Below are 288358 nucleotides of genomic sequence, written 5' to 3' on the forward strand. Positions count from 1 at the left end.
ATTTGGTATATGGCTGGCATGCTTATTTAATATACGACAAGAAGGCCGACAAGATCTTTAAAAGTCATATTTTAAGGAATGCCTTACTGCGTGTTTGGAAAAAAATATCAATATAGGTTAAACGACAAAATACCTATGTGGGGGGTGCCTAGACATGCTATAGAGAATATAAGTATAGAACAAAAGAAAGATCTAACTACATATGCAGAACTCCTTAGTATGGATAGAGGTGCACTGCAGTTGAAATCTTTGAATGCATTAAGAGATGAAAGAGCAATTCAAACCTGGTTCCAGTATGGTCAGTTACAGGCTAGATGGAAAAAAGACCAGAAATCCGGTATTATCCAAAATGAGGATAACTTGATAAAACAAATCAGGGATCAGGGTCAAATGCACATAAAAAGGTTGTATAATGTATTGATAGAAATAGACTCAGAAACAGAATTAGTTAAAGATTGTATGATAAAATGGGCACAAAATTTTGAAGAACCAATAATGATGGAAACATGGGAAGAGATTTGGGTAAGAAATGTAAAATTTACACAAGCTCAGAACTTGAGAGAGAATTTCTACAAGATGCTGTACAGATAGCATTTAGATCCAAAAAGGCTAGCCTGTATGTATCTGAACCTACAATCTAAATGTTGGAGATGTGACTGTGCTGGTGCCATGTACTACCATATTTGGTGGACTTGTAAAAAAGTTAAAGCATTTTGGATAAAAATATGGTGGGTTATTCAAAATATTTTGAAAAAGTGGATAAAGTTCACACCCCAGTTGTTTTTGTTAGGCATAGTTTCAGACTGTACTGTCATAGAGACAGTGGTGGGTTCCTGCCGGATCGCACCGGATCGCGTGCTCCCTTTCGGCGCTAAACCCGGAAGTATGTTCTTGCCCCGCCCCTGGCGACGGGACGACGCTTGCCTGCGCTCCACCAGCTTGGCTGGGACTGCAGACGTTTCTCTGCTCAGCAATGTCTTCAGTGGAGCGGTGGCAGCCTGGCAGGCTGAGCCTGCGTCCCTTTCAGGCGCTCCGCTCCGCTGAGGAAACGTCTCCGGTCCCAGCCGAGCTGGTGGAGCGCAGGCAAGCGTCATCCCGTCGCCAGGGGCGGGGCAAGACCGTACTTCCGGGTTCAGCGCCGAAAGGGAGCGCGCGATCCAGTGCGATCCGGCAGGAACCCACCACTGTCTCTATGACAGTACAGTCTGAAACTATGCCTAACAAAAACAACTGGGGTGTAAACTTTATCCACTTTTTCAAAATATGCGATCCGGCAGGAACCCACCACTGCATAGAGACTAATCTGATCTTGAACCTAACGACGGCAGCAAGATTGTTGGTGGCGCAATACTGGAAGAAGGAAGAGTTGCCTACTATCCAAGAATGGACGCTAAAAGTAGTAAACTTAGCAGAGATGGCCAAAATTTCAGTATTTGAAGGATCATTCAGATGAGAAGTACAAGCTGGACTGGAGAAGATGGATTGACTATATTCAAAACAAATACCGGACTAAAAAATTTCAGTTAGCTTATGAATGAAGGCATAAAGAACGTTACAATTTATTCAAAGTTAGTTTAATAAAGGGGGAGTTAAAACACAAGAATAGTAACATGTTAAAATTAGTTAGCTTATGTTAGCGTATGGTTGTTAAATGTTTATACCCTGTATTTTGCTCTGTGAGGTCGGGGAGAGGGAGGGTGGGAAGAGGGAAGGGTAAGGGGGTGATAATTGTAAAATTTATTTTAAAAATTTAATTAAAAAAAGAGAAGGGAGCAGCATGCACCATGTGGGCTTGTCCAACAGCCGAAGAAGGATCAGGAGGTGAGGATTTGGCTGTTGGACAAGCCCACGTGGTGCGTGCTGCTCCCTTCTCTTTGACAGCTGCCTAGTTTCCAATGAAGGGGGAGGAATCCATGCAGAGGGAGGAAAAACACATGGATCCCCCCTCATTGGAAGTGATGTAGCCGTCAAAGAGAAGGGAGCAGCGCGCGCCCTGTGGGCTTGTCCAACAGCCAAAGAAGGAACAGGAGGTGAGGATTCGGCTGTTGGACAAGCCTACGTGGCGCGCGCTGCTCCCGTATCTTTGACAGCCCACCTCGTTTCCAATTGGGGGGGGGGAAATCTATGCGTTTTTCCTCCCTCTGCATGGATTCCCCTCCATTGGAAACGAGGTGGCTGTCAAAGAGAAGGGAGCAGCACGCGCCATGTGGGCTTGTCCAACAGCTGCAGAAGGAACAGGAGGCGAAGATTCGGCTGTTGGACAAGCCCATGTGGCGCATGCTGCTCCCTTCTCTTCGTTTCCAATGAAGGGGGGGGGAATTCATGCAGAGGGAGGAAAAACGTATGGATTTCTTCCCCATCCCCATTGGAAACTAGGCGGCTGTCAAAGATAAGGGAGCACGTGCCACATGGGCATCTCCCAATCCTCCGCTCCAGCAAATGAAGTGGGTGGGCGGGGCAAGCCTGGTGCTGACAGGTGGAGGGAGCGAGCGAGCGGTGACTGGGCGGGTGGGGGGAGCAAGCGGGTAGGGGGCAGGCCAGAGCTGGGAGTGCTGTGGTACAGGGCCTCCGGAACAATAGGTACGGGAAGGCACACTAAATTTCACCATCCGGTACGGCCGTAGTGGCCTGTACTAGTTGAAACCCACCCCTATAGTGGTGGCTCCTGGCAGTTTCAGGCTTCTCTTCTGTTTTGTTATCCTTAATCCTTTGTATAATGTTTCCTTTTGTGAGTAAATGTAACATCTTTTGGTATGTCTGGTTTTCCTCTGATTATGACTCCTAACCTTGTGTGTGTTTCTATTTTAGCTTTTAATCTGTAATATTCTGGTTATGCCTCCTCATAATTTACTACAACGGCAACCTGGAACAGCTGCTGCCTTCTCTTTCCTCTTCCATGTTTTATCTGCTTTACTAATTGCAGCTCACTGCGATGATCAGATGTGTTTTAGAAGCAGCTTTGCAGCCCCAACAAGGCACTCACTCGCTCACAACCAGCAAATTAATGTGCTGAAACTGTGGTGAAAGATGTTAGCCAGATGAATACCTGGTAGGCAGAAATTTTTCCCCCCATTTTCCTCCCCAAAAATTAAGGTGCATCTTATACTCCGGAGCATCTTCTACTCTGAAAAATACGGTAGTTGGAAGTAGCTTTCCAAACTTCTAGTAACAGAAGTTAATCAGTTTACATTTTATTTCATTTTTTTATTTGAAGACTTTTTATTTAAAATGCTTAGATTTTAAATGTTATTCTTATGTTCTGGTGGTTGTACTGAGATTTCTATCTTATGCTGGTCAAAGATCATAATAAAAAATTGACTGACAAATTAGAGCAGTCTGTATGGGTGAATGGAAGAAAGACTCCCCAAAGATGACAGGAATTATGGAATGTTCTATTAAAGGTTATAGCATTATGTGAAACATGCTAAGATATGTTTCTTTAAACAGGCTACATAGACAAATGCAGGATGTGGTTAAAAAAAAAAAGTAAAAAAACAGGTGGAACTTCTACCCCGCCCTGCAAACTCTCCCCATCCTCCAGAGGCAACCGACGGATTGGTCTAGGAGTCTCATTTGACTTTTCTTCAGGCCCACGCTTACTAGCTAAATTCTCTGTTTTGTATTTTATTCCTATTCATTTGTAAAATGTATTGTTCACCCATCTTACCACAGGTGACGCTGGGCAGCTTACAACGTAACAAATGTTTATTTGTTTTACCATTGATACCAAGTTCTGCATTTTATATGAAAAACGGAATGAAATGGATGAAAGCATTTTCTCGCTCCGTCTTTTCCTCTAAAACGGTCTTCACTCCTCAGAAGATCCCCTGCAACCTTCAGGAACGCCAAGACTACCCTCGCTGGACGTAATAACCGTCATGAGGATACGTCAGCGTCCTCTGAATTGGACGGCAGGGCCACGCCCTCTCTCCTCCTCCGTTAACTCCCCCCCCCACCGCCAAAGACTGACAGGAGGCCGTCACGTCATCGCGGACGACGGGAAATGACCTGTGGGAGAGCCGCTCGCCATTCAGGCAAGCGCGCCGGGCGGAAGTGTGGTGATGGCGGAGCTCTATGTCAAGCCCGGTGAGCTGCGTGGCGGAAGAAAGGTGGTACTTGTTGCGAGAGGCTGGCGGCTGATCATCTGTTTCTTTTGCAGGGAACCAGCAGCGTGGTTGGAATGACCCCCCGGAATTCTCCTACGGGCTGCAGCAGCGTCCGGCTCTTTCCAGCGGCTTGACGCAGCGGGGTCCCTTCTGGAGAAGAGTGGCGGCGGCAAGTGAAGGAAAGGAGCCCGAAACAGTGCCGCACCCCTCCATTGCCTCTAGCCCAGGTTGGGGACGGTTTAAAAATCTGTAAAAATACTGCCCTATAATCGTATTTATTTAATTTTTAGGACTATGCATCGCTTTTTGTGCCTGGAGAGAGCAGATTACTTTTCCAATTCTCTTTATTTTGTTCTGATTCTTGGTTTCGGTCATGCTGGAAACGTAAGTCTTTGCGACTTCGTGAACATATGTAGCTTTTTTGACAGCAATTACAGACCACCCAGTGCCTCTATGGAGATTACTTTCTTATTTCCTAATTTAGTCTACAACCCTGACGTTTCCATTTCACTGTTTTTATTTATGTGCAGTTCCCAAGAATGGCCAAAATTGGGGTAATTGTATTTGATTCTAAGGGGTTAGTATTGCCAAAGCAGCTATGCTTAATTTATATACCAGCTTTTTAATTTAAGACCCATTTTTTCTCTCCACTAAAGTGGATTAATGCTGTACACATCTTTCTTTTAACACAAGCTGTGTCTATTCTCTCAGTTGGATTGCTTGTCCCACAGTCTGTGAACCTGCCGCCTCCTGGACCGCCAACCTCTTTTCAGAGAGCTGATGCCACAACACCATCTGTTGTAGAGACTGACAAGGAATATGAGATAGAGGATGTGCTTTCTTCCTTGCATGAGGCTCTGAACAACTGTAGGAGCTTTGTGCAGGTGAGAGAGTTACCAGCTTTTCGAGGATTTTACTGTAGAATGAAGTTGTTTGTGTCTCACCATCATGTCTTACTTACTGTAACAGTAATGTCTCTGTAACTGTTTTTAAGGCAGATGTCCTCATGCCATCTCCATTTCATTTCCTGCCATTAGAGAGCTAACCTAAAGTTATCTGTAGTTGTTTTCCTATTAAAATAACGTTTTACTTCTGTTTATAACCCAAAGTTTGCAATATCAATGATGATGCGAGTTTCATCTTTAAAAGGGATTATTGCAATTAAGGCAGAACCAAAGTTCATTTATATGATCTTAGAGGAGGGTTATATTGAAATATCAGTCTTCCAAAAAATTAGGATTTGCAGCTCAATAGAGAGCCTTTTCTATCTATTGTTACATAAAAAGTATTTTTTTTAAAAAAAGTTCCACAACATATTTACAAAATTCTGAAGAAACCCACATCTTCTTGAAACCTGTGACAGCTGGTTTAAAATGTGGCATGCAAAATGAATTTTAAAAGATCTTTACAATGTTTAAATTCAATTCTTGTCATAAAGTCTCTATAGATAAGCTTTAGGCACTGGCTGTACATTAGGAGGCTGCAGTGGGATTAGCTGAGGGGGTAAAAATGTATGTAAGCAAATGATTCCAGAGTTGTTGATTTGGTTATTATTGAATGCTTTGCTTTTCCTGCATCTTAGGAAAGGACCATGAGAATAGCCACCTGCTATGGCTAGAATTTGTAAATATGATCCCCAAAAGAGATACCTGATAATAATTTGCTTCTGTTTTCAGAAACAGGTTTGTGATGATATCCATAAACGCTTGGTAATTCTGCAGGAAATGTGGACACAAGGCAAATTATCTTCCCCTGTAAGAAAAAGGATGGGAATTCTAACAGAAGGTAAGGAATACACCTATAGCCTGCTATTCCATAGTAGTGATTTCTTTTTGTAATCTTCAGCCTCAGCTGTGTATTGTGCTAGAGGTAGCAGAAATATTGATTTAATAGAACTGGCAAAATCCCATCTGAGGGAACTCTGCACATACTTAAACCAGAGCAGTTTTCTTAGCAATGTGTGATGCTGCTAGAGGATAGTTGACTAAGATTATTTTTCCTGTTTATTTTTAGCTATTGATTATTGTGGAGGCAGAACCTATTTTATTACTCTGCCTCAGGTTCCTAATGAAGCCTTTTGGGTTTTAGAGAGAATTTGGAAATGTCCCTCAAGCTCTTTGACAACTTTTCATTGTTTGGAATTGAAGGGCAACAGTAGCATTGGCTCAGACTGTACCACCGTGGCTTCAGAATGCCATTGGAGGAAGTGAATACAAATGAAATTGGGTAGGAGCCCTTAGTAACCCTTTCTGTGGCCAAAAGAGCAGAGAAATATCACTAGTTTTTTCTACTCTTATTCAGTCTCCTCAATTACTGTTAAGAGATCCTGTTTTAGTTGACCCAATCCTTTTGGGGGAAAGTGTCAGGAAACACCTGCAGGGCAGATATAAGAGCTTGAGGTTAACCATGGAATTAAAGGATAGAGAAGAATCGGAATATTATAAAATCTGGAATATATGGTACAATTGGCTGGAAGATAGACGTAAAGCTACTATATAAGGACTTATATATACGTAAGATTTAAATCAAAAAGAGAGAAAAATGTATATATTTGTAAATATCATTATAGTTTAAATGAGTATATAATACATAGTATAGTAAGCTATATAATTAGAAATTATGTTAATATGGGTGACATTGCTACGGAAATGCTGTAACAAGTGGAACTGTGTTGTTTTTAATGTTGAAATGTTTAATAAAATTATTTTTTTTAAAAAACTTGAGGGCATGTGATGGAAAAAGTCACTTAGGTTTGCTCTGAGTAGTGAAATTGACTGATCTTTTTTTTAAAAAAATTGTTATTGAATGTTTTAATCTTTAAAAACAGAAAGAAAAACACCACAAGAACAAACAAAACACAAAATATACATAACAATATAAAGTAATTTTACAAACTTATGTATCAGATTTCCTGTTTAGCCTTTATAATTCTCCATTCTGCATTGCCTTCCCATTACTTTAACCTTGTCCTATAATATAACAACAGTAGTGCTAACACTTATACTAATATTGATTGTTTATATCACCATATATTTACATTCTCTATCTTCTGTTTTGGTTTCTGTTTTCTAGACACTTATAAATTTTATTACATATTTTATAGAAATCCGATTCTTCTCTTTCTTTTAGTTCTGTTGATATTTTGTCCATCTCAGCACATTCGAGTACTTTTCTGATTATTGTTTTATCTGTGGGTGTATTGATTTTTTTTTCAGTTTTGTGCAAAATTGACAGATCTTATCTAGTTATTTGGGAAGAGTTTGAGCCAATTGATCTTAAGGAAGTGGTCAGAATCCTTAGGGTTTGGTTCATGTGTTTTAGATCCATATCATTCCTGCCTAGTTAAGAACTAATGGGAGACAACATACAGTTCGGCAACAGTGAGGAGTTAGTCCCACCCACATTTAAGGTAGCAATGATCTGTCGGCTTCTCAAATAACCATTGCTGGACCCAATGATACTAGATAATTTTAATCTTGTCTCCAGTCTTCCCTTTTAGAGGAAGGTTTTTGAGTTGATTGTCAGATTACAACTTCAGAGGGTCACAGAGGAAACGATTACTGTTTTTGTACAGAATCCTGTGTGCAAAGTATACATGTTCTTAGACAGAGAGGTCCTATTCATGGAGTCATGCATGCTTTGGTCACAGTCTGCCATGGCCTTGCAAACCACTTAGAAGCTGCAACTGCTCCAAAATGCAGTGGTGCAGATAGTTATGTGAATAGCACATTTCCTGAGCTGCATGGGCTTCCAGCAGCTTCTGAGAGCAATTCAAGCTGTTGGTTATTACTTAGAACTGTTTGTCTCCAACCATTTTTGCACCGCCCACAATATCTGACAATGCAAGTGTATTCCAGCTCCCTATTGTCATCTGATGGGATCCAGGAAATGCGCCTTTTCTGTCATAGCACCTGTCATCTGGAACAATGTATCCTTTGAGCTTGGGATGACATGATGGCCATTCACAAGATGCTGAAGACTTGGTTCTTCTCTAATGCAGTGAGCCAAGCTGTGGCATCAGCCAGTCATTGGTGATGCGATTATATGCCTTTGAGAAATTCCAAGTGTGATGTGTTGTTTTAACATTGTTTTGGGATATTTATGGTTATATTTTATCGATTGAAAGCAACTGTATAAGATTTGGGATGCTTTTTTACTTTTTTTCAGAGCTCAAGAGTCAGCATTGGGATGAAGCTGATGAGATTCATCGCTCCCTAATGGTGGACCATGTTGCTGAAGTAAGCCAGTGGATGGTTGGAGTCAAAAGGCTTATTGCTGAAACAAAGAACTTGCCTGAAGGAGATCCACTGCAGTAGAGCATGAGCAAGGAGTCAACCTGTTTGGACCTGAATGCTTATAAGATTTGCCTGAGCCCAGGAACTTGCCAATATGAAAATGGACCATGTTTGAAAGGCAACCTAGTCCAGGGAGATTTGACTTCTTAACCATTGAAGGAATAACTTTATTTTCTTAACAGCTGTCTAATCAAAGTTGCATTTTCGAACTTGATCACATCATAATCAATGAACATTTTTGATTGAATTAAAAAAAACACTTAAGAAGTGTACCATTTTGAAGAAGGTGACAGATTAAAAATAACAATTTTGCAAATACTCCTTTTAAATTGTATAATGAATCCTAAATGCCATACTGGTGTTAACTCTAAACAGTTTCTTCAGATAGCTATTGTAAAGTCTTCCTGTTTATTTTTCTTTTCTTGATAAGTATGTTGTTCTATGTTTGCCTGCAGAATTCACTCCACCTTCTGTTCTCTAAAGTGTGCCTGTTGAAAAGAAAAAACAAAGAAGGGAGGGACCATTGAAATATAAGGGTGAAGAGATCATCATTCTCAAACAGATCCCGAAAAAAATAAGAGATAGAAGGAGGAAATTTTCCTCTCTAGCAAAAAATTTATATGAAAAAGGGATCTGGTTTAAATGGCTGATTCCGGAGGGGATGTTAATCTTCTGGGAGGGAAATAGGATCAGAATCAATACAGTCCAGGAGGCGGAGGCCTTCATTAAAAAGAATTTTCCACTCTCGGAGGAGGAACAGAGTGGGAATAGTGAAAGAGACAGTAAAACACAAGACAGTAAGATCCAAGATGGGAAGGAGGGGGGCACTGAGGCTCTCTCTGGCGACAGGGAGGAAGAAGCAATATCGAAAAGGCTCAGATGTCAAAAATAAAATTATTTGGAACAATAGCAGTTAGTGATATATTAGAAAACGACAAAGAGAAACATGTAGGAACACAAGACTAACAATACAGAGTAAGACTTGGTTTACTGTTTTCTTCTATAAATTTGTTGTACAATGTTATATAAATGAGTACCGTGCTGGGATCTCTACCAGCAGTATGAAAGCTGCCAAAAAAATTTGTATACCTATTTGCCCTTCCCTATATATTTGAAAACCAATAAAACTTTGTTTAAAAAAGAAAAAAGAAAAGAAAAAACAAAGAAAAAAACCTGTTTTCTGTTTTTGAGCAGGGCTCAGCACTAAAGAGGAACAGATGTTTACTAAAATCAGGAACAAAGGCTAAAATAAATTTTAGAAAATACTTTTATTGCTAGACTTTGTTCCTATTTATTTTATATGGCTGTATTAAAACCATTTTTCATTTTATTATTCATTTAACTGGTTGCCTCTGATATCTTTTCTTTGTAGCTGATAGACTGGAAAAGGAATAGTTGCTGTTTGCCTAGTGTTTGTTATTTAAAACATCATAAACAAAACCCTGAAATAATTTTTACTATTTTATAAAATATCTGGAGACAGGTTTAAATGGCAGCAAAGGAATTCATGAAAAAAGTTAAGTGAACCAGAGTAATTTCATGGGTCCCTGCACAGAAGAGTGGGTGGTCCTTGAGGACTTCTTTGCCCCTTGCATTCTATGGGGCTTTTATGGAGGGATGCTGTCAACAGCTTTTTGCTTTGCCAGCATTCAACATTTTTGATATTGTAATTTTTCCTGGATTTGACATGTAGCTTTTAATATAAAATAGTAGCATGTATCTATGTTTGTTAAACTGAAAATTTCAGAGAGGTTATTGTGCTTGGTTGTGTTGATGATGTAGAAAAAGCAGACGCAGACAGGAGTAAGGTTGTGCTGGGAAGGCCACCCGATGGAAGGCACCCTGATGGGAAGGGCACCCACCCAGAGCATTATTCGGGGCTCCCTTTTATTGTCAAACTTTTCAGAATAGCAAAAGCTCATTGGACAGAAAATAAACTTGGCAACTATTGATTGGTTTACAGATGCATGCTTTTCCTCATGGACACCTCATGGACACTTCATGATCACTTCATGATATAGATACGTGACTCTACTTAGTTAATATTTTGCTGCATGGAATGTGATGTCTACGTGTAAATTCCATTGTACCTTCTTGTAAGCAAAAGATTAAGAGGAAGGAATGTGGACTTTGACTGATTAATCAATGTGGTTTGCCAACTACTGAATAACCAATTAACCCCACAGGTTGTATGTTTGTATATCTTGCATTTATAATCAATGTGATTTCTAATTAGGCCATGTCACAGGAATTCTGAAAAACTAGTTTCTATTTGGGTTTTTTGTCCTGGTAAATTTGTAATTGGTCTGATTCAAAGAAGTTCCAAAGGAGGTAACTTTTATTGGTCTTTTTTGAAACACCCTCCTCCTACTTGGTTAATTAACAAGGGTTTTTTTTCAGTTTGGTGTAACATAAGGTTTTTTTTAATCTTCATATTCTCTTTCTTCTTGTTAAACTTGTTCAAATGTTTATAAATCTCAGTAACTTCTTTCAGCCATGCATAGACTGTAAATGTAATTTTACGCCCATTACATGGCAGTAAGTGTATGGCTACTGTTGTTTTTTTCTGTTCTAGCCAGCAGTATCTTTCATATTCTTTCTAGCCAAGTGTGAATACTATGTTTTGTAGTTCAAATATATATCTACAGTGGCAAGATATATGATAAATTTCTAATAATGAAAATGGATTACTGCCATCCTTAGATGATTGAATCATTTCTTGGATATGTCTTGATTTATAGATACATTTTCCAGTTATGCTTCTCTACCAATACTCCAGACTTGGATTCCATAGGCTTGTCTCCAGTGCTCGAAGACTTTCATGCAGTTATACTCATGCTTGCCTAGGAGTTATAGTGCCCTTCATATTCAGATCATAATTTATCTAGTCAGTTACTGTAGTCATGTTACTCCTTGATTCAATTAAGATTAATTGCCACCTGAGTGCACAATTTAGCTGTTAGGTGAGTTCACCTCAGTTGCCTGATAGATCTGTTATTTCTAGAGAATTCTTGGGAATTTTCCTAAACATCTGATAAGCAATTTTTCTGAGGATATGGTAAGCCTTTGGCGACAGAAACTGATTCAAACCCCTGACAGAATTGACTCCATGTGGCTTCTTTGATTCCTGGGTGTCCTTCACTTAATGGCATCCCAGGGTATTGAAAGAGATGCCAGATAGAACTACTGAACAAAATCTTTCAGCTCCTGCAGCATAGGGGAACTTCCAGAGGTTTGGAAAAGAGCTGATGTGGTTGCAGTTTTCAAAAAGAAAAAGTGGGGCCAGGAAACTAGATCCAATTAGCCCAAAATCAATACCTGGAAAAATCCTGAAAAAGATAACCAAGCAGCGGATTTGTGAGGACTTAGAAATAAACAAAGCGATCACTAAAATCCAGTATGTTTGTTAAAAACATATCATGCCAGACAAACTAATTCAGGTGCTTATTTTACAAAGCACCTCAGGGCGTGACAAGAAGTACTAGGTGGAAATTCCTTAAAGGGAGATCCAATCTAGAACTCAGAAATTTCCTGACAGGAAGAACCATTAACCAATAGAACCAATTTCTTCCTGGAGTTGTATGTGCCATTGGTGGAGATTTTCATGAAGAGTGGGCAGCTATTTTCCCAGAATGGAATAAGGTCTCTTGGTTTGGCCAGGCAGTTAGACTAGATATCTCCGAGATCTCTTGGATTCTATAAGAACTATAAGTAGATACCAACTTTCTCTGTCTAGATTTAGCTGAAGGAATGAGGTTATTCTAGGAGACACTGCTTGTAATAGTGCATGCCTGTGATTTGGAATGTGTTGGGAGTGGCTTTTCCATCATGGCATCTACAATATGGCACAGCCTATTTCTAAAAAAGCAGGCCGGTTTTCTGGAAGATTTTGAAGACTGGGTTTTTGCAGAGGAGTTTTTGGGCATGATTCTGATCGTCTATTTTTGTTAGGCACAATAATTATTACATTTTAATATTTTATTCTTCTCTGATGTTTTTACTATATTTGGGTGCGTTGTAAACTGTCATATTATGAAGATTTGGCAGCATTCATATCTGATTGAGAAATGAAGGACTGAATGACAGACTCGTATTGGAACCAACATTGCAGGCACTTCTGATTGATAAAGAAAGGAAGGACTGGTATTGGAACCAGCAGCAGTACCAAACATGCAGTTGGGTGATGGCAGTTTATGATAATCTTTTTGCTTTTTAGAATGTTTCAGGCTTGGTAGCTTATTCCCATTCTATTACAGGGGAATTCTTATGCGGCTGCTGGGAACTGGTAGTGCATTCAGGATCCCACTATGGATATTCAAGGAGAATGCCAGTCAGGGAAGATAATTTGTTGCCTCAATTGGGATACCTGTGAAATGGTGCTGTTGCAGAATGGGTGAAGTCAATCTTTAGCTAAGGCTTGTCATATCAGGTAACCTTACTGATGCAATAGTAGTTTCCATGTTGAACCTTATGCATCATTGTTTCCAAAACCTTATATTGTTGTTCTAATATATATGTTAGTTTTATCATGTCATTCTACTTTGCTCAATCTATTATTCCCTTGATCATATTTGAAAGACAGAACTTCTATTGATGCAGGAATTCAAATTAAATTCAATGACAGATTGCATTCCAACTTTTGCTTAAATACCTGAACTGTACTTAACATCATAATCGTTTCCACTGTCAAAGATAGTTGATTGGCAACAGCTTTGTACCCTGTCTAGTTGTTGTAGTTATGAGCTTATCTTCTGCTCTCAAATCAGTCCAGATACTGATGTGATTAGTCTGAAATTATCTGGGTTCTTTTTCTGGTGATGTTAAAGACATTTACTGTCCTCAAATCAGTGAGCATGGCATTCATTCACAAATTCTTAGCATTCACATACAGTAAAGCCCATGATTTTTTTTAAATGAATCAGAATCAGAATCAGAATAGAGCTGGAAGGGACCTTGGAAGACTTCGAGTCCAGCCCCCTGCTCAAGCAGGAGATCCTATATACCATTTCAGACAAGTGACTGTCCAGTATCTTTTTAAAAATCTCCAGTGATGACGCACCCACTATGTCTGAAGGCAAGCTGTTCTACTGGTAAATTGTCCTCACCGTTAGGAAGTTTCTCCATAATTCCAGATTGCTTCTCTCCTTGATTAGTTTCCATCCATTGTTTCTTGTCTCTGGTGCTTTGGATAATAAATTGACCCCCTCCTCTTTGTGGCAGCCTCTCAAATACTGGAATATGGCTATCATGTCCCCCCAGTCCTTTTCTCTAGACCTGGGATGGCGAACCTATGGCACGCGTGCCACAGGTGGCACACGGAGCCATTTGTCAGGGCATGCGAGGCGTTGCCCTGTCAGCTGGCCAGCGCGCATGTGTGTGCTGGCCAGCTGTCTTCAACCTTACTTTGAGACCATTTTTCGCTCTCCCCAGGTTCCAGAGGCTTTATAGGAGCCTGGGGAGGGTTTTTCATCCTCCGGAAACTTCAGGGAATCCTCCTGAAGGTCCCTGAAGACTGGAGGAATAAAATGGCCCAACGGACAAACCGGAAGTGACTTCCAGTTTGCTCATAGGGTCATTATTTGCCCTCCAGAGCCTTCAGGGAAACCTCTGGAAGGCCCATGAAGGCTCAGGAGGGCTAAAACCGGCCTTATGAGCAAACCAGAAATCTGTTCCCGAACGTCTGGTTTGCCCATAGGGCAGGTTTTTTGCCCTCCGAAGGCTTAAAGGAAGCTGTTAGGGAGGGCTGCTTTCCCCCTCCCCGGGCTCTTATAAAGCCTCTGGAGCCTGGGGAGGGCAAAAAAAGCATGCCAAAAATGGGGAGGAGCACTGGTCATGTGCGCATGCGCGCTGGGGGTCGCATGCCTGTGCACAACCCCCCTGCGCTCCCCCCGCTTTTGGCACGCAAGTCAAAAAAGGTTCACCATCACTGCTAGACTAACCAAAGTCATCCTGCAGCTGTTCTTCATATGTTTTAGTCTCCTGGCCTTTAATCATCTTAGTCAATTTTTCCAAAGCCTCAAGATCTTTTTTGCAATGAGGTGACCAAAATTGGATGCAGTATTCAAGGTGTGGTCTTATTAAGTCCTTATAAAGCGGTGGTATACTTCATGTGATTTTGATTATATGTCTGTTTATACAACAAAGGTTTGTATTACCGTATTTTTCAAACTATAAGATGCACTTTTTTGTCTCCTGAAAGGGGGTGAAAATGCCTGTGAATCTTATAGACCGAATATTGCCAAAGCCCCATCCACCCGCCCGCCATTTTTTGGGCTCCGCATGTCCCTTTTTCAGGCTTTTTTTGCCGATTTGTGAGGCTTTTGGGGCCTGTTTTTGAGACTTTTATCGGCCTGTTTTTGAAGTTTTTTTGGGCCTGTTTTTTCGGCTTTTTGTAGCCCATTTTTGAGACTTTTTTCAGTCCATTTTCAAAGCTTTTTTCAGTCCATTTTTCCGACAAAACTTTTTCATTTGAGGCTGAAAAAAGCCTCAAAAATGTGCCAAAAAAAGCATCAAAAACGTGCCAAAACCCCAAAACAGCCCAAAAGCCTTGAAAATGGGTAGAAATGAGGTTGGAAAAGGGCTGAAAATAGGGCCCAAAAAAGGGCCAAAAATGAGGCACGCAGAGGCTAAAAACCTTCTTTTTTGTTTTCCTCTTCTAAATGTAGGTGCATCTTATAGTCAGGTCTTATAATCTGAAAAATACAGTAGCTTTTTTGGCTGCTGCCTCACAGTGCTGATTTATGTTTAAGGAATTGTCCACTAGGACTCCAAGGTTCCTCTCACAGTTACTGGGGTGCCACAAGGGTCGGTCCTCTCGCCTCTCCTGTTCAATACATATATGAAGCCGCTGGGCGAGATCATTTGTGGGTTTGGGGTAGATTACCATCTGTACGCGGATGACACCCAGCTGTACATCTCTACCCCAAACCACCCCAACGATGCTATCGAAGTGATGTCCCGGTGTCTGGAAGCCGTACGGATCTGGATGGGAAGTAACAGACTCAAGCTCAACCTGTCCACGACTGAGTGGCTGTGGCTACCGGCGCCCCGGTTCAACCAGCTTACTCCATCACTGGCCATTGGGGGCGAACGTTTGGCCCCCGTGGATAGGGTACGCAATTTGGGCGTCCTTCTGGATACCCAGCTGTCCATGGACGACCATGTGACAGCCGTGGCCAGGGGGGCGTTCTACCAGGTTCGCCTGGTGCACCAATTGCGTCCCCTATTGGACCGGAGCGCCCTTCGCACAGTCACTCATGCGCTTGTGATGTCCCGGCTAGACTACTGCAACACTCTCTACATGGGTCTCCCCTTGAGATGAACCCGAAGGCTGCAGCTGGTTCAGAATGCGGCCGCGTGGGCAGTCTCGGGAGTCTTTAGCTACTCCCACTAACACCTCTCCTGAGCGGGCTACACTGGCTGCCTGTGGCTTTTCGGGTGCGTTTCAAGGTGTTGACCATCATCTTTAAGGCGCTCCATGGCACAGGACCTAGTTATTTGCGGGATCGTATCCTGCCCCATACATCCCTTCGGGCGATTCGCTCACACAGAGAGGGACTCCTCCGGGTGCCGTCCACTAGGCTGTGCCAGCGGGCAACGCCTAGGGGAAAGGCCTTCTCTGTGATGGGCCCAACCCTCTGGAATGACCTTCCCCCTGACATTAGAATGACTACAGACCTCCGTTCCTTCTGTCAGAAACTTAAAACCCACCTGTTTCAGCTAGCCGGCCTGGCCTAATTCCACCTTTCCCACCTCAGTCTCATTTTTAAATTTTTATGATTGGTTTTATGGTCTAAGTTTTTAATTTTTATAAATTCGTACAGGGGCTGTTTAATCTAATTTTAGCTATGTATATTATTGTTTGTATGGTTTTTTAAATTTATACCTGTACACTGCCCCGAGTCCCTTCGGGGAGAGGGGGCGGTCTAGAAATCTAATAAATAATAATAATAATAATAATAATAATAATAATAATAATAATAATAATAATAATAATAATAGTTGTTGTTGTTGTTGTTATTATTATTATTATTATTATTATTGTTGTTGTTGTTATTATTATTATTATTATTATTATTACTGTTTTTGAGCCAGGTTTCGCCTAATCTCTACTTGTACATTTGGTTTTTCCAGCCCAGGTGTAAAATCCATTTCATTTCATTGGATAAGGCCCATTGTTCAAGTCTGTAGAAATCTTTTTGAATCCTGAGGTCTTCTGGAGTGTTGGCTATTCCTGCCAGCTTAGTGTCATTTGCAAATTTGATAAGTTATCCTTCTATTCCCTCATTTAAGTCATTTATGAAGATATTAAAGAGTACTGGGCCTAAGATGGAACCGTGTGGCATCCCATTGATTACTTTCCTCCATGTAGATCTAGTACTGTTAAGGATGACTTTTTGAGTATGGTTTGTCAGCCAGTTACAAATCCATCTGATGGTGATGCTGTCTATCCCACTTTTTCCTAGCTTACCAAGAAGTAGGTTGTGGTCTTTGTCAAATGCCTTGCTGAAGTCTAAATATACTAAGTCCACAGCATTCCGCTGATCTATTAACTTAGTCATTTTGTCAAAGAATGAAATAAACATTGGTTTGTCATGATCTGTTTTTAACAAACTCATGCTGACTTCTAGTTATAATTTTCTTTGTTTCTAAATGTTCACAGATTTATTTTCAGTTTCTTCCCAGGTATTGATGTTAGACTGATTGGTCTTAGTTTCCTGGATCTGTTTCCCCCCTTCCTTTTTGAAGATGGGAACCACATCAGCTCTTTTCCAATCCTCTGGTAGTTCTCCAGTGCTCCAAGATTTTTTAAAGATATGATACCATAGTTCTGAGATAACATCTGCCAGCTCCTTCAGACCTCTAGGATGTAATCCAAATTGCTTATTTCAATTTTTACTTCTAGTCTGTCTTTTACAGTCATTTTTTGTAGGTTGGGCTATAATTTTTGTATGAAGACTGATGCAGAATGAGTTAAGCAGCTCTGTGTTGTGGCCTGTCAAATCAGAGGAGGCAACTGTGCAGAAGGCAGGGAAGTGGAGTGCAGAGCAGTGGAAAACCTGGACCAATCCTGGGGAAGGAAGAGCCACTGCTGCTAGATAAGGCCCACTCTAGCTCTGGGGATAAAAGGCAGGAGGTGGAGATGAATAGATGTGGCAGACAACTATTCATCTTCCGTCCATTCAGACTTGTTAGCCTGCGAGACAAACTTTTTGCCAGGGCTGCTGGCACTCCTAATAAAGGAATCTTTTGAGATTATGTCAGAGGGTTTGTCGTGTTTGGGGAGCTGAGTCAGAACACTTTGCTTTCTCTCTAGTGCCTGTTACTTCCTTGCCATTTCTCTTTTTAGTGGACCAACTGTTTCCTTGACTTTTTTCTTGTTATTTATATGTTGAAAGCAGCTTTTTAAATTATTTGAGACTTTTGTTGCAAGTCATTCTGAGTCTTTGCTTTCCTGCCTTTGTCTTTGCAGATTCTGGCTATCTGCTGATATTCTGTCTTAGTTATGTGTCCCTCTTTCCATTTTTTGTACTTATCCTTTTTGTCTTTCAGTTTATCAGAGATCTTTGTGCAACCATACTGGTTTCTTCTTGGATTTCTTGTTTTTCTTTTTTAGTGATATTGTATTAGACTCGGCTTTTAGGATATTTTTTAGTGTTTCCCATGCCTCTTGATTTGTTTTCCCCTTTAGGATTTTTATCCATGAAATTTTGCTTAGGCTCTGAGTTTGTTAAAATTAGCTCTTTTGAAGTTTAAGACACTGGTTGGATTATCTTTTATTGAATTATATTGAATTCCAGTATGACGTGGTCACTCTTGCCCAAGGTTCTGGCAACTATCTCAATCACTACTTCTTGATTAGTAAGAATTGGGTCCAGTATAGTTTTTCTTCTAGTTCCCTCCTCTATCTTTTGGATGACAAAGTTGTCAGCTAAATTGGTTAGGAATCTGTTCAATCTTTCATTTGTCTCCCAGTTGATATCAGAATATAGTCTCACATTACTACTGTGATACATTTCCTACATTCGTTAATTGCTTAGCAAAGAGTTCACCTATTTCTTCTGCTTGGTTGGGTGGCCTGTAGCAATATAGTTCCCCCCCCCTTTTATATTGACCCATATGGATTCTAGGTTTTCATCCTTGGTTTTGTGTATTTGTGTAGAGATGTAGTTATCTTTTATATATAATGCAACTCCATCTCTTTTGTTAGGCCTGTGTAATGGTGATTTAATAGTGGCTGTTGCAGCAAGACTACCACTACATAGCAGTGCAGAACATTGACTTTCCTCTCCAGGTCTCCAGATTCAGTTTAATCCTTTTTTTAATCAGTCCTCTTGTGCCAGCATTTATCTATCCAATTAACATGGTATGTTATTGGGCCAATTTCCTCTGTTGATACCATTCCTTGACTTGATAAAACATGCAGGTCCCTGGTTCTTCAATAAGCTGTTACTTGTCTATGAGTATTTTCTGTGTCTTTTGAATTACAACATCCGTACCTTACTCATCATTCCTAATTCTTCCCTCACCTAGTTGCTCACAGGGGAAGGAGATTCAGTTGCAGCTGGCACCATAATCTGAGGCAAGCTACTTGATATGATTTAGGACAATCAAGATTTTAAAAAATGAAGGAACCTATATCTTTGTTGCAGGTTCTGTTTTAGGATAACCCCTTCCAAAAAGATTAAAAAAATAATTATTTTGAAAAGGTCCTGACATTTGAGAATGTGAAAATATTGTGAATTCCAGGGCTTAACAAGAGCAGTCTAAGGTAGCTATGCTATACTAAAGAGGTAATGGACATGTCAATAGTGTTCTTCCATTTTTCCTTTGGAAAGAAACCAGAATAAAATAGTATACAAACTTTTTTTTTAAAGATTCACATGTGCAACATAGGCAAATTTTCAAAAGCCTAGTGTGTGTAAGGTTCATATTTCATCTTTGACCAAGAGTGTTTCAAGTATATTGGCACTATGAAGCAAAAGGGATCAAGAAAACATTTAGGACCTGACAGCAGAGACATTTTTATTGTTTGAAAGGCAGTAGTTTCTCTCTCTGAACATCAAAGAATCTTAAATATTTACACAAGGATAGATTTATTTATTCAAATTTATTTGCTGTCAGTTTTGTGGTTCAGGCAACTCTTAATGTTAAAAACATAACAATAACTTATAAAAGTGGTATTTTTTTAATTTTGCATTTTAAAATGAATAATTTTTACATTCTCAAACATCAGGACCTCTTCAGTCTTGTCAAAGTATTCATCACTGTAAACAGCTATCGTACTACTATTAGCTAGCTAAAAGATCTGAAATAGTTCCCAGATGACAAGTGAGACATTGGCAAAAAGTTAGGTTAGAAAATGATTTTTAAAGGATCCAAATTCCAAACTGTTTTAAGTTTTTAAATATCCTTAAGCTAAACTAATTTAATAGAAGTACAGCATCGGCGGTCTGGCTGCATCCTTTTCACCAAATTGCTGTATATAGAACATGTTAGTATAATTTAATCTGAGGTAATTAACAAATCAATGTTCATAAATTGTTTTATCACAGTACTCCTTGCAACATATATCACTTGTATCTCCAAGAAGAATGCTCAAAGGTAACATATCCAATTCCCAAATCAAGCAATATTACTACCAATAATACTTCTATTCTATGAGAATTAAAATTTAGCTTGTTTTGACCATCTAGTCTTTTTACAGCTGTGACATTGATTTAGTTCTGTCATGAATAAATGAACCCAGCTCAGTATAATATAAGTACTATAAGTCCCTATGACTTATGAATGAAGCTGTGAGGTCCAAGAGAATTGGCAGTTATACTTTCTTTTTCCTCAAGTACAAGTCATTCACTAGGACAATCAAAATATTTTTTATTTCAAAGCTGTTTTTATGGATTAAAAACCTACTGTTTCAGAATTAAAAATTAAGGAACAGATCTTCATTTATAATTTTGTCCCTTAGCACACAAAATTTTCTAATTCTTACTGCAGTACAACAGTCACCATGTGACTTCTGGCATAAGCACCATTTTATAGTTTGATTATGAATTTGCTATTTTGAAATTCAAGTTCTCAGCAGCTGTAACTAGCATGGCCAATGGTGAACAATAAAGGATCCTAGAGTAAAATTAAAGACATGTTGGCCATTCTTATTCTGTAGCGATGAATGCACGGAAGACTGCCTGGACTACTGCTGAAGTAATGCTTTGCTACTTATTCCAATGGTAAATTTCCTTTGCATATGCACATGCATGCCCTGACAACCTGGAAAACCTTCAAGGTGGCTACATGAAACTTTAGGAGGACACAACCACCTTAATAGTTCTGAGAATGGCATTGTCATGAATAAAAAGATTCTCACCAAAAAATGTGCAGTCATACCCCACATACTTTTTTGAACTGTGAATAGCAGTGATCCATAGAAGATACTGTTGCACAAAAAAAAAAATGCTACCAGTTCAGATTAAAGTTTAGATTGACTTAGTTTCCCTTGCAGGATCAGATGCTTTAGATGTGTCTATCTTTTAAATTGTTTTGAGAACAAAATGTTTTTATTATATTATCATATTCTTGAAATCTAAGTGTGATTACTTTTGCCATGGCAGTCTTGTCGCTACGTGGAATTCACTGTAAGATGGATTGCATCATGTCTGTGTAAACACCGTGTAATGGTCTATATGTAATAAAACAGACTGAGCTTTTTAAAAGATGAATATGAGAAATATTTTAAAATAATTGTCATTTTACTTCATTTCCAAAGCACCTTAATCTGAAATATTTCAGTGCTCTGAGCACCTGTTTATACATCTTTTCCCGGTGAACATAACAATGCTTTCATTAGAATTGTGCTATTAAACGAACAGGGACTTCTGCAGTTATTTTACTCATAGTTCAATCTGATGCTCTCATTTAGCAAGATCCAATAGTTGTTAATATAATTAACAGTGATGAATTGGGGAAAACCTTTAAGAAATTTGCAAATATTATATTAAATTATTCAGATTAAAAAAGTAAACCGTTTTAATTCTCAAGATTCAAATGAAACATCACTGGGTATTAGCATTCAACCAATATATTATTAATATTAGTACACAAAATCTTGTAATGTTCATCTTTTTATTGAATATTCAGGTAAATATTTCACATTAATACAGGCTACATAAAGTAGAGCCACTATACGACATGAAATTTACTCAACATTTTCCTTTTAAGTATGTAAACAATTATACATGTATTTACCACCCTAAAAGGTTGAAATCATGTAATCACCTAGTTCTCTGTTGCATACAAGTAGCATTCAGTAGTGTTTAGCCAAAAGCACTAGCTTTATCCAATTTGAGTTCAAAATGGCTAAACTAACTGGAGAACAGAATCAGCTGAATAGGTAACTCATTTTGTTCTTATAACAATGGGCTAACAAGTTTCCATTGTAACAGCCCACAGTGGAAAAAATAGTTTAGTTAGGCACATTAAAAAAAAATCCCAAGTTCTTCCAAGGTCAGATATCTCCAAACATAATTTTTAAAAAAGTAAAAGAAAAGGAAATATAGGCCCTCCTAGATTAGTTGACATATTTGAGGTGCATGTTTCCAATGTGAGGTGCCCAGGTACCAGGCCAAATCTAAAATGGGAAAAACAACATAAAATAGAACATTAATTTCATGGAATACTTGGAACAACATTGCAAAGAACTAAAGAAAATTACATTTAGAAGATCCCAAGCCTAAGCACCTAGCTTAATTAAGATCAATTCCAATTCAGAACTCCAAGGAAATGCTATGAATACAGTGTAGTTAAGATTTAAGACATCTGAAAAAGTAGAACACATCCTATTTCTTGTCAAGATAGAACAATGTGGGATAGTTCCAATAGATTGATCTGCAATTGGCTGATCAACTGCACTCAGCATGTGGTTCTCAAAGAAAAAAAAACATCTAAGTGTAGGGGAGCATGCAGTAAGGATTCTCAAGGTTCTGTCAGGGCCAGTATTCTTTTAACATTTTCAGAAATTATCTAAATGAAAGAACAGAAGGGTAATTCATCAAGTTGCATATGACATAAACCTGGGGGAACTGCTAACACTTCGGAAGATCAACTCAAGATTCAGAAGGGTCTCGACTGACTTGCATATTGGGCCCTATCCAACAAGATGCAAAACAGTGGCAAGGTAAGTGAGGTCACTTTTCACTTAGGCAGGAAAAACAAAATGCACAGGTAGATCTAACAGTAGATCCTATGAGAGGATCCGTGTGTCCTGATGCAGCACTGCTTAAGTATGAGTCAGCAGTGTGCTGCAACTGTCAAAAAAACCTAATGTAGTTCTAGGGAACAGAGGGATAATATCAGGATCCCGGAACATGATAGTACCACTCTATATCACATTGATGGGGCCATATTTGGAGTACTGCATCCAGATCTGGTCAGCCCAATACAAAAAAAGGTAGTGAGACCCTAGAAAAAGTGCAGAGAAGAGCAACAAAAATGATAAAAGGGTCTGGAGGATAAATCCTATGAGAAATGGTTAAAGGAACTAGATATTTTTAGCTTAATAAAGACAAGGCTGAGGGGAGACATGATAACAGCTTTCCAATACTTGTACAGCTGCAACAGAAAAGAGATGGTTGATTTATTCTCCACAGCACTTGAGAGTAGGACAAGAAGCAATGAGTGAAAGTTTGTCAAGGGAGAACCAATTTGGAAATTTGAAAGAATTTTCTGACAATAAGAACTATTGCCTCCCAAAGTTTTGAGTGCTCACTTGCTGGAAGCTTTCAAGAAAAAATTGGACAACCATTTGTGTGAGATGGTTTGAGAACTCCTACCTTGGGCAGGAGGTTAGATTAGAAGACTTCCAACCCTTTGATACTATGAAAAGTGACCAGATTTTAGAAACCCAATCATCATAAAGTAATATTTCACTTTTAAGTAGTCCCTACCAGCTGTTACCCTTTAGTGTGACTTCATTTTAAGAGGATGTGGCTTTCAGTAAACTTATCCAGAAATCTAATTTGAATTGGAAGGATCTAAGCTGTGCATGTGCGTGCATGTGTACATCTTTGAGTCAGGTTTGATTCTTAGTGACTACCTGGACCAGTCCCTGTAGTTTCCTTGGCAAGTTTTCAGAACTGGTTTGGCAATGCCTTCTTCCTAAGTTTGACAGAGGGGGACTGGTGCAAGGTCACCAAGCTGGCATTGTTTATAAAGTCTCTCAGTTTCTTATCTCATAGGTTCACATTTAATTTCTACTAATTTGCATGAGCCTGGAAAACAGAAATAATCTCTTCTCTCATGTTCAATTTTATTATTTCAGATAAAAGTTTGAACTTAAAAGATGATTACTGCACCTGCTGAGCATCAGTACATTCTGCTGAATTTTGAACAACCTTTATCATGGGATTCCATGCTGGATCTGGAGTATGGAGTCCATTAAAAAGAGGACCACCTGGTCCATCAGCAAGCTGAGGATGAGAGGGTATTATAGTGCCTCCATACATGGAAATTGGTAGGCCCTGGAACAGGAAAGGGATAATAATTTACATCTAACAGGGCAGAACCTGGCATACAATTATTTATAAGTAGTATGTAAAGACACAAACATAGAAGCTTATTCCAAAGCATTTTCTGTTTGTGGCAATACAACAGAATGAGACAATGGAAGATGTCTATAACATTTTAAAAGGTTAGGAAACATACAAAAAGGCATAAGAGTATTCCCCAGATTTTCAAACAATTTAAAGATACATTTTAAACTTGTTTTGGATGGAGAAGCATTTTTCATAAAGGTCCAATTTATTTTCGTTTATGTGAAACTAATATAACTCAATAAAGTCCTGTTTATTTGTCCGATCCCCCAATTCCTTCCTCTAATCTAAGTTTCCAAAGCTTCCTTTGTAACTTAAATTTTATTCCTAATAATAATTTAAAAGGATTCTGGAGAATTTCAGCACTTTTGGGAACAGCACAGCAATGAACGGTCATTCCCCATCAATGCATTTTAAAATACACATCTATTTTCCTGAGTATCCTTGCTCACTTTGGATTTGAATATTGCATTTTCTTAGAATTAACTCATATATCACTGACACCTGATTGCCCCTTTAAATTGGATTTAGTAGCAACTATTCTGAGTGAAACAGAATAATACCTTTTTTTTTATCTCCGTAACTGTAATGACTGGAGAAAAAGTTTAAAATTTATTAAGGTAATTGTGCAAGGATTTCGAAACTTTCAAATCAAGTGTCTGAGATAGAAAATTTCAATGAAAATACTCTCATAAAAAGTATGGAAATGAAATGAAACTTATTAACTCTACTGTAGAAATTTTGTAGACAATGCAGCATGTATGTGAGAATATATATATTAAAATACATTGAAAAATACACAAAAATGTACTTTAGAGAAATCCACAAAGCTGTTTGGCATAGGCTGCTGGAAAATATTTGAGGGAGCCACTATTCCAGAATCATCTCTCTCCATTGGTTGATGTTGGGAAAAAGAGCCTGGATCAGAGAGTTGCTGATGCACTGCGTGATTTCCCATTACAGGCTGGGACCAACTGGATAGGCCTTCTAAAAAGACAAAAAAAACACATTAAAAATTGGACAAGAGCCTGGAAAATCCTTTTGTAGTTTCATTTGTAATCTTATGAAAATAGAAATGTCACTTTTTCCAGTCTTTGCCCAGATAATTTCATACTAGCAGCTAAAAACAGCTTCTTGGTTTTGCTAAAGCAATGCAGTAATCTTTTCTGCCAAGGAGCACACATGCTACTTAAAAGACATAGTAATTTGTCTCTTTAATGAAAATGTTTGCAGTAGTCAAGAAAAAAAAATCCAGCTATCAGCAGAGGGATCTTTCTTCATCTCACATTATTGCACGTCAAAGAACCAATGTCTTCCTTCTTTTCCTATATCTAAAAATCCAAAATGCGGTTTTCCTTCCATTCTCCAAAAGTCTTTTTCCTTGTGTCATCTTCAGTTGTGTGCTAACTTAAACAAGTGTACACTTACACTTCTTCATTCACCTCAGCAACTTTTTTTGAGGAACACTCCTCTATTCTATTATGGGATATTTTTACCATCTTTTTATACTTTGAAAGAGATGGTGCAAGTGAATAAAATCAAGTCCTGCAAGATGCTTAACATCTTTACTGTACCTTAGTTACAGAAAAAGCTAAAAATCCTCAAAATATTTTTAGTTCTCTATATATAAGTAGTTCTTAACTTACACTACTTCATTCAGTGACAGTTCAAAATTTATAATGGCATTGAAAAAAGTGACATGTCCATTTTTCACACTTACAACAATTGTGGTATCCCAATGATCATGTGATCAAAATTCAGGTGCTTGGCAACTGACTCATATTTAAGATGCCTGCAGTGCCCCAGGGTTATTTAATCGCCTTTGGCAATATTCTTTTTTTAAAAAAATATTTTATTTTATACTTTTATTAATTTATAGTATAAAATACAAAAACAAATAATAGGAAAAATAGAGGAGGGCAAAAGGAAGGAAAGAGTACAGAAAAGAAGGGAAAAGTAAGAAAAGGTGTTGCTGTCAGGCCTGCAGTTATATACCTTTTTAGGATCTTTGGCCTGCCACACTCTATTATTTCATTACGGTTTCATTAGTGAAGTAATTGGGAGGGGGAATAGAAAGGAGTAGAATTGTGGAATGTGTTGTTGTCATTCCTTCTAAAAGCCAAGGTCATCTTTTGTCTCCGCACCTCTGCACCTGACAGGAACCAGCTAGGTGGAGATGCCAACGTGGCCGAAGAAGATTGGACCATGTGACGGATTTATGTGTGTGGGTATAAGATCATGAACTTTCAACTGGGTGGAATCCCAGGAAGCTTTAGATTTGGGATTTCCACAGATGTGCCAACATGTCTGTCTTATTAAATTGGAACTTTAAGGATAGCTCTGCCTTGGACTCTGATTTAATTCTGCATGATATTTGGAACGCTGACATTATCCCAAATCTCCTTTTAAAATAAATCACCAGCAACCACCATGCATGGGGGCTGGCTAGGGGTTCTGATTTCCCAAAGCTGACTGACCGGGTCAGCATAAAATATCAGTGAACAATTAAGAGAAAGCCTTTTGAGATAAAAGGCTGAGATGAGACGCTTCTCTACATCTCTCCCAAACAATGGCTGGAGGACAGGAGATAATTACTCCTTTCAAACAGCGATAAATGAAATGACCCATTACCCTGCAACTGAGTTGAAGACAGATTCCCTATCAAAATGGGAAATTCAACCCAGCCAGCAAGAAGGGATTTGGCCAGCATCTTTCACTAGCCAGCCACTGGAAATTGGGCTGCAGCTTGTGAATCAAGCATCACCTAATTGGGCTTTCTTCCCAGAGTATGGATGGAAAAGATGCCAGTGGGCACCTGCTTGGCCATCAACGTGGGAAAATTCTCTAAGCCAGCAGAGGGGGCCTTGGCCCAAAGCTCCTCCAAGCCAACAGATGGGGTCTTCGCACATAACACCCCCTAGCCAGCCATCGTTGGTTGAACTGCAACGTGTGAATCAGGAACCCCAGGTCATGGATGGAAGGGATGCCAGTGGGCACCTGCCCTCCCTCAGCAGATGGCACCATGGCAGGTAACTGGGCAGTGGCCAAACCAGGGATTCACCTCCCCACTGGTTCCAGTCTTCCCTCCAATGCCCAAACAGGTTCTTTCCCCACCTTCCTACAGAGAAGGGTTCTCGACAATGGAAGAAGGGATGACCAAGGGGGAAGCTGCAGGATGGATGTGATGAGACGGTTCCTAATTTTGGAGATGTAACTAGGTTCCTTCCTTCGTGGGGGCCAATAAAATGCCATCGTTGCTGTCAACTTGGTCACAGAGCGTCAGAGTGCTTGGCTCCAGCCCCAATGCCACAAATGTGCACACCAACCAGCATGGCGGTAAAGAGAAGGCCCCAGATGCCACCAGAAAAGAGTTGTCTGGGCCAACAACCTCTGGAAGAGGATCCCCTACCTAAGGTGATGGAGAGTCCTACCAAGGGGGAGGCCTCAGAGGAGGAAAATGCCGAAGAACAAACGTGTGCACCAACCACCACGGCGGTAAAGAGAAGGCCCCAGATGCCACCACAGAAGAGTCATCTGGGCCAACAACCTCTGGAAGAGGATCCCCAACCTAAGGTGACGAAGAGTCCTACCAAGGGGGAGGCCTCGGAGGAGGAAAATGCTGAAAATGAACCAATGGTGAGTGCACCCATCCATCCCTTTGCCTTCCAAGTCAACCTCCAAGTGCCTGAAACGGGGGAGGAAGGGAAGTTGAAGCAGTCTTGGACACCGGTTGCACTCGATGCTTTATCAGCATGTCGATTGTAAAGCAACTGGGTATATGCACAAGATCTCTAGCCTGTCCCATTCGGGTTGAGTAGGTAGATGGAACGCTAATTGGAGGGGTCCCAGCCACGCTAATAACTGAACTGGTAAAGTTATAAGTGGGCCGCCACTATGAGCTTCTCAGATTCATTGTGGCTCCAGAGATGCCAGAAAATATTATCTTGGGGCTTGCATGACTTGACAACTGGAAGCCTACGATAAAGTGGGAAGACGGCGGTAGGAAATTGATGATTGCGTTTGGGCTGCTACCACCGGTGGAGGAAAAAGGCCACCCAGGGATGATTGAACCCAAGAACCCAGCACCTGCAGCAGAGACAAAAACCCCAGGGGTCCAACAAGTAGCAAAAACTTGTTGGGAGATGTTTTGTCGAGAAAACCGCAGTACGACAGTAATGGAAGCCAGGATAAGCTGATGACAACTATGAAAATGGTGCTCCCAACAGACCAGTGGCTCAACAATAACCAGGATATCCTAACAATGGGAAATGGATTAGCTGTACGTCCCTGTGGGGTTGAGGCTGGAAGTTCTACAGCAAAGCCATGAGGCGGAACTAGGAGGCCACTTTGGATTCCTAAAAACGCTCCACCTCGCCAGGCATCAATTTTGGTGGCCAAAGATGGAATTGGAGGTGGAAGATTACGTAAAAAGCTGTGCTACTTGCGTAACAATGAAACCACTGCCGGAGAAGTCCCCTGGCCTGCTACAATGAGTGGCCAGCCCTAACCGACCATGGGAAGAGGTCGCAATGGACTTTGTCGTCGAACTCCCAGACAGCAGTGGGAATAGAGTAATCTGGACAGTTATTGATTTGGTTTCCAAGCAGGCACACTTCATTGCTTGCTCGGGATTGCCATCTGCAAAGAAAGTAGCGAAAATGTTTGTGAAACACATTTATTGCCTGCACGGAGTGCCCAAGAGGATCATTTCAGACCGCGGAGTCCAGTTCACAGCCAAGTTCTGGAGAGAGGTCCTGAGATCCACTGGGTCCACACAAGAACTGAGCTCAAGAGATTCATCCCAGCATGAACAGAGAGAGCCAATGCGGTGGTGGAACAATACATCCGGTGTTATGTGGACTATCAGCAAGACAACTGGTCGGACTTGCTACCCTTCACTGAAGTGGCGTACAACGATGCGGTCCACAGCAGCACTGAATTAACTCCTTTCCAGATTACCAGTGGCATAGAATTTGTTGCCATGCCTGAGCTGCCTAGAGAACCTCCCTCCTTCATGTCTATGAATGAATGGATGGACACACTAAAGAAAGGATGGGAAAATACAAAGAAGGCTCTAGCAGATGCAGCAGAAGCCTACAAGAAGCAAGCTGATAAACACCGCTCGCTCCAAAACCCCTTTGGTGTGGGGGACAAAGTTTTTGTATCTACCAAATACATGAGATTAAGAATGCTTAGCAAGGAATTTGGTCCAAAATTTCTAGGTCCATTCCCAATAGTGAAGATAGTTAACCCAGTTACAGTTCAACTCAGTCTACCCAGAAGTCTAGGGAAAATTGACCCAGAATTTCATTGTAGCTTGTTGAAGCCAGTAATTGGGTCCAGCATAAGAGCATCCACCCAAGTTTTCTCTCCTCCTGTAGTGATAGAAGGGGAAACACAATCTGAGGTAGAAAAAATCGTAGACTCCAGACTGAATAGGGGTCGCTTACAGTATTTAGTGCATTGGAAGGGTTACCCTTTGTCTGAAGCTACTTGGGTGAAAAGCTGGAATCTAAAAGTGGAGAAGTTAGTAAAACAATTCCATGAGAAGTTTCCCGATAAGTCAAAGGGTCCCCCTGGGGGGGGCGGGTGGAGAGGTGGTTAATTTTGTTATGTTAACTTTTATGCTATTCTCTTTTCAGGAAACGTTTTTCTTCTGAGGAGAGGCCGCCTGTCAGGCCTGCAGTTATATACCTTTTTAGGATCTTTGGCCAGCCACACACTCTATTATTTCATTATGCTGTTTTATTAGTGTAGTAATTGGGAGGGGGAATAGAAAGGAGTAGAATTGTGGAATATGTTGTTGTCATTCCTTCTAAAAGCCAAGGTCATCTTTTGTCCCCGCACCTCTGCACCTGACCGGAACCAGCTGGGTGGAGATGCCAGCATGGCCGAAGAAGATTGGACCATGTGACGGATTTATGTGTGTGGGTATAAAATCATGAACTTTCAACTGGGTGGAATCCCAGGAAGCTTTAGATTTGGGACTTCCACAGATGTGCCAACATGTCTGTCTTATTAAATTGGAACTTTAAGGATAGCTCTGCCTTGGACTGATTTAATTCTGCATGATATTTGGAACGCTGACAGTTGCCTTCTGACTCCCTCTGCTGCAGTAAAATAAGATTGTAACAAACCTCAACTTTTTACTTTTACATAACAATATAAACTAGCCATATCTATATTAACAAATCTATCTAATCAGTAAACCTAAAATCAGTTTCATTTTTTCTACCTCATGCACAAAGTCCAGAAGCGGTTTCCAAGTAGAAACAGAATTAGTTATGTTTTCTTCTTTTATCAAAGTCAATTTAGCCCTCTCTGCTAACTCCATTGTGGGAATCAAAGTGTCCCTCCATTTTTGTGTTTTTGGCAACATTCTGTCAAGCAAAGTCAATGTGGATGCCCAATTCACTTTACAACCTTGTTACTAACAACATATGAAATGATTCACTTAACAACTGTGACAAGAAAGATCATAAAATGGGGGACTTCCGGTAGCGCCACTGGCCTTGGAGGACGCTCCCTCGGGAACGCCAGCCCGTGTTTGAGTAACAAGCTGCTAGGATAGCATAAATCAGCTGTCCAGCAGTTTGAAAACCTCCCCCTCGGGAAAAGGGGGGGGCGGAGGTGAGCTGTCTGGCATAGGGTAGAGGCGCCCAGCGGCCCCAGAAGCAATTCTGTGGCGTGAAGGGTGTGAACTCCCCAGGAAGCCCGACAATCTCATCACGGGACACTTCTGCCTTTGCAGAAACAAAAGGCAGCGTCCACACCTGCAACTTCAACGTTTATTCTACATCTGTACAAGAAGCAGGCAGAGCAAACCAGTGGTCAACAAATTGCAAGTACAAGCCTTAACTCCGTAGATTATATCTCTTTCTGTAAACTTAAAGGGAACTTAAAAAAAAAATGGCGCCGGAATAATAAAGGGTGTGTTGAAAACGAAAGTGAAGAGGAAAGCTGATTAGCACTTGTTAAGTGCCTGTTAGTGCTGCTGGAAGACTTCAAAGAATAGGTGGACTTTCTGGACTCAACAAATTGGTTGTTTAAAAGCTTGATTTGAATATTTTGAAATGGCCTCTAAGCAGGCAAAATTCAATGTTTCAAAAAGTGCTGGCAGTTCGCCAGTGCAATCGCAAAAGTTGCAATCTTTACTACATCCGGTGGAAACACAATCACAAACCCTGACACTGGAGGCTCTACAAAATAACTTACAAAATGCATTAAAAGAACAGGCAGTTGTCTTGGAGGGGAAAATTACAAGTGCCTTTAAAGATGTCTCTGATGAAATATCTGGAATTAAGGATTTAAAGGATTATTTGGCTATGTAGCATCTCTCGATGAGAAGGTGGAAGAAATTAATGAGGTTAATACAAAGTTGGAAAACAAACTTATGGAGGCACCAATTAAAATTGATAAGTCGGAGGCGGAGCTTACAATGATTCAATATAGAACAATGGAAAACCTCCCCCTCCCCCTTTGCCCTGAGGATAAGGGGGTTAAAAGAACATAGCCAAGAAGATTTAAGAGAGATTTTTGCAGACACTCTTGCTCAATTAACTGGGGAGCCAAAGGCCGAATGCGTCTGGCAAATTGACAAAATTTACCGTGTTAATTCATGGATTGACAGACAAAGACAACTGCCAAGAGATATTGTAAACTATTTTGTCACCAGGAAAATTAGGAATGAAATATTGCAAGCAACCTATAAAAACAAACTGCAAGTGGCAGGTCAAGATGTGATAGTACTGAAGGAAATCCCCCCCAAAATGTTGAGATCTAGAAAGGACTATGCATTTCTAGTGGACGAACTTAGAAAGCGCCAGATTCAATACAGATGGGAGACCCCAGCCGGATTGGTGGTAAACTACCTGGGAGAAAGACATCGCCTCAACTCTGTCTGGAAGGCAAAATATTTCTATAGCATAGTACTAAAGGCAGGACGCTCTCCATCTCCAGGTCCCAAAGAAAGAAAAGAGACAGAGGACCCCAGGTAGCAAGATAATCAGCTAGACCGAAGGTGAAATCCCAGCAAGATTTCCAGGCAGCTCTTAAAAAGCTTCAGTGTGCTAAAGATGACAATTAAATTTCTAACATGGAATGTCAATATCTTAAACTCACCACAAAAAAGGAAAAAAATATTTCACTACTTGAAACAATTTAAAAATGATGTAATTTGCTTACAAGAAACATACATTAGAACACAGGATCAGAAATACTTGATGAACGCAAGACTGGGATCGCATTTTGTAGCATCTGCTCCGGAGAAGAAAAACGGTATAGTCATATATTTAAGAAAATACTTAAAGGCTGAATTAATTGAAGCAGATCCTCAAGGTAGATATATTGCAATTGAACTATTAATAGAAGGAAAGAAAATACTCTTAACAGGAATATATGCTCCCAATCAACAAGAAGAAAAATTTTATAAGTTGCTTCACATCAAATTAACACAATGGGGTTACAGATTATGCATTTTATTGGGCGATTGGAATGGAGTACTGGATCCTGTTCAAGACAAGAAGAGGCTTTTGCAAAATACCCAAACACGAACAAGATTACCTAAATCATTTTTTGATATGATGGATGACTTTGAACTGAGAGATATCTGGAGAGAACGGAATGTTAAAGAACAGGATTTCACTTTCTTTTCTGATAGGCACCAATCCCTTTCCAGAATTGATTTTATACTAATTACAAATGATTTTTTTTCCACGGTAAAGAAGACTAAGATATGCCCGAGAACTTTAACAGATCACAACCCGGTTTGGATGGATCTTGAATATGGAGACCGACCCAGGAGGTCTTGGAGATAAATGAAAATCTATTTAGATATGAGAAAAATGATACGGAATGTAAAAAACTATTGAAAGAATATTTTGCTTTTAATATGCATAAAGGAATATCTATGGAAATGGTTTGGGACGCAAGTAAAGCATACATGAGGTGTTTTAATAAATCTGAATAATGTTCATAGGCGCAGACAAAGGGAGAAACAAAGGGAATTAGAGGAAGAGATTAAAAAAAAAGAGCAGGAGTTAATGTCTAAACCAGATGATAAGAAGACAAAAGAGATAATTACTTTATTCGAGGGCAGTTCAATATGTTAATGTCGGACCAGATAGCCACTAATTTTCTATATGCTAAACATAACACTTTTTGCAATGCCAATAAACCAGGTCGATGGTTAGCATATATGTTAAGGAAAAAACAAAGATCCCGTAATATAGAGAAAGTAGAATATAAAGGGAAAGAAGTTTTTCAACAGGATATGATTAAAAATACTTTTTTAGAATTTTACACCAGATTGTATGCTGGTGACAAAATACAAGGGTAAGACATAGACCAATATTTGGAGAAAGAGAAAATTCCTGTACTTACAGATGAGCAAAGGGGAAGATTGAATCAACTTGTAACTAGAGGAAATCTTCCTGGCAATTAAGCAGTTAAAAATCGGCAAAGCTCCTGGCACAGATGGCTTGACAGCAGTTTATTATAAAACGCTAGAACTAGAAATGATGGAACCTTTTAGGGAACTATTTAATAAAATCCAAATGGAAGACAGGGTCCCACCATCTTGTAAAACAGCTTTTATTTCATTGATTCCAAAAGAAGATCAGGATCCTACCCAGCCAAAAAACTATAGCCCTATTTCATTACTTAATACAGACTATAAAATCTTTGCTAAATATTGGTAAACAGGTTAATGCCAATTGCGCAACAAACAATTCACAATGATCAGTCTGGTTTTATATAGGGAAGGCAAATGAAAAGTAATGTAACATAAATCATTAATATAATGGAATATTTGGGAAAGTATAATCAAGTCCCGGCAGTGCTTTTATTCTTAGATGCGGAGAAAGTATTCGACCAAGTCAATTGGCAATTTTTAATAAAAATACTACAAAAGATGCAGTTCGGAGAGCATTTCATGCAATCTATCAAAGCAATATACCAGAAACAGACAGCACAAATTATAGTTAATGGAGGCTTAACAGAATCTTTTAAAATTGAAAAAGGAAAAAGACAGGGGGTGTCCCTTGTCTCCATTATTGTTTATTTTAACCCTGGAATTGCAATTGAACAGAATACGTGGGTCTGACGAACTGCAAGGAATTAAGATTAGGCACTACGAATACAGAGTAGGAGCATTTGCGGATGACTTAGTTGTAACTTTAACTCAGCCGGGGGAATCAGTTATAGGTCTAATGAATATAATTAATCAATATGGTCAAGTATCTGGGTTCAAAATAAATCTAGGGAAGACAAAGATGATAGCTAAAAATATGACTACGAACCAAAAAAAAAAAAAAAAAAGAATTAGAAAGAGTAACAGGATGTGACATAGTAAAAAAGGTTAAATATTTAGGAATTTATATTACAACCTCAAATGGGAAATTATATAAGTACAATTATTAACCATTATGGCATAAAATACAGATAGAAATGAATAAATGGAAAAAATTACAATTGTCTTTGTTGGGAAGGATAGCTGCAGTTAAAACTTGTTTTGCCCAAGTTTCTATTCTTCTTTCAAATGATACCAATACTTAAAAAAGACGCAAATTTGGAAGAATGGCAGAAAGGTATTAACAATTTTGTTTGGGCAGGAAACAAACCGAGAATAAAACTTAAAATAATGCAAGACATACCTGAAAGAGGCGGCTTAAAAATGCCCAACTTAAAATTATACTATGAAGCAGCAGTTTTAACAACAATTAGCGATTGGATTAACCTAACGGAGGATAGAATATTGAATATTGAGGGTTATGATTTGGTATATGGCTGGCATGCTTATTTAATATATAACAAGGCGGCCGACAAGATCTTTAAAAGTCATATTTTAAGGAATGCCTTACTGCGTGTCTGGAAAAAATATCAATATAGGCTAAACGATAAGATACCCATGTGGGGGGTGCCTAGACACGCTATAGAGAACATAAATATAGAACAAAAACAAGATGCAACTACATATGCAGAACTCCTTAGTATGGATAGAGGTGCACTGCAGTTGAAATCTTTGAATGCATTAAGAGATGAAAGGGCAATTCAAACCTGGTTCCAGTATGGTCAGTTACAGGCTAGATGGAAAAAAGACCAGAAATCCGGTATTATCCAAAATGAGGATAACTTGATAAAACAAATCAGGGATCAGGGTCAAATGCACATAAAAAGGTTGTATAATGTATTGATAGAAATAGACTCAGAAACAGAATTAGTTAAAGATTGTGTGATAAAATGGGCACAAAATTTTGAAGAGCCAATAGTGATGGAAACATGGGAAGAGAAATGTAAAGTTTACACAAGCTCAGAACTTGAGAGAGAATTTTTACCAGATGCTGTACAGATGGCATTTAGATCCAAAAAGGCTAGCCTGTATGTATCCGAATCTACAATCTAAATGTTGGAGATGTGACTGTGTTATTGCAAAGTACTACCATATTTGGTGGACTTGTAAAAAAGTTAAAGCATTTTGGATAAAAATATGGTGGGTTATTCAAAATATTTTGAAAAAGTGGATAAAGTTCACACCCCAGTTGTTTTTGTTAGGCATAGTTTCAGATTGTACTGTTATAGAGACTAATTTGATTTTGAACCTAATGACGGCAGCAAGATTGTTGGTGGCGCAATACTGGAAGAAGGAAGAGTTGCCCACTATCTAAGAATGGACGTTAAAAGTAGTAAACTTAGCAGAGATGGCCAAAATTTCAGCGTATCTGAAGGATCACTCAGATGAGAAGTACAAGCTGGACTGGAGAAGATGGATTGACTATATTCAAAACAAATACCGGACTAAAAAATTTCAGTTAGCTTATGAATGAAGGCATAAAGAACGTTACAATTTATTCAAAGTTAGTTTAATAAAGGGGGAGTTAAAGTACAAGAATAGTAACATGTTAAAATTAGTTAGCTTATGTTAGCGTATGGTTGTTAAATGTTTATACCCTGTATTTTGCTCTGTGAGGTCGGGGAGAGGGAGGGTGGGAAGAGGGAAGGGTAAGGGGGGTGATAATTGTAAAACTTATTAAAATTTTTTTAATAAAGAGCTCAATTTACCTAAAAAAAAAAGATCATAAAATGGAAAAAAAAACTCACTTAAGAAATCTTACTTAGCAACAGAAATTTTGGGCTCAATTTTGATTGTAAATTGAGGACTACTTGTATTAGTCTCCAGATTAGCTTTCTCTTCCTCTTAAATATGATCTCACCTGAAACATTGTTAACACCAAATGACCAGATGCCACTGTGTCCTACAGGAGCTGTGAAGTTGCTTCCCAGGGGCGTAGGGGTTACAGAACCTCCTTGCCTAATTCTAGCAAGTCGTTCTGTTCCAATAGGTGGTGGCACCTTTCGATCTTGACTTGTGCTCCCTGATTTTGGCTGTCCCAGATTAGAAGGTGCAGATACAGCTGAAAGAGGAGAAGATGATCCCGAGGAAACTGATGGAATAGGTGAGTCACCTGATGGAAAAACAGTTCTCTTGCTTTATTAAATACGAAGGCTTATCTAGAATAGTTAATTTTCTCCTTAGTGGAAAGATTCAAATTTTACAACTATTGCTAGTACTGAAGCATTTTGAAAGAAATGAAAAAAAAAAACACCTTTTAATTCTAATTTAGTAGACATAAGAATAAGCTATTTAATGGATGGAACAGGTATCCACAGTGCAATTCATTGTTAAAATAGCTTTTATTAAGCAATAAAGTTGCAAGAATTATTTCAGGGGTGGATAGCTTTTATGCTGCAGTTTATGTTTTGATATAATTTCAATGCCAGTAGCAGATGGGGATGTAGGCTAAGCTAGCATAGACGCCCCTCCTCAGCATTCACACCAGTTCTTCATGATGGTGCGTGGTGATATCAGGTTTTAACTTCTCCTTTTCTTGTAATTGGTCAGTGAATAATAACTGAGCAAAAACAGGCGAATAAGGAAGAGGTGGTTGAAAAGCCAGAGATTGTTTCAGATTCACCAGTTATTGTACCTCTGATTATATATTCTTCAATGACAAGAATATCTGAAGTGGGTTGATACTTGAGATTCAGTTTATAGGTTCAATGTATAATTTTAAGATTAAGTTTGCTTCAGCAGTAACTTACAAATTTGAAGGAAAAATCCATAGAATTGCCCATTACTTTTAATTTTTAAAGCTTTAATTATCCCACAAAAAAGGGTAATTTAAGTAAACAAATAGTTAATTTTTTTCAAAGACAATATTTGAATAAAGGACTTACTTTATTTCTATCATTGCTTTTGAAAGAATAAAGGATATATTTATTTAAATTATCTTTTTTGCAGGATAATTTAAAACTAAAAGTTATGTGGAATTGTATGGATTTTTCCTCAAATTTATAATTTACTATTGGAGTAGCCACAATGAGAAAAATAATGCACTACCCCTTATTTTACTGCAGAGAAGGGTTTAGTACCACAAATTGTATATGGCAGAAAATACTAAGGGGAAAACCTGAAACTATCGTTCATCTTAAGTCTCATGCACAGTTAAGATCTAAGATTAACAGCTTAATTCTATTTAGAAATCTTCTCTCTTTTAGCTGCCAGTTTCCCTTATCAATCAAATAAACAAAATCACACAATAAGCAAAAAGGCTATATGAACAGAGTCATAGGCTGAATTAGACAAACCATCTAAGTTCCTACATGAATTTGTAGCACTTGTCCAAGGATGGGGAGAAAAATGTTGCCTGTTAAAACTGGGAGTCCCAACAGGTCCTTGAAGATAAACCCGTGCTCCTTGAATGTTTGCAGAAAAACCTGCCATAGGTGTTGAAGAAGAGTTTGAGGAATTGCTGGATGGATCTAGAGAAAAGAAATCTAAAATTAGTTCAAGTATATTTTAGAAAATAAATCCAGAGATCAAGAATATGTTATCTGTTGTACAACTTACATTAAATTCAGGAAAAAATATTCAGAGAATGCAACACAAATCTTGGGACAGTGAGATGGGTGGCATACAAATTTAATCTCTCTCACTGAAATTTAATTTAATTATTTAAAGAGCTTTTAGAAAGATATGTAAGAAGATCCTGCTCTGAATTGTTTATTACCAAAATACTATATTCCCTTTATATTATATTACATTTAAGACAGAAAAAGAAATGTATGTATTTATATTTGTATAATACAAAAATATATGTATAATACAAAACTGTACATGGCAAGCTAAAATACAAAAAAAATAAACTGGTATTATCACGTTTATAGTCAAAATTCTAAAATAACCATTGATCTTGAGAAGACACAGATATGTATATGCAACTTGAAATTTTAATTTTTCTTCATAGTGGGACAGCAATATTAGTCAGATCTACCTGTGAATATGTCGATGCATACATTCACATTTGTCAGACTACATATTAATAAGTTAAAAGAAATAATAATCTTACAGAGTGCATACAGAGAAAGATCAGCTCAAAATGGTACAGCAGACATCATTTCAGAAACTGGGTGCTGCAACTCAACTTCCAATCTCACAAAGGACCACCCAAAGTAATCCAGGGAGCTCTGAGATAATTGCAAGGAACGTGTCTATATTGTTTGGCCTTTGGAAAAGGGGGATTAACCCCCAAAAGTGCACCTTCCTGTCCCTGAATGTGCTAAATATAATCAATATGTGACAATTTTGCTTTCATATTAAACTGGAAACAAATAATCTCTAAATGGCTAATTTTCAGCATAGTTTTCTGTTTGTTATTTTTATTATCTGCAAATAAACACACAATGACTATTAGAAAGATTTTGAATTAATTCTGCAATTCTACTTTATATGAATTACATCAAGCTTAGTTGGGAAATGTTATGTACATAAGTCTTATTCACTTCATTATGTGAGCATTTATAGAAGTACTCACTGTGATTCAAAAAGGAAGACTGTTTATGATACACATACTATCTACACATATACATGGAATGACATAATTAATCAGGGCCTATTAGATTTTAGGAACAATAATTATGTTTTCCTCTTACATGCTACTGGGAATGAAACTGAGAACTTCCTACAAAGAGGACCTCAGTTTTGTTATGAAAGCATTAATTCCTGTTTTATGTTGTCTGTCCTTTCTCAAGGTTTAGTTTGTGCCACTAAAATAGCATGAGCTTACATAAGGCTTTGTGGCTGTACATACCAATATTGAGGAATGTTTCATGATCTCTGGGATCATACATCAGAGGATAGCAAGCTTACATGATAGAACATATATTAAGATCAAGAATAAATGTATTTATGAAAGGAAACAATAGTGCTTGTATGGACAGTTATATAATGATAAATGAAAAAAAATGGAAAATTCAATATAGCTGCCTAGTAGCTGTATTATGGTGATACATCTTTGGCAAAGACAGCATGTATAATAGCTACCTTTGAATGGCCCTTAAGCATAGACAGAAGGAACTAATGCATCAGAAGGTAACCTACTTATTTGTGTCCATAATCAAAGGAAAAAATAGGCAGAATTTAGTTTTCTAATAGGGAAAAACATGATAAAATGCTATGGCATGCAAAAAGATTTGATCTAACTAAAAGGATATGATTTAACATTTAAGTGGTGAAGCTTTTGCTGTACGTCATCTATACAATATGAGAACGATAATTTCTTAGGTGATACACAAGAGGAATCCAATTTCTGGAAAGAAAATGTAGTTCTGAGTCTTGATGACAGTTTGAAAAAGTGGATCAAGCACAGGGCTCATTGATTTAGCAAATAAAATTGATTACTATTACCAAAAATATTTCATACCAAACCCAACAGTGGTTATCACAGGCTGAAATGGCTTGGCAGTTTGCAGAATAAAACGGAAACTCTACAATCTGATTCACTTCAAAAATAAGGAACATAACTTTCATGGTCCAGATCAAAGATTTCATGCCAAAGAAAAACCTCAAAATTCTGACTTAAGGTAGACATACTATAACTGTCAAATAAACTTTGGAATAACATAGAGCCACTGATGATTTTCATGTATCTATAGTAAAGTTTTGAAAGTGGAGTGGAAGTTTATCTAGATGTCTTTGGAATCTTTTGAATGGTATAGTGCAAGTCTATATGGTCAACCAAGTGTTATGTTATCACATAACAGCTTCTGAATATATGTAATGATTTTATTGTGGTTATATCTCTAGGTCCTTGTTGGGCAAAACAATAACTGCAGATTTGTCAGGACCATCACAAAATCACTAGATTCTGATTATAAATATTGCTTAGTATTGAGGTAATTACACAAAAAGTCTGCTTGTAGAGACCTCAAGATTTGCCTATTTTTATATTTCCATCTGTTCAAATCATGACTGATTCCCAGAAGACTTTAAATCATTATCTTTGCCAGAATTTCAAGAATATACAGTAATTAGTTTACATGTCCATTTTTAAGTATTATTGTACTTTTTCCTCACACCAATGATTTCTCTTCCTTTCTGAAAATCTATTTGCATTCAGTGGTTTTCATGACATTTCATCAACATTTCTGAGGGCTTCCTGCACCCCCTAATCTTATCCAGGGCAATTCTAACTCTATGTTTACTAGAATACAGAAAATGACTGCCTGAAGCATAACATAGCCTAGTGACATCTTTTCCAACTAACAAATCTTATTAATTTAAGCTCATGATTATGGCCTTTCCATAAATTTGTTAGTTAGAAAAGGTGCTACCAGACTCTTTCTTATTTGTCACCGTAAACTAATATGGTTCTATGAAAGTAGCTAGAAAACTAATTTCATTTTATTTTCTTGATGGTCGTGTGGTAAAATATGTTTCCTAAAGATTTAAAATATTCAATTCCTACTTTAAAGTACACCTGCACACTCATTAAAAACAACACCAATGTATTGAACCATACCTTCGGTGATATCACTACCACCCTATAATCATTGAAGGGTAAACAAGAAAACAGACATTTGGACTTACTGTGAAATTCTATTTTCTGAGACTCACAAAGGGCATTTCACATTTTGGGCATCTTCTATTGGAAAGCATAGGCATGGTCCACAACTGCCTATTCAGTGGAAGGAACTATCTTGCCTCCCATAATCAGAATGGAAAAGCAGGATAGCTCCTCAACTCTACTGTCAAATCTTCTAAAAAAAATTCTACTTCAAAACATGACTATGCAGGGAATTTAAAGACAGTTGGCTAAAGCTTTAAAGAGTAGATAGGCTCATAGGGGAAAAAAATCCAGGACAACTCCCAAATGTCCTATTTGTAGTTGTACAACTATGGCAGAAACGTTTTCTCTCCACACGTTTCTTGAAGCTGATCTTGAAAGAATAGCGGTGAGTCAAAATACCACCTGTGAAGCTCAAGACACATTATGGAACCAAGAAAACACTCCCTAAACCTTTTAAAAAGGAAAATCATCTTGGAAGGCAGTTATAATTGCCACTTTCCTAAATATAAAAGCAGTATTAAACACTGGTGGCTATTTGTCCATAACTTGATAAGACAGGGCATAGTTAATTGCCTAGAAAAAGCAGATGTGCAAATCTTAGTGTTCCCTGACTTCCTTGAAAAAAATATAAACATTACTTCAGATTTCCCAAACTCTGGTGACCTATCTAGAGAAAATTCAATGTATATTACAGTCTATAACAGCGATGGTGAACCTTTTTTGGCTCGCGTGCCATAAGTGGGGGGAGCGCAAGGGGGTCATGTGCGGGTGTGCCGCACCCATAATGCAATGCACGACCCTCCCAGTGCGCATGCGCACACTACAGGCGCGACCCCTATTTTTTGCATGCTTTTTTTGCCCTCCCCAGGCGCCAGAGGCTTTATAGGAGCCTGGGGAGGGTGAAAAGAGTCTCCCCAATCCCCTAGGAAGCCCTCCGGAGGCTTCAGGGACCTTCAAGTCAGTCAAAACGAACCTCTGAGCAAACCGGAAGTCTGTTCCTGAACTTCCGGTTTGCCCGTACGGCTGGTTTTTTGCACTCCGGAGGCTTCAGGAAAGTTCATGAAGCCTCCGGAGGGCCTCGGGGGGGGGGGGGAGGCTTTTTTCACCCTCCCCAGGCTCCTATAAAGCCTGGGGAGGGCGAAAAATGGCTTTAAAAAAGGGTGAACTCAGCTGGCCAGCATGCGCATGTGCGCTAGCCGGCTGACAGGGCAGCGCCTCGCGTGCTCTGACAAATGGCTCCGGGTACCACCTGTGGCACACGTGCCATAGGTTCGCCATCACTGGCCTATAATAATCACATTATTACCACAGTATGGTAATATTGAGCAAAAACATTCGAGAAGAGTGAAGTTCATCTCTGGCATGAAAAAATGGTTAGGAAGCAAGACTGCTTTATCCATGTGAAAAATGCTACCCTCCTCTAACAATTCAAACAATTTCTGGAGTTTTACTTTACTTAACTGAATAGGTTGCCAAGGAACCCATTGGAGAATTCATGACAGTCAATGTTGTTATTCCACAGAGAATATGTGTGTACTGGGGAAGTTTCAGAAAAAAACACCCTATTTAGGGCCCATTTAAAATGTGGGTGAAATACAAACAATTCTGTGTATTTGTTCTTTATACAATGGAGGCCCTTGAAATTTCTGCCTGCAAAAGCAGCAAAATCTTGTTCATCAAATCTGAGGCTAGGCTCTTTTCTTCACATCATTTATCTAGCAACATTTTACCTTTAAATCACAGGTTTTTCTGCCTGAGCCCCCCGAGTGTCCAGCACTCCCTGCAGTACTCTCCTACCGAAAGAAGCCTCTGCTGAAGCATAAGTTTCCAGCCGGTAATGCCTGATGAAAGGCGAGGGCAAAGTCCAGGTGGCAGCCCTACAGATATCCTCTATAAGCATCTGGGTAGACCAGGCCGCAGACGTGGCCTCACTACTGGTGGAGTGCGCAGTGATGACAGCTGGCATCGGAAGCCTGAGTGCCTCATATGCCCTAGTGATGGCTAGCCTAATCCATCTGCCGATGGTGGCTAGTAACACCTTTGCCTTTAGGGTAGAGGGCTGGAAGGAGACAAAGAGCGCCTCCGACCTCCTGAAGGTAGAAGTGTGTTTCAGGTAGATACGCAGTGCCCTTCTCACATCCAGGCGATGCCAGATTCTTTCCCTGTCCCTGGAAGGCATCGGACAGAACTCCAGAACCACCTCCTGAGCCCTATGGAAAGGAGAGTTCATCTTGGGCAGGAAAGAAGGATCAAGCCTGAGCACAACTCTGTTGTCGTAAAATGTGCATAGATCCACCATAGACAGTATTGAGTTCAGAAATATGTCTGGCGGAGGTAATTGCCACCAGGAACACACTCTTAAAGGTTAGGAACTGCAGGCTCACCATCCTCAAAGGCTCGAAAGGAGCCTCTGTCAGTGCCTGAAGCACCGTAGGAAGGTCCCATGTGGGGAACTGGTGTACCACAGGGGACCTGAGATTAGCTGCCCCTATAAGAAACCTCTTAATGACTGGGTGATGCGCTAGGGATCAAGAGCCCCCCCCCAGGACTGTGCCAAGGCCGAAATTTGTCTCCTGAGGGTATTGTGGGCTAGACCTTTTTCCAGGCCATCCTGGAGAAACTCTAGCAACTGTGGTACCGAAGCAGACGCCGGATCCACCTGTGCGGACCAACACCAGAACACAAAGGAGGACCAGGTCACATTGTAAATGCGGGTGGTAGATTGCCTCCTGGAGGCCTCAATGGTCTTGATCACTCTGGCCAAAAAATGGGCCGCTCTCAGTTGCTCCCGTTCAAGCGCCAAGTGGTCAACTGAAGCCACTCTGGCTCCGGATGGACCAGGTTTCCCTTGCGCAGAGCCACCTCCCCCATGGAATCCTCCAGTGGGGAAACACGGACAGCCCCACCAAGTCTGCAAACCAGGGTTGTCGGGGCCAATAGGGTTGTACCAGAATCACCTCCGCCCTCTCTAGCACTAACTTCCTCAGATCCCCGGGAAGGAGGGGGAGATGGAGAAAGGTGTAGAGGAGGCCTGCCGGCCATCTGCAACGCAGGGAGTTGACGTCCACTGCCCCTTGAGCTGGCAACCGTGAGATGAAGTCCCAGAGCTGGACGTTCAAAGGGGTGCTGAAGAGGTCCACTATTGGTTGACAGAACCCACGACAAATCTGCTTGAAAATGCTGGGATGTAGCTGCCACTCCCCGTGGTCTACCGTCTCCCTGCTGAGCCAGTCTGCCTGCTGGTTTTCCACCCTGGAAATGTGCTCTACTTGAATCGACAGAATAGTCCACTCTGCCCAGTTTCCCAGCCGCATTGCCTCGTCCAGCAGCGCCATCGAGTGAGTGCCCCCTTGTTTGTTCACATGGGCCTTGGCAGCCACATTCTCCGTCAGGACCAGGACATGTTGACCTTTGACTGTCTCCTTGAGGTGGCTAAGTGCCAGGTGTTCTGCTTTGAGCTGCAGCCAGTTTATGTTCTTTCGTAGATCTGAGGGCATCCACTGGTCTTGAGCTAACTGGGCTTCTAGGTGGGCCCCCAACCGAAAAGACTTGCATCTGTCGTCAGGACCAACCTGTCTGACTCCCTGAACAGGGAACCTTGGCCATCACTGGGGACATCCACCAGCGGAAGGACAGGAATACCTGGGGCGGCACGAGGATCTTGAAGAGGCATCACTTGTTCCGCCCCCCTGGTGTGGAAGCAGCAACCACTGCAGTTCCTTGGCATGGAGGAGTGCCCATGGCACGAGATGAATTGCCCAGGATCCAAGAGAGAAGAACTACAGGAACAGAACTTGCCTTGCGAATTTCTTTAATCAACCCCACAATACTGTCCCTGCGCTCATGGGATATTCCACTGTGTCGATGATGGCCCCTAAATGCTGGAGCCTAGTGGTGGGAACCAGATGAATTTTCTCGAGGTTGATCGAGAACTCCAGGGTCCGCAAGGTGTTAATTGTGCAACCCAGATCTCCCTTAGCCTGGTCTGCAGCCATCACTTGCATTAGGATGTCATCAAGGTAGCAACCGGACCAGCATGGAACAGAGATGATCTGCTGCCACAGCCAGCACCTAGGTGAAGGTCCTGGGAACTGACGCCAAACCAAAGGGGAGGGCCCTGTATTGATAGTGGAACCCTCTGCATGAAAACCTGAGAAACTTGTGGTGATCTGGGACAATCATGATATGGAGGTATGCCTCAGTGAGGTCAATGGATGCCATGAAATCCCTCTGCCTAATCCCCTCCAGGATGGACTTGAGGGATGCCATGTTGAACTTGCGATAGACCAGTCTAGAATTTATAGCTTTAAGTCTAGGATCGCCCTCTACCTCACTGAACTTTTTGTAACGACAAACAGGTTAGAATAAAATCCCAACTCCTTCTCCCCCTCCAGAACCAGCTCTATCGCTTGGATATCCAGCATATGCCAGATGGCCTTGCGCATGAGTTTCAGCTTGACTGGTTTCCTAGAGGAGGAAAAGAGACGGAATCTATTTGGGGGATGGGAACAGAACTCTAACTTTAACCCAAACCTAATGGTTTGAAGTACCCAAGCATCAGTGATGAGGTCCCAGTGATCTGCAAACAAGGTAAGGTGGCTGCCGATCGGGTGATCCGAGCCCGAATCACTTGTTTCAGCAGTAGGGATGGCCACCCCCTCCTCGAAAGGGACGCTTACTGGGCTGCTGGTCCCTGTCCCTAGGGTATTGCTTGTCCCACTGCCTGGGGTATCTGGGGAGGAAGAATACTTTCGCTGCTGGAAGTCCTGACCAGGAGGCTGATAGGTGGGCCTCCTGGAATAAGGTGCTGGGTGTTGATCTGAGCGCTTGGTCGTGGAGGGGAAGACTTTGTGCTTAATTTTGTCTTCTACAAGGATGGGATCAAGGAAAGTGCCAAACCATTTGCCTCCTGCATACTCAGTCGACGCCAGATGCCATTTTGATCTGGTCTCCGCCTGCCAATTGCGAAACTGCAGGAGACGCCTGAACGTCACTGAGGAGGACAGAGCTCTAGAAGAGTACTTAACTGCATCCAACATGGCGTCTGCCGAGAACTGGGTAGCTGCCATCAGCTACTTAATGTCCTGCAACAGCCGAACATCAGAAGCACAGGTACCGAGAAGAATTAGAGAACTAAGAAGGTCCTATCAATTTTTAACGTCTGTCCTGAACAAATTTGAAATTAACTTCAGATGGCTGATGCCGGAGGGCGTACTGATAACTTGGAGAGACAGAAGATTCAGAATAGACTCGATAGAACAAGCGGAAGATGTTTACAATAATCTTGTTGGGCAGGAGGATGAGAAAGAAGGAAAACAGTCGGGAGCAAGGAGGCAAGGACTCAGGGCACAGATAAGAAGAGAAAAGGAACCAGTGGAGATACGAAAGGAGAAAGAAGTTGTTCTAGACGAAAAAGGGGAAGAACCAAAGGAAGTGAGAGAAACAAGGACAACAAGAAGCACACGACCTAAATACACATAGAATTATGTCGGGAGAAATTAAGATTCTATCAATGAATATCAATGGTCTAAACTTACCCCAGAAAAGGAAAACAATATTTAATAAATTAAAACATTTGAATTACGATATAATTGCAATGCAAGAGGTCCATATGACTAAAAGACAGATCCAGATCCTAGAATGTCCTAGATTGGGTAAACTTTATACGGCACTAGCTGAGCAAAAGAAAAGAGGAATAGCATTATATGTTAAAGACACGATCCAGACTAAACTAATTTATCATGATGAGGAAGGGAGAATATTAATCGTAGAAATAATGTTAAACCAAAAAAAGGTGTCACTGGTTCTAAAATATGCACCTAATGAAGGCCAGGAAAATTTCTATCAAAGACTACATAGCATTATTCGAGAGATGGGAAATGAAAATGTTTGTTCACTGGGTGACTTCAATGCCATAGTTGACCCGAAATGGGACTATAAAAGTGGAAAGAAGAGAAAAGGAGTTAGTAGAACTTTGCCAAGGTCATTCTTCCAAATGGCTGAAGAACTTGTATGATGTATGGCGAGAAAGATGTCCAGAGGGAAAACAATATACCTTCTACTCGAATAGACATGAATCCTGGTCAAGGATAGATATGGTCTGGCTGCCGATGGAGCTAATCTCGGAAGTGAAGGAGATATAGAACCCAATCTATGGGCTGACCACAATCCCATGAGGATTATATGGAAAAAACAAAAGGGCAGTTATCGTTGGTTACTCAATAGATCAATCCTAAAAGATCAGGAATATATCAAAAGAGTTAACCAGGAATTAAGATGTTTCTTCAAAGAAAACGGGCCAGGAGATACATCCATACAAAACTTATGGGATACAACTAAGGCATTTATAAGAGGGGTCACAATATCAGCCACAGCCAGGAAAAAAAAATTGAGAATCTAAAAATAAGAGAGCTGAAAGAAAGGTATAGAAATTTAGAGAGTGAACTTCAAAAGAAACCGCAGAACAGAAGTATAAAAGGAAATATGGAATTGATTAAACATGAATTGGCTATATTTGAAAAAGAAAAATTGGCACAATCTATAAAAAAAGCAAAACAAATTTTTTTTGAGAATGCAAATAAACCGGCGCGGTGGCTATCCTATAGGTTGAGGAAGCAGAAGCAGGAGAATTGGATCAATAAACTACAAGATGAAAAAGGCAAGATCTGCTACCAACTAGAGGAAAAGAAAAGGATTACCCAAGAGTTCTATGAACAATTATATAGAGAAAACCGAGACCATACAAAGGAAGGAATATTACAATACTTAGAAAAGTCAGATCTGCCAAAGGTACCAGAGGAGATTAAGGACATGCGCAATGAGGACATTAAAACATCAGAGATAATCGAGGCCAAAGACAGAAGAATAATAAAGCTGCAGGGCCGGATGGGTTGCCAGTGAAAATATATAAAGAATTCCAGCATATGCTTGCTCCAATGTTGTTGGAAGTTTATAACGCTGTATTGAAAGAGGCGAAGACACCGTTATCATGGATGGAGGCTAATATTGTATTATTACCTAAGGCGGACACAGACCAGATGTTTATATAAAACTACAGACCAATCTCACTGATAAATGCAGATTACAAAATTTTTGCTTCAATAATAGCAGAACGGTTGAAAAAATTCCTTACATCATTCATCCATACAGATCAAAACGGATTCCTCCCCAGAAGACAAATTAAAAACAATATGAGAATTATGCTGAATATTCTTGAATATTATGAAGTGCACAATGAAAAACAGGTTGCACTAATCTTTCTCGATGCTCAAAAGGCATTTGATAATGTCAACTGGGAATTTTTGCACCAACAATTAGAATACATGGATTGTGGGGATAAATTTATAAACACGATTAGAGCAATTTATACAAATCAAAAAGCCAAAGTAATAATCAATGGTGAATTAACACAAAGTATTGTAATCCAGAAAGGTACAAGACAAGGTTGTCCCCTATCCCCCCTGCTGTTTATATTAACCCTAGAAGTATTAGCTAGGAATGTACGTAAAGAGGTACAGATAAAGGGACTAGAAATCAAAAAGGAGCAATTTAAGTTACAGGCCTTCGCGGACGACCTAGTGTTTGTGTTAGAAGATCCTATAAAGTCTGGTACAAAACTCATTGAGGAATTGACAGAGTATGGGAAAATAGCCGGTCTAAAGATAAATATGACAAAGACCAAAATGCTGACTAAAAATATGACATCAAAAGCGAAAGAGGAGTTAACGAAGAAATTGGGTATCCAAATTGTCAAAAAAGTTAAATATCTTGGTATACATTTATCTGCGAGGTGTGTGACCATCAAAGAAGATAATTATACTAATTTGATTAATAAAACTAAGAAAGATCTAGAAAGGTGGAAAAACCTACAACTGTCCCTGATGGGTAGGATCGCGGTTATAAAAATGAATATATTACCAAAATTTCTTTTCCTATTTCAGAATATTCCCATTAAATTAGAAAAAGGTGTCTTCAAGGATTTGAATCAATTGGTTTCAAAATTTATTTGGCAGGGAAGAAAACCAAGAATAAAACTTAAGGCTATGCAAGACACTAAGGAAAAAGGAGGATTTGGCGTACCAGATTGGGAACTCTATTATACTGCGGCCATACTAACATGGCTAAGGGAATGGATAATGCTGAAAAATAAAAGATTACTCAAATTGGAAGGCCATGACCTCCAAACAGGCTGGCATGCCTTTCTCTGGTATGAAAAAGGATCTGCACACAAATATTTTAGTAGACATTACATCAGACAATTTCTGTTACTAATATGGAACAAAATTAAATATGACCACTATACCAAAATACCTATTTGGCTATCTACGATGGAAGCATACATGCACCCAAATTTAATCAACATGGAAAACATAGTCACATATAAAGAGTTATTGAACAGGCAGGGGGAGATCAAAAACAGATCAGAATTGACATCACAAGGAGTTCAAGTAGAATGGTGGTCTTATTTACAGATACAATCAAGGTATGCACAGGATAGGAAGAACGAAGGTATTGCCAAAGACTACACAATATTAGATAAACTGTTGATACAGACAGACTGATCAAGGTGCTGTATAGATTCTTGTTGGAATATAAGCTAGAGGAGGAACATGTCAAAGAAACTATGGTTGCCTGGGCGAAAAATTTCGGTTACAATGTGGAATTGGCTAAATGGGAAAAACTTTGGATACTTAATCAGAAACTAACATTGGCTACGGCGTATAAAGAAAATCTTTATAAGATGTTCTACAGATGGCATCTTCCCCCCAGCACGGCTTTCCAAAATGTTCAAAAATCTGGCCCCAAACTGTTGGAAGTGTAAAAAAACACCAGGCACTTTCTATCATATGTGGTGGATGTGCAATGAGGCAAAAAATATTGGAAAATGATTAATCATGGTTAGAACAAATGGTGGGAGAACAAATTATATTTAAACCAGAAACTTTTCTCCTAGGCATAATACCGGAGGGGTTTAAGAAAGATACACTTTATCTAATTATACATATACTAACTGCAGCGCGCATAACCTATGCACAGTATTGGAAAAAAGAAAATACACCATCAGAGCTTGATACAATCAGAAAAGTGTTGGCCTGTGCAGAAGCAGATAGGCTCACTCTTGAACTTAAAAATAAAGGGGAATCAGAATATTTTGAGGTATGGAATAGATTTTATGATTGGTATAAGACAGTGACGTGCGGTGAGGTTTATGACTGGTGAGGCACTGACACAGTGCTGGGTTTCAAATATTTTTAGACTTGTGGACTTCAACTCCCAGAATTCCACAGCCAGGCATGCTCAGTTCCAATTTAAAGCGACAGCATTTGTTTTTCTCCTTTGCTCCTTCTTTCTTTTTCTTTTTCTTTTCCTTCCCCCCTCTCTCCCTTCCTCCCCCTCTCTCAAACACACACACATACACACACAGAAGTTGGATTGGACTATCTCTCCTACCCCTTCCCTCTCTCTCACTCACTCTCAAACAACCCCCCCCCCCACAAAAGTTGGATTGGATATCTTTTCCAGTGGCTTGAAAGCAGCTCCTCTGCCATCCCCCCCATCCCCTGCTGCCTTTCCCAAACACCTCCACCATTGCAAATGCAGCCTGCTGTCTGGGTGGGAAATGCCTGGAACACAATAAAGCCCACCCACCACCTCCTGCTGGCAGGCTGGGGTGAGAGGAGAGGCAGAGAAGCTGGAGGGGAGCCGATCCGAGCCTTCCAAAAGAAAGAGGCTTGGGGGAAGTGTGTGTACTACAGCATGGCTCTTTGCCTGGGTTCCTGCCTCCTCCTGTGGTCTCCTCAGTGCTCGCTTGTGCTCTCCCTCTCCAAATGTAGTTTGATTGCAGGCGGAGCCACGTTGCCTTTTCAAACTTGTAATCAGTGAAGCTGGGCTAGATTTTTATATAGTTTTATCCAGCTGTGTGTGTGTGTGAGAGAGAAATGAATGGGGGCCTGGGGAGGAAGTCACTACACTTGGGGAGGGAGAGCACCAGTGAGGAGACCACAGGAGGAGGCAGGAAGCCAGGCAAAGAGCCATGCTGTAGCACACACACCGGCCCCACAACGTGGCTCTGCCTGCAATCAAACTACTCTTGGGGAGGGAGAGCACAAGCGAGCCAGGGTCCTTCCCTCCAGCCTTTGCCCAAAGCCCTGCACAGCACCAGGAGGATGAAGTTTAGCTTTTTAGCTCAGCTTTTTCCTTTTACTTTTTTTTTTCATGATGAGAGTGGTGAGGCTGTGCCTCACTTGCCTCACCTGACTGCACGTCACTGGTACAAGACAAGATGACAAGACGGGAACAAATGTATATATTGTGATTGGACAGAAGGATAGACAATGTTTCAAGTAGTTCAACTGTTAATGGTTGAAACTAGCTGTATATAATGTGAATGTATGGTCACTCATTGCATTGTTTTTAAATGTAAAAATGTAAAAATATATTTTAAAAAAGAAGCAGAGGTCCTATCACAGAGTTGTTCTAGCCAAAGCAGGGTGATCCTATTGAAAAAGGAAGCCGCTGTAGCTGCCCTGATCACCCACGTTACAGCCTGAAAGGTCTTGTGCAAGACCAGCTCAGCCTTCTTATCCTCTGCCTTTAGACAGTTGGCAATGTCCCCTGTCACCACCCCAGAGCAGCCACCTGGGCATCCACCGTTGGAACCTGCAAGGCTTGAGCAACGGTAGTGTTAAGATTATAAAATCTGCGATCATTACCCCAGGTGTGGGAAAGGTCCCAGGATTAGCCCACTGATTTTTTAGCATCTCAAGGAAAAGATCTGGCATAGGGATCTCCTCCTTCTCCACCAGAGGCTTGGAAAACGACTCTTTCTCCCCTCCCCCCGTTGTTCTAGGGCTAGCAGGAACTGTGGCAGCAGCCGTGGCATTTCCCAGATCTGCTGTGGCCTTGGCCTTACGTAGTAAGGAACCAAATAAGGCAGAAGGGAAAAGACCAGCAATAGTAGGTGCCTCAGGAACCTGGGAGTCCTCATCTTTAGAAAGGTCAATATCTTTCTGTCCCCCCTCTTCCAAGCCAGATTCCTCACTAGCAGTTGAAGGGGAAACTCATCTGTATTCTCGGGCAGTCGATGTGCCAGGTTGGTCTGGAGGACCTCGTGGGGTCCCACAAGAAGAACTTCATCTAGAAACTTGTGATTTTTGTTGCAGCCCTGTGACGATCCCCTGAGCAATGGCCTGAGCAATTACCCTCAGAAAACTCTCAGGGATCAATGGAAAAACAAGGAGGCTCCAGTTCAGGCCCAGGGACCGCAGATTGAGGAGCCAAATGATGTCTGGATCTGGGCAACGGGAAGCCAAAAGGATCCTCAAGGCGATCTGCAGACTGCGCAGGTAAGAGAGGGGGAGACATGGGGGTACCCTCTCTGCTAGAACCTTGGCATGAGCCCGGGGAATAACACTGTGCCTCAGCAGAGGGAGAAGGCCTGTGAGGAGAGCGTGGCATCAATGGCGAAGGACTGATGCTTGTCCTATTGTGCCTGCCAACAGCCCTGGATTCCTACTGCTTGCTGGCGCCCCCTCTATGCTTAGATTTGGAGGTGCTCATCTTGGGAGGCAGACCTCCCTCTCATTAAAGGGGCAACCCCCCTGGAGGTCCCCTTTCCTGGGTCTGAATCTCCTGGAGATCAAGGGGCGGCGGCCCCCCTCACCTCGTGGCATCTGCCATTGCGCTGTAATCACAGAACTGTTGTCTCACCGCCTTGCCTTCCTGGGCCAAACCATTGGTAATTCCAGGAAGGAATTATGGCTAAAAAGTTCAACATTGGTCTCATCATACCATAACACATTTTCCCACATGCTTTTGCTAGACTTGCTATAGATGTGAATGTACCTGAACTTGGATGTTTTTCTTTGTAAGAAAAGGCTTGTGTCTCCCGTATCCTTAATATGCTGGCTGTGGGGCAGGTGGCAAGACACAAGCCACCTGCCCCACAGCCAGCATATTAAGGATACGGGAGATTGTTGTTACATATAGTACACAATCAGTACTTGCCAGAAATTCTGGCAGCTAATTTAAAGGTTGCTGTAGGTCTCTTGGCAATCTCTTGGACCATTTTTATTCTTGCTTTTTCATCAATTTTGGAGGGACATACAATTCTTGGTAATGTCACTGTTGTGCCCCGTTTTCTCCATTTGTTGATCAGTGTTTTCACTGTGTTCCATGTTATATCCAATACTTGGAAATGTTTTATATCTTTCTCCTGACTGATACCTTCCAACAAGATCCCTTTGATGTTTTGTAGGACCCTAAGCAACTGAGTAAATGTTGGAAAAGTCCTACTAGAACAGCTGAACAGCTTCATTAGTCATTTTAATTGATAGCAGGTATGTACCGACTACTATTTAACATCAGTTTGAATGTGATTAATTTTGAACACAGCCACATTCCTATTTATAAGAGGAGTTGCACATTTATGCAACCATGAAATTGAAACTTTTTTATTTTAATTTTTCCCCTTTAAGAATTTCAGACTTTCAATTGAACTGTATAGCTTATCCCTTTGATGCTTTGTAAGACCCTGATTTTGTAATCCCTTTGATGCTTTGTAAGACCCTGACTATTTATGTCCACTGTATGTCCTCCAAGAATCCCATAACTATTCTGTGGAATGTTTTTGTAGTCATGAATATGTTAACAGACAAGTGTTTTAAACTGTAACTATTATGTAGGTTAGGTTTGCAAGCAGATGCAGAACGTACCAATCTATTTTTGAAATTCCATGGGAAAAACAGGTCAAAAAGAAGCCTGTTACATACTGTTTGATCCACATCTTTACCACCATACATCCAACTCTTTCTTTTCTTATTAAATATGCCAAGGTTTTTGCCTTCCAATAAGAGGCTGGAGACACTTTCTTGCCCATAGATGTGGAATGGAAGGAGACAAAGAGCGATTTGGTGCACCTGAAGGACGCCATCCTTTTAATATATCTACGAATCGCCCTTCTGACATCCAATTTATGCCACAGTTTCTCTGTAGGGTGGCTGGCTCCTAGACAAAAATCCAGTAAAATGCCCTCCTGGGCCCTGTGAAACCAGGAGTTCACTTTAGGAAAAAAGGATGGTTCTACTCTCAGAATGACCCTGTCCGGTCGGATGATACACAGGTCCTCATGCACAGACATGTCCTCCAGTACAGAAATCCTCCTGGCTGAGGTAATGGCCATGAGGAAGGCGGCTTTAAAGGTCAAAAGCCTGAGACTTCTTGTTTTCAATGGTAGGAACGGTGCAGAAATGAGGGCCTGTAAGACAATGGAAAGGTCCCATGTGGGGTATCGATGTACCACTGGTTGTCTGAGATTGACCGCTCCCTTCGGAAACTGTGCACTCTTGGATGTTGCGAAAGGGGGTGCTTGGTGTCACTTGTCAGGATTGTGGACAAAGTGGCCATCTGTCTCCAAACAGTGTTGGGAGAGAGACCTTTGTCTAGTCCGTGTTGTAAGAAGTCTAGAATCTGAGGAATCAAAGCTGAAGAGGGTCAATAAGACCCCTGGAGCACCATGTGCAGAATGTGGTCCAGGTTGCATTGTAAATGTGGTTAGCAGACACCCGTCTAGATGCCTGGATGGTCTAGATAACTTGCCCAGAAAAGTTATCCCTTCTCAGGATGTCCCTCTCAAGTGCCAGATGGTTAACTGGAGCCACTGAGGTTCCGGATGAACCAGTACCCCCTGGCTGAGAGATCCTGTCCAGGGTGGGGACACGGATAGGCTGGTTAAATCCATGAATCATGGGTGTCTGGGCCAGTGAGGAGCGATACTTCCCTCTGCAAGTATCTTCCTAATCACCCTCAGGATGAGAGAGAGGGGAGGGAAGGTATACAGAAGTCCCTGAGGCCAAGGACTGCAGAGGGCGTCAACTCCTTCTGCTCCTGGTGTCAGGAACCTGGAGAAAATTCTCGGAAGATGAACATTCTCTGGTCGGGGGAACTGGTCCACTATCAGTTGGCCGAAACTCTAGGACAGATGATAGAAGAGATCCAGATGCAGGCGCCATTCCAAGTGGTCCACGGTGCCCCTGCTCAACCAGTCTGCTTGGATATTGGCTATTCCGGAAATATGTTCCGCTTGAATGGAGAGGATGTAGGCCTCTGCCCAAAGACCTAATCTCTCTGCTTCCTGCAACATTGCCCTGGAGTGGATGCCCTCTTGGTGGTTCACGTGTGCCTTGGTGGCCACGTTGTCCATTAGCAGGAGAACATGCTGACTGGTTATCCTCCCCTGGAACCAATGGAGGGCCAGATGTGCTGCCCTGAGTTCCAGCCAGTTGATGTTGTTCTCCAACTCCTCCTGCGACCAACAGGAACCATTGCAATCACCAGGTATGCAATCTTGCCCACGGTGAGAATGAGATACAGGAAATCATCTTTCCTGACAGAAAGAAGGATCAATGGTACCGACCGCTGTGACCAGATTGAGGTCACTAGTGCCCTTATGCTGGAATGCTGGTCTTGGGAGAGCGATACTGTACAAGATGTTGTGTCCCCCAAGTGGTATCAGATGACTCTTTTCCATGTTCGCAGAGAATTAGTGTTTCTGTAATGTCAGAATTGTGATGCGCAAGTCCTGCTGCGCTTCAAGGGAGGACCACAACTGGATGAGGATGTCATCCAGGTAACATTGCATGTGCAACGGTCGTGATCTGAGGTGCGCTGTGTCTGCTTCCAGTAGTTTGGTGAAGGTCCTGGGGGCCGATGACAGACCAAATGGCAGGTTCCTGTACTAGTAATGGTGCCCTGCTAACAAAATCTCAGGAAACTTGGGCGGATGGGGACATGCAGGTAGGCCTCTTTGAAATCTATAGATGTTACGAGATCTCCCTCCCAAGATGGATTGAAGGGAATGCATTTTGAAGCGTTTGTACATTACGTGGACATTGAGCTGTTTGAGGTCTAGGATGGCTCTCCACCCTCCCGAGCTCTTTGGGACCAGGAAGAGTATCGAGTAAAACCCTAGACATTCCTGACCTGTCAGGATTGATTCGTTCACCCTGATGTCTAATAGGTGTTGGATTTTGGTCTCCATGAGTCCCTTCTTTGCAGAGCATCTGGGTCTGGGGCAGCTGATGAAGTGCCGTGGATGAGGGGACACAAATTCCAGAGTGAGGCCCAGCCTCACGGTCTGCAGAACCCACACAACTGTGGTGGTGTTTTCCCACTGACTGAGGAAGGCCTCCAAACCAATGGGAAGGTTGTGTTGGGAGTCACTTGGCCCTATGGAAAGGCCTGTTTCCAAACCTTTGGAAAGGTCTCCTGGTGTAGGGCTATTGCCTGCCTCTGTCCCGGAAGGATCGTCTGTCTTGAGACCTGTCGGTTCCCTGGGAATAACTTTGCTGAAACTGGGTGGCAGGGAATCCAGTGTCAGCTGGACGAAAGGGCTATTTGTGACTGTAGGGAGAGGGCCTGTGGTCTGCCTGCCAGAAGTTATATGGCAAGACCTTCCTTTTGTCCTTGGTCTCTACTAACACCGGATCAAGGGCCTCCCCGAAAAGATTGTCTCCCTTGAAGGGAGCCAAGGCTAGATGCCATTTTTGTCCTTATGTCCGCCTGCCAGTGATGTAGCCACAAGAGTCTTCATGGTGAAATTAGATGTCAATGTCCTTGATGCGAACTTAGCCACGTTGACAGTGGCATCCGCAGAATATTGGTGGCTGCTGCCAGCTTATTTATATCCTGGCGGAGCCTAGTATCCTCAAGGGGAACTCTGCCTAACAGCTGGCAGAGCCAGAGGAGGGATGCTCTATTGAAGAATGATGCCACATTAGCCTGATTAGTGTCTTGCAGAAGGAAGTCTTGGCTTTCTTATCCTCCACCTTCATACCCTCCATCAGAGCTGAGGGAATGAGGGCCAAGGATGCTGGAGAGGCCACTGGAGCATCTACCTTGGGTCACTGAAGCAGTTGCTCTAGGTTTGGGCCTACTAGGTAGAGCTGTTTGTTACTTCCACTCCATGAACAGCTGTTCACTTTGATCCTGTGGCTCCTTAGGCAGTTCCGTGGAATAGTCTGCCACTGCCATATTAGTAACTGATCTGGCCTTATAAAGGAGGGACTTAAAGAGAGCTGGATGGAAAAGGCTGATATACGCAGGTCTATCTGGGGCCATGCCCTTGTCCTCTGAAAGCTCTTGGTCACCAACCTCCTCCTCCCCTGCTAGTGAATGCTCACTGCATACTGATGGTCTAGGTCAGTGGTTCTCAACCTGTGGGTCGGGACCCCTTTGGGGGTCGAATGACCCTTTCACAGGGGTCGCCTAAGACCATCGGAAAGCACATATTTTTGATGGTCTTAGGAACCGAGACACCAATTTTATGGTTGGGGTCACCACAACATGAGGAACTGTATTAAAGGGTCATGGCATTGGAAAGGTTGAGAACCACTGGTCTAGGGGAATGTGGTTCCTGCAAGGATATCAGATCTTCCTCCCTCTGGGCCTGCTTGTCTGAGGATAGAACATTTCCAGGTAGGTTTGGAACAAGGAAGCTCCTACACTGAAGTTCAGTCTCAAAACCTTGAACAATGGCCTCAGCAATGTAAGTATGCATTTCCGGGGTCAGGCCAGAAACTTCTGAGGAATGGAGGCCTGCTGCTGTCAGTGTGAAGGTTGCTGAGGGTGCGGAATCCCTCGGGAATTCAGGCAAGTCCCCACCTGCAAATGGTGTAAAATCTTCGTCAAAACAGGCAGCCTGTAACACTGGAGGCTCGGATACTTTATCAGGGGGCGAATTCTGTGCTTCTTCAATGGGCTGAGGGATAGGTTCTGCTTGTCCTGGAAGGGAAGGCTCCTCCCTTAAAGCTCTCTGTGCATTAGCAAATTGTTTTTCCAGCGCCCTTTGGCGCCTGCTGGAGTCCCTGTCAGAAGCAGCAAATATCTTATTGACTGAAGGGCCTCTGGACTCGGCACTCCTTGAGGATGTCTTGGAGATGAACTGGTCTCCTTAAAACTGCTCTTCCCTGGTGGTTGGAAGAGGGCCCAAGCTGAGGCTTCTTTCCCACTGTGCGATGTTCCACCATTTAAATACAGGCCGGACAAGTAATGTACTAGTATGACTGCCTCACATGCAACAACTCACCACTTCCTGCAAGGAAGGAGTTGTATGACAGGCCCACGACTCTGCAATGCCAGAAAGATGATTGTAGCCTCACCAGAGTGTCACCGAGTTCTCTGACAGTGATCTCTGGGAGCTAGGTGCCACTCTGCGCTCTGATGTCCTCACGAGAAAGCCCTGGTGCTTCCACATCGGTGAGAAGACCTCTTGATTGCAGAGTCAAGCTGATGTTAATTCCCGACGTCTGTTCCCTCTGAGTGTCTTATAGATGCGAACCTGGGCATGCTCGCTATGGCCTGCCAACGGGCACGAAACTAGTTTTGGTGCGAAGCTGGAATCGGCCGTTAATCGTTTATCCCTACCGCTTTTGGCATTCCCTCTCCCTCAACGAATCCGATGGACCAACAGAGGCTGGGAAACCGTGAGAGCATGGCAGCCGGTGACCCACCTTGCTCGCTGGAATGTAAAAGGTGATGCGATCAAAGGATCATAATTAGCTGCAAGACGGCTAAACACCTTCCAAATTTTTTGTTTCCTTGAAGCTTCTAAAAACGCTGTTTGAAGAATTCAATTTGTCTCCTTAGTTGATTGAAGAGAGAATTTTAGTCACGTCTCTTGGGCTCAGACTGAGTTGAGAAACTGAAAGCAGTCAAGCCAAGGAGGTGTGGCCAAAGCTCTTCAAACTCAGTCACTGAGCAAATAGACAGAAGTTGAATCCAAGCTTGGATTCTCCAAGCAGCGCACAGGAGAACAGAGCTTTTCTGAAAGGCCTTTTGGTCTTGCTTCTAACTTGGATTTGCTTATAATTGTTTAATTTACATTTATTCTATGTTTTCATTAATTTATAACAATTTTATTTGTAGATGTTTATGTACAGTATATTGCTTCTTGTATATTTTTCTTGTAAATTGCCAAGAGTCCTTAGGATTTGGCAGCCTATACTGTAATAAACAAACAATCCAGTTCTTTTAAATCAAAAGAATAGAAAAGCCACAGACAGCAAATCAAGTGCTTTTGATCAAACATGAACATGAATATTGTATATGTGTTTAAATTAAGTTAATGAAATATTTGAGCTTTTCCCTCTTGCAATTCTAAAAAAACCTAACCATCCTATTATGATATTCACCTGAAATAAACCGGTACAGAAAAGCAAGTAAAACAGAAAAATCATTTTCAGAAACACAAGACTACATATAGGAATGATCTAGTACCACATACTGCATTAATGTAGAAGCATGAACTGTTGCAGGTATATAACATGAAAAAATCTCCCCTAACAGATGAATAGAGTTCATCTAATCTGATTGTACAGCTATATCTATCATTACAATAATTATATAGTTACCATTGAACCTGCACTGTAATGGTATAATTGCATATAAACAAAGCTTGAGTCATGTGAAAGAAAAAAATATTCTAGAAGTTCCACAAAAAATTATGCTATACTTTTGGAAAGTGAAGACAAACTAATTTTTAGAATGAAAAGTACTCTGATTGCTAGGGATACAGTTCTAAAGAATACTTCAAGGGCATACGTTTCCATTTCCAGTGTCACTAGCCAAAAGGATTAGTAACAACTGAAAACATGTGTATGTGTAAAATATGAAAAATCATACAGAAGAATATAGCTCAGGCAGAGTATGGCTGAATGATTAGAGGAGTGAATGAAAGCACTTTATGCAGCAATATTTTCTTGCAGGGCTCAGATGACCGTGATGTATGTATTTTCCAGCAATAGTACAGCAGATTTTTATCCTCTCCCTTTCCCATTTTGAAAAGTTTAAAACAGGAAATCAGCCTCACAGCACCCTTACTCATATTAGACAAGCTGGACTAAAACTATTACTACAAACACTAAGGACTGTTTCCTAGGAATATACAAATCATTACTCAACAGCTGAACAGTTCTAGTTTGAGGGAGACAGCTTTAACACTAATAACACAATGTATAAGTAGAGAATGACAATCAGACTGAAGAGGCAAAGTTAAATACAAATCTAAAAAAAAATTAAGAAATTTCTAAAACAAGTCAAAATTTTCATCAATTCATGGGTTGATTTATTATGTTTCAACTTAATTCCCATATTCTTTAATAAAATAAAATTACCTTAAATGATATCACCCAAATAAAAATAGCTAAAGATCAGCATAATACCCTTTTCCATATTTTTTGGCTCAGGATAAGTGATAATTTTCTGCAAACAGTTTCAGTTACAAAGGTGCTTTTTCAGGAGGCAACTGGACCTTGTTTTTTCTTTGAAGACGTTTTGCTTCTCATCCAAGATGCTTCTTCAGCTCTGACAGGATAGTGGGGAATGGAAGGATTTATATCCTTGCACACAGCTGGTCATCTGCATTCTTTTAAAGGGTCATTGAAGTACTTGGAGGTTTTATCGAACACCCTTCGAATGGTGTGGGAGTATGAACACATTTCCAGAAAAATTGCAGACTACAGGAACCATTAGCACAACTCTGGTAACCCTGAGTACACAGATAAACCTCCAAGTGCTTCAATGACCCTCTAAAAGGATACAGGTAACCAGCTGTCTGTAAGAAATATAAATCCTTCCATTCCTCATCATCCAATCAGAGCTGATGGAGCTTCTTGGATGAGAAGCAAAACATCTTCAAAGAAAAAAAGCAAGCCCAGTTGCCTCCCAAAAAAGCACCTTTGGGACAACCATGACCTGGATGACTGAGAATCTCTACAGCGTTTCAGTTACACTGCACAGACTAAAAGCTCTCCTTTCCTCTTTTTCATATGGAAACATAGCAACTTACCTACAGGACTTGTTGAAACTCTCTGAGGTGGTCGGAACCCTGGAGCCTTAGAGTTATCAGGATGTACACTTTCCATGTGCCCCAATACAGAGTTACTTAAGAAAGTAGACTGGACAGTGAAAGATTGATCTGCTGCTGCTCGTGTGGACAGTGGGCAATCTCCCCATCCTTGGTTAGCTGGCATCTGGTTACTATCAAAAAGACTACTAAAATGATTAAAGAGTGTTGCTGGCCCAAAGGTAGGAGGCAAAGGCTTGTTTGATGGATTAATATGCATCTGAGAACCATTCATAATGTTCATGGGTGATGATAAGTGAACTGTAGTAGATGGACCTTGAGACGGTGTTAAAGGTACGGCATTTGTAACAAAAACAGACTGGGTTTCTTGATGGAGATTTGCATTTGGTACCATTGAATAAAAAGAACCTCTAGGCTGCATTCTGTGAGAAACTCTTGGTGCTGGTACAGCTAATTGAGGTAAGTTACCATTGTCCTGATTTTCCGAAGCAATCGATCTAGGCGATGATAAAGTTAATGGAGTGGATTCTGAACTTGAAGAAAAAGGCTTAGTTATGGGAGGACTTAATTCGGGCATATTAGCTGGCAGTGTTTCATTTGGGAGATTATCTGGAGGTCCAGGACTGCTGGATGTGCATGACTCTAGGATTCCTGGGCTGCTGCAAGATGTGATACTGCTACTAGTAGCAACCGATGATGACACACATGCAATGCCAACAGATTGTTCTGGCGCTGATGCCTTTTCTTTGGGTACTGAAACAGGAGTAGCAGCATCTGTTTTAAGTGCAGATTGCTGTGCCTGTGGAACATTGGAGAGTAGAAATGTAGTGGGAACATTCCCAGTATTTTCATGTGCAGGAGAAGTTGAAGGCAGTGTGCTACATGTTGTTGTCACAGTTGAGATTGCTGTCGTCATGGTACTTGTTTTAGGAATGCAAGCAAACAGCTGCTTCCTGACTGATGATGGAGTCCGATTATTTGTCACACAAAGTGGCTGAGAGGATGGAACTGCTGAAGAGACACTACCAGGACTGCTAGAAGCTAAACCTGTAGGTTCCGACTGTAAAATACTACCATTCTGGTTACCTATGCGATTTGAATTGTTATGTTTTGGAGAGCTATTTGTGCTGCCTGGATTAACTGGTCTCACTGGGAATGGTCCCCAAGTATTTGGAGAGGTTGAAAATGTTCCTCCAAACTGGGCCATAGGTAAACGAGGGTGTCGAATTTGTTGCATAGTTTGAGCAGCCAATAAAGCAAAGTGAGGATGGGAATAAGCTAAAGGTAAAGAGACTGGAAAAGAAGAGCGCACATTTGCTGGGACATTTTTGCTTAATTTGTTAGACTGGAAAGTAGATAGTGTTGATGACTGAGACGTGACAAGAGATGAAGCTCCAATAGAAAATGAGTTTTTGTTTGAAGCTGAAGCAGTACTGATGCCAGATGAAAAATTGGTATGGATTGATTTAGTGCTGGAAACAGGTGTTCTTATATGAGTTTTAGGAATTAAATCTTCCAGTTCCTTAGCAGGATCTTGAATAAGGGCATTAATAAGTTGTACTGCATATCTTGTTGATTCTGTTCCACCCCTGAAACAGAAAAAGTTATGTCATTTGTAAAACACAATTCTTGTTCAGTGCAATTTAATCCAACTGAAAATCAAAGTAAAATCTTATGGACTCTACCTTATGGTGATCATTCTTTCTCCATTTTTATCTTTTTGCTTGTCCACATCAATGTGAGCACCAGTAACATCCTGAATTGCTGTGATATTGCACCCACCTCTTCCCATTATTCGAGACACAACCGATGCTGGAACAGACAGCTTTTTTGACCTAAACATTAAAGGTTGCAATTATAATTGTTGTCAGGCTTTATTATTAACAAATTCTGCACTATAGATAATTGCAGAATGGGGGAGGGGGTAGACAATCTGTTGAACTTTTCAATCTATTAAACCTAAAGAGTCAATCTCAAAGCACTGCTCTTTTAACTTAATTACTATCAAAGGTGTTTCTAGATTTTGAAGTGAATCTTCAGTTAATTTGATTTTCTTTTAATGATTACTATTAAAGTTAACTCATACTTAAATAACTGAATTTTAGAAGACTAGCTCATCTCACTTCTCTTCTTTATTCTCAGCCAGGATCTTTACAGTTAACGATCAAACTCCATAATCACTGTAAGTTTAATTTGAAAGCTGTACAGCTGTGAATATCTACATACAGTGACTGCATTTCTATATGTTTATATGGGACAAGAACAATGATCAAGAGACTGGAAACCAGAAGCTGCAAAATACAAATAAAGAGGAATTTTATAGCACTCTTCAAGCAAGAGAATACCACAGCTTGATCCTTAATGCCCGTAAGTAAGGTCAATAAATATTTCAAAATTACAGGAAAGCAAATCTTGACTGAATGCTAGGTGAGCCTTTTAATAATAAGAGTGGATCCAACATGGAACTAATTATCTAAAAAGAAAATGGGTTCCTGGTTGTTAGATGTGTTCAGGATTAACATGGAAGGGGCAGGGTAGATTCTTGTCTGAGATGATTTAGTCTATATTATGATATTGATGTTGGTTAGACTTCAGAGCATAAACCAGGGGTTCTCAAACTTTTTGAACAGGGGGCCGATTCACGGTCCCTCACACTATTGGGGGGCTGGACTGGCTGAGTGGTCAAGGCTAGGTGCACTGGGAGGTGTGCCTAATTTAGCAGTCCATTTTGCCTTTGTCCTTGCTGTACTTGCTCAACCCAAGAAATCTATTTACTTAAGAGCCCAAACCCCCAAAGGAAAAAGAGTGCAAACTTTCTTGCCATTTGCCTAACTTCATTAAAACAGCAGCTTCAGGCTCCTTAAAACAGGCCATTAAAAAAAGAATAAAACAAACAGGATTTCCTTCAAAATAACTCCTGATCATATGTTTCAGATGACCACACAATAAACCAGACTAGAACTGCACCAATTAAGACTGCAACTAAAACCCCCAAGATGGGCATTGGGGGACACTGGAAGCAGGCGGGAAGAAGGCAAGAATCAACATACACACAAACACACTCCAATGGTGAATTAAGGAGGGATAAATGGTCCCTCAGACTGTTGGGGGCCAGACTATATTTGGAAAAAGAAACATGAACAAATTTCTATGAACACTGCACATATCTTTATTTGTAGTGCAAAGAAACATGAAATAATACAATATTTAAAATGAAGAACAATTTTAACCAATATAAATATACTACTAATTCAATGGGAAGTGTGGGCCTGCTTATTTGGGATTACAAGGCTAAAGGTCTTTTAAGCCCGGAGAATTCACAAACTGATTTGCTTTCTGCCACACTTGTGCATGTGTAATATACACACATGAATATCTACCAAAATTGTCCAGCAACCAATTTGGTGGATGTACTTTATATATGGAAAGAATCAAAGCAGTGGGTGAATTCTCCTTCAGGCATTATAATGTGGTTGCATTTGAATTAGTGTTAACTCTCTATGAACTCTCATCCACCTAGGATCATCTAGGTTTGCCACCACCCTTTGACCATCTCTCCACCACTCAGACCACTTGGACATTTGATCATTCTCCCCCCCCCTTTTTTTTTACCCAAGCACCTTCTGCCGAGATCCTGACCTACTGACTGACCACTTACTATCTACAGCACCTTTGACCCCATCGTGTTTTTTAAGATTATTTATTAGAGGTTAGACCTGCTCCGCCTGCGGGAGTCCCCCCTCTCGCAGGCATGGCCCTTGGCGCTTGTAAGGGCCCGCCTTGATGATGGGTTTATGGACCCCCGAGAGGTGGAGGAAACGGAAGCTTAGGGGTTTTTTAACCAAATGTTTTTTATCCTTTTTAGGGGGTTCCAGGGAGGGTTTCAGGGTGTGTGTGGGGGTTAATCTGCCCAGGAGGGGGGCCAGTGTCAGGTGAACAGGTGAGTCTAGGAGGGAAGTGAGTATGGTGGAGGGGGGGAGGGGAAAGGACATTCCAACAGAGGGTTGCCTTATTACAACGGTCGCGGGGAGGAGGGGATGCGAGGACAGGAGAAGACCACAAGGTTGGTTGGGAGACCGTGGCTGTTGGACACGCCCGGTCGTTTGTACCAACCCCCGCAATCTAGGTGGTCAGGAACTACAGAGCCTGAGGCTGATGCTCTGCAATGCAAGGTCCATGACCAACAAGGCCCCCCTCATTAGTGAGTGGATCTCAGAGGGGGAGCTGGACCTTGCAGGGATAACGGAGACCTGGTTGGGCCACGAGGGTGGTTTACCCCTCGTGGAAATGTGCCCACCGGGTTTCCGTGCATTCCATCAGCCTCGGGCCCTGGGTAAGGGTGGTGGGGTGGCGGTAGTTATACGGGAATGTCTAGAGCCAAGGGAGTTCACTGTACCTCAGATACCCGGGTGTGAGTCCCTTGGTGTGAAATGGGGCCCAGGGAGGCAGTGGGGCTTGCTGATTGTATACTTGGCTCCTCGCTATGCATCAGCAGCCCTGCCCGAGCTCCTCGAGCTGATCTCAGAAACGGCAGTTGAGACCCCCAAGCTTGTGGTTATGGGGGATTTCAACTTGCCGTCGACGGGGGAAGCATCCGAGGTAGCTCGGGAGTTCATGGCTTCCATGACAGCCATGGACCTGACCCAATTAATTCAGGGCCCCACACACGAAGGTGGCCACACTCTGGACCTTGTTTTTGTATCTGAACAGTGGATGAGTGATCTGGGAAGAGGGGATGTAGTCATCACTCCCCTGTCATGGTCAGATCACTCATCTCTCCGGCTGGACTTCCCTGGCGCTACTCCCCACCGCGAGGAGGCGGAACCAGACTGTCCAAGTTGGTACCGCCCCAGGCGCCTGATGGAACCGGACAGGTTCCAGACGGAACTTGGGCCATTCCCTGTAGCCCTGACCTGCTCTCGCTCCGAGAACCTAGTGGCCGCCTGGAATAGGGCGGCTGCTGGGGCCCTGGACCGAGTTGCGCCTTTGCGGCCTCTCCTGCGGCGACGACCCACCCGGGCTCCTTGGTTTACCGAGGACCTGAGGGTGATGAAGCGCCATAGGAGACGCCTAGAGGGCAGGTGGAGGTCCTCACGCTCCGAATCTGATCGAACACAGGTAAGAGCCTATTCACGGACCTACCTTGTGGCATTAAGAGTGGCCAAACGTAGACATTGTGCCACTCTTATTGCGTCCGCCGATAACCGCCCTGCTGCCCTGTTTCGGGTAACCCGCTCCCTCTTATCACAGAGGACGCGGGAAGCCCCTTTACAGGGCAGAGCAGAGGAGTTTGGGGAATATCTGCAGGACAAAATCGCTCAGATCCGGAGCGGATGGGCCCCCTTCAGTGGACCAGAGGAGCCGTCAACAGTGAGTCTTGTGAGACCATTCTGGGAGGAGTTTGATTCTGTTGCCCCGAGGATTTGGACAGGTTGCGGGGACGGCTGCGACCCACCACATGTTTAATGGACCTGTGTCCCTCCTGGCTGGTACTGGCATCCTGGGAAGTGACACGAGGCTGGCTACTGGGCTTGGTGAACGCCTCATTGGGCAAGGGGTCCTTACCTACCGCCTTGAAAGAGGCGGTGGTGAGACCCTTACTCAAGAGGCCTTCCCTTGACCCGATGGAACTAGCTAATTACCGTCCAGTCTCCAACCTTCCCTTTTTAGCGAAGGTTGTAGAGAATGTGGTGGCACAGCAGTTTCCACGACACCTTGAGGAATCAGTCCGGCTTCCGACCCGGACACAGCACGGAGACGGCCTTGGTCGCATTGGTAGATGATCTCTGGAGGGCCAGAGATAGGGGTTGTTCCTCTATCCTGGTCCTATTAGATCTGTCAGCGGCTTTTGATACCATTGACCATGGTATCCTATTGCGCCGGCTGGAGGGGATGGGAGTTGGAGGCACCGTCCTGCGGTGGTTCGGCTCCTACCTCTCCGACCGGACGCAATGTGTGTTGGCAGGGGGGCAGAGGTCGACCCTGAGGCCACTCACTTGTGGGGTGCCGCAGGGGTCGGTCCTCTCACCCCTTCTGTTCAACGCCTATGTGAAGCCGCTGGGAGAGATCATCCGTGGTTTTGGGGTGGAGTATCATCTGTACGCTGATGACACTCAGCTGTACATTTCCACCCCAAACCACCCCAACGAGGCTGTCGAGGTGATGACCCGGTGTTTGGAAGCCGTCGGGGTCTGGATGGGGGACAACAGACTCAAGCTCAACCTGTCCAAGACTGAGTGGCTATGGCTACCGGCACCTCGGTTCAGCCAGTTGACACCATCACTGGCCATAGGGGGCGAGCAATTGCCCCCTGTGGAACGGGCGCGCAATTTGGGCGTCCTCCTAGATGCCCGGCTGTCAATGGACGACCATGTGGCAGCCGTGGCAAGGGGGGCGTTCCACCAGGTTTGCCTGGTGCGCCAATTGCGCCCCCTACTGGACCGGGATGCCCTACGCACGGTCACTCATGCACTGGTGACGTCTCGGCTGGACTACTGCAACGCCCTCTACATGGGGCTTCCCTTGGGACGTGCCCGAAGACTGCAGCTAGTCCAGAACGCAGCCGCGCGGGCTATCATGGGGAGTACCAGGTACTCCCACGTAACCTTTCCTGCGCGAGCTGCACTGGCTGCCTGTGGTCTTTCGGGTGCGTTTCAAGGTGTTAATTACCATCTTTAAAGCGCTCCATGGCACAGGACCTAGCTACTTGCGGGATCGCATCCTACCGCATACTTCCCTGCGACCAATTCGCTCTCACAGGGAGGGACTCCTCCTGGTGCCGTCCACTAAGCAATGCCAACGGGCGGCGCCTAGGAGTAGAGCCTTCTCTGTGATGGGCCCAACCCTCTGGAATGACCTCCCCCCCGATATCAGAATCACCACCGACTTCCGCTCCTTCCGACAAAAACTGAAGACTCACCTGTTTCGTTTAGCCGGCTTGGCCCATTTATAGTCTTATCTTACCTCCTGGCAGATATTTTTAATTGGGTATTTTTAGGGGTTATTTTAAACATTGTTTTAATTGCTTTACTTTAGGTACAGTTTTTACAGCCTCCTCTTTTAAGTATTTAGTATTTATTTATGTTTGTATTTATTCCCATGTATTTATGTGTTTTAATCTGACTGTACACCGCCCCGAGTCCCTTTTGGGAGAGGGGGCGGTATAAAAGTTTGAAATAAAGTAAAGTAAAGTAAAGCCAACTTTAGCGGATTTTGAAAAAACTAGGAGACGTGGAGACAAGTCCCCCACCCATCCACTTTTAAAGCACTACTTTAAAAGCAGTCCCTTTCCTACTCACCCACCGGCCCTGGATCACACAGCTGTGAAAAACATCTGAAAGGCTGTTTTTAAAGCACTTTTAAAGACTTTTAACACACTATTTTACAAGCTGACAGCTGTTTTGCAAACCGGCACCACCCCCTCTCCTACTCACCCACCGGCCCTGAATCATATGGCTGTGAAAAACATCTGAAAGACTTGTAGCACACTACTTTACAAGCTGACAGCTGCTTTTCATCCCACCACTCCACGGGTCGGATATTTTGCATTGGCGGCCCGCATCCGGCCCACGGGCCATAGTTTGAGGATGCCTGACCTAAACCTTGTGATTCAAGAATTCTAAGAGATTTTCAAACACTAATTTTGCCTCTGCATTGCAGATCAAATTTTTTCTTATTCTCTGAAGTTTCTTACAGGTATCAAAGTTTATTACTAAACTGGAAACACAAATTTTGAAACTGCAAATTATTTTAGATATATCTCAAGAGAATTATTTTCACAATTACAATGCTATAAACCATTCTGATTACTGTGTTTTTTGGAGTATAAGACGCACCTTCCCCCTCCCCCGCAAAAGAGGGTGAAAATCTGAGTGCATCTTATACATTGAATACAGCATTTTTGGCCTCCTGAAACCCCGCATCCTTTGCAAAAATGGACGTGCAGAGGGTTTGGGAGGTCTGCAAAGTTCTCCTGGGGGCTGAAAAAGGCAAAAATGAGTGAAAACGGAGCATTTTTTGCTCGTTTTTGCCCCCCCCCAGCCCTCAGGAGCACTTATACTCCAAAAAATACAGTACCTATGTAGTTATTGATCACGTTGCCAGCAGCAGGAATATTTATATTTTACTTTCAAAACTAAAAAGTATTCATATTACTTTTATTCATTTATTGAAATGATATTTTGCTCTAATCATTTACTCATTTCAATTAAAAAAATATTAAAAGCTTCCATCAGTTATAAAAGTTAAAATTCCCAACTATTCCTCATATAGATTCCAAATTCTTACTCTCCTTAACTTTCATATAGTGATATGAAAATATGATAACAGTCTCTTCATGTTCCTCATTGCAATAATTGCTAGGGTTCTAAACAGCATCATTTCAATCATATCTTTGTTTTTTATTTATTCTTCTCTCTCTTTTCAGCCCAATACACAATCTTAAATTGAGTGCACCCCTGTATACCTTTTTGCTCCTGAACAGCAGCGTCCTCCCCTTTGCAACTGAAATTGTTCAACTGGAGTAGACTGTAGAGTGTTGCTAGGGGATGTCTCTTTCAAAACTCTGCCCACTTGCCTATCAAGTAACAAAAAAAGCAGTTTCATAGGCAACAAAGAAATAAGATACACATTTTAATCCCAAAACCCAGATACAGGCATGAGACCCAGTTGGAGGACTTTGGGCCAGTCACTATCTCTCTGCCTAATGAACTTCACAGGGCTGTTGATGTGGGGAAAGCAGAAGGCAGGAAACCAGACCAAAAATGGCCCAGATAACCCACTTCCTTCAGAATTCTTCAAAGCATGAACTCCTCAGCAATCTTAATTAGAAAGGTAAGGCTGCAGACAGAACAAAAGTTACCTAATATGGTCAGATGCAGCAATGACTTCCTTCAGAACTGGTGGGATCACTCCTTATTGCAAAGAATCCATTGCTTCTAGGATGCAACTGCATTGTACCTTATAAGAATATCTGGCTAGCCAGAAGCAACACTGGTCCAATATAGAAGTGAGTGAGTTTACAATTCTAAGTATATATTTTAAGTTTACTCCCTAGCAGGAGAAACTGAACTAATATGCAACCAACATGAAATGACACATTCACATATGACTTGCATTTCATGAAGCTGAAAACATACCTTCTTACTACTTCTTTCCATCCTTCTTCTCTCTTTTGGCCTCTTTTTGGACTAGTCAGATTCAGTTTTATATTTGGAGATGTCAGAGGCAAGGATACTGATTTATAATTTGTTGCTAAGCTTGAATTAGCTTCTCCTTCAACTCTAAACATAAAGATAATGTAGTAATTAACTATTTATAATTAAACACCGGAAAACATCTAGTTACATGCAATAGAATTGTTTACTTTTACTTTTCCTTCTTCAAATGATCATTTGTGTAATTGTAGATAGAGATTACCTCTCTGGTGAAGAGCACCATTGTATAGATAGTCCTCAACTTACAAAAGTTCATTTAGTGACCATTCAAAATTACAACAGCATTGAAAAAAGTGACTTATGATTGTTTTTCATACTTATAACAGTTGCAGCATCCCCATAGTCACATGATCACAATTTAGATGCTTTGCAACTGATTCATATTTATGACAATTGCAATGTCCCAGGGACCTGTCATCATCTTTTGCGACTTTCTGACAAAGTCAATACGGATGCCAGATTCGCTTAACAACTGTGTAACTAACTTAACAACTGCAATGATTCACTTAACTGTGGTACGAAAGGCCATAAAATGGAGCAAAACTGATGTTAACAAATGTCTCACTTAGCAAGAGAGATTTTGGGATCAATTGCGGTCCTAAATTGAGATCTACTTGTACAATATTTGAAAGCTCAGATTTTTCTACCACCATAGGACATGCAGGAAAGGTATGCCTTTTTCTACCTACTATGTAGTTACTAACTGACACAGTAGCCTTAATGCATTATATCAATCACCAAAGAACCTGTGATGAAGTAGGATGGAGGACTGTAATGTTTGCCCAAATGACTGTTTAAAAAAGGTTTTAATTAAATGACCTCTTTTTTCTGTTCTGCCTATAAATGACATTTATGGTTGCCTAGAAAGTTTATCTGGTGTAGGCAGAACAGGAACCCTCTGACTGTACCTCAGTAAGTACTGTCTGACTGAAAGGGATATCACAAATATTGACATACTAAGCAGAAATGAAACTTTGACAGTAAAATTTTTACTAGATTAAGTAGCTATCAATTCAATTTGCTTAAGCATCAACTGAATCAATACAACAGAGATTACAGTGACACCCATGGCTATGCCAGATAATTAGTACTGAGCAAATCACTAAAGCGTTGCTGAACAATATATCAAAATAATTATCAAATATATCATATAGGGGAAAACTACAAGATGATTCATATAATATAAAAACTGTAAGGTAATAAAGCACCTTATACTGTAGGTTTGCACTTGTTCAAATGGCCATGCCTGCAAACTTTTCAGTAAAGCTTGTTTTATAGAAATTCATTGTTGGCTGAAAAATAAGTTCTTTGGATATATTCCGAAATATCTAAAAGAAAAAAATTCTGCCAAGCAATTTTCTGCTAAGATAACAATGGTCCTTTTGCGTAGGTCTGAAATATTTACATTAAGGAAATGTGAGGGATTACTGGGACAGAAAATACCCACTGGTGGTAATGCATGAGATCGTCTCATGAGTTACAAGGTGATGTATTTTCACCTAGTCTTTCCAAACTAGTATCATGCTGAGCATGAAGGGGCAAGAATCAGATTGCCAAATGCTATTTTATTCCTATATATCGGTTATAAAATCATAGGCTACCATTAGATGGAAACAAATTTAAGAACTTCTGAATCTCTTTGCTGCCATTTAATGATTATTTGAAATTCTACAGCCCAGACGTTTACCCCAAATAAGACCACCAAAGCATTTATCTCTTTAAGCTGAAGAGCATGAAGGACTCTAAATTTCATAAAGAAATTGATAGAAAAAAGAATAATTTCTCCCAGATTCTTTAGCAACACGAAGTAGGGTGGGTATAAATGGTTATAAATATTTTATAGCTCTAAAACTTGTTGAATTGTGGAAGGAAAATACACAGGACAATACAAAAGAAATCAAAATTGTAAGTAACCAAGTATCCTTCTACCAAACCCTTCTACCAAATAGTAAAGTAGTGAGATCTAAATTACATTTATATCATATTTTGGTCTTTGATTACATATATATTTCACACAGAAATGCAAGAAATATTTAATCGTAAATATATTTTTATATCAGGTTATCTGTAGATTTTTTAAAGTCACATCAAAAGTTATTAAAACTGTAGTTCCTGGAGTTCCGGAGGAAGAAATGATGGATTAAAGATGGCTCTGTGTAAAGTGGAGCCGATGCATGATGAAGAAGATGGGAGATCACCCACAAGTGCTACAGAGAATTATTCTCATGAGACCACCACAAGACAGCAGTCTTTGACAGGTTTGAGCATTGGGAGACGAGGGAATGCCATCCTGCTCAAATCACAGCCAGCAGCTTTAAAAGGACATTTAGGTTTGCATACTTCCTTTTCAAATCACATTAGGAAATCAATATTATCTACTCATTAGAAATCTTTGGATTGACAAATGGATGAGTCTACCTTCAATCCCTAATTAAAGACAAAATTACAAGCTTAAAACTTTATTAGCAAAAAGTTAATTAGAACCTTGATTTCAGAAAGTTACAAATGGATTAAGGTTCCACATAAATATAAAATAAAATTCAGGAATTCATTAAAAAGAATCCTTCCTTAGAAGAGTCAAGTTGTTTTGAACTTTTTTTAAGACATCAAAAATATAAACAATTTTAAAAATTGAGGACTAGAGAAAACTAAAGACTTTAATTAAAAGAGAAAAAATAAATTTAATTAACTGCTACAGAATGATGCAAAATATTGTAACATTGGAAATATTGAAGGATACTTTCGAAAAATGGAATCAGAAGTTAATAATAGCAATGTTTGCTTTTATGGACAGACTGTGTCCAAAAGATGTTTTGGAAGAAATGTGAGAATAGGAACAAATTTTATCTGACAAGCAGAAGTGTTGACACTGAAAGTGGATCTAAAATGACAAGTTACAAGAGTGCTATGGAAAAAGATCTTTCATTGGATATACAAAAGAAATTGGTTGATGCTTTAAACAACAAAAAGATATTACAAGTAACAAACCAAGAGAATGACCTGAATTATTTTATACTGGATTTGCAAAAGAGGTTTATCAAACCTTAAATGAATCTTGTGAGAAGGGGTAAAAAATAAATCAAGTTCTATGACATTACTTGAATGGACTAAGTATATTATAGATTGTCTGATATGTTGTTATTTCTGGAGATCGTTAGTGGACTGAAATGATGAGACACAGGTGTGATGAAAGTTGGAAGACAGTCAGTCCTTCCTTCTCTCCCTCCCCATTTTTCTTTTCCTTTTCCTTTTTAATCTTTTCTCTTTTCATTTACAATAGTTTTTACTATTTAAAATTGAGCAAAAAATGGGCCGTCATTTGCTCATTTCTGTCCTCCCCAGCACCCAGGAGCTCTTTAAAAGCTTCCTAGAAGCTCTGCACAGCCATTTTGGTGGTGGGGGCAGGGTTTTGGGAGGCAAAAAATGCTGTATTCAGTGTATAAGACGCACCCAGATTTTCAGCCTCTTTTTTGAGGGAAAAAGATGTGTCTTATACTCCGTAAAAATATGGTAATTATAATCTTTTTTTTAAAAGCACTGTGGTTCCCAAACTGTATTGCAGTATCCCAGAGCAGTATAGTGAACTCATGGTGGTGCCCCAGGATATTTAAAATTTCAAGAGAAACCCAGCAATACAGGTAGTCCTCAAATTATCACAATTGAGCGCAAAATTTTTGTTGCTAAGCGAGACAGTTGTTAAGTGAGTTTTCCTACACTTTCTTGCCACAGATGTTAAGTGAATCACTGCAGTCAAGTTAGTAGCATGGTTAAAAGAATCTGGTTTTCCCATGGACTTTGCTTGTCAGAAGGTTGCGAAAGATAATCACATGACCTTGGAACACACTAACCATCATAAATGAGTCAGTTGCCAAGCATCTGAATTTTGATCGCATGACCATGGGGATGCTGCAATGGTCATAAATGTGAAAAATGGTCATTAGTCACTTTTTCAGTGCTGTTGTAACTTCAGTCCCTTAACGAACTGTTTAAGTCCAGGATTATCATTTATTGGACATTATACAAAACTGCAGAGTGTGGTGAGACATTAAGGGTGCCATTAATGAAGAATGTTTGGGAACCTGTCTTAGCATAATGCAATAAAGATTAAATTTAATGCTTACTAGGCCAAATCCAACAAAAGTGTACACTGTCTTATATTAGAAGAATCGCAGTATGTTTTTCTTAATTGGTTCCTCAAATGAAAATATTAATTTGAAACGGAACAACACAAAATATAAGAAAAAGAAACAGACAGCAACAACTAAGACTCAGTCCAAAACTTGACTGAATAACAACAACTACTACTACTATTTCTTTTATTCATTAAACATGAAACTCAGTCAAGTGAACATTTAAAGATGTGTCACAAATACCATTGACTGGTTCTAATGGTTGATACGGGTTATTGCCAGAGTCCTAGGTATCAACCAAGTATCTTCTTAAAATATATGATGTTCCTAGTAGTGCAGTTTTTTGCAGTTCAGCTGTTGTTATTGCAGGAAGCTGAAATTTCTTTATGTGTTTTGTAAAATTCTTGGACATGGTACCAAGTGCCCTGATTACAATGAGTATCACTGTTACATGTTTCATCCATAGCTGTGTAGTTTCCATTTTATTTTTTATTTTTTATATTTTTATTTATTTATTATCATTTTTATCTTCTTCATTCATTAAACATGAAACACAGTCAACTGAGCATTCAAAAATGCATCACAAATACCACTGATTGGTGACAATGGTTGATACAGGTTGCTGCCAGTGTCCTAGGTATCAACCAAGTATCTTCTTAAAATACATGATTTCTGAATAGCACCGATTTTTGCAGTTCTGCTGGTGTTATTGCAGGGAGCTGCAATTTCTTGATGTGTTTTATAAAATTATTGGACATGTATCAAGTGCCCCAATAACAACGAGTATCACTGTATTATGATGATGATGTGGTTAATCTCTGGTGAGATTCACAGCCTTTGGGGCTGGTTGATAGATCAACAGCTCGACTCTTAACCAAGCACCTAGGAACTGTTAAGGTAACGTCAGAGGATATAAGCTGTTCCAAGTAGGGTGGATTTTTGTAGTCAGAATATTCTTATTCTTATTATTATTATACCATTGTATCACTGCGGCCAGTTGTTTCGCCGGATTTGGCATTGATTACTAGTCGGGCCCCACCCAGGGACCTAGGAAGTCGTAACGTATTTTCATAACATACATGCGGATCCAAGCAGTGCAGCTTTTTGCATTTGACTGATGGTGATTTTGTCAAGTTTTAACTGTTTTAAATGTTGTTGTTGTTATTATTATTATTATTTCATTAAACATGAAAGTCAGTCAACTGAACATTCAAAAATGTATCACAAATAGGGCGTTGGTACTTACCAGATACGCCTCTTCTCATAGTGGGGGAGGAGTATCCAGGATGGGTTGACATTGTCCTCTCTTGATTGGGCTGAATCAGATAAGCTCTTTGGGCCACGCCCCGATCACCAGGTACTACTCAGTTATCGGCGAAGAACTCTATCTGACTCGTTGTGCCATCCACTCCAGACTTTTGTCTTAGTTTCAAACCTTGTTTATTTATTCCTTTAATAGAGCAGTTCAACAACCAAACATATGTCTTTCTTGCTACATAACAGAACAGTTCGGCAACCAGGTATATCTCGTTTTGCTTACATAACCATATCAGGGAGGGGCTGGATATTCCTCCCCCACTATGAGAAGAGGCGTATCAGGTAAGTACCAACGCCCTTTCTCCATAATGAGGGTAAGAGTATCCAGGATGGGACGTACCAAAGCCTACACGTCCCTAGGGAGGGTTACGCCTGTTAAGAGCACCCACAAACTTATGCCTGGTGAGGCGTCACCTCAGCCCTGTGCACAGCCTGCAACACCCTACGCCTGAATGGAGCCTATGCAAAGGCAAGGGAGTCCAGTTTGTAGTTCCTCACGAATGGTGAGGGGGGAGACCACGTAGCTGCCCTACAGATCTCCAACAATGAGGCCTGAGTGGCCCAGGCCATTGAGATGGCCGCGCTTCATGTGGAATGTGCTGTAATAGAGCTGGGTGTTTGCAGACCCTGTGCTTGGTAGGCGGTACCAGTACAGGTTCATAATCACCTTCCTACGGTGGTGGAAGTCACCTTGTTCTCCGGGGACCGTGCCTGGAAGGAGACAAACGGACAAACTCGGATCTCCTGTTCGGTCGGTTCTTCTAAGGTAAATCCTCAGAGCCCTCCTTACGTCTAGGGTGTGCCCCTTCCTCTCTAACAGATGAGAAGAGTCCGGGCAGAAATTGGGCAATATCAATTCCTGTGAGCGATGGATGCAAAAGCACACCTTGGGGGTGAAGGAGGGGTCCAACCTTAGCACCACCCTGTCCTAGTGGAACATGCAGAAATCTTCCCTGGCAGACAGTGCCTGTAGTTCGGATCTCCTCCTGGCAGAGGTTATGGACACCAGAAAGGCCACCTTAAGGGTCAAAAACCTATGAGAAGCAGTTCATAATGGTTCAATGGAGAGCCTGTCAGAGCGTCCGATACCTTGTGCAAATCCCAGGACGGGCACCTGTGTATCATCGGTGGCTTTAGGTTGGATGCCCCCTTGAGGAATCGCCTGACCACAGGGTGGTAAGTCAATGCCTGAGCCTTTCCCCACAGGAGTACCGATGAAATGGCCGAGACATGTCTCCTAATTGTATTGGGGGCTAACCTTTGTCCAGACCCTCCTGGAGAAAGTCCAGAACCTGTGGAAATGCAATCCGAACCGGATCGTGACCCCTGGAGGTGCACCATGTTGAGAAGGCCCGCCATGTAGCGCCATAAATGCGCTCTGTGGGGGTCTGCGGGCCGCCTAGATGGTCAGTATAACCCTAGGGGAGAAGTGGTCTTCCCTCAGGATGCTCCGCTCAAGCGCCAAGCGGTCAACTGGAGCCACTGAGGGCCCGGGTGCTCCAGAGACCCCTGGCTGAGGGAGATCCTCTCCTGCGGGATCCTCCAGGGTCTGTCTACCGAGAGAGATTGGACCACGACCTCTAGGGCCAGTGTGGGGCAATTAGTACCACTTCTGCCCCCTCCCAAAGGATTTTTGTATGACCTTGGGAATCAGGGGCAAAGTGTCAATGCCTAAGGTGTTTCTATGACTACCGTGTTTCCCCAAAAATACAACATGTCCCGAAACTAAACCCTTGCCACATTTTTCGCGTGGGCAAAAATATAAGCCCACCCCCGAAAATACCCCCCCCCTCCGGCCAGGCAGAGCACCGCTCACTGACCTAGCGTTATTCCGAAAGCGCCAAGTCGCAGGAGCCGGGGGGGGGGGAGCGCTCACGTTGCTTGCCGCCTTCGGGATACCGCTAGGTTGGGGAGTGGCGTTCTGCCTGGCCAAAGGGGAGAGTTGCCGGGCTGCTGCTCCCTCGTGAACTGGCTCCCGAAGAGCCAGGCACAGCCTCAGGGGCAAAGCAGCCATGAGGTAACCATGCCCACGAGCAGCCACCCGGCAAATCCCCTCTCCAGCCGGGAAGAGCGCCATTCACTGACCTAGGGGGTAATCCCTAAGGTGCCAAGCCATGTGGTGCTCTGCCCGCCCCCCAGCTCCCGCGGCTTGGCACATTCGGGATACCCCCTAGGGCAGTGGTCGGCAAGCCACGGCTCGCGAGCCTCTTTACACACTTTAATGTGGCTCTTCTGTGTGCCGGGCACCCGCTCCCCTCCCTCCTCTCGGGCACTTCAAAACAAGCGCCTCTTTCCCTTTTTCTTTTCGACCCACAATGATTAGGGAGGATCCTGAAGTCGGGCGGGGACGAGAAGCGAGGAGGCAGAAAAAGAAACGGAGGCTAAGGAGCTTCCCCCCCGCCTCCTCCAGGCAAAAATCTAACCGGGGAGCCGGGCGGGCAGTAGCAAATTAGCCGATCACGCCGCGTGATCAGCTAATTTGCTACTGCCCGCCGGCTCCCTGATAAGATTTTTGCGGAGGGGGGGGAAGCTCCTTGCCTCCGTCTCTTTTTCTCCCTCCTCACTTCTTGGGGCTCCACCAATGGGGGAGCAAGGCCCGCCTAGCGCCAGGCTTTGGGCTAACACAGAGGTCTGCAAAGGTGGCTGTTTTAAGACTGGTGAACTTCAATTCTCAGAATTCTGGGAGTTGAAGTCCACCAGTCTTAAGAGCCAATTTTACAGATCCCTGGGCTAATATGATTGATGCCCTTGGTGGACTTCAATTCTCAGAATTCTGGGAGTTGAAGTCCACAAGTCTTCAAGCTGTCAGGGTTGAAGACCCCTGGGTTTTTTTTTTTCTAAAGGGTTAGGGGTGCAAGGGTCTTGCAACTTGACAGCTTTAAGACTTGCATGCTTCAATGCCAGAGTTTCTGAGCCAACATGACTGGAAGAGGAATTCTGGGAGTTGAAGTCCACAAGTCTTCAAGCTGTCAGGTTTGAAGACCTCTTGGGGTTTTTTTTCCTAAAGGGTTAGGGATGCAAGGATCTTGTAACTTGACAGATTTAAGACTTGCGTGCTTCAAATGCCAGAGTTTATTGAAACTAAATACAGTGTACCATCCTATGTATTTTCGGTTTTAAAAGTGTGGCTCTCAAAATAAATTTCAATCGTGGTTTTGGCGAGATTTTGCTCAATAGAAAAAAAAGGTTGCCCACCACTCCCCTAGGGTAGTGCATGGAGCTCTGCCAGGCTGGAGAAGGGGGTTGCGGAGAGTGCCTGTTCCGCCTGCAGCTTCACCAAGCCCTTGCCAGGCTCTCCCAGGCCACTGCCGCTGGCTGCTGCTGCCCGCCGCCGCCCCACTCCACCCCGCTCCGTGCATAACTTCCAAACTCCAAAACTCGGGGCCGAGTCTTCCAGCATCGGCCGCTCTAGGAGTGCTCTCTATGGTGGGCCGGCTGCCGGACAGAGAGTCTTCCGGACAGAGTCTTCCAGCAGCCGGCCCACCATAGAGAGCACTCCTAGAGTGGCCGATGCTGGAAGACTCGGCCCCGAGTTTTGGAGTTTGGAAGTTATGCGCGGAGCGGGGCGTGCAGCAGCAGCCAGCGGCGGTGGCCTGGCAGAGCCTGGCAAGGGCTTGGTGAAGCTGCGGGCGGAACAGGCGCTCACGCAACCCCCTTCTCCAGCCAGGCAGAGCTCCATGCACTGACCTAGGGGGTATCCAGAATGTGCCAAGCAGTGGGAGCTGGGGGGCGGGCAGAGCGCCACATGGCTTGGCACCTTAGGGATTACCCCCTAGGTCAGTGAATGGCACTCTTCCTGGCTGGAGAGGGGATTTGCCGGGCGGCTGCTCGTGGGCATGGTTACCTCATGGCTGCTTCGCCCCTGAGGCTGTGCCCGGCTCTTCGGGAGCCAGTTAACAAGGGAGCTGCCGCCCGGCAGCCCCAAAACAATAAGCCCTCCCTGATAATAAGCCCAAGGGCATATTTCGTGGGGCAAAAGAAAATAAGCCCCTGTCGTATTTTTGGGGAAACACGGTACTATCACCTTGAGAAGGGGAGGGAAATTCCATGCATACATTTGGCCAGAGTAAAAGTCTCATATTTCTGTACTGGGATGTGAATGCGCATGTCCAGAACCCTGCCATAACGTCCTGTTGGAGAATGTGATTGATGACCTCAGCCAGAGGGGAGGGGGCACAGGGGTAAAGGTCAGACGCCATTAAATGTGATTTAGTTTCAGCTACACAGAAGTCCATGCTAAGATGTTAGTCCTAATAAATGAATGGTTTTACTTTGAATTTCGTCCCGGGGCTCGTAAATTAATTAGGGCAACTCTTGGAACCTTCACACAAAGATGGATAGGCCTAGAGTAGTCCTCGGGCCCCTGGGCATCAGAGGGCGTCCACCCCCTCCACCCCCCGTGTCTGGTACCTGGAGTAGAATCTCGGGAGCTGGGTGTTGGGAGGAGTGGCGAATAAGTCGACCTCCAGGCATCCAAAGTGCTTCGCCACCTTCGTCAAAGATTGCTGGCTGCAGTCCCCACTCCAAGTTGTCCGCATCAGCCCAGCTTACCCAGTCGGCTCTGATATTGTCCACCCCCACTACATGTTCCGCAGTGAACGAAAGAGGTTGCTTTCGGTCCCCTGTCCCAGTCTTTTAGCCTCCCGCGTGAGGGACTTCAATTTGGTCCTTCCCTGTCTGCTTATGTGAGCCTTGGTGGTGACCCCTCCCTCAACGGTTTGAAATCTCAGGGGGGCGATTCATGCCAGAAAGGAGCTGGCTCTGCCCCTCCCCGAGATCCAAACAAACGCAAGCGGTTTGGGCTGCTCAGAACGCTGCCGCATGTTTTGTACTCTTGTGGGCCCTGAGGGGGAATGTGCTTGGCTTTGCTTTAGCCTTGCTGCACCCCTCCCCTGCGAAGAGGCCCCCGGAGGGGTTTCAAACCTGTTTGGAGATTTTCTGGCAGGGCTGCTGGTCATAGCTGCAGGGACCAGATTCTGGCTTGTGTCCTTGGAGGAGCAGGGGGCCGCCATCTTGGAGCACATGGTCCCCTGCTATCCCAAAAGGCGATTTGCGCCGAAATTCAAAGGGCGCTTCAATTCGGTGCTTGAAAAGCGGGCTTATGCTCAAAGAGCTGCCGCGCCCCATGCTGTGGGTGGAACTAGCCTTATGGAAGCGTTGTCTCATAAATGAGCTCTGCTCCAGGCTCCCGCTGTGCTCTGGTGAAGCTTGTGGAGGCTCAGCATTTCAGAGTGTCTGGCGGTCCTTGCTGAGTGATCCAGGTCACCCTTAGTGACCTAGGCTGTGTGCCGCCCCTGGGGGCTAATGGCAACCGCTCCTAGCCCCACCAGGCTTTCTGTGAGTCTCCAGATACTCACTCAGGCAGTTTTGTGCTTCTTTTAAAAGGTCTCTAGTTTTTTCCTTAGGATTCTCAGGAGTTCCTGGATGGCACAACCGCCCAGTTGAGGGCTGAGTCGATAACTGGGTAGTACCTGGTGACCAGGGCGTGGCCCAAAGAGCTTATCTGACAGCCCAATCAAGAGACGACAATATCAACCCATCCTGGATACTCCTCTCCTCACTATGGAGAAACATGGTGATTGGTGTTAATGGTTGATATGGGTTGTTGTTATTATTATTATTTATTATTATTATACAGCTGTGTGAAAAAGTCCTGCACGCTTTCAGTTTTAAGTTGTATTTACATGTTTAATCAACTTTTCACTCATAGAAACCATGCAAAATTAATACTTTGATGAAAATTTCTGTAGTCGGATTGAGATGCATAATTTTTATTAATATAACCAAAGTCTTTTTAAGGTTTTGAGTGAGTTTATGTGCTAAAACAAACACAACTTGAATTTCCAAGAATGTTAGGATTGAAAGTAGCCAACCAGCAGTGAGCTTTGGCCGACCAATCAAAATGCATAGAGGCAAAATCTATGAGCCAATTAATGTTGCCATACTCTCTGACTATAAATAGGCATGTAAAGCATCGAAAAATTTAATTTAGCTCTGGCTGTGGGCAAGGATGAAAGCCTTTGCTTTCACCAGTACTGAGCAGCGGCATCGCATTATTATGCTTCCTGAAGAGGGTTACTCCTGTACAGAAATAGCCAAGAGAGTGAAATGCCATCGCACCACCGTGAACAGAGTGGTTGAAAAATACCAAATAACTGGTTCAGTTGATGACAGGCTCTGATCTGGAAGACCAAGAAAGTCGACAAAACGGCAAGATCGGGCTCTGCAACGCATTTCGATGGCTGACAGGAAGCTCACCTCACCTCAGATTACAAGAATTTGGTGTGAAACATGTGATGTAAAAGTGTGCACAAGCACAGTGCGTTGCAAACTGCTTGCCAGAGGGCTCAAAGGCTGCAGGGCTCGAAGTAAACCTTTGCTCACAGATGCTCAATGCTCTCGTCGACGTCCGTGGGCCAAAAAGTATGCCAAGTGGACCAACGAACAGAGGGCCAAGGTCTTCTTCAGTGATGAGAGCAATTTCTACTTGACTGGGAATCAGTGCAATAAGTATGTCAGAAGATTTCCAGCTGAAGAATTTAGGCCATACTGCCTGAATCTATCTGTGAAGCATCAATTGCACATGATGATCTAGGGCTCTATCGCTGTTTGCGGGGACAGAGAATTAATAGATACAGAACTTTTCTGTCCCCAGCAAACTAAAATTCATAGGGTTATAAGTGCATGCAACATAGATGTGTGTGAGGGTCAGATTATCACTCCTGCTGTCAAGCAAAACCAAGCATTTAATAGTGATTGCCATACCATGTGCATGAATCACACAAGTGGCAAGAAAATAGGGGCAGTCAGGCATAACACAGGTTATGTAGACAGTAAACACAAGGTCAATCAAAATGGACTCAAATGTCTATACACCAATGGACAGAGTATGCGGAATAAACAGGGCGAATTAGAAATTCAAGTAAAAGAGGGCAGATACGATATTATTGCCATTACAGAAACTTGGTGGGATGAAATCGACAAATGGAACATACAGCTAGAAGGATTTAAATTATTTAAAAGAAATAGACCAAATAAAAGAGGAGGTGGAGTTGCACTATATATAAGAAATAACTACGCCTCTACAGAAATAGAGCACAACAATGATGAGAACTATCTTGAATGCATTTGGGTCAATATTAAAGGTTGTGGGGGAAATGACATTGCCATAGGTCTATACTACAGGCCACCCAACCAAGCAGAGGAAGTAGATGAACTTTTTGCTAGTCAGCTAACTAAGGTATGTAGGAAGCACACCACAATAGTAATGGGAGATTTTAACTACCCTGACATCAACTGGGAAACAAACTCTGCACCAAGAGGAAGATCCAACAGGTTCCTAACAAACCTAGCAGACAATTTTGTTTTCCAAAGAGTAGAGAAGGGAACAAGGGGATCAGCCGTATTGGACTTAATTCTCACTAACAGAGAGGAAATGATAGAAGGTGTTGAAGCCATAGGAACCCTGGGGGCAAGTGACCATGCAATATTGGAATTCAACATTATCCAAACACAAGTAGTAGAATAAAGTCAAACTAGAGTCTTGGACTTTAAGAAAGCTAATTTCAATAAACTTAGAGAGAGCTTGGGAGAAATTCCATGGATGAGAATCCTCAAGGGGAAAACAACTCAAGAAGCTTGGGAAATTTTGAAAAATGATTACAAAAGCTCAGTCTAGCACAATACCAATGAAGAAGAAAAATAACAGCTCCCAAAAGAAACCAGCATGGCTGCATAAAGAACTATCTGACAAACTGAAAGACAAAAAAGGTAAGTATAAAAAGTGGAAGGAGGGGGACATAACTAAGGCAGAATATCAGCAAATAGCCCAAGCCTGTAAAGATGAAGTGAGGAAAGCTAAGGCTCACAATGAAGAAAGGCTTGCCACAAAAGTAAAAATCAACAAAAAAACCTTCTTCCAACATGTTAAAAACAAGAAAAAATTTAAGGAAACAATTGGTCCATTGCTTGGAGAAAGTGGCAAGAAGGTGACAAGCAACAGGGAGAAAGCAGAACTATTTAACTCATGTTTTGCATCTGTCTTTACAGAAAGGGACAAAATAGTCCAATCTATCAAAAGCAGCACAACAAAAATCAGATTGGGAACACAAATTGAAATAGGGAAGAAAATGGTAAGTGAGCACCTGTCTACCCTAGATGAGTTCAAATCACCAGGACTGGATGGATTACACCCCAGGATTCTGAAGGAACTAGCAGATGAGATCTCAGAACCACTGAATTATATCTTTCAGAGATCCTGGAACACCGGGGAACTACCAGAGGACTGGAAAAGAGCTGATGTGGTTCCTATCTTCAAAAAAGGGAAAAAAATAGATCCAGGAAACTACAGACCTATCAGCCTGACCTCAATACCAGGAAAGATTCTGGAAAAAATAATCAAGCAACGAATTTGCGAACACCTAGAAGCAAACAAAGTAATAGCCAAAAGCCAACATGGATTTGACAAAAACAGATCATGCCAGACTAATCTTATTGCATTCTTTGATAATGTGACAAAATTAGTGGACCAGAGGAATGCCGTTGATATAGTTTACTTGGACTTCAGTAAGGCTTTTGATAAGGTAGACCATAACCTACTATTAGATAAAGTAGAAGAATGTGGGTTAGACAGCATCACCACCAGATGGATTCGTAACTGGCTGATCAACCACACTCAACGTGTAGTCCTCAATGGAACTGCATCTACATGGAGGGAAGTATGCAGTGGAGTACCCCAAGGCTCTGTTTTAGGCCCAGTACTCTTCAACATCTTCATCAATGATTTGGATGAGGGAATAAATGGGGAACTCATCAAATTTGCAGATGACACCAGGCTGGCAGGAATAGCCAACACTCCAGAAGATAGGCTTAAGATACAGAAGGATCTTGACAAACTTGAACATTGGGCACTATCTAATAAAATGAAATTCAATGGTGAAAAGAGTAAGGTTCTACATTTAGGCAACAAAAACGGAATGCACAGGTACAGTATAGATGATACCTTGCTCAGTAGTAGTAACTGTGAAAGGGATCTTGGGGTCCTAGTGGACAACCATTTAAATATGAGCCAGGAGTGTGCAGCAGCTGCCAAAAAAGCCAACACAGTTCTAGGCTGCATAAATAGAGGGATAGAATCAAGATCACGTGAAGTGTTAATACCACTTTATAATGCCTTGGTAAGGCCACACTTGGAATACTGCATTCAGTTCTGGTCACCACGATGTAAAAAAGATATGGAGACTCTAGAAAGAGTGCAGAGAAGAGCAACAAAGATGATTAGGGGACTGGAGACTAAAACATATGAAGAACGGTTGCAGGAACTGGGTATGTTTAGCTTAAGAGAAAGAAGGACTAGGGGAGACATGATAGCATTGCTCCAATATCTCAGGCGTTGCCACAAAGAAGAGGGAGTCAAACTATTCTCCAAGGCACCTGAGGGTAGAACAAGAAGCAATGGGTGGAAACTAATCAAGGAGAGAAGCAACTTAGAACTGAGGAGAAATTTCCTGACAGTTAGAACAATTAATCAGTGGAACAGCTTGCCTCCAGAAGTTGTGAATGCCCCAACACTGGAAGTCTTTAAGAAGATGTTGGATAGCTATTTGTCTGAAACGATATAGGGTTTCCTGCCTAGGCAGGGGGTTGGACTAGAACACCTCCAAGGTCCCTTCCAACTCTACTATTGTATTGTATTGTTTCTGGTATTGGTCGGATACAAATCGTGCAGGGAATCATGAATTCCAAGCAGTATGTTGAAGTCCTGGAAAAGACCATGCTTTCTTCAGCTCAGCAACTTGTATGGAAGGACTTTTACTTCCAGGATGACAATGTTCCTTGACATTGAGCCAAGTCCGTCCAGCAGTGGATGAAGAAGCATGGTGTTCGACTCCTGGATTGGCCAGCTCAGAGCCCGGATTTGAACCCAATTGAGAACTTGTGGGCCAAGATTGGTTACGAAATAAGGAGGAAGCATCCAAAGACCAAGCAGGAGCTGAATGAATCCATTATTGCAGCCTGGCACCACATTGTCACCAAAGATCACATGCAAAGTCTTATACAGTCTATGCTGAAGCAATGCCTCCTGGTGATAAGCAATAAGGGCTGGCCAATTTCATATTAGTAACCATGTTTGGTTACCTATATGGTCCTTTTCAGGGCCACAAACAATAAAAATGTTAACAAAACACTAGCATTGGCCTTAGTAATTGCAACACGTATGCCACTGGGTATGCATCAGTTAATCTGTTTTCATAGTCATTGTAAGCATGCAAAAAAATTCACAATCCCCATCCAAACAGCACCAAATTGCAAAAAGCTTATGCTTTTCACTTAAAAACTACCAGTATTTAAATATAACAATATTTGCATAGCAGTTAGCATAAAATATCATAAAATCAATGGCCTATCCAAAAAATGTCATAAACCGTAAACCGTAAAGCGTGCAGGATTTTTTCACACAGCTGTATACTCTTTCTTTTCTTCAAGTCAACAATAGATATACTTGGCACATTTTGTCTTAGTCAACAAGAGTTTCTATGTTGTTTATAATAAAAAAAAATTGGCAAAGTGAAATTCCATAATGAACATTTTGGGATCTATAATGTTTGAACCATTTCACTTCTAGAACTCAAAACATTAGTTATTTTGGGGAGGTGGGGTGGGGGAGGTGGAGAAACAGTCAATTTACAGCATTAAGGAAGTTGACAAAATAAGATTCATAACTTACCTGGTTTGTACTTTGGAAACTGAGGAATTAGTCTTATCTTCCTGAGAAGGGAGCAGTACAGAGGCATATCGCTTATCACCTGAAGAATGTGTGTCCATAGTGAAGTTCAGTTCCTGGCTTTTACCACCACTGCTGCTTTCACTATTGCAATCTGTGCTGTCTAAGTTGTCAGAATCACTATTCCCACCAGCACTACCACCTCTTGGCTCACCATTAATCTTGTTTTTATCTGCTTTTTGCTGTGCTAGAGTTATATGCTGATCTGGCAAGATTATCTGCACATTTTGAGGAGTGTCCTTCGTTTTATTCTTCTTATTTTTTCTATTTGTGCTTGGAGTTGTTATCACATTGGCTCTCTTCTTGCCAAAAGCATTTGTAAAAGTAGCTGAAGTTGCAGATATTCCAATAGTAGTTGTAGTAGTTGCACTTGGAGGCTCTAAAGGAATTTCTGAATCAACTAAAACAAACACATTATAAAAGTTTAGACATTTTGACTTTTAGAAATATAATACAGACTGCATTATTTGTAATCACAGTGTCCAAAGTGGAATATTTTTTCTAACTTAAACCAGATTCTAAAGATCCTGGTACCTGATCCTGAAATAGCTAAACCAGACTGAACTTGGTTAATAACTGGATGGAAACCACAAAAATATAGATGGTAATTTAGGCTGCTGATTTTAAAAAAAAACAAATACCTCAAAATATGGCATTGGCAAATCACTTCAAAATTGTTTGGAAGAAAACTATATGGATGTATCCATGGGAATTTAGTGAATTTTGGGGGATCTTCACTTTTTAATATGCCCTTGAATGGAAAAGGAAAGCATAAAGGTCATTTTTCTGAAAATGTGTTACCTAAGAAAGTGCTTCTTAGTTTTATATTTATCAGAAGACCAATATAAGAGTAAGAAATTGAAAACAAAGTGAAAGTTTACAATATGAAAACTGACAATCAAAAATGCATTATATTACTGGAAGTGCGAAATAAATAATTTAAGCTAAAAAATTTAGAGCAAAAGGTACAACTCATAACAGGGAGGGGAAAAAGTATTATTTGGGTTTATTTTTTAAACTTAGTCCACAATGGGAAACTGCTCTAAAATCCCTTTGTTCTTAGAATTTCAGAAGAGCTGCAGCAAGGATTCACTTTACTCATACTTTATAAAGATATGCTAGGATGGTTTCCAGACACTATGGTCACATAAAATTTTATCAGGTCGTATCTTGAGAAAGCAGTATCACACAAATTGGGAAATATTTAACACAGCAAAACATCTGTCTGAAAAACCTGGATAAATTGTTACATAAGACATATGAGAAATACACTGTATAACTGATGATAGTTTAGCAAGCAATATGATGCAAAAGGTATGCTTTCCTATTCTAATGACTTGCCATTTACATTTAAGGGAGTATAGGTACATCTAATACATAATTTAAACCAAGGGCTAAATGTTTGGTTTGGAAATAATGGAAATATGTTTGCAATTGCAGTCCATTAATATCAGAATGCCATTTATGATTTAAAAACAGTATGAATTGTGTCCCTCACCATCATCATCATTTTCCTCTTCCTCTTCATCTTCTTGAAGCTCTAGCGTTTCCTTTGGTTTGTGTTCCTCATCTTCCTCTTGTTTTCTCTTCTGTTCTTCTTTTTTCTTCTTTCTCTTCTCTTTTCTCTTCTCTCTTTTTGCGGCAAGAGCCTGCTTTCTACTCTCTTCCCTTGACTATAAAACATTGACAATGTATAGTATATATTGATACTAAGAATTGTTTCTTAATATTTTCAATGTAATGCAAACACAAATAGGCGAAGTGTGTGGGATTATTCCCATTTATTTCCCTTTGTTCAACAAACCATACATCAGGTAAAGTTAGCCTCTCAAGTATTGGTTACAGGTTATGTATTTATTTAAGTATATTCCCCCTTCCCCCACAAATTTCCACTTCCAGTTTTTTTCCAGAAAAATAAATGTTGGTAATCTTTTGGGTTTAGAGATAGCAACTGACCTAAAAATAATTGGCAAATATTCATTGCTAAGAGTGGATTTATATCTTCCTGACTGTATCTTAAGTTAGGCATTCTTAGATCTTTTCTGTGACTCCCCCTTCAATAATAAAACAGTTTTATTCGAGTTAAGGCTGGGATATAAACAAATAAAGAACTTCCTTTTAATAATTAAATCTATACAAAATAAAACGATAGAAACTTGCAATTTCATAATATGAAACTTTTTCTCTGGAAATAATGCATCCAGTTTTTCATCATAAAGAAAGATTTGTATTTTTCCATGTTGTTCTTGGAATTTTGGGAGTCAAAAGTCCACACATTTATAATTGCTGAGTTGAGAAACACTATTTTTATTTCATATTTTCCCCTTAAAGCAGCAACTATAGAAAATTCTGATTTTGTTACTGGCTTGTTCTGGCTGTTCAGGAGAAAATTCTGTTAGCCTCCATATGCTAACATGGAACCTATAATGGCTAACAAGGCTGTCAGGATTCTGAGGTAGAATGAATGCTTGCGTACAATCAGAAATTCAAGTTGGTGTGTGTACAAGCCATCAAACTGTGCCCCACGATTTACTTGGGATTTATTAATATATGTTTATGAATTGGTTCAGATTTACATTCCAATGAAGCTTATTTAATCAGCTTTTCTGAGACAGTCAAGTTTTGCTTAAAAGTTTTAAGTTGATTTTTTCAATTACACACTTACCTTTTTAGTAACCAAAAAAATTACAGCTTAAATTTTTGTTTGCTGGACATTCATAAAAGTCCATCAAGGTACTGATAATATATGCTGTCTTAGTTCTTACATTTCTTCATGTCCAGGTTGGGAATGTATTTAATTATACTTTCATAATAAATGCCATGTACTCTACTGTTAAGTTTATTCTTTTGTTCTTTTTTCTTGTTTTTATTCTATTGTATAACATGTCTAGAGTCATTTTGTGATCAAGGTGGCATGTAAATTAATAAGATATATGAATAAAATGTTAACCATCTAACAGTTTTTTTTGTTAGGGATCATTTTAAGAGACATTGTTGCTATTAGTGCAGAATGTAACTTTTGTTGAATAAAGCATAAAAGAAAAAGAATACGTTATTGAGTCTCAGATTTTCTACTACATCTATGGTATCAAAATATAATGGCTTTTCACTATTCAGGTAAATGACCCAATTCGTTAAGCAAAGCAGACATTAAGCAAAATGTCATGTGACTGCTTTGTTCAACAAACATGATATTGATAGTGGTTATTAAGCAATCTTGGGATTGTTAACTGGAGTTCATAGTAAGTATGCTCAGAATAGGCTTTACATTGTCTCTCTCCACCTACAGTATTTTTCAGAGTAGAAGACACACCTTTTCCCCTCAAAAAAGAGGCTGAAAATCTGGGTGCATTTTATACACTGAATACAGCAATTTTTGCCTCCTGAAACCCTGCCCCTTTCACCAAAATGGCCGTGGAGAGTCTTTAGGAGGCTTACAGAGTGCTCCTGGAGGGCAGAAATGAGCGGAAAAACAGACCATTTTTGCCCCTCCCCAGCAGCACACTCTATAAGCCTCCTAAAGGCTATGCATGCCCTTTTTTGATAAAAAACGGCCCGTTTTTGCAAAAAATGGCCCGTTTTTTGCGAGGTCTACAGAGTGCAAAAACTTTTTGTTTTAAATTTGCCTCTTCAAAATTTTGGTGCTTCTTATACTCTGAAAAATACGGTAGGAGCTAAAAATCTGCTCTGCTGAAATGCAAACCAGATTTTCAGCCCACGAGGGGAAAGACACTTGCACATGGCCTGCACAGGACCTCCCTTTCTTCTCTGATGCACCCCACATGGCTTACCTGCCTTTTCACTGAGATGAAAATCCTCCCTGCCAAAACCCAGCAGGATTTTCAGCTCCTGATTAGAAACGCTGAAATGGCATGCATAAGGCCCATAGAGCATCCTCCATCTATCCTGAGGCTGCCTGTGCTCACTTTACTACGCTGCCTTATCTGCTCAGTAATTGAAAATCCTATTGCATTTTGGCTCCCTCAAATCTCTGAGGGCTGGCTGAAAGAACTGCCTTCTGAAGAATTTCATCTCTGTGCAAACAAGCATGAAGTTGAAATCCTTCAAGAATGAGCTCTTTAAGTCAGCCCCAGAGACAAGAAGGAGTCCTCTTGGCAGACAGCAGCATCTTGCAATTTTCCCTACTGGCTTATATGCTGACTTTCTGGAGAAGCTGGCAGAGATTGTGGGACACTTGGCAGCTGGTTGTAAGGTTGCCAAGATTTAGATCGTACCTGTTGTCATGTGTTTGTGTAATGTTTTGTGAGGGTCAGAAGTGTTTTACAGGCTGTAAAGCACCCTTTTCAAAGACCTTTGTTAATTCAAACCATCATTAAGTAAGCTGTCATAACTCAAGGACTATCTGTAAATAGAAAGTTATTTAAGAAAGATGATGTAATTGTATATCTCACCTTTTCCAAATCTAGCTCTTTCAACAGGATGCTTGCATTCTTGTTTGCTTCAGCTGCTTGCTGGTCCTTAGCCTTCACAATGGTTTCAACACACTGATGACACTTTTTCAACAATTCCTTTTCAATAAAAAAATGTGAAACGTAAGATAGAGTACTCAAAACATATTCACAGTAACTTGCACTACAACATCATTTAAGGTAGGAATACATAATCTTTTTGGTCTGAGGGTTCTACTTTTCTTTTAATAGTATGCTGGCTTCATATTAAAAACAAAAACAAAAACCAAGGCCTAGGACACATTAGGAAAGAAACTAAATATCAAATGATTAAATTAATTCAAATCAATTAACTTCACAAATAAATAAGCCATTTAGAGCCACTGAAATATGACAGCAATTTGAAGAATTGGAAGGAGGTATGTATAAGCGGTGGGAATATGCCTTGATGTCTAACTTTTTACCTTAAAAGTAAATCACTCATAGATTTCAACTCAAACAGGAAACTATTCTTAGATTACAATTTATTCACACCATATCTAAATTTTGGATTTATCTACTTACAGAATCTGTAATTCAGTTTTATGAGATTAATCCAAATCAGAATAGATTTTAATAATAAGAGTTAAGAACTTAGTATGGTGTACAATTTCATTGACTAATTTATATTGTTACCGATAGCCTTTATTACTCATTAGCTTAAGTTTAATGGTCCCTTACCATGACATATACAGAATCTCTACTTTACTATGCTTTCACTTATCACAGATCTCTACTCCCCCCCCCCTTTTGTGTTGTTTCTCCTAGAACAGTGGTCGGCAAGCTGCGGCTCGCGAGCCACATGCGGCTCTTTACACACTTTAATGTGGCTCTTCTGTGTGCCGGGCACCCGCTCCCCTCCCTCCTCTCGGGCACTTCAAAACAAGCGCCCCTTTCCCTTTTTTCTTTTCGACCCACAATGATTAGGGAGGATCCTGAAGCGAGGAGGGAGAAAAAGAGACGGAGGCCAAGGAGCTTCTCCCCCCCCCCGCAAAAATCTTATCAGGGAGCCGGCGGGCAGTAGCAAATTAGCTGATCACGCGGCGTGATCGGCTAATTTGCTACTGCCCGCCCGGCTCCCCGGTTAGATTTTTGCTGGGAGGAGGCGGGGGGAAGCTCCTTAGCCTCCGTTTCTTTTTCTGCCTCCTCGCTTCAGGATCCTCCCTAATCATTGTGGGTCGAAAAGAAAAAAGGGAAAGGGGCGCTTGAAAAGAAAAAAGGGAAAGGAGGCAGAAAAAGAAACGGAGGCTAAGGAGCTCCCCCCCCCGCCTCCTCCCAGCAAAAATCTAACTGGGGAGCCGGGCGGGCAGTAGCAAATTAGCCGATCACGCCTCGTGATCAGCTAATTTGCTACTGCCCGCCGGCTCCCTGATAAGATTTTTGCGGGGGGGGGGAGCTCCTTGGCCTCCGTTTCTTTTTCTGCCTCCGTTCCCTTTTTTCTTTTCAAGCGCCCCTTTCCCTTTTTTCTTTTCGACCCACAATGATTAGGGAGGATCCTGAAGTCAGGCGGGGACGAGAAGCGAGGAGGCAGAAAAAGAAACGGAGGCTAAGGAGCTTCCCCCCCGCCGCCTCCCAGCAAAAATCTAACCGGGGAGCCTGGCGGGCAGTAGCAAATTAGCCGATCACGCCGTGTGATCAGCTAATTTGCTACTGCCCGCCGGCTTCCTGATAAGATTTTTGCGGGGGGGGGGGGGGGAGAAGCTCCTTGGCCTCCGTTTCTTTTTCTCCCTCCTCGCTTCTTGGGGCTCCACCAATGGGGGAGCAAGGCCCGCCAAGCGCCAGGCTTTGGGCTAACACAGAGGTCTGCAAAGTTGGCTGTTTTAAGACTGGTGGACTTCAATTCTCAGAATTCTGGGAGTTGAAGTCCACCAGTCTTAAGAGCCAATTTTGCAGATCCCTGACTGGGCTAATATGATTGATGCCCTTGGTGGACTTCAACTCTCAGAATTCTGGGAGTTGAAGTCCACAAGTCTTCAAGCTGTCAGGTTTGAAGACCCTGGTTTTTTTTTTCTAAAGGGTTAGGGGTGCAAGGGTCTTGCAACTTGACAGCTTTAAGACTTGCATGCTTCAATGCCAGAGTTCCTGAGCCAACATGACTGGAGAAGGAATTCTGGGAGTTGAAGTCCACAAGTCTTCAAGCTGTCAGGTTTGAAGACCCCTTGGTTTTTTTTCCCTAAAGGGTTAGGGATGCAAGGATCTTGTAACTTGACAGCTTTAAGACTTGCGTGCTTCAAATGCCAGAGTTTATTGAAACTAAAAACAGTGTACCATCCTATGTATTTTCGGTTTTAAAAATGTGGCTCTCAAAATAAATTTCAATCGTGCTTTTGGCGAGATTTGGCTCAGTTGAAAAAAAAGGTTGCCCACCATTGTCCTAGAAGAAAGGAAAATCTTGTGTGTACATCTGGTTTGGTGTGTGAAAGCAGTTTGTGAGAAATAATGCTTGGGGTATACAAACAGAAAATCTATAAACATTATGAACTGATATTTATTTTATGGGCAATTTTACTCTGTTGCTGTTAAATTCAATTACATTAACAAGCTATTTTGTGCAGAAAATGGCTCTTGTTCAGCTATATAAATTAAACATGGTATGGTCTGATCAGTACTAGTACGGGAGAAAACCAGGCAATTCTACAGTTGTAGGCCAAATTAACACCTCAAAAGAAAATAATGACAAATTCTGTATTGTTGTCAAAAAAACTAATATGGACGGAACAGAATAAACAGATTGGAGGTCTTCTAGTCCAATCTTTTCCACAAGCAGGAAACCATGTACCATTCTGGACAAATGGCTGTCTAATCTCTTTGTGAAAACATCCAGTATTAGAGCATCCACAACTTCTAAAGGCAAGCTGTCCCACTGGTTAATTGTTGTCACCCTTAGGAAATTTCTCCTTAGTTCTAGATTGCTCCTTGATTAGTTTCCATCCATTGCTTCTTGTCCTGACTTTTGGTGCTTTGGCAAATAGGTTGACCCCCTCTTCTTTATGGCAAAATACTGGTAAAAATGGTAAAAATACTAGTGAGAAAAGTAAAGTTCTACACTTAGGCAAGAAAAACCAAATGCACAGGCATAGAATAGGTGGTACTGGCTCAATAGTAATAACTGTAAGAAGGATCTGGGAGTTCTAGTGGATAATTATTTAGATATGAACCAGCAGTGTATTGCAACTGCCAAAAGAGCTAACACAGTCCTAGGTTGCAATAAAAGAGCTATAGAATCAAGATCATGTGAGGTGATAATACCAGCTTAGGACAACATTTGGAATATTGCATCCAGTTTTGGTTGCCATAATATAAAAAAGATGTTGAGACTCTAGAAAAAATGCAGAAAAGTAGGGGGTTGGCGGCTAAGACATATGAAGAATGTTTGAAGGAATTGGATATATCTTATTTAATGAAAAGAAGAATAAGGGGGGACATGATAACATGTCCAATATCAAAAGGGCTGTGGGGCACTGAAAAGGAATGGGGGGGGGGGGGTCAAGCTATTCTCCAAAGCACCTGATGGCAGAAAAAAAAGCAATGAGTGGAAACTAACCAACCTAGAAATAAGGATAAATTTCCTGAGAACAATTAATCAATGGAATGGCTTGCCTTCAGCTGTGGCTGCTCCATCACTGGGGGTTTTTATGAAGAGACTGAACAGCCATTTGTCTGAAATGGTATAGGATCTCCTGCTTGAGTAGGGGTTGGACTAGAAGACTTCTAAGATCCTTCCAACTCTGTTCCTCTGTTACTTCATTTGAAAGATGTGCTATTTTTCATCTTAGCTAAATGACAGCAGCAATGAGAAATATTACTACAAAAAAGTATATTTTATAGGTGAAGTCTCAAGTTATCTCAATACAATTATTAGCTTCTCGGCACTCACCTTGTCTGCTATAGTTGCTATGTACCTCATGCATTCAATATCCGAAGGAAACTGGTTAACCTCTTTCACCAAAAATTGAACTACTCTCACATGACCCTAAAAAAAAAATGATTTTATTATATAAAATTGGAAAGAGTTTTTCTGTAACATATAATATCATACTAGATATATTTCTTTTATTTTGAGTACTTTTTTTCTGCAAGAGTAATATATCAACTTTATAGAAAACTAAAGTCTCTTGTTCTATACTGCACATGTGTAGAAACTTGAATAAATAAAGAACTGGAGAATTATGCAAAATTAGAGTATTTACATACATTATATAGAACTGGATTATCAGGCCATAATACTACTATAATGTGCTCTAACAGACATTCTCAGTTAAAGACCCAGAGATGTATTAAGATTTTTTCAATAACAAGGTCATACTGGCACATAATACTTTCCAAAAGACAGCTTGCCCATCACTATTTATTTATTTATTTATTTATTTATTTATTTATTTATTTATTTATTTATTTATTTAAATAAAGCTCTTGGAATAATGTACAATAAACACATAAAATAAAAGAAATACAGGTAGTCCTCAACTTAAAACCATTTGTTTAGTGACCTTTTGAAGTTACAATGGCACTGGAAAAAGTGACCTATGACTGTTTTTCACACTTATAACCAGGGGTGGGTTCCTGCCAGTTCTAACCTCTTCTATAGAAGAGGTTCCACAAATCTACAGTGCCGTTTAGAACCCGTTCCAGCTCCCTCCCCCCGCCCGTCCGCACATTATTAAGATGAAGAGCGAGAGGAGGAATTCTGGGAGTTGAAGTCCACAAATCTTCAATCTGTCAAGTTTGAACACCCCTGGGTTTTTTTTTCTAAAGGGTTAGGGGTGCAAGGGTCTTGTAACTTGACAGCTTTAAGACTTGCTTGCTTCAAATGCCAGAGTTCTTGAGCCAACATTTTGATTGCTAAGCAAGAGTGTTGTTAAGTGAGCTTCATCACATTTTACAAGTTGGCTACGCCCACTGTCACATGGCTGGCAAGCCATTCCCACCCAGTCACATGGCCGGCAAGCCATTCCCACCCAGTCACATGGCCGGCAAGCCACTCCCACAAAGCAGGCCACACCTACAGAAGAGGTTCTAAAAAATTTTGAAACCTACCACTGCTTATAACCATTGCAAAATCCCAGGATTACGTGATCAAAATTTGGACACTTAGCAACTCGCATGTATTTATAACAGTTGCTAACCATGTTACTAACTTAACAACTGCAGAGATCCACTTAACAACTGTAGTAAGAAAGATTGTAGAATAGGGCAAAATTCATTTAACTTGCTTAGTAATGGAAATTTTGGGCTCAGTTTTGTCATAAATAGAGAACTACTTATAGTAAAATTCAAGTTAAACATATCCAAATAAATGAAATAAAAATATAAAATAAAAACAAAATGTAAAATATTTCAAATGAGAAGTATGAAATATCTGAGAGTGAAAGACTGTTCTGATGCACTACAGCAGGGGTGTCAAACTCAATTTTATAGAGGGCTGCATCAGGTTTGCATTTTATATTGGGGGGCTGGGATGGGCGTAGTCAGCTTGACGTCACTTGTGTCAGGGGCGCCTGTGGTGGCCTGAACGCCCTGCCAGAGAAAATGGGCTGTGCCAGTCTCCTGCAAACCCTCTGCCAGCGAAAACGGAGCTCCATTTTCCTTGGAAGAGGTACTGCAGACCAGCTCTTTCCTGTTTCCAGGGCAGCCCCGTGGGTCACATCTAAATACCCCGTGGGGCGGATCCGTCCCCTGGGTCTTGGGTTTGACACCCCTGCACTACAGTACTAATCTGGTAATGAAATATCTGCAAAAAACCCAACCAAGCTCAGAGAACACTAAGGACTCCACAGCTCAACCCTAAGCTACAAATATTCTCTACTGTTGAGAATGTTTTGAACTTGAAATATACTGGAAATCTTTAATCAGTCTGCTTGAGCTACCAATTTTGCACATGAATTTGGATGTTTCATTAAAGTTCAAGCACAAAATAGAATGTTCTGCACACTTTATAATAATAGTAATTTGAATCAAAGTTTATTATCATAATCTTTTTAACTGGCAAAACTAAAACTAAGAGCATCAATCAGTCTCTGAATACACAGAGGAACTTTAATACAGATAATCCTCAACTTACAACAGTTCATTTAGTGACTGTTCGAATTTACAACGGTGCTGAAAAAAGTGAGTTATGACTGTTTTTCATACTTATGACTGTTGCAACATCCCCATGATCATGTGATCAAAATTCAGATACTTGGCAATTGGTTCCTATTTATAACAGTTGCTGTGTTGAGGGGTCATGTGACGACCTTTTGCAACCTTCTGACAAGCAAATGGGGGATTTATTATTTATAAATACTGGTTGAATTTGGTCTCAGTTAAGACCACACTTAGAATACCACATCAGTTTTCACCACATTGCAAAAAAAAAAGTATTGAGACTTTGGGAGAAGTGCAGAGAACAGCAACGATGATTAAAACCTGGAGATAAAAACATATGAAGAATGGTTGCAGAAACTGGATATGGCCAGTCTAGAAAAAGAAGACTAGGAGTGACATGATAGCAGTGTTCCAGTATATGAGGGGCTGCCACAAATAATTCATTTTCCAAAGCACCAGAAGGCAAGACAAGGAACAATGCATGGAAACCAATCAAGAAGACAAGTAACCTGGAATTATGGAGAAATTTCCTAACAGTGAGAACAATTAACCAGTGCAATAAAAGTTGTGGGTGCTTCTTCACTGATGAAGAAGGGACTGGACAGCCACTTGTCCAAAATGGTATATGGTCTCCTGCCTGATCAGGGGGTTAGAGCAGAAGACCTCCAAGGTCCTTTCCAGCTCTACTCTGAATTGAATTGAATACTGTATTATTCTAACCCCTTGCGGTGTTTTAAATGAATTTCCTGTGCATGATAACTGTCATAAATCATTTTAGTTTTGCTTTGTCAGCATGGAAGCAATGCTATTTTTCTGGGTAGTGAAAGGGATCAGTAATGATTTGTGTTTCTACTGGACTTTCACTACAGGGATTGTGTATTTTATTTACTTCTAAAAGTAAATCTTTATTTAATTTTTAATTTTTCCTTGTATCTTTTTATTACGGGAAGATCTTTTCAATGGTATTTGAGTTCTTTTGTTATAGTGCCTCCCCAGTTTCTGATAATTGTTTATGATCGGCTGTAAAAGTTTAATACAGAAGAATCTTGAACTAAAACAAAATGGAAACAAATTATCTTAAAGACAAAAACATTTGGGGAAGCCTTGAAAACAAAATGCCTTTCAACTTACAAGACCTATTTGAAATTTCAGTCAAAAAGTTTGGTAACCTCTGGGGTATTGTTCCAATTTCCTATTACTATAGGTGCAACCATTGATTTCTTCCACAATCCTCCTCCTTCCCCTTCCCTCTTCTTCTTTTCTTCTCCTCCTTCTCCCCCCTTCCGAATAAACATGGACAAAGTATCTAAGAACATTATTATTGCAGTATTCCCATGGTCATGTGATCAAAATTTGGATGCTTGACTACTGGTTCATATAAACTGGTTTATATGCAGTGTCCTGGGATCATATGATCACCTTTTGCAATCTTCTGACAAGCAAAGTGGGAAGTCAGAGTCACTTAACAACGCTGCTACTAAATTATCCACTGCAGTGACTCACTTACCAACTGTGACAAGAAAGGTCATAAAATGGGAGAAACTCACTTAACAATTATGTGGCTTAGTGACATAAATTTTGAGCACGATTGTGGTTTTATGTTGAGGATTACCTTTACATTTAACAATCAATGAGATATGAAATAAAATGTATGCAATGACCTAAAAAGAAGTGTGTAATAGCAATTAAGATTCAATAATTCAAATATTTGCAGCTTGCCTCAATTCTAAATATTTTAATCTCAAATCCATCAAATAAAATTACCTTGCGAAATGCAGACATAAGGGGTGTGATTTTCCGATTATCTGCAGCATCCACATCAGCTCCTGCCTGCACAAGTAGCTGCACTACATCAAGGTGACCACCATTTGCTGCCAACCAGAGTGGTGTGTTTCCTTTCTTATTGCGAACATCAATATGTGCTCCCCTAAAAGGAAATCAGATTTTATTGAAATAAATAATTTAGATACCAGTTGAAATTAAATTTTACTTTGAAAAAAAACCCCATCAATGGCACCTGGTTAACAATTTCATATTACTTTTAATTATCAACATATAAATGCCACAAGAGAAAACTAGAAATGAATATTTCACGTGTTTGGACTAATGGTTAAGGCACCAGGCTAGAAAGTGGGAGATGGTGAGTTCAAATTGACCGTAGGCTTACCTGAAGGGTCGTTCTGTGTGCTGCAGGAGAGGCCAAGCATGGGTTAAATTAGTCTGGTTGCCCTAGGACTGAATTAAAATACTTTAGCCACGCCTCCTGTTCCTCCTTAAGGCGTTTTTTAATGATTACTGGAACCAAAAAGGTGCAATGATATGGCGTGGAGAATGTCTAGAATGCCCGAACCCTGGGCCTGCACAATACCTGGGCGGGGTTGGACCCTCCCGCAGTGCACAGAGAATCTTCAGGTAAGTCAATAGTCATTCTCCTGTGCACTGCTTGGAGAGTCCAAGCAGGGGACATACCCAAGTTAACTGTTCCCAGGGCGGGTAAAAGAGGTGGTCAAATGTTCGGCTGCAGAATGAACTTGCTGTAGCACCCTTCTGCCAAGCCTCGGCTGATGCAAAGGTGTCCAATTTATAGTTCCGAACAAACAGAGAGGGGGACGACCATGTCGCTGCCCTGCATATGTCCTCTATTGTTGCCTAGGTAGCCCAAGCTGCCGTCGTGGCCACACTCCTCATGGAATGGGTGATGTTGATGTGGAATTGTCCTGGACTGATGCTCATATCCCAGGGTGATGCATGCTCTCAGCCACCGGCCTATGATGGACGATGTCACCTTCACCTGCCCAATTGATCCTGGCTGAAACGATACAAATAATGCCTCAGATCTACAAAAATCCGCTGTTCTCTTCACGTATCTGCGTAGAGCCCGTCACACATCTAGAGTATGCCAAGTACATTCCCTAGGATGTCTGAGTTGCGGGCAAAGGTCCGGTAGGATAACTTCCTGCGATATGTGAAACCAAGTATTAATTTTGGGAATAAACAAAGGTCCAAGCGGAGTACAACCCTATCAGGATGAATGATACATTAATCGTCCCGAACCAACTCCAATATCCTCCTTGCCAATGTGATGGCAATAAGGAGGACGGTTTTGAGAGTCAGATGTCTGAGGCTAACGAGCCGAGCGATTCGAAAGAGGCCGATGTCAGGACCTGCAGAACCACTGAGAGCTGCCATGTTGGATAACGATGAACCACCAAGGGTCGTAAATTCGAGGCACCCTTGAGGAAAGTATGTACCCTTGGCAGTTTACTGAGACTCTGGGAAGAATGGCCTGACCAAACAGTGGACAATGCTGCTACCTGACGCCGGAGGGCGTTCGGGCGAGCCCTCTATCTAGTCCTCCTGCAGGAAGTCCAAGTTGCACGGAACAGGCGCAGAGACCGGATCGAGCTCACAGGTGGAACACCAGGTAGCAAAGGTGGCCAAAGCTGAATGGTAGATTCTGGTGGTTGAGGGTCTCCTGGGCACCTGGATGGTCTGGATCACCTTGTGTGAAAAATTGTCACTCCTCAGGAGGTCCCCCTCAAGTGCCATACTGCCAGCTGAAGTCACCGGGGGTCCAGATGGACAATGGCCTCCTGGCTGAGGGAGACCTGATCCTGAGGAATGTGCCAGGCACTCACCAGAGACTGACGAGGTCGGCATACCAGGACCTCCTGGGCCAATGAGGGGCCACTAGAAGAATGTCCGCCCCCTCTGTGATGATCTGGCAGATTACTTGCGGTAGAAGAGGCCGAGGCAGGAAGGCATACAGAAGCCCAGGCGGCTACCTGCAGTGGAGGGCGTCCATCCCCTCTGCCCAGGGGGAGTGAAATTGGGAGAAGCGGGTAAGTTGCATGTTCTCCTGGCTGGCGAAAAGGTCGATCGTTGGAACTCTGAACCTCAGCGATAGCTGGTGAAAAAGGCTCGGGTGCAGACACTACTCCGAGTTGTCTATGGTGGTCCTGCTCAGCCAGTCCACTTGCCCCCTGTACCTTGAGAACTAGGGCCCTTAGGCTGTCTGACCTGTCCTGTGACAGAAAGACGCTGCAAGCTAGGGTATCTATTTCCGTGCCTAGGTGAAGGAGCCTGGTGGTCAGAACCAAGTGGTTCTTCTCCAGGTTCACTGAAAACCTGTGGGCTTGGAGGCTATTCATGGTGGTATGGAGGTTGCAGACCACCTGTTCCCTGGACAATGACTGAATGAGGATGTCGTCCAAGTAGCATACTAGTCTCACGGCCTCCTGAGATCTGTTGCCATGACAGAGATAATTTTGGTGAAGGCCCTGCATGCCAATGACAGACCGAAGGGCATAGCCCTGTACTGATAATGTTGGCCCGCGTAGAAGAATCTCAGGAACCTTCAATGATGAGACCGAATTGGTATGTGTAGGTATGCCTCTCTGAGGTCTACCGATGTGAGTAGGTCCACCTGCCTTATCCTGGTGAGGATGGTTTGTAGGGATTGCATTTTGAACTTCCTGTAAGTCACATAGTAGTTGACGTTCTTTAGGTCTAATATTGCTCGCCACCCCCACCCTCCGAGCTCTTCAGTGCCAGGAATAGGATGGAATAGAATCCCCTCCTTTCCTGATCTAGGGGTACCAGTTCTATTGCATTGATTTCCAGGAGATGTTTAATCTCCTTGTACATGAGCTCTCTCTTGGATGGGCAAGAGGGAGCGGGACAGCGAATAAAGTTCCTCGGGGGAAGGGAGGTGAACTCCAGGGCGAGACCCTGCCTCACTGTTTGTAGAACCCAAGAGTCCGACGTGGTGAGTTCCCACCAGTCAGCGAACTGCTGAAGCCGCCCCCCTGATGGGAGGCAGACTGTGCTGATCACTTGGACATGCGGAAAGGTCTCTGGGAGGCTCCTCCTCAGCTTGGTCTGCGATACAGGTACTGCTGCCTGCCCTATCTCAAAAGGACTGCCTGTCCTGAGACCGGTCGGAAGGCTGGGAAAATGGTCTGTGGAAAGATGTGGTTTGAAAGGAGGAATCAGACGCCTGAAAGGGCTGCCTCCTAAAGTAAGGCTGGTTCTTCCTCTCCTGCTTTTTGCTACTAGTGGGAAGAACCTTCCTCTTGTCTTTGGATTCGACCAGGACCAAATCCAAGGCCTCCCCAAACTTATCCCCTTTAAAGGGAGCAGTGGCCAATTTCCATTTTGATTTCATATCAACCTGCCAATGGCAAAGCCAGAGGAGGCGCCGAGATGTCACATTGGACACCAGCGCTCTGGAAGCAAATTTCGCCACATTTAAAGAGGCATCAGCCGAATACTGGGCCGCTGCAATTATCTTATTCATGTGCTGTCGGAGATGTGTGTCTTCTGCTGGCAACTTGGCCTGAAGGTCCTTTAATGAAAGGATGGAAGCCCTGTTAAAGGAGGAGGCAGAAGTGGAAGCCTTAATGGCCCAGGCGGCCGTTTGGTGAATTTTGTGACAAGTTTTCTCCGCCTTCCTATCTTCTGCCTTGAGACCCTCCATGAGGTGGGCCGGAAGAACTGAATTAGATGTTAAGGAAGTTACTGGAGGGTCTATGGGGAGTAATTTGAGAACATTCTCTAAGTTCGCCTCCACTGAATAGAGTCTCTTATCACCTCCACTAGGGGCAGCCAAGGACACCGGCTGGGACCACTGGCGTTGCACCACTTCCATAGACAATTCAGGCACATGAACCAGTTCCTGTGCTTTGAACATACTGTCCCTGGGATTGGGAGCAGTTGCTCCAGGCGCCCCCTGTGCTGTTTGGGAGGCCGTGCCAAGTTGCGTGATGGTTTTTGCCTTATGCAAAATGGACTTGAATGTAGTGGGTTGTTTTTTTTAAAAAGTTTATTTTTTCATTTTCATAACAAATAACCATATGTATACTATTACAATAACCAACATTATATTATATTGTTAAATGTTTACATCAATTTGTCTTACCATCAACCCCCAAAAATGATTATTGGCTCGTCTGCTCTCCATACACTGTATTTATACCCTATCCATCACTTTCTTCTCCTTCTCTCCTCCTCCTCCCTACCTCCTTTCTTCCCTCTGTCATCCTTCTTTTCTCTATTTCCCCTTCCCCTCTTTCCTTTCCACTCCTTCTTTCTCTCCTCCTCTCCCCCCCGCCCTCTCTCCTAACCCTCTCTTCTTCCCTTACCTCTCTCCTCTACTCCACACTCTTCATCTCATTTACTTGGTGTATTTCAGCCTCTGAGCGAGCTCCATTTTATGTTGATGGTATTTATAATTCCATTTCAATATACATCTTTAATTTTAACATATATCCTCCTCCTTCTTTTTTGAAAGAAGAAAAAAAATATACATATATAGTAATTATATTTTTAACCCCCCTCCCCAACCAATTTTTTGCGGGGATGTAGACTTGGTTACGATTCCCAGCTATTCTCGTCATTATATTTATATAGTTATACATCATTACATGCCCCAAATTTTTAGTTCTGTCTTTATAATCTGAATAATTTTCCATTATAGGTATATTTCATGTTTCCTCTCAATTTTTCCATATCTTGGCTTAGCTTTAATTGTCTTTAAATAACACTTTACTGTTCAATGTTCATTACAATTCCATGAATCTACTGTGTAGAATAACAAGCAGTACACACCTCACTTTGTTCATCATCTTAAAAATTCTATATGTATTCATATTTCATATATTTTAACCTATATTTAATTGTCTTTCCATTGTCATATTCAATCAATTAGCAATTCAGTTTTATCATGTATGAGTGAATCGCATACCTCTACTTTGTATTCTCCCATAACAGTTTCATATTTGTCCATATTCCATATATTTTAACCTTTATTTAATTATATTTTCATTATCATATTCAATCAGTAAGCAACTCAGTTTAATTATCATACAAAGGAGTAAACTACATATCTTGGCTTTATATTTCCCACATAACAATTTCTAATTATCTGTTTTTTTCCTAGTAAGTGTTTTGTCCCAATTCTGTATTTCTATCTTCTCCCTTTTTTTTGTTTTGACATGTCCGCTCTCTTCAATTTTTCCCAAGTCACTGTCAAACGCAGTGAAATATTTTGTATTTCCCTTTGTTGGGGCATAATCCCCCTCTTCAGTTTTCCCTATGCCAATGTCAAACTCAGTGAGATCTTTTGTCTGCTTTTTATTTCCTTTTGTTGGGACACATCCCCCCTTTTCAATTTTTCCTATACCCCTGTAAATCCCAGTGAGGGTTTTTGTCTGCTTTTTATTTTCCATCATTTCTATCACTTCATTATCCCCACCTCTTCTTCCTTCACTTCCTGCTTCTCTTCAATATCTAACTTCAAAATTCTATTTAGACTTGATATTAATGATTTATGCATATTTTTTATAATTTCACGTAATTCTTCAAATTCCCACCTTTCCATAATGTCCAGTTCCAAATTAGAGTTAGTTGTAGAGTTCTGGTCCACCTTAAATTTAGCTAATTCAGCTAATGTGGAGAGGAAGAGAAGAGGGAGACATCTTGATCCTTTGTTCTTCCCTCCGGCAAAAAAAACCCCCTCCGTATTTCCCCAGCTCTTGATTCCCTCCCCCCTTGTTACCACCTCTCGTTGCTTAGAGTTGCTTAAAATATATTAATTAGAATGAACTTGAACACAGCAAGTCTCCTTGATACGTTTTTAACTTTTGTTTCTCTTCGCCTCCTGCTTTTCCAAGTTCTGATTTATGACAATCTTCATAATTAAATCTTCCTGTTCAAAGTTTCACATTCCATTTGTTCTCAAATAAGATTAGGTTATAAGTAGAAAATAGTGCTTTTTTTTCTTGATTTTTTCCCCTTGTTACATTCCATCTCTCATTAATTAGAGTTGCTTAAGATATGTTAGTTAGAAGAAACTTGAACAAAGCAAACCTCCTTGGTATGTTTTTAACTTCAGTTTCACCCCTCCTTCTTCCATTCCTTTGTAGAATTCCAAATTGTCAGTTACTCTTTTAAAGACACAATTTTCAAATCCAAATCCAAAGTTTGTGTTTGAATGATTTAGTCACTTCTCTGTTTTTCTCCTTTCTGTCTCCAAATTGCTTAATGCAAGTAGTTCTTTTTGGGCTTGTGATTTAAACCTCCATTCTCTCTCTCTCTCTCTCTCTCTCTCTCTCTCTCTCTCTCTCTCTCTCTCTCCGTTTCTTTCTTCCTTCTTTCTTTCTTCTTTCTGCCAAAATCCCGATCTGTCAATCAATATTATTTATACTCACAAGGTTCTTTGCCTTTCCTAAATTCTGATTTATGTTTGTTGGTTAATTAAATCTTCTTACCAGGCTTTACATCCCATCTCCTGCACGCTCCTGGTCAGATGCTTTGGCCAGAAGCCAGCAGCTTCTTGTGCAGCCATGTTGCTATGCTGCCTCCCCTGACGCCGATTCAGAGGGCAAATCTCCGACCTATGAGGGACCTGTTGCACTCCCTCTGGGTCTGATGAGACACTGCCCTTACTACACCACCACCCCTCAGGAAGGTTCTGATCCAAAAGGATCTTGGCATTGGTTGTCAGACAGAGTTCATGTGAGGCTCTTCAGAACTCACACCTCCCCCATCTATCTAGCAGAGGGCCTTCCAGTCGAATCAAATGTAGTGGGTTTGAACAACCACCAAAAACGCTGGACTGTCTGGAGGAAGGTCGTCATCCTCAGACAGTTCCTGGTCATCCTGATCCTGCTCATCTTCTACAGAAACCTCACTGATAGCAGAGGATGCAAGAGATAGATGTATCATCCTGCGCAAGGGCCCCCTCAGGATTCTCCCTGCGCCTGCCTTCTGAGTCGCTGTCCCTGCGCTGGAGTCCCTCAGCTATGCCCTGTGAGATGGCTCGTGCAATCACCTTCTGCATCTCAGAAGAAAGCACGAGGCCCCTATCCTCCCTAGGGTGATGCCTAGCCCGAAGAGGTTGGGGGTAATAGAGCGATGGTGATCCTCCCACGCATTCACCACGAGATCGCCAAACTGCAAAAAGGCGAAAGGACAAAACCCCAGTCTCAAAAGGTGATAGGGGGAACGGCGTGATGCCGCAACTTCCCCCATGGCTCTGCCTCTTGAGGTAGATCAAATGGCCAGTTTTGCCTCCGACTGCCGTATGGAAGGCACCGCCACTAGCTCACTCCTCACTTCAGCAGGCAAGAAAAAACAAGGGGAATAAAGAACAAAGGCAAAAAATCCTCCCCCCCCCAAAAAAACCCAGAAAATGAAGGAAAAATAAAAAGCTAAAATAACAAACCTGTGCACAATTTGGAGAGTCCAAGCATAATATTCCCAAAACAGCTGGAACTCTCTCAATTTGCGCTCTTGCGGGCCAAACTGAATTAAAAAACTGGCCTTAAGGAGGAACAGGAGGTGTGGCTAAAGTATTTTAATTCAGTCCTAGGGCAACCAGACTGATTTAACCCATGCTTGGACTCTCCAAGCAGCGCACAGGAGAACCTGGTTGTAGGCCAGTAACATTGTCTTAACCCAAACCATCTGATATGGTAGTTGTAGGAAAAATAGGAGGATGAAGGTGTATTGAATATATTTATCACCTTGAGCTAATTGTAAAAATAATAAAGGCAAGATATAAATAATAATTCAGATTTGCCTCTAAACTGTACTTCAAAAAGTACTAGGGTATTAGCATATAAATGAAAAGTAAATTACTATAACTTAAATTATTTAGATCTGGTTATAGAAATGAAACTAATGAATGAAGAGTATAATTTAATGAAAATTTAATTTATGAGAATAACCCACTTCTACAATCCCCTATAATAACATTCTTAGTATCCTAATTAGTTATAAAATTTATTTAGTAAAAAGGATTCTGTGCCTTATAGAACTCTATGTATCCACAATGGAAAATCATTGTGGATTTGAAACTGTGAATGGGTAATATCTAGCTTATTTTCTCCACTTAGCAGTTCCCAGCTTCCTGACTTGAGATCATTAGTTTGAAGTGTAGAAACTGATTTTCCCTTCTTTTACCATCTCTCAGTTTTAAATTAAATTGGGTAAGGGGAAATTCCTTAAATTATAATTCAATACAATGAAGAGATAAGGCAGGCCAATAAAGATGGAATAAATGAAAGAGGAATAAAGTGCCTAGCATGCATTATATCTTTGAAAAAAACAAATTACAAAAACCTGGGAAATTGTCTTAAATGGGAAGGGTCAATAGATACAACAACACAGAAACAACCCCTAGGCCAGCTGAGGCAAATTTCACAAATTTCCTTATTACAAAGGACTCGTTTCTAAACAAAAATAAATTTGTTTGCATTTGCCCTATACAAATGGTATTTTTGGCCAATGATGGCACAGAACATACTTGCTGAAAAAAGTTTTGCTTTGGCCAAAGTGCAAGGGTGCTCTAACACACAAATTAAAGGGCAAAACCTAGAAAGGCAACAGCAATAGTGACAAACATATGAGGGCAAGGATAGAAAGCATGGGGAGGACACACAAAGAAATGCAAATTTGCCACTGAATTTAAGCAGTAGAATGAAGGGCAGAGCCAGATCAGACTGGTTGGGGGAATTGCATGTAGTTCAACTTGTGTAATTCTAATATAACAGAAAATACTATACCGATTAATCAGGAGCTCACAAAACTTGTAGTGGCCTTTATCTGCAGCAATAGTTAAAGCAGTGTCTCTTGAAGAAGGCACAGGAGGAGCATTGACATCTGCTCCTTTATCAAGAAGAACTCTTCCAACTTCTGCATAACCTCCCGATGCAGCTTCCATGAGAGGTGTGAGTCCAGTCTGTTTAAAATAACTTGCTTGAAATTCAAACTTATATGAATAAATTACTACTAACCCTTTTCACTTCCAAGTCCAAAGCCACTTGAGTCCAATCAACATTAAAAGAGGGTAGCTAAACTCTTTCATAATATACAATACTTTCTTTCTATCGGTTACCTACCCATTTTGTTTTGGAATATCTATAACATAGAATAGAAAAATCACTCTTCTAAAGCCTCTACATAGCAAATTAAGGAAAATCCCTTTCTTCCTAGAGTTCAGTACTCATCTTTCCCCCAAAATAAGACCAGGTCTTATTTCCTTTTGGGCCCAGGGCTTATTTTTGGAGCGTGTCTTATTTTTTTCCAGACGACTTCTGCTTGCTCGCGGCGGGGCAGAAGGCCACGCAGTGTGCCAGTGCTGCTGTCGTGAGGCAGGGAGATGGAGCTGCACCACACACTGGCACACCTCAAGGCCCCCACCAGCCACACGCACACCTCACAGTGGTGGTTTTGGCAGCTCTGTCCAGCAGGACCCTGCTTGGCTGCCGGCCCACTTCTTCTGCTTGCTTGCGGCCTCAAAGGAGCAGGAGGCCAAGTGATGCGCCAGTACCGTGGCCAAGAGGTGAGGCAGGGGGTGGAGCTGCCTCATGTGCCTACACTGGCTTACCTCAGCACTCCCGCAGCCAGGCCATCCACACCCCGACACCTGCTTTGGCTTGCAGCACCAACACACCAACACACCACTCAGCCTCCTACTCCGTTGCAACCGCAAGCAAGCAGAAGTGGGCCAGCGACCATGTTGGCTCCTGCTTCACATGGCTGCTGGTGCTGCCGTCACAAAGCAAGTGTCATGCCGTTGATGGCCTGGCTTTGGGGCCTTGAGGTAAGCCAGTGCAAGTTGCGTGGGGCAGCTCCACCACCACCCTTGCTGCTGCGGTACTGTGAGCAACCAGATGGAATGGGCAGGCTGCTGGCTGTGCAGGCTCTTAAGTAGGGCTTATTTTGGTGATAGGGCTTATATTAGATACACGTGTAAAAACATGCTAGGGTTTATTTTTTTAGTTATGTCTTATTTCGGGTGTATACCTGGACAATACACCTAAATGTATTGAAAATACCAGAAGCTTGATAGACCTTTCCACCAAAAGCAGTATTATGTAATTATCTGCCTTTCATTTAATGCTGGACCTTAATACCAATGTTGTCTCCTAGGAGGAAGTCTCCTGGGATCTTGAATCAATGAGTAAATTAAATATGAAAATCATTTGCTTCTCAACTAATATGGAGCTCTGAGCACTAGGTTTGATTATGTTTTCTAAGCATTTCCAAATAATGTTTGCTGCTAAAAGTGCATACATAATCTCCTTCCATAAGTGTGCATGAATATTGCTAGAGGATAAAGAATGTATGTATGTATTATATTTGTGTGTCACCCATTTCATCTACAGATGATAAAAGGATGTCTATTAAAAATGCATATGTTGTGCATTGTTGAGCCTGGTGCAGAACTTGTCAGCTGGTTGGGTCCAGGAGAACAGCCTTTTCTGTTGTGGCTCCTGGCTTTTGGAATATTGTGTAGTGAAATTTACCCCAGCCCCTGGGCCTTCTGGCAGGGCTTTAAACTTGGCTCAAACAATTGGCCTGAGTCCTTATGGGGGGGAAGGGCGTGGCATACTGGAAGTGGTTAGTGGATCAAGAAAAGGCTCCATCTTCACCCTGTTATATATTAGCTACTTTTTTGGTAATTTTAAATATTTATTGCTTTAATATTTTATATTGTGGGTTTTATATCGTGGGTAAATTGCCTATGGGCATCCCACCCATAGTCCTCTTTGTTTAAATCACTCCATGTCCCTGAGGTCACTCAGGTGAACCTCTCAGGTAAGGTGACTGGCAACTTCCTTTAGACAATCCCCAATTTTAATTTTTTATTACAAGATCATGCTCATCAAAGTTCAATTGAGAAAGAAATCTATTCTTTACTTACCTTTGCTCTATGTTCAACATTGGCTTTTCTATCCAAAAGCAGACTGACTACTTCTGCTCTGCCCTGGAAGCAGGCTAAAGTAAGTGCGGTATTCCGATTGGTTTCAATCTGGGCATTAATATCAGAACCCATATCAAGCAATAGTTTTACTGCAGGTACATGACCGTTCATAGCTGCCAGCATCAGAGGAGAAATGCCTAATTTACTCCCAGTCCTAAAAAAAAATCCAATAAATACAAATATAACTATGACATAATCTAGACAAATGTAAAGGAAAATATTTCTAGAGTATAATTATTTTATGAAAAGCTGACTGTTGTGTAATAAAGTACATCTTCATTTCACTGCTGTAAAGTGTATTATATAAAAATCAGCTAGATTTTAAAACACAAAGTAATAGAAACGAAGAACAAAAAGTACTTGAAATATGCTAAGAATACTAGCAACATATACAGTGGGGCAAAAAAGTATTTTAGTCAGCCACCAATTGTGCAAGTTCTCCCACTTAAAAAGATGAGAGAGACCTGTAATTGGCATCATAGGTAGACCTCAACTATGTGAAACAAAATGTAAAAAAAACCCCAAACAATCACGTTGGCTGATTTGGAAAGAATTTATTTGTAAATTATGGTGGAAAATAAGTATTTGGCCACCTAAAAACAAACAAGATTTCTGGCTCTCACAGACCTGTACTTTCTTCTTTAAGAGGCTCCTCTGTCCTGCACTCATTACCTGTATCAATGGCACCTGTTTGAACTTGTTATCAGTATAAAAGATACCTGTCCACAACCTCAAACAGTCAGAAACAAAATTGTAGACCTGCACCATGCTGGGAAGACTGAATCTGCAATAGGCAAGCAGCTTGGTGTGAACAAATCAACTGTGGGAGCAATAATTAGAAAATGGAAGACATACAAGACCATTGATAATCTCTCTCGATCTGGGGCTCCATGCAATATCTCACCCTGCGGGGTCAAAATGATCACAAGAACGGTGAGCAAAAATCCCAGGACCACACGGGGGGACCTAGTGAATGACCTGCAGAGAGCTGGGACCAATGTAACAAAGGCTACCATCAGTAATACACTACGCTGTCAGAGACTCAGATCCTGCAGTGCCAGATGTGTCCCCCTGCTTAAGCCAGTACATGTCCGGGCCCGTCTGAAGTTTGATAGAGAGCATTTGGATGATCCAGAAGAGGATTGGGAGAATGTCATATGGTCAGATGAAACCAAAATACAACTGTTTGGTAAAACACAACTCGTTGTGTTTGGAGGAGAGAGAATGCTGAGTTGCATCCAAAGAACATCATACCTACTGTGAAGAATGGGGGTGGCAACATCATGCTTTGGGGCTGTTTCTCTGCAAAGGGACCAGGACGACTGATCCGTGTACAGGACAGAATGAATGAGGCCATGTATCGTGAGATTTTGAGTGCAAACCTCCTTCCATCAGCAAGGGCATTGAAGATGAAACGTGGCTGGTCTTTCAACATGACAATGATCCCAAACATACTGCCCGGGCAACGAAGGCGTGGCTTCGTAAGAAGCATTTCAAGGTCCTGGAGTGGCCTAGCCAGTCTCCAGATCTCAACCCCATAGAAAACATTTGGAGGGAGTTGAAAGTCCATGTTGTCCAGTGACAGCCCCAAAACATCACTGCTCTAGAGGAGATCTGCTTGGAGGAATAGGCCAACATACCAGCAACAGTGTGTGCCAACCTTGTGAAGACTTACGGGAAACGTCTGACCTCTATCATTGCCAATAAAGGATAAATAACAAAGTATTGAGATGAACTTTTGATATTGACCAAATACTTATTTTCCACCATAATTTACAAATAAATTCTTTCCAAATCAGCCAATGTGATTGTCTGGATTTGTTTTCTCATTTTGTCTCTCACAATTGAGGTCTACCTATGATGCCAATTACAGGCCTCTCTCATCTTTTTACGTGGGAGAACTTGCACAATTGGTGGCTGACTAAATACTTTTTTGCCCCACTGAAAGTGCTGGATGAAATTCTGAAAATCATGGCACAGCATATCTATAAATCACAATAGCAACTAAAGATAGCTCCATGGAAAGTGGAGTCAAGGGCAACAGTTGAATGAAGAGCCAGTGAGTAGCAGTGGTTCTTCAAAAATACATCTTTGAACAAGGAGAGAACACCCAGAGGTACACAAGTAGTTAGTTGCTCCTTGTGAAAAGACTGTAATAGTCATCTTGCTTAAACTGAAATCTGTGCCTTGGAAAGGACACTGGGTTTGCATACTTTCTATTCTAATCACTTTTGGAAATTACTTGTTAACTGTTTTGGAACCTTTGGATCAACAGGTTTTACAGTAGCGGATGACTTTCCTTCCATTTTTAGTTACAGAAGTTTTAAATATAAGTCTATGGACTTGAAAAAAAGAGAATAGCAAAAGGGCGATTAAAACTTTGATTTTAGAAGGTTATGAATGAACTAAGAATTCAGATAAATTTGAAATAAGAAACTATGATTAACTATGAAGAACCCTTCATGTGGGGAATTTTTTTTTCAAAAAAAAATCTATTTTTTGAAAAAACACTGATGCTTTAAAAATTAGTCACTTGTAGGAAATCAAAGAAACCAATGATTACAATGAAAGAACATTCAAATTCAACTTAACAATACAGAATGAAGCAAAACATTTATGGACATTTTAAAGAATATTGTTGAACAATGGAGTCAAATTAATTTTAGGAGAGTCTGCTTCTACAGTCTGCATTAAATAATTATTAATGGAAGAAGAACAAATTCTATCTGGCAAGACTGAGTTTTATTTGAAAGTAGATTTGAAAATGGCAGGTTTCCAGAATCACATGGAAATAGATGTTGCACTGGACATACAAAAGCAATTGGTTGACGTCTTAATAATGAAAAAGGATATATAAATAATTTTTCCTACATTGGCTTTATTTATTTATTTATTTATTACATTTATAAACCGCTCCCTCTCCCCGAAGGGACTCGGGGCAGTGTACAACACACAGCTAAAAACCACATACAAAATACAATATCAGATACCCATAAAACAAACAATATAAAACCGTTCTAAAACAAAAATTAAAAGCAATCTAAAACATCTATCCCCAGGGATTAAAATACTGGCCAGAAGTGTTGGAAATTAAAACTACGGTTAGGCCAGGCCGGCTAAATGGAACAGGTGGGTCTTTAATTTCTTGCGGAAGGAGCGGAGATCGGTAGTTGTTCTAATATCGGGGGGGAGATCATTCCATAGGGTTGGGCCCATCACAGAGGACCTACTCCTGGGCGCCGCCCGCTGGCATTGTCTGGTGGACGGCACCCGGAGGAGCCCCTCTCTGCGAGAGCGAATTGGTCGCAGGGATGTATGGGGTAGGATGCGCTCCCGCAGATAACTAGGTCCTGTGCCATGGAGCGCTTTGAAGATCATAGTCAGCACCTTGAAACGCACCCGAAAAACCACAGGTAGCCAGTGGAGCCCGCGCAGGAGAGGTGTTACATGGGAGTACCTAGTACATCCCATAATTGCCCGTGCGGCCGCATTCTGGACCAGCTGCAGTCTTCGGGTGCATCTCAAGGGAAGCCCCATGTAGAGAGCATTGCAATAAAAGAGGCTTGTTAAAACTTGAAAGAATTTTGTGAGTAGAGGCAAAAAATTAAGTTTTGGGACATTATTTGAAATGAATAAATCATTAGAAGCAAAAGGAAGGAATATAAATTTGGTTTATTTGATTAAGGTTAAAATAAGTATGTTATCATCTCTAGTAATCCTTAATGGATTTTTGCTGACACTAGGACTAAAATTCAGGGAATTGTTTATAGATAAGAGATGGCATGAGAATAAGAGATCATTTGTTCTATTTTCAGAGAAGGCATTTAAGTTATTAAAATGGTTTACACGTGTGATGAAGGGGAAACTCATTTCTTCATATATTTTTCTTTATTATATTCTTATTTTCAACTATTTTTCTTTCATATTCTTTTGTTTGTAGCTTGCACTAATATTTTATTACTGTAATTGTAATTTCAAAAATTAAAATTACTATTTTAAAAAAGCTCATCTACCAATCACCAGGTTTGTTCAGTATGTCTGAATGGATAAAAGCAACAAATCTATGGAATTCAACCCTATTTTATGTTATATTCATCAGATAATCCAAAATCTTTCTAAACCAATTACCTTGAATTAATTTCTGCTCCAGCATTGAGTAGTATCTTAATAATGTTAACATATCCACCAGATGCAGCAAGACTTAGAGGAGTATAATCAGATACATTTCTGTGTTCTTTGTTTGCTCCTCGTGCTAGGAGGAGATCTACCACCTGAAATATGAAATATTATTAACACTATCAGAAGTTGACAATAGCATCAATGTGCTCAGGATAAATATTGAGTTTTAAATCTTGCAACAAACTGCTCCAGGGCATAACAAAAGTATGGAAAAGGTCATAGAAAAATTATGATGTATATATAACTAAATAGTAAGTTAATGTCCTGCCTTAGCTATGAAAGCCGCTGGGTGACTTTGGGCCAGTTACTCTTTCTCAGCCCAATCCATCTCACAGGGTTGGTGTTATGGGGAAAATAGGAGGAGGAAGGTGTGCTAGGTTTGTTTCCCACCTTGAGTTATTTGTAACAATAATAAAGGCAGGATACAAACAAACAAACAGGTTAAGGTCAAATCTTCACTTTTCATACTACTACCTTACTGAAGTCCCATTTTATGAATAGACTGATTATAGAATGGACTGCAGGACTGTTTTTTAAAATTGCTGCAAAAATATGTGCAAGAAATCAGTCCTAAAACATCGGAGACTCATATTAATCTGAGAAATTACATGGAATGTATAATGCTCATAAATTCCATGTAATTTCAGAATTAACTGAGGTTTCCCAATCTTTTTGGATTGGTTGGCAGATCTGAAGTTTTGAGAACTCACTGTTGTAATCTTGCAATATAGCAGAAAGGGAGGGATTTCTAAATCATAAAATGGCTCCACAGAGACCATAATTAATTACAAAGCATTGAATAACCAGAATGCCACTTGCTATTCCTTAACTCCCTTTAGCTCATTGACTTCCTTCATGAAATTTCAGGTTGTTCATCAATCTCCAAAAGTTTATTATATGAAAATAATTTAATAAACACTATCTACACTAATAATACTATAAATAATAACAACATCAACCCTTTGGATAGTCCCTTGGGGCTGATATGGACTACTTTAGGGAACCCTAGACTAAACCCCTCCCTCAGTCCTATTCACCTGGAGGGAGGATGCAAGTGGAAACAATTAGAAGCTTAACACACAACTTGCATCCAGCATTTTTATATTCAAAAGACTGTTTTTTGTTTGTAGCATGCAAGATTCCCATTAAAAAAAATAAAATGGTTATAATAAAATAAAAAAGTGAAATAGAGCAAAGAACTTAGAGAGTATTAAGGGAAGCATCTGTGGACATGGTGTGGATACAGGAAACTGTTTATTTTGAAGCATACAGAATATGTGGATATATTCTAAGGTGATGATGTCCACCCAACCTGGTGGGTTTGGAGAATCAATACATGCTTTCATAATCTAAGAAATGCAATAACTATAATAAGCAGTAAAATATTGTACCAACTTAGGAGACATACTATCAGGATGCTAGATCCCGTTTTTCCAAACTATGACTATAGTAGTTAAACAAAAACATATGTAAAGTCTTTTTTTAAAATGTTAGCACTTACTTCTTGACGGCCACCAGAGCATGCTAATGAAAGTGGTGTGTCCTTAGTACGCTCAGACTGGGCTTCTATGTCTCCACCTTTATCTAGAAGTATTTCTACAACACCAACATGTCCAGCAGTTGCAGCTAAAATTAGTGGTGTAAACCCTAACAGAAATGATTCTATTATTAGAAGCCATTTGGAAAACAAGAATCAAAGTTAAGTTATCCTGACAGTAAAACCAGAGTGTTTCAAAATCAATAATACAGTAATTCACAACACAGAGTAGCAATCAAGATCACTATGTACAAAACTGAAATAAAAGTTCTGAGTTTGTGATCGAACATTTGGGAAAAACAGAAGCAACGTGTTTTTGAAACTCTAACCCCTCATTTAATTAAGGCTTGAAATTACATATATAAAAAAAGATTTGCTGCCCAAATACTTATCATCAGCTAGGAAAAAACACAAATGTTGTGGTCATCAGAAAATTATGATAAACCAATGGGATGCTTGATTGTATATGGCTAATTTCAAAATAAAAGCAATGATAAATAGCAGCACTTTAATTGCTTACCCTTTTTGTCCCTATGTTCTATACTGGCACCTCGTGCTATCAACACAGAGACAAGTTCTTCATGCCCACCAGCACATGCAAGCGTCAGTGCAGTATCATGATTACTCTCCGTCTTAAGATTGGAAAAAATGCATTTCAATTGTATTAAATTGTGTTATTATTGCATCATTTAACCAAAATGGTTTTCAAAATATATAGCTATATCAGTAATCAACATTACTCACATGGGCATCAATATCAACAGAAGGGTATGTAGGAAGCACAGATTGAGAAGTCATACTGAGCGTTTGTGAACAGGACTCAGGTGTAGCCGAATCCATGACATGTGAGGAATTGGAACCGGTAGGCACTCTGCTATTGACAGCTGGGAAGGAAAAACAGCATGCTCAATATCTCTTGCATGAAGTACATCTTTCCAGGAGACTGACATGTTTTGCTATTACCGTATTTTCAGAGTATAAGACGGACCTTTTTTCCTCAAAAAAGAGGCTGAAAATCTGGGTGTGTCTTATACATTGAATACAGCATTTTTTGCCTCCCGAAGCCCCGCGCTTCAAAAAAATGGCCGCGCACACCCTTATGGAGGCTTTCAGAGAGCTTCAGAGAGCTTCTGGGGGCTGGGGAGGGCAGAAATAAGCCCCCCCCAACCCCCAGTAGCAGCCTATAAGTCTCCATAAGACTATGCATGCAATTTTTTTGACAAAAAACGGGCCTTTTGCTCGTTTTTGCTCCCCACCTCCTCAGAAGCACTCTGCAAGCCCCCCCAAGGCTATTCATGCCTTTAAAAAAAACGGGCCTGTTTTCGCAAAAAAATGGGCCGTTTTTGGGAGGTTTGCAGTGTGCAAAACTTTTTCCCCCCTTTTGGAAAGGTCTTTAACTGATTGATGAGAATTACATTGATCGAGTGCTGTGTCAGCAGAAACAAAGTCTTAGGTGCTGCACATTGTCAGCTATTTCCTTCTCCAGCATATGGATAAATACACCTGGAAACATCTCCCTCCCTACCTACCTACTCTCTCTCCCTACCTACTGTATTTCTCTCTCTCTCTCTCTATCCCTCTATCTATCTACCTACCTACTTACCTACTCTTTCTCTCCCTACCTAATGTATTTCTCTCTCTCCCTCTCTATCTACCTACGTACCTACCTACTCTCTCCCTCCCTATCTACTGTATTTTTCTCTCCCTCTCCCTCTACCTAACAACCTATCTACTCTCTCTCCGTATCTACTGTATTTCTCTCTCTTTCTATTTATCCCTCTACCGATCTACCTACCCCCCCTTTCTTTCCCTACCTACCTACTGTATTTCTCTATCTCTATTTCTCTCTCTCTCTATCCCTTTATCTATCTACCTACCTACTCTCTCTCTATCCCTACCTACCTACTGTATTTCTCTCTCTTTCTCTCCCTCTCTATCCCTCTATCTATCTACCTACTTTTTTAAAAAAATTGCCTCTTCAAAACTTTGGTGCGTCTTATACTCTGGTGCGTCTTATACTCCGAAAAATACGGTAATATTCATGAATCATGTTAAAGAAAATACAAAACCACACTCCTGTTCCTGAAATGTGTAAGAAAGAATCTTAATTTAATACTCTAAATCAAATGTCCAAATAAAAGTGAGGCAAATCCTAAAAAGCGTGAATGGTATAAGAAAAATCTGGACCATGCTTGTTTATAGTTAGTGACTGTGAAACTATCTTGTCCACATTTCAAACAGATAAGAAATATATTTTATACATACACAACCCTTTGACCACCCACTTATTTTATTTCCCAACCCCTGGCTCACTTACTACAAATAATACAAAATCAGGCTATTGATAATAAATGCCAGGTGTGTTTCCAGTAAGACCTATCACCATCATGACTTGCTTGTGCATGTGCATTTACATTAAATTTAGTATTATTAAAAACAGGTTTGGCAAAAGCATTGATCTCTCCCTCTTACAAATCCATCTTTCAAGGTTTCAAATCCTTTTATCAGATGCAACTGGGGAGGGGAAATGGAAATAAAAGCATCCTGCTTATAACCAGGGGCTTTATTCCAGAAATAGCAATTTGCAAATGTTTGGATTACTGAGGTCTTCTAGAAAATAAAGCAGTAGAAAGACATACCTAGAGTATTGCTAGGGCAACATGAATCCAGGAGCATGGTATAAGCTGAGTATGAGCTTAGTCTGTGGTGGTAAGGAAGGAGAAGCCTAATTACTTATCTTCCCTCATTGCACTGAAAGGTTATCACCCAATTTACCTTGTTTAGATTGGCCAATTGGCTACTCTAATAGTTTATGTGGTATAGCTATGCTGATGATACCCAATTATATACTGCTATCCCAGGCAGTAATAGAGACCTTACTGTCAAGACCTTGATCCAGTTTCTGGACTCTATGAAGTTTGAATGGGCCCTAAATAGGCCCCAAGTAAAATGAAATTACTATTTCATCCATCAGTTTTATCTATTACAATGTGATGATACCCCTGAAGCAGGTCTTTACTTTAATTTTTACTTTTAATTTAATTTTTAAATTAAGAGTTTTCCTGGACTCCCAACTAGATAGGCTATTTTTGAAGAACATTCAGAAGATTCAATCAGTCCATAGTGCAGCAGTACATATGTTGGTAGTACTTGGTACTATGATCATGTGACATCATTGTGCTAGAGCCTAGCTGCGTATTAGCTTTCATGTGCAATTCAAAGTTTTGTTTTTGATTGTTCAAGTCCTGCTTGTTGCTGAGTTATTTCCAGAATTGCCTTTATCCAATCTTGACCTATCTGCTATGAAGTTCCAAAGAGAATTTTCTAATAATTCCCTACTTTTTTGGAGTAAGCTCCTAGACACTGTTTCTCTGTCATAGCATTGGCACTTTCAAACACTTTTCCTCTAAAATGCATGCTTTCAGAAAATATTAAAAACTGAAATATTATAAATCCTGAATGTGCCTTTGGGACTTGATGGTTCCAAAATATGTGGAAGACACCAGGTTGAGGAAATTACACATAATCCTTGACTCATGACCCCAATTGGAACCAGAATGTCATCACATTAAATGAGATGTCATATGACTGCTTCACTTAACAAACACAATTATGAAACTTCCAGTTGCCGTCTTTAAGCGATCTCACGTCATTGAGAGAAGTTTCAGATAAGGAGTATGCAGTCCAGCAAGGGGGTGAGGGAGGCCCTGGGAGGCCCAGCACTATCCTTGTCAGAACTGCCATCATAGGCTGAGCTTCATATTCTCTGCCAGTTTGCCATAGTGAACTATGGGGGGAGGAGCTTGTTGGGAGGGGAAAAGACTAATCCTCTTCCAGAGATGAGAGGGAGTCCTCTTGTTCTCAGGGGATTGGCCGAAATCACCTGTGCCAAAGTGCTGCTTGGATTTCAGCATGGAGCTTTTTTAGCCAGTCCCAAGAAACATGAGGGAGTTCTCTCAGCAAGCAGCAGCAGCTTGCAACATTCCCTGCCAGCTTCCCTATTGAACTTTTGGGAAGCTGGAAGGGGAAGACTACAAATGGTGATCACATGATCCTAGGGCACTTGGCATCCAGTTAGCACCCAGAGTGCAATCCCATGGATGCAGAGGGACTATAACAATCACAACTTTGGGCAATGGTATTAAGTCCCTTTGTTTAGCACTATTATTACTTCAAATAGTCGTTAAGTCAAGGATTACCTGTAGTACATAGGCACACATGAAACAAGAACTTAGCTCAGTATAGCAGCAAAAAATGTATAAACCAAATACAAGATAAAATACTGCATATATGACTAAGAAATGAATAACATAGAATTATGTTGCATTGTAATAATTTGAACCGTTTTATCTCAAAGCATTCAATAAATAGATATCTGAAAGTACCATAAATGAAAACTGGCAAATTATTTCATCTATCTACAGGTGGTCCTCAACTTATGACCACAATTGGGATGCTACAATTATCAAAAATGCAAGCCAGCTATCAAGCACTCAAATTGCAATTGCGTGACTGTGGGAGTAGTGCAAAAGTCATAACTTCAAGGACAGGTCGTAAGTAACTTTTTCCAAGATTGTTGTAAATTTGAACCACTGTTAATCAAACTATCATGGACCCATTGTATTCTGGTACACAGGAGGAGTTGGAACCGGGACCATCTGATGGGGATGGCAAGTCTCCCCTGGAACGACTGGAGTCCAGGAGCTGAGGACGATGCTAAGCAAGGCTCCTCCGGTTTTGGGAAGGTAGTCGACTGGACAGGGAGCTATTTGCCCTCACAAATGCAGGGGAGGATCAGCTGTAGGCAGGCAGTGATGATGAGGCAGCAGATTCCCTCTGAGGAACAGCTCTCCCCCCACCCCAGATCCGAGGGCATGGAGATACAGTCTGCAAGGCTGCTGGTAAGGAGGCTGCCTGCCCTACCTCACAAGGAACACCTGGCTTGAGATGATTTAATCAGAGTCTGGGGGAGGATGTCTTTGTCAGAAACTATTGTTTTGCTTTGGCACACACTTCCCTAGCTTTTGTAGATTCTGCTTCAGATCATGTTTCTGCCTTGTGGTCAGACCTTGTTTTATGATCTTTGAATCTTGTTTTTCGACAACAGATTTCCTCCTTGCTTTGGGAATCAGCTCTGGGGACTATTGGCTTTAGTTTGTGGGACTGTATTGCACTGACTGTGGATGGCTGCCTTCGGAAAAGTTTGGGGTGGAGTTTTACTGGCTGTTGTAGGGCCATTTGTCCTATTATAGTAGCTCAATAAAGGACATTACTGAAGCCTGCATCTGCCTAGGTGACCCGGGTCATAACATAGGAACAGTCATGTCAAGGACTACATCAAAAATTCTGCTTATATCCAAATTGTTATAAAGCCACAGCAGATTTCCTCACAAAGCATTTTCTTCATATCTTAAATAATGTTCATTTAAGTAAACTTTTTATAGTTCACATTTTTGGATTTGAATTAGATGAAACTATTATTATTAATAATATAATAATCATCAGGATAAACCAAGTGTTAATTGCTTATCCATTGTTTTCTCCCAAAAGTTGTGAAAATATTCTTTCAAAATCTGACATGAAATTCTGTATAACTAAAACAAAACAGGAATATGGTAGAATGCATGAGAAAAAAAGCAATAAATGTCACTGCAATTCAACTATAAATTCTCTATTCAAGACATTTTATATATAATCTTTTGTCCAAGTCAACATTAAAAATGTATTAAAATAGAGATCAAGAGCAAATCTTTTTAAGAATCCAAAGTCATTTTTCTTCAATCACTGATTAAAAGCATTATATTCTTGAATTAACAGAAGGAAGATCAATTTTAACTACCGTATTTATCGGCGTATAACACGCACTTCCCCCCCCGAAAAATAGGGGGCAAATGATGTATGCGTGTTATACGCCGATATACGCCAGGCGATATACGCCAGGTGCACAGAAAAGGATCACGGAGCGCTTCGCCCCAAAAGCAGCTGCTTTTCTGTGCGCCTGGCGTTTAAAACATCCGGCTATCTATCTAAACGCCAGGCGCACAGAAAAGGATCGCAGAGCGCTTCGCCCCAACAGCAGCCGTTTAGATAGATAGCTGGATGTTTTAAACGCCAGGCGCACAGAAAAGCAGCTGCTGTTGGGGCGAAGTGCTCCGCGATCCTTTTCTGTGCGCCTGGCGTTTAGACAGATAGCCGGATGTTTTAAACGCCAGGCGCACAGAAAAGCAGCTGCTGTTGGGGCGAAGCGCTCCGCGATCCTTTTCTGTGCGCCTGGCGTTTAGATAGATAGCCGGATGTTTTAAACGCCAGGCGCACAGAAAAGGATCGCAGAGCGCTTCGCCCCAAAAGCAGCTGCTTTTCTGTGCGCCTGGCGTTTTAAACATCCGGCTATCTATCTAAACACCAGGCGCACAGAAAAGGATCACGGAGCGCTACTCAGCGGGGTGTGGGCGAGAGGAGGAGAGAATGGATGAGCCGTCTCTCCTCTCCCAGACACCCGACTAAAACACTTTCTTTCGCCCGCGGAAGAGCTCGGGCGGGCGAAAGGAAGCGCTTTAGACAGCGGGGTGTGGGTGAGAGGAGGAGAGAATGGATGAGCCGTCTCTCCTCTCCCCGGACTCCCGACTAAAAGTTAATTTAAAAAAGGAAGGAGGGAAGGATGGAACTGGAAGGGAGGCAGGGAAGGAGGGAGGGGGAAAGGAAGGATAGGAGGATAGGGAAAGAGGAAAGAAGGCAGGCAGGCAGAAGGGAGGGAGGTGCAAGGAAGGAAGGAAGCATAGATAAGCAGGAGGGAAAGAAGGCAGGCAGGCAGGAGGAAAGAGGAAGGAGGGAACTGGAAGGGAGGCAGGAAGGAAGGGAAGGAGGAAGGGAGGGTGGAAGATAGTAGCAGTGAAAGCAGCAGTGTTCATAGTTGCTTTTACTGTCCTTTTACATTATTTACCTTATAAGTGGTAATAATATTAATAAAAAAAAGTTCTGAGCTACCCTTATTTTGCTTCAAAGTTCTTTATTTGAAATTTAAATTTTTTTCCTGAAATTTCCCTCTTAAAATGAAGGTGCGTGTTATACGCCTGTGCGTGTTATACGCCGATAAATACGGTAGTTAAGAGATATTATTATTAGATGCTATTAATTCTTATCCTTTACAGGTGGTCCTTGTTTAGAAGCCATAATTTGGACCAGCAATTTAGCTATTAAGCAAAGCAGTTGCTACGTGAAATTTGCAACTATACTTATGACCTTACTTTGGTTTATAACCTGCAAAAGTTGTAAATATGAGGATTGTTCCCAAAATTACCTTTTAATCACCATCATATCAGTGAATGTTCACTAAAAGAGCCAGTTCCTAAACAAGATACACTACCTTTATTATTTTCCGGCTTTTTTAATACATAACTCAAGGCAACCATACCTAAAATTTCTGCCTTCATTTTCCCCATAACAACTATGTGTGATGGGTTTGGCTAAGAGAGAATTTATGCTCTAAGTCCGTGATGGCGAACCTATGGCACGCGTGCCACAAGTGGCACGCAGAGCCATTTGTCAGGGCATGCGAGGAGCACGCAAGTCACTTCTGGTTTGCTCGGAGGGTCGTTTTAAGCGTTCCGAAGGCTTCAGGGACCGTCCGGAGGCTTCCCTGATGCCTTCGGAGCGCTTAAAACCACCCTCCGAGCAAACCGGAAGTGACTTCCGGGTTGCTCAGAGGGTCGTTTTAAGCGTTCCAAAGGCTTCAGGGAAGCCTCCGGACGGTCCCTGAAGCTTCCGGAGGGCCTCCGGGGGGGCGGGGGAGGCTCTTTTCGCCCTCCCCAGGCTCCTATAAAGCCTCTGGAGCCTGGGGAGGGCGAAAAAAGCATGTAAAAATGGGGGGGTCGTGCGTTGTGCACGCATGCACACTGGGGGGGTCGTGCGTTGCATTATGGGTGCGGCACGCCCGCACACGACCCCCCACTTGTGGCATGCGAGCCAAAAAAGGTTCACCATCGCTGCTCTAAGTCATGCAACTAGTGAAGGAAATCAGTAGTCTGGTAGCACTTTTTCCAATTAATAAATTTTATTAAAAGCTATTCATTTGTTACTTGGAAAAAATGTCATCAGACTCCTGATTATTATTATTATTTTTGGGGCACCAATGACAAACCAAGTTTTTCTTGTATAATTATTTTATAGCATAGCTTGTTTTACAATGGCTTACTGAACTAAAGCATAAGTTTATTTTACATAAAATGCTTAAAGATAAACTTGTTTACAATACTTATGACTGAACCCAATTAGTTTTTAGCAAAATGTTATTTATTAAATTTGCTGTTATAGCACACCTGATTTGTGGTAAGAACAGGACGTCTACATTTTTTAAAATTTCTAATGCATATACGAATATTCAAATAAGGCTCATAATATTGGCTGTCAACAGTAGTTGACAGGAAAAACTTAAAATGTATAACTGATACCTATTTGTGAGTTTTATGCTACTGAACTTAAGAATTCCATTAGTTTAGAGGATCACACATTTGATTTCAAAATGTGTACAAAAATAATAAAATTGAAATTCCTAAATCAAGTTATTTTAAACTTTAAATACGTTTGTGTTTCTTAAAAAAGTTAAGAAACTGAGCTATTTTAACAAAGTTTTGAATAAAAAACTATTAAAGGAGAATTAAGACCACTGATGTCTAGCGATTAGAAAAATGAGTCACAAAAGATTGTTGGATACTTGCTTACATACCACTAAAGCCTTCCGTACTATTTTCCTTAATCTATTGTTTTGTGAATTCTTCTCAATCCATCTTGTTCACATAATGAGAATGCATACAGGTTATGTTACAACGGTTTCCTAATAGCATGGTTTCATTGTTATCTTCTCTTTGGCAGCAGAGTCGGATAGTGAGGAGGTTAGGGAGGAGCATGGGCCCGTCCTGGAGGCTAGGGAAGGCTTGGACAAAGACTCCACATCGGAGGCAGAGACGGGGCCCCTCCCATAGGACATAAAATAAGAGCAAAAGAGGAGCGGGCTTTTGCAGGAAACAATTAGTTCATTTGGTCTTAGATTCGTTTCAGAAGTAGAAAGATCTGTCCGTGAATCTCAGAGACTCTGTGCCCAGTCTTTCTCTGCACAGCACCTCATTTGGAAAATATTTACATGGCAGCTTTCCAAGATAGATAAGGTCTGTACTCATAAATATTCCTTTGAAAGACTGTTTGCCAGGCCTTGCTGAATGTGGTTTTGTCGGGACCAGGACTCTGCCTCGTGCTTTTGGGGGAAGCCAGGGTCAGAACAGTCACTAAGTGAGATGATCACATTAACTGACCATCATAACTTACAACTCAATAGTGATTTGCAGATGTTTTGACAACTCTGAAAACTGAAGGAAAATCATTGCCTAAGCTGCAGTTCGGCGCCTTTAAAGAGACATTAGGTTCAACTTTTCCCTCCTTAACTACTTTAGGAAGCTCTTATTATGTTTTTTCTAGATGTTTAGAAGTTTTGGAAGGACAAGGTTTATTGTACTGGGAGAATCTCCTATTTTAGAAGAAATAAGTTTTATGTAGGTTTAAGGATTAAACAGCAAAAAGGAGGCCTAGAGTGTTGATTCTGAGGCTAAATGGACTTGATAGACCCTGTGAGTGTTTTAACACTTTATAAGGAATATCTGAAGATTTTGAAATTAAAATGTTCCTAGTTCCGGTGACCAACTCAGATTGGATCCTGCAGCATTACACTGGGACAGGTATATTTGCCTTCATTTTGAAATTAATTGTAAGAAATCCTCTTGTTGGAAATTTTTGCTGATTGGAAGATAAACAGTTGATAAGAAGGACCTTGAAGGTTAATTAGAGGGAATCAGAGAGAGAGAGAGCTAAGAATTACAATTAAAGGAAAATAAACCATGAATTCAATGGTATCATACTATCTAACTACAAAAGAAATTAAGTGTTTGGGGAGAATGTACTCAAAAATTACTTACAAGTTTGTCTGATACTGTAACAGAGGATATAGAAAAACAACAGAGGGTCAAGCTTATTTGAATGTGGATTTGGATTTTTTTTAAATGCCAAGATTATAAAAGTGAAATGGAAAAAGATGCTGTGAATCTGAAAATGGATTTAAAAATACTAGAATAAGATTGAATTGGGAAAAGATGGCACAATGGATTTACAAACAAAACCAGCTGGTGTCTTAACAATTAAATGGGATATAATTAAAGGGGACATATCAATAATAAAACAGAGGAGTGGACTCAGAAAATCTTATTTCGGATTTACAAGAGGGATGTCTTAAACTAAATAAGCTGTTTTGGAGAGGAGACAAAGAGAAAATGATAAAAAATCATTGGGGGACAGTTTGATGGTAAAGAACCAGGAAAGTAAGCAAAGAATTTGATTCATTCAATATTGGTTAATATGTTAAGTCGTCTCATATCTATTGATATTTCTTTTTGACAACGACTGAACGACAGGGCTTTAAAAATCTGTTTATAAATGGGAAAATATTTCTTTTGCTTTATTGCTTAAAGAAAGTGATAAATTGGATTGCAAAATGGATTTATTTGATTGGGTTAAAATACATACATTACTATTTCTGGGAGTTCTCAAGAGACTTTTGTGATTAGAATTGAATGATGAGTTTTTTTAATAATGTCATTATTGATAACGAATGAGACATACCTTTTTATTAAAATACTGGAGAAGGTGTTAAATTACTGAAATTATTCTTGTCTGTAGAGAAGAGGGAGCTATCTTTTATATATACACTATATTTCCAAAAGTATTCGCTCACAACTGAGTCTGATTATGTGGATGGATGAGCAAATACTTTTGACAATATAGTGTATATTCCCACTGTAAGTCTACCAGAACGAAGAGGAGAAGAAATCTTTTTCTAACTAATCAACATTTTGAGGCCTTGCCCAAGAAGCTATGATAATTCTACTTTCTGATGAGAACACTGTTGCAATGATAAAAAATTGAGATCAGGAACCCCAATCCCTCCCTTAAAGAGTCCCCCAATTTATCACGAATGAAGAGTATCCTGGACTATGAAGAACCATGCTGACTTTCCTATGGGTATGCTAGGCACATATTCCATTTATGACAAGATAAAATCTTCTCCCTGAACTTTATGATATTCTAAAGGGGTTTGTGGCTAGAAACCTTGGTCAGCAAAGTGACAAGAGCAGCAGTGATTCTGAATTTAATCTTCCTGTCATGTGACTGCACTTCATGAGCTCAGCAACATGGCCACATTCATGGCCATTTGTGGGGTCTTGTGGTCACATGACTGTGTTTTACTATAGTTTTGCAGAAAGCTGGCATATCCAGTTTTCAAACAAGGAGTTCACTTAATGAATGCAGTGTTTGCACTTAAGATTGTAGTGCTCATTTAACAACTGCGGCAAAAAACATTAAATTGGGTTGATCATGTGATTGACGCATTTTATGATTGTTATGACTTACAACCATAATGAGTAGGCTTCATTATGGTTGTAACTCAAAGACTACCCCTTAACCCTCAGCAATAATGTATAGTTTAAATGAGAAAACTCTAATAAATTATTAGGATTAATAAGCAACCTCAAAAATGCCATAAAAATGAAAGCCTACTTTTATAAAATAGAAAGTTTACTAAAGAAATGCAGAAACCAGCTAATGACAAATGCAAAAAATAAAATAGTTAAGGACAATATTGCAGGAATATTAAGGTCAATACATTTTTAAATAAATAAATAAATAAATAAATAAATATGATGATAGAGGCACAGATCAAACAAAACACCATAGAAGAAAAGAGTAATTTGATTATGAAAAAAGCCAGGATTATGGGGAAAAAAGCCACAGATGCCAGTTAAAAATTGGAATTTACTAAATGCAGAGGAAATAAAAAATATTGAATAATGTAATAAAAACACAAACAATGCTAGCAAGAAAACCTACTACTGTACATGGCCAATTTCTAAAAAAAAAGAGGGGAAAGTAGATAAATATAAAACCTGGCACTGGTTTATAACTAGAACATTAAAAAAAGAAAATGAAGGCTTGATTTTAGGTGCTCATTAGCAAAGTTTCTAACTAATGCTAAGTCAGAATTGAAAAATCATGTGCAAATTGTGCAAAGAAATAGAAGAATATTAGATCATATGCTCAGCTCTTGCACTGATTATAAACAACAGTCATCAAAATGATTCACTGGAACATCTGTAAAATTATCATGTACTGTAATGAAAAATTGGTGGAAAAATATAGTTGAAAAAGTAGTTGAAAATATCATTAAAATATTGTGGGCTTTCTAAATACAGATGGATAGTTTTAAGATTATAACACACCAGATATGTTTGTGATTGAAAAGAAGAAATTAAGGATAATTGATGTAGCAATACCAGGGGATAGCAGACTAGAATTGGAAAAGATCACAAAGTATTAAGATCTGAAAACTGAAGTTGAAAGATTATGGCATAAACCAGCCTTAGTGGTCCCAGTGATTATCGGCCCACTGGATGCCATACCAAAAAATCTTGCATGGCACTTGGATAATCTGCACATTGACAAAATTTCCCAATTTTGTCAATTATAAAAGGCTTGAATCCACATATATACTATACCAATACATTACAACATCCTAGGTTCTTGGAAAGAACTTGATGGTTATGAAGGACAATGCAAAGTAAGGTACTTTGTCACTTCACATTCTTGTGAGCAAATAATAATTACTATTTTCGGGTAAGGTCTTATGAGACTTTAAGATCCAAACAGACAGGCATCTTGTTTATAACATGCCCTATATAACAGTTATTGAAAATAAAGTTTTGTTCATTGGTATTGCCACTCCAGTAGTGAGCTAGAAGTGAGGAAAAATGACTGGAAAAAAATTACAAAATATCAGGACTTTCAAGTCAAAGTTGAGTGTATGTGGGGTAAAAATCGATATAATTATTGGAGCCCTTGGAGCGATACTTAAAGGACTTTCTCAATATCTAGAAATATTGAATTTATCAGACTTGAACACTTGTTTTTTTTTTAAACAAACCTGCTTGGAACTGCCTATTTAGATGCTACCTTTATCATTCTTAAGTACTTGGTTTAATGTTAAATTATTAACTTTCCTCCAGATTAACCCACACTTACAATCAATAGTTTACTGAATATTAAAGGAATAAAAATGGATAAACACTAAATAACATAGATAAGAGAATTGTTTAAATTCTTTTTGCTGGAAAGAAATAGAAACCATTGCCTAAATCATTATTTTGAGGGACGGAATCTGAACAGTTCATACAAAAGTAATGATAAGGGATGGAATTGCTTTTCTAAACCAAGTTCAATTAAAATTTATCTGAAAGTTAATTGTTTTAGAATTATTGAACATGTTATAATACTAAAAAGAGACCACTGAAAGTATTTTAAAGATTTACATCTTGTTGAAGAAAAACCAACGTAAATTTTGTAAATTAAATCATGGCATATTCTTTACTATTCTTTTGAAAGGTTCAACAAAATATGGTAATCTGACAGATACACAAAGGCTTTTGATAAAACAATCATCTAAACCAAATTCAGCTGTTAATCAGACAAGAGATTGAACAGAAATTAGTAAATAGGAATAAATGGTCAGTTTTCACCAGATGCAATCAACAAAGTCCTTGTAGATTTTCATTGGCACTAGTATTTTTGAAGTTCTTTATAATTTTTTTGAGTTAAAGTTTTCTTATGACTGACAATAAATTGGTAAGGTTTTCTAATTATTTGGAGAGTTGCGATTTGTGACCTTTCCTATTAGTTTCTAACAAGCAAAATCAATGTGGAAACTGGCAAGTAGTCACAAGTCAAGGTCACATGAGATGCTTGCTTAAGAACTTATGCATTAAGCAAGAATCTTATGTGATCATAACTTGATATACTAATTATTGGACCCTCATTTAATGATGGCAATTGGGACTGCCAGAACTGCCATCACTAAGTGGTGCAATTATGTGGGGTTTTTTGTTCTTTTTTTACATTCTTACAACAATGCTGCTTAATGGCAGAATTTCTGGTCCCAATCAGCATCATTAAGTGAGTACTACCTGTGCTGGTCAGGAAAAAGAAACTTAGAATAGAATTCAATGAAAACATTTTCATGTAAGGTATTATGAATCCTCCACCTGTCAGTATGCTAATAACTGAATTTTTTCCATTTTCCAAAATTATTCTTCTTTTGAATACGTTTTTAATTTCATTTTTGTTACAAAACCTCCCAAAACATGGAATGTTGCTTACCATAAAAAAACACCTGCAGAATTACCTAACACATACAATAATTTAAGAAAACTGATTAGAATAAACCCTATCATTAGGTGAAATCAATTAGCCACTTTGAAGACAGACCAAAAATAAAAGCTAATTGAGGCTAAAAGCTGACCCATCCACTTCCATACTAATCCATCTCCTACAACAGCTATTTTCATTTTATTTAGGTCAGTTTTCTAGAACAATTAGCCACCCATCAGTAAGAGTGACAGTGCCTCTACCAATGCATGGGGGGGGGGCACCCTTAATGGGTGGGGGGCACCCTTAATGGGTGAACAATGAACTACTTCGGGCAGCTCATTAAACTACTGCTAATCAAAGAAATTTTATTGGGAACAGCTCTTTCTAGAGTCATCCAGTGAAAAAGAACCGTGATAGATTTAGTACAAATAAAATGATTTTTTTCTTTACATAGCACACAATGCGCTAATTTGATACCATAATATGTAGTAATGTCACCAAGTTACATGTATCCTTTCAGAGGATTAAGCAATTTAATGGAGAATAAAATTATCAATTGCTAGCCAGATAAAATAGCTGTACCAGCGATGGCAAACCTTTTTTGGCTCACGTGCCACAAGTGGGGGGAGGGCAGGGGGGTCATGTGCGGGTGTGCTGCACCCATAATGCAATGCGCGACCCCCAGTGCGCATGCGCACACAACAGGCACGACCCCCCCATTTTTACATGCTTTTTTCACCCTCCCCAGGCTCCAGAGGATTTATAGGAGCCTGGGGAGGGCGAAAAAATGGCTTTTAAAAATGGTGAACTCAGCTGGCCAGCTGACAGGGCAGCGCCTCGCGTGCCCTGACAAATGGCACGCGTGCCACCTATGGCACACATGCCATAGTATCGGTATCACTGGTATATACTATCAGTAACAGAAGCAATAAGTCTTGCAATATCCACTTCTGAATTGGGTTTACTCTTGCTTTGGAGTTTCACATTCATGTTAGTTGGCTACTATGAGAAAATATGCTAATTAATGGGCATTTTGATTCTATTCAACAAGGTTCCTGTGAGTGTGAGAGAGTGAGGGAGGACGGAGAAGTATGCTTGTCTAGCGGCTAATCTATCATTTGAGTCCAAATACCCTAATTTGAAGTGCTATCCGGATGGGATAGCTATGATTGAGACAACATGCAAATAGTATCTTTGGTCTTTATCTTTAATTAGTGGAGTAATACTTTTCAAAACTATTCCATCTTATGGATGACTATGGGCTTATAACATTCTATAGCTACATAAAATAAAAAGTAATTAGAGATTGAGTTCTATTGATATGCAATTCAACTATTCAACTATTCCTTTGAATCAAGCAATGTCAACTTGTCAACAATGTCACTATCTAGCGATTATGAAGAGAACCCCTACAAAGAATCAGATTCACCAAATTCTATCGTCTCACAAATGTTGCCTAATCAACTATTTGCACAATTCTATAAACTGACATATTTTCTTGAAAAGATTTCCGTAATAGTTATTACACCAGAAATGAAACCCAAATGTATTGATATACAGTAAAAATCCAATAAAGCAAAACATTTTGCTTTGGATTATGCAATCCAAAAAGTTGGATGTAACTGAATGCTAACATTGAAACTAATGAAAACTGTAAAAAAAAAAGGGGGGGGGGGCTAGAAAACTTTGCGAAAGATAATGGGAACAAAAGAAACTAATAACACACATATTTATTCAAGAAAAGGTACATTTCTCAACCCACCTGCTATCAGGTCATCAAGAGTGTCGGTAAGCGTCTGTGCTGGCGAGGCAACCATTAATCCATCTGGTTCTTGAACTAACAGTCCCTGAACATGTCCAGAAATTGGTTGCTGCTGTTCTATAGTTTGCTGATTACCTAATACTTTCTGAAGTTCAAAAGAATCTGTCCCATTACAACCTATGTTACTTGAAAAGTTACACTGTGGTGCTGCGAGAGGCTGAAGAGGGGCAAACTCAGTTTGCTCAGGAGATGAAGGAGAGTGTTGTTGCTCATCTTTATGCAGGACACTGTCAACCTGTGACAACCCTGAAAGGTTATCCCCAGGAAGGCCCTCATTTCCTTCCAGTTCTGGTAGGACACCTGTATGTGGACACTGCTGCTGCTGAGTAAGGGGAGCCTCTGTCTGACCTTTGGTCTCCAAATATTCTTTGGTAAATTGCTGTTGTGTTTTCATCTGCAACTGCCTTTCCACCTTTTGCAGCTCCTTCAGTATTTTCTTTTTCTTTTGTACTTGTTCTTCTCTGTTCTTTTTGAGCTCTTCAATTTTATCTTTATTCAAAGGTTCACCTTGAATCAACTCCAATGATTTAAGTTGTGCTTTTTCAATTGCACTAATTCTCTGTCCAAGTTCATTGAGCTTGCCTTCAGTTTCTTCTACTATACATTCCAAAGGCTGGTATGGATGAAAAGGTGATAGTAGTTCCTGATCTGCTACCTGAAGGGAAGTTGACTTCTGCTTGGATGTACCTAAGCACACGAAAAATGTTTGAAAAAGTGCCATGCTGCAGTTCACCCATATCTCCCACAACCTTTCCCCACCCAAACGTAATCATTTAAAGATAAAATAGACCAAAGCCATTATTCAAAAACAGAAAAACATTAAAACATTGGATGGGAGCTTAAATATGGACCCCTGTATTAATTTTAACACTCAAAAGGAAGATTCTGTCTGAAATGTAGGCTACCAGAAAATCATTTACTATACTTGGAAACTCAAACAGAACTTGCAAAACAGTTGCAACACTCAGATATTCACTCTCACACATCTTTTTTTTTGAGAAGTGCTAAATAAATGCAAAAACAATATAGTATTTTTGAAAAATTGTGCAGTTTATAAATGCAAGACAAACTAATCTAACAAGAAATTACCGCCAATTCAACCTCCATGCAAATACAAGCAATTCTAGTATAGGAGCTTTATTGTTCAAAAGTCCAAATTCTAAATATTTTTCACAAGCCAATACATTTGGTGTTAATAAAATATTCATAACAAATCAAATATTTTGTAGGATAAACAAAGAACTTTAGGAGAACCTTTATACATATTCAAGAAATTTTATTATTATATACAAGATATACAAGACATACACACATATATGTATGTGTGTGATTTTACTGCTCCAAGATTATATTAAAATGTATCAATGTGCAGATACTGAGTTCCATGTTTCTAAAAAATAATAACGAACAATTCATATTTTAAAAAATGATACTAATTATACAAAGTCAATAGAAACTTTGCCATTAGCCATGTCCTTACAGGCGTTCTTCTTTTTTTTAAGTATAAATATCATAAACTAAGCAATCTTAAAACCCTTATATCTAATTAAGACTATTAGGAACTTCTGCGGCTCTTCCTATATGTGCTATTTTGTGGGGAAAGTATTTAGTTGTCTTTTCTATAAATCTATTTTTTCCTGTAACATTCTTGATTTAGAGTGTCTATTATTTGATTTGCTGTACAATTAAACTGAACAATTTTGTTCTCAAACTATAGAACCTCACTGAATCAGGATATTTTTTATGTATGTCAGTTCTCACTTTTAACTCTTAATTCTTTCTTCCACTAAGATCTTGACAATGTAAAGAGATAAACTGAAATATAGACCTCTGCCTACAACATAAACTACAGCTGAAGTTTCTAATTAAAGCTATACTACATATCTTTATGTGCATTTTTTACAGATTCAAAAGAAGGAAATAGTGATTACAGCAATCAAAATAATTTGGATACCCTACCACTCAGTTCTTTTTAACAAACCCCACTTGCACTAGTACGGCAGTGTGGTGACTTAGTGGTTAAGATACAGATCTTAACCACTAAGGGCTTGTCAGCTGGAAAGCTAGCAGCCTTAGGTTCGAGGCCAGGAGTATCATGGGATGGAGTGAGCTCCCATCCTCGCCACAGCTCTTACCAATCTAGCGGTTTAACAGCATGCAAATACGAATAGATAAATAGGGACTACCTTCTGTGGGAAGGTAACAGCTCTCCGTGACATCATGCTGGCCACATTTACACAGAATTGTCTTCAGACAGCGCTGGCTCAATGGCCTTGAAATGGAGATAAACACTGCCCCCTATAGTCAGCAACGACTAGTGGAGTATAATCAATAGGGACCCCTTTACCTTTTTTTACCTTGCAGTAGTAACACTTCTAAACATATACTGTAGTCAACCAAAAACCATTTTTTATTCTTGGTTTTTGAATTTCTCTCACTCTTCAGTTGCAGAAAACTTCTAACTCAGAAATCTGAGCATTCTTAAGTCTCCTTCCACATACTGCATCTGAGATTCCCCAGATTTTCAATAATATTCCAGGACTGTGAAGATTATTCCAAAACTTTTATCTTTTTTGTAAATGCCTCAAAACTGGTTTCAGATAATAATCTTGAAGAAATATGTAGCTGATTTTCAGTTTAAGATTTTTTCCCACTGACTGTGTGGGACATTACCTTCAAGCCACCCTTAGCAATATTTCCCCTGCCACTGGTTGTTACACATCCTCAAAGCAAAATAGAGACCTCCCCCTTTTTTAAGTTAGCAAAGTATACCCAAAATGCTTCATCCTTTTCTCCCCTCCAAATGTATTGTGGATAGCTGAATAGTTCAACGGTCAGAGAATTTCCTCCCTTGTGTTTTCTCTAATGATAAATCATCTTGTGGTATCTTATTAATAATAACATTACGGCAGTTTAAAAGAAGTAGCACTAAATCAATTAAAGGGTTGCCAAAACTTCTGCAAAATTCATATTTACTGCTCCTTTACTCTGAATCTGCAAACAACTGCACACAAACCGTAAGCATATATTCAAATTTGCAAAATAATGTATTTCATTTTCTATCATGTAAATATTGTGCCATTTCTGTTTGCTTAAAGATCAACCAAAACCACAATTTAACAAGGGCTGCCCAAACTCTTTAATTTAAATGGATATTTCAAGACAAAATTATGAACACAAAATACACATTTATTTCACAATCAATATACTGGTAGTCTTTAGAAAAATCTATTGAAGCAAAATTAACTACTCAGGAGGAATCAAGATCTCTAAAATTAGTACTTTTCTTTGAGTCCACCTGCTAAAAAAGGAAAAATCTTTTCAATGAGAAATTATTGTTACTCATATCTCACCTTTAAAAAAGCTAATTTACAACAATAAAATATAATAATGCTACCTAGAGAAACAATTCAAGTTTAATCCTTTGTTTATGAAACTTGAAAATGAGTAAATATTTTTGTTCCTAAATTACCAGTGGTTTCCAGTTCACACGCATTAAATTTTCCTCCCCATGCAGCTTCTTTCAGAATGTTGAAAAAGTGTTACTGAGGAGAGCAAGGCAATGAGACTTCTTCTATCCCTCCAACCTTTCTTGCAAACACTAATTTCCTACTAATGAAATCAGACTGTGTGCAGCTTCATTCCTCTCCCTTTCAGAGAACCTCTGGTAGATGTTTCCTGATGTTTCCTTATAAAATACTGAGAAACCCAATACAGAAATAGTGGAACTTTAGTAATAATTTAGTAATTATATCTTCTCATTGATCAGGGAGCTATTTAAAAAAAAATCTCCAGCAAAGTTTCACAATACAGCATACTGAACTAATCAAAACAAAAAGGTGCTTTTGCTAAAGTTAATTTCACATCTGAAATTATATATAAATACTTCTAAAGAAGTACCTCAAACTTTATTCTTTGAATAATCCAGAAAAGTAATCAATACAGTGAATTATTGAATAAGCATCTAATTCTCCAATACAGATAAGAAGTACATGAGAGATTAATGAACAGAAAGAAGGTTCGCAAAACTGGTACAAAATTCAAATACAGTATTGTACCAAAAGTACAATCAACATCTGGCAGAAATCTAAAATGAAATCATATAAAATAAAAGGTAAATAGCAATCTTGCCAGCTATTTGTTGCAGACATTCTTGAATTACTAAACAGTTATCTGGAATAGCCCAATGATGATCGACTTTTTAAAAAATGTATTATATTGTTTCACTGAAAACTTATGGTAAGGGATATGTCCATGTTTTATATATATATATCTTCCTCTCATCATCCTCATTTCCTCTTCTATCTAATTACAATATTATTAATGATTAACATTTTATTTTTTTCAAATTTCTAATAACATTTAAAAAGATAAAACCAGGATAATTTTTCTTCTTCTATTAATCACTTTGTAACTTGTGGTTCTCTCACTTCATAAACATTAGTTAATTCTTCTAAGAACTGTGGAACGTACACAATGTTCCATTATCTGTGGGTTTCTTTTTTCTTTAGAGATATATTAAGCATTTCTATTACATAATAGATTAGCATTTATTATATCATAGTTGATATTGAGAGCTGTGAACCATAAACACAAAGCTTTTGCTGTGACCCAGCAAAACACATATAGTGCCCTTGCTGACCTTAATGGGGACACTAAAGAGATAGGTCAAGGTAGTTGTGATAATGATGACTCAAATAAGCAGGGGATCGTGGTCCAAAACGAAGAACTTCGGAAATGCGAAATGGGGAACCAGGTATCACACATCAGTCACAGAAGAAGAGCAAGGTAAGCAAAAAGAGAAGCCACCTTCTGGTTGGTGATTCAATCGTAAGGGATGTAAATTTAGGAGAGGATATGGAGGTTTTAAAAGAGGTCAGGTGTCTGCCAGGTTCTACTGCCAGCAGAGACAAGAGGCGTATTCTTAAGATAGTCAAGAATGCAAGTAAGGACTGTGACGTTGATGCTATTATACATCTTGGCACAAATGATCTGTCCCAAAAAGATGTACTTTCTGTGCAGAATGATTTCCAGAACTTGGGGTATGAACTTAATAGTATAGGCTGTAGGCTTATCTTTTCAGAGGTTTTACCTGTATATAAGGAACAAAAAGGGAAGGGCCAGCGTGTAGCAGAGTTTAATGTTTGGCTAAAGGAGTGATGTAAAAGGGAAGGCTTTGGTTTTATTAGTCATGATGCCTGTAGCTGGTCCAATGAAAAACTGTACAAAAGAGATGGGTTGCACCCATCCAAGAAAGGGACTGAGTTACTTGGCATTAAATTCACAGCTTTTCTTGATAAACATTTAAACTGAAGAGCGGGGACAGAGAATTAATAGATACAGAACATTTCTGTCCCCAGCAAACTAAAATTCATAGGGTTACAAGTGCATGTAACATAGATGTGTGTGTGGGTAAGATTATCACTCCTGCTGTCAAGCAAAACCAAGCATTTAATAGTGATTGCCATACCATGTGCATGAATCACACAAGTGGCAAGAAAATAGGGGCAGTCAGGCATAACACAGGTTATGTAGACAGTAAACACAAGGTCAATCAAAATGGACTCAAATGTCTATACACCAATGGACAGAGTATGCGGAATAAACAGGGCGAATTAGAAATTCAAGTAAAAGAGGGCAGATACGATATTATTGCCATTACAGAAACTTAGTGGGATGAAACCGACAAATGGAACATACAGCTAGAAGGATTTAAATTATTTAAAAGAAATAGACCAAATAAAAGAGGAGGTGGAGTTCCACTATATATAAGAAATAACTACATCTCTACAAAAATAGAACACAACAATGATGAGAACCATCTTGAATGCATTTGGGTCAATATTAAAGGTTGTGGGGGAAATGACATTGCCATAGGTCTATACTACAGGCCACCCAACCAAGCAGAGGAAGTAGATGAACTTTTTGCTAGTCAGCTAACTAAGGTATGTAGGAAGCACACCACAATAGTAATGGGAGATTTTAACTACCCTGACATCAACTGGGAAACAAACTCTGCACCAAGTGGAAGATCCAACAGGTTCTTAAGAAATCTAGCAGACAACTTTGTTTTCCAAAAAGTAGAGAAGGGAACAAGGGGATCAGCCTTATTTGACTTAATCCTCACTAACAGAGAGAAAATGATAGAAGGAGTTGAAGCCATAGGAACCCTGGGGGCAAGTGACATGCAATATTGGAATTCAACATTATCCAAACACAAGTAGTAGAACAAAGCCAAACTAGAGTCTTGGACTTTAAGAAAGCTAATTTCAATAAACTTAGAGAGAGCTTGGGAGAAATTCCATGGATGAGAATCCTCAAGGGGAAAACAACTCAAGAAGCTTGGGAAATTTTGAAAAATGAGATTACAAAAGCCCAGTCTAGCACAATACCAATGAAGAAGAAAAATAACAGCTCCCAAAAGAAACCAGCATAAAGAACTATTTGACAAACTGAAAGACAAAAAAGGTAAGTATAAAAAGTGGAAGGAGGGGGACATAACTAAGGCAGAATATCAGCAAATAGCCCAAGCCTGTAAAGATGAAGTAAGGAAAGCTAAGGCTCACAATGAAGAAAGGCTTGCCACAAAAGTAAAAATTAACAAAAAAAGCTTCTTCCAACATGTTAAAAACAAGAAAAAAGTTAAGGAAACAATTGGTCCATTGCTAGGAGAAAGTGGCAAGAAGGTGTCAAGCAACAGGGAGAAAGCAGAATTATTTAACTCATGTTTTGCATCTGTCTTTACACAAATTGAAATAGGGAAGAAAATGGTAAGTGAGCACCTGCCTACCCTAGATGAGTTCAAATCACCAGGACCGGATGGATTACACCCCAGGGTTCTGAAGGAACTAGCAGACGAGATCTCAGAACCACTGAATTATATCTTTCAGAGATCCTGGAACACCGGGGAACTACCAGAGGACTGGAAAAGAGCTGATGTGGTACCCATCTTCAAAAAAAGGAAAAAATAGATCCAGGAAACTACAGACCTATCAGCCTGACCTCAATACCAGGAAAGATTCTGGAAAAAATAATCAAGCAACGAATTTGCGAACACCTAGAAGCAAACAAAGTAATAGCCAAAAGTCAACATGGATTTGTCAAAAACAGATCATGCCAGACTAATCTTATTGCATTCTTTGATAATGTGACAAAATTAGTGGACCAGAGGAATGCCGTTGATATAGTTTACTTGGACTTCAGTAAGGCTTTTGATAAGGTAGACCATAACCTACTACTAAATAAAGTAGAAGAATGTGGGTTAGACAGCATCACCACCAGATGGATTCGTAACTGGCTGACCAACCGCACTCAACGTGTAGTCCTCAATGGAACTGTATCTACATGGAGGGAAGTATGCAGTGGAGTACCCCAAGGCTCTGTTTTAGGCCCAGTACTCTTCAACATCTTCATCAGTGATTTGGATGAGGGAATAAATGGGGAATTCATCAAATTTACAGATTACACCAAGCTGGCAGGAATAGCCAACACTCCAGAAGACAGGCTTAAGATACAGAAGGATCTTGACAAACTTGAACATTGGGCACTATTTAATAAAATGAAATTCAATGGTGAAAAGAGTAAGGTTCTACATTTAGGCAACAAAAACGGAATGCACAGGTACAGTATCGGTGGTACCGTGCTCAATAGTAGTAACTGTGAGAGGGATCTTGGAGTTCTAGTGGACAACCATTTAAATATGAGCCAGCAGTGTGCAGCAGCTGCCAAAAAAGCCAACACAGTTCTAGGCTACATCAACAGAGGGATAGAATTTGATGACGTGAAGTGTTAATACCACTTTATAAGGCCTTGGTAAGGCCACACTTGGAATACTGCATTCAGTTCTGGTCGCCACGATGTAAAAAAGATGTGGAGACTCTAGAAAGAGTGCAGAGAAGAGCAACAAAGATGATTAGGGGACTGGAGACTAAAACATATGAAGAACGGTTGCAGGAACTAGGCATGTCTAGCTTAAGAGAAAGAAGGACTAGGGGAGACATGATAGCAGTGTTCCAATATCTCAGGGGTTGCCACAAAGAAGAGGGAGTCAAACTATTCTCCAAGGCACCTGAGGGTAGAACAAGAAGCAATGGGTGGAAACTAATCAAGGAGAGAAGCAACTTAGAACTGAGGAGAAATTTCCTGACAGTTAGAACAATTAATCAGTGGAACAGCTTGCCTCCAGAAGTTGTGAATGCCCCAACACTGGAAGTCTTTAAGAAGATGTTGGATAGCCATCTGTCTGAAACGGTATAGGGTTTCCTGCCTAGGGAGGGGGTTGGACTAGAAGACCTCCAAGGTCCCTTCCAACTCTACTATTGTATTGTATTGTATTGTATTGATATCAGAAACATTAATTAAATGTAAGGCTCCAAGTAGCCAATTCCTCTCATGCTTCAATCATTTAACAAAAAATGATTTTGAGTCTATCAACATATTTTATTAGTTCCTGTTTCCAACACTGGTTGTTTTCTTTTTAAAAAATGCATTATAATTAGATATTTTTGTTTAAAATTGTTATCCTGTATTCCAGTTCAGAGAGCAAAAACGCATAGCCACAAATTTGTCATCAGTAGTCTGAGCAAATTATTTTTTATAATATAAATCTTATTAAGTATTATAACTATATGTTTATATTATGAGGAGTTTTAGCAGTAATTTAAAAGCTGCAACCCACAATTCAATACAAAAATCACATTTTGACATCCTACTAGGCAACCAATATCACATCAGGCCTGGAGAGCCCATGCTTCACCCTGGATTTCTGATGAGTTCTGATGGGAGTTGTAAGGATGACATAGCTAGAGTGCAAACGGTTCATCAGACATAGGCCTTTACCGTCAACCCATTCATACGGCAGCAAAGACCACAAAGTAGCTTCTTCTATGACCTCCTCTGTTTTCTTGGTTGTTGTTCAGTAGAACTCTTTAGAATAGTCAAAGGCTTATCATCTGCCCTGCACCTTGATCTCAATCTTGGGATCCTCAGCAACAGCTGTGACATATTATAGAGGCATTCGAATTTTTTAAGAAGAGACTGGACAAACATATTTGTTTGAAATGGTATAGGGCCGTGAGGGCAAACCTGTGGCACGCAGAGCCCTCTCTTTGGGCACATGTGCCATCGCCAGCTGCTCTTTTGAGTTTCATTGCACGCCGGCTAGCTAGTCCAGCGCACATGTGCGCAGCTGCTCTTCCAAGTTCTGTTGTGTGCATGTGTGTCGGCCAGCTGCTTTTCGCACAGATCAGCTGTCCAGCATGTATGCGTGCAACAGAATCCAAAGGGCAGCTGGCCGCCACATGCATGCACATGGGCCAGCTGCTCCCTTTCAGGTTCTAGCGCTTTGGGGCGTACACTCCACTTTTGGTACTTGATGCCGAAAAGGTTAGCCATCACTGACATAGGGCTTCCTGCGTGAACAAAAGGTTGGACTAGAAGACATCCAAGATCCCTTCCGTTATTCTGTTATTTTCTTGATGATATGAGCACTACTGTAATGTAGTTCATACTAAGTTTTCAGTGAACCATTCTAATTGCATGGAATTACTTTCAGTTTAGTAGGTTTGAGAACTTGGAACACATGCTCGCTTGATCTCTATCCATTTGGAGTAATACAAGTTAGCACATAAGAATTCTCTGGATAGATACAGACATCAATGAATACATCTTTGTGCAATGCAGATATAAGTCTAGCTTGATCCAAGATTAGCCAAACTCAATTAGGCAGTGCCACCTGCTGTGATCTTAATAAAGACACACAATAATCTTACTTAATGCTTGCAAGTGAAGATTTACTTTTTTAAAAAGCACCATGTTTTGATCTATAGAAGTATCTAATACAATTTCAATAGGGTACTAATTTTAAGTAGGAATGAAATGTTCTCTCCTCAAAACAATCATTTTGACAATTTTAAGCTAAAAACAAAACACTCAAAAGGGGGTATTTAATTTTATGTCTTTTCCAATGTTCTAATATCTACAATTGGGTTTTATGTTTTTTAAACTTTTCTAAGCACTGAAAGTTTAGAAAATAAGCTTTATAAAATGATACAGGAAGATTTCATCTGTGCAACAATTGACTGCATACTGTAACTAACTGAGGAGAGGAAATGGATATGCATGGAGGATCATTAATCATATTAGATTAGAAGCCATTTGGGGCATAAGGAAAAATACCAGTAGTAATGTGTCATCTTTGTATGTTTCTGAGACATGCTGTTCTTCTCAGACAGATTTCAAAATCAAATTTGCATTGTTCCAGTGCATTGTGCATACAGCTCCTATGCTGTTGAGTTTTCAGACTGCCAAATGCAAAAAATATATTGTTTTGCCTGCTGTTTGAACTTTTGTCTTCCAAATATAAAATTATGCTATCAGATGTATTAGGCAAAATAATCAAGACAACAGGCAAAAAAGTGGGTTTATTTTCCACTATTACCATATTTTTTGGACCATACGACGCACCGGAGTATAAGACGTACCAAGATTTTGAAGAGATAATTTTTTAAAAAAAATGTTTTTGCCCTCCTCAGCCCCCAGGTGTACTCTGCAGGTCTTCCAAATCCTCTGCACGCCCCATTTTTTGTGAAAAAGGGACATGCAGAGAGTTTGAGAGGCCTGCAAAGGGCTCCTGGGGGCTGGGGAGGGCAAAAACACGACGCGTTGGAAAAGAAAAATGGGCTCATTTTTGTGTGTGCAAAAAATGGGGTATGCAGAGAGTTTAGAAGACCTGCAATGCGCTCTGGGAGCTGGGGAGGGCAAAAACGTGACACGTGGGATGTTTGGGAGGCAAAAAACTGGCCCCTTTTGTGAAAAATGAGTTTTCACTTCTTTTAGCCCTCCCCAGCTCCCAGAAGCACTCTACAGGCCTCCCAAACCCTCTGTATGCCTCATTCTTTGCTAGTGTTTGCCCTCCCCAGCCCCCTGGAGCACTTTGCAGGCCTCCCAAACCCTGTCTCTCCATTTTTGCAAAAATGGGATCCGCGGGGCGGGGTTTCGGGAGGCTAAATTCAGTGTATAAGACACACCTAGATTTTCACCCTCTTTTTGGGTGGAAAAAGGTGTGTCTTATACTCTGAAAAATACGATTTATTATTTGTATAAGACAAATAATTCTTGCTTCTTTTCAGGAACTCACATCTGTGGCTGTTTGTGTAAGCAGATGTTGAAAATCTGTGTTTAACTATGATTTATTTATTTATCAAATACAAATGGCTGCCCATCTCTTAAGAAGTGATTCTGGGTGGCATACAGCAAAAATATTAGAACAATAAACATATTAAAAGGAGACAAATTAAAATGTTAAAAAAGCATAAAATATGCATTTTATTGCTAGCTAAAGAAATTTTTGAAAGGTTTCTAATAATTTCCTTGGGCAATTTTTTGGTGGACTGCATTATGGGTAGACTTTACCTTACTATTGAGATACTTTTGTTAGCTACAGAAATACAATAATATATCTGGCTGAAAACCAAATATTTCAAAATCAAATTTGAAAGTACATATCTCCCTCACAGAAAATACCTGTTTACCATATATTTATAGGTCATTTATCCATAATAAATCAAATAAAACCCTCTATCCTATGAAAATCTAAGCAACACTTAAGTGGATATTCTTTTCTTTTTTAAATCTTTTTTTCCTGGTTTTTTTTTTGTATATTTTTTTGAAGTGCTAACATTTTTGTAAGTACTCTCAAGTGAAAATGGAAACCTTGGCTTAAATTTTGTTATCAAACAGAAATGCCAGCCATGGGGTCGAGTGGGAGGAATCTTGCTTCAATAAAAAATAAAAGATCTTCAGATATAGGGACTGCTATCAATTGTAAAAGAGTATGAATTTCTTTAATCAAACTTTCCCAGCTTGTTGCTCTTCAGATATTACAATTGACATTATCTCTAACATGGGAAATACATCAGACTGTGGAACTGTAGAGCAAACCTCAGTCACTCTTTTCCTGAATTAGAGGTCTTAAGGTCTGAAGGGGGCAAAAAGTTCTGCAGCATGTGGTAATATAAAAGTAGCATTTGCCTCCTTAAACCAAAATGCAGGTTTGCCCAGAAAAGTCATAGCTGCTTTAAATTGCAACAGTTAAGTACTCATGCCACTTTACAAGTCATTGCAGTGCTTTATAGCACTATGTAGACAATAGTGAATGCATATAGTCCTCGTTTGTCCAAATTATTAACTTTTTAAAAAAAAATTTACATTTTTTTTAAAAAAATCAGCAGTATAGTGATTGAGCTAGAAGCAGGAAAGCTCATTTAATCTTCTTAAATCATTGCTCTCTCAATATTAATTGCCCATAGAGGCCCAAGCTAATCTGCAGATTGGGAACATCAGATGCTGTGTAAATTATAAATTTACATACAGAATAGTATACGCTGGTTGCAACCTTTCCATTTTGGGAAAGGTCACATTTCTTCATCAATTTTCATTAGATTTATACAATTCATGTAACAAAGTAATATTTAGGATCATGAGTATTATTTATTCATCTTTCTAAAGCTAAGTATTACTGTTATTAATTTATTACAGCTGCCCACCCATATATAGTCCATATGATTATTGTTAATAATGTATATACTCAAATAATTTGAGTATAGTACCACCCTCCCAATTTGTATATGGTATTAAAATTGAAAAAATAAAATAAAACTGATTTAATAAATAGCTGAAATATGATGGATTTACATAATCCAAATATATTTTTCTTTGAAAAAAATGACTGCAGAATTCAAGCACTGAATATACAGGTGTGGATATCTTGTCCAAATATTCTGTGCATTTAAGAAAAACATTATCTATGTTTTATATGTAGAGAATTTTTCCATGTTTTATTAACAGCTTAAACTGCTTAAAAAGTACTTCCAGATTATTCAACCCCATCTAGTCACTATTAGTCATGTACTCTTAAAACCATGTTTGCATATCACATGTTTTGTTTCTTAATGTTAAACATTCTAATTTTAATTTATTCTTGTAGAAAGTGATTTTATATATATATCCTGCCAGATCTCACATTTTTTTCACTTTTTTACTAATACACTTCATTTAATGTATACTGCATTATTTTGAACATTATCGATGTTAATACAATTTTTTAAAACAAACCCTCTAAAATGTAAATCTATGCAGTGAAATATGGATCATTTTACCAATGTCCTGAGCTAGTACAATTTAAAGTATAGATCCTGCCATTATGTTTTCAATACATCCTATTATTAATGGTTAAGATAAATTTGTACAATATAGTTTCAAATATAAGTCATCCCCTAAATGCCCAAATCAGAATGTTAACATGCCATAAATTGTAAGAAATATCATTTACTAACCTTTTTGGAGAGTCAAAAGTGGAGGGGGATTTTCTTGAGGAGCTCTGTCGGGTTCCTGGGGAGGTACAACCATGGCAAGTGCATGCATTGGTACACGTGGAATCTGTAAAATCAACTCAAGAGAAAACCAACATGTCAATGGTAAATTGCAGTCTATACATTACTCCAACATGTTTAGAACAGTCTCACTCTGTCTTAAAGTTCTAGGTTTACTTGTATTATTCATGTAACCCTTTGTTTAGCTTTTAGCAGTACTAAATTCATTCCATCACTTCACTTCTATCATAAAAGTTGCTCAATTTGAATTAAGTTTTTCTGTCTTTGTATAAGCTACCTCTATATTTTTTTCTCATTCATTTTTTTGTTATATGATAAACAATGCCTAATATACTATGAGAGAAATAGGATTTTAAATAGGAAATTGTGAAATAGCATTAAAATGTTTGTATGTTTCTATAGGCCAGGGAAGGAGAGTACAAACAATCATTGTTATATAAAAGGATAATTTAAGTAAAATCAAAATGGCCATCACAATCCAAAATACAAAGTGAAGATTAGGTCAATATATTTTATTCATCTTTGACTTCCAAAGCACAGATGTGTCTAAATATGTCTTTGTGATTTAATTTACCTTTTACTGTAACATCTGTTATATGATATATTATTTATTGCAAAATAACAACCCCAATTTTAGATATTCTTAATGATAGAGCTAACTTTTGAAGATTATGCAATTATCATCTAGGCCAGGATGGGCAACTATGGCAACTTCACGACGTGGACTTCAACTCCCAGAATTCCTGAGCCAGCCATACCACAGGTTGTAAAGCTGTAGTAGTTGCCCATTCCTGATCTAGGCTATATATTCTATAACCCCAGATTGTTGGGGGCAATATGCTGACTCTGTAAACTGCTTAGAGTGGGCTGTAAAAGCACTATGAGGAGATATATGTCTAGGTGCTATTGCTATAATCAGCATGCAGTACCTGAACTCACATCATAAAAAAACACAAGCTAGTAAAGGAAAGAATGTTTCAGATATTTGCATTACATTATCAGTGCCTTCATTTACCATTATAACAATTCTTCATTTTAATGTACGAATTGGAGAAAGGAGCATTCACTATTTGAAAGTCCATTATACTGAAACAGGATTCTATGTATTCATAAAAACAGACTTATGGGTGCATAAAATAGCACATAGATTTTGTCTGTTCAATCCAAAGTCTGATAAACTGAACTATGCTAAATTGGGAGTTTATGATGTAATACATATATTATATATTCTTTTGCATTCCATTTGCATTTTTATATCTATATATACCTATTTTACGTTTACTTCTATGTTGGCTGTCCAATCTCTCTATAGTTAAATATAGAAAACATGTGGAAGAATATACAGTGCTCTGTCTCAAATTCTCTCCAGAATCAAGAGTTATAAGAAATTGCAGATGTATTTTAAGACATCCAGAAATTAACTGAGTTCAATTTATCTAATTGATTTTTACCTAAACTTATACTTTTATTAATCTTAATCTGTAAAGGCAAAAAGCTGTTTCAAGTGACAAAGTTAAAAACTGACCTGAGACTGATCCTGAGATGGTGGTGTGAGTTGTGTCATGTCTGTAGTTGGAACTGACAGAACATTATTTGGGTAATCCAATAAGTAGGAAACAACATTTGTGTGACCACCCTTGGCAGCTTCAATGAGCATAGTTGAGCCATCCTAAGATATACATTTGAGAATAAGTAGTATTGAAAACTGTGGCATCAAATTTTCAATATTATATTATCAAATCAGTGCTATAGTTAGAATATTTTAGGATTATTTAATTCTTAGGCAATTAATAATATTTAATAATAAACTGAGTTACTTGGAGTACCTTAAGACGATGAGTAGGATCGGCACCATGAGCTAGTAGTAGCTCAACAACAGCAAGATGGCCCCCAGCGCATGCCAGTGATACCACTGTATGATCGTTATTAGCTGTAGCCCGATTAACATTGGCACCTATGACAGAAGATACAAAGGAAAGATCTAATTAATAAATTACTGCAGGTAAACTTTACTTAGCATTCAAATTTAAAACTATTTCATTTACAGGAAATCATTACTTCTGAAATGAAAACAGAAAGAAGGGAGGGAGGGAAGGAGGGTTTTACAAATTTTAGTTGTTTTACACTGAACAGGCTAGATCCAAAGAAAAAAATATGAATAATTGGATGGGCTATCCTCAAATTATTTTTTATTTATTAGAAAATTTATATTACTGCCTATTCGCAAATGGCGATTCAAGGCAGCTTTCAGGGATATAAAACATCATATACAAAAAATAAAACTAATAAAAAAATAGAAAAATAATATAATAGTCCCCCACCCTTTACCCTGGCGACAACACGCCACACAAGCCATTTAAGGGGCTCCATTCCGTTCTGGGTTCCCCAGGCACACTAGCAGAACCAGGTTTTTAGTTCCTTCCAGAAGAGTGTTAGACTGGGGGCCATTCTAATCTCTGGGGGAATGATGCACCATAGAGAGGAAGCCACCATGGAGAATGCCCTTCTTCTGTCCCACCAGATGTATTTCCCATGGGGATGGGACCCACAACATTCCTTGCTTCCCTGCTCTAGTGGGTCAGGTAGATGTGACCAGCAAGAGACGATCCTTCAGATAAGTGACAAGCAAGGTGACAACCAGCACCTTGAATTGTACCCAGAAGCAAATCGACAACCAATGCAGCTCCTGCAGGAGGTAATATATGTACACATCAAGGTCTGCACAAAACCATGCAGGCCGTTGCATTTTGCACCAACTGGAGCTTTTGGATGCTCTTCAAAGGCAGCCCCATGTAGTGTGTTGCAATAATCAAGACGGGAAGTGACTAGGGCATGAGTGACTGTGAGTAGGGATTGACGGTCCAGGAAAGGCCGTAACTGATGCAAAACCCGCAGTTGCGCAAAGACCCGCTTGGCCATGACAGCCACCTGCTCTTTGAGCAGGGGTCACAAATCCAGGAGAACCCTCATATTACGCACAGGGTTTGTTTGAGATAGTGCCATCCCATCCAAGACCAAAGGTGGTAATTCTCCTTGGCTCAAGAACCCCAAGCCCAGTGTCACTCAGTCTTGCCAGGGTTCACTTTCAACCCGTTGCTCATCCAGCCCCTAACAGTCACCAGGCGCTGCAAGATGGAAGACACAGCATCACTTAACTCACCATGGACTGAGACATACAGCTGAATATCATCAGTACATTGATGATACCTCAGTTCATGGTGACGGATGATCTCACCCAATAGCTTCATATAAATAGTGAACAGGAGTGGAGAGCCCTGTGTAAGAGCAGTGGGCGAGGGCTGGACCTCTCCCCTCCTATCAACACTGACTGAGAGCAGCCTCAGAGGAAGGAAGTGAACTAGAATAGCAGAGGGCCTCCCACTCCCATGCGCATAAGCCGCTCCAGAGGAATACCATGAATGATGGTATTGAAAGCTGCCAAGAGGTCAAGCAGAGCAAGGATGGATGTACTACGTCATCCCGCTCCCGCCAGAAATCTTATTAGATTTTAATTCTCCTTGCTCATCCAATAGTTCTTTGTATCTCACAATCTTGTTTAGATCTAATATGTTTGGATAAATCATTGCCTCCATTGTTGATAATCAAATTGGAATTTTCATTTAATGATTTTTCCTAATTTTTCCCCAGATGTACAACAGGATATCTCTTACTAAGTGTTTCTGGAAATATGAGTGAGTTTTGTTTTTCCCCTCTCAGAGAAATGTGTGCCAGCCAAGTTGGAGGTCGTGACCCTCTATTGCTAATATCATTTTATTATTTAAATTAATCCAGTCTTTAAGCCAAGTCATGGCTGTCACATGATAATAAAATTCCCAGTCAGGAAGACCCCCCAAACCCCTTATTTCTACTATTTATTTCTACCATCTTGCAAAAGTTTTAAGTTTTATACGGGCTTTCCCCCCCAACCAAATAAATTTTAATATTATTTTATTTAATTCTTCAAAGAATTTTTTCCCTAACTTTATTGGTACAGTTTGAAAGAGATACAGAATTTTAGGTCGTGTATTCATTTTGATTGTGGAAATTCTCCCAATTAATATTTGCAATTTCACGTAGTTGTCCAAATCTTTTTGTATTTGTTGTAATAATTTATTATAATTGTCCTCAAAATCGAGGAACATTTTGCCGTTAAACAAATTCCCAAATATTTCACTTTCTTGACCGTCTGGATCCCCAATTTCTCCTCCAATTCCTGTCACACAGGTGCTTGGGCGCATGCTCCCTTGAATCTTGTCCACTTCCTCAGGAGCAACAGAGTCAAAACGTTTCCAGATAACAGGGAAAGAACCTGCCTTAGGGACTTCCACCAGACCAGCAACCACACCAGCATCTAACTGGGAACGAAGTTGAGCGATTTTGTCTTGTAATTTCTTTCAATTGTATACTATATTTATATAGTGATTGTAAGACTGATATGTGTTACTGATTTGTTAAGAGAAACATTAAGAAAGCACAGTTTGATATAATCAAATAACTATGGTATATATAATCAAATAACATTAATAAAATAGCAAGTTACACTTATCTCGAATAAGCACAAAATTAGACAGTAACCTCATCTTTAAATATATAATAAACATAAATATAATAAATAAAACTTTAAAAACTTCAAATATATTAAGCAATCCCTCAGTTCAAATTACTAACCTTTACTAATAAGAAATTGTACAGTGCATAGGTGACCAGCTCTTGCAGCCTTCATTAATGGTGTCCTTCCACCTTCAGATTCATGTTCCTAGTTTTTTTTAAAAAATCAAAAAGTATAATCAGACAAATAAAAATTATTGCATCCCACTATGAGCTTAAAAATATTACTGTTTTCCAGTATGATCTCTAGCCCTATGCAATAATAATCACTTAATTCTGCATTAGGAAGTCTCATTCTAAACAAAAAACTTAATTCAACACAATGGTGTATGTACAAAATTTGTTCATGAGAAAACTTTTCTAGAGAAAATTCCTATTTTTCAAAAGAAACAGGAATCTGTCTACTCTATCCAGGAGATATCTTTTAAATTGGATACTAACCTTAAGGCTAGTTTTGGGAGAAGCATATTTTAGAAGAAGGAAGAAACTACGCTTGTAAAAATAAACCTTACTTATCTATTTTATGCCTTAAACCCAGTAAGACCAAACCTAAAATTATTTGGGTCCTCTTGAAAGACATATTGCATGCAGTTTTCCTCAGCTGTCATCTCAATGTTTCATTTATTTCAGGTGTTTTCAAAGAAGCTGACCTAGCAAAAGCTTACTTCAAAGTATGTGGAAGCAGAAGAAAAGATGGCATCAAGAAGCAAAAGGGAAGTCTTCCAATCTTTAAACTAGGGTTTATTTTTTTAAAAAATTCTTGCCTTCTGAGACACTTGATGGCGCTAAATACAGAGAAGATTGCTATCTTGATTGAATCTTAACTATTTATGAATCTATACCGACGAAGAAAGTAACAAGCTCAAGGAAAAGGGGATTTATCTACCGTGTTTCCCCGAAAATAAGACCTATCCCAAAAATAAGACCCAGCTTAATTTTTTTACATATGCATCCAATCTAAGCCCTACCGCCCCAAAATAAGCCCTAGTTAAGACCCCACCCACTCTATTGCACCTGGTTGCACGAGGTGGGGAGAAGCCCATGGGTAAAAATCAAGCTAGGGTGCGGATGGGGTGGTGGTGGAGCTGCCCTACTTAACTTAGGACAGTTGCAGCCAAACCTCCCATGCCCCGATACCTGCCTCGCCAGCCCACTTCTTCTGCGGCTGCTTGCCGCCACTTGCAAGTGTAGCCCCTGGCCTCTGCTTTGCTATCAGAGGCCTTCAGAAAAGGCCTCTGCAGATGAGAAATGAGGTCTGGATTGACACATGCGGGTTCACCTGATCTCCATTTCGCCATCAGAGCTTGTTTCTTGGTTACAGAGGCCTTTCCTGAAGCCTTCTGATGGCAAAATAGAGGCTGGGAATGACCGTTGTCTTACCTGAACGGTCGTTCTCGGGGCACTGCGGGAGAGTCCAAGGAAGGGTTAACACAGCCTATCTGCCCAAGGACTGAGTTGATTTTTTCCCCTGGTCACGCCTCCTTTGCCTCCACAGGGTCAGTTTTGACCGTCGAGGAAGTTCAATGCATCTGCAAGTTCACGGAAACAGTCACATATTTATCTATGAACCCTGGGTGGGTCTTGGACTCTCCCGCAGCGCCCGAGAACGACCGTTCAGGTAAGACAACGGTCATTCTCCATGGCGCTGCTTGGAGAGTCCAAGGAAGGGACATACCCAAGCTATTTTGTCCCAGGGAGGGAAATGTCACCACTGGCCGGAGCCTCAACCACTTGTTGCAATACTCTCCTCCCAAAGGAGGCTTCGGCAGAGGCAAAGGAATCTACTTTATAATTTCTAATGAAGGCCGTTGGAGAGGCCCACGTAGCAGCTCTGCAAATGTCCAGGATGGACGCCTGGGTCGCCCATGCTGCAGTCGTGGCCGCGCTTCTCGTGGAGTGGGCCGTCACACGGGCTGGAACCGTCTTGCCCTGGTGTTCGTAGGTCATTTTGATGCAGGCCCGGAGCCAACGTCCAATAGTTGATGAGGAAACCTTGTGCCCCAATGATCCCGGTTGAAAAGATACAAAGAAGGCCTCAGAACGTCTGAGGTCCTTAGTCCTCTTCAAATAGATCCGAACAGCACGCCTCACGTCTAGTTTGTGCCAGCAGCGCTCCCTGGGGTGCTGAGGTTTGGGACAGAAGTTCGGGAGTATCATCTCCTGCGCTCTGTGGAAAGGAGAATTTACCTTCGGCAAGAAGGTTGGGTCCAGACGTAGGATGACACGGTCTGGGTGGATGATACAAAGTTCTTCCCTGACAGAGAAAGCAGCAATCTCCGACACCCGTCTGGCCGAGGTGATAGCTATCAGGAAGGCGGTTTTTAGAGACAGGTGCCGAAGGGAGACCTTTCTCAACGGTTCAAAGGGCGCAGAGGTTAATGCCTGCAAAACAAATGGTAAGTTCCAGGTTGGGTATCTATGCATCACTTGGGGTCGCAAATTGGAGGCCCCCTTTAGGAAGCTCTTGATCTGGGGGTGATGACTCAAGGTCTGAGAATGGTGCCTCGCCAGAATGGTAGACAAGGCCGCGACCTGCCTCCGAAGAGTAGCTGGTGCCAAACCTTTGTCCAACCCAGCTTGAAGAAAGTCCAGTAACTGAGGCACAGAAGCCTCAGCGCCCACGATGTTCCGCTGTTCGCACCAAGTGGAGAACGCGGACCAAGTTGCTTCGTAAATTCGAGTCGTGGCCGGTCGCCTGGAAGCTTGTATGGTCTGAATGACCTTGTCCGAGAGGCGTAGGTCCCTCAGGAGCTGCCCCTCAAGCGCCAGACGGCTAGCTGGAGCCACTGGGGCTCTGGATGAGTGATTGCCCCGTGTCAGTACCACCTTCTGTGGGGGGATTCTCCATGGTCTCTCCACTGAGAGGTCGGTCAGATCCGCAAACCAGGATCTCCTGGGCCAATATGGAGCTACCAGGATGAGCTCTCTCCCTCAGGAGTTTGGAGATCACCTGTGGGATCAGAGGTAGAGGCGGGAATGCATATAACAGCCCGGGAGGTCACTGGGACCTCAGGGCGTCCGTCCCCTCCGCCTGATGAGACCGGTACCGAGAGAAGAATCTCTGCAGGTGAGTGTTCTTTGCCGTGGCGAAGAGGTCGACTTGTGGCGGGCCAAACCGTTGTACAATCTGGTCGAACAGATCCGGATGCAACCTCCACTCGGAGCTGTCGAGTGTTTGATGACTCAGCCAATCCGCACTTACGTTGCTGGTGCCTGAGATGTGATCTGCTCTCAGCGACGCTAAGTGAAGCTCTGCCCAACGACCCAGGGCCTCTGCTTCCGCCATGAGTCTCTTGGAGTGAGTGCCACCCTGCCTGTTCACGTATGCTTTTGTGGCAATATTGTCTGTAAGCAGAAGCACGTGGTGGCCCCGGAGTTGTTTCCAAAACCGTCTCAGAGCGAGTCTGGCAGCTCTCAGCTCCAGCCAGTTGATGTTTCGAGCTGCTTCCGCGCGAGACCACTTGCCCTGCGCCAGCTGACCTTGGCAATGCGCTCCCCAACCGAAGAGGCTTGCATCTGTAGTGACAACAATCCTGTCGGGCTCTTTGAACAGACAGCCCTTCTCCACTGCTCGTGACTGCCACCATTTCAGGGAGCGGGACACCTTCAATGGGAGTCGAACTTTCCTGGACGAGTTGCTTGCCTTCGCCCTCTGCATTGGCAGGAGGAACCATTGCAATTCCCTGGCATGAAGACGCGCCCAGGGAACCACATTGATGCAAGATATCATTATCCCCAGTAACTGGGATAGATGGACGATTGGCAAGGTGGTAGTCTTGCGACACTGTCGGATTCTGGCCCTGAGATTGCGCAGTCTGTCTGGAGACAGGAAAACATGGCACGAGGCCGAGTCTATGATGGTGCCCAGGTGCTGTATGCGAGTGGCAGGGACCAGGTGGCTCTTCTCTAAGTTCACAGAGAACCCGTGGTCCTGTAAGGTGCGGATGGTGGCACTTACGTCCTTTGCTGCCTGTGATTGGCTCCTCGAGTGAATGATGATGTCGTCAAGGTAGCACTCCAGACGGATGGGAAGCTTGCGCAGGTGGGCCGCCACAGCTGCAAGAAGCTTCGTAAACGTTCGTGGAGCTGAAGAGAGTCCGAACGGCAGTGCCTTGTATTGGTAATGTTTGCCGTTGTAGAACAGCCGAAGGAACTTCCTGTGAGCCGGATGAATGGGCACATGTAGATACGCCTCCTTGAGGTCGATGGAGGTGAGCAGGTCGTCTCGCCGAATGCAGCTGAGAATGGACTGGAGGGACTGCATCTTGAAGCGCTTGTAGGCCAGATGCCGGTTCAGGCGCTTCAGGTCTAATATGGCTCTCCACCCCCCCGAGCACTTGGGGACCAGGAATAGAATGGAGTAAAATCCCTTCCCTTCCTGCTCTGGGGGAACGGGCTCTATGGCCCTTATCAAAAGAAGATGATCGATCTCTGCTTGCATGAGGGATCTTTTTATGGGATTTTTGGCTACAGGACAACGAATGAATGTCCGGGGCGGGAATGATAGAAATTCTAGAGTCAGCCCCTTCCTGACAGTGTTTAGGATCCACGAATCCGTGGTAATCTCCTCCCACCGATCTGCATAAAGTTGCAGGCGGCCGCCGATGGGAGCAGTCCTGTGGTGGTCACTTGCCACGCCTGAACTGACGGTTGTTGCCTCCCCCTCGAAAGGGCTTACGAAAGGAGCCCTGGTTTTGCTGCCTACCCCTGGGGTTGAAACTACCCCTGACCTGTGCCCTGTCAGAGGACTGGTTGTAGGATCTCTGGTAGGAATAGGAAGAGGTGGAGGCCTGGGCGGAGTCCTGATTACGAAAAGGCTGCTTCCTGAAGGACCCAGAACCCTTTCTTTCATTCTTTTTGAAAGTAGACGGAAGGACTTTACGTTTGTCCTTCGTCTCTATTACGAATTTGTCTAATGCATCCCTGAAGAGGAACCCCCCCTTGAAGGGAGCTGAGGCCAGCTTCCATTTGGCTTTCATGTCAGCTTGCCAGTGCCGGAGCCATAGCAAGCGACGTGAGGTCACGTTGGAGGCGAGCCCCCTGGATGCAAATTTTGCAGCTGTTAGGGAAGCGTCGGCAGAATATTCTACAGCCGTAATTATTTTGTCCAGATCATGACGCCAGCGAGATGCCTCGGAGGGAGGCTTGGATCTCAATTGGCGTAGCCATAACAAGGAAGCCCTCGTGAAGAAAGAAGAAGAGGTGGAGGCCTTGATCGCCCAGGCAGCCGCCTGGTGCGTCTTAAGGCAGGCCTTCTCAGACCTCTTATCCTCTGCCTTCAAACCCTCCAGCAGGTCAGCTGGGAGGGAGGAAGGGGAGGTCAGAGAAACCACTGGAGCATCCACTTCAGGCATTTTAAGCACATCCTCCAACTTCTGTTCCAGGGGGAACAGAGTTTTGTCTGCGCCACTGGGATTGGCCAGGGTCCCCGGCTGCACCCACTGACGCTGTACCACGTCCATAAACATGTCAGGAACTGGGATAAGTTCCGGATCTGGAGTGGTCTCACTGAATAGACCCGCTTTAAGGTCCTGAGGAATGGGAATAGAGGCCTTATCCTTAGGCTTAGTCCCTAACTCTGTGGAGGTCCTAGCCTTGTGCAATATGGCCTTAAACAGAGAAGGCTTGAACAAACCAGTGAAGGCTGGTTTGTCCGGGGGCATATCCTCGTCCTCCGAAAGCTGGAACTCATCTGAAGTCTCATCTTCCCACGTGGACACCTCTGTGGTAACAGAGGTGCCTGGGGAACCAGATTCGCGGCCTCTGCCCGCTGCTAGAGAGGAGGTAGGCCTGGAGGCCTTACCCTTTTTGCTCTCCATGTGGCGCAAGGCCTCAACCACGCCCTGAGAGATGGCCTGAGTAATTATCTCCTGCATCTCTGCCGAAATAGCTGGGCCCTTGTCCTCAACAGGCCTGGGCCTAGAAGAGCCTGAACCCCTTGCATAGTGAGTAGGAGCTAAAGGCCCCTCCATGTGGGGACAGCCAGGGAAAGGCCCCAAATCGCCCCTTACAGAGGAACTGGGGGAATCTGGATAACCCAGAGATGCAGCCGGAGAAGCAGATCTGGAATCCCTACCACTAATGGAAGGAGATTGATCCCCTTGGTTAGAGAGAGAGTCCTCTCTCTCACGTCTGCTTAGGACAGGGCCAAGCTCAGCCTCACAGGTTTGAGGAAGATGAGGGGCCTGGGCCTTGTCAGGCTGCTCTCTGGAGCCCTCAAGTCTCCTATCTCCTAGGTGCTTGGGGCCCTTGTTTCCTGAGGAGTTATGGGGGGGTTTTCCCCCAGCCCCTTTACCACCCTTTCTCCCCTGGCCCGAGGGATCTGGCCTACTGCGCTTGGCGGATGGCCCAGCCAGCTCGTCCCTCTGCTCCAAACCTTCGTCTGCCATGGCTGCACGGGTGTTGGATCAATTCAAACTGCAGGAGAAGGGCAGTTGACGCTGGCCAGCCGGCTCCAAAGCGTCTGCAGATCTTCAAATTTTCTGGAGGCTGGAAGAAGGCACCAGGACACTCCACAGCCGCTCCTTCAGCCGAAGGGACACTCAAGAGGCTCCGGTACTGCCGGTGACCCAAGCAGGACACTCCAAGCTCTCCGCGGTGATCTGCTGAGAGGCAGAGAGGTGCGGAGAATCCAAGCGCTTTCCCTGCTGCTAGCTGTTAAAGTGAGCAGAGAAAATGGCCGCCGCAATTTTCGCGCGCTTTAAAAACGCGCCCAGAATGCAGCCAGACGTCTAAAACGGCCATTGGAAAGCGCGCCAACACGCAGCTTTCAAAATGGCCGCCGCAACCTCCGGAGCCAGCAAGGACGCCGCCGAGGGAGAAATCCAGCTGAAAATCTCCGTAGCAAGCGGCCGGGGGCGAGCCAATGCCAGGATCGTCCCCGCACTCGCCGGCAGACGCCAGACCAGTGGCCACAGCTGATTACGTTGCTAGGGCAACAGGTGGGCTCCTCCAATGCCTCTGTTTTAATTGAGTCTATTTTAGTAAAAGCCAATAATAAAAAAGGCCGAATTGGTACTAGAAAAAGGAGGGAAAAAATCCTGATAAGTATTATGCTAACTAAAAAAAAATTCTTTTTGGGGAACCCAGCCTATTTGTCCAAAGACCGGGAACTCCCCAGAGTACGTCCTATAGGGCGGACTGAGTTTTTAAAACTGACCCTGTGGAGGCAAAGGAGGCGTGACCAGGGGAAAAAATCAACTCAGTCCTTGGGCAGATAGGCTGTGTTAACCCTTCCTTGGACTCTCCAAGCAGCGCCATGGAGAACATCGCACGCAAGTGGCCGCAGGAGAAGTGGGCTGGCAACAGCCACACAGGCTCTTGCTGGGCAGGGCTATCAATGCTGCCGACGTGAGGTGAGACAGTGGAAAACTTCCCTTGAAAATAAGACCCAATGCCTCTTTTGGAGACCAAAAAAAAAAAAAAAGACTTATTTTCGGAAAAACACAGTACATATGGATAACAGCTGGAACAAGATAAAACTTTAATCAATAAAACGTTTGCTGTTGACTTTTTTTTTAGGCAACGCACATAAGAAAATGAAAAAAAGTATAAATTGCACGTTTCTTCAAAAGAAAAAACAAGTAAGTCCAGTTGCCTCCTGAAAAAGCACCTTTAGGACAACAATGATTTGGATGACAGAATCTCTTCAGAGATGTGCCTAAAAGCAATACTATTTTGAAAATGGATACAATGATTACAAAATGATGAAATCTTTGGTGAAATATTGTAGGATAAATTAAGTCACAGTGAAACATAGGTTGTTAATCTATGATTATATTTCATTTGCTTTTCTAGATAACTATGCAATTTGCACTGCATTTATACACTGTCCGTATATCATTTGCAAATAAATGTGAGCAACGGCAGGGAATTAAACTCAAAATATTTTGAAAACATGTCAAAAATCTTACTAAATCTGCACCAGCTTGAAGTAGAACATCTGCAACATCAGTGTGTCCATTTTCACAGGCATAGGTCAAAGCAGTGTCTCCTGTTGCAGTTGTAGCATGGACATTAGCACCTGATGAAAATCAATGAATTGCTATCAGAATGGATTTAGGAACTGTAAATAAAAAATTGTTTGCCAATATGGTTTCATCTAGAATGTACTAAAATGATTCAGAGACACATAAGAAGTTCTAATTTTTAAATAACCCATTTGTCAGATTATAAAAACATTTTAAGGTTATCACTAATAGTAGACTGCATATTAATTATTACTACTCGATATTATTATAATGTATTATATATGTAACCATTTCTCTATCCCACTAAGCATTATTGTAGAATTAAAAATATCAGAAAACATTTGGAAACATTAACTAGACAGGTATGTAAATAGAAATACTTTCCAGTGGTTCTACCACTGTGATCTTTATAAATTCTATGATCTAATAAAAATATTTGTTGTTATACTGGAAAATGACCGTTGTCTTACCTGAACGGTCGTTCTCATGGCGCTGCGGAGAGTACAAGGATGGGTTAACACAGCCTGTTTGCCCATGGACTGAGTAGATTTTTCCCCTCTGGCCACGCCTCCTTTGCCTCTTCTGGCTCAGTTTTAAAAACGAGGTCTTGTCCGACGAAGGCGTTCTCAGCTCACACCTGTGCAAAGATACAATCTCGGAGCTAAACAATCACCCTGGGTGGGTCTTGTACTCTCCGCAGCGCCATGAGAACGACCGTTCAGGTAAGACAACGGTCATTCTCCATAGCGCTGCTTGGAGAGTCCAAGGATGGGACATGCCCAAGCTATTGTGTCCCAGGGCGGGAAGAAGAGACATTGTCCGGAGCCTCAATAACCTTCTGTAATACTCTATGGCCAAAAGAGGCTTCGGCAGAGGCAAAGGAATCGATCTTGTAGTTTCTAATGAAAGCCGTGGGAGACGCCCACGTGGCCGCTCTGCAAATGTCCAGAATAGATGCTTGAGTCGCCCAGGCCGCGGTCGTGGCCGCACTTCTGGTGGAATGTGCCGTTACACGAGGTGGAACCGGCTTGCCCTGAAGGTCATATGTCATCTTAATGCAAGCTCGCAGCCACCGACCTATGGTTGAAGATGACACCTTGCGACCCAGCGAGCCTGGTTGAAAAGACACAAAGAAGGCCTCGGAGTGCCTGATGTCCTTAGTTCGTTTCAGGTAAATGCGGACTGCCCTTCGTACGTCCAATTTGTGCCACCTGCGCTCCTTGGAGTGTTGAGGGCTGGGACAGAAGTTCGGGAGGATAACCTCCTGAGACCTGTGAAAATGAGAATTCACCTTTGGCATGAAGGCGGGGTCTAACCGTAGGATGACCCTGTCTGGGTGGATGATGCACAGCTCTTCCTTGGCCGAGAAGGCCGCAATCTCAGATACCCTTCTGGCTGAAGTAATGGCTATGAGGAAGGCAGTCTTAAGAGTCAGATGTCGAAGAGATACCTTCCTCAAAGGTTCGAAGGGAGCCGCTGTCAATGCCTGCAGGACAAAGGGTAGGTTCCAGGTCGGGTACCTGTGCACCACCTGGGGTCGGATGTTGTAGGCCCCCTTCAAGAAGCTCTTGACCTGCGGATGGTGACTCAGGGATTGAAGTTGGTGTCTGGCTAAGATGGTGGATAATGCAGCAACCTGGTGCCTGAGTGTGGCTGGTGCCAGTCCTTTGTCCAAGCCCTCTTGTAGGAAGTCCAATAACTGAGGGATGGACGCTTCCACACTGTCAATGTCCCGTTTGCTGCACCAGGAAGAAAAGGCAGCCCAAGTCGCGTCGTAAATGCGATGGTTTTAATGACGTTGTCTGAGAGGCTCTGGTCCTTCAGGAGCTGCCCCTCAAGTGCCAGACGGCTAACTGCAACCATTGGGGCTCTGGATGGTTGATGGCCCCTTGACGCAAGGATACCTGGTCTGGAGGAATTCTCCACGGTTGCTCCACAGACAGATCGACTAGGTCCGCGAACCAGGATCTCCTGGGCCAATGTGGAGCTACCAGAATGAGCTCCGCCCCCTCCTTCAGCAGCTTGTAGATCACCTGCGGGATCAGAGGGAGGGGCGGAAACGCGTAAAGAAGCCCTGGAGGCCAGTTGGACCTCAGGGCATCCGTCCCCTCCGCTTGTGCTGACTTGAAGCGGGAGAAGAACCGCTGGAGCTGTGTGTTTGCCGCCGAGGCAAACAGGTCGACCTGTGGGAGACCAAACCTCCTTACCACCTGTGCGAACAGGTCCGGATGAAGTTGCCACTCCGAGTTGTTGATGGTCTGACGGCTCAACCAATCCGCACTTACGTTGCTGGTTCCGGAGATGTGATCCGCCCTCAGCGACGCTAAGTGGATCTCTGCCCATCGTCCTATGGCCTCCGCCTCTGACATGAGTCTTTTGGAGTGGGTCCCTCCTTGTCGGTTCACGTGAGCCTTTGTGGCCACATTGTCGGTCAGCAGCAGAACGTGGTGCCCCTTCAGCTGTTCTGCAAATCTCCTCAGCGCAAGCCGGGCTGCCCTGAGTTCTAGCCAATTGATGCTCCGGGCTGCCTCCGCGCTGGACCACCTGCCTTGCGCCAGCTGACCTTGGCAATGCGCCCCCCAACCGTAGAGACTGGCGTCGGTCGTTACCACGATCCTGTCGGGTTCTCTGAATAGGCAACCCTTCTCCACTGCTCGAGACTGCCACCAACTCAGAGACCGAGTCACTCTTGGTGGGATGCGAACTTTCCTGGTGGAGTTGCTGATCTTTGCTCTTTGCATTGGAAGCAAGAACCATTGCAGCTCCCTTGCATGAAGACGTGCCCAGGGAACTATGTTGAGGCAAGAAATCATGATCCCTAACAGTTGGGATAGCTGCACTACCTGCCAGGACCCTGTTCCTGCGACACAACCGGATTCTGCTCCTGAGGTTGCGGATTCTTTCCAGAGACAGGGACACCTGGCAAGATATTGAGTCTATTATGGCGCCCAGGTGTTGTATGCGTGTGGCAGGAGTCAGGTTGCTTTTTTCCATGTTTACGGAAAAACCGTGGTCCTGTAAGGTGTGAACTGTGACGTTTACATCTCTCACCGCTTGCTGCTGAGTCCTTGAGTGGATGATGATGTCGTCCAGATAGCACTCCAGGCGGACTGGAAGCTTGCGCAGGTGGGCCGTCACAGCTGCAAGAAGCTTCGTGAACGTTCTGGGTGCAGAAGAAAGCCCGAACGGAAGCGCCCTGTATTGGAAGTGCTTTCCGTTGTAACACAAGCGCAGGAACTTCCTGTGTACAGGATGGATGGGCACATGCAGGTACGCCTCCTTGAGATCGATGGAGGTGAGCAGATCCCCTTGTCGCATGCAGCTTAGGATCGACTGGAGAGACTGCATTTTGAAGCGCTTGTAGGCCAGATGTCTGTTCAGGCGCTTCAGATCTAAAATGGCCCTCCACCCCCCTGAATTCTTGGGGACCAGGAAGAGAATGGAATAGAACCCCCTCCCTTCCTGTTCTGGAGGAACTGCCTCTATTGCGTTGATCTGCAGAAGATGATCTATCTCTGCCTGCATGAGAGCCCTCTTTACAGGGTTCTTGGATAGTGGGCAGCGAACAAAGGTCCGCAGAGGAGAGGATAGAAACTCCAAGGTTAGACCCCTCCTGATGGTATTTAAGACCCACTTGTCCGAGGTTGTTTCCTCCCAACGGTCTGCATAGAATTGCAGGCGGCCCCCGATGGGAGGAGACCCCAGTCGGTCACTTCCCACGTCTAAACTGACGATTGTGGGATCCCCCACGAAAGGGCTTCCGAAAGGACCCCTGATTGGATTGTCTGCCCCTGGAAGAAAGGTTGTTTCGTTCCTGGGACCTGTCAGAGGACTGGTTAAACTGTCTTTGGGAGGAATATGAAGAGGAGGAGGCCTGGGCACCTTCCTGTGCCCGAAAGGCCTGTTTCCTGAACGAGCCCTGACCTTTCCTGTCATGCTTCCTGAAGGTGGAAGGAAGAACCTTCCTCTTATCCTTTGTCTCAATTAGGAATTTCTCTAGGGAATCCCCAAAGAGGTTCTCTCCCTTGAATGGAGCTGAAGCCAGCTTCCACTTAGCCTTCATGTCCGCCTGCCAGTGCCGAAGCCAAAGCAGGTGGCGAGAAGTGATGTTGGACGCTAGTGCCCTTGAGGCGAATTTCGCTGCATGCAGGGATGCATCAGAGGCATATTCCACAGCCGTAATGATCTTGTTAAGATCATGTCGCCAACGAGATGCTTCAGATGGGGGCTGAGATCTGAGTTGGCGCAGCCATAATAGGGATGCCCTCGTAAAGAACGAGGCAGAAGTGGAGGTTTTGATCGCCCAGGCAGCCGCCTGGTGCGTTTTGAGACAAGCCTTCTCTGCCCTCTTATCCTCTGCCTTTAACCCTTCTAATAACTCGGCCGGGAGATTAGAATTAGAGGTCAGAGAGACCACAGGGGCATCCACCTCTGGAGGCTTCAATACATCCTCCAGCCTAGGTTCTAAGGGATACAGTGATTTGTCTGCGCCACTGGGGTTGGCCAGGGTACCTGGCTGTGCCCATTGGCGCTAGATAACCTCCATGAACATGTCAGAGACTGGTATCAGTTCTGGGTCAGGGGTTGTTTCGCTGAACAGCCCTGCCATGAGGTCCTGGGAAGTAGAGGGGACTTCCTTGTCCTTAGGTTTGGCACCAAGCTCAGTAGAGGCTCTGGCCTTGTGTAAGATGGACTTGAATAAGGATGGCTTAAAGAGACCAGTGAAGGAGGGCTTGTCTGGAGGCATATCCTCATCCTCCGAGAGAGCAAAGTCCTCAGCAGTCTCCTCCTCCCACGTAGACACCTCTGTGGTGATAGAAGTGCCCGGGGAATCGAGTACTCTGGTCCTCTTTTCCCCCAGGGGGCGAGTAGGCCTAGAGGCCTTGCCACCCCTGCCTTCCTGTAGCCTCATGGCTTCTACCACACCCTGGGAAATAGCCTGCGTGATGAGATCCCTCATCTCTGCTGACATAGCTGGGCCCTTGTCCTCTACAGGCCTGGATTGGGCATAGGCCTGTCCCCTGGCACTCCTAGGAGGATCTCTCTGATCCTCTGCATGAAAACAGCATTGAAAGGAGGGGATATCCTCCCTGACTGAAGAGCTAGGAGAACCTGGGTAACCCAGAGAGGCTGCAGGGGATCCTGACATGGAATCCCTATCACAGAAGGATGGGGATCTATCCCCCATTTCCTCCCCCTGCTCTATCTCCCTCTGGATGGGTGGGGAAGGAACTGGCCCAGCCTCACTTGGTAAGGGTGCAGAGGGAACCTGGGGCCTAGCAGACTTGTCCTTTAGGGAGTCCTGCCCCTTGTCCCCTTGAGTTTTGGGGGCCTTGCTCCCAGCTGAAGAGTGGGAAGCTTTCCCCCCAGCGCCCTTGTTTCCCTTTCTCCCCTGGCCTGAGGGATCTGGCCTACTGCGCTTTGCAGATGGCCCTGCCAGCTCCTCCCTTCGCTCCAAACCTTCATCAGCCATCCTTGGTTGATCTTGAGTCGAAGAGGTCGCTGCTGTGGGAAGGGCAGTGGACGCTGGCCCGACGGCTCCAGAAGCGTCTGCAGATTCAGTTGGGAGGCTGGATCAGGCACCAGGACACTCCTTGCCGCTTCCCCTTAGTTGGCTGGGGAACTTCAGGCTTGCTGGAGACCCAGGCAAGCCCTCGCAATCCTCTGTGGCTGTCTGCTTGAGGCGGAGAGGCTCTGCTGCTTGCTGCTGCTTCCGGACAGTAAAAAAGTCTCCAAAAAATGGCCGCCGGTTCTTCTGCGCGCCAAAAGCCTCACTTAAGGGCCAGGCGCTTCCTATTGGCTGCAGCCTAAAAGCGCGCCAAAGCAGCGCTTTTCAAAATGGCCGCCGCTCTCCCGATCGGCAAAAGACGCCGTTTGGAGAAGCAAGGGCTTTTTTAAAAGCCTCTCCTCCAAAACGACCAGGGAAACACGGGGATTGCCGTCCTTCTCTGCGCTCGCCAGCAGACGCCGGACAAGCAGCCTCGCTTGTTCCCCCAGCTGCGACTAAGCAGCTGTGGAACCGATCGCTGCCTCAGCCTTACTTTAGTAAATCCTCTTCTTGGTAAAAAATAGAAAAAGGAAAATAAAAAGTCAAAATAATAAAACCTGGGGAAAAATCCTAACAACTAAATATCAACACATAAAATACTCTAAAATTACTATTGGAGAACCCAGCCTATTTGCTCAAAGCTGAGTGTTCCCCCAACTCGTCCTATCGGGCGGACTGAGTTTTTAAAACTGAGCCAGAAGAGGCAAAGGAGGCGTGGCCAGAGGGGAAAAATCTACTCAGTCCATGGGCAAACAGGCTGTGTTAACCCATCCTTGGACTCTCCAAGCAGCGCTATGGAGAACCAGCAAGGCCAAAGGAAAGTTACTTAATATTACTTTATCTCAATACCCTTCTAACATTTTGTTCCAATTCATCCATTGGGTATTGCTTTTCTTGGAGGAGTATTTTTCTTCAGAAGTATTAGTTGGATGAAAAGGTTTTACTTTACTGTACCAGTTTACATAAATCTATGTGCTTGCTAAGAGTTGAAAACAACTTGATTATACATAACCCAATTTTACAATTTTTACCATGATCGTAAATTGAGCTATGAGACTGTAAATCTAATCATGTGGTCGTAAATGTGAATCCAGCTTAATCATTGGCATTGTTTGCCACAAACTAGCAAAATTGTAATCAGGATGTAGCAGGATGCTACAATGGATTATAAATACCAGCCAGACCCAAAGTGTCCAAATTGTGACCATGGCAATAGGGTGACACACTTACGTTCGAATTTAAGACCATAACTGACTTTTTTGGATATCATTTTTAAACCATTCTTAAGTGAATATCCTTTTAAATTTCAGAGCAGAAAAATTTAAAAATCAGATTTTTTATTTTTTAAATGGTGAGGTTAAAGAGAAATAAAAAACTGAAATGAAAATAATTACAATAATCACTTAAAATACTGACGCGATTCTGAAGCAACTTTCAAGACAAAAACACCTAGGTATGTACTGTTGTTTTTACCACCAGATGATTTAATCAAGCCCAAATTATTATTTCCATAATAGGACAGCTATTATTTTATTTGATTGCTTTATTTGATTTACGTGCTGCCCATCTCGTACCTTATTATGTCTAAATGCCAGAAATAGTGCTAACCATAAAACTGAATCAGCCCCATGAAGTCATTCTTCCTTAAGACGTTGAACTGTACCTACAAACATACCTGCTGCTAGTAAGTATTTCACCAGCTCTAAATGGCCCTCTTGTGCTGCTTCCATCAAAGGTGTAGAACAACCAAGTTCTATGTCAGCTCCTGCCTTAATGAGAAAATCAGCTACTTCTGAAAATCCTCCACAGCATGCCAAAGTTAGAGCTGTTTCCTGTGTCTCTTCTGTCTGTGCATTTATGTTAGCACCTATGAAACAATAATTATAGAATTATTAAAAATAAGAACACCTGCATTTCATTTCTTCTTTACTTCCTTAGCAGTGGCTATAAGTATTAGGCTGTGCATTTTCTGTATGTGTATAATGTTTTAAACAAGGAAGTATACCAGCAGTTTTTAATCTTAAAGCAGCATTCAGAGATATACCGGCCACAGACTGCTACCTCCTCCTCCTCCGTTTTCCACGCAGGAGGAGGGAAAGGAACGAAATGGGCATGCAGATTATGAAGGGGGAAACTGGGTGGAGATGGGTTTCTGCCTTTTGCTTGGCGCCACCCCTTAGGCGAGTTGCACAATAAGAGTAACCACTGATGCAATTTCCTCTTCCTTTTCTACCTCAGAGTTCACACTCATTAATCATAGCTAAAGGTCACTTTATAGGGCATATGGGCAGCATAAAATTTTAATAACTAAATTAAAAAAATAAACAGATAAAGGACTTGTTGTTCTGTCTATGCTCAGGTAACTACCTTTCATTTTTTAGGACCACAGTGGGTAAGGTGAATATAATTTCTCTTTGGGACTACAACACAGATTTTCAAGTGACAGGTCATAAACAGTCCATAGGCATAGGTTGTCTTAAGTATGGAGCCACAAGCAACACTTCCATCCCTGATCATCAGTGGAATCAGTAGGAGATGCGGAAAAGTGTACAATAGTTCAGGGGGCCAGCGAGACCAAAGGCCATCTGTCCCCTCCGCTTTGGGGCAATGGAACCTGGTGAAGTACCGGGGGAAGTGCATGTTGGCGGAGTGGTGAAGAGGTCGACCTTCGGGAAGCCAAACCTCTGTGATAGTTGATGGAACAACGCTGGGTGGAGACGCCACTCTGAGTTCTGGATGGTGGTTCTGCTCAACCAGTCTGCAGTCACATTGTCCTCCCCCGATATGTGGTCTGCTCGAAGCGAGGCTAGGTGTCTTTCCACCCAACGGCCCAGAGCTTTCGCTTCTGTCATCAGGGCCAGAGATCGCGTGCCGCCCTGATGGTTGATGTACGCCTTTGTGGCGATGTTGTCTGTTAGAATTAGGACATCGCAGCCTTTGATCCGATGATGAAAGTGGCGTAAGGCTAGTCTAGCAGCCCGGAGCTCCATCCAGTTTATGTTGTGGGCGAGCTCCGCCTGTGACCACCTGCCCTGGACAACCTGAGTCTGAATATGAGCGCCCCAACCCAAAAGGCTGGCATCCGTTGTTATGACTAGACGCTCCGGTTCTTTGAAGCAGCAGCCCTTTAGAAGAGCGTCCGTCTGCCACCACCTGAGAGAGCGTAGTACCTTTGGAGGAAGATGTTTTACCCTCCTGGAGCTGCTGGCCTTGCGTCTCCAGAGTGGTAGCAGGAACCACTGGAGTTCTCGTGTATGCAGTCGCGCCCACGGTACCAACGAGATGCATGACACCAGTTTCCCCAGCAATTGGGGGAGAGACACGATGGACGCTGACCCCGTTGCACGGATGGTTCTTACAAGGGATCTGATGCTGTCCACTCTCTCCTGCGTGAGGAAGACCCTGCAGTCCCTGGAGTCGATCACCGTGCTGTTGGATTCTGCAGGTCGGGGTCAGGTGGCTCTTGTCGAGATTGACTGAGAACCCGTGGCGTTGAAGGACTCGGATGGTGACCTTGAAATCCCTCTGGGCCTGCCCTTTGGACGACGAATGAATGAGGATGTTGTCTAGGTAGCATTCCAGTCTTACTGGGAGTGATCGAAGATGCGCTGCGATGGCGGCTAGAAGTTTGGTGAAGGTTCTTGGTGCCGACGAGAGGCCGAAGGCAAGGGCTCTGCACTGGAAATGTTGGTTGGCGATGGATGGGAACATGCAGGTACGCCTCCTTCAGGTCTATGGAAGTCAAGAGATCGTTCTGCCTGATGCAGCCCAGAATGGTCTGAAGGGATTGCATCTTGAAGCACTTGTATGCCAGATGGATGTTGAGTTTCTTGAGGTCCAGTATTGCCCTTACTCCCACTGAGGATTTGGGAACTAGGAAAAGGATGGAGTAGAACCCCCTGCCTTCCTGACCCTGGGGAACCCTTTCTATAGCCGCTATCTCTAGCAAATGATCTATCTCCGCCCTCATGAGTTGGAACTTGTGGGCCGACTTGGGAATGGGACAACGGACGAATGTCCTTGGAGGGAACGAGAGGAACTCTAGGGTCAAACCGTGACGGACCACGTTCAGAATCCAAGTGTCCGTCGTGGTCTCCTCCGACTCTACTCAACGGTGTAGAGTTGGAGGCGACTGCCTATGGGAGGGGTCCATTGCCGGTCACTTTGACTTCTGAAAGGGATGGTTGGAATACCCCCCGTGGAAGGACCTACGGTTGCCCTGTTGCCTGTTCTTGTCCCTATACGAGGACCTCTCCTGGGGACGATCCTGGGGTTGGGAGTAAGGCCTACTGAATCCCCCAGAAGAGGTGGAGGGCTCTGCGCTCCAAAAGGGCTGCCTACAAAAAGGCTGACCCTTGCGGGCTGGCTTCTTGGTGACCGCAGGCAAGATTTTGCGTTTGTCCTTGGATTCAATGAGGAGTGAATCCAAGGCCTCCCCGAACAGTTTTCTCCCTTTGAAGGGAGCGGAAGCGAGCTTCCACTTCGCTTTCATGTCCGCCTACCAGTGGCGGAGCTGCAACAGGTGGCGCGAGGTTACGTTAGAGGCAAGGGCTCTGGAAGAAAATTTTGTGGCATTAAGCGAGGCGTCGGCCGAGTACTTGACGGCCGCTATAATTTTATTGACATCCTGCTTTGCCCTGGCGTCCAATGCTGGTAGGTTGGCCAACAGCTTATGGAGCCAGAATAACGCTGCCCTGATAAAGTATGACGAAGAGGAAGCCCGCATGGCCCAAGCAGTGGCCAGGTGAGTTTTATGGGAGGCCTTCTCTGCCCTCTTGTCCTCTGCTTTTAAGCCTTCCAGCAAGTGCAGAATTAGAAGTGAGAGAGACAATGGAGTCATCCACCTGAGGAAGTTCCAAAAGCTCCTCTAGGGCAGTGTTTTTCAACCTTTTTTGGGCAAAGGCACACTTGTTTCATGAAAAAAATCACGAGGCACACCACCATTAGAAAATGTTAAAAAATTTAACTCTGTGCCTATATTGACTATATATAAAGTAATTCTCTTGAATAGGAATCAAATAAACACAAAGAAAGTATTTTATAATTACTTTATTATGAAATAGTAAGTAAACAGAAATATGAAAAATTATAAAATACTTTATTCAGTGCGCAACCTGGGCCTGTTTGGCTGAACACAAAGCTGATATTCTGGCTGGATTCGAAGAAAGACACACATGTAGCTCTTCGTCAACAGCTCTCAGTCTCTCTCTGTATTTAGTTTTTATAGCAATCATGCTTGAAAAGCTCATCTCACACAGATATGTAGTGGAAAATGGGAGCAATGTCAAAATAGCTTTGTTTGCCAGAAGGGGGAACTCCTTGGCAGTATCCAACCAAAAACTGTCCAAAGGTAGATCAGCAAATCTTAGCTTGAAACCACGATTTTGTCTCAGTTCAGTTAGTTCCTCCTGCTCCTGTAAAGTCATGTCCTTTCCACCAACTGATGCTGAGCTATAAGGGTCCCTAACCCAGTCAAGGGATTCAGTGGTGACTGAAGAGAAATAAAATGATTTCACGGGTCGTGACTTTACAAAGTTTACCATGTGCACAACATCATCCAACACATGAACTAGGTCTGCTGGTAAAGTCTTGGCTACGAGGGCCTCATGGTGTAAAAAACAATGCGTAACAATCACATCTGGATTTCTTTCCTTCACTCTGCTTACAAAGCCTTTGGTGCGCCCGACCATGGCTGCAGCTCCATCGGTGCAGACACTTGTGCAGTTTTCCCACTTAAGTCCTCCTTGTTCAAGGTATTCTGATGTGACCCGAAAAATTTCTTCTGTTGTTTTTTCTGGCAATGCCTTGCAAAAAAAGAAGTTTTCTCAACTCTTTCTCATCACCATCAACAAAACGCACATTGGCCAAGAGTTGAGCATGTCCACTGATATCAGTAGACTCGTCAAGTTGCAATGCAAATTTCTCACTGATACGGATCTTTTCCAAAACCACACTTTCGATGTCTGCAGACATGTCATTAATACGTCTGGAAATTGTGTTGTCTGAGAGAGGGACTTTGGCTATTTCCTTAGCTGCTTCAGATCCGAGCATCTCCTCTACAATAGCTTTGCATGCGGGAAGTATTAATGTCTCTGCCACAGTGTGCGACTTTTTTGACTTGCCTATAAGTTCAGCAACTTGATAGCTAGCTTTAAGAGCTCTTTCATTTACCTTTGTGGTTTTTCTCATGAAAGTTGCCTGTTTCTCCATGTTTTCACGCAGGCGAATAAAATAGTCCGCATTCTTGTTTTGAAGCGAAGGGTGTTTTGTTTGGAGATGGCGTTTAAGTTTGCTTGGGACCATAGCACTGTTAGCTAGCTTTTCACCACACACCACGCACAGTGGAGTTGGTTTGTTTGCATCTCCGGTGAAAGTAAATCCAAATGAAATATAGCTTTCGCTATATTGCCTTGTGCCAGAGAATTTGCTTGAGCTAACCATCTTTGCTTTCTTTTGATCCCCACTCATACTTGGGCTCTCATCTGGCTCCAAATTTTGTTCAGAGTCCAGTTCTTTCCTTTTCAAAAACTTGTCCATCACTGCAGTATCTCACTGTCACTCAGTACTTACTGCGCTTGTCTCCTCCAGATAGCCGCTGTCCGTCACTCATCGGTTCCTTTTGGTGACTCGAGTCGCAACGTCTTCTTCTCTCCGCTGCTGCGCACACTGTGCTCGGGCGGGAAGGAAGTCGGAAGATGATGTCCTACTGTGATAGGTCCAGGCTGGAGTCTTGACCAATCACAGCCCGGACAAGAAAAGTGGAGGGTGTCCCCCTGAGGAGCGCCAATCGGCGCCCCTGCTGGCCGAGGGTGGGGTCAAAAACCCCACCACCCCTCCATACCCAGGACACAGTCCAGCGCCCACCTAGTGGGCGAAAATTTGACATTTTTTTTAAAAATCTTTCGCATTTTTCAATTTTTCCCACGGCACACCAGGCAACATCTCGCGGCACAGGAACAGTGGTTGAAAAACACTGCTCTAGGGGGCTCTCCATGGTGTAAAGCTTCCTGTCTGTTCCACTAGGATTAGCCATGGAACCCGTCTGGGCCCATTGGCGTTGTATAATGTCAAGGAACAGTTGTGGAGCTGGAACAAGATCCAGGGGTGGGGAGGCTTCCTTAAACAGCCCCGCACCTGGATCCTGAGGTCCAATGGAGTCCTTAGCGCCCTGATCAGAGGGGAGCTTATCTGCCGACGGCGGAAGGCCCATCTGGGTGGCAGAGGCCCGGGCCTTGGTAAGGATAGCCCTAAACATGGAAGGCTTAAATAGTACTGAGAAGGCAGGCGTGTCTGGCGCGGGATTTTCGTCCTCTGAGAGGTCAGGAGCATTCTGATCCCCCTCCTCCCCCTCAGATACCTCACTGACTCCAGTGGGGGTTGGCGAGGCCTCCCTAGCCGGTGGATCCTGGGAACCTACTGTGCGACCCCTGCTGGGATTAGCAATGGGAGCTCTGCTGAGGTTGGCGGTAGAAAAGGGCAACTTTGAGACCAATTGCAGGATGCCATCCGAGATGCCCCGGGAGATCGCACTTGCGACCACCTCTTGCATCTCCCTTGACAATTGGGGTTCCTGAGCCCTAGGTAGGTCTAAGCCAGCCTCAGAGGGGGCCAGGGATTCCTCCCCTATGCAAGAGTCCATATCATTAATGGGGTCCACTGCCAGAGAGTTGCAGGGTGACCCCAGGGACCTAGATGGATTGGGCGAAAACCCAAAGTTCTCCTCAGCTAGGAAGGGAAGGGCCAGCTCCCTTCTCCCTGGGTGGAGGGAGGGTTGCTGGTTGTTGTTGTGCTGACAGCTTTCTGGAATTGCTTCTCAAGGGCCTTTTGGCGCCTTTCAGCCAACTTTTCAGCTGCCTTAGAAATATTTTTCTCCTTGGGGTGCTTTCCCTTAAATGGACACCCTGTCCCTTCACCTTTAGCAGCAGGATTGGACCTGCTGCGTTTGCTGACGGTGGGACCAGCCTGGGGATCCACTTCAGCCTCCACTATACTGGCCATGATGAGAGGCACAGGGAGGGAACGACTGTGATGGCTGGCAGGGACGGTTGCGGATGAGGCAGTAGAGAAGGCCTTGTAACGGTGATAACTGCGCAGGCTGAGGCCTTCAGCCACGATGCAAAGCGGTCCTGGAAAATGGCGCCGGCTGAATAGCCAATGAGCCTGCAGATCCGTGCTGTTTTGAGAAAAAAACCAGGGAGCCGGCCTGACAATGGCCCAAATCCCCAGTGGCGCCAGATAATAATCTAGAGGGGGGGGCGCCTGGACACCCAGAGCAAGGCCCAATGTTAAATAACCCCTCTGCAGCAATCTGCTGCTGAAGACCGGCTGCGTGGCAATGACTGGCCTCAGGACAAAAGCGCACCAATTTTTGAACTTAAAATGGCCGCCGCGCACCTAGAACGGGACCGAGGGGAAACTGAGAAGCCTACTGCTCCTTTTGGGGGACCCTGACTACCTACCTCTCCCCCCAACGCTAGCTGACGCTGCCCCCTGCGGTGCAGCTGTAATCGCAGCAGGCGAAACCAGCCCCGTTCCAGGCAGCCTGCTTCGCGCGTAATTCAAAGGTAGCTAGATGAACGGGAGCAAAAAATAACAAACTCTACAGAATTGACTAACTAACACACTAAACAATTTAAAACAATGAAAGGCTACCCTACACTATCTAGGAGAGTCCAACTTGCTGCTCAAGGACTGGATCTCCCCAAAAAGTGTCCTGTAGGGTGACTGAGTTTTTTAAAACTGAGCCTCTGAGGGGAGCAAGAGGCATGGCTACACGAACTTTGAACTCAGTCCTTGAGCAGCAAGCTGAAGTTAACCCGTGCTTGGACACTCCAAGCAGCACCTAGGAGAAATACGGTACTTCTTAAAAAACTGAAAATGGGAACCAGAAAAATTATAAAATTATACCTGAGGTCACCTTCTCTTACCTTGTGCCAGTAATAGAGCTACCATCTCCTCATGACCTTCCCTTGCAGCTTCCATCAATGGTGTATACCCTTCATCATTAACTTCCTCAAGATTTGCTCCTCTTTCTATCAACAAAGCTGCTAATTCCACATGACCACCACAAGCAGCAAGTGTTAGTGGAGATTCAAATGAATCGGCAGGCATGTTCACTTGAGCACCACTGTCGAGCAACAGACGAGCTACTTCTACATGCCCATCCTATTAAAAAAAAATAAAGGTGACACAAACATCCTTCCAAGGAACTGTTCTATATAATCTGAATGAAAAGACGACGACTATATTCAATCATAATTGCAAACAGTTTGTGAACCATTTCTCCAGTAAAACAGTAACATAATTTTGCAAGGGTATTTAATGAAAATTTAAGAATTAGCAACAGAAACAAAACATTTTATTTCTTGCAGGAATTCAATTTTTAGTTTCTGTGACATATCTCCCTGACAGAATCCAATTTGATGGCAACCTAGGCATTCACGTTGTGCCAGAAAATGTATCAGGAACTATTCAAGAAGTAACATTTCGGGAAAACAAACAAAAACAAAACCAACCCTCCCCAACAAACAAATCATATTTAGTTAATCATAAATGTATTAATTTTTATTAGTGAAGAAAAAAAACTGTTGCACAATTTAAAAATATAGATCAATGTTTTCATATACTATTTTAAATAGTATTTAGAATTATTTCATAAGTTATTTTTAATTTTTCCCCATTATTTTTAAAAACCACAAATACAGAAATACAATTTCTCCTAATTTTTCCATTTTCTCCCATCCCTGCTCCAGAAGCTATGACTGTCCCTAGGAGTCTCTCCACTGCTTTAGTAGCCCTAAGGACAATTCCACCACCACCACCCCAAATATGATGTAGGCAATATCTGGGTCTCTTCATGCTGCCTCATGGGCTTGGCACCTAGGAGACCAAAGTTTCAGGAATTTTGCTTGAAGCTTTCCATTGGCTTGCAAACACCTTTTGCACCATCCCAGTCTTAGCTCAAAGAGTGTTTAAAAGCCGATGGGAGGCTTCAAGCAAGAGATTTCACTAAAGTCCAAAGTCTCGTATTGAAAATGCTCTTCGCACCAAGACTGCAAGCAGGCAAAGAAACTACAGGAGAGACTAGAGAAGACAGATCTTCACAAGATAAGTGACCCAGCGCAGCAGGATTGGGGGAGGGGGGAAACAATTGTGGGGACCCAAGCATGAGGTATCCCAGGGGTGGGGGGAGGCCTTGGTTACATGATTCACTGCTATGAATCCTTGGGTTACAAATGCAATTGGCAACTGTATCTATTACATTCGTAACTCGAGAACTACCTGTATAAGTGACAGCATGCCTATGCTTTTTATTTATCTACCATTCTAAGAAAAATAGCAATAGTATTAGCACTATTTGCTACTAGAGATAGCAATAGCACTTAGACTTATATCTTCACAGTGCTTTACAGCCCCTCTTGAAGAGGTTTACAGAGTCAGCATATTGCCCCCAACAACCAGGGTCATTTTAATGACCTTGGAAGGATGGAAGACTGAGTCAACCTTGAGCCGGTGAGGATCAAACTCCTGGCAGTGAGTTGACTTAGTCTGCAATGGTGCATTCTAACCACTGCGCCACCATGGCTCCAATATGAAAGATAATACATTTAAAACAAAATGCATGTGATAAATAAATAATTCGGAAGAATTATCCTCCATAAACATTTTTTCCAATCAGGTCTTCTTGGGTGGGGGGGTCAAAGAGGAAAAGTTAAGAGAATAGATCCTCAACAAAATAGATTTATTTCATTGGAGATTTACCATACAAGCCTCCATTAAAGCAGTGTGCATCTCATCTGTTTTGTGCTCTTGGTCAGCTCCTGCTTCAAGCAAAAAACGAACCATATCTAAGTGACCTTCAAAATGCAAAAAAACCAAAAACAAATGAATCATTAGTTGTAGGATATAATGTCTTATTAACATTTTGCATTAATTTTGCTGTTTTCTAATTTGAACCAATTCCTTGAAGATATTTTCCACGACGAGTCCTGAAAACTGCTTAATGTAGCAGCATGATAGAGGCATTCTCAGTTATAAAATATGTTATATGAAATGATTTCCTAACTATGCAGTCTTCCTTAAACAAATAATTATTAAACAATTACTTGCGTGGGTACTTTTCGGATCATAAGACTGTCAATTAGCCCAAACAGGGTTGTATTATTTCTGAAGGCCATCCATACTTGTCTTCTGGAAAACCCTAAAAATATACTTCTGCCATTGGGTCTGGTGATCCTATGGAAGTATGCAATCCATTAAGTGGTTGAATTGTGTTTAAGTTCAGAATGCACTCCCCCCTTTTTATTATAGTTTGGGTTTCAAGAGTATTGTTTGATTTTTGGTCCTTTTAAATGTGTGTGCTGTCTAGAATCACAAGCATGAGATGGGCAGGTTATTAAACAAACAAGCAAAGTGTTTGAGCTACAATGTATGTTCAGGACTATGTATATTCTATAATAAATTCCATGCCAAAGAAATCCTATCATGTCATCTGAACAAATTCCTGAATCGCTAATCTGGTGTAGTGTCTTTCATTGTCATTTTTACTATTATTATTATTTTTATATGAAAAACTATTTTGCTGCTAAGGCACCAATGTCATCCATGATTTTTATTTCTGAAAATGCTTCTGGGATTTGCACATACTTATTAGCATTTCTAGAAAATATAAGTAACAATAAGCTGCAGCCCAGAATTATGTTTGGCATTTAAAAACCTAAATAAGTAGTGGTGTAGAAAGTATTACTAGATAAAACACTGATTTCCTTTTTGTAAATGAGATTTTTTTTAACCGTGCTGATCATCGTAGTGCAATAATAGGCTCTCCAAATTCCTAATGTGCTCTATTTCTTTACAAAGATTGGAAATCTGTTATAGATTCAATTAAAGTACATGTCTGTATTATTATAATATATATAGTTCTTCAAAATTCCATACCTTTATAGCAAGCAAGTGTAAGGGCACTTTCTTTGAATTCATTAGAGTGAGTGTTGATTCCAGCACCATATTCCAGAAGTACTCTTGCCACCTCAACATGACCTGCACTGGCAGCCTCCATTAAGGGAGTATGTCCATTTTCATTATGATCTTCAATATTTGCTCCTGCTTTCAACAAGACTTTGACAATGTCAACAAATCCCCCCGCACAGGCATAAGTGAGTGCAGTGTTCCCTAAAAGAGAAACAAACATCTAACAGTTATATTTAACTGTTAATGTATTTTATATATCAACAATTTTAGAACATGTATATTTAGCAATATTTGCATTATTTTACTACCATAAATTATGTTTAGGTCTACAATTCTACACCCACTTGTTTGATACTACCCTCCCCATTAATATCAATATAGTTCTTAGCTTATTTACTTCTAATGTTTAGAAACATTAGAACTGATTATTATAGACACTATTCATATTTGAAAGGCAAGTCTTACAACTGATGACAATGGAGTTATTCAACTATAAAGAACAGTCAAGCAAAAATGGCATTTTGAAAACTGAAAAAATAATTTAATTGATTTTTTATTAACTTGTAGAAGGGCACAGTGTAGGATGTAATGCCCTCGTTTGACCTTGAAGACTAAGTATTATGCTCCAACAATTTTGAAAATCCTACCTTTCATTAAGGAATGTTAATGAGTTAGAAAACATAAACTAGTAAATTTTTTGTTCAAACAAATTCAGGTGAAATTGAAAAATACTGCAAATTTACTCACAGAAAAATATATAGAAAATGTTCTTATATAGAAGATATGAATCTCAGTCAAAATCAACATCCTATTTAGAGTCAGTCACAAATAGGGATATGCATAATGTATAAACTCAAAATCTTTTTTACACTGGTAATTATTTCTTCTTTCTCAACAAGATTGAGCCCAAAAACACATTGAGTTAGAGCAAATAATATATATGCAGAATGAGGGACAGTATATTTGCCTGCTGATTCTTTCTATAGTATCAACAACTTAAATAAACCATCTTCTAGGAGAGTATTAAATTTCTGGAAGTATTCCATTAGTTAGAACCAAAGGCAATTTGACTCCAAGTACTACATGAAAAAAATTTATGGAGTCTATTTTAATTAATTATGTCCCAATAATAAAAAGTAACCTGCTATGTTTTGAAAAAGTTATTTTCAATTTTTTCATTGATATACCATCACTGATTGAATTTGCAGAAATATTAAAATGCAGTTAATGCATTTTAATATGTCTTTATTCCTCAGTTACAAGTAAACTATGCCATGTCTACACTTGAAAATTGTTTCTTGGATCTGGAAATTACGCAAATATTTCATAATCAGACCAATTTAATATTGCAGTTAACAAACCTCAATGGATCCATTTATCTTTTCTCAAAATGTATGATGCTGTTTTTCAAATATTTTAGATAATACTAACTTAATTTCTTCTTCAACTTTTATCTGAAGTTATTTTTTAAAACATTGATGACAAGTTATTTCTCATGTTTAGCATTACTTTTTAAAATATGACTCTAGTTGTAGCAGAAATCTAATACGAGCCTGCAAATAGCAAACTGGGACTTGCATCCAAAATTATTTTATAAAACCTTACCTGTAGATGACTGGGCATTCACATCAGCACAATGAACAAGGAGCAGTTTTACAATGTCCACATAGCCTCCACTGGCTGCTGCCATGAGTGGAGTTATATCTCCTTTATTCCCTCTGTCTTCAACGTTTGCATGCATAGCGAGCAACACCTGCACAAATTAAACATGTTAGCCTTAATTCTTTCCTGCTATTCTCAAAGCTTTAGCTATTTTCTAAATGATTCAAAAGAACCAGAAGTTTAACTACAAAAAAGGGTTGTAAGACATCATCTCTGGGCTGGTCATTTGCACAATACTCTTGTCTGCGCAGATAACTTTTCAGGTTACGATTTAGTTATTTATCTACACTACTTATTGCCCATTCAATCCCAAAGGACACTGGACAAAATGAAACAAAAACAACGTAAAAATAAGGTCATGATTAAAATCTCCAAATGGACACCCTCAATCAGCAGGGCCTGAAGAATGAATGAAAAGATCATTTTCTTACCTGAATGGTCATTTTCTGTGTGCTGCGGGAGAATCCAAACATGGGTTAACTTTTACCTATTTGCTCAGAGACTGACTTAGAAAAAGTCTTGACCACGCCTCCTCTGCTTGACGGAGCTCAGTTTTTTCAACGAAGGCACAGCCGGTCAATAGAGATGGGACCCTGGACCGGATTGGTCACAAGGGCAGGGTTGGATTCTCCCAGAGCACAGAGAATGACCGTTCAGGTAAGACAACATTCTTCCCCCTGTGCACTGCTTGGAGAATCCAAGCATGGGATATACCCAAGCTTAATGTCTCAAGGGCAAGAAGTAGATTGGTCCAGGGTCCCGGAAGCTGAATGAACCCTCTGTAGCACTCACAGCCCGAAAGACACCTTGGCTGAGGCAAACATGTTCAGCTTGTAATGTTTGATGAAGGGTGATGGGGAGGACCACGTCGCTGCCCTGCAGATCTCTTTGATTGAAGCTTGCGTAGCCCAAATGGCTGTCGTGGCAGCACTCCTGGTGGAGTAGGCCATGATACGCCTAGTCTGACCTGAATTTCATAGGCCTTGGCTATGCAAGTCTTTAATCACCGGCCTACGGTGGATGGAGTCACTTTCTGTCCCATGGATGCTGATTGAAAGGAAATGAACAGGAATACCATCTTTCTGAAGGAAACTTGATGTACCTACGCAGAGCCCTTCTGACATCCAGATGGAGCCATTTCCTCTCTAGAGGATGCGTAGGCCATGGACAGAAGTCCGGGAGGATAATCTCCTGGGCCCTATGAAACCAGGAGTTTACTTTAGGAAGGAAGGGTCTGTCCGGGTGGAAAATGCAGAGATCCCCGTGGACCAATAGAGCAGTCAGCTCCGAGATCCTCCTGGCCGAGGTAATGGCCACGAGGAAGGTGACCTTGAGAGTCAATAGCCGAAGGCTGATAGTCCGCAACAGCTCAAATGGTGTACAGGTGAGGGCTTGCAACACTATGGAGAAGTCCCATGTGGGGTAGTGAAGTACCAGAGGATGCCTCAAGTTGGATGCCCCCTTCATGAAACTATGTACCCTTGCATGATGAGCAAGGGTATGGCTATCTCTACCTGCCAGAACCGTGGATAAGGCGGCCATCTGCCAGCAGAGAGTGGTGGGGTACAACCCCTTGTCCGATCCCTCCTGCAAAAAGTCCAGGACTTGCAGAATCAATGCTGCAAGAGTATTGATGTGCCCAATGAGGCACCATCTGCAAAAAGAAGTCCAGGTGGCATTATATATTAGGATAGTGGAAGGTCTTCTGGCCACCTGGATCATTTGAATGACCTTCATGGGGAACCTATGCTGCTTTAAGAGGTCCCTTTCAAGTGCCTGATGGTTAAATGGAGCCACTGAGGCTCCGGATGGAGCAGTACCCCCTGGCTGAGGGATATCCTGTCGTCTGGAATTCTCCATGATCAAGAGACCAAGAGGTTGACCAGGTCAGTGTAAAAGGGGCATCTGGGGCAGTGGGGAGCGAAGAGAAGGACCTCCGCAAGCACCTTCCTGATGATCCTCAGGATGAAGGGAAGGCGTACAGCAGCCCTTGAGGCCAAGGGCTGCAGAGAGCGTTGACTCCCTCTGCCCCCGGTACAGGAAACCTAGCAAAAAACCTCAGGAGATGAGTGTTTGTAGGATGAGCGAACAAGTCCAGTCAGTTGCCCAAGTCCCTGGGACAATTCCTGGAACAATTCCGGGTGATGGCACCACTCTGAATGGTCCGTCAACCTGATCAACCAATCTGCCTGCATATTCGCGATCCTGGAGATGTGCTCCGCCCTGATGGAAAGGGTATGCGTTTCTACCCATAGGCCCAGGCTCTCTGCCTCAAGCATGAGAGACTTGGGAGTGGGTGCTCCCCTGGCGGTCAATATGGGCTTTCGTAGCCATGTTGTCGATGAGGATTAGGACGTGGCGGCCTGTTACTAGTCCCTGGAATCACCAAAGCACCAGGTGAGCAGCTTGGAATTCCAACCAGTTTATGTTGTTTAATAGGTCCTGTGGGCTCCAGTGAACTTAAGCCACCTATGTCTGACTATGGGCACCCACCTGAAGAGACTGGCATTGGATGTTACTGTTATGAGATCCTGTTCCCTAAACAGGCACGCTTTTTGAATAGTGGGAGATGTCCACCAGTTCAGAGAAAGGAGCACCTTCGGTGGCACCCAAACCTTGGTGTTGGAACTGCTGCTGCCTGCCCGTTGGTACAGGAGCAGAAACCACTGCAGAGTCTGCGTGTGCAGTTGCACACAGGGAACGATGTCTATGCAGGAAATCATTTTCCCCAAGAGTTGGGAAAGAGTCGCCAAAGGTACTGACCGCTATGATCAAAGCTGGGTCACCAGTGACTTGATGCTGGATCGCCATTCCTGGGAGAGATAGACCTCGCAGTTCTCTGTATTTATCACTGCCCCGAGGTGGCGCAGACTGGCAGACGGCAGCAGATGGCTCTTTTCCAGGTTCATGGAAAAACCGTGTTGTTGGAGGAGCTGGATGGTGATGTGAAGACTTGCCTGCAGCAGGGATGACAACTGGATTAAAATGTCATTGAGGTAACATTGTAACCACACAGGCAGAGGTCTGAGGTAAGCTGCTATGGCTGCCAACAACTTTGTGAAGGTCCTGGGCGCTGATGACAGGCCGAATGGCAGAGTCCTGTACTGGTAATGGTGCCCTGCAAAGTAAAATTTCTGAAACCTTCTGTGGGACATAGCCTCACCGTCTGTAACACCCAGGCGTCCATGGTAGTCGTCTCCCATTGGTTTGTGAAATATTTTAACCGGCCGCCAATGGGGAGAACTGTTTCTACAAAAGGGCCGGTTACCAGACCCTCGAAATGGTCGCCTCCGGAAGTCCCTGAAGCTTCCGAGGGGCCTCCGGGGGGGGGCGGGGGAGGCTCTTTTCGCCCTCTCCAGGCTCCTATAAAGCCTCTAGAGCCTGGGGAAGGCGAAAAATGGCTTTTAAAAACGGTGAACTCAGTTACAGGGCAGCACCTTGGGTGCCCTGACAAATGGCTCCGCGTGCCACCTGTGGCACGCGTGCCATAGGTTCGCCATCACTGCACTATGGGATCATCCACTTGTGGGAGCTTCAAAAGCTCCTCCATCGCTGTTTCTACCGAGTAGAGCTTCTTGTCCATCCCACTAGGATTGGCCAATGATCCAGGTTGAAGCCATTGTCGCTGGATTATATCCAGGAACAGCTGCGGCGCAGGAACCAACTTCTGAGGAAGAGTGATTTCTTTAAAGAGGCCTGCGCCTGGATCCCCCGGCCCTATAGTCTGGTTACCCTGATACATGGCATTCTTATCCGATTGGGCGAGAAGACCCATTTGGATGGATGAAGCCCTAGCCTTGATCAGAATGGCCTTGAACATCATAGGCTTGAATAGGCTAGAGAATGCAGGGGCGTCAGGGGCCGGATTTTCGTCCTCCGACAGATCAGGGGCATCCTGTCCACCCTCCTCCTCATCAGACACCTCGCTGACCACTGAGGAGGCAGGAGGAGAGGCCCCAGAGGATTGAGGGAGGACTCCAGTGTTCTGCCCTCTAGCTTTGGCTTTGCTCAGGAGGGGCAAGGATAAACCCAGTTTTTGGATGCCATTGGCAATCCCCTGTGATATTGCCCGTTCAACCACCTCCTGCATAGCTTGGGATAACTCAGGATTCTCCCTAGCTGCAGGACCAGCAGGGGGAGCCTCTTCCCCCATTAGGGAGCAGGCCTTTTCCAAATCTACCTCCTCCAGAGGAAATAAGAGACCTGGGGGAAGCCCTGGAAGGGTTGGGAGAGAATCCAAAATCCCTATCATCTGCCAGGGAAGGGGAGGCCTCCGTGAAGTCTGCAGAAATTGGTGGAATCGGTGGTTCCCTGGTTTGCACAGCTTGTGCCTGGGCACTAACTGCCTTCTGGAACTGTTTCTCCAGGGCCTTCTGTCTCCTTTCTGCCAACTTTTCTGCAGCTTTGGAGGCTTTCTTGGCCTGGGGCTGTTTCCCTTTTGCAGGGCAGCCTGCACTGTTCCCTTTGGCAACAGGATTGGGCCTGCTGCTTTGTTAGGAGGAGGTTCAGCTTGATGCCTGGCTTCAGGCACGTTCTTATTGGCCATGTTGCACTTTTGTACAGTCAGAGCTTCAGATGAGAGGATCCCAATAATGCAATAGCTCTGGAAGTCCGCCCCTTCAATTTAGTCCCAGTCCAGAGGAAAATGGGCCTTGCCAGGATCAGCGACAGTCAGCAATATTTTGGCGCCAAAACTAAGGTTCCGAGGCGCTGCAGATCTGTGCAGTGGTAAAGCAAGGAATGGCCCGAGAGAGTCAAACTCCTTGCAGCCACTTTCAGTAGTCTTCCTGGGGAGGGGGAGACCTGCCTGGAGACCCAGAGCAAGATCCCAAATTAAAAAGCCCTCCCAGCAGCGATCTGCTGTGGAACCAGGCTGCGGCAAAACAAACGGCTTGCAAATAAAGCGTGCCGCTTTTTTTCTCCCCAAAATGGCCACTGCAAGCTATGGAGCGCACTGGGAAGCTGCCTGCAGATCGGAGAGCTCAGTAGAACCTCCGTTCTATTTTTAAAACACCTGCAGCGAAATTGGAGGGTTCCTTACCTGCCCTCGGAGCTCACCAGCAGCCACTGACGAGCCTCCCGGTAGTACCTCAACCGCGGTGGTTGCGGAAGGCAGCCGCGCTCCGAGCACCTGTTCCGCGCTTCAATTAGGTGTGAACTTTATCCAGTTAGATTTAAAATGAATCCTAACACTATCTGCTAAACACAAAAATAAGAAAAGAGACTACAATAACTGTTTGGAGTGTTCAATTTGCTGCTCAAGGTCTGGAACTCCCCAACTGCATCCTTTTAGGGCGACTGAGTTTTTAAAACTGAGCTCCTAAGGGGAACAGGAGGGGTGGCTACACAAAGATTTGAACTCAGTCCTTGGGCAGCAAGCTGAAGTTAACCCATGCTTGGACACTCCAAGCAGTGCCCAGGAGAAAAAAAAGGTGCGAAACGGCCAGGCACGTTGAAACTGATCCAAAGCGAGGTCCTCAAGAGTAGTCAAATTACTGCAGGTACTACAGACCGTTATCTCTCACCAAAGGAAAGACAGGATGAAGAGACGACACTAACGTTTGAAGAGTCAGGCCTCACTGCAATTGAGTGAAGTTTAAAATGGCGCAAGAGCAGCAAACCGGCTCTCCTGGCGCCAAAAACACAAACCATATTATCAAAGGCTAGTGATTGGGCAATATCTCCAAGCTGCCTGGATCCCTGGAAACTTGGAACTGATGAAGGCTTGAAAACGGCAATGGCAGTTCTAGCCAACAGACCAGGAAAAACCAGAGCACTCATCGGCAGTCAAAAACAGCTCGGGAGAGCCCTGCGCCTGAGATCCTCTCTAATTATGTCTGCTCTCCTGAGATGAATCGCTGCAATTCTAGAAGAATCCAAGCTGATAAGAAACTACTTGCTTAGGCTGAGCTGGATAAAAACTGAACATGTCTTTCTAGGCTAGACGGAGTTGAAAAAACTGAGCTCCGTCAAGCAGAGGAGGCGTGGTCAAGAGTTTTTCTAACTTAGTCTCTGGCCAAACAGGCAAAAGTTAACTGATCTTGGATTCTCCAAGCAGCGCACAGGAAAATAATGCAGATTTTAACTTATTTTCAGATTGCAAGTACTTCTGAAGAAGGAGTCTTCCACAAAGTGGCAGAGTCTATCATCTTATCCATGCCCCATGTACCTCAAAAGGAGGACAGACTCTGAATAAGTCTTCTCTAAAATCAGAGTGACAGGCAAGTTCAATTCTGGCAATCATTGTCCAATATATTCCAGAACTGCACTTGTACATAGCTTTAAAAGCAACCACTAGCTCTTTGTATTGGATTCAAAATCCTACTGGCAATCAATGCAGCAACTTTAATATAGATGTTATTCTGCACTCTGGTGGCTGCCTCTTCAACAATCTAGCTACATTTGCACCAAAAAATCTAGAAAACGTGTGAAAAACTCTACTCACTTGTGCCAATTCATAATATCCAGCTGAACAAGCCAAGCAAAGTAAACTCTCTCCTTCTTCTGTATGTTCATTTACACTTCTTCCTTCATCAAGCAATTTACGAACAGCATTTACATCCCCATCAGAACAAGCTTCTGCCAAACTGCGACTAGAAGATATTTTTTTAATAAAATTGTATAAAATTAGTCACTGTTAATCTTAAAGAACTGATATAGTTAAGAAATTGGTTAATGAAACATTTTAAAAAAGGCTTAGTAACCTAGCAACTATTAGCTCAGACAATGTTTTCCCATCCAAAATAGAATTGTGCCTCATTTCATACTATTCCAAAAGAAATTTTTTAAAAATGAAGCATCTAAACTGGGGAAGAATAAGAACTTGCTTATTTACTTAGACTATTCAACAATAATATATGTGAGATTTATATGTCTACACATCATTCAGAATGCTCTAGTTCAAAGGTATTTGAACAGGAAGCTTTATTTCTAGCTCATTCTATTAAGTTCATGAAAATAATTTAGTTTTTTTCACTTTCAGGGGAAGAAAATATCTTGCAATAGAAGAATAATGCAAATGTACATAAGACAATTTAAAAACAAATGTTACTATAAGCAGGTTAAATAAAATAAAGGGTGTTGTTCATTAAATCCAAATTTTAAATTTACATGATTTTTTTCTTAAAATGTTTTGTATAAAATATAATATACAGTTCTAAAGTACCTACTAATTACATTTTATTATGCTTCCTAAAACGGAGAGACATTGGCAGATTTGCTAACTTACTCTTTCTAAAAGTGCAAAGTCAATATGAAGAATTTAAATTGAGAGAGCTGATATAAGTAAGGAAAGAAAGGTTTCTCAGCCCACCCCACCTCACAGGGTTGTTGTGGGGGAAACAGCAGGAAGGAGGTGTGTTGATATGTTCGCTGCCTTAAATCATTTGTAAAAATAATGAAGGAGGGATAAAATAAATAAATACAAGGGCTAGGAGAGGGAAATAGAAAGTGAAGCTATACCTAAGCAGAACAATTTTTTCTCCTGAAATGTACCTTCCTTCCTAAAACTTAATCATGGAAGCAGGAATTAAAATATTCAATTTGGGAATATTTTAATTAATATTTGCATGACTTGGAAGCACAAAAATATATATAACAAAAAAGATTAAGCTTGGGGTTCTTAATGAAGAATAAGAATTTAGAAAGTAAATATCAAATGCACAGATATAGAAGAGTAAAGAACAGACTTAATAAAATTACAAAAGCTAATGTAACAAAAGCATGGAACACTCTATATCAATGTTAATTTAATTCAAAATCAAAGGAAATGATTATTTAATTTTAATTCCAGACTGGTCAGACACCATTCCGTGCACTTTATCTAATTCTTTGCACAATTAAGACATATTATATAACAGGTTCAGAGGAAGGTAATAAAGATGATCAGTGGACTAGAAACAAAGTCTAGGAGGAGGAGAAATAGAAAGAATTTGGAATGTATAACAGTTAGAAAAAGGCTGAGAAAATTATTTTTGTTTGCCTTCAAATGATGTCATATGATGATTAACACTATCACTCCAAATTTCTAGGTATAATTTAATGAATTTGAATTATTGAGAGGCAGACTTCAATTAAATGTTTAAAAAGTTTTCTAACAGTAAGAGACGGTCAAAAGTACAGGTCATCCTTGACTTACAAGAGTTCATTAAGTGATGATTTAAAATTACAATGGCACTGAAAAAAGTGAGTTATGACCATTTTCACACTTATGACTGTTCAGCATCCCCATGGTCATGTGATTTACATTCAAATCCTTGATAACTGATTCACATTTATGATGGTTGCATTGTTCAGGGTCATGTGATCTCATTTTTGAACCTTCTGACAAAGTCAGTGGGGAAACCAAATTCACTTAACAACCGTGTTACTAATTGAACAACTGCAGTGATTCACTTAACAAACGTGGCAAGAAAAGTCATAAAGGGGCCAAAACTTTCACTTCATAAATGTTGAGCTCAATTGTGGTTGTAAGTTGAGGACTGCCTGTATAAGCAATTTCCTAGGGAACTGGAGAGCTTCCCTTTGCTAAATGTGCTCAACCAGAAGCTAAATAGCCAACGGCTATAACCTCGCTTTTAGTTGAATTTCTCATATTTCTTGCTTGAATGAATGAAAGTTATAAGATTATAGCAGCTTAATATAGTTAAAATCAGCAGGTATTTAAATAGTGTATGCAGTCGGTAATAGTAAAAAATATATTAACTACATTGACTTCTTTTCCTAGGTGGAATTATCTTCAAAATACAAAATACTGTCCGCTTGCATAATTGTACTATCTACTGTATAATTTCAAGAGTTCTTTAATAACAGTGTTACTATCACATTTTTGCAAAAAGAAAATAGTTAAATTGTGTATATTTGTTTTACAGTTTACTGTATGTCCAAAACACATATGCATTCAAAAAACCCCAAAACATTACACAGAAGAAATAACAACTGAAAGTTAGGACGAAATAAATTAGGTAAGTAAAGATGAGGTATTTTTTCAACAATTGCCACACTGTGGCAGTGTGTAATTATGAAATAAGCGTACAATTCTGGAATAAATCTTCTGCATAGGCCGAAACTATAAACATGACCCCGAGACCCCTAAGTCAGTTTATAATTCTAGTTGTACTTCTGAAATTCATGTCTAGATCTCAGCCTTAGTTCTAAGCTGCTGAACTCAAAACCATAATTTACAAGATATTCTAAACTTTGAAGTATTGTATCACAAATACTATTTTCCCCATCAAACACATAAACAAACAAACAAACAAACAAACAAACAAATGTGCATACTTGTCCACTTGTCCTGCATTGTGATTGTTCTCTGCTCTCATCCGTGTCAGTGCAGCAGCTGCTTCATCCAATGCACAGCTGACAGAAGAAGTCAATCTTCGGAGCACCTCAGGATCTGCGAAGGCTTTACCATCGGCAGTGGACAATTTACCAATCCCTTCAGCGTACGTGTGTTCATCAATCAGATTAGTATGAAAGCCACACAAAAAATGCAGAGACACTATTTTAGACTTCAACCACATGCATTATTAGTTAGCACCAGTAGCAAACATGCCAAAGAACTAAATGTTCAATTCTTTAAATATATTATTTTAAAAACCACTAAAGCTGGCTAAGACAATCTTCATTGCATATAACTCTAACTGCTGCATTTATGGAAAAACAAGACCTGAAGACCTAAAGGTGCTTTTTCAACTGCCTCTTGAAAAAGCACTTTTGGGACCACCATGACCTGGATGACTGAGAATAGCCATAGACATCTAGTCCTAAGGAGTCAAATAAAGAAGGAAAAGGGCTCAGTGTCATGGAATATAAGGCTTCAATTATTTTTTAGCTATGGTTTCCCCAAATTTTCAGGTAGTACAAAGACTGGTGAGGATTCAAATTAAAATTTGTTTCCATGCACCTATATAAATTAATCCATTTCCTAGAAGTTTAGATCACTATGAGTTGGATGCAGAATTAGCCATATTTACAGTGAATGCTAGAAATTAATGTGATTTTATTACAAAAACCTGAAGATAATTAATTTTGGACCCATTTTTTCAGTAAACGTGTTAGCTATTTTCCTTTTATCCCTTACCCCTCTTAATTAATACATTTATTTCTTTCATACATGTACCACTATTAAACGTTTTCCACTGAAGAGAAATACAGATTTTTTTACATCTTTCTAATGCAAATTTTATTTTATACTTAACAATTTTAACTTCTTTAAGATTTGTTTAAAAATTAAATCTTTTTAATTTTCCCTTGGTCCCAGTAGGTCATCTCATAATAAAAGGAACTTTTCAAGAAAGATACTACCACAGGAAAATAATTCATTGTGTGACTGAGATGCCTGAACTTATCTCACCAGGGATCCAGACCAAATTTTTATATAAGAATTGTACTAAATTTCAAGTTGCCCTAGAGCTAGAATATTTTTAAACATTCAAGTTGCCTAGAGCAAGAATATTTTTAAACATTCAAACAATGATATGAAGTATGGTGGCAATTATTTATTTATATACAGAAATCATGTCAAAAGTAGAATCTCTCTCTAGCAAATCAAAGTCTATGGTAAGGAATGAATGCATATGACTCATGAAATAAAATGGTTGGAGTCAAAGTTAATATCCTTTTTATTTCACACCTTATTCAGCCAATTGGCAAGCAATGGCAACCTACCCTGAATCCTCCTAATACTCCACATTTCTTTCTAGTCCATACTACTAGCATGCTATCAAGTTAGCTATCAAATTTGAAAGAAATTCTAATGTATATAGAAAATATCAAACAGAGAGGTGGGGTGGGCTGAGACACAGTAATTGACTGGCCGAGTCACCCAACCAGCTTTCTTGCTTAAGGTAGGTCTAGAACTCACATTCTTCTGGTTTATAGTACAGCATGCACCTTAACCACTACACCTCACTGGCTTTTAATCTTTTAATAGTGTTCAGTCAGAGCAACATAGAGCTGTTTCAGGTTCACATTCCTATTGTTTGCCAAAATCCACCTGTCCTTCATTCTTATTATTGTGACTCACATTTACACCTTATTTCCTTATCAGCCCATCCAATCCCTCTATGCATTTCCTTACTGTCATCCCAGTTGGCTTTTAATAGGCAGAGACAATTAAAATAGTCACTTCCCTTTCTATTTTCTATGCATATAAGAACACTTTATTTCTTAAAATCGTTAAGAGTTAACTTGTTAGAAGATTTATAGGGAAGAGGAACATACCAGTTAAAAAGGCAACCTCTTAAAATTAAGAAACTACCCCTAATCAACTTTCCTGTACTTTTAACTGCCCTTGATTTGAGCGAATACTTTTGGCAATATAGTGTAGCTTTAACCACAATACTGCACACAGGCACTCCAAAATCAACATTCACTGCATTATATCCAAAATGCAACCAGGAACTCAGTTCACTTAAATTTACTGAAAAAACAGCCCAGGTACCAGATTCAAATGTTTTGAAAAGTATATTAATATGCAGGGATGCACATGAGAAGGTTTATCCATTCTTATACAGCCCCAAGCATTTTAGAATCTTAAAAATAAGAAGTATCAGTTATAAAATGACACTCCATTTTTGCAGGCATATCTCAAGAGGAGTCACATGTTGAGTAGTTGGTCCATTCAACAAGCAGATTATTGCATTCTAAAGAAGTGTAACTAGAATTGGGTGTGTATGACATTCTTGATGTTATTGAACTACAATTTTCAGCAGTTTCTATTAGTATGGTTAATTCTGAATAATATTGGGAGGGGAAGTTCAGCAGCATCAGGAGAACCACAAGTTCTTCAACTCTTCATTAGTTTCCAGAAACGTTTCAAAGGTAGCTCACGTAAATAACAGTTCAAAAGTAGACTTCTGATATAATTAAAGAATGACAACCATAAATGAAAATGAATACTCTATACCTGTGATGGCAAACCGAGCCATATTTGGTGGCATGCCAGCTGTCAGCTCTGGAATGCTCATTTTTTGCCCTACCAGAGGGCCAGGGGAGGCCGTTTTCGCCCTCCCCAGGCTTCAGGAAAACCTCCAGAGGCTGGGGAGGGCAAAAAACAGCCCCAACACCCAACCAGAAGTTCGGGAACAATCTGGAGGGCCTCTGTGTGAGGCTGTTTTCGCCCTCCGCAGGCTTCAGGAAAGCCTCTGGAGCCTGGAGGGGTCACACGCACATGCGGGGTGTGAGTGTGTGCAGGTGGGAGGGGAGATTGAGTGGGCATGCATGCAATTTTGGCACGACGTAAGAAAAAGGTTCGCCATCATTACTCTACACCATGGGTCCCCAACCACAGGTCCATGGACCGGCAGCGGTCCACTGCATGCCAGAAACTGGGCCATGCAAACAAGCAAAACCCCATCTGCAGGATGCAGGCAGCATGCAAAACCACGCCCCCTCTGGTCCATGGAAAAACCTGTTTCCACACAACCAGTCCCTGATGCCCGAAAGGTTGGGGGCCACTGCTCTATATGAATAATTAACATATTAAGAACATATGTATTGTATAGGTAGTACTCTCTTAATGACAACTGGAATTTCTATTGCTAATGAATGCTGTCATAAAGTGTGATGTCATGAGATGGCACAATTTAGTAACAATTCTGATGGTTCCGTTATCATTATTAAGCAAAGAACACACATAATTACAACTTCTGACTTGATGACTACTGTATGTTAATTTTATGTTATATTTCTGTAATAGAATTGTCAGTATTGTCACTAAGTGGTGACACCATGATTTATGATAGCATAAATAAAATAGAATAAAGAGTAAAAGAGTTGGAAAGGGAGCTTGAAGGTCTTCTAATCTAACTCCTTTCTCAAGCAGGAGATTCTATACCATTTCAGACAAATGGTTATCCAATCTATTCTTTAAAATCTCCAATAATGGAGGAGGAACTTTGCAAATTCTTCCTCTGCAATATGAACAAATCCACTGTGTACATTTTTCATTATATATTTTATGGATGAAGCTAAGCAACTGTTTCCTTATGTTATTTCTGCCTTTTAATCCTTCCTCTGTTTTCCATATTTCAAACTTCACTTTACTATTGTCCAGTTTGCCAACCAATACTAATATCAAAGATCTATCACTTTTTTCCTGCTACAAATCTGAATGGCAATTTTTGCAGCCAACACTTACCCAATCACAACAAAAACATCAGCAAATGGTAGGACAGTAGTGTTTGCTGTGGTTTATCTGGCAGACAAGTTGTAGCTAACAGCTTATAACTAACTTAACAAAATATTATGATCATCTGTCTCTTAATTTTGCTAAGTAGACAGGGTGATAAACCTATGTTTTTAAAGATTTTGAGAAATATTAATAAATTAATAGTTAGTCCTTGATTTATGATTATAATGAACCTGCCTATTAAGATGTAAATTGTGGTGGTCATTAAGTGAACCATTTCACTCATCAACTCCTACACTTTTCTTTTCTCCTTCTCACTATGTTGAGACATGTATTTGACTCCCTCTTCCCGTTTTCAAAGCACTGGAAGGAGAAGAGGAAGGCTTCTTTTGGAAACACATAAACATGTCTCAAACACTGCAAGGAGTAGTTCACCTTCCCCCTTCTAACCATATTTGAGTCATGTCTTTGCATTCCCCAAATAAACCTTTCCTGTTCTCTTTCTGCTGCTTTATAGACTTCTGGACTTAAAAAAGGTATTTTCTAATTAAATCTTAGAGAGGTTCCCAGACATTTTTAGAATTCAATAGGAGAAGCAGTTAGAAGGAGAAGTAGTGAGCTTCCTTTCACTAGATATTTTCAACCAGATGCAGAACAGACACCTATCAATAATGTTTCCTTGCACTGAGAAAAGAATGCTAATGTCAAATGTCTCTTTTATGGTCCTAGAATTTTCCACTATTTGAAATATGCTATCTACATCTTAATTGAGATAACCATGTCTTCTTTTTAGGAAAATTAATTTAAAAAGTTAGTTTGTTCCTACTTCTTGCATGCCTTAAAAACACTTCTTAAAAAAAAACTTAATTCTAGAAATTCAATTTCTCTTCCTAGCTTTAAATTCAAGTTGTTAAACTGCTAAATATTATATTTATTTCCTCAGGTTAAAACAATTAGTTCATCCTAAAAAAAAACTACTACCAATTTTAAAAAACTTACCTGCTGCTTCCAATAAAGCTTCTAATCTTGCTTGTGTTTCTGGATCCACCGTACGTAGGTCTGCTCCTTCAGCAGCGCTTGATAAAAATATCTCAGATGTTGTTTTAAGCACTGGGTTATCCAAATCTTCTTGGTCCAAAATAAATGATTCCACCTATTTGAAGAAAAAGAATATAAAAATTGATTCTAACACATAATAAAACTGGGAGATATGTACTAAAATATCCTCTCTCATTTCTCATAAGAATTTTACTTTTCCAGACAAATATTACAGAAGCATGAAATTTCAGATAGAATACAGGTAATCCTCAACTTATGATCACAATCGAGACCAATTGTTACTAAGTGAGATAGTTGTTAATTGAATCACTACAGTTATTAAGTTAGTAACATGGTTGTTAAGTCAATCTGGCTTCCCCATTGACTTTGCTCATCAGGTTGCAAAAGATAATCACATAACTCTAGGGCACTGCAACCGTCATAAATTTGAGTAATTTGCCAAACGTCTGAATTTTGATCATGTGAACATGGAGATGCTGCAACAATCATAAGTTACTTTTTTCAGTTTGTTGTAACTTTGAACAGTCACTAAATGGACTACCTGTAGTACTGCTTTAAGTACATGTGGCGCACATTTAAAAAAAAAAAACAGATAAAACGTAGGCTTTCTGTTCTTCCTGAATTAACCAACTCTGATTCACTATAAAACAATGGCAACTTTTTTAGACTGAGTGTGTGCAGAATATTAAAAAGTTAAAATGTTAACAATAGTCAACATATTGTTGTTGCTGAAGGTCAACCAGTCCAGAAAATTTAATAGCACTGCTTTTGTAAGGCAAGGCCCATATTTTTATGTATTTTGCTGATAATGTTCTTCTAATGCATATGAATGGCTTATCCGAAACACATTTTGGTGGATCTGATGTATTATTTATTTGATTACATAGGAGAACTGAAAGAAACAGTATTTGCTCCTGATCCTCCAAATTATGATTAACATTAGCAGTATTATTCTTTGACCTGTTGGAGGAAAATAATGTATCTAAACTGTGCTTGGTCTTCTAAAATGAAAATTTCAAAAGTGATTGTTTAAGTCACCTGGAAATATTTTTACTTTATAAATTTAAATCCTGAATTTTCATATTGCCTATCAATATACCAATTATTTACAGGTAGTCTTTAACTTACAACCACCTGTACTTATTAACTACAGGGGCACTTCAGCTCCCCCTACCTGCCTACCTCCCATCCATCTGCCTTTCAGCATCTTCTTGCTCTTGCAGCTGACCAGGGATGCCCAGCCTGATTGCTGGGCCAACCTCGTTGGGCTTTGGCTGAGGAACAAAAAAGCAGTCCTTCTGCATAGACCTTCTTGGCAGGGCTAAGCTTTGGGTTCTAAAAAAAAAACTTGCTCAGCTTCATCTTCGCTTCTTGCAAAAGGACTGCTTTGAGGTTTGTTTTTGGAACCTGAAGGTCTTTGCAAAGGAGCTGCTTTTTTTCTCAAAGTCAAGCCCAGTCTGGGCCCAGCAGCCAGTCCAGCATGGTCAGTAGCAGACGAAAGAAGATGCCAAAGGTCAGCCGAGGATGGCTGGGGGCTTTGAGTGCAGGGTTGCAAGGGCAATTGCGGCTGGGATTGGGCTACAGCTGCATGTCACCCTGCAAGGCAGGGTGCAGGGAACAAAGGGCAGAGATGGGGAGAGATGGGTAGGTGAGTTGGAAAAATCCCTTACCATACTGAGGCTCAGGGCTGGAAGGGGCCAAGCCCCAGATGGCTTAGACGAGTGGCTCTCAGTTAATGTCAAAAAACTGGGATTGTGATCACTAAGTGATGCATCCATGTGGCATTTCACTTTATGACTGCATCACGTCATGACAGAAATTCTAGTCCCAAATGTGATAGTAAGCTGAGGATTACTTGTGCTACTTAAAACAGCAAGACAGGTAGTCCTCGACTGATAACAGTTTGTTTAGTGACCATTCAAAGTTACAACTCACTGAAAAATATGACTTATAACCATCCTTCACAATTATGGCCTTTGTACCATCCCTATGATCAACATTCAGACACTTGGCAAATGCTTCATATTTATGACCGTTGCTGTGTTCCAAGATCATATGATATCCTTTTGCAACCTTCTGAGAAGCAAAGTCAATAGGTAAGTAGATTCACTTAACCACCTGGTTACTAACTTATCAATTGCAGTGAGTCACTTTAACTGTGGCAAAAAAGGTTGTAAAGTGGGGCAAACTCACTTAACTAATGTCTCACTTAACAACAGAAATTTTGGACTCAATTATGTCGTAAGTCGAGGACTACCTGTATAAAAATACAAATGCATAAGTAATACCCTGGTCCCTTTAATGCTGTCAAATTATATATTTTAAACAGATTTGTTTCCAAGGAGCAATAATGGTACAATTTCAGCTACTGAGAAAAAGTAAAAAAATAAGGATTTCTTGAAATGTTAAGACATTTCTCCTAGCCCAAAAAATAAATTCATTCATTTATCAAATTTGTTCAATCTAATAATTCAACTAAGCAATCTCAAAATACAATGAACCAAATATGACGAATAAAAAGTACTAAGTTTTTAAATTCACTTTTTACTAGACATCTGAAACATCAAAGACTCTTTAAAAAGGGGGGGGGGGAATACATTGGCAACATATGCCATTTTGATAGGGGACCTGTGAAGATCATAAATGCAGACATTAGTTACTAAATTACATTTTTTATCAATGTTGTTACTGTGCAGTTTGATTAGGACAAGACTTTAAGTAGGCCACTTCTCAGGGATTTCCTGTCCCAGTGATTTAATGCATGGGAGGTAGGAAACACAGGTTCAATTGCTTTTCCTCCATTACTATCTGATAGTTGGCCAAAGATAAAAGTGAAACTGACAGAAGGACATATAGGCTGAAACAGAATTGAACAATCTAGTCAGACCATACTCTCTCCATCCATTTAGATGATCAATTTCCTTTAATGATTATTTGCAGTTGATGTTATGGTCCAACTGTAGATTTTTCCTGAAGTGTGGAAATACAGACTTTCCAGACCCTAAGAAGGAGAGGAAGAAAGCTTGAGGGATAAGATGCTATAAGAATTAAACCAGTCATAAGACTGTTATGAAAAACATCCAGGTGCAAATTCAATACTCATTCCTTGCTGGAACAAAGGAAGGCTGTTTTTAAAAAAATCAAATTTCTCTGCCCAAATGTGGAGATATATTAGCTTTAAATGAGAAAGACCATTGGCTTACCTGAAGGGTCCTTTTCTGTGCACCACGGGAGAGTCCAAGCAGTGGGTTAATTCAGTCTGGTTGCCCTTGGACTGAGGAACTTTTTTTCCTTTGACCACACCTCCTGCTGTGGCCACTCCCCAGAATTTTGATATGGTCTGGAACCGTGAGGATGGAGCGGGAGCGTCCAAGAAGTACAGTTCCTGTTGATATGAAGGATAAGAATCCCTGGACAGACTATCCAGGGCGGGTTGGACTCTCCCGCAGTGCACAGAAAAGGACCCTTCAGGTAAGCCAATGATCTTTTTCCTGTGCGCTGCTTGGATAGTCCTGTCAGGTAGCTGTCAGGTAGGATAGCGGTGGACTGTGGGAGGACGTAGGTTGGAGGCGCCCTTGAGGAAGCAGCGCACCCTGGGTATCTTGCTGAGTGGCAGGACAGGGTCGCCGGACCAAACGGTGGAAAGAGCCGCCACCTGGCGGCGGAGCGTGCTCGGGGCTAGCCCCCTGCCGAGACCGTCTTGCAGGAAATCCAGAACGCGGGACACAGGAGCAGTGACCGCGTCAAGACGTAGGTCCTCATATCACTTGGCAAAGGTAGCCCAGGAAGAGTCATAGATCCTTGCAGTAGAGGGGCGTCTAGCTGCTTGAATGGTGCGCACCACCTCCACCAACAATCCCTCGCCCCTTAGCAGGTCTCCCTGTAGTGCAGTGCTTCTCAAATAGTGGGGCGGGGCCCCCAGGGGGGGCGCGAGGCTCCGTAAAGGGGGGCTCAGCTCAAATTATTTTATATATTTTTGTTTTGCAGGTTAAAGTTTTTTTTAATATTGTGTTCCTTTAAATCCTGTGCTCCTTTAAATCTTTTCTGCTACAGTTAATAAAGCTATTCTTTGTTGTAAATTGATCCACATTTCTTTCTTTTTTTATTCTCTTATAAGTTAATAAGGATACAGTGTTATGCAGAGGTGTACTTATAACAATTTTATAGACAAATGATACTATTTACAGTCGCGCGGGGGGCGCGAAATGTTTTCTTCTTCCTAGGGGGGGCATGACAGAAAATAATTGAGAAGCACTGCTGTAGTGCCAGACGGCCAGCTGGAGCCACTGGGGCTCTGGATGTACGATGGCCCCCTGGCTGAGGGAAACCTGATCCGGGGGAATCTGCCACGGGGGGACACACACCGACAGACTGACAAGGTCGGCGAACCACGATCTCCGAGGCCAATGGGGGGGGGCACGAGGATCACCTCCACCCCCTCCGCAATGATCTTGTTGAGAACCTGTGGAAGGAGAGGGAGAGGAGGGAAGGTGTATAGTAGGCCCCGGGGCCAGCCGCACCGAAGGGCATCCGTCCCCTCTGCCCTTGGAGAGTGGAAGTGGGAGAAAAATCGCTGGAGTTGAGCATTGTCCTTGGAGGCGAAGAGGTCGACTGTAGAGCGGCCGAACCTGTGGAACAATTGGTGGAACAGGGCAGGGTCCAGTTTCCACTCCATGGGGTCTATGGTGGTTCTGCTTAACCAGTCCGCCTGCGTGTTGTCCACTCTCAAGATGTGGTCGGATCAGATGAACGCCAGATGATGTTCCGCCCAGTGGCCCAGGGTCTCCGCCTCCCTCATCAGCTTTTTGGATCTGGTGCCACCCTGGTGATTGATGTGCGCCTTGGTGGCCACATTGTCCGTCATCAACAGGACGTGACGCTGGCGGATGGACTGGTGGAAATGGCGTAGAGCCAGTCTTGCAGCCCGCAACTCCAGAAGGTTGATGCTGTAGGTTGCCTCTGTTGGGGACCACCTGCCTTGAACCACGAGGTGGCCCATGTGCGCCCCCCAGGCGACGAGACTGGCGTCCGTGGTGATGATCAATCGGTCGGGCTCATTGAAGAGGTGGCCCTTGAGTAGCGCAGGTGACTTCCACCATCGGAGGGACCTCTTCAGAGCCGGGGCGACGCGCACCAGCATCGGCGAGTTGCTCCTGCAGGATCTCTGGTGAGGTAGGAGAAGCCATTGTAGCGCCCTGGAATGGAGACGGGCCCAGGGGACAATCGAGATGCAGGAGATCATTTTCTCCAACAGCTGCGACAGGAGAACCACCGGAACTTGCCTCGCATGCATCATTGTGTGGGTCATGGACACCAAGCCCTCTAACCTGTCTTGGGAAAGGAACATCCTGCACAATGAAGTATCTATCACTGCCCCCAGGTGGTTGAGTCTGGTGGTAGGAGTGAGGTGACTATTCTCCAGGTTTAAGGAGAAGCCGTGACTTCTGAGGGTCCTCATGGTGACTTGGAGGTCCGCAAGGCCTGCTGTCTGGACAACAACTAGATGAGGATGTCGTCCAGGTAGCATTGAAGCCTTATGGGCCTACGCCTGAGATGAGCCGCTACGACCGCCAGGACCTTCGTGAAGGTCCTGGGTGCCGACGATAGGCCGAATGGAAGGGCCCTGTATTGAAAGTGTCGGCCAGCATAGAAGAAGCGCAGGAACCTCCTGTGCTGAGGATGGATGGGGATGTGGAGATAGGCCTCCCTTAGGTCGATAGAGGTGAGGAGGTCTCCCTGGCGGATCCCCGCCAGAATGGACTGGAGGGACTGCATCTTGAACCTCCGGTAGGCGATGTGCCTGTTGAGGTTCTTGAGGTCCAAGATGGCCCTCCACCCCGAGCTTTTGGGTACCAGGAAGAGGATGGAATAGAACCCCCTCCCCTCCTGATCGGGGGGCACCTACTCTATCGCGTTTATCTCCAGGAGATGGAGAATCTCCTGGTTCATACGCTCCCTCTTTAGGGGACAGGAGGGGATAGGGCATCGGATGAAATTCCGAGGAAGTGGTGACAGGAATTCCAGGGAAAGGCCCTCCCTGACAATCTGGAGGACCCAGGGGTCCTCCGTGGTCTGGGCCCATTGGGAGGCAAACAGTTGGAGGCGACCCCCTATGGTGATGGGGTTGGGCAGTCTCTTGGACTTGCGGAACAGCCTGTTAGAGGCCCCACCGCGGATGTACTTGCAGAACCCGAACTGTTGCTTACCCCTGTCCCAAAAGGCAGGTCTGTCCTGCGCTCTGTCCCCTGATTGGCCGGATGGTCTGTTGGGGAATTGAAGGAGGAAGTGGAGGGCTCTGAGGTACGAAAGGACTGCCGTCTGGAATAAGGAGCGGACTTGCGTTCCTGCTTTTTGGACAAGGATGGCAGGACCTTCCTCTTCTCCTTCGACTCAATGAGGAAGGGATCCAGGACCCCCCCGAACAATTTGGACCCTTTGAAGGGGGCAGAGGCCAACTTCCATTTATTTTTCTGATCCGCCTGCCAGTGACATAGCCAGATCAGGCGGCAGGATGTAACGTTGGCCACCAAGGCCCTTGATGCGAACTTGGTGGCGTTAAGGGACGCATCAGCAGCATACTGGGAAGCCGCAATGACCTTGGATATATCCTGGCGGAGGCGCATGTCCCCCACCGGGAGCTTGGACAACAGCTCGCGCAGCCAGATGACGGAGGCCCTATTGAAGAAGGATGCGGAGGCCACCCTAATGGCCCAAGCAGCCGCTAAGTGGGTCTTGTGGCATGCCTTCTTCGCCTTTTTATCCTCTGCTTTAAGGCCCTCCAGCAAATCTGCGGGGAGGGAAGAATTGGAGGTAAGGGCGGCTATGGGAGGGTCCACGACTGGGAGGACCAGGAAGTCCTCCAGAGCGGGCTCCATGATGTACAGTTTCTTGTCCACCCCGCTAGGAGAGGGCAGTGTGGCCGGTTGGGTCCACTGGCGTTGGATGAGATCTAAGAACAATCCAGGGACCGGCACCAGTTCCTGCTGAGGCATAGGAACATCGAACATGACCGCGTTGGGGTTAGCCGGGACTGAGTCGGCTGGAGCCTGAGCGGGCTTGGGTTTAATAACCACCCTGGTAGTGGCCTTAACTTTATGGAGTATGGACTTAAACAGGCTCGGTTTAAAGAGTCTCGAGAATGCAGGAGCGTCAGGCAGGATCCTCCAGAGCAGAGGCCTCACTGACCACAGAAGACTGTAGGGAGGGGTGACGGACCCGTTTGGCCGGGGGAGGAACAGGCTGATCGGGTTGAGAAGGGCTGGGAGCCACTGGAGGATGAGCTCGTTTCCGCATGCCCTCCGCGATGCCCCTGGCTATGGCACGGGCGACCACGTCTTGCATGTGGGCCAATAGTTCGGGCTCTAGAACAGATTTGGGGTCCCTCCCCCCGGACCCCACAGATGGGAGGGGATGGCCTCGGGCCTATCGTCCCAGCTGGGTTCCCCGGGAATGGGTCCCTGTTCAGAAGCCCAGGAGAGGGCTAGGGAAGCAGGTTCCATCAGCGTCCTGTCGGGGGACAGGTCCTGCGATCCCACCTCCTCAGCCATCAGGGCTTGAGGATCTCCTCAGGGAAGGGGAAGGACAAAGGAATCCCCAGGATCATACTGCGGGGTTTTCTTGTCAGCCTGGCGGCGTGCCTTCTCAAATTGTTTTTCAAGTGCCCATTGGTGCCTTTCGGCATCCTTGACCTCGGCCGCGGACGGAGCCCTGGGGCAATGTTTGCCCGCGGTCCCTGCACCGCCTTTGCCCGCCCCACCGCCCCAAGATGAGGGGATTCCTTGCTAGGGGCCTGGGAAGGAGAGAAAAAAACAAGGGACATTCGTGAGAGAAGTACATAATTAATACTGACACAACAATAAAAAGATAGTCAGGGAGTACAGGAGGTGAGGAGGGCCTGCAGCTCAGGGTGCAAGGCCCCGGCAGGAGAGCAGGGAGGACCAGGCCAAGCTGGAAGCCAAAAAGGGAACCAAAAAAACTGGGGCCTGCATGGTGAGAATGTCCTCCCTGAGCCAGTGCAAAGGCCACGATTGACCTAGGCACCAGCGCCGCCTAGCAAGCGATGAGGGTGGTCGTGGCCAGCTGGGTAGCCCCGGACAAGGCCGCTGATCACCCAGCGGCCTCCTGGCGAAGCGTGGCTGAGCGGAGCGGCTGTTACTAAAAGGCGCGAAAATCGCACACCTAAAAATGGCCTCAACAGCGTGGGGAGGAAGGAGGCGAAAGCGGCGACCGCGTGTGCTGTCGCCGGTCTCACGCTCCTCCGCGGTGGCTAGGAACGAGGACGGGCGAAAAAAGACGAAAAATACTCGACGAAAATAACAAACGGGCCGGCATGGAATGCAGGATCGCAAAAAAACCTCGCCACTTGTCGCCGCACTCTATAAAGGTACACAGCAGGCCTCCAAGCCGGCTCGAAATGGCGCGGCAATGGAGCACCCACCACCACCATCACGCTTACCTCCTGGCTTCGTATAAGGGCGAAGCAGCTTGTAAAGGCTCACGATGAGAGAGGAAAGAAGGGGAGAAGGAAAGGAGATTTGAAGGAAAAAATAAAAGGGAGATATTTGGAGAGTCCAAGCCAAAAAAGTGATCAATTCAGCTGGAACTCATAGAGAAGCATCCGAACGGGCAGACTGAGGAAAAATTCTGGGGAGTGGCCACACCAGGAGGTGTGGTCAAAGGAAAAAACGTTCCTCAGTTCAAGGGCAACCAGACTGAATGAACCCACTGCTTGGACTCTCCAAGCGGTGCACAGGAAAAATTGTTCATTTAGTGCCTCGAATTTCTGAACCACGTCTCTTTCTTTTCAGTAAATCTTACTTAAAACAATTCTGCGATAATCATGCTTGGAAGGAATCACTTTCAGTTCAGAGTAGTTGCAAGATTCTGTCAGTTAATTCTCTACCACCTTAAAAACTTACCTCAAAAACAAGAGATTCAAGGTTAGCAGATATTGTCCACTTCTCCAGCTAACTATACCAACTCTAGCCATAGGTCCAGTGCATAGATGGCACAGCTTTTGTAGTATAAGGATCTAACTAACTTAGAAGAATCCTGAGATTTCAACATGCCACTCTATAAACTTCTAGTTATATCCAACTGATATTCAATCCTGAGCAGATGTATGTGGTCGTATCTGTGAAGTGGATATAAATGTCAGTTGGTCTTACCTGAACTGCATGTCTCGAAGATGGCGTGGGAGTAGTCACACATGGGTATTAACACAGCCCTTTTGCCCTGGAGGCTGAGGTAAATCTTGAGGCCACACCTCTGTACCTCCTCTGACCTCCCAGATTAACCGATGGTCGTAGCAAAGAACCTGAAAGAGGAAGGGACAGGTAAAAACACAAACACATCCTTCCAACCTGGTCCCTGACTGACCACTGAACTAACTCAGGCCCCTGGCGCGAGGCGCCCTATGGGTGGGAAGTGACTACTCTCACGCCATCTTCGAGACATGCAGTTCAGGTAAGACCAACTGACAGCCTCCGAAGAGGGGCGTGGGAGGAGTCACACATGGGACATACCAAAGCTAGATGTCCTTGGGAGGGATCACTGGGCCTGAGGCTCACGAGAGTCTAGGACTCCCTGAAGGACCCTCCTCCCGAAGGCTGCCTCCGCGGAGGCGTAGGTGTCTAGCCGGTAATGCCTGATGAAAGGCGAGGGGGAGGACCAGGCGGCAGCCCTGCACATCTCCTCGATAGGAGCCTGGGTGGCCGAGGCCGCTGAGGTGGCAGCACTTATGGTGGAGTGCGTGGTGATGCCCTCAGGAACCTGGAGACCTCGTGCCTCGTAGGCCTTGGAGATGGCCAATCTGATCCACCTGCTGATAGAAGCTGGGGAAACCTTGGCTCCCTGGGTGGACGTCTGAAAGGAGACAAAGAGCGCCTCAGAGCGCCTGAAGGGTGCTGTGCGCTTCAGGTAGATGCGCAAGGCTCTTCTGACATCCAGACGATGCCAAGATCTCTCTCTATCCCTGGAAGGCTGCGGACAGAAGTCCGGCAGAACTATCTCTAGGCCTCTGTGAAAGGGAGAGTTGACTTTGGGCATGAATGCGGGGTCCAGTCTGAGGACGGCCCGGTTGTCTAGGAATGAACAGAGGTCCCTTCTGCTGGAGAGGGCGTTAAGCTCTGATACCCTCCTGGCTGACGTGATGGCGACTATGAAGACTACCTTGAGGGTCAGGAATTGGAGGGAGACCTCTCTCAGGGGCTCGAAGGGCGCCTCAGTCAGAGCCTGGAGGACCGTGGGGAGGTCCCAGGTTGGGAAACGATGGACCACAGGGGGCTTCAGATTCGTCACCCTCTTGAGGAAGCGCTTTAGGACAGGGTGTTGGGATAAAGGCGGGGCGTCCACACACTCCAGGACCGTGGAAAGGGCCGAGACCTGCCTCCTCAGAGTGCTAGGGGCCAGACCTTTCTCCAGACCTTCCTGCAAAAAATCCAGCACCTGGGGCACGGAAGCCGCAGCTGGGACGATGTCCCTCGCTCGGCACCAGTCCGCGAAGGCGAGCCAGGAAACATTGTAGATGCAAGTTGTGGACTGTGTCCTGGATGCCTCGATGGTCCTAATGACCTTCGCGGAATATTGGGCCCCTCTTAATTGTTCCCGCTCAATCGCCAGACGGTCAGATGGAACCACTCCGGGTCCGGATGCTCCAGAGACCCCTGGAGCAGGGTTACTTCCTCCTGCGGGATCCTCCAATAGGGAGCTGAGGACAGATCCACCAGGTCTGTTAACCAGGGGCGGCGTGGCCAGAAGGGGGCCACTAGAACCATCTCTGCTCTCTCTGCCACTAACTTCCTCAGGACCCCGGGAATGAGGGGAAGGGGGGGGGGGAAGCGTAGAGGAGACCCGGCGGCCAAGTGCAGCGCAGCGCGTCCGTGTCCATGGCGCCTCTGGCTGGGAACCTAGATATGAAGACTGGCAGCTGGGCATTCGCTGGGGTTGCGAAGAGGTCCACTGTTGGGCGGCCGAACCTCCTGCAGATCTGTTGGAAGACGGCAGGATGGAGTTGCCACTCTCCGTTGTCGACGGTCTCCCTGCTGAGCCAGTCGGCCTGCTGATTCTATCCCAGAGATGTGCTCGGCTCTGATCGATCGGACGTTCTTTTCCGCCCAGTTCCCCAGCCGGAGGGCCTCGTTGCGTAGGGCCTTGGAATGGGTGCCTCCCTGTTTGTTCACGTGGGCCTTGGCTGCCACGTTGTCGGTCAAGACCAGGACGTGGTGATCGGTCACTGCAGTCTTGAAGTGGCGCAGCGCCAGTTGGATGGCTGAGTTCCAGCCAGTTGATGTTGTTGCGTAGGTCTGATGTCGTCCAGCGGCCCTGGGCTATCTGGGATTCCAGGTGCGCTCCCCAGCCGAACAGGCTTGCGTCTGTCGTGAGGACCATCCTCGATGGCTCCCTGAATAGTGAGCCCCTGTCCAGAGCTGCAGTCGTCCACCAACTGAGAGAGAGGCGCACCTGGGGAGTCACGAGTACCTTGTAGGTGGCGTCGCTCATCCCGGCTCTCTGGTGTGGGAGCAGGAACCACTGGAGCTCTCTGGCGTGAAGGTGAGCCCAGGGCACGATCCCTATGCAGGAGATGAATTTTCCGAGAAGCCTGGAAAGAAGAACTACAGGAACAGTGTGATTTGCGGATCACCTGCACCAGCTGAACAATGCTGTCCCTACGCTCCTGGGAGAGGGAGACCTCTCCCGACACCGAATCTATGATGGCCCCTAGGTGTTGGAGCCTGGTAGATGGAGCTAGTTGGCTCTTCTCGAGATTGATCGAGAACCCCAGGGACCTTAGGGTATCGATGGTGAGACCTAGGTCCTTCTCGGCTCTGGCTGGGGACCTGGCTAGGACGAGGATATCATCCAGGTAGCAATGGAGCCGGACCGGGAGGGAACGAAGGTGGCCCGCAGCCGCGGCCAGTACCTTGGTAAAGGTCCTGGGGGCTGACGCCAGCCCAAAGGGATGGGCCCTGTAATGGAAGTGGTTGCCCTCATGGGAAAACCTCAGGAATCTACGATGCTCGGGAGCGATCCTAATGTGAAGGTAGGCCTCCGTGAGGTCGATGGAGGCCAGGAAGTCCCCTTGTCGGATACTCTCTAGGATGGATTTAAGAGAGGCCATCTTAAACTTACGGTAGACTACCCTGGAATTGAGCAGCTTGAGGTCCAAGATGGCTCTCCACCCCCCTGAACTCTTGGGAACCAGGAACAGGTTAGAATAAAAGCATGAACCCTTCTCCCCCTCTGGGACTTTCTCTACTGCCCTGATGTCCAGCAGATGCTTGATGGCCTTGCCCAGTAGGGCCCGTTTGGCCGGATCTGAAGAGGAGGCGAAGGTTCGGAATCTATTCGGGGGCTGCACGCGTAACTCCAGGTGGAGCCCGAGCCTAATGGTTTGGCGGACCCACTCATCCGAGGTAACGCGATCCCAGGCCTCCGCAAATAGCGAGAGGCGACCGCCGATGGGATGATCCCGGGCCGGATCATTTGAACCTGCGGAATGGACGGCCGCCCGCACCTCGAAAGGGCTGCTTGCCCTGCTGTTGGCCCCTGAATCTGTCTCTGGGGAACTGCCTATCCCCCTGCCTGGGGAACCTGGAAGCCGTGTACCTCTGATTCAGGAAGTCCGAATCTGGTGGGCGATACGTCGCTCTCCTGGGATAGGGAGCCTGTCGATGCTCTGAACGCCAGGTCGTGGCTGGGAAGACCTTACGCTTATTCTTGTCTTCCACAAGAATGGGATCCAGCAAAGAGCCGAACAGCTTGTCCCCAGTGTAGTCAGCTCCTGCCAGGTGCCACTTTGCGCGAGATTCTGCCTGCCAGTGGCGCAGCCACAGCAGGCGCCGGGATGCTACAGAGGACCATAAAGCTCTAGAGGCATACTTAACCATATCCAAGGTGGCGTCTGCCGAAAACTGGGTGGCTGCCAACACCTTGGAGATGTCCTGCAACAGGCACACTTCTGAGGCCGGGGTCCTGTCTCTTAGTTGCTCCAACCATAGGACTGTGGACCTGTTAAAAAAGGAAGCGGCCCTAATAGCCCAGGTTATCGCCTGAAATGACTTACGCATAACCATCTCCGCTTTCTTGTCCTCTGCTTTGAGACAGTTAGAGATGTCTCCAGTAACTACTGCGGAGGACGAAGCCAAACTGGCGACCGGAGTGTCCACTGGCGGTACCTGCAGAGCTTGGGCGAAGGTAGTGTTAAGGTTATAAAATTTGCGTTCATTGCCCCCTGGGGTAGGGAAAGATCCTGGCTTAACCCACTGGGATTTAAACACCTCTAAAAACATTTCCGGAGTAGGGATCTCTTCCTTCTCTGCCGGGGGCCTGTGGAAGGGTCCCTTTTTGTCCCCCCCTGTGCTGGGGGTGGTAGTCGCTGGAGCGGGCTCTGTAGGAGAGTCCAGGTCCGCTGTGGCTCTGGCCTTACGCAGTAGGGAACTAAATAAGGAGGGAGGGAACAGCCCGGTAATATTGGGGGCCTCCGAGGGCTGGGCATCCTCATCCTCCGAAAACCGCACCTCTTTCAACTCTCCCTCCTCCAATTCCGAGGTCTCGCTGGCAGTGGAGGGGGAGGGAGACCTGGATTCCCTGTGAGCAAAAGACCTGGGGCTATCCTGATGGCCTCTGGTGGGATGTTGGGAAGACCTTCTTCTGGAACTCTGTGACTGGTGCTTCATCCCAGAGGCTATCCCCTGGGCTATAGCCTGGCTAAGACCTCCTGAAAGCTTTCAGGGAGCTCTGGGAGGGCAGGGTGGAGATCTGGGGGTTGCAACCCCTCCCCTGGAGCAGGGGATTGGGGGGCCAGTCAGTTCCTAGCAGGGCTGGGTGCCCTGCGCCCAAAGGGGTCTCCCCGTGTCTCCGATGGGTGGGCAGGTGATGGGGGGGCGATAGAGAGCTAGGCCCTCTGCCTGAGCCCCTAGGGGAGCCTGGGGATCCAGACCTGGCCTCTTCCAGAGCAGGGAGTCAGCGAGGGGAGCGGGATCTGGAAGGAGAAGGGCTGATGGTGGCCCTTAAATTTCTCTTAGAAGCCCTGGTGACCCTCACTTCCTTAGAGAAGGTCTCCTTGCCTAGCGGAGGACATCCCTCTGGTGACTGGGGGCCCTTTGGAGGTCCCCTCTCCTGGCTCTGAGTCCCCTGGGGATCTAGGCCTGGTCCCCCTGCTCCTCGCCTCTGCCATAGTACTCACCACCTCCTCCTTCTGCCGGCCTCCTTGCTGCTGTGCACGTGCTTCTTCCCAGCTCCGCGCTCTTCCTAGCAGTCCCTGCCGCCGATCCACGGCCCGATCGCCAGCTCTCCACCGCGTTTCGGCCCTCCCCGGATCACCAGCGGAGTTCAGGCCTCTTGAAGCCTCTTCCGGCTTCAGTGGAGTCTTCTGAGCGCTCTCGGCATCCGTAGTAGGATCGCCGGTCACGCGCTCTCCCACATGCTCTTTTCAAGATGGCGGGGGCCGATCTGCGGCCCGGTTCTCCGCCGCTCGGGTGCATTGGGAGCCGATCCTTCGGTTCCTGGCTCCAACGACGTCCAGCGAAGCTCTCCTGTAAGGCGCGCCGCCGCCTCAGTGGTCCTCGCGGCGCGGGGCTTCTCCCCCTCTTATGCGGCCTTCCGGCCACCTGGGGCTCGCGCTAGCAAGCGGAGAGGCTTTGGAGCTAGCTGCGATGAGCACTGATGAGGAGGGGTGAAGAAGCAATCCGATGTAGATAGGCTAAGATCTGTGGAAAAAACCCTGAAGTCTTTGAAGAGAGGGAGAGTCAGGTAAAAACACTCCTTCTGGGCCGAAAGCTGAGGTTAATCTGGGAGGTCAGAGGAGGTACGGAGGTGTGGCCTCAAGATTTACCTCAGCCTCCAGGGCAAAAGGGCTGTGTTAATATCCATGTGTGACTCCTCCCACGCCCCTCTTCGGAGATTGAGTATATCTACAAAGAGAGTGGTTATCTGTAAAGGGCTACAGGAAAGAAATCTGTAGAAGCAATAGAAGCATACATATTTTGCTACTCTTATCATTACTGTTTAAGCCCAAACTTTGCCCTACACCACCACCACCACCACGATCTTATAACAAAAGAACTGCTGCAAAAGGCTATTAATCCAGCATTCTGTTTTTCATAATACCTATTTCAAATATTATGGGAAGTTCATAAAATCATTCAATGCCTATACTAAAAGAGTTGTATTAGTTGCCATTTGTTTACTTGTCACAATTTAAGGCTCTTCTGTTGATCTGTAAAACCCCAAAATGCTTAAGGCCTGTTTCTTTCAGGATGAACCTGTCTAGTTACGCAAGTCACCAGGAGAAGCCTCTTTGAAGATTTTATCTTTTGAATTTTGAATATTGAAGTTTTATCTATCTGACATATGGAAAAAACCCTTCTCACTTGTCTTGCAAAACCTATGGACTGTACTCCCCAAATATTCAGGAAAATGGTCAAATGAAACATTTCACCAAACATTTAATTTTTAATCTAATTTATTTTAAGGATTTTATTTTTTATAGAACCTAATAATTCCATAAAATACATTCTACCTGATATGAAACACATTTGGGAAGATATTAGAATAATGTCATGCTTATGACATTCTTCCAAGGCATTTGGTTGGCCAGTATGGGGGGGAAATGATCTTTTGTCCTGTGTAGTACAATTTTTCAATAATATTCCATCTGTGAATGTTAATCCAATTTTCCTTAGGGGGGAAAAAACCCTTCATACACATTGATCTTTCCTGGCAATTTATGCTTTTAAACAAATGTACAAGTCAATGTAGATAGAACAAGCCTTTACTCATGTCTGCTATTCCATGAGAATTTAATTGTACTTATTTTATGGAAGTCTTCTGATAAGGATAAATCTGGATTACCGTATATATTTCTATTCTAGAGAAAGGTAGGACATAAAACTAAATGCATTAATACAAACTTTGCATGTCCTAACTTCTTCTCTTGAACCAAAGGTGCTTTTTTCAAGAGGCAACTGGACTTCTTCAGCTTTTTGGATGAGAAGCAAAACTTCTTCAAAGAAAAACCAGAAAGTCCAATTGCCGCTTGAAAAAAAGCACCTTTGGGACAACCATGACCTGGATGACTGAGAATCTCCATAGACATTCTTCTCTTGAAGTTATAAGAAACATTCATGCCTTATGACTATGGACTATAAAAAAGTTTTTATAGTACTTTTTGGTACTTGAGGGCGCCATGGTTATAAGGCCATGTCACCTTGACATAGTCAGATCCCTGTGAAGACAGATTTTAAGTGGGCTGCAAGCTGGGATAAAGTTGCTTCATTCGTTCAGAAATCTGGAACCCACATTAAGCATGCAAAAACCTCTTTTCTTTACCCAACTTTCTAATAACTACAAAATGTGAATACAAGTATTTACATTTTTATGAAGAACAAAATTCACTATGAGTCCAGTACTCTTATGTTCTGACGAGCTTATTATGTCCCTTTTACTTTTTCCTTATGCTTTATCAAGAAAAGGGAAGACTAGATATTCTATGAGTTAATTAGGATTTGTTTATGAATTACTTTAATAAAGAAATGTGAAGTTTGAACTGATGGGAAGAATTCTAGGTACAATTTAGTGCTAACATGGAAGTATTCTTTGTGCCATTGGAGAACATCTTTCATATCCAAAACATGTATTGTTTTAAAAAATAGTGAGTAACGTGTACAATGTAAGTATTTATTTCCATTCCCGAACTTTAGGTTTGCCCATAGGGCTGGTTTTTCGTGCTTTTCAAAGTCAGCTGGCCAGTGCGCACATGTGCACTGGAGCTGAAAGGCAACACCTCGAGTGCCCTAACAAATGGCTCCGCATGCCACCTGTGGCATGCATGCCATAGATTCGCCATCACGGGTATAGGCCATCCAGACCTGAGGATACAGGTAGTCCTCACGTAATGATTGTTCTGCTTAACAACTGTTTAAATTACAATAGTACTGAAAAACTTTATGACCAGTCCTTGCACTTAATGATTGTCACAATGTCCCTGCAGTCACATGAACCAAATTCGTATGTTTCGCCACTAATGACATTTACAACCATTGTACTGTTCCAGTCACAATTAATTTTTTGTGCACTTGATTGCCAGCTTCTGATAAACAATGGCAATGGAGAAGTCAGTAGTAAAAGTGCAAAGTCACATGATGTCTTGCTTAACAATCTTGGGTGATTTGCATAATGACTACTGAACTGAAGTCACAAGTCTATTGTGGTCATGTGATGCCTTGTCATTTAGAAGACCTGTAAAGAACTGGCTTTTCACTCAGGCCTTTAAAAAGGTGGACCCCTTTCATACTGCCTGTGTTATCTATTCTTTACTGATTTTTATTTCTTTGTTGGATTGTTGTGAGCCATCCAGATTCAATGTCAGGTAGCATACAGGTTTAATGTATTATTATAATTCTGCCCTATTTTCTGTTCAAACTTTTTTAGGTTTTAATAAACTTCAAATTGATATTGCCAAGATATTTTAATCAATGTTTAATTTTTCAGCATCTATCTGGAAAATGCATAATCTCACATATGAAGATTCATATATAGCATGTGGTAAGTTTAATAAATCTGGTTTTGTTTTCATATTTGGAGAAAAGCTAGAGGAAATTGGCATACCCTCCATAAAGAAATACTTGCTAGTTGTTCATCAGCTGTACAATAATATCCGAAAGCTAAGCATAATTTTTAGAGTCAATGGAAGAAATCTGTCTAAAGCAATGGCTACTCAAAAAAGAATAAATGCATTTACTTTTATACAATTGCATTGATAAGATTTGCTGATCTAGCAAAGTACATGCCGAAGCTTCCTGACAGATCACTACACACCATGGCATAAGATGATATAATCCTCCAGAAAAATCTGTTGTCTTGAGAAAAAACTCCCTAGGTACTTGGGTTAATTACACTTAATGTATTTCTAAAGAACTATAAAAATCTTAAGTCATGTTTTTTTTTAATGAGAAAAGGATGGGAAGTTATGAAGAATAGGATTATTGAAATACTTGGTGGTTGCCTTCTCAACCTCAACACCTGGGAAGACATATACAAAGTACTCTGTATGAGGTACTCAGAAAGTGTTTCTGAACTATGTCAGTATTGTTTTTGAAGTAAATACATGACAGCTGCTTTACAGTGTTTCCTTAAGAATTAATTAAATTAAATTATGGGGGTGGGCACGTGTGTGCACACAATAGCACATGTGTGCTTTTGGAACCTGAGGCAAAAAAAGTTCACCATCATTGCCATAGAACATTGAACTAAATCACCTCTTTAATGCACATAATTCTTAAGGAAACTGTAAAGCAACTGACATGTTTTTACTTCAAAAACAATACTGACATAGTTCAGAAACACTTTCTGAGTGTTTGGGCTGTTTTTCTCCCTCTGGAGTCTTCAGACGGCTTCCCTGAAGCCTCCAGAGGGCAAAAAACAGCCCAACGCGCAAACCAGAAGTCCGTTCCTGAAATTTCCAGTTTGCGTGTTGGGCGGTTTTTCACCCTCCGGTGGCTTCAGGGAAGCTTCCAGAGGGCGAAAAATGTCCAAAAATCAGCTGGCCAGTGCACGCATGCGTGCTGGAGCTTACAGGACAACGCCTCATGTGCATGCAGAAATAGCTCCGCGTGCCCCTTGGCCTATCTATGGTCTATCCTTGTGGTATAATTTCAGTTGAGATTTTGGTTCATTATCAATTCATGAATGAAACTTACCTTTGCTGCAGTAGGATTATTTTGTTAATTATGGTTTATATGTGTAAAAAGACACTAAAAAACCGGCTTCCAGCTTATCAGATTTCCTCTGTATTTGACTTTGCTTTTGTCTAAAAAAGTTAAATAGAAATACCTAATTGGAAACATTTAATTTCCAATCTCTCCTACATAGAAGTGCCTACGAAAGTATCTCTTCCTATCCCTTTAGTGTTATAGAGCTGAAATATAGGTGGGTCTTTACATTGACCCAAGTAAATGTTTTTCTTTCAGTACTATTAACAAGCTAATATAATAGGATCCCTTTGCTGTCCTGAATGTATCTGCTCTTCTGAGTAAAGGTGGAATGGGCAGCTCATATTCTATTGCCCTGCCCTTTACGTATAAATATTTATATAGCTCTGATTGCATCTTTGATACGAGGCTTGCTAAGCAGTGGACTTGACTTTAATTTGTCACTTATCAGAGCAATCCAAGCACCCATAACGCTAAAGTTAAGTTTCATGATATCATTTCCACTACACTTATATAAATTAACTTTTGGATTAGCTTGGCAGTAAACTCTTTTTTAGGATTTTAGAGACAAATCTTGAACAGTACAGATTTGTTAAAACTCTTTTTACATTTTTGTAAATAATTCTACTATGTCATCTTATTGATATTTCAAGGAGATGGACTAGCATCTGCCATTAGATGCTAAAACTATATTAAAGCATGACTGTAAAAATAGTCATGCTTAAAAATAAAAATAATAAAATAATAAAATAATTTCACCTTTCAAGTCCCTGACTAGTATAGGTTGACTACAAAAAAAAACCCTAAAAATAATTTTGTAAATTCAAATCCTATTTCCAGCCTTATTAAATTACTGCCCAGGAATTCCGCAATTATTGTCATTTATGAAGAGACAAAGTATTGTGCTTTACTACAGGGGCAGATTTTAGGCTTGTGATATGATATCACATATCACTCCATATCATAACATGGAGTGCTCTCTTCCACTCCAATAATGGCCTTTGTTGACCTAGAATAACTTGACCACATTAATACATTCAAAGCTTCAAGACCAAATCAAGCTATTCCAGAAGTTACAGTTTACACGAAATATACAAAGGCTATGTTCACCCATACCAGTCATGTCATACTAATTTTAAAGGGTTTCCACAGGCTTTTAGTTAGCCACTACTTTAATTTCAGGATGATATACAAATACAATATTTAGGAACATTTGATGGAGCACCTGCTCTCTGAGACACCTGCTCATCACTTAAAGGATTTAATGATGCCTTCTTGAAAGAATCACATCTGACAATCAATTCATTATATTAGCAATATGAGAAAGGGCATCTCAATAGGCATACCCAACTATGAATTTCCCTTCTTATTCTGTATATCAGTTCACCTAAGCTTAATTAAATTCTGCACTTTTTGTTGGCACTGTTGCCTTATTTCAGATACTTAAGGAATTTATGGGTAAAACATTTTAGTATTTTTACTGGATTTTTTTGAATGGTAGCTTTTAAAACATTTTATTTTTAAAACATTTTATTTTTAAAAAGTTAACTATATCCCCACACTGGAATTATTTGAAAGGATAATATAGCATATGCATAAACAATAAAATGCATAATCTGGCTTGATTTAATAAAATATATAAGAATTCTGAACCAAGGAACTTCATTTCTGTGGTAAAGCATATAGTTCTTCTATGCAAAAAAGAGCAGGTTTTGCTTATGGGGGGGGGGGGGGGTAATGTGACAATCATAAAATATTACAAGCCACTTCATACCACTGCTAATAAATTCAGATCCTTGGCTTCCACTGCCTCATAAGTTAATACTGATCACTTTTTTATCTCTGTTATCATAAAAATTGAAAGTTCTCCAATTTTCAGATACTCCCTTTACAATTTGCTGAAGTTTTCTTGCCAAGATTTTTCTGGTTTGCCATTTCCTCCTTCCTAGGGCTAAAAGAAAATGACTGGCCAAAGGTTAACTAGTTAGTTTCATGCCTAAGGCAGGACTAGAACTTATGATCTCCAGGTTACTAGACTGATGCCTTAGCCTGAGCCACCAAACTGGCTCAGATGCAGCTACTACCAAAGTGAAATGGAAATATTGTTATAACAAAACTATTTAATAATAGGTATTAAGAAAAAATAAGGAACTACTGAAATTGCATTTGTAAAGATCTACTGATTGTTTCAAGAAAATATAAGATTTGACAAATACTGATCACAGATTACATTTACATTCCTTGTGTTTATGAACGGTTAGGTTGTTTGGTATTTAGAATTTGAATTCATCTAGCACAAATCCAATTATCCAATAATTATTTTGCTAAATCATGTTATTGAAAAAAGTGCATTAAACGACTGAATAAATGGTTTCTAAATGCATTCAGAGAACTCTGAATGTTCTATAATACAAATATGATGGCAGCAAACCTAGGGTAGTGAAATTTAAACAATTGCATACAATTACATATTTAATAGTGGGTCAAAATCATAGTGGTATGGTGAGTAAATCCTAGCCTCCCTCACTTACCCAGTGTGTTTCCTAAACTTTTCCTCCATGCTTGAATCTAGCTCTGAAATCAGATGGGGGGGGGGCAGAGAGAAAGAAGGTAGATAATTGGCAAAAAAAGTTGCTTTTTCCTTAGTGTTCCCTTTTTAAAAAACTCCACTTTGTGGGTGATGTGGCAGATCTCAGTTGCAATCTTCTTTTAAACAGAGAACTACCCCATGAAATGCAACATGAAGTGATTTTAAGAATAGAAAAGGAAGAATTCAATTAACTTTCTTTCTGCAATTATCTACACCCCTCACCCATGTATTTTTCTCATCTTAGCATGAACAGCAATGTACTGCAGTCACCAAAATAGCATGCACTTTTAGGCTGTACCAAGAGGTATAATGACAAAATGATAAGAATTGATAGTATGACTGTATAGTGTGGAGACCCAGTCACTAGGACAAAAAGGATGCTGAGAAACTGGAGAGTGCAAAGAAAAGTAATAAAGATGGTAAGAGGCTTGGAGGCTAAATCCTATGAAAAAACGGTTAAAGGAATGTGATATGTTTAGACTAAAAAGGAGAAGAGTAATAGGGAATAAGACAGTAGTCTTCCAATACATATGAAGAAATGACACAGGGAAGAGTGTTGATGTATTCTTCAGAGCAACCAAGGGTAAGAAGAGCTTCCAATGGGTGGCAGCTTTACAGTAAGGGATCCAAACCTGAAATGAGGAATTTCTTAATTGTGAGATCTATTAAGCAATGGAACAGTCTCCTCCTTAAACTGTAGTGCTCCATCACTAGAGGTTTCCAAGAAAAGACTGAATAGCCATTTGTTTGGGATGGTCAGAGTTCCACATTGGGCAGGGGATTGGACCAGATGACTTCTAAGGTCCCTTCCAATCCTAAGATTCTATTATTTCAGTGAGCGTACAATGTGCAAGACCAACCCAGACTGATTCATGCAACCATATAGCAAACTACAATCAGCCAGTTTACTAGTCACTCATTATGTTGGCTGGTATATCAGGCGAAGGTAAGGGTCTGAAATAAGTAACTGAAATCTACATTTTTGATATAGAAACTAAAGTTGGGTTTCAATGCTCTTTTTCTGCAGACTGCTTCAAAATCTTACAGCCATAGCAACTCACTACTTCCATGTAAACTGAATATACATAACCTATATTTTAATAATTATTTCTCTTTAACTGTCATATCAAACTGTATACGGACCAAACACCAGGCTGCTGAGAAGATTCCCTTCAAAAGACAAATGTTTAAAGAAATGTTTGCAGTAGCTCACTATAAAAATCAGAGAACTTAAACCAAGATCTTGTTAGCTTTAATAATCTGGCCATCAAATTAGCATCAATCTCCATATAAAAATCAAGTAGAGAGCCATGTAACAATATTCTTGACTTTCTGTAACTATTTTTTCTGTTTCATATGGATGGAATTGAGAATTTGTACTCAATTATGCACAATAAGCACTGTGAGTATATGCACCAGAGACAAATTTATTGTGTGTCCAATCACACTTGGCCAATAAACACTAGCACCAATGAATTAAACCTTGCCCAATCTAGTGCCATCCATGTGTGCAAAAATTCCTAAAATCTATTACAGGGGGGTTTATGAGAGTTTAATAATTCTGAAAAACATTAGATTGGAGAACAATGAATTATAGGAAACCCTTCACTTACAACCACAACTGAATCCAAAATTTCTGTTGCTAAGCAAGACAGATTAAGTAAATTCTCCATTCTCAGTGACTTTGCTTGTCAGAAGGTTGCAAAATCATGACCCTGAGACACTGCAAATGTCATAGATGTGAACCAGCTACCAAGCATCCAAATTTTGATCACATAGCCATGGAGATACTGCAACAGTTGTTAAGTGTAAAAAACGGTCATAAATCACTTTTTTCAGTGCCACTGTAACTTTAATGGTCATTAAATGAATGGTTGTAAATCAAGGACTATCTGTAATCTTTTTCTTTAAATGTATTAATGCTATCCTAACTAAATCCTTTTGGGAAAACATCTAAATTTTGCAACAAATGTTTGCAATTAATTTTTAATTCTAATGGCATCCTCTATACTACACATAAATGCCTTCATAATTTCCATTAAGATCGCTATTATTCTGTAATCTTTTAAAAGATTTTGTAATATCTTCATATGGGAAGCTACAAATAAAAAGTAAATAATGCAACAAATTACAATAAATACATTATCCATTACGATAAACATACCTCCTTAAAAATGATGTCCAGGGTGAAAATAGTACCTACTGTCCGTCCCCCCACATACCTGAAAGCAATTATTCATTTCAGGAAATAAACCACATTATGTGCAAACTACTGTAAATGATGCTCCTACATGTCTAGTTAGGCACATTTCAATTTGAATGTGAGAAGCCATATGAATATCCAGATCAGACTATAATCTAACTGAATTTTCTGGCATGCTTAAAATAAATGCATGCAGCTTAGACTCATATATATGAGATAAAGTTGAGGACTCATACACTGAGAAGGAATCCTCAGTTGCATCTAAGCACACACAAAACTATCAAGATAAGTACAATTCCAGTCAAAGGGATCTGAATTAAATTTACACGTTAAAACTAACACAAAAAGGTCGTTTTATTACCCTCACAGATCTCTCACCAGCTTCGAAAAAGCAATTAGCACAACTTTCCACATTAAAAACCTTTACAGGCGCGGGAAAGAAGATTCTGCAGAAAGCAAAGATCGCTTCCGCCATCATCGAGACCTGAACAGGTAAGGCTAGAGAGGCGGGCTAATAAGGAGCGAGCAAGGCTCGTCTCTAGCTGCTCTCCCTTTACACAATGAATCAAGAAAAAGAAAAGCAGGCCTCGGCCCTCCTCCTATTAAAATCGGAGAGGGAACCGGACGCCGATTTGGGTGTTGGGGCGACTGGCTGGGTCTCCACCCTCCTTTATGCGACCAAGAAGGGTCTGCAGAAAGGATCCCGGAGCTTGACGGGCGGGGCTGGCACCCAGCGCGGCAGGGAGCTCCGTTCGAGACGGAGACCATCCTTCGCAGATAGCCTGGCGGGAGCGAAGGCCTCTCTCACCTCAGACACTTCGTCCTCGTCGCTGCCAGATCCACCGCCGCCCCCACTTCTCAGGACAGCGGCCGCCAGTTTAAAGTCGAGGGCGGCAGCGGCGGCAGCAGCCCCGGCCTCTCCAGAAGTTGTTGCCGAGCCTATCGGCCCACAGGGCCCAGCCTCTCCGAAGAGGCGCACGGCCCGCAACCCCAACGGGTTAGGCCCGGCCGTGGAGGCCTCAACGATGGCGGCCGGGGCACCACGGGGCGTCACCGAGTCTATTTCCTCATCGCCGGTGGGAGTCGGGGCGGCTGTGCCGTCCGTAAGCATCGCGCGTTGATCCAAGCTTCAGCCGTGGGAGGGGGGGGGGGGAACGCCGTCTCCGTCCCCTCACAGCAGCAGCGCCACTAACTTCTCACACCCTATCTAAACCACAGTCACCGCGCTGCCCTCGCCAACCCTGTTCGCTTTTTCCATTGGTCACATTCGCTCGATGCTTCCAGCCTCATTGGATACAATCGTTGTCACTCTAGAGTCTCGTCACGCGCTCCTTCACCCTCCCACCAGCAAGATACTTTGAGAGTACACGCTGAGGCGGTTTAGACTGCCCGCCCACCACTTAAGTCCTGCAAGCACGCTTCCTGAAACTGCTTCGATATTATTAGATAGCTCCTATGTCAATCAATTTCTAGCCTCCAAATTTTGTTATCTGACTGGCTAAGACAACGGTATTTCGAAATACCTTTAAGCTTGATTAAACAGAATAAACATCAATCATAGCCTTCTCTTCTTGGCGTTGTCCGATTGGTGTGTGCTTTCTTTCTTTTCCAATTTCCTCTCTCCACTAAAATGCTCGACCGGAGAAATCAAACTCCCCCACTTAAAAAAATAGTGTCAGTATAGGAAAGAACGTGTGTCTGTTAATTGCAGTATACACAAGCCTGTCTTTGCATTCCACTTCAAACCATTCCTTAGCAAAAGAGCGATTGGGCAAAAATGATTTGATGGCTACTGTTCGAAACACTGTACTTGCTTTTCTTAACGAACTATAATTAAGCAACCATGGCTTAGCGTGATATGCCCATTCAATCAGTAATTGTGTTAGCACAAGATTGTAAAGGATTCCGTTTGACCTTTTCAAAGTTTCAACCGTGCTCGCTTTGTGATTAGATGAGAGGTCATTACTCACGTTTCATAATTCTGACTAAAGCTTAGTGTGCAGTCAAAATCCGGATTCATAAACCAGTATTGTGCCACGAAAATAACTTGAGATGGAATAGCACAAGGCAGAGCTATTTCCTGAGCAATGTCTGCTTTTAGTTTTTTATCTCTTGCATGTGCCCAAGTACTTAATTCTGTAAACAGAGGAGCTTAGTTTGAAGTAAGCACTTCAATGATCCTGAGCACCTGGTGGTGTAAAGCAACATGTGAACCAGGTTGTAAAGGTGATGCACAGAGCTATCTACTGCAAAAGCCAGGGAAAAGACATCTGCTTGTTTCCATTCACAAAGCATAGGGAAAGGAACTATAGGAAGTTATCACCCAGCCCTCTCCCAGAAAAATGAAATATTCTAGGAAATATTGAAATGGCAGAATATTGCATTCTCCTGGATGTGAAAAGGAAGAAACATGTTTAAAGAGAGAATAGCTCCCTGCAGCTTCCTGCCCCCACCCACTTTGTCAATGGGCCATTAAGATGGCCAAGCTAGCCCCTTTCATAATAAAGAGTTCTCCCCTTCAGCTCCAAGGGGATGGGATTAAGGCATGATAATATTGGCCCTGTTGGAAGAAATGTCCTTCTGGGTTCGGCTCCAAGTGGGGAAAAAGACACTGGAAACATGGAGGCTGCTTGGAAAGATGGTTTTAATGGTGGACAGGACCATTGTATGTATCATCTTTCAGCAAAGCCCATTTTTCTACAATCTGTTTTGCTTTCTTCATTCCGGCCAGGACAGGGATCTGCCTTTTCGTCCCAGGCCCCCAACAGCTCCCCTAGAGGGGTTTCCGTGGCCACCCTCGAGCTACCGCTTCCCATGATCCCGTTTAGATGTGGGTTCACTTCGTCCTAGCCGGGTTTGCCACTTCGTATTTCCCCGCTTTACTTTCGCGTCCTTAGAGGACCTTTCGTGCCCTTTTGAAGGGACTTTTCTGTTTGCCCTTCGGAGGGTCTATGGGTGCCCTTCGGAGGGACTTTTGTCGCGTTCCTCACCGCGGGAACCTTCTCTCGATTCGTGCCCTTTCACGCAGGGACTTTTCTTACAGTTTCAAGTCTTGGGGAAAGAGACCCGGAGGACCAGCCGCACAGTGACCCAGGAGGGGTGCTGTCGGAGCGGGTATGCGTACCTCCCTTTTTTCTCTCTAACTTCCTTATGGGCTTTAGCTTTTTTCTCTCACAGGACAAAAACAGCAGCAACAACAAAAAATAAAAAAAATCATTCACTTTTCCATCCATTTTCACGCACACTAGTCACACACAGGCAGGCATACACACATTTCCCATGCTTTAAAATTAAATTTTAGAGAATTAAAATTTAGAGGTACTCACCTTCTTTCCAGGCAGCCTTTGAGCTCAAACTCAAAACCCCTTTAAAGCCTAGATCCAAATGGCTAAGGCCAAGATAAAGTCCACCCACAGACTCAATGGGGTCTGTGCCGGCATGGGAGGCTTACCTGGGCCATATCCATTTGTTAGGCTAGCTTGGAGTCCCATCTGGGGTGCCAATTGTTGGAAGAAAAGTCCTTCTGGGTTCGGCTCCAAGTGGGGAAAAAGACACTGGAAACATGGAGGCTGCTTGGAAATATGGTTTTAATGGTGGACAGGACCACATGGCTTGAGCCCTGAACAGAAAAGGTGATCACATGCTTCAATGTTGGTGGAGAAGAAGAGAAGGGAAGAGAAGAGAGGAGCAGAGAAGAGAGTGAAGAACGCCTTTTTATAATCTGTTCAGTCCCACCTCTCTGTTTCCTGTTCCTGTGTAAGAAATGTATTCTGATTGGTTGTCAGACTCACATGGGCCCATGCAGGGGCAACCCTCTAGGCTGTTTTGAATCCAGGTTTGATTGAGTTCAGATGCCATGTGGTCAGTTGAGTAAAGGCTTATATTATCATGCCTTCATTGTCACTGCCAGAACTCTACACCCATCCCCCTGGAGCTGAAGGGGAGAACTCTTTATTATGTAAAGTGGACTAGCTTGGCCTTCTTAATGGCCCATTGACAAAGTGGGGATGGGCCGGAAGCTGCAGGAATTTACTTTGTGTTTAAAATGTGTTTCTCCCTTTTTCACATCCAGGAAATATAATATTCTGCCTTTTCAATATTTCCTAGGATATTTCATTTTTCTGGGAGAGGGCTAGGTGATAACTTCCTACAGCCCTCTACCCAACTCGCCACATGGCATCTGAGAACTCAATCAAACCTGGATTCAAAATGCAGCCTAGAGAGTTTCCCCTGCATGGCTCCATGGGAGTCTGACAACCAATCAGGATACAAGCTCAAGATCAAAGGCCAGAGAGGGCATAAAACCAGGGACTCGGCTTCTCTATCTTCTTTCTCTTTTCTCCACCAACATTGAAGCATGTGATCACCTTTTCTGTTCAGGACTCAAGCCATGTGGTCCTGTCCATCAATAAACCATCTTTCCCAGCAGCCTCCATGTCTCCAGTGTCTTTTTCCCCCACTTGGAGATGAACCCAGAAGGATATTTCTTCCAACAGAACAAAAAATGAATGTTATTTTTTCAGGTGAAGACGAAGGGCCCCCTATATCCAAACAAACAAATGTAAATCAAAACAGGTCCTTCACTGGTTTCCCACCTACATAAATGTATATTTTAATTGGCTATGGTTTTTAGTTTCATGGTTTGGATTATGTTTTACTCTGATTAGAGAGTGCTGCCGAAACCTATACATGGCCAAAAAAGCAGATATTAAAAATAAATAGATCAATGTGGCAAATCTGGATTCTCTTAAATGCTACTTTTTGTTGAATAGGCGAGGAAGTAGACGGATGTTTCTGTTGCCGTTCACAATGAGGAAGCATTCAAACCTCTCTAAAAAGGCATCCCAAGACTCCCCGGCAGTCCCGAACGGCGCAAACGGTGGCATTGATGCCATCCTAGCGCCTCAGAGATGGACCTCAAGGAGTAGGAAAAAAATTAAAATTGTTGTCTGGTCTCGCCTATTGAGGTGGACGCGTGGTGGGTCAGCGGCCGCTAGATCCCATCTTCGTCACCAGTGTTGAATAGGCGAGGAAGCAGACGGACGCCGTGAGGAGAATTGAAAAGGCTTTAATTGAACAAACTAGCTACAAGCATAATACAGGAGAGAAGCGGGAGCTGTCCCTGCTTGACAGCTATTTATATGGAGCTGTCAAGCAGGGAGGCCAATCAGAATGCAGGGATTGCCCGTGTTTAGCCAAGACGCGTCTTATCCAATCAGACGCGGCTTGGCTGTTGCCGGCAGACAAGCAGGGAACTTCTGACGTCATTGCCAGGACTCTACACTTTTAGCTTCCTTACACTGATTTTTTTTTGTTCACCCAATACAGTCAGGTGTCACACTTAAGTCCCTAAATATCATTTCTATTTATCTTTACTTTTGTAACCAAAGTTTCAAGGTTAACATGTTCAAACTTGAAATGGTTACCTTTTTAGATGGCTGCTCTTAACCCAAATTCTCTAATATACAATAAACCATTGTGAGCAGAATTTACCTTGATCCTCCTATGTTATAATTTAGTAATGTGTTCCCATTGTGCTGGGCACTGATTGACTGCAAATCCATAATCCAGATATACAGAACAAGGAACAATTTCTTTTTAGTTTCAAAGACATCAAACAGCACTGTATGCAAACTTCTCCATCTTCTCCATTCTCTGGATCTTCTTCTTTGCCAGAAAACTGCAGTTTGCTGATGGAGCCCTGATTTGCACATTCCAGCCAGGAAATATTATCCCATGTCTCCTCAGGAATTCAGCACTTTAAAAGTTTCTGGTTGACAATTTGAAGAAATTATTTATTTGCTCTTCCACCAGTCCACATCTGCATATATATTTCATATCCAAGAAGAAATTCCTTGAAGACTGTTCACGACTTCTGAACTCTATCAAAGATCATTACTGATTGCCTCTTATTTCAAATATGCTTACCATCTTCAGCAAATACCAGTTTCATGAAATTGCACTTGGCAGGTACCTACATTGTGACCAGAACAAACAGGGATGAACATTTAACTGCCTCTGATAACAGCAAATTGAATACAGACATGCTTTTTGATTGTGTTAATTGGGGCATGGTCTACTCCAGATTCATGAATGAAATATTTTTCTGATATTTTGAATATGTTGTGATGTACTTGGATGCTATATTGACTTTTTAGGAGACCCATCTTTGCATGAGACTCACATCCAGGGTTCTTTGAGCAACTTTGAAAACATGAGCTTTTTGATAAAGTGATCTCCTTCAGTTGTCCTATTTGGGTTACCAGATCTCTGCAAAAGGAATACAAATGGATCCCATAAAAGTGCAATTTGCATGTCCCCCCCCCCCAAGTTTTTTATTTTGTAACATATAAAAATTCCATTTTCAATTAAACTGTGTTTTTTGGGTACAAATAGTTTAGGAAATAGTAATCAAAATATTTACAAAGGTGTTCATTACTATAACAACAACAACAACAACAACAACAATAATTTAACCATTTTAACATTTCCCTTATATTATTGATCCTTTCCTCATATTTCCCTGTTTCTAACTCCTGTTTTGTCAGCTAACCATTGATAAAATAAGTCCCAGGTGAAAAAGTATTCAGTTTCCTTCTTTTCCTTAATTGTAAGTGTTGGCCTATCCATTTCTGCACATTCTAATATTTTTTAAATCACATTTTCATCTGTAGGAATCTCTTCACTTTTCCATTGTTGTGCAAATCCAATTCTAGCTGCAGTTAGTACATGCAAAATTAGATATGTAATCCCTTTATTGTACTTATCCGGAAAAATGCCCAACAAAAATATTTCTAATTTCAAATCAATATGTTGTTTTGCCATTTTTTCCAACCATGTATGTATGTTTGTTTGTTTGTTTTGTTTGTTTTATTGGATTTATATGCCGCCCTTCTCCCAAAGGACTCAGGGTGGTGTACAGCATTAAAAAACACATATTACAAAAGTTAAAGGAAATTAGAAACAATCCAAAAAACAAACCCAATTAATATAACACTAACATTTTAAAAATTAGATAAAATTAACAGGCCAGGCCCGCTTGCTGGAAAAGCCAACTTTTTAGGGCGCGTCAGAAGGACCGGAGATCAGGGATTATGCGAAGCTCCGGGGGCAGCTCATTCCAGAGGGAATGCGCTCCCACAGAGAAGGCTCTCCCCCTGGGGGTCACTAGCCGACACTGTCTGGCCGATGGCACACTGAGGAGGCCAACTCTGTGAGATCGCACTGGACGGTGGGAGGTTACTGATGGCAGTAGGTGGTCTCACAGGTACCCTGGGCCTAAGCCATGGAGCGCTTTAAAGGTCATAATTAGTACCTTGAATCGCACCCAGAAAACAACCGGCAACCAGTGCAGGCCGCCTAAAAGGGGTGTAACATGGGAGCACCTAGGTACCCCCATGATAGCCCGCGCGGCCACATTCTGGAGCAGCTGAAGCCTCTGGGTGCTCTTCAAGGGCAGCCCCATGTAGAGAGTGTTGCAGTACTCCAGGCAAGAAAGGACGAGGGCATGAGTGACTGTGCATAGAGCATCCCGATCCAGAAAGGGGCGCAACTGACGTACCAGGCGAACCTGGTTAAAGGCCCCCCTGGTCACGGCCATCAGGTGTTCTTATAAACTAAGCCGCTTGTCCAGGAGGACTCCCAGATTGCGGGCCCTCTCTGAGGGGGCTAAAATTTCTCCCCCTATCATCAAAGATGGAACAAGATGCACAAATCGGGATGACGGAAACCACAGCCACTCAGCCTTGGGGGGATTGAGCTTGAGCCTGTTCCTCCCCATCCAGATCCGCACAGCCTCCAGGCATCGGGACATCACGTCGAGGGCATCATTTGGGTGGTTTGGGGTAGAGATGAAAAGTTGGGTATCATCAGCATATTGATGATACCACACCCCAAAACCACGGATGATCTCGCCCAGCGGTTTCATATATATGTTGAACAGGAGGGGTGAGAGAACCGACCCCTTGGGCACCCCACAAGTGATGCGCCTTGGGGTCGATCCTTGCCCTCCAGTCAACACGAACTGCGACCGATCTGACAGGTAGAAGGAGAACCACTGTAAAACAGTGCCCCCCACTCCCAACCCCCCGAGTCGTCACAGTAGGATTCCATGGTCGATGGTTTCGAAAGCCACCGAGAGGTCTAATAGGACCAGGACAGAGGAGCAGCCCCTGTCCCGGGCTCGCCAGAGATCATCAACCAAAGCGACCAATGCCATCTCCGTGCTGTACCCGGGCCTGAAACCCGACTCAAATGGATCCAGGTAGACAGCTTCATCCAGGTACTAGGGAAGCGACATGCTACCACACTGTCAACAACCTTTGCTACAAAGCAAAGGTTGGAGACCGGACAATAGTTGGCTAAAGAAGCTGGGTCCAGGGAAGACTTCTTAAGGAGGAGCCTCACCACCGCCTCCTTCAAGGCGGTGGGAAAGAACCCCTCTCTCAATGAAGCATTGGTAATTGCCTGGAGGCAGCCTCGTATCACCTCCCGGGAAGCCGAAACTAACCAAGAGGGACACGGGTCCAGCACACAAGTGGCAGCACTGAGTCTCCCCATAATCCTGTCCATGGCCTCGGGGGTCACAGGGTCAAACTCATCCCAGATTGTCTCCACAAGATTCATCCCCGTCGATTCGCCCGAACCTACCCAGTCAGAGTCCAAGCCTGTCCGGATCTGAGCGATTTTATCCTGCAGATACAAATTCTTCAGTCCTACCCTGCAAGGGGTCTTTCCCAGTTCCTTGGTTACGTAAGGAATGGGTCACCCTAAACAGGGCAGCTGGGCAGTTATCTGCAGATGCGATAAGAGCGGAAAAATGTTGCCGTTTTGCCGCTTTTATCGCTACTAAGTAGGATTTAATATGAATTCTTACTAGTGTTCGATCAGATTCGGACCGGCTGGCCGTCCAACCACTCTCCAGGCATCTTTTCCGGCGTTTCATCTCCTGGAGCTCCTTGGTAAACCAGGGAGCCACCCGGGATCGACACCAGGTCAGAGGCTGCAAAGGCACAACGCAATCCAAGGCCCCAGTGGCCGCTCTATGCCAGGCTTCCACTAGAGCTTCGGTGGTGTTGTGAGCAAGGGATTCAGGAAACGTCCCAAGCTCCATCAGGAATCTTTCAGGGTCCATCAGGCGCCTGGGGCGGAACCATCTAGTTAGTTCTGCCTCCCTGCAGTGAGGGGTAGCAGTATGGAAGTCAAGCCTGATGAGGAAATGATCAGACCATGACAAGGGTTGAATAGAAATATCCCCTAAATCTAGATCATTCATGTATTTTAGTCCAGTATTTTTTTTGGGGGGGGGGGCATGTCCACCACATATGATAGTATGAACCAGGTGTCTGATGACATTTCCAACATTTTGCAGACATATCCTTAAACATCTTTGCTAACCTTGAGGGTGGAAAATGCCATCTATAAAACATTTTGTAAAGATTTTCTTTATATGCAGTTGACATTGTTAATTTGTAATCTATCCCATAGTTTCTGCCAGTTGTCTATCAGATAATCAAAATTTTTAGCCCATACTATCATTGTCTCTGTTAGATATTAACATATATCGTGGCAAGTCTCCTCTCTGGTCCGCTGCTACCACGGGAAACAGGTATCGTTCTGATTGGTCGAGAGGCGTACCCGATTCCTATAAAAGGGGAACCCTCTGGCCACAGAGCAAGCTGGATCACTACTACTACTAATAAAGAGCTGTTAAGTCACTTCGTGTCCGCAGTCTGTTCTCTCGTTGCCCAGATCTAACATTGGCGACGAGGGTGGGATCGAGAGACAGATAGGATGAAGATCGCAACTTCAGAATCTCCGGATTCGATCCAGCCCAGGAATTCGGCAGGAATTCCGGCAGCCATCTCAGGACACCACAGCGCGGCAAATTCAAACGAGGAAAATGGTGATGCACACTCCCCCCGCTCCATTCGACCCAGCGAATGACGAATGGGAGGCATTCATGATTCGGTTCGAGTGTTTTCTCGAAGCGAATGAATACACGGGGATAACCGACGCACGAAAGAAAAATATCTTCCTCGGCTACTGTGGAAAAGAAGTCTTCAATACGGCCAGAGACCTCACCGCACCTACTCCGATACAAGCGGTATCATGGGCGGCGTTGCAACAGACTCTACAGACTCATTACGCGCCAAAACCTTCCCGCCACGTTTGCCGCCAGGAATTCAACACGAGGAACCAGAAGGCGGGAGAATCAATCAATCAATACGTTGCAGCCCTACGTAAGGCATCAACTAACTGCGAGTTCAGGGATCTGGACGAGCATATCCTGGCACAATTTGTTTGTGGGTTAAGAGACATTTCGCTACAAAAAAGGCTGTTGGCAAATCCAAATTTAACCCTACAAATAGCACTAAACGAAGCAAGGGCATCCGAGTCAGCGGAAAGATCATCGGAAAGCATACAACGCGGGTTCAACACAAGCCAACCAGCACCCAGACAAACCAGAGTCCACTACGAGGACACCAACCCCGACTACGAGGATCCCGAGTTCGAGGACAGTCACCTGATGCGGAGCAGTCACATGAGGCCTGGGGGGAGACCCGGATTCCGTTTGCCGCCCTGCGCAAGCTGCGGAGGGAATCACCCCCGGTCTACCTGTCGGTTCAGGAACGTTGTTTGTTCACTCTGCAACAAACTTGGGCACATCGCACGAGTGTGCCGGAGCGGAGTCCCTGCCTCACGGCAGCCACCTACATACCGCCAACAGAAGCCCAACCCAGGGGCTTGGCGAAACCAGAAAGGGCGCCCAGAGAGAAATCCACAAGTGTTTACCCAGAGAGAAAATCCCCAAAGAGCTGAGCAAACGTATTCCCAGAGAGATTACACACCAAGAGCTGAGAGAGCGTTCTATCAAGACGCTCAACAAGAGTATTTTCAGGATACAGATGCTGAGATAGAGTTGACCCAGAGAGAGGAGTTGCGAACGTATCTCACAACAATAAGTCAGGTCCGCACCAAGCGGCCTAAAAAGCTGAAAGTCACAGTCCTCTTGGAGGGCTCACCTTGCGAGCTGGAAGTTGACACAGGATCGTTCCTGACGATCATTTCATGGGCATCCATGAAACAGGCTATCCCTAGCATCAAAAAGAGCCAACTACGCGCTCCAGACATCCTGCTACGAGACTACCAGGGGAACCGAGTCCCCATCGTGGGCCAAGGCACGTTCCAGATCCGTTTCAAGGACATCGTAGCCCAGCTGCCCGTGACCATTGCCAGCGCACCGTTACAAAACCTCCTAGGACTGGATTGGTTCGAATCCTTGGGGCTAGAAGTCACCGGAATCAACGCCGTGGAGAACAGCAGCGCTGAGCAGATTTTTAAGGAGTTCGAGGATGTGTTCAGCCCCGGTCTTGGTAAGTATGTGGGTAAACCAATCTCATTCAATTTAGACCCCAAGGTGGCGCCAATCCGACTTAAACCGAGACGAGTGCCTTTTGCACTCCGCCCAAAAATAGATAAGGAGATAGATAAGTTAGTGGAGCAAGGAATCCTTGAGCCGGTGGATCACGCGTGCTGGGAAACTCCCATTGTGACCGCAGTCAAGCCAGACGGATCAGTCCGCATCTGCGCGGACTATAAATGCACAATTAATGTCGCGCTACAACAAAGCGCATATCCTGTGCCAGTAGTACAACACCTATTGCATTCGTTGGGGCCAGGAAAGATATTTGCTAAGTTAGACATGGCACAAGCTTACCAGCAGTTGCCCGTGGATAGCGCCACAGTGGAGGCCCAAACTATAATGACGCATAGAGGAGCATTCAAATGCAACCGGCTACAATTCGGTGTGAGTATTGCTCCAGGTCTGTTCCAGAGCGTCATGGAACGGCTTTTGCAAGGGATACTGGGAGTCGTCCCCTATTTCGACGACATCTTGGTGTCCGCTGCAAACGAGGAGCAACTATTAAAAAGAGTCAGAACTGTTTTGGCCAGAATCAGAGAAAAGGGCCTCCGCCTAAAAAAGGAGAAATGCCAAATTAACGTGCCTAGCATAGAATTCCTGGGATATAGAATTGATGGTCAGGGAATACACCCCACTTCAAAGAAAATAAAGGCGATCCAGGACGCCCCCACACCACGAAATCAGACCGAGTTGCAGGCCTTCCTCGGACTACTTAACTTCTACAGCGTTTTTCTGAGACAGAAAGCGACCGTTGCTGAGCCATTACATCGACTACTCCAGAGGAACACAACATGGAGATGGGGACGATCCGAAGCAGCAGCTTTCGCCGCAGTAAAGCGCCTGCTCACCACTGACTCGCTGTTAGTCCAATACAGCCAGACGCTACCGCTGGTATTGACCTGCGACGCATCATCTTTTGGAGTCGGCGCAGTCCTCAGCCACAGAATGCCAAACGGGAACGAAGCACCCATCGCTTTCTACTCCAGGACTCTTTCATCGGCCGAGAGGAATTACAGCCAGATGGACAGGGAAGCGTTAGCTGCTGTAGCTGGAGTAAAACGTTTCCACGAATACCTCTACGGCCGCGATTTTGAACTGATTACAGATCACAAACCGCTGTTGGGACTTTTGGTGGGAAACCGCCCCACTCCAGTCTCCCTTTCTCCACGCATGACCAGGTGGACTGTTTTCCTGGCTGCGTACTCTTACAAGTTGATTCATCGACCGGGCTCCACTCTAGGACACGCAGACACACTCAGCCGTTGCCCACTACCGGACCTTTTGCCAGACCCCACTCCCGAAGTACCGGTGCTGCTCATTGACTGTTTGGACTCAGGACCGGTTTCTTCCTGCGATGTTGCAAGGTTTTCTTCTAAAGACAATATAATAAAGCAAGTTCAAACTTGGGTTTGGAGGGGGTGGCCGAAGGGGATCGTGGGCCCAGAATTCAAAATGTTTTGGTCAAAACGTGATGAACTCTCAGTGTTACAAGGTTGTTTATTGTGGGGGGATCGAGTTGTTATTCCTTATGCGTTACGTAGAAATGTGCTACATGCATTACATGTTGGTCATCCGGGGATCGTTAGGATGAAGGCGTTGGCAAGAAGTTACGTTTGGTGGCCAAACATGGACAAAGAGATAGAGGAATGGGTGGCCACTTGCGATCCATGCCAGGAATCGAGGCCTGCACCCCCGGAAGCGCCCGCCACAGAATGGGAAAAGCCTAAAGCACCCTGGTCGAGAATACACATCGACTTCGCAGGGCCAGTTCAAGGTCAGACCTTCCTCATAGTTGTGGATGTATACTCCAAATAGCTAGAAGTAGTCCTAATGACTTCAACCACGGCAGAGGCAGTCATTAAGGTTCTACGGCGACTTTTCGCCACTCATGGCTTGCCCGACCTCCTGGTCTCCGACAACGGGCCCCAGTTCACGGCCATGCAATTCGAAACGTATTTAGCAGGTCAGGGGATTCGGCATGCCCTCGTCGCGCCATTCCATCTGGCATCAAACGGACAAGCGGAGACAATGGTGCGATCCGCAAAAGAGGCCCTCGCTAGGATGGGTCCAGGTGATTGGCAAACACGCATTGACCATTACCTATTGATTCAACACATTACCCCCAGCGCTACAACGGGTAGGAGCCCCGCTGAACTACTCATGGGCCGCCGTCTACGGTCTCACCTGGACCGTCTTCACCCGAATTACTCTGCCACAGCACCCCCAGACTCCACAAGCAAAATTCGGAGTTTTAGCATAGGGGATTCAGTATACGCCCACAATTATGCAGGGGGAACATTGTGGATGCCGGCAAAGGTCATTGGCATCACGGGTCCACGATCGTATCTGCTAGAACTGGAAGACGGGCGAAACTGGAAAAGGCACATCGATCAACTACGGGGCCGCCTGGCGCACTCAGACCTTCGAGCCGAGAACGAGAGCTACCTGCCAATACAGAATCAACCACCTGAGGCCCCCAACACAGAGAACTACGACACCTGCGAGCCCAGGACAGAACAAGAGGAACAACACCAACACAACGAAAACCAGCAGATCACCGAACGCCAAAGTAACGAAAGCCTACAGACTCCCGGACGCGAAACAGAGAAAGCAACCAATCCTGCAACTGCTTCCGATCAACCCGAACTGCGACGTTCCACCCGAGTAAGACAAACGCCAACATACCTTAAGGACTATATTACTAACCGCAACGTTCCGTCTAAGAGGGGAGGGGTGTTAGATATTAACATATATCGTGGCAAGTCTCCTCTCTGGTCCGCTGCTACCGCGGGAAACAGGTATCGTTCTGATTGGTCGAGAGGCGTACCCGATTCCTATAAAAGGGGAACCCTCTGGCCACAGAGCAAGCTGGATCACTACTACTACTAATAAAGAGCTGTTAAGTCACTTCGTGTCCGCAGTCTGTTCTCTCGTTGCCCAGATCTAACAGTCTCTTTTACTTGTTCAACTTCCATATTAATACTTAACAAATAGCTATATATTTTCTTTATTAGTTTTTTATCTGTCCCTGTTAATATGTGGTCTAATTCTGTTAATTCTTTATAGAAACCATACATTTTAGCATCTTTCTCATATTAGGATTGTATCTGCACTTGTGACCACCATATAATTTGAATCCCTTGACCACTCAATTCCTGTTTAGTTTTAAGTTTCCCCTTTTCTTTCAAAATGTCTTTATATCTAGTAATATTTTCCATATCAATAACATTTGGATGAATCAATGCTTCCATGTGGAGAGCCAGACCAGGATTTTCAAATAGTGATGTTCTTTAATTTTCTCTCATACTAATAATAATGTGTTTCTGATGTAATGTCTTCGGAAATACTTACGGTATGTATTTTGCTTTTTCCATACCATAAAAAAACATGCCAGCCCAATTGGAGATAATGTCCCTCCAAAGTCAATAATCTTTTGTGCCTTAAACCAATACATTCTTTTACCCAAGTGAGTACCAAAGCCTGATAGTACAATTCCCAATCTGGCAGTCCAAAACCACCTCTGTTTTTAGAATCTTGCAGCATTTTCAAACTTATCCTTTGTTTTTCCCCTTGTGAAATATATCTTAATATTGTTTTATTTAATTCTTCAAAGTATTTTTTCTCAGTTTTATCTGCATTGTTTGAAATAAATATAATATTCTAGGCAAGAGATTCATTTTTATAGTAGCTATTCTTCCCATCAACAACAGTTGCAAATCTTTCCACTTCTCCAAATCTGTTTTAATTTGTTGAGTCAGTTTATAATATTTATTTTCTTTAATAGTTTCACACCTTGCCATTAGTTGAATTCCTAAATATTTAACTTCCTTGACTACCTGAATGCTATCCTCTTCATTAGCTTTTTTTCTGTGTATCTGTAAGATTTTTAACTAATATTTTAGTTTTTTCTTTATTTATTTTGAATCCAGCAATTTCACCATATTCTTCTATTTTTTAATTTAATTTGGGGCCAGTTTCTTGTGGATCTTCCAGGATAAAAACCAAGTCATCTGCAAACGCCTGTAGTTTATATTTTTCCTTTTTTATTTCCATACCTTTAATTTCTATGTCTTGTTTAATATTTCTTTTTTTTTAAAAAACAAAGTTTTATTGGTTTTTTAAAAAAATAATAATAAGGAAAAGGGTATTGGAGTAGGTTACATAATTTTGACGGTTACAATGTGTGAAGGGTATCCCCGCCCCCCATACTCATAGTATTCATTTAAACAAGTAATTCAATATTACATAGTGATAGTTTGTCAGCATATAAATTCATATAAAAAATTCAATCAATTTATATAAAGCCAATTTCCTTATTCATTTTTGTGATCTGAGTTTTCTTGGTAATGCCCCCTCTCCCCCCGGCGGCAGAGCTCCGGCCCCTCCCGTGTCCTGTATGTCGGGTGTAAGATCATGAGGTATATCTAGGAGTGCTTTATTTTTTTCCATAAAGGCCTGTGCCTCTATGGTTGTGGTGATTCTAACTCTAGTATCCTCCCAGAAAATTAACATACCTTCAGGTATCAACCATCTAAACCACACCCCTTTCTGGTAAAGTTTCTTCGCTAATTGCGAATAGTTCTTTCTTTTCTCTCTGACTTTCTTAGGGATCTGTTTCAGAATGGTTATTTCTCTATCTTGATATTTCAACACTTGCCCTCTTTGTGCACTCAGAATCTAATCTCTTGTGGTCTTTCTGAGAAATTTAACATGTACCTCCCTGGGAACATTGTGTGTTCTAGCATATGCTGAGTTTACTCTATAAACCAGATCCAGTTCCCACCCCATCTGTTGTTTTTCTTTCTGTATATAATCAGCCAAAATGTTTGTCGTGATGTCCCTTAAATCTTCATCATCTGCCTCCACTATATTTTGGAACCTAAGAAAAAAGGACATTCTTTCAAATTCTGTTTTCATTTGATGGATTTCAATCTCCTGGTTCCCCTTCTGCACCCCTCGCACTTCCCCCCTCATCTCAGCCGTCCCTCCCTCCAAAAGATCCAGTCTCTGTGTATTTTTGCTGGTCTGGTCTTGCTTAGCTTTCAGCTGCTCTCTCATTTCCTTTAGTTCACTTTTTATGTCCTCCTGTCCCTTTAAAATTTGTTGGAACATCTGTTGAAAGTCCGTCTCAGCAGGTTTGGGCTGGATGAATGATGATAACGTTTGTTGACCGCTTGGACTTGAGACTGTAGATGTGGGGGCGGAGACAGCAAAGCCCGGCTTCCCCGGGGGTGGTCTTTTAGGTGGCATTGTATTGAGCAGTAAAAGTTCAAAGTCAATACAGAGAGGAAATTAAGGAGGGAAACTGCCGAGAGAGTTTAGAAGGCTAGGAGTCCAAGCAGAGAGGAAATATTCTAATTACTTCTGGCAGTAGAGTAAAAAAAAAAGTCCTTTGTTCCAGGGAGATGCAATTCAACAGGAGATTTGTCTGAGTGTCACAGAGGACAAAGACAGGAAGTCTGAACTTCTATAGGTGGAGTCAATTTTCAATGTTTATAAAGACAACGGAAGTGTGTCATCTTGCCCTGCCAGCTTCGGGGTTTAGAGGCATAATAAAAAGTTTCCAAAGCTTCCAAAATTTTCAGATCATCATCTCATTTATGAAGTTAAAATCCAAAATCCGCCTTTGTTATGGGCGTGAAATCATTAGTTGGCTCTCTCCCTTCCTCCTCCACTGGGGCCAAGAGCAAAAGGTTTTAAAGCCGCCTGTCCGAGGGGGGGGAAATCCCCCTCCCTCCAGTCACGCCTCTCCAGCCAAGTTGAAAACGACTTTAAAAACGGCTGACAATTTTTTCTTTCCTTTTCTTAAGAACAAGCAAGGGAACGGGGGGGGAGGTTTCCGCCTCACCACACAGCAACCGCGTCCTTCAAATCGCGTGTTCTTCCAGCTGCCTTCTCCCAAAGACGCCACAGCACCTCCCCATCATGCCTCCCGGTGCCTAGGGCGATGCGGGGGCCCCCCGGCTGCCGCTGACTCAGGGGATCCCCCGCTACGCTGCCCCTTCGGCAGGAGCCTCTACAGGGCGTCCTGTGCCCCCCAAGTGGTGGGGGGCCCACCAGAAGAGCGCGGGGCAAGCAGAGCCTGCCCGTCGGGTCCACAGCTGGAACCGGAAGTCATCTTGTTTAATATTTCTATTTAACACTTCCAATGTCAATATAAATAGTAAAGGGGATAATGGACATCCTTGTCTTGTGCTTTTTTTAATATTAAAGTTCTCTGTTGTATCCCCATTTACCATCACCTTTGCCATTTGCTAGTGATATATTGCCTTAATCATGTAGTGAATCTCTCATCAAAGTCCATACATTTTAGTTGTAATAACATGAATTGCCAGTTTACATTATCAAATGCTTTCTGCATGTCTAGAAGATCAATGTCATTTGTTTTCCTGATTGTGCTTTATAGCATTACAATGTATTTAAGATCATTCTCATATTGTTTTTGATCTGTCTCTTGGGCAGGAAGCCATTTTAATCTAGATGTATAAATTTATTCAAAACCCTTTTTAGTCTCTCTGCTATTATTGAAGCATATATTTTGTAATCAGCATTCAATAAGGATATGGGACTTCCGGCAGTGATGTCATTGTGCATAGAGTTGAGGAACGGGGGTTCCCATATCCAAAACCCGAATTTTCTTTGTCAGGGCTCAATTTGAGCACCGCGGGTCTCGGAGAGATCAGCAGAGACAGGGGGAAACTCTGAAGAAGCTGGGGAGGTAAGACAACCCCCCCCAGCAGATAGGAGAAACCCACTAAATCAAAACTGAGAAAAAGGGTTACTAAGTCGGTGCAGTGGAAAGAAAGAGGCTCCATTGAGAAGACTATTTACAGTCTAGACTGGTGGCAATGATAGGGTTTGAGCGGAAGCAAATGGCAGAAAGTGACAGCACATGTGAATACAGGAGAGAGTAAAACGCAGAGGGGAAACCTGATTGAAGACCAAGGAGAAAATGGATTGATTTGACATCTGGCGCCGAGAGTGGTAAATAGTGACTGCAGACGGGAACATTTATATTAATCAAATATTCTAAGAAATCCAGAGTAAATGGCATTCGGGAATAGGTGGACACTGAACTTAGTAGCAATTTCAAGTAACAAATATTGGTGCAAAGGACTAAACTTGCGGGACTAAACTACATAATTATATAAGGGATAATAGGGTGATTAAATTAGTTTGATGATATTTAGAATTGTGACTTTTGGGTAACTTGGTGGAGTTTTGGATATTTAAACAGTGAAATTGAAAAAAGACACCATCTAGTGAATTACAATTTTGAATTTGGATTTTGAGGAACTGTAAAAAAAAGAGAAGCTGATGCAAGATGAAGTGATATTGATATAAGGAAAACTCTAGGAGGAAAAAAAGAGAGAGGAGGGAGAAAAAGAAGTAAAAACTTGGTCTCTAAGCACGTAATTGAACTTTGAATGAAAATTGTTACTATCGTTATTATTAAAAGGGAAGGACATAATAGTTTTTTATCATCTATTTCCTTTCTTCTTTTTTCCTCATATGATCCAAACTGCTGGTCATAAAATTGGTCTGCTTTATCTATAGATTACAATCTCTGTGTTTGTTCCATCCATGTCACCAATATTCTCTCAGGTATCAGCCATCTGAAATTTACTTCATATTTAATTAGCTGTCTTGTCAAAATTGATCTTGTGTCTCTTACTCTTCTAGGGATTTGTTTCAGAACAGCTATTTCTCTCCCTTTGTATTTCAGTGGGTCATCTCTTACTCTTTGATGTATCTCCGCTCTTATTGACTTGTTAGTAAATCTCACATGTACCTCTCTAGGAAGTTTGTTCCTTGGTGCATATCTTGTATATACTCAGAATATTTCATCCAACCCAGCAAGCATCTCCTGCTTATCCACCTCAAGGGCATTTGCCAACAGTTCTGCCATTATCCTTGTGAGGTTTCCCCCTTTTTCTTCCTCGATGTTCTGGAACCTCAAGAAGTATTCTTCTTTATCCATCTCCAACATAATTATTGTTCTCTCAAGATTTTTATCTCCCTGTGTAAGTCTATTGCCCATCTCTTCCACTTTTTTCTCTGTTTGTTCTGATTTATCTTCTATTTTCTGGATCTGTTGTTCATTTTTAGTTATTATTTGTTGAATAGTTTCCATTTTATCATCCATCTTTTCCATTCTTTCCTTCATGTCTTCATATTTTTTGTTGGGGCTTCTTGAAGTAGTTGTAGCATTGATTTCATTTCTGCTTGCATTATGTTCATGTTTTTGTGTTGAAGCATGCTATCCAATGATCTTTGACTTGCTGGACTAGATGCTGCTGATGCCACAGATGTATTTCCCCCCTAATTTACTTAAATTTGAAGTACTTGTCATTTTGGATAGTCTTAGGGAATTTAAAGGATTTAAAGGATTTAAGAGAAATAATCAACAATAACTCAAATATTACACCACCATTTCCACAGTCCCCAACCACTTTTAAAAAGTGTTATCAAAAATCAAACCACCACAAGATTCCCTTTTCTTCCCCCCTCCTATTCTCAGTCTCCAAGCAGCTTCACACTCTCTACCTTTGTAATGCAAAAAATATATATGTTAGTCCCAAAGTTCTTCAAAATCTCTTCTCTTCTCTTAATAAATTTGTAATCCGCATAGCCGACCAAAACCCAAAGTTTAGCCACAGAGGCTCATAAATCACCAAAAGGAGAGCTCAGGAGCTCTTCCACTTGATCTATAAATAGATCACTGCTATTTCCCAGCTTCTATTTACTTGTCTGTTTAGCTTCTATATAAATTCAAAGAGCTACACTGTTTAAAAAATTACAATGTTTTACTCTCTGTCTCTGCTATCCAGTATAAACAATTTGCCAGTGCAGGTGTTATTTGTAGCAAACAGGCTAATCAGTAGATGTTCAAGGACAGTTCATTTCACTTACTTTCACTTCTCAATGTCTTTCTCCACCTGTAGATATCGCTGTTGCTCTATTTGTCTCCTTTTTCTCTCTTATTAACTTATAGTATATTTTCCAGTCTGAAACTTTTTAAAAGTCCCAGGGGTCAAAATTTCATATTCCAAAAAGTTTTCCACTTAATCAGCATTATAGTTGAAATAACCAGTCCAACTTTCCTAGCTTTAACCTTCTCTCTCTCTCTCTCCCTCCCTCCCCTCTCTCCTCTCTCTTCTCTTTTCCCTCTTTCTGGATCTATAGATAGCTCTCAGGCTTGCTCGCCACTCTTTTTGGGGTGGGTGGGAAAACAAACACTTCCACCTCTTTGAGTCCTACTTTCACCTGGGCTAGTTTTAAGGGGGCAGATTCCTCAACAGAAGTTGGAAAAATCTCACCCAGATCAGGCACACTATTCCTCCATCTTTTATAGTTGTTTCATTGGTCATCTATTGGTCAGGCACATAATGACCATCTTTTTCTTCCCATCAGATTGAGAACTTACTTCAGATCAAACAAGGAGTTTGTGGTCCTTTTGACCAAGGAAGTGTCCTCTCTGTCTTCATCACCCCTCCAGAGTGACTTGGGTCCCTCAGAACCTCCTAGTAGGTTGAATTTGACATTTCCATAGAGCCCTGTGAAAGCATACCATCTCACTGCAACATCAGCCCCACCTCCCTGCTTTTTGTCACTATTTCTAAATTGTCTTGGATAATCCCAATTGACTTTAACTTCAATTTTCATGTGATCCCTCCCTCAATACTCACTGTAATGTACTCCAGCTGCATCTTCAGGATGGTGCAATCATATCTTTCCATCCCTGCATCTGGCGATGGCAGCTGCTGCTTCTCCCCATTCCCCTCCTTCCTGAGCCAACACAAAGAGGACTATGGCTGGTGCTGAGCTGCCTGCAAAGAGCGCAGAATTGCAAAAAGCAGCCAGTTGTGGGCAGTGCAGAGACAATGCTAGGGGTGTTGAGAAGGAATGGAAAGTTTCCCTTCCACCTTCGATTGAGGTACGGACCGTCGCCCCTCCTTGTTAGCATATCTCCAGATAAGAAATAAAATAAGACCCGATAACATGTTCCAATTGAAAACAAAATTTAATATGAAAATAAAAATAAACAAATCTATCTAATTGTTACATTTTGGCAAGAGCAAATATTGTCCACCTTCTTGGCAGATGAACAAAAGATCAGAAGTCTCTGGAATGTGTGATGTATTAAGAAGCGTGTTAAGAAGCATGCGCAGTAAATCATTGTCAGATAAGAAAAACTTCTCTACAGTATAACTCATAATAGAGGCTCAAAGTAGACAAACAAAATAACGTAGTGACACCCCTTCTTTTGTCACTTGAGCTGATATTATCAAATCAACAAATAAGGCACATCTTCTTTCGCAGATATTCGTGTTGAGCTGCTGGAAGTGGTTTGTTGAGCATGTCAGCAATCTGATCATGTGTAGAAACATATTGCAATTTAACAAAACCTTGCTTAACTAACTGCTTTGTGTTTTGATAACGAATGTCTATGTGTCTGGACCTAGAACCTGTAAAATGTGACTCAGAAATATAAACCACCGATTCATTATCTTCCATCACGGTGATTGGTCGAATCGGACATGTCCAGATATCCGTGATCAAAGCATCAAACCATGTTAGAGAATTACAAGCATCTGAAACACAAGCATATTCAGCTTCAGTAGATGAACAAGAAACAAAATTCTGTTTTCTCACTTGCCAGTAAACAGGACATGCATTTAGGAACATCATGTAACCTGAAGTACTTTTGCGTGATTTCTTATCACTTGCCCAATCAGAATCAGCATAACAACATAATTCTGCATAATCAGTATGTGTTGGTTCTAGCAATAACTTCATGTATTTAGTGTGTTTCAGGTATTTCAATAACTTCTTAACACATGTCCAATGAAATTGTTTTGCCTTACGTAAGTGTCGTGACAAGAGATTAACACTAAGTGCAATGTCGGGTCTGGTCCAAATACTAATGTACAACAGTGACCCAATGACTGAACGATAAACTGTTTGATCTTCGAACTCAGGACTTGATTCATGTGTCAAGTTGTGAAAATCTGTTTGCATGGGTGTCTTTGTTGTGTTAGCATCTTTCATGTTGCAATGATGCAAAATTTGTTCAATCTTCTCCTCTTGTGAAAGACTAAACCCCTTCTGTATTTTTTCAATCTGAACACCTAAGTAAGTGCTAATGTGTCCTAAAGATTTCAATGTGAAGTATCTCTGCAAACTTTTAGCAAAAATCTCACTCATTTTCTTATTTGGACCAATGTAAACAATATCATCAACATAAACAAGAATTATCTCATATGCATTGTTAGATCTTTTTGTGAATTCATCAGTTTCGGACTTAATAAAGCCCATTGAATTTAGTTTGTCAGTAAGACATAAGTACCACATTAAACCTGACTGTTTCAGACCATAAAGGCTTTTGTTCAGGAACCAGGTATCCCCTTCTTGCTTTCGGAATCCTGGAGGGCTTCTCACGTAGATCTCTTCATCTAGGTCTGCATGTAGATAAGCTGTGTCCACATCAAATTGGAAAACTTCTAAACCAAGAATAGTTGCAGTGGTTAAAGCAATTTTTACACTTTCAGTTCTGATTGTTGGTGAGTAAGTGTTTGTGTAGTCCTCAGGATAACGTTGAGTGAAAACCTGAGCTACAAGTCTGGCTTTGTATAAAGACTCACCATTCGGTTTCTTCTTGATTCTGTAGACCCATCGAGTGCCATTGACTTTCTTGTTTGCTGGAGGTTTTGCAGGTGTAAATACATTAAGTTTCTTTAAACTGTCCATTTCATCCTGCATTGCATCATACCATTTGTTTTGCTCTGAATCAGGAAGCTGTTTGATTTGTGTGAATGTCTCAGGAGGAAGAGTAACATTGCAAATCAAAGGCAATGGTGTTTTTGTCAGTTGCCACGAATATCATTGTGGAGGGATTCCTTTTGTGACCCTCTTGGAACGTCTCGGAACAACAGTCCATCTTCTTCGTCGTCGTCCTCGTCCTCACGTTCGTCGCTAGCATCAGCATCCGCGGCTTGCGAAGACAGAACATCAGGTTGTGAAGAACTGGTAGAAGGAATATCTGCCTGTAAATTGTCATCAGGCTGCGTGGCATCTTCAACATCATCTCTAGGAAAGTAAACTCCAGGATCATTTGAATGAATCCTGGACCAGTCAATATCTTCCTCAAAATTGGCAGATTGTGAAATGACAATTACATGTTTAGAATCAATAAATTTGCTCCATTTTGAGTTATCAATACCCATAAATCTCAGTCTCTTTGCTATTGGACCTCCCTTTCTTCTTTGAGCTAAGGGAATGTTCACCATAGCGTATGAACCAAAAATGTGGAGGTTCTTGAGATCGGGCTTGTAGCCATACATCATGTAGAAAGGAGTTTGATTTATTACACTGCTCCAAGTACGGTTAACAATGTAATTTGCATATTTGATTGCTTCACCCCAGTATATGCTACCGAGATTGGCATCTTCTAGAAGACAACTCATCATGGTTTGTAGAACCCTTTGTCTTCTTTCTACGACTCCGTTATGAGCCGATGTATATGGAGCGGATGTCTGATGAAGAATTCCATTCTTAAGCATCCAGTCCTGGAAACGCTGAGACATGAATTCTACACCACGCTCACTCTGGATTCTGGCGATGCGAACTTGGTATTGTGTAGAAACAAAAGCTGCAAAGTCTTTAAAGATCTGAAAGGTCTCAGATTTCTCTCTCATAGGATATACAAATCCATATCTAGAATGATTATCTACAATTGTTAGAAAATACTTTCTACCACCAAATGATGGTGGGGAAGGACCCACTATGTCAGTGTGTACCAAATCAAAAATGCATGTTGATAGGCATGTAGTGTGTTTGGGAATTGCAGCTGCCTTGGATTTAGCTTTCCTGCAAACTGCACAATCCAAAAACACCTTACACCCCTTTAGATCCAAACCTTTTGCGAACTCCGGCATCTTTCTAAGAACACGGAAACTGGTGTGCCCCAATCTTCTATGCCACTTGTGGATACACCTGGAATGCAAAGGTCTACCGGTTAGTGAATTTTCAACATTGACAGTTTCATGAGGAACCTCAGGCTTGCTCTGAGCAACCTGCTTCTTTTTACTCTGTTGGCTTTAGGAGCCTTTGGAACAGTGACGGGTTCTCTCTCTGAACCAACTCTCTCTGGGCCCGTGCTGTCCCTTTTTTTGGAGTTTGCCTGTGCTTTTGGCTTTAAGTAATAAACACCACCAATTAGCATGGTTTCAGCAACAATATCTCCATCTTTAACTATGTAACTTGCTTTCTTGAGGTGGTGAACCTGGAACTTTAACTCTCTAGACAAATTACTTTGACTAAGCAAATTACTGGTTGCTGAAGGTATGTAATAAACATCAGGGATGAATGTATTGAGCTCTTCAATGTAAACAGTTCCTTTTCCCATGACCTTGCAAGTGTGGTTGGAGAAGGAGTACAATTCTTGATATTCGGGCTCTGGTTCGCCCATCTCTGTGAAAAGTTCCTTTCTGTAGGTCTTTGTATTGTTACAGCTGGAGCTGGAGCTTGAGCAGCAAAATTAAATTGGCTTGCTTGAGAGGCTGGCTTTTACCTTTGCCGTATTAGGTTTTGCCTTGTTCCATCTAGGGAAAATCCAACACCACCAGGGGAGTTGAAGATTTAACCTTTGGAGGCATTTGCATTGTTGCTTGGCCATCTGGATGGGCTACAGATAGCCAAGACTGTTGCAATTCCTTTAATTGTTGCTCTAATAAATTACTTCCACCAGGAGATGGCAGTGCAGCATCACTTTTCAGCTGTAACAGACGTGTATGCGTGGCAAAATCTGAAGAACAAAGAAGATCACGTGGCCTCTGTGATGTGTACATATCTCTCTGTTCTGATTTGCCTGACACTTTATCCACCATGGGGTGTGTCTTAGGTTGTAGAGAAGGAGGCAAGATGGCGTCCTCAGACATTTTGGAAATGGGGAAACCCCTCCTACTTGCCTCTAATCTATCATAGTGTTTTCTAGCTTGAAAAAGCTGTTTTTCAAAAAAGTCTATCTGGTCACGATAGTTTTTCATATCTTCCCCAGGGCCTGGGAAGGATTCATAAGTTTCACTTTCTGCGTGGGGGTGAATTTGCTGAGCTGGCGAGAGTTTTGGCCAAGCATCAAGCGTTTCATAATCTCTAAGAGTTTGGAAACATGCATAATTAGGAGGAATTAGGAGGAAGTATCACTGACCTCAGTCCGTAGATTTCATCTCCTGGAGCAGTCCCATCTTGAGATGTTTCCCCCACAGCAGGGTCTTCACCCAGTCCAGTTACTGAAGTTTGGAAACTTGGAAGCCAGCGTGAAAAATTTTCTACTTCTGTGTCAGAGGGAAGGGACCCCTCAGAATGTGCTTATATCTTATCCTTTTTTTCCCTTCTTCGGCATGGTTAGGAAGTTGATTTTAAGCATACCTTAGTAGCTATAAATCATTCCTTTCCTAATTAGGCTAGCCGCTTCCTATCTCTTTTAGAGATAGCTTAACAAGGAAAAAGGCTGTTTATTATGAAACCATCCTCTGCTACCAAATATGAGAAGGAATGGAAAGTTTCCCTTCCACCTTCGATTGAGGTACGGACCGTCACCCCTCCTTGTTAGCATATTTCCAGATAAGAAATAAAATAAGACCCAATAACATGTTCTAATTGAAAACAAAATTTAATATGTAAATAAAAATAAACAAATCTATTTAATTGTTACATTTTGGCAAGAGCAAATGTTGTCCACCTTCTTGGCCGACAAACAAAAGATCAGAAGTCTCTGGAATGTGTGATGTATTAAGAAACGTGTTAAGAAGCATGCACAGTAAATCATTGTCAGATAAGAAAAACTCCTCTACAGTATAACTCATAATAGAGGCTCAAAGTAGACAAACAAAATAACGTAGTAACAGGCATTTCAGCCACATGGCTCTGCAGAGAGACTCATGCCTTTTGGGGGCAGAGAGCAGATCGTGCAACTGGGTCAGCAGGGAGCTGCAGGAGAGGAGTCAAAGAGCTGCATGCAGCTCTCAGGCCAGAGTTGCCAACATCTGAGCTAGAGGAAAGAGCAGAAGAAGAAAGTGCAAGGATAAAAGAACAAAGCAAAGTAAGAGCAACTAGAACAACAAGACCTATCTACAGCTATGGAAGAAGAAATAAAATTGCTATCAGTTAATATAAATGGACTGAAGTCTCCTTATGAAAAGGAAAATGATTTTTAATAAATTAGGAAAACTAAAGCTAGATTTAATTTGTCTTCAAGAGTTCCACATTAAAAAACAACATAACAAATTATTGGAATATCCTAAAATTGGGAAATTATATTTTTCATTAGCACAGCAAAAGAAAAGGGGTGCAGTCTTATATAATAAACAATAATTGCTAGGAAATATTTGCAGATGAAGATGGGAGAATTTTGATGGTGAAGGTAACAATGAACTATAAACAGATTCTATTGATAGCAATATAGTTTGACCCTGTGGTCACCGAAGATTTAGACAGGTTGCGCGGGCGACTGCGAGCCACCACATGTTTATTGGACCCGTGTCCCTCCTGGCTTGTACTGGCATCCTGGGAGGGCTCACGAGGCTGGCTACTGGGACTGGTGAACGCTTCATTGAGTGAGGGCCTTCTACCAGCCACCTTGAAAGAGGCAGTGGTGAGGCCCCTGCTCAAGAAGCCTTCTCTGGACCCAACGGAGCTAGCAAATTATCATCCTGTCTCCAACCCTCCTTTCTTAGCGAAGGTTGTTGAGAGTGTGGTGGCTCAGCAGTTTCCGCGTCACCTGGAGGAATCTGATTATCTAGACCCGCGCCAGTCCGGCTTCCGACCCGGACACAGCACGGAGACGGCCTTGGTCGCATTGGTGGATGATCTCTGGAGGGCAAAGGATAGGGGTTGCTCCTCTGTCCTTGTCCTATTAGACCTCTCGGTGGCTTTCGATACCATCGACCATGGTATCCTATTGCGCCGTCTGGAGGGGTTGGGGGTAGGAGGCACCGTGCTGCGGTGGTTCCGCTCCTACCTCTCTGGCCGGACGCAATGCGTGTTGGCAGGGGAGCAGAGGTCGATCCCGAGGCCCCGCACTTGTGGGGTCCCGCAGGGGTTGGTCCTCTCGCCTCTCCTGTTCAACACATATATGAAGCCGCTGGGCGAGATCATCCGTGGTTTTGGGGTGGGATACCATCTGTACGCTGACGACACGCAGCCGTACATTTCCACCCCAAACCACCCCAACGAGGCCGTCGAAGTGATGTCCCGGTGTCTGGAAGCCATGCGGGTCTGGATGGGGGACAACAGGCTCAAGCTCAACCCCTCCAAGACAGAGTGGCTGTGGCTTCCGGCTTCCCGGTTCAACCAGTACATCCCATCTCTGGCCATCGGGGACGAGCAATTAGCCCCGGTGGAACGGGCGCGCAATTTGGGCGTCCTCCTAGATGCCCGGCTGGCTATGGATGACCATGTGGCAGCCATGGCGAGGGGGGCGTTCCACCAGGTTCGCCTGGTGCACCAATTGCGACCCCTTTTGGACCGGGATGCCCTGCGCACAGTCACTCACGCGCTGGTGACGTCCCGCCTGGACTACTGCAATGCTCTCTACATGGGGCTCCCCTTGAGGTGCGCCCGGAGATTGCAGTTGGTCCAGAATGCAGCCGCGCGGGTAATTATGGGGAGATCGAGGTTCTCCCATATAACACCGCTCCTGCGCACGCTGCACTGGCTTCCTGTGGCCTACCGGGTGCACTTCAAGGTGTTAATTACCATCTTTAAAGTGCTCCATGGCACAGGGCCTAGTTACCTGCGGGATCGCGTTCTGCCCCACACATCCGTGCGACCTATTCGCTCGCACAGAGAGGTACTTCTCCGGGTGCCGTTCTCCAGAGAGTGTCAGAGGGCGGCGCCCAGGAGTAGGGCCTTCTCTGTGATGGGCCCTACCCTTTGGAATGACCTCCCCCCAGACATTAGGACAACAACTGACCTCCGCTCCTTCCGCACGAAACTTAAGACCCACCTGTTCCGACTAGCCGGCCTGGCTTAATTTAGAGCTTCTCCACCTCTTGGGCATTTTTAATTGTTAATTTTAATTTTTAAACTTTAACTATTATTGGGGTTTTTAATTGTTTTAAATTATTGTAATTTATTTATTTATTGTTCCACCTCCTCCATATTGTATTGTTGTGACCGCTGCTAGTGTACGTCGCCCCAAGTCCCTTGGGGGAGAGGGGGCGACTAAGAAGTCAAATAAATAAATAAATAAATAATAAATAAATATATGCACCAAACAGCAAACAATAAGATTTTTATGAGAAACTTGACAAGATAATTACAGAATTCGAGTATGAAAATATCTGTGTAGTAGGAGACTTTAATGCAATTGTAGATGCAGAACTAGATTATAAAAGTAGTAAAGCAGGCAAAAAACCTAGAAAAACATTTCCATTTTTTTTAAATGGCAGAAGAAATAGGTATTCAAGATGTATGAAGAGAAATACATCCTAAGAAAAATCAATTTTCTTCTTACTCAAATAGGCATATGTCTTGGTCATGAATAGATAAGATATGGATGTCACCGGAGTTAAAATCAAATGTGCAAGAAATAGAAATTGAAACAAGCATTTGGGCAGATCACAACCCAGTAAAAGTTAAGTGGAAAGGACAAAAGAAAATAGAGTTGGATGTTGACTCAATCAATATTAAAGGATAAGCAATTCATACAAACTGTGGAAAAAGAATTGGACTTTAAAAAAAAAGAGAGAATAGGAAAGAAGAGATTTCATTGCAAAATATATGGGATGCTGCTAAGGCGTATATCTGGGGACTAGCTATAATTTATATGGGAAAGAAAAATAAGAAGAAGAAACAAAACCAAAAGATATTAGAAGAAGAACACAAAAGATTAGAATTAAAATTGCAGAAAGAACAAAAAGAAGAAGAATCAAATGGAATTGTTAAAACATAAGCTGAATCTACTCGATAAAGAAAATTGGCACAAAAAATTAAAAGTGCTAAACAGAATTTATTTGAAAATGTAACAAACCAGGAGGATGGTTGGTATATAAACTGAAAAAAGAGAAAGAGAAGAAACTGATACATCGATTGGTAGATAAGGAAGGGATTGGGACTCTCCACTATCAAAATGATGACAAAAATAATAATTCAATATTATTATGAAAAGCTGTATGATCAGGAGAAAGTTCCAGAAGAGAGAATAAAACAACATTTGGAAAAAGCTGAACTACATAAAGTACCCGAAACAGTGAAAGCCATTTTAAATGAACGAATATCAATGATGGAATTAACAGGTGATCAAGAGGCAAAAGAATAACAAAACGCCAGGGCCAGATGGTAGAACTTTATAAATAATTCAATACAATACAATAGCAGAGTTGGAAGGGACCTTGGAGGTCTAGTCCAACCCCCTGCCTAGGCAGGAAACCTTATACTGTTTCAGACAAATGGTTATCCAACATCTTCTTAAAGACTTCCAGTGTTGTGGCATTTACAACTTCTGGAGGCAAGCTGTTTCACTGATTAATTGTTCTAACTGTCAGGAAATTTCTCTTCAGTTCTAAGTTGCTTCTCTCCTTGATTAGTTTCCACACATTGCTTCTTGTTCAATCTTCAGGTGCCTTGAAAATAGTTTGACTCCCTCTTCTTTGTGGCAACCCCTGAGATATTGGAACACTGCTATCATGTCTCCCCTAGTCGTTCTTTCAATTAAACTAGACATACCCAGTTCCTGCAACCGTTCTTCATATGTTTTAGTCTCCAGTCCCCTAATCATCTTTGTTGCTCTTCTCTGCACTCTTTCTAGAGTCTCCACATCTTTTCTACATCGTGGTAACCAAAACTGAATGCAGTATTCCAAGTGTGGCCTTACCAAGGCATTATAAAGTGGTATTAACACTTCACGTCATCAAATTCTATCCCTCTGTTTATGCAGCCTGGAACTGTGTTGGCTTTTTTGGCAGCTGCTGCACACTGCTGGCTCATATTTAAATGGTTGTCCACTAGGATTCCAAGATCCCTTTCACAGTTACTACTGTTGAGCAAGGTACCACCTATACTGAACCTGTGCATTTTGTTTTTGTTGCCTAAATGTAGAACCTTACTCTTTTCACCATTGAATTTCATTTTATTAGATAGTGCCCAATGTTCAAGTTTGTCAAGATCCTTCTGTATCTTAAGCCTATCTTCTGGAGTGTTGGCTATTCCTGCCAGCCTGGTGTCATCTGCAAATTTGATGAGTTCCCCATTTATTCCCTCATCCAAATCATTGATGAAGATGTTGAAGAGTACTGGCCCCAAAACAAAGCCTTGGAGTACTCCACTGCATACTTCCCTCCATGAAGATGCAGTTCCATTGAGGACTACACGTTGAGTGCGGTTGATCAGCGGGTTACGAATCCATCTGGTTGTGATGCTGTCCAACCCACATACTTCTACTTTATCTAGTAGAATGGTTATGGTCTACCTTATCAAATGCCTTACTGAAGTCCAAGTAAACTATATCGACGGCATTCCTCTGGTCCACTAATTTTGTCACATTATCAAAGAATGCAATAAGATTAGTCTGGCATGATCTGTTTTTGACAAACCCATGTTGGCTTTTGGCTATTACTTTGTTTGCTTCTAGGTGTTCGCAAATTCGTTGCTTGATTATTTTTTCCAGAATCTTTCCTGGTATTGAGGTCAGGCTGATAGGTCTGTAGTTTCCTGGATCTGTTTTTTCCCCTTTTTTGAAGATGGGAACCACATCAACTCTTTTCCAGTCCTCTGGTAGTTCCCCAGGAACTCCAGGCTCCAGGATCTCTGAAAGATATAGTTCAGTGGTTCTGAGATCTCGTCTGCCAGTTCCTTCAGAACCCTGGGGTTTAATCCATCCAGTCCTAGTGATTTGAACTCATCTAGGGTAAACAGTGGTCACTTACCATTTTCTTCCCTATTTCAACTTGTGTTCCTAATCTGATTTTTGTGGTGCTGTATTTGATAGGTTGGACTGTTTTATCCCTTTGTGTAAATACAGATGCAAAACATTAGTTAAATAGTTTTGCTTTCTCCCTGTTGGTTGTCACCTTCTTGCCACTTTCTCCCAGCAATGGACCAATTGTTTCCTTAACTTTTTTCTTGCTTTTAACATGTTGGAGGAAGGTTTTTTTGTTATTTTTTACTTTTGTGGCAAGACTTTCTTCATTGTGAGCCTTAGCTTTCCTCACTTCATCTTTATATGCTCGGGCTATTTGCTAATATTCTGCCTTAGTTATGTCCCCACCTTTCCACTTTTTATACTTATCTTTTTTGTCTTTCAGTTTGTCAGAGAGTTCTTTATGCAGCCATGCTGGTTTCTTTTGGGAGCTATTTTTCTTCTTCATTGATATTGTGCTAGACTGGGCTTTTATAATCACATTTTTCAAAATTACCCAAGCTTCTTGAGTTGTTTTCCCCTTGAGGATTCTCATCCATGGAATTTTTCCCAAGCTCTCTCTAGGTTTATTGAAATTAGCTCTCTTAAAGTCCAAGACTGTAGTTTCACTTTGTTCTACTACTTGTGTTTGCATAATGTTGAATTCCAATATTGCATGGTCACTTGCCCCCAGGGTTCCTGTGGCTTCAACACCTTCCATCATTTCCTCTCTGTTAGTGAGCATTAAGCCCAATATGGCTGATCCCCTTGTTCCCTTCTCTACTTTTTGGGAAACAAAGTTGTCTGCTAGGTTTGTTAGGAACCTGTTGGATCTTCCACTTGGTGCAAAGTTTGTTTCCCAGTTGATGTCAGGGTAGTTAAAATCCCCTATTGGGATGTGAATTCCACCCTGTAAATCAACGATGTATGGACCGTGGAATTTCCTTGTAGTATACTTTTGAAATAAGCAAAATAAACCCAAGGCATAATCTAAGAAAAACATTTTAATTGTAAAGGAAGTAAAAATACAAACTTACTAAGCTAATAATTACATCTTGGCAGAGCCCCTGCCTGCCTTGGCATACAGACAAAGGAAGAAGGAAAGAAGGTATGTGATGTAATGACATGCGCAGTAAATCATTGCTGATAAGAGACAGTTCATGCTGCCGTATAACTCAGAATGTAGGCACAACTGGCAAACCAAATAAATGCAGTGACACCCCTTCTTTTGCCAGTTGGATGGATAACATCAAATAAGGCACATCTTCTTCCACAGATACTAGCGTTGAGCTGCTGGAAGCCACTTGTTGAGCATGTCAGCAATTTGAACATGTGTAGATACATATTGCAATTTAACAAAACCTTGTTTAATTAATTGCTTTGTGTTTTGATAACAAATGTCAATGTGTCTGGACCTAGAACCTGTGAAATGTGACTCAGAAATATAAACCACCGATTCATTATCTTCCATCACGGTGATCAGTCGAATCAGACATGTCCAGATATCTGCGATCAAAGCATCAAACCATGTTAAAGAATTACATGCATCTGAAGCACAAGCTGTCAGGCCTGCAGAGGTTGCTTTAAGAATCTTTGGCCTGCCACACTTTCTTATTATTTTCCTATGCTGTTTCATTAGTATAGTAGTTGGGAGGGGGGAATAGAAAGGAGTTGATTTGTGGAATGTGTTGTTGTCATTCTTTCTAGAAGCCCAAGGTCATCTTTTGTCTTTGCACCTCGACGCCTGACTTGAAGCAGAGAGGTGGAGTTGTCCAAGAAGAAGATTGGACCATGTGATGGATTTATGGGTGTGAGCATAAGATCATGAACTTTCAACTGGGTGGAATTCCAGGAAGCAAATCAGAGTTGGAATTCCACAGATGTGCCAACATACCTGTATTATTAAATTGGAACTTTAAGGATGATTCTGCCTTGGACTTTGATTTATTCATGCATGGTATTTGGAATGCTGACATTATTCCAACTCGCTTTTATTTATTTTTTTACTTTTATAGGGGTACTGAATCCCAGTTCTGACCCAATCCTGGGCAGGACGAAATTTCAGTGAAGATGGAGGCAAAAAAGAATGCATCAGAGAAGGCTAAGGGTAACGGATCGCTTGTATTTGTCGATACTATCTATGCACCTTCTAAAGAAATAGTTGAGGCTGCAGAAGCAAGAGGGATAGAACTTCAGCTGGGCACCCGGCGAAAGGAACCAAGACCCAGGCTTCCCTCACAGACGGAATTAGACTTGCGAGATGAAGCTTCAGGATTTATAGCTTCTCAGGAATGCCTGCTAGAAGGAGAGGGGCTCCGCAAGGGAACTCCGACAGACAACTGTATGATGGCCAGAAGGTCTAATGAATGGAAATCTCAGCCGCCCTCATGCAGTCATTCTTTGATGGGCCTCCAAGACCAATTTGGATGGCTAAAAGTGAGTGAAATCAAACTCTTTGGCCCCCCAGGACCACCTACGTGGAGCCTGGCAAAGCCCACATTATCCTTTCCCAGCAGAGAAACTGCTGTGCAGTGGAGTGGAGATCTTGGCTCCTTCCACATAACCACCAGCGAACCAGCACCTCCCCCCTCCTGGAGTGCAACAAAATTGGGAAGTTAAAGCCAGCCAGCAAAGGGGGCCTGGAACACATTCACCTCCCCCCCTCTGCAAAGCGGTGGCTCTGAACCCATGAATCAAGCAACCCCAGGGTGGGCTTTCTTCCCAGGTCATGGATGGGCTCAATGTCAGTGGATGCCTGCCTCTTCCCAGCAGATGGCGCCATCCCAGATAGCTGCCCCTAGACAGAACCAGGGACTGGGACCACCACCGGGCCTAGCCCCCCCAGCAATGCTTCAACAGGCTTTTGCCCAACCGATGGGTGTGGCCCAACAAAGGGGCTTACCACCCCAGGCAGCAGGCCAACAGGCTGCTCCGGTTCAACCTCCAACACCCCCATGTTTTCATGCAACGTTCGATGGGACCCCAGACAAGCTAGCTTACTTCATGAATCGAGTATTGGCATACGTTTGGTTTGGTTTGGTTTATTTGGATTTATATGTCGCCCTTCTCCAAAAGGACGTTGACCAAGTAGGCCCACAATACCCATCGGATTGAGAGTTGATCCAAGAAATAGCAGAGGGGATGACTGAAGGAGAGGCTGCACAATGGATAGCGGAGCTCCATGAAGAAGCAGCTCCTGAGTTAGATGATGTAACAGGGTTCATCCAACTGATGCGTGCCTGATTTTACGATGTGGCCCAACATGTGGATGTTGAAGACCAGATCCAGGAATTACAACAGGATGGTCATCCCGTGAAAGAACTAGTTTGGGAGTTCCAGAGAATAGCTGGGAAACTTCGATACTGGCCAGAAAGACTCTTGGTCTATATGTTCAAAAAGGCTTTAGATCCCAAACTGAAAGAAGCTTGTGCCGTAAGGGGGACCCCAGATCGTCTACAAGATTGGTACACCACTGCAATCATACTGGACCATGAAATTAACACCTATCCAAAGTCTGGCACCAGAACTCCTGCCAAAAAACCTTCGGCCCACCGAACATAGAGGCAGCAACCTGAAGAAACCCCACCAACCCCTTGTTGTGGGGACCCCAAAATAAAGTGCTACTGATGTGGTCAGCTTGGCCACCGGGCATCAAAATGCCGGGCTCCAGCCCCAGTTCCACAACTGCGCCAACTACCTGCCGGAGCTATGAAAACAAAAACAAAAAAACAGAAAACCACCAGAAAAGAGTTGTCTGCTACAACAGCCAATGGAGGCGGAGAGCAATGCCAATGAAAACGCCCCTGCCACCTTGGAGGAGGAAGGAAATCCTGAGGACAACCCAATGGTGAGTGTACCTATCCGTCCCTTCCAGATAAAAGCCAAACTCCTAATACCAAAAACGGGGGTAGAAGGGGAAGTTGGGGTGATTATAGATACCGGCTGCACCCGATGCTTAATCAGTATGTCAATAGTGGAGCAACTAGTATACGCACAAAACCCCTAAAACATCCCATTCCGTTTGAGGAAGTAGATGGAACCTGTTAGATACTCCCCCCCCCATCTAGTTGTTGACAAGGACAATCACAGTCTCCACTCAGGTCCTCTCCTTTCAGGCAGAGCAGGGGATCCTGATTGGCTGGAGAGCTGGGCAGCTTCCCCTTAAAAGGGGGAGCTGCCAGACCCTAGCCAGAGCTTGCCTGAACTTGACCTAATAAAGAGCTGTTGTCACCACTTGCCTTTTGTGCCTTCATTACCCTATCTAACACTGGCGACGAGGATGGGATTGAAGGCAATTAGGCTGACAAAAGAGCGAAACTCACTACAAAGAGCTTGAGCGAAACTCACTACAAAGAGCTTGGTCACGAGACAGGGATTCTGCCTGGAGCACAGGGAGGCATACTAGCCATTTGTGAACCCAGAGAGAGAGTCAGAATGGCCACCTATGCCCAACCACCTCCGTTCAACCCAGCCACAGACGACTGGGATGCCTATATGCTGCGGTTTGATGTTTTCTTGGGGGCGAACGATCTCGGGGGCGCCTCGGATCTCCGGAAGAAGAATCTGTTCCTGGGATACTGCGGCCCTGCAGTTCTTGACACCGCCAAGAACCTCTCGGAACCGACGCCGCTACCGGCCGTCTCCTGGTCTGCCTTACAGCAGGCATTGAAGACTCACTACGCCCCGACACCGTCCAAGTACGTACGGCGCTATCACTTTCACCAGAGGAACCAGTTGGAGGGCGAGCCCATAAACGAGTACATTGCCGAACTCCGGAAAGCCGCAACTCATTGTGAATTCCGGGATCTGGACGATGCGCTTTTGGACCGGATCATAATGGGGGTCCGAGACCGAGGCCTGCAGGCAAGACTGCTGGCAAGGAGCAACCTGGGAGAGGTTGCAAGGAGCAACCTCGACGAAGCACGGGCGACCGAGTCCGCACAGAAGTCCGTTGAAGCTCTCCAACGCCTCTCCGCACCCTCCGAGGCCCCCAGGAGCACCCGCGTCCACCGCGAAACCGTAGAACAAGAGAGCTCCGAGAGCGACGAGGAGGTCAGCCACCGCATGCGCAGCAACCGAGCAGTGCCGGCGCAGAAACTCAAACCGCCGGGCCTGCCCTGTGCCAGCTGTGGTGGCAATCATGCGAGAGCAACCTGCCGTTTCTGAGACGCGACATGCCAGCGATGCGAACGGAGGGGGCACATAGCCAGGGTATGCCGCAGCGAACTCCCTGCAACCGGCGGTCGGCCCGAGAGAACAGAAAGAGGACCGAATCGGAGGCAGCGACCCAGCCAGAGGCAGCTCCGCAGGGCAGAGGTGGACGACCACATAGCCAACCTCACCGCATCCGACCAGGAACACCAGGAGCATCACGCGATTCCAAGCGTCATGGTCCCTGTTCGGCACATGCGGATCAGCCGCCCTAGGAAGCTCAAGGTCACCGTTTTCATCGAAGGCGCCCCCTGCGAGATGGAGATCGACACCGGGTCAGCTCTCACAATCATTTCATGGGCAGTACTAAAACGAACGGTCCCCACGATGCGGAAGGAGGACCTCAGGAGCCCCGACGTCCGTCTCCGCGACTATCAAGGAAACCTGGTTCCCCTCGTTGGTCAAGGCACGTTCACGGTACGCTACAAACGGACCACGAAGAAACTGCAGGCGATCGTGGTGCGGGACAACCTCCAGAGCCTCTTTGGACTGGACTGGTTCCAAGCTTTGGGAATGGTTGTGGCCGAAGTCAACACCCTAGAAGAAGCAGACCCAGCAACCACTGCCGCCACAGGGAACGCCGCGGAAACCATATTTAAGGAGTTCCAGGACGTGTTTGCTTCCGGCCTGGGTGAGTACAAGGGGCCCCCCATATCATTTAGCCTAGACCCGAACGTAGCCCCAATTCGGCTCAAACCCAGGAGAGTGCCCTTTGCGCTCCGACCTAAAATCGATAAAGAGATAGACAAACTGGTGAGCCAGGGGATTCTCGAACCCGTCGATCACGCCCGGTGGGAAACACCAATAGTGACTCCGGTTAAGTCTGACGGGTCAATCAGATTGTGCGCCGATTACAAATGCACAATCAACAAGGGGTTGCAACAGAGTGCGTACCCCGTACCTGTAGTCCAACACTTACTGCATTCGCTTGGCCCAGGGAAAGTTTTCGCAAAATTGGATTTGGCGCAGGCTTACCAGCAGCTGCCAGTAGATAGCGCTACTGCAGAGGCCCAGACTATAGTAACACACAGGGGGGCGTTCAAGTGCAACCGCCTGCAATTCGGCGTTAGTATTGCCCCTGGGTTATTCCAAAGCATTATGGAACGCCTCTTGCAAGGGATACCGGGAGTCGTCCCATATTTCGATGACATCCTGGTCTCCGCTGCAAACGAAGCGCAACTCATAGAAAGAGTTCGCGCTGTGTTAGGCAGGATCCGGGAAAAGGGCCTCCGGCTCAAGAAAGAGAAGTGTAAAATTAATGTACCCAGGGTAGAGTTTCTAGGCTACATGATTGACGGCTCCGGGATTCACCCGACAAACCAGAAAATCAGGGCCATTAGGGAAGCCCCCACTCCCCAGAATCAGGCTGAACTCCAGGCGTTCCTTGGACTCCTTAACTTTTATAGCGTGTTCCTTAAGCAGAAAGCGACGGTTGCTGAACCGCTACACCGCCTGCTATCGAAGAACGCGGAGTGGTCATGGGGGAAAGCCGAAGCTAAGGCGTTCGCCGCCGTGAAGGGACTTTTATCAGCAGACTCTTTCCTGGTCCAGTACAGTCAAACCCTGCCGTTGGTATTGACCTGCGACGCCTCCCCGTTCGGAGTTGGCGCTGTCCTGAGCCACCGGATGCCGAACGGCACGGAAGCTCCAATTGCATTCTATTCAAGGACGCTGTCCACCGCCGAACGGAACTACAGCCAGCTGGACCGGTAAGCCCTGGCTGCCGTGGCAGGGGTCAAGCAATTCCACGAATATCTGTACGGCAAGGATTTCGACTTGGTGACTGACCACAAGCCGCTGCTGGGACTGCTAGCTGGAGATCGCCCAACACCGGTGTCCCTCTCACCCCGCATGACCCGGTGGTCGATTTTCCTGGCCGCGTACTCTTACCAACTCATCCACCGTCCGGGCGTCACACTGGGGCACGCAGACGCACTGAGCCGATGCCCCCTACCGGAGCTGCTCGCCGATCCAACACCCGAGACCGTCGTTCTCCTCATCGACTGTCTAGACTCGGGCCCCATCTCCTCCAGGGACATCGCACACCATTCCGAGAAAGACCCAACCATTAAACAAATTTTAAACTGGGTGTGGAGGGGGTGGCCCAAGGGGCCGTTTGGGGCAGAGCTCAACCCATTTGCCACAAAACGAGACGAACTGTCCGCTATCCGGGGTTGTTTGTTGTGGGGGGACCGAGTGGTCATTCCGAAATAGCTACGAGTGGCTGTGCTAGAGGCCCTCCACAAGGGTCACCCGGGGATAGTGAGGATGAAGGCGTTGGCCCGGAGCTATGTGTGGTGGCCCAACATGGACAAGGACATTCAAGAGTGGGTGGCCACATGCACACCGTGCCAAGAGTCCAGACCGGCTCCCCCAGAGGCACCCCCGAAAGAATGGGAGCGACCCCAGGCACCATGGTCCAGGATCCACATAGACTTCGCAGGGCCAATGCACGGGCAGACTTTCCTCATCGTAGTGGACACATTCTCGAAGTGGCTGGAGGTAGTCCTGATGACATCCACCACCACAGACGCTGTTATCAGGACGCTCCGAGGACTATTCGCGACCCACGGATTCCCGGATGTGCTAGTATCAGATAACGGGCCACAGTTCACGGCCAAGTCTTTTGAAGAATTCTTAGCAACACAGGGAATCCGGCATGCCCTTGTCGCCCCATTCCACCCGGCGTCCAACGGCCAGGCAGAACGGATGGTGAGATCTACCAAGGAGGCACTAAGCAGAATGGGTCCGGGTGACTGGAGAACCCGCATAGACCACTACCTCCTAATCCAGCACATCACGCCGAGCGCCACCACCGGCAGGAGTCCAGCGGAGCTGCTCATGGGGCGCTGACTCAGATCCCATTTAGACCGCCTGCACCCCAACTACTCCTCCGACACACCGCCTGACTCAACGGGAAAGATCCAGGCATTCACTATCGGAGACCCAGTCTATGCCCACAATTACACAGGGGGAACCCTGTGGATGCCCGCGACCGTCGTCGGAATATCGGGGCCGAGATCATACTCCGTCAGGCTCGAGGACGGGCGTCACTGGAGGCGGCACATCGACCAGCTCCGGGGACGAGTAGAAAGCTCCCAGAACCGGCAATCGGCACCGACGCCAGCGCAGGTCGAGCCGCACCCCCCACAGACCGGGGCGGAAAAACTTGGGGACTTAGCAGACTCTAACGGGGCACGGGCAAGGCCTCGAACAATGATGCCAGCCAAGACATCCGGAGGATTCCAGGAATCCCCGTCCGACGAGTCCGGAGAAGGAACGGGGCCGACCATCCAGCGTGAGGACACCCAACCATCGGAACCGCGCAGGTCCAGCAGGTCGACCCAGAGGCCCGTCTACCTGCGCGACTACGTCACTTACTAGAATGCTCCATCCTAGGGGGGAGGGGTGTTAGATACTCCCCCCCCATCTAGTTGTTGACAAGGACAATCACAGTCTCCACTCAGGTCCTCTCCTTTCAGGCAGAGCAGGGGATCCTGATTGGCTGGAGAGCTGGGCAGCTTCCCCTTAAAAGGGGGAGCTGCCAGACCCTAGCCAGAGCTTGCCTGAACTTGACCTAATAAAGAGCTGTTGTCACCACTTGCCTTTTGTGCCTTCATTACCCTATCTAACAGAACCCTAATTGGGGGAGCTCTGGCTATAAAGATCACTGAGTTAGTAAAGCTGGTGATAGGCCGCCACTATGAGTTCCTCAGATTCATCGTGGCCCCTGGAATGCAGGAATCAATTATCCTGGGACTTGCATGGTTGGATAAGTGGGTACCTACTATAAAGTGGGAGGACGGCGTTAGAAAGTTGATTATTGGATTTGGGCCGTTACCACCAGTGGAACCAAAAGGCCATCCAGGAACGATTGAACCTAACAGCCCAATCCATCCAGAACCTGCAGCAACTGCAGCAAACACTAAACCTCTGGGAATCCAACGAGTCCCAAAGATCTATTGGGATCTGGTGGATGTGTTCAGTGAGGAAGACGGAAACTACCTTCCACCTCACCGCCCCACAGACTGTGCAATAGACTTCAAACATGGGCAACCTTACCAAAGCCAAAAATGTACTCTATGACTCCCAAGGAGATGATAGAATTGAGGAACTACATCGACACCAATTTAAAAAGAGGTTTTATTGAACCAGTAAAATAGAAAGTAGCAGCCCCAGTGCTCTTCAGAGAAAAGAAAGATGGCGGAGTTTGCCTCTGTGTGGATTTACGAGCTTTGAATGTGGTATGCAAAAAGAACACCTATCCCCTCTCTCTCATGAAAGATATGTTAAACCACTTGGCTAAAGGCAAGATCTTCACCAAGCTAGACTTGAGAGAGGCGTATTACCGTATACGAATCCGGAAAGGAATGAGTGGGAGACCACTTTTAACACTCTCCTGGGCAGCTTCCAGTATAAAGTCATGCCTTTTGGACTACAAGGAGCACCCGCAGTATTCATGCAGTACATAAATGAAGTGCTACATAATCACCTGTCCCGCGGAATACTCGTCTATTTAGATGACATCTTGATCTTCTCTGACCCTGGAAGAACATGTGAAACTGGTACGGCAAGTCCTGAAAAAACTTCTAGCTGCCAAACTATATGCGAAATTGTCAAAATGTGAGTTCCACAAGACCTCACTAGATTACCTGGGGTATTGTATCTCCAATGAAGGAGTAGAAATGGATCCAGGAAAAGTGAAAGCGGTGTTAGATTGGAAACCTCCAAGCACTCGCAAACAATTGCAAAGCTTCCTTGGATTTGCAAATTTTTATAGACAGTTTATTCCTACATTCGCTGAAATTGCCCTACTATTGACTGAACTATTAAAGACGGGGCCTTCCCCAACTAAGCCGAAAGCAAACCAACCATTAAAATGGACAATGGACTGTCAAAAGGCCTTTGAGAAATTTAAATGGCTCTTTGCTCAAGAGCCCATATTGCAACACCCCGATCCAGAGTGACCATTCATAATCCAAATGGATGCCAGTGATGTCACGATAGCCGCGGTGCTACTGCAAAAGAGTAAAGAAGGCCACCTCTTGCCATGCGCTTACATCTCCAAGAAACTCATCACTACGGAAAGAAGGTGGGCCATTTGGGAGAAAGAGGCATTCGCGATCAGGTGGAGCATGCTTACCTGGAGACATCTCCTGGAAGGGGGGGAATATACCATTCGAGGTATGGACTGATCATAAAAACCTCGAAGCTCTCCTTGCCCATTGGAAGTTATCCCCCAAACAAGTTCATTGGGCCCAATATTTCCAAAGGTTCAAATTTGAAATTAAACACATCCCCACTGGAAAGAACTTGTTAGCAGATGCGCTGTTGAGAAAACCCCAATTTGACAGTAAGAAGGAAGACGTTGTCCACCCCATCGTATCTCCTTCTCACCAAAACGCAGCTCAAGTCACCACTCAAAGCCAAGATAAGCTGAAAACCGAGCTGAAAGCGGCCCTCTGGACAGACCTGTGGTTCACCAACAACAAGGACATCCTAATGATGAATGATGGCGTAGCCTGGAAGGGGTCCAAACTGTACGTCCCTGCAGAGATGAGATTGCTACAGCGGAGTCATGATGCAAAACTAGGAGGTCATTTCAGATTCCTGAAAACTCTCCACCTCGCCAGGCGTCAATTTTGGTGGCCAAAGATGAGATCGGAGGTGGAAGATTATGTAAAAAGCTGTGCTACTTGTGCCACAATGAAAACCCAACCGGGAAAGCCCCCTGGACTACTACAACAAGTGGGCAGCCCTAGCCGACCATGGGAAGAGATAGCAATGGATTTCATCATCGAGCTTCCAGACAGCAGCGGTAACAGAGTAATCTGGACAGTTATTGATTTGTTTTCCAAGCAAGTGCATTTTATTGCTTGTTCAGGCCTGCCATCCGCAAAGAAATTAGCAAAAATGTTTGTGGAACACATTTATCGCCTGCATGGGGTGCCAAAAAGGATAATTTCAGATCGCGGAGTTCAGTTCACCGCCAAGTTCTGGAGAGAATTCCTTAAATCGATTGGGTCCACACAGGGACTCAGCTCAGCATTTCATCCCAGCAAAATGGGGCAGCAGAGAGGGCCAATGCGATGGTGGAACAATACATCCGGTGTTATGTGGACTATCAGCAAGACAATTGGTCGGACTTGCTACCATTCGCCAAAGTAGCATATAATAATGCGGTCCACAGCAGTACTGGATTAACTCCTTTCCAGATTACTAGTGGCATGGAATTCGTTCCCATGCATGAACTACCTAAAGAACCTCCCTCCTCCATGTCTCTGAATGAATGGCTGGAGACATTAAAGAAGAGATGGGAAAATACGAAAAAGGCCCTAGCAGATGCGGCAGAAGCCTACAAGAAGCAAGCTGATAAATATCGCTCCCTCCAACCCCCCTTTCGAGTGGGGGACAAAGTTTTTGTGTCTACTAAATACATAAGATTAAGGATGCCTAGTAAGAAATTAGGTCCAAAATTTCTAGGTCCTTTCCAAATAGAAAAGATAATTAACCCAGTTACAGTTCGACTCAGCCTACCCAGACTCCTAGGGAAAATTTACCAGGTATTCCATTGTAGCTTATTGAAGCCAGTAATGGGGTCTACCATAAGACCATCCACCCAAGCTCCCCCTCCTTCTGTAGTGGTAGAAGGGGAAACACATTATGAGGTGAAAAAAATCTTAGATTCCAAGCTGTATAGAGGTCGCTTACAATATTTAGTGCATTGGAAGGGGTACCCTTTGTCTAAAGCTACATGGGTGAAAAGTTGGGATCTGAAAGTGGATAACTTTTCCATGAGAAGTTCCCTGATAAGCCAAAGGGTCCCCCTGGGGGAGGCAGAGGTGGTTAATTGTGTATAATAATTTCTACTTTTACTTCTTTTGCAGAAAACATGTTTTTTTTTGAAGAGAGGCCATCTGTCAAGCCTGCAGAGCTTCCTTTAAGAATCTTTGGCCTGCCACAGTTTCTTATTATTTTCCTATGCTGTTTCATTAGTGTAGTAATTGGGAGGGGGAATAGAAAGGAGTAGATTTGTGGAATGTGTTGTTGTCATTCTTTCTAGAAGCCCAAGGTCATCTTTTGTCTTTGCACCTCGACGCCTGACTTGAAACAGAGAGGTGGAGTTGCCCAAGAAGAAGATTGGACCATGTGATGGATTTATGGGTGTGGGCATAAGATCATGAACTTTCAACTGGGTGGAATTCCAGGAAGCAAATCAGAGTTGGAATTCCACAGATGTGCCAACATACCTATATTATTAAAATGGAACTTTAAGGATGATTCTGCCTTGGACTTTGATTTATTCATGCATGGTATTTGGAACCCTGACACAAGCATATTCAGCTTCAGTAGATGAACAAGAAACAAAATTCTGTTTTCTCACTTGCCAGTAAACAGGACATGCATTTAGGAACATCATGTAACCTGAAATACTTTTGCGTGATTTCTTATCACTTGCCCAATCAGAATCTGCATAACAACATAATTCTGCATAATCAGTATGTGTTGGTTCTAGCAATAACTTCATGTATTTAGTGTGTTTCAGGTATTTCAATATCTTCTTAACACATGTCCAATGAAATTGTTTTGCCTTACCTAAGTGTCGTGACAAGAGATTAACACTAAGTGCAATGTTGGGTCTGGTCCAAATACTAATGTACAACAGTGACCCAATGACTGAACGATAAACTGTTTGATCTTCGAACTCAGGACTTGATTCATGTGTCAAGTTGTGAAAATCTGTTTGCATGGGTGTCTTTGTTGTGTTAGCATCTTTCATGTTGCAATGATGCAAAATTTGTTCAATCTTCTCCTCTTGTGAAAGACTAAACCCCTTCTGTGTTTTGTCAATCTGAACACCTAAGTAAGTGCTAATATGACATAAAGATTTCAATGTGAAGTATCTCTGCAAACGTTTAGCAAAAATCTCACTCATTTTCTTATTTGGACCAATACAGACAATATCATCAACATAAACAAGAATTATCTCATATGCATTGTTAGATCTTTTTGTGAACACGCACTCATCAGTTTCAGACTTAATAAAGCCCATTGAATTTAGTTTGTCAGTAAGATGTAAGTACCACATTAAACCTGACTGTTTCAGACCATAAAGATTTTTGTTTAGAAACCAGGTGTCCCCTTCTTGCTGTCGGAATCCTGGAGGGCCTCTCATGTAGATAAACCGTGTCCACATCAAACTGGAAAACTTCTAAACCAAGAATAGTTGCAGTGGTTAAAGCAATTTTTACACTTTCAGTTCTGACTGTCGGTGAGTAGGTGTTTGTGTAGTCCTCAGGATAACTTTGAGTGAAACCCTGAGCTACAAGTCTGGCCTTGTACAATGACTCACCATTTTGTTTCTTTTTAATTCTGTAGACCCATTGAGTGCCAATGACTTTTTTGTTTGCTGGAGGTTTTGCAGGTGTAAATACATTAAGTTTCTTTAAACTGTCCATTTCATCCCGCATTGCCTGATACCATTTCTCTTGCTCTGAATCAGGAAGCTGCTTGATTTGTGTGAATGTATCAGGAGGAAGTGTAACATTGCAAATCAAAGGCAAGGGTGTTTTTGTCAGTTGCCATGAATATCACTGTGGAGGGATTCCTTTTGTGACCTTCCTGGAATGCTCGGAACAACAGTCCATTCTTCTTCTGCTTCGTCCTCGTCCTCACATTCGTCACTAGCATCAGCATCCGCGGCTCGCGAAGATGGAACATCAGGTTGTGAAGAACTAGTAGATGGAATATCTGCCTGTGAATCTTGGTCATCAGGCTGCGTGGCATCAACAACATCGTCTCTAGGAAAATAAACTCCAGGATCATTAGAATGAATCCTGGACCAGTCAATATCTTCCTCAAAATTAGCAGATTGTGAAATCACAATTACATGTTTAGAGTCAATAAATTTGCTCCATTTTGAATTATCATCAATACCCATAAATCTCAGTCTCTTTGCTGCTGGACCTCCTTTTCTTCTTTGAGCTAAGGGAATGTTCAGCATAGCGTATGAACCAAAAATATGGAGGTTCTTGAGATCGGGCTTGTAGCCATACATCATGAAGAAAGGAGTTTGATTTATTACACTGCTCCAAGTACGGTTAACAATGTAATTTGCATATTTGATAGCTTCACCCCAGTATGTGTTGCTGAGATTGGCATCTTCTAGGAGACAATGCATCATGGTTTGTAGGACCGCTTGTCTTCGTTCTGTTACTCCGTTATAAGCCGGTGGGTACGGAGCGGTTGTCTGATGAAGAATTCCATTCTTATGCATCCAGTCCTAGAATCTCTGAGACATGAATTCGGCACCACGGTCACTCTGGATTCTGGCAATACGAACTTGGTGTTGGGTAGAAACAAGTGCTGCAAAGTCTTTAAAGATCTGAAAGGTCTGAGATTTCTCTCTCATAGGAATTACAAATCCATATCTAGAATGATTATCTACAATTGTTAGAAAATATTTTTTACCACCAAGTGTTGGCGGAAAAGGACACACTATGTGAGTGTGTACCAAATCAAAAATGCTTGTTGACAGGCGTGTAGTGTGTTTGGGAATGGCTGCTGTTTTGGATTTGACCTTCTTGCAAACTGCACAATCCAAAAACACCTTACACACCTTTAAATCCAAACCTTTTGCGAATTCCGGCATTTTCCTAAGAACACGGAAACTGGCGTGCCCCAATCTTCTATGCCAGTTGTGGATACATCTGGAATGCAAAAGTTTACCAGTTAGTGAATTTTCAACATTAACAGTTTCACGAGGAACCTCAGGCTTGCCCTGAGCAACCTGCTTCCTTATTTTCTGTTTATTGGCTTTAGGAGCCTTTGGAGTAGCAACAGGATCTCTCACTGAAGCATCTCTCTCTGGGCCTGTGTTCTCTCCTTATGGAGTTTGTATACTTGCCTGTGCTTGTGGTTTAGATTTTGGTTTTATGTAATAAGCACCACCAATTAGCATGGTTTCAGCAACAATATCTCCATTTTTAACTATGTAACTTGTTTTTTCGAGGTGGTGAACCTGGAACTTTAACATTCTAGACAAGTGACTTTGACTAAGCAAATTACTGGTTGCTGTATGTATGTAATATACATCAGGGATGAGTGCATCGAGCTCTTCAACATAAACAGTTCCTTTTCCCATGACCTTACAAGGATGATTGGAGAAAGAATAAAGTTCACGTAGTTCAGGTTCAGGCTCGTGCATCTCTGTGAAGATTTCTTTTCTGTAGGTAACATGCAACGCTGCACCACTGTCCAAAGTCTACAGAAGCCATCTGTCGTACTCTGGATCAGGTTGTGGATTGTTGGTTAAGGCCAATGTGACGAGTGGAGCTTGTGGATCACGCCTTGGACCACAACGACCTTGTCTTCCGCCTCTACCTCTCTTCTGGAGTCTGTTCCTCTGGGCTGGTATGTGACGGGAGCTGGAACTCGTTGGGGACAATCCCGGGTGTCATGTCCCATACAGTTACAGATGTAGCATCTTGGCATCCTTGGAGCATAGGCTCTTCCTCGGAAGGGAAGTCTCGCTGGAGCTCTCAATGTGGGTGGTCCTCGCAAATGAGGCATGGCTAAAAATAAAGCTTCCTCCTCAATTGAAAGTCTGCAAACATTATTGACTGTGCGTTGAGCAATAGGCACGTGGTTAATCTTTGCAATGGCATCTTTTCATTCATAATTCAATGAGTTAATGATAATGCTGATCATTTGAACATCATCAATAAAATGGCCTCTTTCTCTCAATTCTCTTCTCATTCCTTTCAGTTTGGTCAAATGTCCACCAATTTGTTCACCAGGTTTCAATTTCAAACCACGGAACTCAGACATGAGCAAACATGAAGATTCAATTGAAACGGGCCTGTAGCAATCTTCCAAATGGGCCCAAATTTGTTGGGCTGTTGCATTAGGTGGAAAAATAACATGCAGTTCAGTTCCCATGGACATCAATAATGTTATGCAAGCCTTAGTCTCTAAGTCTCTTATTGCAGGAGTCCATGGCTGGGCAGGAGGATTAAACACCTTACAATGGGTACCTTCTCTGCGAAGCAAAAGTGAAACCTCACTGACCCAGGCTTTATAATTCTGTCCTGACATTTTTAGTTTTGACTCACCAGTCAATGGAGCAACAGAAAATACCTGTTGAGGAATGTGCATTTGAAATGCTTGCTGTGCAGGTAAAAAGGCTTGTTGTAGAACCTGTGGTTGCTGAAATCTAACAGCTGGGGCTGATGCTTGAGCAGGAATAAAAGCATGGCTTGCTGGAGGCTGCATTAAGTACTGTTGTGCTCCAGCACCTCCAGGGGGCACTGAAAATTGGGCCTGTAGAGGCACATGTTTCGTTGCAGCCTGAATATCTGAGTAATCTAATGACATGTGTGAAAGAGTCTGATGCAGTGATTTGAATTGCTCCTGAATTTTAACGTGCATATCAGCTCTTTGTAGTAAATTATTTCTGCCAGGAGATGTTGCTGTGGTTATATCTTTTGGCTGCACTATTTCTGCCTGCGAGGCATGTGCAATTGGAGAACAAAGGAGATCACGTGGCAATTGTGACATGTGCACATCTCTCTGTTCTGATTTGCCTGACACAATATCCTCCAGGGGGTGTGCCTTAGGCTATGAAGAAGGAGCCAAGATGGTGTTATCAGAAATTTGAAAAGCATGGGAATCCCTCTTTTCTGACTTGAGCATGGAATAAACATTTTTGGCCTGGAACAGCTGGCGTTCATAATATTCTATTTGATTACGATAGCTTTCCATAGCTTGCTCAGAGGTGCAGAGAGAATCATACATTTCTCCCTCTGTGTGGGAGTGAAATTGCTCCGGCTGTGAAAACTTTGGCCTGACACCGAGCATTTCAAAATCTCTATAAAGTGTTTGGTAGCATGCATAATTAGGAAGATACTTTACTGACCTCAGTCAGGATACGTCATCTCCAGAAGCAGTCCCATCTTCTTGAGATCTGTCCCACAGCAGATTCTTCACCCGGTCCAGTTGCATCAAGAGTTGTAAATCTTTGTAAAATTTTCACCTCTTCATTGGAGAGAGCAGAGGCTTTTATATCTCTTGCAGAAATTTCTTTTTGTTTTTTCTTCTTCTTAGGCATCTTAGAAGTGATCCTCAGTTGCTATAAATCATTTGTCTAGATTAGCCTATACACTTATCTTCAAAAAATAACAAAGCAATGAAAAACCATACATCAACTGTCCTCTGTTACCATATGATGGGGTGTGAATTCTGCCCTGTAAATCAATGATGTATGGACTGTAGAATTTCCTTGTAGTATATTTTTGAAATAAGCAAAATAAACTCGAGGCATAATCTAAGAAAAACATTTTAATTGTAAAGGAAGTAAAAATACAAACTTACTAAGCTAATAATTACATCTTGGCAGAGCCCCTGCCTACCTTGGCATACAGATAAAGGAAGAAGGAAAGAAGGTATGTGATGTAATGACATGCGCAGTAAATCATTGCTGATAAGAGACAGTTCATGCTGCCGTATAACTCAGAATGTAGGCACAGCTGGCAAACCAAATAAACGCAGTGACATCCCCCACTACTATTGTGGTGTGCTTCCTACATACCTTAGTTAGCTGACTAGCAAAAAGTTCATCTACTTCCTCTGCTTGGTTGGGTGGCCTATAGTATAGACCTATGGCAATGTCATTCCCCCACCCCCAACCTTTAATATTGACCCAAATGCATTCAAGATAGTTCTCATCATTGTTGTGCTCTATTTCTGTAGAGAAGTAATTATTTCTTATATATAGTGGAACTCCACCTCCTCTTTTATTTGGTTTATTTCTTTTAAATAATTTAAATCCTTCTAGCTGTATGTTCCATTTGTCAGTTTCATCCCACCAAGTTTCTGTAATGGCAACAATATCATATCTGCCCTCTTTTACTTGAATTTCTAATTCACCCTGTTTATTCTTACTCTGTGCATTGGTGTATAGACATTTGAGTCCATTTTGATTGACCCTGTGTTTACTGTCTACATAACCTGTGTTATGCCTGACTATTTTCTTGGCACTTGTATGATTCATGCACATGGTATGGCACTCACTATTAAATGCTTGGTTTTGTTTGACAGCGGGAGTGATAATCTTACTCGCACAAACATCTGTGTTACATGCACTGATAACCCTATGAATTTTAGATTGCTGGGGACAGAAATGTTCTGTATCAATTAATTCTCTGTCCCCGCTGTTCATTTAAATGTTTATCCAGAAAATCTGTGAATCTAATGCCAAGTAACTCAGTCCCTTTCTTGGATGGGTGCAAACCATCTGTTTTATACAGTTTTTCATTGGACCAGCTACAGACGTCATGACTAATAAAACCAAAACCAAAACATTTACAAGATACTTTAAATCCATCAATGTTGGAAGTCTATAATGAAGAATTGTTAGAAGTGAAGGTACCCATAGAAACTGGCCCTAAATTGATAAAGAAAATTGAGGAATATGGAGAAGTGGCAGGGATGAAAATAAACAAAGATAAAACCAAGGTATTAGTCAAAAATCTCACCAATAAACTGAAATAGGAATTGACAAAAAATTGGCTTACAGATAGAAAAAAAGGTTAAATACCTTGGTATTTTCTTAACAGCAAGGTATGGAACAATCAAAAAGGACAATTATACAAAGCTGATACAACAATTAAAATAGATTTGGAAAGGTGGAAGAATGTACAGTTATTAATGATAGAGAAAATTGCAGTTGTGAAAATGAACATATTACCATAACTACTTTTTTAAAATCTAAAACATACCAGTAAAATTAGAAAAGAAATTTTTTGATGAACTAAATAAAATGACTTTGAAGTACGGTATATTTGGCAAGGTAAAAATCGAGAATAAAATTGAAATTACTATAGGACTCTAGGAATAATGATGGTTATGGGCTCCCAGACTGGAAATTATAGTATCAGGCCGCAGCTCTCACCTGGCTAAAAGATTGGGTAAATTTAAATAACAGAATACTATTGTTACAAGGAGGGCATGACTTGCAATTAGGCTGGCATGCCTTCCTCTGGTATGGCAGAAATATGGTGCACAAATATTTCCAAAGGCATTATGTGAGGGGCGCATTGCTTAACATTTGGGAAAAAATTAAACTATAACTGTGAAGGTTCCAAGAGTTGCCCTAATTAATTTACAAGCCCCGGGACGAAATTCAAAGTAAAACCATTCGTTTATTAGGACTAACATCTTAGCATGGACGTCTGTGTAGCTGAAACTAAATCACATTTAATGGTGTCTGACCTTTACCCCTGTGCCCCCTCCCCTCTGGCTGAGGTCATCAATCACATTCTCCAACAGGATGTTATGGCAGGGTTCTGGACATGCGCATTCACATCCCAGTACAGAAATATGAGACTTTTACTCTGGCCAAAAGTATGCATGGAATTTTCCTCCCCTTCTCAAGGTGATAGTAGTCATTGAAACGCCTTAGGCGTTGACATCCGGCTCCCCTCACTTCCTGAAAGCGACCTGTATAAAACAAAGCAATTTGAGTACAGGTGTATAACTTAGGGATGTGTCCCTCCCCAGGCTTGCTTGGATTTTCTGCATGGAATTTTGCTATAAGGCGATCAGCCTGGATATTTCTATTTTTCACCCAAGATGCCTCTGATAAGGGGTAGCCTTTCCACTTGATTAAGTATTGGAGTTGTCGCCTGTGCCACCTTGAATCAAGGATTTGTTGAACTTTATAATGGGTTTGGCCCCCTATGATCATAGGGCTCGGGGGATCCCAGGGTAGTGGTCTCAGAGTGGATCCAATCACGGTTTTAAGAGGCTGCTATGGAATGCTGGGTGTATCTTCCCCAACAATCGAGGCAGTTTCAATTGCACTGTGACTGGGTTGATGATCTTTACTATAGGGAATGGTCCCATAAACTTTGGCCCCAGTTTCTTGCTAGAGAGTCTTAACCTCAAATATTTTGTGGAGAGGTAAACCTTCTCTCCCACCTGGAATGGTCATTGCGGAGCTCGGTGTTTATCTGCCTATTTCTTATAGGTTTGTGCCGCTTTAGCCAGCGCTTTTTTTACATTTTCCCAGGTTGCTTTTAGCATTGATATCCAATCAGTCAAACTGACTGCGGAGGGAGGATCCCTTGGATACCCAGGCAATGGGACAAAGTTCATGCCGCTCACTACTTTGAATGGTGTTAGTCCTGTGCTACTGTGAATAGCATTATTGTACGTGACCTCAGCAAAAGACAGAAGTCTGCCCAATTGGACTGCTGATAGTTCACATAGCACCTCAGGTACTGCTCTACCATGGCGTTCAATCTCTCTGCCCCCCACATTGGTGCTTGGTGAAAAGCTGAGCTAAGGGATGACCAATGGACCACAGGAACTCCCTCCAGAGCCATGAACTGGATCCCTCTGTCTGAGATAATTCTTTGAGGTACTCCATGCAGGTGGTACATGTGCTTTAGGAATAGTTTGGCCAGCTGGTGAGCTGAGGGTAATCCGCTACAGGGTATGAAGTGTGCCTGTTTGGAGAAAAGGTCTATTACAATCCAAATCACTGTGTTTCCCCCACTTTTCGTCAACTCTACTATACAATCCAGTGCGATCTCCTCCCGTGGCCTCATTGGCTCTGCTACTGGTTTCAGCAGTCTGGGGGGTTTCCTGGTCATCTTTTCATTGTGGCGCAGATGGTGCAACATCACATAACTATCCACATCTTTCTTTATGCCGGGCCACCAGAAACTGCCTCCTGGCTAAGTGTGAAGTCTTTAGGAACCCAAAGTGGCTTGCCGGTTTGGTGTTGTGGCTCTTCTGGAGAATTAGGGTGTGTAGGGATTCCGGGACGTAGAGTTTCATTCCCTTCCATACAAGGTTATCTCTTTTTGTCAAGATGTGTTGGTTGTTTCGGAATCAGGGGTCTGCTAGCAGTTCAGTTTTGAGTCTTGTGGTTAGGTCATTTGCTGGTTGGTCTTGCCAGTCATGGCATTGCTGTCTGGTAGTTGCTTGGCCAGCTAATTTGAGTAGGGGGAATGATGGCATCGACCACCTGCTCCTGTTCGCATTTTTACTGGGGCATGAGAGGGCATCAGGTAGAAAATTCCTCCCCCCTGGAATGTGTTTTAGTACAAAGTTGGAATGGTTGAAGCATTGAGCCCATTGGACCTATTTGGGTGATAGTTTCCGCAAGGTCCTGAGAGCCTCCAGATTTTAGTGGTCAGTCCAGACTTCAAATGGTTTCTGGCCCCCTTCCAACAGGTGTCTCAGGTTAGCAGTACCCATCTCACCACGAAAGTCTCCTTTCCCCATGCAGCCCATTGTCTCTGTGTCTGTGAGCTTGTGGGAGGCGTAGGGCTGCAAGTTTCCTTGGCTTGTTTCTTTGGGGTAGCACTGCTCCTGCTACCATGTTATTAGCGTCTGCTTGGATCACCAAGGGTTGCTCGGGGTCAGGATGCTTCAGCACCGGTTCCTTTGCAAACATTTATTTTAGTGTTTTGAATGCCTTTTGGCAGGTTAGGTCCAACTGCAGAGGTTGTCCCAGGTGAGGTTTTGTGCCTGGGCTCCCTGTCTTTAGGAGATCTGTCATGGGTTTGGCAATCTTCACAAAGGAGGGGATGAATTGCCTACAGAAGTTTGCAAACCTAGGAAGCTTTGTAGCTGTCTGTGGGTGCTAGGGGATTGCCAGCCTAGGACGACTTGTACTTTGGCTGGGTCCATCTCTATTCCCTCATTTGACACTCGGTAACCCAGGTAGTCTAGCCGTACATGGTAGAATTCACATTTTGATAGCTTGACGTACAGGTTGGCTGTCAGAGGTTTTTCCAGTACCTGTCGGATCAGGGGTATGTGGTCATTCAGGGTCTCTGTGTAGATGAGGATGTCAACCAGGTAGACAAGAACCCTCTTGCAGAGTGCTCATGCAGCACCTCATTTATTAACTGCATAATGGGGCTCCCTGAAGTCCAAAAAGCATCACTTTGAAATGTAAGCTCCCTAGGGGGCAGTTGAATGTTGTTTTCCACTCATCTCCTTCTCTGATCCGTACTCTGCTTTAGGTCGCTGAGCTCATCTTCTGCAAACAGGTCCTCCTCCACCTCTTCTAATCTGGCCTCTAGCAGTCATCTACGCCTTGCAGTTGCGGGGCTCTCCTCTTGTGGAGGGCTGCTAGCCATTCCCTTGCTTCTCCCTCTAGTCCCTCTGCGATAGTATTCACTATGGCTCTTGGGAATGAATAGAGGTGTCTAGTAGAGGCATTCTAGGTGGATCTCAGCTAAGTCAAGGAATAGGTCTGAGTCCCCATTAAACTTTCCTCTGAACTGGGGCGATTCGATCAGCACTGCCCCTTCCTCCCCCTGGCGGCCTCTGTATGCTTGTGCTTGATATGTCTGGACATATTCCTCAGCTCTAGTTCGGAGGGAGGGAGGAGATTGTCTGCCTTGGGCAGCCTGCCTGCTATTTGGGAGAGACACTGGTTTCAACCTCCTGGGCCAGTCTTGTGACTAGAGCTCTGAAATAGGCAAGACAAGAAGCAATGGATGGAAACTAATCATTGAGAGAAGCAATCTAGAACTAAGGAGAAATTTCCTATCAATGAGAACACTTAATCAGTCAGACAGCTTGCCATCAGAAGTTGTGGAAGCTGTCTACCTGGATCTGTTTCCAGGCCCGGGTACAGCACGGAGATGGCATTGGTCGCGTTGGTCGATGATCTCTGGCAGGCCCGGGACAGGGGCTGCTCCTCTGTCCTGGTTCTATTAGACCTCTCGGTGGCTTTCGATACCATCGACCATGGTATCCTACTGCGACGACTCGGGGGGTTGGGAGTGGGGGGCACCGTTTTACGGTGGTTCTCCTCCTACCTGTCGGATCGGTCACAGTTTGTGTTGACTGGAGGGCAGGGATCAACCCCGAGGTGCATCACTTGTGGGGTGCCCAAGGGGTCAGTTCTCTCACCCCTCCAGTTCAACATATATATGAAACCGCTGGGCGAGATCGTCCGTGGTTTTGAGGTACGGTATCATCAATATGCTGATGATACCCAACTTTTCATCTCTACCCCAAACCACCCAAACGATGCCCTTGACATGATGTCCCAATGCCTGGAGGCTGTGCAGATCTGGATGGGGAGGAACAGGCTCAAACTCAATCCCTCCAAGGCTGAGTGGCTGTGGTTTCTGTCATCCTGATTTGTGCATCTTGTTCCATCTTTGATGATAGGGGGAGAAATTTTACCCCCCTCAGAGAGGGCCCGCAATCTGGGAGTCCTCCTGGACACGCGGCTTAGTTTATAAGAACACCTGATGGCCATGACCAGGGGGGCCTTTTACCAGGTTCACCTGGTACATCACTTGTGCCCCTTCCTGGATCGGGATGCTCTATGCACAGTCACTCATGCCCTCGTCCTTTCTCTCCTGGATTACTACAACGCTCTCTACATGGGGCTGCCCTTGAAGAGCTGGTCCAGAATGCGGCCGCGCGGGTTATCATGGGGGTACCTAGGTGCTCCCATGTTACACCCCTTTTAGATGGCCTGCACTGGTTGCCAGTTGTTTTCCAGGTGTGATTCAAGGTACTAATTATGACCTTTAAAGCGCTCCATGGCTTAGGCCCAGGGTACCTGCGAGACCACCTACTGCCACCAGTAGCCTTCCACGATCCAGTATGATCCCTCAGAGTTGTCCTCCTCAGGGTGCCGTCGGCCAGACAGTGTCGGCTGGCAACCCCCAGGGGGAGAGCCTTCTCTGTGGGAGCGCCTTCCCTCTGGAATAATCCCATTCCTTCTGATGCACCCTAAAAAGTTGGCTTTTCCAGCAAGCCAGCCTGGCCTGTTAATTTTATCTCATTTTTAAAATGTTAGTGTTATATTAATTGGATTTGTTTTTTTGGATACTTATCTAATTTCCTTTTAACTTTTGTGATATGTGTTTTTTTAATGTTGTACGCTGCCCTGAGTCCTTTGGGAGAAGGGCGGCATATAAATCCAATAAATCCAATCCAATCCAATTCATTAGTGGAAGCTTTTAAGAAAAGATCAGACAGCCACTTGTCTGGAAGGGTAAAAGGTCTCCTACTTGAGCAGATAGTTGGACTAGAAGACCTCCAAGGTCCCTTCCAACTCTATTATTCTGTAATTCAAGAAAGAGAAGGGGGATTAAGGAAGAGAAAGGAGATGATACTGTGGCTGAGACAGCCTTGCTGTTTGGCTGTTCCAGCTCTGCTTTGAAGCCACAGGTAGGAAATGGAATTAACTATAAATTAGCTTTCCAGTATGGATTTGGAATGTGTGAATAACTATAATTTTTAGTTATGGTTAAGATCAGGGGTGGGTTCCAGCAGGCACTACTGCTGGTTCACTTGTGTGTGCTTTGCACACACATGCTTCGTGTGCACTGCGCATGCATGCATAATGTGATTAAAATTGTTCTGTTTATACGCACAACTGAAAAACAAAATGGCGGTGCTCATGGCGCTGCCCAGAGAACCGATTCGGGACCTTAGCAGGCCTGGGTCGCTGCCAGTTCCAGCGACCCAGTCTCCCAAACAACTACTGGCCGAACTGGTTCGAACTGGTAGGAACCCATCACTGGTTAAGATGCTCTTCTATAGATACAATTTAACCAGTAGCTTAAATGTGTGCCACATATAGCTATCCACAATATAGATGTATAGAAATAACACACATGTACATACACAAAATCATATTTACTTATGTTATATAGGAAACTGGAACTGGGTAGTGGACAAATTTTAACAAATTTTCAAAATGTATTTGTAATTGTAATCCATTTTAGGAACGATCCTTTCTTATAAATCTTCTAAATATTAAAGTTCTTCCATTGCACTACTTACATATTGTTTACTTTTATGAACATAAAAGCCATGATGAAATATAAAAGGTTCAAGGAGTTAAGAGTACCATTTTTTCCAAATTTTGAACATATTCAGAGAAAATGAATTTTGAATATTTAATATTTTTTCTATACATTGCTTTGCTAATAAAATTGTTAATTTTAACAATTACTTTCATTTCCCCAATTGAATAATTAATAAATTGTGGTTTAATTGAAATTGTTTTAAGAATATGTTTAAATTGTTTCAGAAATATAAACATGAAGATAGTTGAAAGGATGTTTTCAGATTTTATCTCCTGCTCATTTGCTTAATACATTTTCTATTGTCACAGAGATATTTATTCATCTCTCTCTGGGTGAAAAGTCCACAGCAGAGCTAGGCAGAGGCAGAGGTGATCCCAAAGTACTGCCCACTCTGTCCCACCATCTCATGGCTTGCCTGTGACCATGCCAAGCAAGCACCTGCAAGGGGCATCAGGATCACCTGCCTCCCACATCCCCCATGCCTTTGCCTCCGCCTGCTGCTAGTGCCGCCATACAAGCCTCCTGCGAGCCTGTGAGTCAGGCAGCCACGCAGCATGTCCAGATCATCTGTTGTCTCCCCAAGACTCTACCTCCATGCTCGGACTTATCTGAATTTGCACTGCGCCAAGGGGCCGGGTCTTGTGCTGACCATGCCCATCTTCCAAGCTTATTTTGGCCCACCCCAAAAATTCAGGCTGGGGCTTGTTTTCAGGATGGGTCTTATTTTTTTGGAGGGGGGGAATGGTACCTAGCTCTCTTTGTCTCTTTCACTCATCATTGCCTTTTCTCTTTTTCCCAGTTAGCTCCTTTTTTAAATCCAGAGATCAGCTTCATTTTTTTCATTAACCACAAAACCTTCTCCACAGGAAACACTGTACAGCTACACAGCCATCTATCTATTTTGTTTTAGGATTGGCACAAGGTTGACAAAGTTCTAGAGCCTGGGCAAACAATGCTTCATACTTTTTGTTTTCCTAGAGATGTGCTGAAGCAAAGTTCCTTTATGTAAGGACTAGGAACTCCTGAATCAGGCAGATTAGTGTATGTCTGGTACAGCCTGGCTAGTATTGTAATTCACTTTTACTGGGGAATCCTGGGAAGAAGGGGTCGATGAGTGTGATTTTAAATTATCTCTCTTCCTATTTAAAAGAGAAGCTTTCCTTGATTACATTGTTTATATTAGTGTTTTCTAATTTTTCATCAAGGCTGAGATAAATTAAACGTATTGACTTTTTGTTTGCTTTTCTAGACTTAGCTAAACATATATATATAAGTTGTTATTTGAAAGATTCTTGGAAAAAGTCCTCAGTGTATTGGCCCAACTGCATTCTTTTTAAAAAATCTGTTAAACACTTTGTGTGTAAAGAAAACTTTATGTTTCGGAGGCAGGGCTTGACATCGCACCGACACGACATGCAATCTTGGGGCTCTAGGATTGCTGTCGATATCGCTGTTCTTGGACAGTCCTTTTGGACCCAAACTGTTCTGAAGGAACAGTGATAGAGAAGAGCATGTCGTGCTGATGTCAGGGACATCGCAAAGTTCCTGATTGATCCAGGATAAAGCTCTTTTTGCCAGCTACAAGAGAAGCAGCCAAAATGGCTGCAGAAGGTTGGGACAAACCCCTGAAACAGAAGCAGTACAGGAGAGACAGTATGTCGAAATGGTGAGAAATTTTTTTATTATTAGAGAAAGGAAAACCCAAGAGACTTGGAGTTTAAAATAAAATTGAAGACAGAAGAAAATAAGCGGCGAATTAACCCTGGTTTAAAACTATCGTGTTATCTTTTCTACCTTAACTTTGTTTGTTTTCTATGGATGGACTTTTTACAAATGCCTCTTACTTTTAAATTGGACTGGTCTCTTTTTTTCCTTCTTCCTCTATACGTTTTCCATTTTTTTGTATTTGTGGATTAAAAGTTTCTTCTCTCGTAAGGCTTGGTCAGAGCATAATTTTTAAACATTTTTTCCCTCTTTTGGAGCTTGGAGTTTACAGAGAGAGGCAAAAACAGATGGAAAAGAGGTAACACTGCCATCTAGTGGCTAGAGGCTTGGCAATATCTGATATTACAAAGCTATACGCTTTGTTTACTGAAAAGGTCAGTGGAAAACATTTTGTTTATACAGGTGTTTCTTTAAAGGAAAGAGAAAGCTTTGATTTGAAAAAACTCCACTGAATTTGTTTGAAACCTAAAAAGTCTCGGATGTTTTGGCAGTGTTTATAACCTGGAAAATGGCACAATGTGAAGAAGAAAAGGCACTAATTTTGCAAAGAATTTTCTTAGAAATTCAAAAAGTTTTAATAATCAATATCAATGCTAAAATAATAGAAAGAATAGGATAAAAATAACTCTTTATTATTGGATATATTGAAGATGATATAATGAATCATTATAATATTAATGGTTACATATTTAGAATACCTTGTCTAAAATGGAGAAACAATAGTGATAATCAAACAAAGGAAGCATAATAACAATGTATACAAAGATATCTTGATTGACAATATGGGAATTTTGATAAAATTCAAGTATTGACTATGAAAAGGACGCAGAAAGACCTTGTAACCAATTGACACACTGCATGTAATTGAAGAGGCTTTTATGTTATATGTGTTGTGTGTTTGTGTTTGTTTGAAAATAAAATTTTTATTTTTTAAAAAAGAAAACTTTATGTTTCTGTTCTTGTTCTTATCTTTTCCATTGTTTTCTGTTTAACATATAGAAAGGATGAAAATGAATGATTTCTCACATATTTGTTTTTAATGGCAACACAGATGAGACATATATTTGTCAATGACTTGGCACAAATGGGCCAGGAGTCACCAGGTTTCTTGGTTGTTTCTTTTCTTTTCTTTTCTCTGTCTATAAACCTTTTGGTACAGTATTAAAACTCATAAATTTCCTTGATGGATCAAAACCAACTATTCAAAATGTTTCTGCAGAAGACACTGCCTGTAATTTTGAAAATAATAGTTTTTTTCTGCCCTGCCTCAAACTGAACTTCAGTTATCTCACTGGGATTTGTTGTTAATCTCCATAATGTTTATTTCAGTATTTATTCATTTCATCTCAAAATGAAAAGGGAGCCTATCACTTCACTCCTGGGAATACAAGGAGAAAAAAGTAAGAATGGAAAGCATAATTGGATTCATTAATTGTTTTTGTTTAGAACCCATCAGTTATTTCTTCAAAACATTGATGGACAGAACTTCATAACTGCAAATGACTATTGCTATACATCTTGTAAAATGTTCAGACCAGCGAAAGTCTAAAAGCAATGCATCTAGTACAGACACTGGAGCATAGCACTTAAAACAAAATTTATAGATGTCTATTTGGTTTTTACAGTGTTTCAAAACTACTTTTTCTTCAGGACCTCAACTCAGCCAAAGTTTTGAATATAAGAATGTGTGCATCTACACACACACACACACACACACACACACACACACACACACACCCCAGCTGGGGGGGCATTTTTTGTTCTTTGGATCTTCAGTGCTGCCACACTTGGCCGATGAGTATGCTGTTAGGAGCTAGGAGGGGGCTTGGAATGCGACGAGGTGAGATGTATAGCCGTAACAACAACAACATTCTTTCACTGGGAGTCAAGGATGTTCAACCTGTACTTGGAGAGGCATGACTGGGAAACTACTCCCAACTGCTAGGCAGCGCAAAGACTAAGGGAAGATGGAGAACATGGCAACTACGGAATGAGCTACCAGGGCTAGCTCAGAGGTCGTCCTAGAGATCATTGACTCCCCTTTTGAGAGCATGGGAGCAGCAGAAGAGGCCGCGGAGGCTGAGCTGGTGCCATGGCAGATTGCTCAGTTGGATCCTTCCCTATGGGTAAAGCCCTAGGAGTCGCTCCACCCCATGAGTTGGCAATCAGGGACCTCATATTGCAACAAGCAGAGCGGATGCCCAGACCTTCGAGTAGAGGGTGATGAGGCCTCTTGAGCCCAGCAATTCCAGAGAATGGGGTCTCCTGCCATCGTCGTGGAGCCAGTCACTAGTGGGTCTTCTGGAGCGGTTTGACTAACTCAACATGAGCAGCATCTCACAGCCTTCCCCAACTGGCCAGTCGGGCTGGGTCCTAGCACAACCCACATTCACCTTCCTGGGCCCAGGAGCTGCAAACCACCCAGAGTGGAGTGTCTGCTTCACACAAAGCAGATTGCGCTTTAGCCTCCCTCATTGGGCCTGGTCCACTGCATGACAGCTCCCACAGGCAATTGCTGACAACATGAATGAGGGGGATGCAGCAGACTGGATAGCCGAGCTACATGACCAAGAAGCCCCAGAGCTAGAGGATGCTGATGAATTTGTGCAGCTGCTCTGGGCCCGATTTGAGGTCATGGCCCACAGGGAGGAATCCGAAGCTCAAATCAAAGCCTTGAAGCAAAAGGGTCAACCCCCAAAAGAACTCATCTGGGAATTCCAAAGGTTAGCAGAAAATTGAGAGACTGGCCTGAACGCCTCTTCGTTTACCACTTCAAAGAAGCACTAGACAAGGACCTCATGCAAGCTTGTGGTTACAGGAGAGTTCCGGACCGTATACAGGATTGGCTGTAGCCATGGACCTAGAAATCCACCCGCACTGGAAGCCCACCCCTATGAAATCAGCTGAAGCACTGCAACTGGCACTGCCAGGATCACTCAAGTGCTTCTGATGCCACCAGCAAGGCCACTGAGCATCTGAGTGCCTGGCCCCAACCCCAGTCCCTCAACTCTGAATGCCATTGGCATCTCGGGGATGGAAAACCGAAAGAAAGCTGCCGGACAAGGGAAGAATCGCTTGACAAACCATTGAGGTTCCTCCCCTTTCTGCTATGATGGAGGAAACTCCAGCTTTAGAGACCCCTCCGGGCTCCACCAATGGGAGCAATGAGGGAGAGGATCTGATGGTAAATGAAGCCATCTGCCCCATCTCCATTAAGTCTTGGATAATGGTGCCAGAAACTGGGGCTCAGGGGGATCTAGAGGATCATAGATACTGGCTGCACTAGTTGTCTGATCAGCCTCCCTGTTGTCCAACAGCTAGGGACACTCCATACTCTTTGAGCAAGTTGATGGGACACTAATAGGCAGAGCCCCAGCCACTTTAGTCATGGAACCTGTTAGATTGGAGATGGGATGTCACAGGGAGCTTATATGTTTCATAGTGGCCCCCAAAATGACTGAATTGATCATACTAGGCCTCAATTGACTGGACAAGTGGGGCCCGACCATCACGTGGGAAGATGGCTACCGAAAGCTAAGAATAGGCATTGACCACTGCTGCCAATCCCGCCAGATAAATGCCAAAAGGCAGAGAGGCCCGGCAGCTCCTGCCAGTTGGAAAATGCTGCAGCAATCACAGAGGGGCGACTTCATATTCGGTTTTCCTACATGTGCCAATATGACATCTCTAATAAAATGGAACTTTGAGGAAATGCTTGCCTCGGAGTTTTACTTGGTTGGGTGTTACTTGGAATCCTGATACCTTATACATACCTGATGTTACCAGAAATCTTGTGTCAGGGTTTCTATTTTGTTCTGTTTTGTATAGTGATGGCCCAGCTGAGACAAAACTGGAGAAATTATCAGGAGTAAGTGCCTTTGTCTGGGCAACCCTAATAATAAGGGAAGAAGTCTGCATTTATTTCTTGACAGGGAAATTTTCCCAAGAAAGTAGATTCTTGCTTTGCCACCAATTTCCTAGTAGATGTTTAAAAGTGTGTGTTAGTTATTAGAGAATTTAATATCAATTTGCATGTTTATACCCTTCTTTTACTTCCAGTCTCTTCTTCTTTGATAACATGAATAGGCATCATGTAAATCCACTTACTGGTCCATACATGTCCTTTATTTTCTTTGCTTTGGCCTATCTTGGGCAAAATCCAACTTTTTTGAGTCTTGTCTAGAAGCTTATCATTACTTTTTGCAGCTGTTGCCTTTTTCTTTCTTTCTTTTTTTTTCATTCATTTTTCTTTCTTACTTTGTCTTTCTTGTAAGATGTGTCACTGCCTACTTGACTAAATTTAAAGTATATGGATTTAGTTGATGTCATTTATTTCAAACGCTTCTATCAACCATGATAGTCAGTTGCTTATATCAGTAATATAAATACAGTGATAATAAAACAATGTTAATAAGCATAAGCATAGAACAATTCATAATTACCCATAACCCTTTAAAAACATATAGCATAGACTACACGGTTGTTTGCTTCCTCATGGGTCCTACCTAGTATAAATTCCTTTCTAATCTGGTGCATAGCCACATTTCTTGTCATGCCTTTTTCCATGACCAATTTTGTACCTTGGTTCAGGGAGTGGCCCATTGGCCATTGGAATGTGTTATCTCCAATAGCTATTGAGTCAAAAGCAAGGCTTGATTTAATTGACTAGTTCCTTTTGCACCACTTTTTGGCACATGGAATTTCTTCATTTTCTAGTTCTTTATCTATTTTGTAATCCCACCAGCTCTTACTTGCAGGAAAATGGTATGGTATTGCTGTTAGTTTGTCATGCTGTAGTTTATAGTCATTCTGTGCAATCTTACAGCAACAAACTGGATGGTCCACTGTTTCTGCAGCTTCTTTGCAGAGGTAGCATTTGCTGTCTGTTGCTGCCTTCTCAATTCTGGCTTTCTATGCATTAGTTCTTTAGGTTTGGTCTTGTACAGCCAGAATTAGCCCCTCCAGTGCTTTATTGTGGCTGTGCATATGGACAGTTCAGCAATAATTCTAATTCAGATGTGTTTTTTTTTTTAAATACAGTTTGAGATCATCCATGTAAAGGAGGTTGAATACCCTAGGAGATGTTTTTGATGTTTGATAGCCATTGCCTGAATTACTCAGTATTGTTGATAGAGAAATAAGTTACAATGACAAACAGTAGTGATGATAGTGAGTCTCCTTGAAAAAAATCTTTCTTGATATTAACCTCTACCAGTCTGTCACGATTGATCCGCAACCATGTCTTCCATTGTGCCATTGATCTGTTCATAAAGCTTCTGATGTTTCTACTGTCTCCTATTATTTCTAGGTACTTGATTATCCAATCATGTGTGAGGTAGTTGAATGTCTTCTTGTAATTAATCCAAGCTACATTCAAGTTGGTATTCTTTCTTTTGTAGTTTTACAAAATCATACTATTACGGTAATTAAGGGCTGATCTTTTGTTGTTTTGTTATTTGGGCAGCTTCCTCTCCGCTCAGGTGGAAAGGCTTGTTTTCAACTAGATGCTGTTGGACTGCATCAGCTACAATACTAGCAGAAATTTGAAAGTCATTGGTAAGCAGGTAATTAAAATTTTAACATAGTAAAAAAAAACAGACCCTTAATTTGTTATATCCCTGTATGGGAATTTTATCCATATTGCATTGTTTCAATAATATCAAATACTTTCTGTAAAGTAATGAATACAGCCAAATTTCTTGAATAAGTAACCAAGATTTCAAAACCAATTTAAAAATTAATTTAATTATAACCACTATGGATTATTTCTTTCAGCATTATCTTACTTTGATTCGGTTTATACAAGAAACCAATAATTTAACACATATTCTCCATTCCCAGTAGATCTGCTTAGACTTTAAAAGTATTCAATATTCAAAGTATAGAATTGATCAAGTTCCAATTAAAGCCACTTAAAAGTATAAAAGTTGAACTATAAATATTTATTTAAATCCTTTGATGTGTCTTGATTTATAAGATTTATACAATGCCACTGTAAATTAGATGATTTTTAAAATATCACTATTCTCTGGCAATTATTACTTTTTTGCTCATATAATTTTTTTTCCATATGATTTTTTTTCAACTTTCCTAACTATTCTGGATTTTGTTTTGGTGGTGGTGGGGCTCTATATAAAAATTAGCAAGTTTAGTCTTTTCAACATTAACCAGTGTCAATATCCTGGAGCCCTAAGGGACATTTTTCATCTGGATTTTTACTATAATGTTTCCATCAACTTAATCCCCTAGTTGCAAAACCAAATCAAATTATGCAAAAACAAATCTAATATCTTAGTCCCAATATACAGCATACTAAAAAAAATGTTAAAACTACTTAAATGTTTTGCACTTGTCCCATATGCTACTAAGGTAATGCTCAAGATTTTATAAACTAGATTTCAGCAGTATGTGAAACAAGAACTGCCAGATGTAAAAGCCGGACTCAAAAGAGGCAGGAGCAAATGAGATCTCACTGCTATGATATCTTGAATGAAATGAAATAGTAAGGGATAAGGATAAATAATGCAAAAGGCAAGGGACTTTTAAAAATGCATCTATCTTTGCTTTGTTGAACAGGACAATATTGAAGAACTATTTCCTAAAGCATCTGAAAAAAATCAAACAATATTTAGCCTTTTTAAAGCATGATTTTCTGAGACAGGAATGGAAGCAGCTCTTCTCTATCATGCCAGAGAGTAGAACAAAAATTAATGGGTTTATAGTGATACCTCAGAACTCATCTTAATTGATTCCAGGAGATGTGATGAGTACCAAAAACAATGCGCACCAATTTCCCCCCATAAGGAATAATATAGTGAGCCATAAGGCAGCTGACTTCAAAAGGTTCTAGCTTCCTGCATTGAATAACAAATGAACAATGAGTACTGGGACAACATTTTAATGACAAAATATGTTGAGTACCAAATTCAATGAATTTCAAAGCAGTTGAGTACCAAGGTACCATTTGTATGTTAGAGCTAGGCAAATTCAAACCGATTATTAAAATAAACAATAAAATCAAAAACACCTTTGTTACAGCAAGAGTTCCTAATTTGACAGTGGAAGCAGTTACAATAAGGTAAGCTGTCAGGCCTGGAAGTCATATTTTGCATTGAGCCTTCAGGCCTGCCACATTTAATGCTGTGGGAAAATGGGAGGGGGGATTATATGGAGTATGGGAGATATATAGTCATAATAACATTCCTTTCTCAGAGAGTCAAGGACATCTTGCCCTGCATCTGGAGGGGTATGACTGGGAGGCATCTCCAGTTGGGATAGTGCCTGATTGGGCCATGTGATGGACATGTGGGCGCTGGGCAGGGATTTGGACTTTCATTTAACCCAATTCTGCTTTAAAACTCCAACCCACTCCCCAAAGCATTGGGGCACTGTCCGGGGTCCTGAGCCCTGAACACCGAGCAGCATGAAGACTCAGGGATGATGGAATGGCCTCAGAGGAAGCCACAGGGGCTGGTTCAGTGATTTATGTAAAAACTATCTACTCCCCTTCCCAAGTTCTGGTGGAAGCAGAGATGGACAAAGAAGCATAACATCAGCTGGGTGCCCAGCCCAAAGAGCCTGTGCCCTAGCAAGCCATGCAGCCAGACCTTGCTCTATGGGGTGAAGCCATAGGAGCCGCACTACCCCAGGAGGCAATGGCTGGGGCGGTGCTGCTGAACCAGAGGATGGGATTGAACAGAGTGGAGCAGACCCAAGCCCTCAGATGGAGGACCTCAGGACAAGCAGACTGCAGGCACTCCTGAGAATGGGGTTTCTCGCCGCCATCACACAGCCAGTCATTGGCAGGCCTCCCAGAACAGTTCAGTCAACTCAACATGGGCAGTGCTGCTCAGCCCTCAGGGACTGGGCAGCCCAGGTGGACTGTGGCTCAACCCACATTCTCCTTTTCGGGCATGGCAGTAGCAGCACCACCGAGTGGAGCGTCTACCTCCTTCTACTCAGCATTAAGCTGATCGTGCCACAGCCTCATATTTGGGACCAATCCACTGAGGGGGCACCCCTTACTGGTATCAGGATGGCACATCAGCCCAACCTGGTGCCACAGGGACCACAACTGAGGTTGCTGGGTCCTAGAACTCCACCCCAGCAGCCAGTCCTCATTCTGCCTCTGGCTGACCAAATCCCACCTGGATGGGCATTCTACCCTGGTCAAGGGTGGGTGCAATATCAGTGAATGGTAGGTCTGGTTCCACAGCCCATGCCAGCCCTGCAGCCAATGCAGTTCCAGCTACAAGTCCTGGCCCCGCAATCAGTACTGGTCCAGCTGACCCTGCAACAGATGCAATTCCATCCACTAGTCATGGCCATGCAGCCAGTACCATTCCAGCCACTGGTGCAAGCCCAACCACCAGCCATGGCTCCACCACCAGTGCCAGCCTGGCAATCAATGCAAGGGCAACACCCAGCCTGGCTCTGCTGCCAGTGCTGGCCCAGCAGCCTGCGCCAGCCCAGCCCCACTAGCTGCTTCTCCTCCATGATTCAGAGTGACATTTGAAGGGAAACTGGCTTACTTCCTCAACCAAGTCTGGGCCTACATCAATCATGATGGGCACCAATATCCAACTGATCGGGACTTAATTTCAGTGATCTTGCATGGCATGAATGAGGGAAAGGCAGCAAAGTAGATAGCTGAACTACACAATGAGGAAGCCCCCAAGCTAGATGATGCAGACAAATTCGTCCAACTGCTCTGAGGCTGGTTTAAAGATATGGCCCATTGAGTTGAAGCTGAGGGCCAGATCAAGGCACTGAAGTAAACAGGCCGACCTCCCAAGGAGTTAGCATGGGAGTTCCAAAGACTGGCTGGGAAGCTGAGGGACTCAGCTGAGGGACTCAGACGGAGTGGCTCCTTGTTCATTATTTCAAAGAGGCCCTTGACCAAGACCTATGACAAGCATGTGGCATCAGAGAAGTCCCAGAATGCATACAAGCTTGGTACAGCACAGCAGTGGCCATGGATCTGGAGATCCACCTCCATAGGAAGCAGAGGAAGCAGAGAAACCAACAAGAAGACCCCTGGATCACCAACCCCCTGAGACGCCGCAGCCCACACCATCCGGGACTATCAAATGCTACCAGTGTGGCTAACATGGTCACAGAGCATCCAATTGCCTGGTTGCAGCCCTCAAACTCAGACTCCAGCAACAACCTGGAAAAGAAGAACCCCATGGAAGCCACTAGACAAAGAGAAGATCTCCAGACAGGCTGTTGAGGTTCCACTCCTTCCCATCAAAGTTGAGAGAACTCCAGCCAGGGAATCCCCTCTAGGCTCATCTGAAGGGAGTAGCAACAATGACAACGACCCGATGGTAAGTGAAGTCATCCACCCTTTCAATATCAAGACTGGATAGTAGTGCCAGAAACGGGGGCCCAAGGGGAAGTAGAAGCCATCATAGACACTGGCTGCACCAGATGCCTAATCAGCCTCCCCATAGTTGAACAGCTAGGCATAGGCACAAGACCCCTAGTGCACCCCATCTGCTTTGAACAGGACGATGGGACATTAATAGGTGGAGCCCCTGCCACAGAAGTCACAGACTACACGAGTAAGACTAGAAGTGGGCCACCACCAGGAGCTCAACCAATTTGTCATAGCTCCAAAATGACTGAATCAATCATACTGGGGCTCATGTAGTTAGACCAATGGGGACCAACCATCAAATGGGAATACGGCTATAGAAAAATAAAAATAGGCATTGGACCACTACCTTCCATTAAGCCGGAGAAGTGTCAAAATGCCACTTACCCCCAAAACATCCACGAGCTCGAAACCGAAGCCCCCATTGCAGGAGGACTACCCGGCAGCCCTCAGGTGCCAAGGGAATACTGAGACCTATCAGAAGTCTTTAGTGAGGAGGACTGTAACTTCCTCCTCCCCCCCTTACCACCAAACTGACTGTGCGATCGAGTTTGTGGCTGGAGCCAAGCTGCCTAAGCCAAAGCTGTACTCCATGACTCCCAAAGAAATGGAAGAGCTAAGGAAATACATTGATGCTAACCTAGCATGGGGCTTTATCCAGCCCACAAAATCCAGGGTGGCAGTCCCAGTACAGTGTTTTGGACTTTCATTTGGGTGGAGAAAACCCGGAAGCTTTCAAATTCGGCTTTTCCCAGATGTGCTAATAAGACATCTCTAATAAAATGGAACTTTGAGTGTTAGATACTCCCCCCCGCCGGTGTTGCAGCAAGACAATAGTAGTTTCCACTCAGGTCCTCTCTTTTCCAGCGGGAACAGAGAGGCTCCTGATTGGCTGGAGCACTGGACAGCTCCCCTTTAAAAAGGGAGCTGCCCAACCATGCATTCAGTGGATGCCTGTCGTTATACCAATAAAGAGCTGTTGTTATTGCTAGCCTTTTGTGCCTTTCATTACCCAATCTAACACTGGCGATGAAGGTGGGATTGGAAGGCAATTAGGCAGACAAAAGAGCGAAACTCACTGACAAAAGAGCTTGATCACAAGGCAGCATTCCGCCCGGAGCGCAGGAAGGCAACAGGAGGGCCATTACGAACCCAGAGAGAATCACGGTGGCCACATACGCCCAACCATCTCTGTTCAATCCAGCCACAGATGATTGGGACGCATATCTACTGTGTTTTGAGGTCTTCCTGGAGGAATGATCTCGGCGTCGTCCAGGAGGCCAGGAAAAAGAACCTATTCCTGGGTACTGCGGCCCCAAAGTTTTGGAGACCACCAAGAACCTCTCTGAGCCGCTGCCGCTGCATGCTGTCTCCTGGTCCGCATTGCAACAGATGTTGAAGACCTACTGTCAGGCCTGTAGTTACGTCCCGAAGCCATCCAAGTACGTTTGGCAATACCACTTCAACATGCGGAACCAGATGGAAGGTGAGTCGATAAATGAGTACATAGCAGCACTCCGGAAAGCCACAGCCCATTGCGAATTCTGTGAGCTGGACAATGTTCTCTTAGATCGAATCATAATGGGAATCTGAGATCGGGCTCTACAGGCGAGGCTGCTGGCGAGATCCAACCTTTCCCTCCAGATCACTCTCGACGAGGCAAGGGCTGCCGAGTCGCGAACAAGTCTGTGGAGACCCTCCAACGCCTCCACGCACCCGCGGAGGCACCCAAGAGTGCCCGTGTCCACCATGAGGCCATCGAGTCCAAGAGCTCCGAGAGCGACAAGGAAAACAGTTACCGCATGCGCAGTAACCACGAAACATTGGCGCAGAAATTCAAGTTGCCCGGCCCGCCCTGTGCCAGCTGCAAAGGCAATCATGCTAGGGCAATCTGCCATTTCCGAGACGCGATGTGCCGGCAGTGTGAGCGAAGGGGACACATCGCCAGAGTGTGCCACAGTGCATTCACTGCAACCACTAGTCGCCCCGAAAGAGCGGAGAAGGGACCGAACCGGAGACAGCGACCCAACCAGAGGCCCCCCAGGAGGACAGAAACCAGTGACCAGATAGCCAACCTTACGGCGACAGCCCAGGGACGCTAGGGTCACATCAGGAAGCTGAACATCACAGTTCCTGTGCAGCACATCCGAACCAGCCGCCCCCAAAAACTAAAGGTCACCGTTTTCCTCGAAGGCACCCCTTGCGAGATAGAGTGTCAGGCCTGTAATTATATTCTTTTTAGGATCTTTGGCCTGCCACACTTTCTTATAATTTTCTATGCTGTTTCATTAGTGTAGTAGTTGGGAGGGGGGAATAGAAAGGAGTAGGATTGTAGAATGGATTGTTGACATTCTTTTGTAGAAGCCAAGGTCATCTTTTGTCTTCGCATCTCGACACCTGGCCGGAAGAAGATGGGTGTACATGCCAGCGTGGAAGATGATGATTGGAACATGTGATGGATTTGTGGGTGTGGGGAGAGATCATGAACTTTCAACTGGTTGAACTTAGAGAATGTACTTCCAGAGTTGAAATTTCCATAGCAGTACTAACATGCCTGCGGAATAAATTGCACCTTAAAGGATGTTTTGCCTTGGACAATGATTTATTTCTGCATGGTATTTAGAACCCTAACATTATTTCAACTCTCTACTTTAAAAATTTTTCACTAGCTCCCTCCCCCTATCAAGGGGGAAGGGCTGGTGATGAAAGATCTGGTGATGAGGTCTCGGCATTCTCAATGCTGACCGAGACAGCGTAAATATCAGCGAAGAATTAATGAGAAGCTTTTGGTGATAAGAAGAGGAGTACGGAACTTCAAAGGCAATGGAATGCTGTTTCCAGTTTAATTGCATCTGGAGGAATGCAGGAGGAGACGCGACAAGACGAAGGAAATCTCAGACGGACTTCTTCAGCAAAATTGTGAGTGCATGCTCCCCCTCCTTCCCCCCCCAGCTTAGAAGCAAGATTGGAAAAAAAAAAAACACCCTTAGAACGGAGGTTTGGGCTCCTTCCAGACGGCAATAAATGAAATGGCATATCACCCTGCAACTAGATGGGAGAGAGATTCCCTTTCAAAATGGGAATTTCAAAGGAGGCAGGAAGAAGGAATTTTTCCAGCATCTGTCACTTGCAAGCCACCACAAATGGGGCTGCAACCAGTAAATGAAGCAAATTGGGCAGTAAATTGGGCTTTCCTCCCAGGACTTGGATGGAAAAGATGCTACTTACAAACTCCTTTGCCATCAGCATGGGGAAATGCTCCAAGCCAGCAGAGGGCACCTATTTGGCCCATAACTCATCCAAGCCAGCAAAGGGCACCTACTTGGCCCATAACTCCTCCAAGCCAGCAGGAGGGTCCTTGGCACGTAAAACCCCCTAGCCAGCCATCATTGGTTGAGCTGCAACCTGTGAAGCAGGCAACCCCGGGATGGGTCTTAACCCCAGGTCATGGATGGGAGGGATGCCAGTGGGCACCTGCCCTCCCTCAGCAGATGGCACCATGGCAGAAAGCTGGGCAATGGCCAACCGAGGGATTGACCTCCCCACCGGTTCCAGTCTCCCCTGCAAGGCCCCAAAAGGTTCTTACCAGACCTTCCTACAGAGAAGAAATCTCCATGGAAGAAGGTATTATCAAAGGGAGGCCTGCGGGATGGATGGCGGGAAATTGTGCGCCTGTAAGGCCCCAAGTGGTTCTTACCCCACCTTCCTACAGAGTAGCAATCACCAACATGGAAGAAGGGATTACCAAAGCCAGGCCTGCAAGATGGGAAGCGGAACAAGGTGCATCTGCAATGCCCCAAAAGATTCTTACTCCCCCTTCCTACAGAGAAGCAATCTCCACCATGGAAGAAGGGTTTACCAAGGGGGCAGCTGCAAGTTGGAGAGCAAGGCAGTGTGATGAAACGGTTCCTGAGTTTAGAGATGTAACTAGGTTCCATTCCTCGTGGGGGCCAATTAAATGCCACCATTGTTGTCAACTTGGCCACAGAGCGTCAGAGTGTTTGGCTCCAGCCCCAATGCCACAAACGTGCGCACCAACCACCACGGCGGTAAAGAGAGGGTCCCAGATGCCACCACAGAAGAGTCATCTGGGCCAACAACCTCTGGAAGAGGATCCCCAACTTAAGGTGAGGAAGTGTCCTACCAAGGGGGAGGCCTCAGAAGAGGAAAAGGGCAGACATTCTCCGGAGGAGGATCCCCAACTTAAGGTGACAAAGAGTCCAACTAAGGGGGAGGCCTCGGAGGGGGAAAAGCCTAAACGACCTCTGGAAGAGGATCCCCAACTTATGGTGACGAAGAGTCCTACCAAGGGGGAGGCCTCGGAGGAGGGAATTGCCGAAGAACAAATGTGTGTACCAGTCGCCATGGTGGTAAAGAGAGGGCCCCAGATGCCAGCACAGAAAAGTCATCTGGGCCAACAGCCTCTGGAAGAGGATCTCCAACTTAAAGTGACAAAGTGTCCTACCAAGGGGGAGGCCTCGGAAGAGGAAAAGGGCAAACAATCTCCAGAGGAGGATCCCCAACTGAAGGTGACAAAGAGTCCAACTAAGGGGGAGGCCTCGGAGGGGGAAATGACCAACCGACCTCTGGAAGAGGACCCTCAACTTCAGGTGACGAAGAGTCCTACCAAGGGGGAGGCCTCGGAGGAGGAACAAGGCCAGCCGTGGATGATTGGATCCAAGAGCCCAGAACCTACAGCACCTGCAGCAGAGAGCCCGAAACGGCAATGGGAAGAGGTCGCAATGGACTTCATCATGGAACTCCCAGACAGCAGTGGGCATAAAGTAATTTGGACTGTTATTGATTTGGTTTCTAAGCAGGCACACTTCATTGCTTGCTCAGGATTGCCATCTGCGAACGAATTAGCGAAAATGTTTGTGAAACACATTTATCGCCTGCATGGAGTACCCAAGAAGATCATTTCAGACCGTGGAGTCCAGTTCACAGCCAAGTTCTGGAGAGAGGTCCTGAGATCCATTGGGTCCACACAAGAACTGAGCTCAGAGGTTCAGCCCAGCATGAACGGCGCAGCAGAGGGAGCCAATGCGGTGGTGGAACAATACATCCGGTGTTTTGTGGACTATCAGCGAGACAACTGGTCGGACTTGCTACCCTTCGCCGAAGTGGCGTACAACGATGCGGTCCACAGCAGCAGAGGATTAGCGGGTTTCCAGATTACCAGTGGCATGGAAGTTGTTGCCATGCCTGAGTTGCCTAGAGAATCTCCTTCTTTCATGTCTTTGAGTGAATGGATGGACATGCTAAAGAAAGGATGGGAGAATACGAAGAAGGCTCCAGCAGTTGCAGCAAAAGCCTACCAGAAGCAAGATGATCAACGTCGCTCACTCCTAAACCCCTACCGTGTGGGGGACAATGTTTTTGTATCTACCAAATACATAAGATTAGAAATGCTTAGCAAGGAATTGGGTCCAAAATTTCTAGGTCCATTCCCAATAGTGAAGATAGTTAACTCAGTTACAGTTCAACTCAGCCTACCCAGAAGTCTAGGGGAAATTGACCCAGAATTTCATTGTAGCTTGTTGAAACCAGTAATTGGGTCTAACAGAAGAGCATCCACCCAAGCTCAATCTCCTCCTTTAGTGATGGAAGGGGAAACACAATCTGAGGTGGAAAAAATTGTAGATTTCAGGCTGAATAGGGGTTGCTTACAGTACTTAGTGCATTGGAAGGGTTACCCTTGGTCTGAAGCTAATTGGGTGAACAGTGGGAACCTAAAAGTAGAGAAGTTAGTAAAGCAATTCAATGGGAAGTTTTCCGAGAAGTCAAGGGGTTCCCCTGGGTGGAGAAGAGGTGGTTAATTTTGTTATGTTAACTTTTATGTTATTCTCTTTGCAGGAAACGTTTTTCTTTTGAGGAGAGGCCGCCTGTCAGGCCTGTAATTATATTCTTTTTAGGATCTTTGGCCTGCCACACTTTCTTATAATTTTCTATGCTGTTTCATTAGTGTAGTAGTTGGGAGGGGGGAATAGAAAGGAGTAGGATTGTAGAATGGATTGTTGACATTCTTTTGTAGAAGCCAAGGTCATCTTTTGTCTTCGCATCTCGACACCTGGCCGGAAGAAGATGGGTGTACATGCCAGCGTGGAAGATGATGATTGGAACATGTGATGGATTTGTGGGTGTGGGGAGAGATCATGAACTTTCAACTGGTTGAACTTAGAGAATGTACTTCCAGAGTTGAAATTTCCATAGCAGTACTAACATGCCTGCGGAATAAATTGCACCTTAAAGGATGTTTTGCCTTGGACAATGATTTATTTCTGCATGGTATTTAGAACCCTAACATAGAGATCGACACTGGATCGTCTCTGACAATCATTTCATGGTCGGTCCTGAAACAGATGGTCCCGACCATACAGAAGAAGAACCTCAGACGCCCAGACGTCCGCCTGTGGGATTACCAGGGGAACCTGGTTCCCCTCATGGGCCAAGGCACATTCCAAATGTGCTACAAACAGATCACCAAGAAACTACAGGCAATTGTGGTCTGGGACGATCTCCAAAGCCTTTTTGGACTGGACTAGTTTCAGGCATTGGGGATGGTCATAGCCTTGAATGAGATGGGAAAAGCACCAGCTGCTACTGCCATTGGGAATGCCGTGGAAATGATATTTAAGGAGTTCGAGGACGTCTTTGCCTCCGGTTTGGATGAGTACAAGGCCCTATTTCCTTTAGCCTAGACCCAAACGTGGCACCAATTCGGCTAAAGCC

At 42.8% G+C, this 288358-nt stretch overlaps 3 protein-coding genes across 11 annotated transcripts; 1 reads left to right on the plus strand and 2 right to left on the minus strand.

Moving 5' to 3' along the window:
- Nucleotides 1–3897: 3897 nt before the first annotated feature.
- SRA1 (steroid receptor RNA activator 1) lies at nucleotides 3898–9736 on the plus strand. 2 transcript variants are annotated; one of them, XM_081952250.1, is made up of 5 exons: nucleotides 3898–4086; nucleotides 4160–4333; nucleotides 4818–4990; nucleotides 5789–5891; nucleotides 8274–9736. In XM_081952250.1, the coding sequence occupies exons 1-5, from the start codon at nucleotides 4062–4064 to the stop codon at nucleotides 8420–8422; spliced, it is 624 nt and encodes a 207-aa protein (XP_081808376.1). In that variant the 5' UTR covers nucleotides 3898–4061; the 3' UTR covers nucleotides 8423–9736. The 2 variants fall into 2 exon arrangements, with proteins under 2 accessions (XP_081808376.1, XP_081808375.1); XM_081952249.1 differs by having other exon boundaries at nucleotides 3905–4086; nucleotides 5783–5891.
- Nucleotides 9737–21506: 11770 nt separating this feature from the next.
- On the minus strand, nucleotides 21507–216209 carry LOC309390952 (ankyrin repeat and KH domain-containing protein 1-like). Of its 8 annotated transcripts, none has more exons than XM_081950895.1 (35): nucleotides 216098–216209; nucleotides 190565–190718; nucleotides 185713–185869; nucleotides 182876–183023; nucleotides 176374–176521; nucleotides 174736–174969; nucleotides 173560–173654; nucleotides 171726–171963; nucleotides 164474–164665; nucleotides 157194–157303; nucleotides 149341–149428; nucleotides 146499–146626; nucleotides 146198–146341; nucleotides 144616–144730; nucleotides 131222–131968; nucleotides 115966–116105; nucleotides 115742–115853; nucleotides 115186–115331; nucleotides 113634–113776; nucleotides 109446–109659; nucleotides 107302–107477; nucleotides 98498–98660; nucleotides 94524–94619; nucleotides 90611–90727; nucleotides 87697–87871; nucleotides 86142–86598; nucleotides 69891–70034; nucleotides 69218–69328; nucleotides 62439–62588; nucleotides 60736–62342; nucleotides 37648–37806; nucleotides 36198–36449; nucleotides 24800–24975; nucleotides 23752–23916; nucleotides 21507–22028 (listed from the first exon to the last, which is right to left on the minus strand). In XM_081950895.1, the coding sequence occupies exons 3-35, from the start codon at nucleotides 185751–185753 to the stop codon at nucleotides 21969–21971; spliced, it is 7191 nt and encodes a 2396-aa protein (XP_081807021.1). In that variant the 5' UTR covers nucleotides 185754–185869; nucleotides 190565–190718; nucleotides 216098–216209; the 3' UTR covers nucleotides 21507–21968. The 8 variants fall into 8 exon arrangements, with proteins under 8 accessions (XP_081807021.1, XP_081807024.1, XP_081807019.1 ...); XM_081950898.1 differs by lacking the exon at nucleotides 216098–216209 and adding an exon at nucleotides 214936–215514 and having other exon boundaries at nucleotides 36198–36398; nucleotides 144616–144718; XM_081950893.1 differs by lacking the exon at nucleotides 216098–216209 and adding an exon at nucleotides 214936–215514 and having other exon boundaries at nucleotides 36198–36398.
- LOC309391642 (uncharacterized protein) lies at nucleotides 201727–205107 on the minus strand (the record flags this gene model as incomplete). The annotated part of the gene is made up of 3 exons (XM_081952309.1): nucleotides 201727–202236; nucleotides 203231–204211; nucleotides 204947–205107. 3 exons carry the CDS (start codon nucleotides 205105–205107, stop codon nucleotides 201855–201857), a joined length of 1524 nt encoding a protein of 507 aa, XP_081808435.1. The 3' UTR covers nucleotides 201727–201854.
- Nucleotides 216210–288358: the final 72149 nt, after the last annotated feature.

Source organism: Natrix helvetica (genome assembly GCF_964273705.1).
Source record: "Natrix helvetica genome assembly, chromosome: 4".
NCBI classification, from domain to species: domain Eukaryota; kingdom Metazoa; phylum Chordata; class Lepidosauria; order Squamata; family Natricidae; genus Natrix; species Natrix helvetica.

What these genes read in the sequence shown, in the direction of transcription:
- SRA1 (XM_081952249.1), top strand. Translation starts at nt 4,062, where the DNA reads ATGGCGGAGCTCTATGTCAAGCCCG. An exon ending in CTCCATTGCCTCTAGCCCAG is followed by an intron (nt 4,334 to 4,817) that starts GTTGGGGACGGT and finishes CTATTCTCTCAG; the next exon opens with TTGGATTGCTTGTCCCACAG. An exon ending in GATGGGAATTCTAACAGAAG is followed by an intron (nt 5,892 to 8,273) that starts GTAAGGAATACA and finishes ACTTTTTTTCAG; the next exon opens with AGCTCAAGAGTCAGCATTGG.
- LOC309390952 (XM_081950891.1), bottom strand. Translation starts at nt 215,238, where the DNA reads ATGCTTACGGACGGCACAGCCGCCCCGACTCCCACCGGCGATGAGGAA. An exon ending in GAATGCCCAGTCATCTACAG is followed by an intron (nt 174,970 to 176,373) that starts GTAAGGTTTTAT and finishes TTTCTCTTTTAG; the next exon opens with GGAACACTGCACTCACTTAT. An exon ending in AGCTCTATTACTGGCACAAG is followed by an intron (nt 164,666 to 171,725) that starts GTAAGAGAAGGT and finishes ATTGTTTCATAG; the next exon opens with GTGCTAACATAAATGCACAG.